This window comes from Arvicola amphibius, chromosome 5, assembly GCF_903992535.2.
Source record: "Arvicola amphibius chromosome 5, mArvAmp1.2, whole genome shotgun sequence".
Classification (NCBI taxonomy): Eukaryota; Metazoa; Chordata; class Mammalia; order Rodentia; family Cricetidae; genus Arvicola; species Arvicola amphibius.
Genome location: NC_052051.1, coordinates 85,612,310 through 85,845,196, shown reverse-complemented (window position 1 = coordinate 85,845,196; position 232,887 = coordinate 85,612,310). Strand labels below are relative to the sequence as shown.

The window sequence follows — 232,887 nt, the reverse complement described above, 5'->3', positions numbered from 1 at the left end:
CTGAGGACTGACCTGAAGCTTTCCTAGGGCAGTCTCTAAGAAAACTCTGCTCAGTTACTTGCTCCTTGAGACAACAGGGCTGACCCCAGTCTGGTCTGCAAGGCACGGGCACCTCTGCTCCAGTCAGCCCTGGATGTGGGGGCACAGATGAGAATCAAACCCTAAAGTGGTACCCATGAGAACTGGGTCAGTTCCCATGCCTCCCTGGACCTGTCCCGGAAGCCCCCGCCAGCCACTTCCCCTCTGCTGTATCAAATGCAAACAGAGTTTGTTTCCTCAGCCTTTTCTTTCTGGTCAGAAATTCCCCAGCCAGTTTGTCTATTATCATCAGCCAGCAGGCTCCACTTGGAGTGGTCACTTCACACAAATCACTCCTTGTCACATGTCCCATCTTAGTGACTAGGGAGCAGAACTGGACTGAGGTTCCTTCCCCTCCTTGTTACTCCTTCCTGTTCCCATCATCCCTGCAAAAGCAAATCAAACAGCTCCAATTCCTTATCTGTCGCTCTCTGACATTTCCTGTTCAGTGTTCAACTGCCAAGGCTTTTGCCCTCCAGACCTGGTGGCCTCCGGTAACTCAGGAGAAGCCAGGCTGCCTGCTGCCCCTTTGCAAGAATCAAACAGGAAGGGCCGGAGAGATGGCTTAGAGGTTAAGAGCATTGCCTGCTCTTCCAAAGGTCCTGAGTTCAATTCCCAGCAACCACATGGTGGCTCACAACCATCTGTAATGGGGTCTGGTGCCCTCTTCTGGCCTACAGGCATACACACAGAATATTGTATACATAATAAATAAATAATTTTTTTTTAAAAAAAAGAATCAAACAGGAAGAGAGGTGAGCTCAGGTGTTGTGCCCCTAGTGAAGAAAGAAGTCTTCTCAAGCAGGGGGCTTGCAGGGCACACCCATGGGCAGGGTAGCCGGCAGTCATTACCCTGGGACTGATAAAGACAATGCTACCAGGTGAGGGTTCCTGGGGACAGGAGGAGAAAGAAAACACCAGTTCAGATAAGGATTCTCATAATTCAGACAAACACTGGCTCGAACAAAAGGCGGCTTCCAGAAGTGCCGGCTTCTGAAGAAGTGCAGGTAATAGAAAGCAGAGCTGTTAAGAGCTGCAAAAGATGAACTGAGTTAAATGTTGCATGCGGTGGGTGGTTCAACAGAACACTGAGCCGTTACTGGTGATTAGAAGGTATGTCAGTAACACCGTGGACAGACAGACAGACAGACAGACAGGGGTATGGCTTGCCTGTTAGTGGCAGAGTCGCTCATGAGAATCAGAGCACCCTGTGGATGAGACTTCCTCCTTGGTGACAGACAAGGAAGCTGGTTATCCCCGGTCCTACCCAACTACCTGAACAGCTGTCCTCCAGAAGCCCTTTGGTGGCACCCACCAGCAGAGTTGCCTGTGGCTTCTCTTTCTCTGTTCCCATGCAGAGAGTTGAGAGCTGGCCTTTGGCTTACTAATGCCAAGACCCTCCACTTCCCCTTTGCCCAGCCAAGGAATCAGAGACAGCTTGAATCCATGAAACCTCTCCCTGTCTGACACCTGGAAGAAGAGGTTCCCCATTCTGCCCTTTGTTCCTGAACACTCATTAGAGCTGCCAGCAAGCTGTCTGTCTGTCTGTAAGTCTGTATGCCCATGGCATCAGCAACTCTTCTAAAAAATCTCTTACCCAAGAGGACAATCTGCCTCAGTGTTCCTCTTGAGTCCTAAACTGGAAACCTTTTATAGAGGTTTGCTAAAAGCCGGGTTTGAACCAGGGATCTTCACATCTCTTAACACCATGTACAAGACAGTCAGCCTGACACAGTCAGCCCTCATGGGATGTCTAAGTCAGAGCCAGGTGGAGAACGCTGCCAGTCTGCCCTTGCTTACCCTGGAGAGCCTGGGACGGACTGGGAAGAGGCGTGACCCAGTAAGACCTGACTCTGCCCACTAAGGAGAGATGGGGACCTGGCTGTTAGTTCAAGATTGATGGGGGCAACTTGGAAATAAAAGAAACAGCTTGACATCAGCAGAGACAGAATTGTCCCTTTATAGAACACCTGAAGGGCCACAGTCTTTCTGCCAGAGTAGAGACTCCGCCCACATGGTTTGTGTGGGGTAGGGGCTGGGGATTTTATAGGGTGGAAAGAGGACTTTGGGGATGGAAGATTCCACCTGCAGGCCAGTGGCCTTGCAGTCTCAAGGTAGAAGACATCACTCAAAGAAGTGTGAACTTACCACCAGGCACTGACAGCCACAGGTGCTGCCAGGGAAGCCGACTTTCCTGTCCAGAGCGTCTCTGGCTACCTGAGGCCTTTAGATCATTAACCCCTCAGGGGCCATCCCAGTCTTTCGCTCTGCTACCTAGTATATAGTGGTCTCAGGACACTAAGCTTCATCCCTATGTAAGCTATAGATAAACTTCAGACTGGGTATTATTACATACAACCGGGTCAAGGTACCTTTTAGGTTCAAGTTCAAATCCCAGTTAAGCTCTTCCAGATGGGCAATCTGTGCCCTAGCGACTCTCTCTAGGTCTGGGTCGCCTGGCAGTTCCACTTTACCCCAGAACTTTCCTGTCATACCCCAGGGCATGCTTCTGTCTACAGGACCAACATCACCCTCCCCACTGGCTTCTCTCCAGCTGCTTTGTCACTCGCTCCCCAGGCTGCTTGTCCCCTATGTTGGCAACCCACAGCCTGCTTCCCACCTAATCCCTCTTCCTCTCTACCCTACTCCATTTCATTTCTTTGCACCTGCTTTAAGCCTGGGATTTCTTGTCCCATCTCTTGTCCTTCCTCAGTCTCTTTCTGGTCCTTGGCTTCTACCAGACGTGGGAGTCCATTGAGAGTGGTGTGTTCCCCACTGTCATGTCCTCCGCTGTCCTGTGGATCCTCGCACACAGTCCCACACTCTGTCCTGTCCTTCCCTGTCCTGTGGATCCCGCACACAGTCCCACACTCTGTCATGTCCTCCCCTGTCCTGTGGATCCTCGCACACAGTCCCACATTCTGCTCTGTCATGTCCTCCCCTGTCCTGTGGATCCCACACACAGTCCCACACTCTGTCTTGTGGATCCCAAACACAGTCCCACACTCTGTCCTGTCCTTCCCTGTCCTGTGGATCCTGCACACAGTCCCACACTCTGCTCTGTTATGTCCTCCCCTGTCCTGTGGATCCCGCACACAGTCCCACACTCTGTCCTGTAGATCCCACACGCAGCCCCACATTCTGTCATGTCCTCCCCTGTCCTGTGGATCCCGCACATAGCCCCACACTCTGTCCTGTGGATCCTCACACACAGTCCCACACTCTGTCCTGTCCTTCCCTGTCCTGTGGATCCCACACACAGTCCCACACTCTGTCTTGTGGATCCCACACACAGTCCCACACTCTGTCATGTCCTTCCCTGTCCTGTGGATCCTGTACACAGTCCCACACTCTGTCATATCCTCCTCTGTCCTGTAGATCCATGTACACAGCCCCACATTATACTCATCGTACCTACTGAATGCAAACTGACAGGTTGGACACTCTGAGCACACAGACACCTGTGGTCTCAACTGCACAGAGAGTCCTTTGGCCACTCACTTGGGAAGTCCCTACAATGCCTTGCTGTCTTTGGTGGCTGGGTGATTTCCATAGCCCTCTAAACATGTAAACATTTGAGTTTTACACACTTTCTCTGAATGGTCCCTAGAGTTCTCATGCTGCCACAGTCTGACCTCAGTAAGACACTTGTGCAAACACAGCCTGGCCTCAATGAGACACCCAGAAAGGTGTGCAAACCCAGCCTGGCCTCAGTGAGACTCCTGGGAAGGTGTGCAAGCCCACCCTGGCCTCAGTGAGACACCTGTGTGAACCCAGCTGTTCCAGGATGCTTAGACTGTGCTCTCAGTTTTCCACAGAGACTGAATATGATTTTTCAGAAAGCCTTTAAAAAACAAACAAAAGACATGAAATCAAGACCTATGGGGGGAAGAATGAAGAGATGATTATTCATTCTCAATACTTTCCCTCATTGAAAAATTCCATCTCTGGATCCTATTGGCCTAAAATCTGGGCTAAGAGATATGGTTCTTACTGTAGCCAAAAGAAGCTTCCACAGGAGTCTGGGAAGCTGGCCCAACTGTTAAAAATGTTAGTTGTTCTTGCAGGGGACCCAGGTGCTGTTTCCAGTACCCACAAGGTGGCTCACAACCATCTATGACTCCAGTGCAGGAGGTCCAATGCCGCCTTCTGACTTCTAACCTGGCATACATATGGTATACATACATGTAGGCAAAACACTCATGCACTTAAAATAAATAAATCTAAAAACAAAGTTTCCTCTTCTAGGGCAGACCCTTTGCTGGGGGATAAGGAGGCATTTGATGAGCACTTGTCAGTGTGATCCTCAAAGTCACCCGGGACTTGTAGAAAGCAGACTCCTGTTACTCCAGCCTCTCTGGAGGTGCCATCTGGGAACTTGGCATCCCCAGGTGGCATTTTTCCCTTCCCAAGCTTGACAACCATAGCCATAAAGGTGTTAAGGTGTCCTAACAAAACTCACAGAAGGCAGTCAGAGACTCTGATGCCAGCAGGGCTTCTCATGTATGTCAGAAGTCAGAGAGCCCAAGTTGGGACTCAAGATTCCAAGGAGCCACGCTCCTAGCCCACAAGTCACAGTTCGTATTTTTAGAAGTAATGCAGGATGAGTTGCTTCTCTGACATTAATCTCTCTGTAGCAGGGCATATGGGGGAGGGGTAACAGATTCTATACCCTATAGCAGGAGGAGCAGGCTGCTTGTCGTCCCGGCCGCCCTGCTAGCTTACACCTGAAATAATCACACAGAAACCGTATTCATTTAAACACTGCCTGGCCCATTAGCTCTAACTTCTTATTAGCTAGTTCTTACATCTTAATTTAAACCATTTCTCTGTGTATTGCCACCTGACTGTGGCTTACCGCAAGATTCTAACCAGCATCTGCCTCAGGCAGGAGATCCATGGCATCTGACACTCTGCCCTTCTTCCCAGCATTCAGTTCTGTCTACTCTGCCTACCTAAATTATGTCCTATCAATAGGCCAAGGCAGTTTCTTTATTCATTATCCAATGAAAGCAACACATAAACAGAAGGAACTCCTATACCATTTCCCCTTTTCTGTTTAAACAAAAAGGAAGGCTTTAACTTTAATAAAATTACATATAACAAAACTGTTATTAAGCAGAGATTATAGTTACAATATTTATATCTTTTATCATAACAAAGGAAAACTATATCTATTCTTCAATTCTATCAAGGACTTCAGAAGGATATAATATTACCTATGTAAACTGGAAGTGCATTATAAACAACTTCCAAAACTCTATAATTTACAGAGACAACTTGCTGCCTGGACAGTCACCCAAATTCTTCTGGACTGTTGGGGAATCCATCTTTAGCCTACAGACCCATAGTATCCAGCAGACTTTTTCATGAAGCAGGAAATTTTAAAGAGAGTTCAGTCACTTTCTTCTGTGTCCTGCAGAGTATCTCGCAGATTTTTTATGAATCAGAAACCCTGAAGGATCATCTTACCTTTAGGCAAGTTCAGCAGTCCTCTCTCTGTGGGTTCTTCATGTCTAGTTTATGCATCAGTTCAGGCAAGAGAAGTTTCTTGCCCAAATGGCTAACCAACTCCATAAGGAGCCTCTTCTCAGGAGGAGAATGCTGGAGAGATGTGGCCAAGAGATGAGGGAGTCTCAACTTGAGTCAAAGCTGAGAACACTACTAAGGACTTTCATGAACACTACTCTAGAGGTGTGAACCCAAACCACAGTACGTGGGATGGAACGGGGGACAGAGGAGTGAGGTCAGCAAACAGAGCTACCACTCTTTGGGAAAGTTTTTTATGGACAGAAGAAAGCTGGAGAATGAGTTTGAAGCTGAGAACCAAGCTTCAGCCTTCACTATCAGTCTGAACACAGAGAAGGGAAACTTCCACCCTTACGAACCTGGCTTTGCTGTTCTGCAGTCTTAGCTCACATGACTTTACTGCTGTCTTAGCTCATATTGCTTTATAGTTTGGAACTGGTCTCATAAGTACATGGTGTACTTGTTTACTTCGGACACTCACCAAAGATCCATCAACTTGTCGATGAAACCAGCAGACAGTCTACACCCAAAGAAACTTTGAATCCATAAGTTACAGCCCCCAATCCTAAATTCCTGCTTTGAAAGATTTACCTAGAACCAGACCCAAATCTTACCTGTCTTTCCCACTCTGAACCATGCCCAAACTTTGCTGTTCTTTTCTACTCCTGAACAACTCAAACTTTGTCTTGTTGATGCATCTACTGGGGACTTGGAGGGCCACATACAACAGAGGTGAATGGAGAGAAACTTCTGTGTTTTCTAAACAGGGCAGATGGGAGGGTTTTAAAATCCAATGGAGAAGCAAGTTAAGTAACTTTAAAAAGACATCCCATCCCTGGAGTTCTGAGGAGATAGAAGACTTGGAATCGAGATGAACCAAATGTTAAAGAGGGAAGGTGGAACTCCTCAGCCATGAACAGGAGGGAGGGGTAGATGGGGGACTACAGAGGAAATGGAGTGGGAGCGCTCACCTGAAAGCTTCTGCTCTTCTTTCAGCAAAGTGTGAGGCCCCTCTGAGCAGAAGAAAGCCAAGGCTTGAGACATGGGGAACACCTGTCATAATTAGGGGGAAGGAGGCTGCGGGCTCCTGAGAAGTTCTGTATTCCTAGAGCTGGTGTGGGACAAGTCTGAATTCTGTCAATTATGTTTTAAATAAATGCTGATTGGCCAGTAGCCAGGCAGGAAGTATAGGTGGGACAACCATACAGGAAGTAGAGGCAGATCAAGGAGAACAGGAGAATTCTGGGAAGGAGGAAGCCCATTCCTCCACAGTCCTGTCCAGACACTGAAGAAGCAGGATGTGACCTGTTCCACTGAAAAAGGTACTGAGCCATGTGGCTAACATAGATAAGAATAATGGGTTAATATAAGCTACAAGAGCTAATAAGCCTAAGCTAATGGGCCAATCAGTTTATAATCTTATGGAGACCTCTGTGTGATTTTCTTTGGGACTTGCTGGCTATGGGAACAGGGCAGGACAGAAACCCCAACAAGCCTGGCCCTCATGTTACATAGAGCTGCTGGAGACAGCGTACTCTGTTCTATAACTTCTTGAGTTAACAGATAACGAGGACTTCTGGGTTAATACGTTTCCATCTTGCCTTGGACATAGCATTTCCAATAGATTTTAAAGACCTTAAATATATTAACTAATTATTAGTGTTGGAATGATCCAAGGCCTATGCTCAATAAGCAAGCATTCTGCTACCAATCTTTAGCCCCAGTCCTTGGTTTTCTGAGACACTTCCACACCTGTCTAAAGTCACCTTACACACAATTTACTGTCACCTAAAGCCATTCATGAGGAAGCCCTGCTGGATGAGGGTCACAGGGACAACAGTGACATTTGCTGTTTGGTTTCTGTAGTGGTTTGAATGGCAAATATCCCCTCAGGTATTTGAACACTGCCCTATAAGTTGGTAGCACTGTTTAGGGAGGTGGTACAGCCTTGCTGGAGGAAACCCATCAGTGGGGACAGTGAAATGATTAAAAAATGAGAGGCAAAGAGAGTACCTTTGCCAGCCTTCCAAGGTATGCCCCTAAGAGAACACACAACATAGTACATGAGGTTTACTGGGGAGGGGGAAGGGGAAAGGAGTGGGGACATGAGAGAGGCAGACAGACAGGGAAGAGGCAAGAAATAAGAAAGGCAAGAGAAGCAGGAGACTGATCTGTGCCTGGTGGACACTTTAAAGGGGTGTTCATGTCACGCAGCTGCTGGTGGAGGCAGAGTCAGGCTGGGAAACTCACATTCTTCCCCTTTAATTATTATAAAAAGATGAGGAGATAGGAAGGGGTGGTGGGTGGTGAGGCAGAAATGGGGGCACCATGTTCTTTAGACTGCTTCCAGTTGTCTGGGATTGTCAGCATCTTTGAAGGACCTGAGAAAGCTAGGATGCTGGCTGCTTCCCAGGATAGCTGGCTGTTCCAGTCACTGTCCAGGCTCAGTGAAACCACCTGGCACTAGCAAAGTGCAGGCCTGGTTGCAGCCCTCTATGAGGTTGGGCCACCTGGGGCAGCCTCTCTGAAGCTGTCCTGGATGCAGATCTTGAGGAGACACCTGGACTTGGTAGGATGCTGGTAGAACAGAAGATAAAGTTAAGTTTAGGAGGAATTTTTTTTCTTAGGTCCTAGTAATTGAGGCAGGAGACCAAGACCAAGGAAAGGTGGGGAGGCTTTGAACATTCATAGCCTCACCCACTTCCAGTTTGCTCTCTCTGTTTTCTGACCTGCTCTGCCGCCATTTCTCCCCACCACTATGGTTGTTGTGTTTATCACAGCAGAATAACTAATACAGTTACTATGTGCAAGTAAAAAGGCAGGGTGACACACACACACACACACATGCACACGCACGCGCGCACACACACACACACACACACACACACACACACACACTTTCTCCACTTAATTCTCTCAATAAAGCAAAGAGGGAACATTACCTTCCCCACTTTGACAGCGTAAACTCAGTGAGTTTAGACCCTGTGCCAGAGCAGATGCCCAGGAAGCTGCTCACCCCCAGAGGCAGCCCTAGCCTCACTTGATCAAGACAGCAGGCAAAGACCATGGAGGATGAGGAGACAGAAAATTCTTGAGGAGGAAATTCTGCTTTGCTACTGAGTAAAAATGAATTCTTTGCCTTAGGGACAAGGTAGAATTTACTCCCATAATGGGTTCCCCCCAGAAGGGTAGGGAGTTGGCTAACTATCACCCAAGCTTCCCCAGGCAGGTCTGAGCAGAGCCTGCCCTTCCCCAGGCTGTCATGCAGCTTTCTCCAGCTTACCACACTCTTCAGGTCCCAGTCTCTCAGGCTTCTTGAGGTGCTCTCTCCGGCTTTAACTGGCACTCAGTGGTCGCTTTAAACAATGTTGCCTCCATACTTGGCTCTACAAGGTAACTAAATACAGGATGGAAGCCTGGAATCTCTGCTTCTATTTGTCTCTACCTCCTGTACTCTGGTCCACCTGGTCCCTCTGAATGGAGGAACCTTATTCACTCAAGGTGTAGATACCTGTGCACTTGGGCAAGTCACTGTCCTAACCCTGCAGTCACCTTTATCCTAGAGATAGCAGGGTCTATAGGCAGGACAGCCTACACTCACAACAATTTACAGTGGAGAGGCTAGCCCTGCATAGATCGTCCTGTAAGACCCTAGGCTAGCCCTTGGAGAGATGGTCCTGTAAGACCCTCTGGTGCCCTCTGGGAAAGACAGGTTACCTGAAGGTCTGCAACACAGGATCAAAGCAGAGACGACAGGCAAGGCCACACCTTGGCCAGAGCAGAATTTAAACACACCATTTGGCCTGCCCCAATTCTTGTTAGAACACAAGTTTGCCCAAAAAGACAGTGGTCACTTTAAAAGGCCAAATCCCACAGTCTGAAGAGACCAGGCCACGCCTCCTGGCAGCTCTCCCTGGAACAGAGTCAGGAAGCTGTCAGTGCATGGCCTAACAGCAGCCCCTGATTTGTGGTCCTAACCTCTCCCTGGTTCCTCCATGTTCTTCTCTTCTTCACCTACCCTATGGTAAACTAAATCACATGGTGTGAAGATTCTGGTCACCCCAAAAAGGTCATGAAAGGCCAGACTTCTTTGTTTGGGAGCTTGATCTAGAGATCAGGGAGAATTTGGGAAGGAGGGTGTTCCTCCAAAGCTGCTCTCTGAAGAGTCTACTCTCCCATACCCATACTTACTCTTAATTAAGCTCTTTTTCAGCCTTTAATGTGAAAAGTCTCCTTCGCAGGATATAGTAGCTCGACGTCTCAAGTACTGAAAGCAAGTGATTGCTCTGTCTGTCCTCTGTGTCATATTACAGCAGCCTTTTGCTCTCTTCCCCCATTTTTGGATAGGGGTGTATAAGCATATGGAAAGCAAACGTAGGTGTTCTCAGTATTCAGTATTCACTGGGTAGCCCTCCCGGCTCTATCCTGTGTCTCTGTATTTCTATCTCCGTTCCTCCTTCCTAGTTTTTCTAATCCACATGCCCCACCCTGCCACGTGTGAACCCTGCTGAGGCTGGACCCCAACAGATGTCACCTCAATTCACACTACAACAGGGTAGTGTGAGTGTAGGTGTGATGTGTGTGCTGTATGTGGTGTGTGTATAGTGGGTGTGTGGCATGCATACATGTGTGTATGGGGTGTGAAGGGGCAGCAGAATGTGGAAACTTGGTGATATCTACAAGCACCCCATCTTCTCATGGCCCTCATGGACACACATGGGCAGCTACCTACGACCCTCAGACTCCTCCAGGGTTTTTCTGGTCCCCAGGGAATGACTGGATTCCAAGTTGCTCGCAACGCAGCTATTGAAACAGTGATTATATAAGGAGCTTTGGAAGACAGATTGGGTGGGACACTGTTTAAGGCTCCTCAAGGAAGAGGAAGAGTGTGTCTTGGGGCTGTTAAGACACACTTGAAGTAGCCACCTGACAGCCATGTTTAGTCAGGGGTGCCTGACTACAGGATAAAGTGCTTATTAAGAACAAGTCGAGTGAAAAGTCAGAAAAGGATGAAGGGGTTCTGGAAAACTCTCCTGGAGAGGGAGAGAGGAGTTAAGAAGAGTAAGTTGTTTCATCTTACTTGGGCATTTGATGGTAAGAAGGGATGTGTACATCCCAAGGTCAGGGTATGTGATCCAATTCCTGACATGTAACAAAGGAAACAGGTCGGATATTACTGTAACTGCAACTCCCCTGTCCTCTGTGGACTGTGTCTCTGCTGTCTGCAACTCCCCCGTCCTCCATGGACTGTGTTTCTGATGTCTGCAACTCCCCTGTCCTCTGTGGACAGCTTCTCTGATGTCTGCAACTCCCCTGTCCTCTACGGACTGTGTCTCTGATGTGGAAACACTTGGTAACAGTAAGGAAAAGGGCAGGCCTCCATCTCTGTGTGGTGTCTGGAGTTAACAGATCATAATGGAGTACTACTTAGTGGTAAAAAACAATGACACCTTGAAATTTGCAGGCAAATGGATGGAACTAGAAAAAGAAAACCACCCTGAATGAGGTAACACAGACACAGACAAAAACATGGTATGTACTCAATCATAAGTGGATATTAGACATAAAGCAAAGGGTAACCAGCCTATAGTTCACAACCTCAGAGAAGCCAGGAAACAAGGACACTAAGAGAGACATACATGGATACCCCTGGGTAGAGGAAGTAGACAGGATCTCCTGAGTAAATGAGCAGGAGTGTGGAAGGGGAGTGAGGACAGGAGAAGGGGTGGTGGGAGGAGAACATGAGGGACTGGGAAGGTCAAGTTGGGGGAAGGACAGAGAGGGAGAGCAGGGAAAAAGATATCTTGATAGAGGAAGCCATTATGGGGTTAGCAAGAAACCTGGCACTAGGGAAATTCCCAGATATACACAAGGAAGGCCCCCAGCTAAGAAGCTAAGCAATAGATTAAGCTGCGAGGGGGGCCTTAACTTCCCCTGTAGTCAGATTGATGACTACCTTAATTGTCATCATAGAATCTACACCCAGTAACTGATGGAGGCAGATGCAGAGCTCTACAGCTAAGCACTGGGCCAAGCTCCCAGAGTCCAGTTAAGGGAGGAGGAAGGAGCGATAATATGAGCAAAGGGGTCAAGACCATGATAGGGAAGAACACAGAAACAGCTGACCTGAGCTCACTGACTCGGGACTGACAGCTGGAGAACTTGCGTATGAACAAACTAGTCCCTCTGAATATCGGTGACAGTTGTGTGGCTTGGGCAGGGCAGCCTGAGGGATCAGAATTTATCCCTAGTGCATGAACTGTTTTTTGGAACCTTGGAGGGATACCTTGCTTAGCCTAGATTCAGGGGGAGGGCCTTGGTCCTGCCTCAAGTGGATGGGGGTGGCGGGAGGGAAAGGTGTGAGAAGGGGAGGGAGTGGGAACTGGGATTGGTATGAAAAATAAGAGTGTTTTAAAAATAAAAAAAGAACTCAGGGTCAATGAGATGGTGCAATGGATAAGAGCACCCACTGCCAAGTGTGATGTCATGAGTTCAGTCCCAGGAACCCATATAATAGGAGGAGAGAACCAACTCCCAAGAAGTTGTTCTCTGATCTCCACATGTGAGCATACACATAGACACAGGTTTGTGCACATGCACACATGCATGTACACACACATATACAGTAAATAAATAAATATAAAAACAGTTTTAAAGGGGCTAGAGAGATGGCTCAGTGGTTAAGTGCTTGCTGTTCTTCGAAAGAAACTGACTTCGTGTCCCAGCATTCACACTACCCAAAGTTTACACTACCCAATGCTCACACTACCCAGCACTCACACTACCCAAGTAGCTCATAGGTGTTGCCCGTGATTCCAGCTTCAGGATCTGACACCCTCTTCTGGCATCCATAGGCACCTACACACAGCACGTACACTTGCAAAAACATAAATACAAATAGAACAAACAGGAAAAAGATAATAAAAAGGCTGAGATAGATCTTAGTAGTAGAATGCTTTGCTTAGCATGTACAAGGCTCTGAATTCAATCTCTAACACTTCAAAACAAATAAAACATAAATGGCTGAGCTGCCAGAGAAGCTGCATGGGACAGCAATAAGTCCAGGAGCATCATGGGCTCCAGACCGAAGAGCATCGCAGGCTGGTGTTCCATGTCCCGTGTTGGGGTTCTGATGGATCAGACCGACAGTTGCAGCTCAGCCTCACATGTGGTCACTTTGCATAATTTGGAATGTAGGACTTAATTGTTGTCCAGTGTGAAATATCCCTTTACACTGTGTGAAAAAAATGTCGCTGTGATTGGTTTACTAAAGAAGTTGATTGGTCAATATCTCAAAGGATAAGGTTATGGGAAAAGCCAAACATAGAATGCTAGGAAGAAAAAGGTTGGAGTCTAGAGCCACCAGCAGATGCAGAGAGAAGCAGAAGGGGCATGCCATGCTGAGAAAGGGTACCATGCACACAGCAAAGCATAGATAAGAAATATGGGTTAATTTAAAATTTAAAAGCTAATAACAACCCTGAGCTATTGACTAAGCATTTGTAGTTAATAGTAAGTCTCCAGGTCAGTTATTATCTGGGAACTGGCAGGTGGGAAAGAAACGTCTGCCAACAGCCCAGCTGAAGCAAACTGCTAAGTCTTGGTTGCTGTCTGGTGGCTGAGGGGGTGACACGGACAGCTTGCAAATCTATGCCTCTCTTAACTGTTTTCAGGGCTGGCTGTGAAAGACAGATGCGAGGCGGTGAGGAAGTGTGTGTGAGGCCTTGGGTTTGACACCCCCCAACACTGCACAGTACACACATGCCTGAATGAGGTCTGGAAACCACACATGTGTGCTCTGTACTTAGCTCTGAGTATAGAAGCTTTTAACAGTCCTCTGCTGCCCTTAACTTTTATTCTTCCTATGTATTGCCAATCAGAATGCTACAATTCAAGCCATCTAAATCTTAGTTGCTTAAACTAAAAGTCATCTTATTTCCCATGAGTCTTGGCCAGGCCCAGTCACGGGTCTTTTGTCTGCTGAGGGTTGTCTGGGCTAGGTTAGCCTTGGCTTGGAGGCTGTTCTCCTTTCCACAGGGCCTCTCACCCTCCACCTAATGCAGGCAACAGGTTTTTCTTTCTGTTCAGAGAGAGTAGGAAGTCTCCTGGAAAGGCACATCTAGTTTCCCACCCTTCTCTCGTACTTCCACGGTTCCCGTGGTGGTTTCTTCACTCTGGGTGGATTAGCCTTGTCAGGTAATCTGGCCAATAACTGGGATGAAAGTCATACTGCCTACTTTGAATCTCGATGCTAAGTAACTTTGTATAATTCCATGTGCTCTTGTTGACCTAGCCAGCTGTAGCCTTAATGACCATGGTTGGGGATATCTCTGCTTCTAAGAGTACTAGAAGGGTGCCGGACACTCGAGAGTCACTTTCTTAGACCCAGGGAAAAGTTTACAATGACCAAAGGGGGAACTTACCTAACTGACACTGCTGGATGGAATGCTGAGTTGTCAGATAACTGGAAGATGAGTCTATTGCAGATGGACCAGAGATAAGGGATAGGGTCCTAGTGTGGCTCAGACCAGAAGGGAGGAGGACAGGCACCGAGGGAGTCTACCCCAGGTTTTTGCACCAAAATACAAGTCTCCCGTATCACCTGACTACCTGGTCATCATGGAAGCCTTCACTGCATGCTAGGGGATAGCCTGGAAGGAGCCATCACTGACATGGGTCTGATGAGGTTCTCAAAACCCAAAGAAGACGAAGAATATGAGATGGAGCACCAGAAACTAATACACACATCAAAGTCAAGACTCAGGAAAAAGCAGGAGACTGGGAATTTCTTAGAAAGGACAGGGGTAAGACCTTAAAATTCCTTTCCTGAGTCTAAATGCCCGAAGCAGTAGCCACCATCTCAGCCATCCACACTGCATCTGTGGACTGACTGCTTATGAGGCTCTACTGATGCAGATGCAGTGTGAAAAGACTGAGTTGTGTAGTGAGGAGCAGCGTGATGCATTCCCGCCGCCCAGCTCCCAGCCGCCTGGGCAGCTTATGCCCCAAAATAACAACACACAAACTGTATTCATTTAAACATTGCCTGGCCCATTAGTTCCAGCCTCTTATTGTCTAATTCTCACATCTTGACTAACCCATCTCTAATAGTCAGTGTAACACCACGAAGTGATGTCTTACCAGGAAGGATTCAGCATGTCTGACCTGGTGGCTGGCTTCATGGAGACTGTCCCAGAGAGGAGAGGCATGACAATTGCCTGAGGCGTCTACCTCACTTCCTTCTTTCTGTTCTGTCTACTCCACCCACCTAAGGGCTGGTCTATTAAATGGGCCAAGGCAATTTCTTTATTAACGAATGAAATCAACACAAACAGAAGACTCTCCCACATCAGAGGTGCATCTTTGTTGCAGGATATTTGATCACACTGTGAAACCTGAGACCGGATCAGGGGGCAGAGCCAGCAACCAGCAGACAGGAATTAGCCATAGAGAGTATGGAGGGGCCAGGAAGAAATATACTGGAAACGACTGAATCGTGTTCTTTAAGAAAGAACCTTTTAGGGCACAGGGATTAAGCCAGCCTGTGTCTTCTTGCAGACTCAGCCTCTCTGAGGAAAGGGAGCATAAGTTTGCCTGACATCTGCAGCCACACAGATCAGCAATCATACAGAAATCCACCAGAGCAGTGTAGGGCCCATGGGTCTACCCCTGCTCCTGGGGTTCATCTTGAGGACAATTTCTGCCAGCCAGCTAAAACATCCTGTTTGTTCCTGTGCTCCCTCTGCCCTCCTGATGGTTAGCTATAGGACCATTCTTTACTCCACCCTGGGCATGGTCATTTCCCACCTGCCTGGGGGGGTATTCCATTGTGCAGCAGCTAGGTATTTAAGGTCTTACCTAAGTTTGAATAAACAGCATTCGGCTGATCTTTCGAATGACCTGGGTCTCTGTGTGTTCTTTCAATCTCCAGGTCCTTGCCAGGTACAGTGGCTTGTGAACTATACCAAGAGTAACACAGGCGCAGGTGTTACAGAGCAGTGTCTGCCAGGAAAGGGAGATGCTGTCTTAAAGACACCTCTATGGTACAGAAGAGCCAGCCTCACTCAGAGCCAGGCTTCCTTGGGAGAGCAGGTTAACTCTGCTAGAAGACACATATTTATTACAAAAAAACAAAATCCAAAACCAGACAAACAAACAAACAAACAAAAACCTGTAGCAATGCATGTCTGCTGAATGAGAGACGGAGGCTCGAAACCCTGGCCTGGTGAGTGATGCTCAGAAAGAAGCCAGCTGCTAGCTCTCCACTTAGAGCCTTTTAATGACCCAGTGCTGATACTTAGCTTCTGTCCTGCAGATCAACCAGGTGAACAGTGCCTGGATTAAATCTCTGAAACCTTGTTTTCCCTGAGGCTGAGTCTCCAGTGTGAAGACAAATGGGCTCAGAAGCCTAGCCTTAGAAGCCAGCCCTCCACAGAAAGCAGGAAATAAATAACTCCAATGTTCCTTCTGGCTCAGGCAATTGTTCAAATGAGCTCTGCCCACAGCTGCCAAGGGAGGGAGAGGGGTGTCCCTCAGGCCTATCCTAGCTGAGGGGAGGGTATCCCTCAGGCCTGTCCTGGCTGAGGGGAGGGGTGTCCTTAAGGCCTGTCCTGGCTGAGGGGAGGGGTGTCCTTAAGGCCTGTCCTGGCTGAGGGGAGGGGTGTCCCTCAGGCCTGTCCTGGCTGAGGGGAGGGGTGTCCCTTAGGCCTGTCCTAGCTGAGGGGAGGGGTGTCCTTAAGGCCTGTCCTGGCTGAGGGGAGGGGTGTCCCTCAGGCCTGTCCTAGCTGAGGGGAGGGGTGTCCCTTAGGCCTGTCCTAGCTGAGGGGAGGGGTGTCCCTCAGGCCTGTCCTAGCTGAGGGGAGGGATGTCCCTCAGGCCTGTCCTAGCTGAGGGGAGGGGTGACCCTCAGGCCTGTCCTGGGGAGGGGTGTCCCTCAGGCCTGTCCTGGCTGAGGGGAGGGGTGTCCTTAAGGCCTGTCCTGGCTGACCACATAGTGAATAGAGGAAGAGGTGAGCCAATCTGCTTCATCCACAGTAGTCCACTGCTAGTCAGACTGACAGAAGAAAGAAGCCAACTCCTAGCAAGAGCACAGAAGCCCCAGCTCACTGGGGATGAGGGATGTCTCTATGAGGACCTGCCCCTCCCCACGGTATGCTATCCAGGTCAGAGGCCTGCAGATGCCCCACAGGTTGCTGGAATCTAGAGTCGACTGTGTTCTTCCCTGGTTTGTTCAGGATGCAGCAGTTCAGGGGCTCAGAAACAACCTGAAGCATGGGAAGTTCATTTGGCTGACTGCTTTCATGTGTGACTCTGTAATCTCAGCCTACTAGTATATAACATGAATTCCAATTGGTCTTAATAATAAAAGCTCAGAGTCAGCTATGGGGTGAAAGCTGAAGGATCAGAGAAGCAGAGCAGTCAGTCACTGGAGTTCTTCTCTGCTGTGGGATAATGCTCCTGTACACTATAAAGATTTGTCACTCATATTGGTTTAATAAAATGGTAATTGGCCAGTAGCCAAGCAGGAAGTATTGGTGGGGTAACCAGACTAAGAGAATTCTGGGAAGAGGAAAGGCAGAGATGCAGTCATCAGTTAGACACAGAGGAAACAAAATGAGAATGCCTTACTGAGAAAAGATACCAAGTCACGTGCCCAAACTTAGACAAGAATTATGGGTTAATTTAAGTTATAAGAACTAGTCAGTAATAAGTCTGAGCTAATAGGACAGTTTATAATTAATATAAGCCCCTGTGTGTTTCTTTGGGACTAAACAGCTGTGGGACCAAGCAGAACAGAGACTTTCATCTACACTTACGTCTACCAGTTTTTTCATCAAGATCACTAAATTTCTGGTCTAGAATGGATAAATCCAACCCCGAATTGCTCATGGATGCTTTATACTTTTGAACATTTGCTTGCAGGGAAGTTTTCAGTTCCTTCAATGATATCAGATAATTCGGCTCTTTTTCTTTTTCTTGCTCCAAGCTTGCAATCTGTTCATTTAATGCTTTGTTTTCTGGTGCTAATGACTCCAGTTTGGATGCATCTACCTTTTATAAATCTTTCAGTTTCTACTGCAGCTCTGCATTCATCTCTTCAAAGCTGTCAGCACTGGTCATGAAACTCTCATGGAATTTTATGGTGTAGTTCAAAAACTATGTTTAATTATGTATAATTCCATCTTTAGCTTCTTCTCTCCAAGGCTGCCCATCATCAAATAAAGGTGAGCTTCGCTTCCTGTCATGGCACAATAAATCTTGATACAGTCTACTAGCCACACCAAGGCTGCCACAATTTGAGGCCAGGTATGAGGGGCTCGCACTGTATACATGGAGCTCTTAGACAGTGCAAAGGAATGCCCAAGGTCTTTAAAAATTCTTGGAACCTCTTCTTCAAATTTTGTAATAGAAAACTAATAGGCACAGGAAGCCATAAAGAAAGGCAAAGATCTCCAGAAAATCTTTAGATGATGGGGCTTGTTGAGACTTCATGAATACACTACATACATTACCATTTTCTGTAAAAAACACAGCACCATCAAATACATTGTTGAATGAACACTTTATCATTAAGTAGTCTTGAATCCTTGATTTTTCTAGAACTGGAAAATATACCAAGTTGACTGAAGAAGGACACTAAAAAGAAATCCCACACTAGCTCAGAATTGAGTATAATAAAGGGTTATTTATTTAGGGGTAGACTCACAGATCACAGTTCTGTGCATGAACAGGGAACAGGAACTGAATCACACTGCCAAAGAGAGGGCAAACACATGCTTTACATCAGCATATATAGTATAAGAGGCCACGCCCAAGTGGGCAGATAACTTAAAGGAATTCCTACAGCAGTTGACTATTCCTGGATCCATGTCCACTAGTTCTTTTACTAAAGATAGAGACTTTTCTTTCAGATGTAGGTTTGTCTGTACTCAGCTTTCCAAAGGTTGTTCTCTCTTTGGTTTGAGGGGTATGAAGGTGTGTTTTATCAAGGTTCAGGGATCTTAACTCCTATATAGAGAGGCAGCCAGCACCACTGGTGAAAACTTCATGCCTATAAGGTTTCCCCTGGCTTCTTAATGAGACCTAGCACCCAACTTTCTGCAAACTACACAAATGAACACAAAAATGGTCACCAAAACAAGAGCTTCTGTGTCCACCAACCAAGGGCCATTTAAATTTTAAAATTTCCGCTAGCTTAACAAAACACGGAAACCTGGATATTCTTCCACTTCTCCTCTTTCTTCTTTAAAGAACTCAGATTGGATGAAATAATAGTCATGCCCAAACTTGCTGGCCTGGGGGTGACTCCAATTTGGGGGACTACCTGCCATTAAAAACATAAAAACACATATCAACAACAAAGGTTTAAATCGACTTTTTATCATGTGGCAACAAGCCAAGGAAATTATAAGGAAATGCCCTACTTGTTCTTTACACAACCAAGCTCCACTACCTGTAGGAAGTAATGCAAAGGGTACTCAAAGAAATGAAATATGGCAGATGGATGTGTTCCACTTTGTAGAATTTGATAAATTAAAATATGTACATTACACCATTGATACCTATTCAGTTTTTCAGTGGGCAACTGCTTTGAGTTTGGAAAAAGCTGATTTGGTAATCACACTTTTGCTAGAAGTTATAGACATATATACTTGTACAAATAAAGACAGACAGTGCTCCAGCATTTGTCACTAAGAAAATGAAACAGGTTTTTGCTTATTATAATATAAAGCATATTACAGGTATACCACACAATCCTACAGGGCCAGTAATTATAGAAAGATCTAATTGAACTCTATAGGATATGCTAAATAAACATAAAGGAGTAATAAAGATCCCCAGAAATATATTGTATAATGCTTTATTAACTTTGAATTTTCTAAATGCTAATGAGAAAGGAATAATAGTTGCCAAGAGACATTGGATAATAGGAAAAACTACAGAATTAAATCAGATATTCTTTAAAGATGTGTTGGACTCAGAATGAAAACCAGGACATGTGCTATGTTGAAGAAGGGGTTTTGCTATTGTTTTCACAGAAGAAGAAAAGATATGGCCACCATCAAAATTGATAAAGATTAGAAAGATTAGATTTGAACAAGAAGACTCTTATTAAGATTCTTAATTAGAAGAGATCATAGTTCATCAAACAGCATGACCATTCAATCTATACTAACCTATAAAACTAACAAATGCATTCCATTTGTTCAGATACAATTTGCCAAAAGGGAACCTCCTCCAAAAATTAGGGTTGAGGAAAGGCTTTGTTTTTTATTTTAGGAGAATAAAAGTATCAAGATAAGGAATCTGAAAACCAATGGACAAATGAAACATCTGAAGAAAAGGGACAAATCATCCAGAAAAAGTGTCCCAAGAAAGAGAGTAAAATATCCTATTGGTATATCACATTTTCAACAGGATATAACTACATAAATCTTCCCAGATGTTTGTGTCTGCTATTCTCTATAAACATATAAAGCAAATGATCTTTTTGTAGTCCTAGTTCAATTAAAGACTAAAGCTGGATTTGGAGTTGGAGTGTGGGCTCTCTCCTTCTCTAAACCCAAGTGTGCTTGTTAAAGTAAGATCCAAAATCTGTCTCATATCAGAACTACCTGATATGGAACAGAAGAAAAACTAAAATTAAGGGACTATTATTGCCACTAATCTCATAATCCTTTTGGTTTCATTTTGACTCTTTAACAGCTTTTCTTAAAGTATAATTATTATCTCAAAATTTATAACATTTATATGCATATATACTTTTAAACTTTTTGTCATGATATTAATAATCATATAGAGTACTAACTATTTCTATAAAAAGGCTTCATCTATCTTCCTGTACAGGATTTCAGGTTGAGTCTCTATCAGTTTTCTGCAGTGAACTATGACCATGCCTAACAGTGACCTTTGACATCTCCAAAAGGAAAAGGGAGCCCCACAACAATAATTCCTCCAAAACTATGATAAAACCACCAAGCTGAAAAACACCACCTAAAGAGCATCTTTGGACTATAAACTGTTCAGAACAATTTTGAGGTGGCTAGCTGAGATAATACAGCTTCACAAACTACTCTAGCCAGGACTTAAGACAAGCTCTGAATTTTCCCATTACTCAGAGACTGGACAACAAATGATACAGCTGCTTCTTCCAGAACTTGACAATTAACCCTAAATTTTCTTTTCAAGATTCCCTAAAGATGCCATCACCCCAGGACAGCAGGAAGTAAAATTAAGAATATGACACCCACATTCCCAAAGGGCAGGATGGATAGTTTTTGGTCTTTCATTGGGTTATGAATATGTACATCCATTTCTATTCTTATGCAAGGTATTGTACCTATACAGCTCAACTAACAATGTAATGCAAATTTCTAGTTCTTGAAAGTTATTATTACCAACTGTTTAGGATGATAAGGAAATGTAGGCTAGTAATTAGTCACCTATTATAATCAAACTTGTATTCACATTGGGTCTGCTTTCAAGGTCAAACAGAGATATATTTTAAATAGGTAGATCATCTTCAAACACTTCAGAGATATACAGAATATGGCATTTAAGGTGTTTTAATAACACAATTTTTTATGACAATGAGACATGTCTGCTCCTGATAGCACCAATCTACTACAGAGACAATGATGAGCACTGAAGAAATTCCACATAAATTTATTTTCTTTGTGGAAAAAGTAAGCCACTGGGCAAGAAAATGTCATTGCCTTGACATTATGCTGTTCTAATTGGATAAGGAGAGCACAAGCAGTGACTACCAAACCTTGCCAAGACAAGACAAGACAAGGACAGTCCTTCAGAAATCCTACTTCATAAAAAACTCTGTTGAATATTCTAGGCCTGTAGGCTGACGATGGATGCCCCAACATTACAGAGGAATGACTGTCCAGGCAGCCAGCTGTTTTAGTAATTTCTCACATTTTTTAGAAGTCACATGCTTATACTTCCTGCTTTTTCAGTTAATATTATTTCCTTCTCTCATGGATTTGAAGACTAGATAGTTATAGTTTTCCTTGTTTACCAGACTCAGAAAAGAAATTTACTAAAGAAATGTAAAGTATGTAAAGTTGAGAGACATAAAAAGTTAATTTTGAGGTGATAATGCATGTTAGAATAGAAAGTGAATTAGGTACAGACTTTGGACTCACCAATATAGGGTAGATATTAGAGTACTTTCTCTGAATTTGTCAAATGCAAATGAACTAGACATTGTTGATGTATTTATTGTATATAATTATTATATTTATTGTATATAGTTTTTATATACAATATAACCTTTTTATTTTAGACAAAAAAATGAAATGTGACATTTTGTGTTTTAACAAAACAAAGCTTGCCTGAAGATCAGAGTGCAGAGTTAAGCCACTAGAGGCCAGGGAGTGGTGGCACACACCTTTAATCCCACGACTCAGGAAACAGAGGCAGAGGGATCTCTGTTAGTTTTAGGCTAGCCTGGACTACACAAGATTGAATCTGTCGAAAAGAGAAACAGAGCTCACACAAAGGTGATCCCAGCACTTGGGATCCCACATCTTTAATCCCAGCACTAGGGAGAAGTGATATGGCTGTGGGAGGAGAGAGGAGCAGTGTGGTCTGAGGCAGCAGTCTGAGAACAGGATCGCCCCTTTGGTCTGTGCATTAGTAGAGAATTCGCACTACAGTAGCAGCTGACCTTGTGGAGATTTCCTGTTCAGGCTGGGACAAGGAGTCTTGTCACTGTTGAGAAGAGCAGACACATAACACATGTTTGCCCTGAAGCCTGATAGACAGACAGACAGACAGACAGACAGACAGACAGACACACACACGAATATCATTTCCCATCCCTATACTCAGATTACAGCAGCCAGCCCCTCCACCTTCCAGCCCCATTCCCATGCTCAACTTCCCTGTGTGGCCTCCTCTCATGGAGATGAGAGAATACCATGGGAATGAAGAGGTGGAAGCCTACCTCCAAGTCCTTACACCTATTCTAGCAAGCTGAACCCCAGTAAACTTACCTCTTCTGCATCTGTGTCCTCCAAAAAATTAGTCTATGGACTATTTGTTATGGATTTGCTGCAGATCCCCACAGCAAGCTGCCAGGGTCGAGACCATGTGGCAGGTCCACAAACCAAGGTGGCTGGTCCCCAGCCATGTGGTGGCTGTTCCCCAGTGAGTGGTGTGGACAGGCAGTGGGTAGGACTGCTGGGGACCCGAAAGCAGCCATTCCCAGAGACCATGCAGCAGGGAAGGTGGCTGGTCCCTGGCAACAAATGGATAGGGGGTAGGCGAGAGATGGATAGGCACATCATGTAGAGAAAAGTTGGACATTTATTAGGGGGGTTATGGAGGGGAAGGAAAAAGGGGAGAAAGAGAGAGAGAGAGAGAGAGAGAGAGAGAGAGAGAGAGAGAGAGAGAGAGAGGAGAGAGGAGAGAGACAGAGAAGGGGGAACGGAGAAGTGGGGAGAGAGGCAGAAGCTACCTAAGCTACCTCTTTGAGAGAGGGACGGGGAGAAAGCTGGGGTTGCAAGCAGGAAGGGAGTGGGTGTGGCTTGTCTCTCAAAGAGACAGAATTACACCATTCCCCCACCATAGGCCTCTTAAAAAGAGCAGGTGAGATGCAGTATGGGTAAGCTGTAGTGAGAGCTGGTTCCCTGGAGCAAAGGGATGTCACTCAGTCATTTCCTCAGATACCTATTCATTGTGACCCATGGGGCTCTCTTCCAGTCTGTTCAACTCTCTCCCACTAGAATGGAAACAACCCAAAGATAAGGTGCAAGTTCCATGCCAAGCCCCCTCCCCTGGGAGTTGCCTTATTCCAGACTCCACCCATGAGAAAGACTGCCAAACCCTGACCCCTCCACACAGATACTCAAGACCACTCCCACAAGGTATTTAAATAGAACTGCAGAGAACAAACACATGGTTTTCCAGTCTTCCTTTCCCGGCTCCTCTCTAGGGGGCTGGAAAGCCATCTGGGAGCATTGGTATCCATTAAACCTGGGATTTTTCTAATTTGGTTTGATTGGTCTGATTTGAATTATTGCATTGGTGGAGAGACTTCTGGGGTGCAGAAACTTTTCATTGGGTTCCTGCTATGGGTATACATCTGTCTGGAAGTCATGGGGACAGAGACTAATCCTCTGTGTGCTCAGAGCAGGGCTGACCAGGCTGGACCTCCTGAGGGAGGCAGAATTGAGGCTCTGCAAGAAACAGCCTATTTATCCCACATTTTCAGGCAAGGCTGGGGCCTCTGCTCTAGTTCTTAGTAGATTTTCTTTCCTGCTTTCCCTTTTTTTCTCTACTTATCTCGTCCTTTCCCCTTTCCTGCCTCTTCCTCCCCTGCCCCTCCTTTTTCTTTTCTTTTGTTTTAGATTAGACCCTGCTTTGTTGCCCAGGTAAGGCACAACCAGTCTTCCTGCTGAGCCTTTTGCCTAGCTGGGATTATAGGCTAAGGTGGCACCACCATACAGCTCTGCTTTCTATTGCTATGTGACAGACTGTCACAAAACTTAGTGGCCCAAGATCATGCTATCATATGTCACTGCTTGGATGGGTGATCCTTCTGCCCATGTGGCAGTGGCTGGGGGACACTTGATGGCACTCAGCCGGTCTGCCTGTGTGTTGGTCTGGAGCATGCGGGACAGATGGTGAGGTAGTTGGCACAGAGGTCAACCCACTGGCACATAGTGTTATGCCCAAATCCGCAAAGTCCCCCCAAAAGCCAACAAGGAGACCGAGTACCGAACATAAAAGCAAAGATCCTTTATTTTATACAAGTTTGCAAACTCAATCTCTCTGCATGTCCAGCATATTGGAATAAACAGAGAGCCCCAAGCTCAGTTAGAGTTGGGTTTTTATAGTAGTAAAAGTGGGGGTGAGGGTTTTCTGAGGTCCAGGATCACTGATTGGCTGACATTTTTCTAGGGGTGTCCTGGTGAGTGTGTGCTGGCAGGTGACCCTATTTACAGGGGTTGGAATGTTAGGCATTTCCTTTGGGTGGTTTGTTCTTGTGTGGTGCTCAGGTAATCTCAGTTTGTGGTTCTTCCTGAAACCAAGTATTGCTTCAGGGTAAACTACTGAGACTCAGGCCTCCATTACATTTATGGATGGCTGAGTCCTACACTGGCAGGTAACAATGGTTGGAAGTAAAGAACTTCCTTTGGGTGATCTGTTCATATTTAGCTTATTATGGCTGTCTTCTACAATAGGTGCTGGTCTCTTCAGCATGGTGGCTCCCATTCCCATAGACTAGCCCAGAAGACCAAGACAAACACTGCAAAGCTGGTTCTGACCCGGCTTTGAAAGTCACTTAACACCACTGCCACCACATCCTAGTGGCCATCCCAGAATCTAGAGAAGGAACAGAAATGATGCTGGGCATGGGTGGGGACTTCTTTGGCAATAAGATCCAACAGCCTCTCCAAGCTGAGCTCAGGGACAGACCCTGAAGTCTGGACACTGAATAGGAGGAGACCAAGAGCCCTCACACCTATGTCTGCTTCATTGAGAACAGGAACTAAAGGACCATAAGACCATTCTGGAGTCTCAGCCACTTGACCCTGTCTCCCACTGAGTGTTTTTCAGTACTTGTCTAAAGCAACTCAGTAGCGAAGACTCTTTCTAAGCATTAGGAGCCTTCCACCCAAGTGACCGTCTTTCATTCAGCAGATCTGCGACAGAACTCCCTTTCTCGGGCCCACAGGTCAAGAAAAGAGAGGAGTCCAGACTATCTCCCAGGCTCCTAAGGCCACTGCTCCTCCCCTCCCCAACCCCAGCCATTAACCACACTAATCCAAGAACTCAGCAAAAGGAGGCATATTGTTCTGGAAAAGGCTTGAGACCACCCACATCACCTTCTGGTGGCTTCTGGTGGCAAAAGCCTAGGAAGGTACTCAGAAGAACTAGAAAGAAACAGGGGATTTCTGTGACAGGTAGACAACTGGCCTATTCCAAGGTCCCAGAGTCTGAGTGAGGACCCCATTAGCTACTCCCTTTCTTTCATCTATGTATAGGTGAAAGGTTCTGGTGAGATCTGGCAATCCCAGTGTGGGCACCCAGAGGAGGGCCTTTTTTATTTTATTGAAGGCCTTGTCTTCAGCCTCAGCCCATTGAAAGGGCCAGCTCTCTTTTGTTTCCTCATACAGTGACATAGCCAGCTCAGCGAAGCTGGGAATCCAGAGACGACAGAAGCCAGCTGATGCAAGGAATTCTCTAACTTCCCTGCTGGAAGCTGAGGTAGGCATTTTAAGCACAGTCTCGTTACAGGCTTCAGAAAGCCAACACTGCCCTCCCTTGAGTATATACTCCAGGTAAGTCACTTTAGTTTGACAGATTTGGACCTTTTTAGCTGATGCCTGGTACCCCAGGGTTCCCAAAGCAGTAAGCAAATCACCAGTGCTTACCTTGCAGTCTTCTTCAGTGTCCGCTGCTGTCAGGAGGTCATCCACCTACTGCAGGAGAGTGACTGTGGGTGTGTCCTCCAGTATTCCCTGAGGTCCTCATGTAGGGAGCTTCATCAAAGATAGTTGGGGAGTTTTGAACCCTTGAGGGAGCCTGAACCAAGTCAATTGTCCATTGTATCCCTTTACAGGGTCATGCCATTCAAAGGTGTAAGGGCAGGCTGAAGAAAGCATCTTTGAGATCTGATACTGTGTACCAGACAGGGGTGGGAGGAAGTGAGTTCAAAAGAGTGTATGGATTTGGCACAGTGGGGCATTTGTCCATAACCCTGTGATTGACCTACCTAAGGTCCTGTACGGGCCATTAACCATTCGAGTTTGGATTTTTAACAGGGAGCAAGGCAGTATTCCAGGCTGACCAGCAAGGGACCAGGGTCTTACGTGTTGGCCTGCAGCTATGTAGACCAGGTTGGCCTTAAACTCACAGAGATCTACCTAAATGTTTGGATTAAACAGGTATGCAACCATGTCCAGACTTTTATACACTTTTATATTAAATCTTTTTTATATTAAATCTTTTTATGTGAAGTCATTTCCTGAAAGACTACATGAGTATGTCCCTATATGTAGAGCAAATATGAATCTGAGCATAGTGATTGACTCCTGCATTGCTATATGCAGCCAGCAGGATCAGAACAGCCCAGGTCTAGAAGAAACTATGGGCTTCACTGGAGTTAGCCACGAGGCCCTGAGAGTGGTGGAAGGTGGAGCTCAAGTTGTTTGCATCCAGCAGTCTGAGACAAGAAGACTGGCTTGACTTCAGGGCCTTTTAAAAATAAGGTGCAGCAGCAACAACCCTAAGAACTCAGCTCCCAGGGATGCCATCAATCATTTCTACAGTTCTCCCCTGTGGAGTTTTTTCTTTTTTTTAAAAAAAAGGAAAAATAGACAAATTATCAAGAAAATAAGTGAAGTGGTTTATTTTTCTTTATAGCCACAATAGTGCAGCTTAATACACAACCACACAGAACCTTGCCTTTCTCAAAAGAAAGCATATTCTTTATTGGTGCAATTCAAAAAAATCCACACTGGCTTTGCAATGGAGCTGGAGTCAGGAATGATAGTATGCACCTTTATTTCCAGTACTGGGGAGGCAGAAGCTTAGTTCAAGGCTAGCCTGGCCTATATCTCCAGCAGGACAACCAGGGCTGCCTCAAAAAACAAACAAATGGAGCTGGTAAGGATTAAGCACTAAATAGGCATGATGACACAAGGACTATGGATACCGTGGAGCCCTGGGCCAGAGAGCTGCAGTAGAGTTCTAGGGTGATGCAGTGTAGGGGAGCCCCACCTCATTCCTGGGTCACTGAGCATGAGAATGGGGGCTACACAGACGGAAGCTGGGGGTCGGTGTGCTGAAGGAGCAACTGGTCCTCTGTCTTGCTGTCATCACAGTACTAACATACTCAAGAAGAAACAATGGAACTCCGGAATGTGGTTTCAGTGAGGTTTTAATACACCCAACTAGAGATGGGGCTGAGGCTGAGTGCTTTATGGTTGGAGCTGAGGACTCTCCATCTGCTTAACTGACACTTAGAAGGACAGGCATAGGATGACGTTTGGACAGCCCCCTTTTGCAATTTGGGGGTAGAGGTGGCAGGCAGAGAATTTTAGGGGAATTAAAAAGAGGAAAATTCTAAGCCCAGATTCTCCATTTGATATACAGGATATTACTACATACTTAATAGTTGCTACATTAGATGAAGAGCAAAAATGAGTTCTAGACTGGAAACATGCTCAGCAGGGTAACACACATGCAGAGGGCAAAAGTTTGTTTCCCAACACCCACATCAAGCAGCTCACACCTTCCTGTAATTCCATCTCCTGGGGATCCAATATTCTCTTCTAGCCTCTTTGGGGCACCTGCACTCACTGTGTACACACTTATAAAAATACACATTGTAATGATCTGTCCTGTCCCTTTAAGAGACAAGCCATGCCCATTCCCTCCTCTGTCCACTGAGGCAGGCAGATCTTCCTTCTTGCTTGCAGCCTGAGTCTCTTCCTTTTCCATCTCCTTCTCAAAGAGGCAGCTTCTGTCTCTCCCCACTTCTCCCCTTCCCCCTGTTTCTCTCTCTCCCTCTCTGCTCTTCCCCTTCTCCCTTTCCCCTCCATAACCCACTAAATAAATATCCAACCTCACTCTGCATGGCATGCCTATCCATGTCGCTGTCTCTCGCCTGCCGCATGGCTTCCTGCCTGGGACCAGCCGCCTTCAGAGGCCTGCGGCGTGGTATCATGGTGTGCCCGTCTATCTGTCTCTCCTCATGGCCTGCTGCAGCCACTTGGGGAACTGCGCTGTCCCTGCCTGGGACTGGCTGCTCTCGGGACCTGCTGCCCATTGCAGTCACTCAAGAACCTGTAGCATTTTTACTTAATCCATTACACACATAATTTAAAATAAAATAGTATTTTAAAAGCAGGATGTAGGGCTTGAGTGTTGGCTCAGCAGTTAAGGGCACTTGTTGTGCTTGCACAGCACACGGCTCAATTCCCAGCACACACATGGCAGCTCACTACTGTGTGTGACACTACTTCAGGCATACACATGGTACACAGTACACATAAAACAACAGAATAAATAAATCTAAAAATACTCTAGGAAAGTGAATTGCAAACCACATAAGCATCAAGTCTTGGGACATTTTCACCTTAAGTGATAAGCTAAGACCAGAACAAGATGAGCTAAAGATCCTCACATCCTGAATACATAAATCCATCCTATTGTTTCATTTTGTTTTCCAACAAATTAGAAAAAAAATATTCAGCAATAATGGAGCTGGCTTCACTCTTCCTAGGACTGAGCCTGGGACAAGGAATAGTAGGTTTCCAGAGCCCCTCCCCCGGGGGGTGTCCAGCAATGGCACAGGTCTCCTACACTCTGGGGCTGGCAAAGTGACTTCAGTATGACCAAAACTCTCCGACACTTGCCAGAATCAAGTATCTGTAAAAATCATCTGATCTACATGGGAAGTAGAAAAAGACAAGATCTCCTGAGTAAACTGGAGATAAGGGAAGAGGGCAGAAGGGGATGGGGGCGAAGGGGAGTAGAAAAAAACGTATAGCTCAATAAAAACAATAAAATTTTTTTAAAAAAAGATAAGGATCAGAATGAGAAACCTGGTCTTGTTTCATTTTAAACAAGGTCTCATTTTATTGCCTTGGCTGGCCTGGAAATTTCTATATAGACAAGACTAACAGCAAATTCACAGAAATCCTCCTGCCTCTGCTTCTCAACAGCTGGTATTAAAGGTGTGTGTGCCACCATACTTGGTCAGAACCAAGAATTGGAATCAATGTCAGCAATGAGTTTTAATGAACCTTCTGGATGATTCTGTTGTACACTAAAGTTTGAGAACACTGTAATAAACTAATAAATTACCATTTTATTGATCCTTTAAAAAAGTATTTGTAAAATCAGTGAGAAGAAATACCCAGATTGGGACGGCAGGAATGGAGCAATGCCTAAATCAAAGGAACTTGTTTCTTCAAGCTCTTCAGGCAGTGATTCTGACAGCGAGGTTGAAAAAAAGTTAAAGAGGAAAAAGCAAGTGGTTCCAGAAAAGCCTGTGAAGAAACAAAAGCCTGGTGAGACTTCTAGAGCGTTGGCATCTTCCAAGCAGAGTAGCAGCAGCAGAGATGATAACATGTTTCAGATTGGGAAGATGAGCTACGTCAGTGTTCAGGATTTTAAAGGAAAAATTCTAATTGATATTAGAGAATATTGGGTGGACTCAGAAGGTGAAATGAAACCAGGGAGAAAAGGTATTTCTTTAAACATGGAGCAGTGGAGCCAGCTGAAGGAACAGATTTCTGACATAGACGAAGCAGTAAGAAAGCTGTAAAATCTGAACCATATCAAACTGTACTGTTGTAGCTGTTTTCATCTGTCTTTTTACATTGGCTTTTGCTTTCTAAATGTTGTTTTCCAAGCTGTTGTATATTTGGATTGCAGAACAATTTGTAAGGTGAATACTTTTTTTAAAATGTGCATTATTAAAATGTTCTGAGTAAAGCTAAATGTCAACTTTATTAAAGAGGATTACTTTGTGCCCTCCTACCTAGTGTAAAATAAAGCCAGATCATTACAATCTTAAAAAAAAAAAAGAAATATCCGGATTGAAGCATTTTTTCTTAAGCCTTAGTGGATTCAGAGTCAAGTGACTATTTTGTGTAAAGTAGCTTCTTCTCCACGGTAGGTGCTGGACTTTACTCAAATCAATCTGGTGTGAGAGATAAAACCCACTGGTCAATACCTTGAGATCTTGTCTAAGATATGAAGGAATTACATTTAAAAAAAACCTTAAGGAACAAAACGTAGGCACAGGAATGCATGCTTGCAGTCTCAGCCCTCAGAAGACAGAACAGGTAAGCACTGGAGACCCACCTCAGCTACACGAAGACAGAACAGGTAAGCACTGGAGACCCACCTCAGCTACATAGGACAGAACTCAACACATTCTGACAAATTCACAAGAACCAAGAGAAATTTAGAAGCTGGAAATAAATCTGCATCAACCACAAAAGCCCTCCACTCACAACACCGTCTAAAGATCTTTCTTGGTATCTCACTGCCATACATGACCCTCAGGAGCATTTATGCCTTGTTTTCTGTGGGCGGGCATGGGCTCCAGGTAAACCAGAAAAATCAAAGGGGGGGAAGAGACTCCAAAATGGAAAGACACAAAACACCACCAAAAAATAAATGCAATAAGACTCCAAGGGACTGTAACCTCAAACACAGGACAGTGTTTGGTGGAAGTCCTGGTTTCCAGAGGCTGTGGTCCACCCAGATGACACAGCCATCCCATTAAGATCCCCTGCCTCCTGATTCTGCCGAACTGGGTGCAGTGGAGTGGAGATGGTCCTGCATGAGAAGATGTAAGATGGGTCCTTTCTCTGCAGCGGTGCAGAGGCCCCTGTGAAATCCTCCGCTCAGTGATGAGAAAGTGGGATGTTTGAGTCATCAGCAAACACGGAGTTAAGCTTGGTTGCACTCTCTGAGCTCTTTCTATGTTCCTTAAGAGGGAGGCCCGAGCGCTGTGTTCTCCTGCAGCAGATGAGTGTTTCCTTTCCTTGAGCATTTCCATCAGGAACCTCTCCGCTCCGAGAAAACCAGCAGGGCCTCGCCAAGTCCACCAAGCAGGAAGCTGTAAACAGTAGCATATGGTCAGTTTTCCTCACCCTGTGGCCTACTAAAACTGCCTGGCACCCATAAACAGTAAGAAAGAGTGATGTGCCCCATGACTACCAGCCCAGGCAAGCCTGGCTCCAGGCACAGCCCAGAAACCATCATACCACATAAGGGAAAAACATCAGTTACATGGTGAGAGGTAAGAGGTCTGGGAGGCCTCCTCAGGGAAGGGAGGGTACCCACATATTCTGACCTGTCAACACTCTGAAGGAAAACCATTAGAAGGACTTCTCAGACTCCTTGGATGCTTCTGGCTAAAGAGGATGGGAGGGATATGAAATTATATAGACACAGCCTTACATTAGGAAGGGCGTGGCTTCTGAACTTAGGCTAACAACAGTTACAGGTGAGCACATACGTGGGAATCATGACCTTCCCACCAGCACAGAAAGAGATGTATGTAGTCAGCAATGAAAGCCGAGACATGCGAGCACTACAGCCTGGAGAAGAGCGAATATTTAACATGTCTAAAATTTAACACAGCCAAAGATCTCTCCATTTTCTATTTTAAACTTGTTGGTAGACTATCTGGTATCTGCTGCTCTTCTGGATACCGAGCTGGGGCACGGCCAAGGGATTATAATGGCGGGTCCTGTCAGAGAAAGGCTTTTCAGAGGTGCCTGCCAACTTTCAGTAACATCATTTTTTTTGTCCTTCCTTTCTATCTACTCAGCCAATATCCCAGCTATCTTAGGCAAATTCAGCACACATACACTCCTCATGGTACCTTTATATTTCTAAAGTGTCTGGGGTTCTGAGTACATGAAACACATTACCTTCAAGGTGAAAGCCTATATGGTGATGCTGACATACAGGGAATCTGTACCACTTTGCACTTTTAGAACAAGAATGAACTATGTATGACAATGTAGAAGTAATAAACTTATAATCACACAGACATGAGTTCAGATTTATTTAAGTCTTCATTTCCCTACCTGGTCTATGGGAGCGGACCACACCTAACAGTGTGTAAAGACTTGAAGATAATATCTGAAGCTATACACCCCTGTGCTTGGCCTATAATAGACTATCAGTAACACATGGCTACTGCTGGAGCAGCAATCCCTGCCTTGGTCGCAGTATGCTACCCAGTCTCTGCTGGCGATATCTAATGAGGGACATGCATGTTGCCCAAGTGAGTAGCCATGGATACATCACTGAACTCAATCTCTATGGCCCTCTTTCCTAGGGGAGACACTGGGTCAGCTCTAAGGACCAAGACATGGCCCCTTCTTACATTGTTGTACCTCACAATGAGTCTGCTCTGCAAGGCAAGAGAAAAAGGACAACTCTACTCTTTCACCACATTAGAGACTAGGAACATTCCTTTTGCTCTGGGTTAGCACACGGGAGTACTGGCCAAGGGGCCAGTCACGACCCTCTAAGAGACAAACGGTAGAGATGGAGTAGGAGAGGAAGATGTTCTAAGTGGGAATATTATGTTCCTCTTTCCTGCAGACACCATCATAAATAGTGAAAAAAAATCACTTTATTTACCTCACAGAAATAGAGCTAACCAAGTACACCTATGAAGACTTTCATAATCACCACTATAGGACTGCTTTAGTAACCGAGTAATGGTCTAACTTTCAAAAGACCATACGTAGAAATACCTAGGTGTGAACATGGGGAGCTTGCTTGGCTCTTATCTAGTTTGAGACCCTAGAAGCTAGAGGGATTCTGTAAAGTGATATTTTATTTGTGTTTTAACAAATAAAGCTTGCAGAGTTAAGCCACTAGAGGCCAGGGAGTGGTGGCACACACCTTTAATCCCAGGACTTGGGGAGACAGAGGCAGAGGGATCTCTGTTAGTTTTAGGCTAGCCTGGACCACACAAGATTGAATCTGTTGAAAAGAGAAACAGAGCTCACACAAGGGTGGTCCCAGCACTTGGGATCCCACGCCTATAATCCCAGCACTAGGGAGGTGGAAACAAACGTGATATGGCTGGGCAGAGAGAGGAATATAAGGCAGGAGGAGACAGGAGCTCAGTGCAGTGTGAGGTCTGGTGGAGACCGATGTGTGAGGTCTGGTGGAGACCGATGGAGTCTGGAGACGAAGTCTGAGGACAGGATCACCCCTTTGGTCTGAGAATTGGTAGAGGTAAAGAATTTTCTAGTGGCTGGCCGCTCTGCTTCTCTGATCTTCAGCACTGACCCCTATATGTGGCTCTGAGTTTTTATTATTAATACCAATTAGAATTCGGGCTACATCTGACATACAAACTTTTGGGGTATGAATTCATGGACAAAAAGCTATTTGCCTGTGGCCTTGCAGTCACCAGCACAGGCCAGAGGTCTACATGGCTAGAGTCACCACCCTGTTGCTTAGGTTTTCATTTCTTCTCTCCTGGTGGACTTTCCCAGGACCCTTTTCTTGGCTGCCAAACTACGTAGCTGCCGTGAAATCCAGTCAGGCTTCCACTGTTCTACGCAGCAGCATTCAATCTCACATGTCCATCAACATCACTGGAAGATTTGGAGAAAATTGAGAATTCTTAAAGGGAGGAATTAGTTAAAAGTTTTTCCCATATTCAAAAACAGAAAAGACAATTATGTTAGAGAAAGTTACGTCTCTGTATAATTATGCAATGCATGACTTAAAATTAGAAAAATTAAATGAAGGTATAATCAACTTAACTGGGATTGACATACTGTTAACTATCAGTTTGATAATCCTTGTTGTCGTTTTGATAATTCTTGGTTTATCTCTTATAACATTGTTTGGTATGAGTGCCAAGATAAGAGCCTTAGAAAAACTTAATAAAACAGATCATAAAGATATTCAAACAAAGACAGAAGAATTTAATAGAGAACCAATTTCAGCATTGCATTATAAGATTAGAGTAGACCAGCCTAAGGTTTTCAAACAACCAACCTCACTATATCCAGAACTTTATAGGAATTGCCAAATGATAGAGTCTCTATAAGAGCTGATTGGACTCCTGTAGCAATGTCAGATTTAAGGAGATTCAAGGACGTGATAATCTCATATAGCATGCATTTACCATTTGTGAAGAAGCAAATGTTAAACTCATGATCAACTTGTAACAGAATTATCCCTAAAGACTGGAGAGACTTGGCTATAGCAGTCTTGAAGCCTGGTCTATAATTACAATGGAGGACCTGGTTCAAAGAAGAGGCTAAGACCATTGAAGAACAAAGTAGAGCTAGAAGTATGGAAATCTCCCAAGAACAACTTCTTGGAAGAGATTATGCTAAAGAAAAGCAATCCCTATATGATGGTCACATCCTGGCTTTATGCTGTGCAGCAGCTTGGAATGCTGGGGACAGAACTGAAGAAGTAGGAAAGAAGACTGAGTCGATTACTAAGGTCATACAGGGCCAAAAGAAACGTTCACTGATTTCTTACAAAGACTGACATCAGCAGTATTAGAATAATAACAAATTCAGAAGCTAGACAAATAATAATTGAATCTCTGGCTTTTGAAAATGCTAATTCTCAATGCAAAAGGATAATTAGGTCTTTAAAGGCAAGATCAGTGCCCCTGGAGGAAATGAATCATTTGAATCTAATGACAATGATCATGCTTGGATAGGAGAGGTGATTTTCAGAAGTTTGAGGAAAAATGAAAATGTCAAGTGTTTCAATTGTGGCAAACAAGGTCACCTTAAAAGGGACTATAAACAGGACGTTCCTAGAAAAAAATGTTTTCATTAAGCATAATCCAAACCAAACACCCCTCCTTTCTGAATTATACAGAAGGTGTGGCAAAGGCAGATAGTGTATTAATGAATGTATATCAACAAAAGACATTCAAGGTAACCCATTGCTATTGGAAAACTCCTTAACGGGCCTCTTGCAGGCCCCTATGCTAGATCCGGTTCAGTTGCTTCCTGTCATCATGGAGAAAACTCCTTCCCAGAGCAATTAAAGAACCTAATGCCTATTGTAGGAAATCATACTGCTCTGGATGGTAGAGCAGCTATAGAAGAGAGAACAAAAACTTTAGGAAAAACCATAAAATGGGTATTTTGGCAAATTTCAATAAATGAACAAAGGCCAAAATTAAAAAAACCAAATAAATGGCATTGTCATTGAAGGTCTGATAGATACAGGTGCAGATGTAAGAATAAATGCACCATAATCTTGGCATTCAAATTGGCCTCTTCAGGAGGTAAATGTTTAACTTTTAGGGGTTAGAAGTTTATCTCAGGTAAAACAGCATGAGATGGGTTGACTGTAATGGACCAGAAGTACAGAGAGGAATATTAAAGACAATGTTACTAACAGCAATAAATTGTGAGGACATGATTTGTTACAGCAATAGAATATTAACATTCCCCCAATCTTAGAAACAAACCAAAAATGAATGTATGTTTCTGGGGAAAATATTTGTAGGTGTTATAAAGAATAGTCACCGACCATTCAGGGCACAACAGCTGCTAATCTTTCAAAGACATCAACAGCCCTATCTTTAAAATGGTTGACAGTTAAGCCTGTATAGGTTACACAATGGCTTTAACAACAGAGAAAATGCAGGCTTTAGAACAGCTGGTACAGGAGCAGTTAAATGCTCAGCATATTGAAGAATTAATCAGCCCTATAATTCTCCTGTATGTGTTTTTAAAAAAGAAATCTGGAAAATAGAGTGGTAACAGATCTAAGAGCTGTTAACAAGGTGATTCAGCCAATGGGCTCTCCACAGTCTGGCATTCCCTTGCCTTCTCTACTACCTAAAGGATGGCCTCTTATAGTTACTGACTTAAAAGATTGCTTCTTCACTAAACCTTTACAAAAAGAAGACAGAATACCTACTTATAATAATTCTCAGCCTGCTAAAAGATATCAATGGAAGTTTCTCACACAGGGAATGTTAAGTAGTACCACCCTGTGCCAATATTTGTAAGTTAGCCATTGAGAATGATAAATAAACAACTTTCTGAATCATTACATGAACAACATTTTATTATCTGATTCAAACATCCTTTAGAAAGAATGTTTCAAGAAGTAAAGAAAATTTTGTCTTCTTCAGGATTATAAATTGCTCCTAAAAAATTCTATTCATTATTTAGGCTATAAAATAGGTTTATAAAAAATTAGCTCCAGGGGGTGAGTGAGTACCTGAACCGTGGCAGCTGCCCGGAGAGGGACCACCGACATTCCCCAACCCCCACACACACTTCCTGCTCTTCCTGCAGGGGTTATTCTCCCCAATACTGCCTGTCTCTTCCTGTCCCTTCCCAGCTTGCACCCAGAACCACCCCCCCCTTCATCCTCCCGTCTTTGGGGCCACAAAATTCCACAGCTCAGCCTGTTTGGGCTCTGGGGACCTGGAATTGAGTGCACCCAGGCTGGTGGGAGGTCCCCTGTTTCAATAGTCTGCCTGCAGCAAGGTAGGCCCTTTGTCAGTGAGCCGCTTGGCCAGCAAGGAGACCTGACTGTCTACCAGAAGTTCCATCATTCATTAGGGTGAGTGAATTGAATTCATTGGGGTGAATTGAACTTCTAAAAGAAGACCCAAAGGAGGTTATTCAGAAGAAGAAATGGGCAGGCGCCAATGCAAGAATTCCTCCAACAATTTGAAAAACAACATGAAAGCACCAGAACCCAGCGAACTTATAACAGGAGGACTTGAACACACTAATCAAGAAGAAGTAGAAAAAAATGACTTTATGAAAGTAATAGAGTCCCTTAAACAGGAGGTGAAAAACTCCCTTAAGGAAATGGATGAGAAGAATAACAAAAAGTTTGAAGAATTCAGTAAATCCATAAATGATATCCTAGGAAACCAAGAAAAAACAATCAAACAGATAATGGAAACAGTGCAAGACTTGAAAACTGAAATGGAGGCAAGGAAGGAAACACAACCCGAGGGCCAACTGGATATGGAAAATCTATGTAAACGAACAGAGACTACAGAAACAAGCATAACCAACAGAATACAAGATAGAAGGAAAAATCTCAGATTCTGAAGATACCATAGAGAAAATAAACGCACTGATCAAAGAAAACAGCAAATCCAACAAATTCTCATCACAAAACATTCAGGAAATCTGGGACACAATAAAAAGACCAAACCTAAGAATAATAGGCATAGAAGAAGGAGAAGAATTACAGCTCAATGGTCCAGAAAATATATTTAATAAAATTATAGAAGAAAACTTCCCAAACCTAAAGAAAGATATTCCTATTAAGGTTCAAGAAGCTTACAGAACACCAAATAGACTGGATCAAAAAAAAATCATCCCCTTGCCGGGCGGTGGTGACGCACGTCTTTAATCCCAGCACTTGGGAGGCAGAGGCAGGCGGATCTCTGCGAGTTCGAGGCCAGCCTGGTCTACAAGAGCTAGTTCCAGGACAGGCTCTAAAACTACAGTGAAACCCTGTCTCGAAAAACCAAAAAAAAAAAAAAAATCATCCCCTCGCCATATTATAATCAAAACACAAAACATACAGAATAAAGAAAGAATATTAAGAGCTGCAAAGGAAAAAGGTCAAGTAACATATAAACGTAAACCTATCAGACTAACACCTGACTTCTCACTGGAAACCATGAAAGCCAGAAGGTCCTGGATAGATGTTTTGCAGAAACTAAGAGACCATGGATGCAAGCCAAGATTACTATACCCAGCCAAGCTTTCATTCACTATAAATGGAGAAAACAAAATATTCCAGGATAAAAACAAATTTAAACAATACGTAGCCACAAATCCAGCCTTACAGAAAGTAATAGAAGGAAATTCACAAACAAAGGAGTCCAGCATTGCCCAAAATAACTCAGACATCTAGCGACCCTTCACCAGCACATCTCAAAGAAAGGAAACACACAATCTCTACTACCAAATAAAAAATGACAACCAGAGTTAGCATCCACTGGTCATTAATATCACTTAATATCAATGGACTCAATTCACCTATAAAAAGGCACAGGCTAAGAGATTGGATACGAAAACAGGATCCAACATTCTGCTGTTTATAAGAAACACACCTCAACCACAAAGACAGACATCTACTGAGAGTAAAGGGTTGGGAAAAGGTTTATCAAGCAAATGGACCTAAGAAACAAGCGGGTGTGGCCATATTAATTTCTAACAAAGTTGACTTCAAACTAAAATCAATCAGAAGAGATGGAAAGGGACACTTTATACTCATTACAGGAAAAATCTATCAGAATGAAGTCTCAATCCTGAATATTTATGCCCCTAATACAAAAGCACCCACTTATGTAAAAACAAACATTACTAGAACTCAAGGCAGCAATCAAACCAAACACACTGATAGTGGGAGACTTCAACACTCCTCTCTCACCAATGGACAGGTCAATCTGACAGAAACCTAACAGAGAATTAAGAGACTTAATAGAGGTAATGAACCAAATAGACTTAACAGACATCTATAGAACATTCCACCCAAACAGGAAAGAATATACCTTCTTCTCTGCAGCTCATGGAACCTTTTCGAAAATTGACCACATACTCGGTAACAAAGCAAACTTCCACAGTTACAAAAACATATTAATAACCACCTGCATCTTATCGGATCACCATGAATTAAAATTAGAATTCAATAACAATGCTACTCCCAGAAAGCCTACAAACTCATGGAAACTGAACAGTCAACTACTGAACCACATCTGGGTCAAGGAAGAAATAAAGAAAGAAATTAAAGTCATCCTTGAATTTAATGAAAATAAAGACACAACATACTCAAACTTATGGGACACTATGAAAGCAGTGCTAAGAGGAAAATTCATAGCACTAAGTGCCCACTAAAAAAAAATGGAGAAAGCACACATTGGAGACTTAACAGCACACCTGAAAGCTCTAGAAAAGAAAGAAGCAGATTCACCTAGGAGGAGTAGAAGACTGGAAATTATCAAACTGAGGGCAGAAATCAACAAAATAGAAACACAGAAAACAATCCAAAGAATCACTGAAACAAAAAGCTGGTTATTGGAGAAAATCAACAAGATTGAGAAACCCCTATCCAAACTAATCAAACGGCAGAGAGAGAACACGTAAATTAATAAGATCAGAAATGAAAAAGGGGACATAACCACAGACACAAAGGAAATTCAGAGAATCATTAGATCTTACTACAAAAGCCTGTATGCCACAAAATTCGAAAATGTAAAATAAATGGACATTTTTTAGATAAGTACCATATACCAAAGTTAAACCAGGACCAGGTGAACAATCTAAATAGTCCTGTTAGTCGCGAAAAATTAGAAACTGTGATCAAAAACCTCCCTACCTAAAAGAGCCCAGGACCAGATGGTTTCAATGCGGAATTCTACCAGAACTTCCAAGAAGACCTAATACCTATACTCCTTAAGGTATTTCATAATATAGAAACAGAACAGTCATTGCCAAATTCCTTTTATGAAGCTACAGTTACCTTATACCTAAACCACACAAAGACTCAACCAAGAAAGAGAATTACAGGCCAATCTCACTCATGAACATCGATGCAAAAATTCTCAATAAAATACTGGCAAACAGAATCCAAGAACACATTAGAAAAATTATCCACTATGATCAAGTAGTCTTCATCCCAGCGATGCAGGGCTGGTTCAACATACGAAAATCTATCAATGTAATCCATCATATAAATAAACTGAAGGATAAAAACCATATGATTATCTCATTAGATGCAGAAAAAGCATTTGACAAAATTCAACACCCCTTTATGATAAAGGTCTTGGAGAGATTAGGGATACAGGGGTCATTCCTAAATATAATAAAGGCTATTTACAGCAAGCCAACAGCTAACATCAAATTAAACGGAGAGAAACTCAAGGCCATCCCACTAAATTCAGGAACACAACAAGGCTGTCCACTCTCTCCTTATCTCTTCAATATAGTGCTTGAAGTTCTAGTAATAGCAATAAGACAACACAAGGGGATCAAGGGGATTCGAATTGGAAAGGAAGAAGTTAAACTTTCGTTATTTGCAGATGATATGATAGTGTACATAAGCGACCCAAAAAACTCCACCAAGGAACTCCTACAGCTGATAAACTCCTTTAGTAATGTGGCCGGATACAAGATCAACTCCAAAAAATCAGTTGCCCTCCTATATACAAAGGATAAGGAAGCAGAGAAAGAAATCAGAGAAGCGTCACCTTTCACAATAGCCACAAATAGCTCTAACCAAGGAAGTGAAAGACCTATTTGACAAGAACTTTAAGTCTTTGAAGAAAGAAATTGAAGATGATACCAGAAAATGGAAGGATCTCCCTTGCTTGTGGATTGGGAGGATCAACCTAGTAAAAATGGCAATACTACCAAAGGCAAATTTTAGATTTAATGCAATCCCCTTAAAGATCCCATCAAAATTCTTTACAGATCTTGAGAGGACAATAATCAACTTTATATGGAAGAACAAGAAACCCAGCATAGCCAAAACAATCTTATACAATAAAGGAACTTCTGGAGGCATTACCATCCCTGACTTCAAACTCTATTACAGAGCTACAGTATTGAAAACAGCTTGGTATTGGCATAAAAATAGAGAAGTCGACCAATGGAATCGAATAGAAGACCCAGATCTTAACCCACAAACCTATGAACACCTGATTTTTGATAAAGGAGCCAAAAGCACACAATGGAAGAAAGAAAGCATCTTCAACAAATGGTGCTGGCATAACTGGATGTCAACCTGTAGAAGAATGAAAGTAGATCTGTGTCTATCACCATGCACAAAACTCAAGTCCAAATGGATTAAAGACCTCAATATCAATCTGAACACACTGAACCTGTTAGAGGAGAAAGTGGGAAGTACTCCACAACATTTGGGCACAGGAGACCGCTTCCTACGTATAGCCCCAGCAGCACAGACATTAAGGGCAACATTGAATAAATGGGACCTCCTGAAGCTGAGCAGCTTCTGTAAAGCAGAGGACACTGTCACTAAGACAAAAAAGGCAGCCTACTGACTGGGAAAGATCTTTACCAACCCCGCAACAGACAAAGGTCTGATCTCTAAAATATATAAGGAACTCAAGAGACTAGACTTTAAAATGCTAATGAACCCAATTAAAAAATGGGGCACTGAACTGAACAGAGAATTCTCAACAGAAGAAGTTCAAATGGCCAAAAGACACTTAAGGGCATGCTCAACCTCCTTAGCAATCAGGGAAATACAAATCAAAACAACATTGAGATACCATCTTACACCTGTCAGATTGGCTAAAATCAAAAACACCAATGATAGCCTTTGCTGGAGAGGATGTGGAGTAAGGGGTACACTCATCCATTGCTGGTGGGGTGCAACCGCTTTGGAATGCAGTGTGGAGGTTTCTTAGGAAATTTGGGATCAACCTACCCCAGGACCCAGCAATTCCACTGTTGGGAATTTACCCAAGAGTGCCCAATCATACTACAAAAGCATTTGTTCAACTATGTTTATAGCAGCATTATTTGTAATAGCCAGATCCTGGAAACAACCTAGATGCCCTTCAGTGGAAGAATGGATGAAGAAAGTGTGGAATATATACATATTAGAGTACTACTCGGCGGTAAAAAACAATGACATCTTGAATTTTGCATGCAAATGGATGGAACTAGAAAACACCATCCTGAGTGAGGTAACCCAGGCCCAAAAAGATGAACATGGGATGTACTCACTCATAATTGGTTTCTAGTCATAAATAAAGGACATCAAGCCTATAATTCGTAAAAAAAAATCCTAGAGAAGATATATAAGAAGGTGAATCCAAAGAAAAACATATAGTTATCCTCCTGGATATTGGAAGTAGACAAGATTGCTGGACAAAAATTGGGAACTTGGGGGTGGGGTGGGATGGGGGGTTGGGGGATGGGGAGAGAAAAGTGTGAAGTGGAGGATGGGAAGAGCTTGGGGGAATAGGATGGTTGGGATATAGGAAGGGTGGATATGGGAACAAGGAATTATATATCTTAATTAAGAGAGCCATTCTAGGGTTGGCAGAGACTTGACTCTAGAGGGGTTCCCAGGTGTCCAGGAAGATGCCCCCAGCTAGTTCCTTGGGCAGCTGAGGAGAGGGTGCCAGAAATGTCCAGATCCTATTGCCATACTCATGAATATCTTGCATATCACCATAGAACCTTCACCTGGCATTGAATGGAGAAAATGACAGAGCCCCACATAGGAGCACCGGACTGAGCTCCCAAGGTCCCGATGAGGAGCAAAAGGAGGGAGATCATGAGCAAGGAAGTCAGGACCGTGAGGAGTGTGTGTACCCATTGAGACGGTGGGACAGATCTAACGGGGACCACCAAGTCCAGGTGGAATGGGACTGATGGATCAGGGGACCAAACCAGACTCTCTGAATGTGGCTGACAGTGGAGGAGGACTGAGAAACCAAGGACAACGGCGATGAGCATGAAATCTACAGCATGGATGGGCTCACTGTGAGCCTTGTCAGTTTGGTTGCTCACCTTTCTGGACTTAGGGGGAGCTGGGAGGACCTTGGACTTAACATAGTGAAGGGAACCCTGATGGCTCTTTGGCTTGGAGAGGGGCGGAGTGGGGGTATGGGTGGAAGGGAGGGGAGGGAAAGGGGAGGAGGAGGGGAGGAGATGGAAATTTTTAATAAAAAAAATGAGAAAAAAAATTAGCTCCAAAAAGTGTAAATTAGAAGAGATCAATTGCAGACTCTTAATGACTTTCAAAGATTGCCAGGAAAAATTTTCTATCTACAGTCCACTTTTGGAATAGGTCCTAATGAACTGATGGGTACTTTGTTCAAAACCTTAGATGGTGACAAGGACTTAAATAGTCCTGGAAATTATCAGCAGAAGCTGACAGAGAATTGACTTTGGGGAAGAAAAATTACAGAATGCACATGTGGATCGTGTGGATCCAAAGCTTAACTGCATTCTGGTCATATTACCCTGTAAGCATTCCACTAAAGGAATTTTAATGCAGAGGGAAGATATTATCTTAGAGTGTATCTTTTTTACCACACAAGCCAAGTAAAGAATTAAAAACTTATGTGGAAAAAAGTCTCTGAGTTAATTCTGATAGAAAAACTGAGACTTCATCAATTAGCAGAAAATGTAATACCATATGGGCAGAAAGTGAACCCTGACAAAGAGCTTGCAGTCATCTTCAGGGAGAGATCAACAACAAATATTCCAAAAGCAAGAAAATACAACTTATAAAGAGATCCTTCCTCACATTGTACAAGAAACACCAATATCTGCAGCCCCTACAGTCTATACTGATGCAAATAAATCATGAAAGGCAGATTATAAATCAGAAAATTTAAAAGTGGATCTAAACCCTTATGATGGACTTTATGGAACCTCTCAACATAGTTACTGATTCACAATATGCAGAAAGATTTGTTTTGCATATTGAAACCACTGAAATTATGCCAGATGATATAGAATTGACTTTATTATTTTTTAGTTATAAGAAATAATCAAGAATATGAACCATGCCATATATATATATATATATATATATATATATATATATATATATATCTCATATATTCCATCCTAGAAGGATCTGCCAGGTCATCTAGTACAAGTAATGTAGAAATTGATCAATTATGGATTGCAATTATGCTGAAGGCCACAGAATTTCATTTAAAAATCATGTCAATAACAAAGGTTTTTTAAAAAAGACTTCCATCATGTGGCAACGAGCCAAGGAAATAATAAGGAAATGCCCTAATAGTTCTTCATACAACCAAACTTTACTACCTGCAGAAAGTAACCCAAAGAGTACTCAAAGGAATGATGTATGGCAGATGGATGTGTTCCATTTTATAGAATTTGGAAAACTAAAATATGTACACCACATCATTGATACCTATTCAGGTTTTCAATGGGCATCTGCTTTGAATTTGGAAAAGTCTGATTTGGTAATCACATATTTGCTAGAAGTTATGGTCATCATGACTATACCTGTACAAATAAAGACACACAATGCTCCAGCATATGTCACTAAGAAAATGAAACAGGTTTTTGCTTATTATAATATAAAGCACATAAAGATATATCACACAATCCTACAGGACAGGCAGTTATAGAAAGATCAAATCAAACTCTAAAAGATATGTTAAATAAACAGAAAGGGATGATAAAGACTCCAGAAATAGATTGCATAATGCAATTATAAATTACTAACTTTGAATTTTCTAATTGTTAATGAGTAAGGAACAACAGCTGCTGAGAGACATTGGATAATTTTTTAAAAAACTACAGAATTAAATCAGCCCATATACTTTAAAGATGTGTTGACCTCAGAATGGAAAACAGAACATGTATTATGTTGTGGAAGAGTTTAGCTTTTGTTTCCACAGGAAAAGAAAAGATACAGATACCATCAAAACTGATAAACGTTTAGATTGGAACAAGAGATACCTCTGAATTAGAAGAGATGATACTTCATCAAGCAACATGACTGTTAATTTAAACTAATCTATAAAACTAACAAATGCTTTTCATTTTTTGATCAGCTATAACTTGCCAAAAGAGAACTGCCCCAAAATTAGGGTTGGGGAAGAGTTTTGTTTCTGTCTTTTCAGGAGAATAAAGGTATCCAGCTAAGGAATCTGAAGACCACTGAACAAATGAGACATCTAAAGAAAAAGGACAAATCATTCAGAAAAACTAACCCAAGGAGTAAATTGGCCTATTGGTATATCACATCTCCAACAGGATAAAATTTCATAAATCTTTCCACATGTGTGTGTCTGATGTTCTCTACAGACATATAATGTAAATGCTGTTTTTGTAGTTCCAGTCAAATTAAAGATTAAAGCTGGCATTGGAGATGGAGTGTGGTTCTCTTCTCTAAACCCAAGCTTGCTTATTAGAATAAAATCCAAAATCTCTGTCTCATGTCAGAAGAGCCACCTAATATGGGACATAAGAAAAACAAAAATTTAAGGACTATTTTATTGCCACTAATCTTATAATCCTTTGGTTTTATTTTTGACTCTTTGACAGATTTTCTTAAGATATAAATATATCAAAATTTATAAGATTAATATATATAGGTTTTAAGGTTTTTGTGATGATATTAATGGTCATATAGAGAATTAACTATTTCTAGAAAAAGACTTCATCTACCTTCTTGTACATGATTTCAGGTTTGAGTCTTTGTTTTTTTTTTGCTTGTTTGTTTTTGTTTTGTTTTTTTTTTTAGTGAAACATGATTATACCTAATAGCAAACTTAGAAATCTCAAAAAGGAGGATAGGGCCCCACAACAACAATTCCACCAGGAATATGATAACACCAACAAGCTGAAAAATACCACCAAAAGATTGTCTTTGGACTACAAAACTGCTCAGAACAATTTCAAGGTGGCTAGCTGAGATGATACAGCCTCACAGATTACTCGAGCCAGGATTGGAGACAAGTCCTATTCTTTCCCATTATGAAGAGACTGAACAACAAATGGCAGAGCTACCTCTCCCAGAACTTCACAATTAACCCAAAATTTTTCTTTACAAGACCCCCTAAAAATGGTCATTGCCCCCAGACAGATGGAAGTAAATTTAAGAATATGATGTGCACATTCCCAAGTAGTGGGTTGGGTGGTTTTTTGTCATTCAATGGATTATGGATATTTGTCATTGTTTAAGGGGACTGGTTACATATTGCTATTGGTAATGGTCAGGAAAAGAGCTAAACAAAGGAGATTAGATTCAGGGTTCCTGTTGTGAAAATAAAAAAGGGAGCTACAGATATGATAGGATGAAAGAGTAAATTATTGAATCTACTTTTAAAAAGCAACTACTAGTTTTAAATATTTTACATTGCATTGGACTTTTGTATATTGTATGCAAATTTTGTATATTGATACAAATTAGAGATTAATTTTGTTAGAACATACTGTACCTACATTTCTATTCTTGTTCAAGGTATTTTACCTATACAGCTCAATTAACAATGAGATGCAAATTTCTACTTCTTGAAAGTTATTATTAACAACTATTTAGGATAATAAGGAAATACAGGTTAGTAATTAACCACCTATTATAATTGAACTTGTAGTCATATTAGGTATGTCCCCAAGGTCAAACAGAGATATATTTTAAATAGATAGGTTGTCAAACACTTCAGAGATCTACTGAATATGGCACTTAAGATGTTTTAATAATATAGGTTCTTTTTTTATATAATAATGAGACAGGTCTTCTACTGGCAGCACCAATCTACTTCAGAGAATATAATGGGCACTGAAGAAACTCCATATGGAGTTTACTTTCTTTGTGGCATACGTTAGCCACTGGGCAAGAAAATCCCTGCCTCGACTGCTGATGCTATGGCGTCCAAACTGGACAAGCAGGACACTAAAGAGAGCGACTACAAAACACTGTCAAGACAAAGCAGAACAGTCCTTCCAAAGTTCTACTTTATAGGAAAGTCTATAAATTATTCTAGGCATGTATGCTGGAGATGGATGCCCCAATGTTGCAGAGGAACCCTGGGTGACTGACCAGGCAGCCAGCTGTTTCTGTCATTATTCACAGTTTTTGGAAGTTGCTTGCTTGCACTTCCTGTTTACTCAGTTAATATTATTTCCTTCTCATGTCTCTAAAGGAGTTAAAGACTAAATAGTTATCATTATAGTTTTCCTTATTTACCAAACTCAGAAAAGAAACTCACTAAAGAGGTATAAAGTGTATAATATTGAGAGACATCAAAAGATAGTTTTGGATGGTAATGCAAGTTATCATAGAAAGTAAATTAGATACAAGACTTTGGACTCACTAAGATAGAATAGATAATGGAGTATTTTCTCTGAATTTGTCAAATGCAAATGGACTAGACATTGTTGATGTACTTATTGCCTATATATACTACATATAGTTATAGAATTTATTGTGTATAGTTTTTCTTTTATTAGTTATATTTTTTATTTTAGACAAAAAAAGGGGAAATGTAGTGATATTTTGTTTGTGTTTTAACAAACAAAGCTTGCCTGAAGATCAGAGTGCAGAGTTAAGCCACTAGAGGCCAGGGAGTGGTGGCACACACCTTTAGTTCCAGGACTCAGGAAACAGAGGCAGAGGGATCTCTGTTAGCTTTAGGCTAGCCTAGACCACATAAGATTGAATCTATCAAAAAGAGAAATACAAAGAGCTCACACAAAGGTGATCCCAGCACTGGGATCCCACACCTTTAATCCCAGCACTAGGGATGGAGACAGGCGTGATATGGCTTGGGCAGAGAGGAGGACGCTCAGGCAGAAGGAGACAGGAGCTCAGTGCAGTCTGAGGTTTGGTGGAGACTGATGGAGTCTGGAGATGCAGTCTTGTAGTGAAAGGAGTGGTGAGCCGCTTCCCGCCGCCCGGCTAGCTTTACCTGAAATAATTACATGGAAACTGTATTCATTTAAACACTGCCTGGCCCATTAGTTCCAGCCTATTATTGGCTAACTCTTTACATATTCTTTTAACCCATTTCTAACAATCTGTATCGCCACTTGACTGTGGCTACCGGCATGAATCTAACCACCGACCGTCTTTGGTAGGAGAAGCATGACATCTGACTGTCTCTGCTTTCTTCCTCCCACAATTCTGTTCTGTCTTCCCTGCCTACCTATGTTCTGACCTATCAGGCCAAGCAGTTTTCTTTATTAATTAACCAATGAAAGCAACAGATAGATAGAAGATCTTCCTACATCACAGTCTGAAAACAGGATCACCCCTTTGGTCTGCGCATTGGTAGAAGTAAAAGAATTCTCTAGTGGCTGGCTGCTCTGCTTCTCTGATATGTGACTCTGGGCTTTTATTATTAATACCAATTAGAATTCATACTACAATTCTGTCACTTGTTCACTTTGGTAAAGAATGAAGGGGGCAGGAAGCTCTTCTTTGCCCCGTGAGCTCTCCTCGAAAGCCTTTCTTCACCTGAAAGTAGTTCTGCTGTTCCTCCCATTCCCATACATATTACCTCCTGTCCCTGGACAAGCACAGAGACACAGCAGCCTGAGAGAAAGGCTGCACGGAGCTCTGCTGGGGGACAATTTCATTTTAAACACTCTCACTAATCCTCCTTAATCATCAGGAATGAACCAGGGCAGTGCTGGCCCTTGGCCAGCTGTTCCCCTGCAGCCCGGGAACAACGCCCGAGTCTAATAACCTCGCATTCATCCCTTTGGCAGACAGACTTTATGAAGCACCCAAGAAGCTTAGTGATTGGTAAAATGAAAACAAACCTTGTTTCATTTACTGTGCAGAGAGCAAAGAGGTGGACTTTGATGCTGTTTTCTAACCAGCAGGAGCAACTCACATGGGGTCCTGGAGTCTTCATGGCATTAGAACTATTTAAGTCAAAGCTTGAGGGAACTGTTTGCAAACCTTGTAATCCTCACCATTCCTGAAATAAACTCGCTTCACCGAGTGAAGGCATAACCTCAGGCTGGAGAGCACACACGGCCAGAAACACCCATTCCGAGTGTCTCTTCCAGAGTACTGTTTCAGAGCCTTTCCAGACTTTCTCCTGTGGGGATCAAAGGCCTTGTCTCATCTCACAACTATTATTGTGGCTGCCTGGCTAGTTCCTACTAAACCTCAAACAGACAGGAAATATTTTCAGGTACAAACCCAGCACAAAGATATATCTCCAATGAATGACCAAATTGTTAAACGTGTTCCCCATCTCATATCTATATTCCAACTACTTGGTTTTTCCTCCCTTCTACTCTACTAAAATGTATTTCCCCAGCATCTCATTCCCTTACAGGATAAATTCACAATCCAATAAGTATTATACATGTGAAAAATAATGGACTTTATTTTTTTTTTGACAGTGTCTTTTTTTTTTTTTTTTGGTTTTTTGAGACAGAGTTTCTCTGTAGCTTTTGGAGCCTGTCCTGGAACTAGCTCTTGTAGACCAGGCTGGTCTCAAACTCACAGAGATCCACCTGCCTCTGCCTCCCGAGTGCTGGGATTAAAGGCGTGCGCCACCGCCGCCTGGCTGACAGTGTCTTATGTAGCCCAAACTTCAACTCACGACATACGCAAGAATACAGAATACCTAGTTAAATGTGGCACTGGGGATGGAACCAGGGTTTTGCTTTAGTTTAGGCAGGCACACTACCGATGGAGATACATCCGTAGCCCTTAATTATACCGTTTTAAATGAAATGCCACATTTAATTCAAAAAGGAAACTGACATTTCATTCACTATAGTTTTAAAAGGATTTAGAAAATACTAGGACATTCTCTCCTGACTCCTAAATTCATTTTCTGCTTACCAAGGCTTGAGTAGTCTCCAGGAAAGGGATCTAAACTCAGAGGGGGAAGATGTCTTGATTCAAAGATAACTGAAAACCTTTTCTTTTTTTCTTTTTAGACAGGTTTTCTCTATGTAGCCCTAGCTGTCCTGGAACTCACTCTATAGACCAGGCTGGCCTTGAACTCAGAGATCTGCCTGTTTCTGGAGTGCTAGGATTAAAGGTGAACACCATCAATGCCTGGCTGAAAATCTTTTTCTGTGTTTTGGGTATGAGTAAGTATCCAAGGCTAGTCATCGATTTGTAATCTTCCTGTGGTCGGCCTCCCAAGTGTTGGGATTTTTGTGCATGTGCATAACGTCACACCCAGCTATTTCCAATCATTTTCTGAATATCCTTGATGTTCATGAGGTTTGTACTGAGATAAAGTCTGAGCAAGTGTCATGACTGGCAGCCTGGGAGAGATGGCAGCCCCAGGGGAATGACAGGCAGAAAGTGAAGAGCTGTCATGGAATTCTGGGAAGGAAGCAGGCCGACTGTGGTCATTCCACACAGTCTTACACTCAAATCATTCCAACAAGCACTACACACATCTGGGGGCAGGTGGGAGGGATAAGCTACATATCTGGCTGTCATACAAGCCACTTTCAAAGCCACACCCAGGGTGCTTGGGTGATGCTGTCAAGAACTTGGGCTGATTCAGACCCCTAATGCAGGAGGATGGCCAATTCTTTAGGATCTGTTTGAAAAGTCAGATAACATTCTCTCTGTTCATTTGCAGGAACCTTGAGACTGGTGATTCTGTCTCAGGGAACACTGCCCAATGCCCTAAAAAACATTTTCCATTATAAATGAGAGATGCTACTGATATCTAGTAGGGTAGAGGTCAGGCTTGCTTTATGACATCCAAACGAGGCACAGGATGGTACCTCACAACAAAGAATTATCTGGTCCCAAACACCAATAGTGCCAAGAGTGAAATTTTGATTTTTATTATTTATTTATTTATTTATTTAGGTTTCTTCAAGACAGGATTTCTCTGTGTAGCTTTAGAGCCTGTCCTGGAACTCGCCCTGTAGACCAGGCTGGCCTTGAATTCACAGAGAATCCGCCTGCCTCTGCCTCCCAAGTGCTAGGATTAAAGGCGTGCGCCACCACTACCTGGCCTGATCTTATTTTAGTTGTTTTACATTAATGTATCTATTTTGTGCGTGTGAGTATGAGTGGCATGGATGATATGCACACGTGTGAATGTCAAAGACAGCTGGATCGGCACCTTTATTCACCAAGCTGTCTTGCCAACCCAGAAACCCTACTTTAGATGGCCTAATTTGAGCAGCTAAGATGCTGCCCTCCCAGAAGACACTAGCCAGTCCAGGAATGGCTCAGCCCAGGCTCAACAGAGAGCACTTTCCAGGGAAGTTATCAGTCTACTGCAACACAAACTCACAGCGGGTTACCATTTCCAAAGGAGTATGGAAATCTGGATTTGCAGGAAGAAATCACCTAATTTCTAAAATTTGAAATTTTAAAAATTTAGAATTTGATAATCAAAACATAAGAAAAACAACTTACAGGAAAATACATAGATCTACAACATTTTTAAAAATCCAAGACCTGTAATCCCTGCCCTTTGTGACTTTGGATTAATTTAAATTTCCAGGGGACAAAGACTAGCCAGTCCCATCTGGAACCCGAGAGCTGGTCTAGCACTGGGCCATGCTTGAAGTCACACAATGTGGGACCAACCGCCTGGGTGAGAGGCAGAAGGCGGAATTACAGCTTGACACTCTCCTTCTGGACGTTCACTTTGTGGCTGAAAACTAACCCTAATCTCAAGAGTTATAACAACCCAGGGATTTTCAAAGCCAAGGTTCCTTTTGGAATAGATATACATGCTACTTCCTTGATTGGGTCCAAATGGTCTTTCTTCCCATTTTGCCCAGGGTATAACCTCAATTCCACAGACGGAAGCAGACTGGAGACAGAGCTCCTTCCAGCCAACCACCTTGCTGCTGCCCGGGAGCAACTGACTTCCCAGTGAACTCAGCCTCGCTCTGATTCCTCTCACTCAGTTCAACACCCGGGTTTCTTTGGTTCACTGAAATTCTATACAGAATATGAAGGTGTGCATGTAAGAAAAACATACTGTCAAGAATTTCAGCTAGCACCATGGAGACAGAAAGATAAACATTTACACCAGCTTTCCTGTGTCCCCTTTATGTTTAACCTTGCATACTGACTTGTACTGAGGACAAGGCTTTGCCGTGGCTGTTAGCTCCAGAGTTTGGGAGCTTTGGACACACTAAGGTATGGGTTTGAATTCCAGTATGATACTATCTTGTCTATAAAACTCTGAGGAAAGCCGGGCGGTGGTGGCGCACGCCTTTAATCCCAGCACTCGGGAGGCAGAGGCAGGCGGATCCCTGAGTTCGAGAACAGCCTGGTCTACAAAGCAAGTTCCAGGACAGGCTCTAGAAACTACAGGGAAACCCTGTCTCGAAAAACTAAACAAAACATAAAACAAAAAAAATAAAATAAAACTCTGAGGAAAATCGGTTAAATACCACGCTGCCTTATCCAGGAAACACTCTTCCATTGTCCAGCCATCGCCCATCACTGAAGAAACACCTACTACTTATGCCCAGCCACCACCGCGTTCGTTATGGTTGGTCATTACTATCACTGAATAAGTAGCCCCTATGTTTAAACACTGTCACTAGTCTGTGGCACTACTGGGAAGGGCAGGAACCTTTCAGAAGTAGGGTTTCCCAGCACTCGGGAGGCAGAGGCAGGTGGATCTCTGTGAGTTTGAGGCCAGTCTGGGCTACAAAGCAAGTACCAGGACAGGAGCCAAGGCTACACAGAGAAACCCTGTCTCAAAACAACAGTAACAATGTGTAAACAAATAAGAATAAAATAAAGAGGAAGAGAAGAAGGAAGGCAGAGGAGTGTTTCCTCGTTTTTACCCTTCTGCTATTGTCCAGACAGGAAATGTTGCTGAGAGAGGACAAGAATTCCTTCCTCTGTGTGCTCACTTTTGTCTGCCTAGGGTGACTTAGGCAGGGGTTTGCCATTGGACAGGGGAATGAGTGTCTGTGGACATCACAGAAGTAGCAAGTTGGCTGTCACTGAAGAACAGTTCCTAACGCATACACAAGGCAAAGCCAGCAAGGTGGCCAGGACAGACCAGTTTATCAGGGTTACTTTGGTACCAACAAGAAAAAACAATTCCCTCCCCCCACCCAGAATCAGACTGTGCTTAGGTAAGGCTAAGTAACTTAAAGATGATTTAAAACTACACAAGAGGATATGAATAGGTTAAATGGAAACACTGTACCACTTTATGTAAGAGACATGGACACCTGTGGGTTTGGGAGCTGTACCAGGCTTTTTCTTTTGGACCACTAGCCAGCTCCTAAATCATGATACGGAGACTTATTATTAGTTTTGAATGCTTTGGCTAGCTTGGGCTCATTTCTAGCTAGCTCTTTTAACTTAAATTAGCCCCTGTCAAAATCTCCTGAGTAAATTGGGAGCATGGGGACCATGGACAAGGGTAGAAGGGGAGGGGAGTAGAGAAAAATGTAGAGCTCAATTAAAAAAATACAATACAATACATACATACATACATACATTAGCCTGTCTCTCTTTATCTACCTTTTGCATTAAGGCTTTTACCTTTCTTCATTCTGTGTATCTTACTTTCATTGCTTTTCATGTCTGTCTGGCAACCGCTTTGCTTCTGGCCCCAGGCATGTTCCCCTCTTTCTCCTCATTCTCTTCTCTCTCTGTTTCTCGTTCTTCTTCTCTCAAGTCTAGATTTCTCCTATATATTCTTTCTGCTTACCAGCCCTGCCTATCCATTTCCTGCCTAGCTAATGGCCCCATTCAGTTCTTATTAGACCAATCAGATGCCTTAGGCAGGCAAGGTGAAACAATGCAATACATCTTTACATAATTAAACACACATCCTTACATTGTTAAACAAATGCAGTATAAACGAATGTAACACATCTTTACACAGTTAAATATTTCACAACAGGTATTTGTAAGGGTTTCTGGCACAGCCAATTATTCTCTCCTTAGACACCAAGGTATCAATGATGGCAACTCTGAGATAGATAAGTGGCTAAAAGGCATTCTGGTGATATGTTGAACTATTAGTGAAATACAGAATCTTCAGTTGAAAATGTTGATCTAGGGGCTGGAGAGATGGCTCAGTGGTTAAGAGCACTGACTGCTCTTCCAGAGGTCTTGAGTTCAATTCCTAGCAACCACATGGTAGCTCACAGTCATCTATAATGAGACCTGGCGCCCCCTTCTGGCATGCGGGCATACATGGAAGGAATGCTGTACACATAATAAATAAATAAATCTTTTTTTAAAAAAGGAAAATGTTGATCTATAAGAACATACTATATAAGTATACAATACTGTGTACAGTACTGTATATTGTGAGCTGTGTGAGGGTAAGAGTATGCTCTTCTGAATGTCAATTCACACACTGATAACAGTTGAAAGAGAAAGAATCAGGGCTTGCTTCCTCATATCTGCCACCTCAGCATCTGATAGACTGAGGCAGGAGGATTAATGCTAGTTCAAGGCCAACCTGGGCTACAGTGTGAGATGTAGGTTAGAGAAGAGTGCTTGCCTAGCGCATGAGGCATTGTGTTTAATCCCTAGTACTGCAATCAATCAATCAAACAATCAACCAACCAATAATTCTATGACTAAATAAAAGAGGGAAGGCTTCACTAACATGAAACTTTTCTCAGGATGGAGACATCTACCCAGCACACATTCCTGCTTCATTTGAGCAGAAATCAGTACCGGGATGAATGTGTGTCTTCTCTCTGCAGAGAACTTACCAGCCCACAGTTGCGCTGGTCAGGACCACATCAAACAGCAAGAGTGACAAGCCAGCTGTGATGACCTGCAATACAACAAATGCCATCAGATCAGCAGGAGTCTGGGGGGCTCCCATGTCATGTCTCCCATGTCCATAGGCCTCTGCAATTAGCACAGCCTCTAATCGAAAAGCATGATGTGGAAATGCTATGTCCTGTAATCTACTGGAATCCCCATGTTCTGTAGTCTCCTGGAATCCCCATGTCCTGTAGTCTCCTGGAATCCCCATGTCCTGTAGTCTCCTGGAATCCCCATGTCCTGTAATCTCCTGGAATCCCCATGTCCTGTAATCTACTGGAACCCCCATGTCCTGTAATCTACTGGAATCCCCAATGTCCTGTAGTCTACTGGAACCCTCATGTCCTGTAATCTACTGGAATCCCCATGTCCTGTAGTCTACTGGAATCCCCAAAGAAGCACTGAGTTTTAAACTACTCAGAAGAGAGGTGCAGTGCCAACGCCACAGAGAAGCTGCATCAACAGTATTTCCCTTGTCTCAACGCACAGCGCCCAGCTCCAGGGTCATGATGATCGCGGGCCTGTGCCCAGATCCTCAGGGAGACACTCATCTGTCCACACAGCTTCAGTTCTCTTACCCCTTCTAATACCCTGGTCTTTCTAGACTATGACACGCATTCTTAGAACCCAGTGCTTCATTGCAGAAGAGAGCAGTTGAATCCGTAATTATCTGGATCATAGAAGCCAAGATAGAAGGGAGAGGTTAGACCTATACCTTTTAGAGCAAGGAGACTCAGGAATGGTGGCCATGGGGTCCGGACTTCAGAGTGTGTCTCAGAACAGTTGTCATGGAATGAGTGTGAACCAATGACCCAACTCAGTCCATACTTAGAATATCTGTGGTAAGCCAATTCTGAATTCTGCAGGCCAGAGGAGCTACTTTGAGGAAGGTAACCCTAAGGACCTGCTTTCTTGCAGTGAGAGAGTGGGGTGCAGGCTGCTGCTGAGAGCCATGCAAGCTGTGAGTGCTCAGAAATCTCAGCTACACCCCCATCCCCACCAAGGGGATGCCCTGCACTGTCCCAGAGGCCTTTTTGGGTGTCACAGTTGAGAACAAGGCAGAAAGAAGATGGCCAGGGGTGGGTTTAATAAGCCCCTCCTCATGCACCATTTTACATTTGACATGGTTCTTCTCCATGTGTGGTCAAAATTCAAAACTGGGTTATCTTGCAGGTCAGATGTCTGATTTTGGAAATGAGGCATGCTACCTGTACAAATGTGTTTACCACCTCCTCACTTTCCAGTAGAGGACAAAGCTGAGGACGGTAAAGACTAGCCCTAACCTGGAACCCCTGGACCTAGAGCTTCTGAGGACCACTGTCCCATGATGCCCTCCATTTCTACCTACCAGAAGTGTTTCATTTGCACTTTCCCCAAATATATTTCATTGAGGTTTTCCCATTTATATGTTTGGAGAAATATAGTTTTATACTGTGTATGTCTGCTTTTTTATCCCTATTTCTTTTTATTCACACTTTTATTGCCATTTTCTCTCCATTTGTTTTCATTCCACTATCTTGAACAAAATTAACTATCCTGATAATCCCTCTTTTCTTTCAAAACATTTATTGTTTCCTGGAACAGTGCTAACAAGGACACATTTCCCGGCACTGACTGGAGGGGAAGCTGCAGTCTACAATGGCTATCAGCTACGCTGTCAGCTTGGTACACTGCAGTCTGTGATGGCTATCAGCTATGCTGCCAGCTTGGTACACTGCAGTCTGCAATGGCTATCAGCTACGCTGTCAGCTTGGTACACTGCAGTCTGCAATGGCTATCAGCTACGCTGTCAGCTTGGTACGCCGCAGTCTACAATGGCTATCAGCTACACTGTCAGCTTGGTACGCTGCAGCACTCCACTGTGACAGTAGGACCCAGATTACGTCTGTTTTCCCTATTTCTCCACCATTGCCTGCACCTCATTTTCCTCTCTTCAAAAAAATGTACATTTATTGAGTACAGTGTGTATGTATGTATGCACGTATGTATGTATGTATGTATGTATGTATGTATGTATGTATGTATGTGGGCATCACAGTGCATGTATAAAGTGGATGATTCTCTCCTTTCCCCATAAGTTTCTGGGGTCTGAACTTAGGTGACCAGACATGGCAGCAAGTGGTTCTGTCCTCTGAGCCATCTTGCTGGTCTTCAAGCCGTCTTTGTCACCTCCTGGAGGCTTCCTTTGTCCATCTTCTCTGCCTGTTCTCTGATCTACTCTTCATGTGACTTAGTCATGACTAAGAAAAGGGAGGCATCCCTTGTCAGGGAATATTTTCCACCAGGTCTGTGCCTTGGCACCTCCACACAGTTCTGGAGCTGAGCAGTCTTGTCTGCTGGGACTCGGGCAGCTGGCCTGACTGTGCCTGTGAACGGTGCCTTTTGCCAAGAAAAACATGGCTTAAAATTTTAAAACCAGTCCTGACTTGAAAATCAGTTTGCTCTAACAGCCATGCTGGTGCCCTTGCCTCTGCTCCTTCCTGGAAATATTTGTGTAACCTCCAGCTTCCTCTTAAGCCACATTTTCAAGCTCCTCCGAAGTTTTCTTTTTTAATAAGCAAGAGTGCTGATGGCTGTGACATGCGTTGACATGCTATAAATCAGTGTGGCTTGTTTCTGTCAAGATTGCAGTGGCAGGCTTGCCTGGCAGGCTACTGTGGAGCTGAGCAGGCTGCTCTTCCATCTACTCCATAAGAGCCATCAGGGCTTGGTTTTCACACCTTTTCCTTCCATCACTAATCCTAGCAGGGCAACCTCTCAGAAAGGTGGATGCTGGCAGCCAGGTAGTTCGGCCTGCATGACCAGTGAACAGCTCCCAAAGGCTGACCTCTCCATGTCTGAGGGTCAAAATATGTTTCTGTACACAAGAGCTACTCACTCCTAATCCTACCTATGAGGAAGTAAATGCCAGTAGCTGAATGCTCTAGGCCAGAATATAAAATGGCTCATGTGTAGTCACTAAGGGCAATACCTAAGCAACAGAAGGACCTCCCTTGACTGACGGCTAGAGGGCCTGTAACTTAGAGGTAGCATGTGACTTGCCCCAGGGACTTTGAGGCTTGTGGCAGTGAGAGTAAAACCAAAGCCTTGTCTCCTAGCTCAACCTGCTCTCATAGCCAGGGACTCAAGAAAGGCTCACACAAGACACATGTAGCTTTAAGAAACCACTGGAAGGTTGGGGAGACAGCTAAATTGATAAAATGCTTGCCCCACAAGCATGTGGATCTTAAGTCCACAGGATCCATGTAAAAAGCTGGCATGGTGGTAGATGCTTGTAAACCCAGCGGTCTCGAGAGAGGCAGACACAGGCAGATCCCTAGAGCTCACACACCAGCCTGCTTGGCCTACCTGGTGAGTTCCAGGTCAATAAGAGATTGTGTCTCAAACAAATAGTAGAAAAGCACTTGAAAAATGACACCTGAGGTTGTTCTCAGACCTACACACCCATAGCCACAAGCACACAATACGTGTGAGCATCACACAAGAGTGTATTGAAAGCAACTCTCTTATTTCCACAAATGACGTCTAGAGTGACATCATTCACAAAAAACAGAGTTAGGAGCAACCAAAATGTCCCTTAAGAGATGATGACCAGGTAAAGAAAGTAACTCACAACAGAGTATCACTCAGCTTTGAAAAAGAGAAAATGTGATACATATTTCAATGTGGATATTATGCTAAGTGAAATCAGGATACACTCAAAGTTATCTGTCATAAAACTCATGAAGGCAGAAAAAAGAATGATAGTTTCCATGGCCTATAGGAACCCAGAAGGGAGAGTTATTGTTGAATGGCTACAGAATTTTAGTTTGGAAAGAAAAATTATTGAGAAAGACAATAGTGATGGTCACACAATAGTATAAATCTATTTAATGCTAGTGGACTAGTCATTCATGGTGGTTTTAATAAGAATGGCTCCATAGGCTCATATATTTGAATACTTGATTACCAGAAGTAGCACTATTTGAAAGGATTAGAAGGATTAGGAGTTGTGATCTTGTTAAAGGAAGTGTGTCACTGGGGGTATGAGATTTCAAAAGTCCATGTCAAGTCCTGAGTCTCTTTCTTACCCTGCATACCAGGTTGTAGCTCTCAGCTACTGCTACCGTGCCATGGGTGTTGCCATGTTCCCCGCCATGATGATAATGGACTAACTTCCTGACACTGTAAGCAAGCCCCACTTATATGCTTTCTTTTATAAGAGCTGCCTTGACCCTAGAGTCTCTTCACAGCAACAACAGTAACTAAGACATCACTCGAGAATGGTTAAGTTACAGAAGGCATGGCTCAGCAGTCAAAGCGTTTATTGTACAAGTGTGAGGATGAGCTCAGATCCTTAGAACCCACGTAATTGCCAGGTGAGCGTATCATCCTGCCTGTACTTCCATACAAATGGTGACACAGGAGCCCCAGAACAAGCTGGCTGGCATGATCAGCCTCGAGGCTGACTGAGAGATCTTGCCTCTGTGAATGAGGGGAAAATGCAACAGAGGATGATTTCCCACGTTGCCCTTGGCCCTCTACATGTTCAGGCACACATATACATGAACAATGGAAAGAAAAAGAAAGGCTAAGACAGTAAATCTATGTTTATCAGAGAGACAACAGAGAATTGAGTTCCCAACTCCCCAGTGCCAACCAATCACAGAGCAATCATGCTAACAGAGACAGCAAGCACAAATTTTCTTGCCCCTTTCCTATTCTTTGCTAAGTACCAGTAGCAGGAAGGCATTGATTCTGATGCCTGCTTGTACCAGGGGCATCTTGAATGTCTTAATTTTTTCTGCTATAACAGAATGTGTAATTTACAAAGAACAAAAATTAAGATGGATATGGTGGCACATGCCTGCAATCTTAGCACATGGTAGGTGGAGGCAAACAAAACCCATGGTTTGATATTTATTTATTTATTTATTTATCTATCTATTTATTTATTTTCAGGGGGAACATGTGCCAAAGTTCATTTGTGGAAGTCAGAGGACAGTGGCAGGAGTTGACTCTCTTCTTCCACCACATAGGTTTTGGGAATTAATTCAAGTTATCAGCCTTTTCAGAAGCAAGCATTTTTTTTTTAAAGAAACGAGGTTTCTCTGTTTCCATGCCTGTACTGGAACTCACTCTATAGACCAGGCTGGCCTTGAACTCACAGAGATCCACCTGCCTCTGCCTCCTGAGTGCTGGGATTAAAGGTGTGCGCGAGGACACTGCAGAATCAAGTACCTTTACCAGTTACGACTGTTAGTTTTAACTATTACTTATGCAATGCCTAGGTTAGGTTAGCCTGTGGGCATGTCTGTGGGGTATTATGTTAACTAAGGTGGGAAAACCTGCTCACTGTTGGGGGCACCATTGTCTGGGCAGAAAGTGGAAAAGAACAGAAGTAGGCACACATTCATTCTTTTCTGTTCTTGAGTGGGGACGCAATGTGGCTGGCTATCTCAAGACACCCGTGTGGTCTCACAGGCAATAACCTGAAATTGTGGTTTATAAACCCTTTCCTCCAGTGGCCTTTGTCAGAGTATTCTATCACAGCAACACGAAATGAAACTAAGACACCCACTGAGCTCTCTCACTTGTTCCCCACAACCTGCCATAAAATCTAAAACTGAGGCCAGGGTTGGTGGGTAAAGCATTCGCTGTGCAAGACCGGAGTTCAGATTCCCATGACCCATGGAAAGCCAGGAAAGCATGATGACCACCTTAATCCTAGGATCTGGGGGTAAAGATGGCATCCTTGGAGCAGACTGGCTAGTCAACTAAGCAAGCCAGAATTGGTAACTCGCAGTTCAGCAAGAGACCATGACTAAACAAAAAGTATCAGCCTCTGACTACCACATGTACATATGTGCACATAAGTATGCATGTGCACCTCCCCCCCACAAACACACATTTGCAAAACGAACACAAGACCCAGAGCAGAGACCTGTTTGGTTCACAATGGGCCTGGAGATTAGGGGGTTCAAGAATGTGACAACAGCATCTAGAGTGTTCTCCATGCTATGCCATGATATGACATAAGGGCAATCGAGACAGGGCAAAGAAACTGAATCAAATTCAACCTTTTTCTCAAGAGCCCATGATAACCAACCCACTTCCAGAACAGCATCACCTATGAGGGAAAGCCTTGTTATCCCATTATAAACCTGTTATCTTTTATACTGCTGCAACGGCATTAAATTCATCATGCATTTGGAGGGGACAGTCAAACTACAGAGCTAGTGGCCTGGGGAGTTAGCACTGGGGCTGACAACATGGGGGTGTTCCTCATGCTCCATCTTACACTGTGCGCCCCCAGGCTACCTGGTCCATAGAATGGGATGCAGCCTTACAGTGACTCTAAAGCTGCCTCAGTTTCCCGCCTAGTACTCCACACTTTCTCTGTTCTCCAACCCAGAGGAGACGCTTTCTAGCCTGCTTGGCTCTGGCAAGTCCTTGGCCTCTGGACCACAACCATAAACCAGAGTCCTGGGACTGAACTCCTAGAAGGGCCTCAATCTGAGTTCTAATCATGACTACTGGACTACATCTGAAATGAGGGATTTTTTTTTCTTGCTTAACTTGAAGTAGGAAGATCCACTTCTAATCCTGATCTTGAGATGGGGGAAGACACGTGCCTTTAATCACAGCTTTCTTCTGGGCCACACCTTCAGCTCAAAGCCTATATAAGGACATGGAAGAAGGGAAGCTCTTGCTCTTTGTCTGCTGGCCCCAGCCTTGTTAGCACGTGCACTCCTTCACTGACATTAGAGCCTGCATCTTCAGGACTCAGCGTCTACTGAAGATCCCCTGAGACATCCTGCTTTGTGGACTGAGCAACTTCTGGATTCTTGGACTTTCTGTTCATAGGCAGTCATTGTTGGATTAGCTGGACCACAGCCTGTGAGTCATTCAAATAAATCCTCCTTCTATATACAGAGAGTCATTCTGTTTGTTCTGTTACTCTAGAGAACCCTGGATTTCTGACCCTATATCCTACCTGCTATTTTCAGAAATAATGAAACTCTTATCCCTCAGTAGATCTCCCAAATTTCACTGTCTCCGCTCTTTCCTTGCCCTGGACTTTAGGAAAGCACAGGTCTCATGTCCAGGGACTAGGTAAGTTGTCCATGTTCCTTATTGAACAGTTGGTTGGTCTCCAGCTACATCAGGCAAACCTTTCACCTGAGCAGCAGGCAGTTCCTGTGCCATTCACACACAGTCATGATTAGAACTGAGCTTCCGATATTCCTAAGCTGAGGGAGTCTAGAGGTTAAGGACCCTACTGAAGTAACTATCTTTCAACCTTTTCAACACCTCCAACCACCTTTCATGCAATAATATTGCCGAAGTTACAAGAAAGCACCTCAAATGAACTACGTTCTGCCCTTCAGAGGTGTCAGGAGAAGCATCTGCATTCCTCTAAGAGCTCTTGAAGTGGATAAAGCTGCCCTTTGCGGAAGGCTTCCAGCTGCTCTCAGAATGTGCCACTAGAAGATGTAAAATGGTCATTAATGCTAATTGCTGTTCCTGCTTTTAAAAAGCAGTTTTAGAGTCACAGGTTCTTCCCAAAGAAGAAAGGATCTTGTCAGCTGCACATGTCCCTGAAGCCCTGAATGATAAGCACCACATCCCAGCACAGGCGCAGTCCAAGCCAGCAGCAGCAGGACTCACTGCAACACACAGCATCAGGCTTTGATCTTCTTGGCTTTGTCGATGGGTATCATAACTTTATTGTTATTTAAACAAATTTTGCTATTTAAAGTGGATCAAGTTTGTTTTTCAAACATTCATTTCAAACCTAAGGTGGGGTGGGGTTAGGGAAAATCAGTGGGGAACTTGCCAGACAGTGAGATAATTGGGGGAAAAGTTGGAGATTTGGAGTCCCTGTCTGTTGTTACTTAGATATACATGACTACTTTGGCTGTTGGTTTTGAGACAAGATCTCACTATGAAGCAGGCTGTCCTGGGACTATGTAGATAAGGCTGGCTGTGAACTCCCAAAGGTCAGCTTGCCTCTGCCTCTCGAGTGCTGAGGTTAAAGGTGCCATGACTGTCACGACTCTGAAGAAGAAAAGTAATACACACCACTGCCTGCTTCTGCCCCAGACACCCCTCTTAGTTCCCCAGACAGTTTCTGAGCATCTGAGCATCACCTTTTCCTCAGTATGTTCCCCTGCTGGAGCCGTCTCAAAGCCCTCCCTACACAATTCCTACTCACCTCCCAAGAGTCCATTCCTAGAAAGCCTTTCCTGAACTTGACCCCATGCATGTATCGTTTCTTCTCTGGGTTTCCATGGTCCCTCGCCATACATGCCCACACTCTACTCCAACATGGTCTGGTCCCCCTAAGCAGTGTGTGTGCTAATCAGCTGTGTGTGCTCAGAGGCTAACAACAGAGATCTGCATGGGACGGACGCCTTGTGACTGCACTGGATCATCAGAGCCAGGAAAATAGTCTGTGACATCACAACACTGATCAGTTAAAATCCTTCATAGATGTGGGGCGACTGGAACCAAGGGCTTACTATGATACCCCCGGTCCCTCACTGCTGACTAATTATCTTCACAGAAAGGACTGAGATCACCCTAATGCCAAGTCAAACATGGCAGGAAAGGTTCTCACGGAGTCCTGGACTAACTGCGGCAGAGGGATGCAGGAATGCAGTCTCACTGTTGGATTTCATGGGTGCAAACTAGGAGGGAACATTTCTCAAAGGAAGGCATGGAAAATTCTAACAGATGGACAGACAGAACAAAAGGTATCCTTTTCTTCTTTCCATGTCTATTTTACATATGCATGTCCATGTGTGTGTCCGTGTTCGTGTGTGTGTGTAGGCCAGAGATTGATATCATGTATTTTCCTCTTTCACCTTATTCTTTGAGGCAGTGTCTCTTAACCAAACAGAGCTCACCAGTATAGCCAGTTGCTGGACAGTTTATTCTTGGGATCCCCTGCCTCTGCCTTCTTAGTTTAGAAATACAGGTGAGCTATCGTGATCACTTAGCATATATGGGAATCCAATGCTTGTCCTCATGCTGTGTGACAAGTGCTTTAACCCCTGAGACCTTTCCCCAGTTCCAAAGTGTAGTTCCAGACAAGCTGCACCAGTGTCACCAGAGAGGTTGCAGGAACTGCAGCAGTTCAGACCCCATCCCTACAGAACGTGCTCAGGGGACAGTACGCACACTCAGAATGGGAGTCTGTTCCAGCTGCCCTGCCACACCTCCAGGGATAAGATGAGCGTTCTGAAAGCACCTGTCCAGGGCTGCAGAGCCTTAGAGGTCTATGACAAACAGTCCTGGAGTCTGCCTGCTGACTCTCACAGGGATGCCCCAAATCGAGCTTATTGCTAAGTTCAAGTGGAAATCTAATGACATTAATTACTTGCTGGGCAGTAGTGGTACATGTCGTCAATCTCAGCACTTGGGAGACAGAGGCAGACAGATTTCTGAGTTCAAGGCCAGCCTGGTCTACAAAGCAAGTTCTAGGACAACCAAGGCTACACAGAGAAACCCTGTCTGAAAAAAAAACAACTTAATGTGCCAGAATTTGTTGACTCCCCATGAGAGCACTTACTCACTGGGAGGAGTGGATGGAGAGTGGGCTGGGGGAGAGGTGGTGGGTGGGGTGGGAGGAGGAGTAGGGGGAGAGCTGTGGTTGACATGTAAAATAAAATTTAAAAAATAAATTAATTAATTAAAAAAAGAAATTCAAACTATTCAGAATAACCAGAAAACTAATACTTTAAATTAAAATAATAGTAGTAAATTACAAAATAACTTAAAAGCAGGCTTTTTGTGCTCCCCCTCCACCCAAGGAATTCTTCTATGTTCTCCAGATGGAACCACAGCTAAGACTAGGAAATTATTTGACATCCATTAAATATCCAAATAATCCTTCCTCTTCACCTTGTGACTTATTACCATGACCAGTATAATTATTAACGAGCAACAACTCTCACTAACTTGCAGACCTGACTATTAATAGTACTTGATATTGCTCATTAAAATATATGGGCTGTTCACTTCACCAACCTTGTAAGCACAGTGGTGTTGAGAACAGAGATGAACAAAATGAGGTTGAGCCCACATGAAGGGAAGACAATTTTCCTGCAGAGAAACATTTTTCGAACACCTGTATTTTATGAGAGAAGAAATCAAAGAACAGAATTAGGGAAATGTGATATGGATTTCTAGGTTGAGGTGAGGAAGAAAGCAACCAATGTAAAAAGGAGTGGAATGCCCAGGAGAATCAGGGTCAGGACCCCTGCTCCAGTCCTATGGTGGAGGGAGGGGAGCCCACTGTACAGATGAACAAACTGGGGTCCACAGCAGACAACCACCGCTGATCACAGCACAGTTTCTTGAGTCCTGGGCCAAGCTCCTGCTGCTTGCAGCAGCAAGGTGACCTTCCACAGTAGCTTTGTTTAACCCTAATAATATCAACATGCCTGGGTGGTTCTCAATCTGCTATCTAAGCAAAATATTATGGAAAGTCAAAAAAAATGAAATCCCAGTGTACCCTGTCTTTTTCCATTGGAACTGTTGTTGCTTTTCAAGACAGTGTTCTCCCTATAGCCCTGGCTGTCCTGGAACTTGCTCTGTAGACCAGACTGGCCTCAAACTCACAGAGATCTGCCTGCCTCTGCCTCCTGAGTGCTGGGATTAAAGGTGTGCGCCACCACTGCCTGGCTTCATCAAAACTTTTTAGGGTCAGGTTTGACATTCTTAAGAAATTCTCCTATGAATCTTATAACGAGATACAGGTAGATCCCTGATTATTGATATATTACTAATTTAAGTGTTGCTATATTAGTAATTTGAGTAAAAGATCCACACAGTTGTCAACAGCACAGAACCACTTGATAACACGGATGTGTAAGGCAGACTTGGTAAGACAAGACATCATCAGTATTGTCCCTGTCAGTGCTGTGGGCTCACTTGCACACCCTTTTACTCTCTCCCCAGTGACGTATGAGGGCTCCAGTTTCTTCCAGCCTTGTTATGATCTGTCTTTTTAACAACTGCCACCTAACGGGTATGAAGTATCTTGGACTGTGCTTTTCTTTTGGCTGATAATGGTCAGCATTATCTCACTCATCCTACTTGGAAACCTGCCTATTTAGATTCTTGACCCATTTTAAAGATTTTATTTTTCGGGAGTTCCTTTATCTCACTCAACTTGCCGCTAGCAAGCTGGGCTTTTGTCTGAGATGCCTGCCCAGCAAGGAGCCATTAGCTTGAAACAGAAGACCCAGCGGAGGGTGAGTGTGTCTCTGCAGACATTCCTTGACCCCTGAATCTTTCTGGTCATTCTGCAGGGTTTCTCCCCGCGCCTTCTGCCCTTCTCTTCCTTTCCCATCCCAGCATCCCTAAAGCACCGCTCCACTCCTGAGGGGCCACAAAACCGCCCTGCTTGGCCCATATCTGGGCTGGGAGTCATTGGTGAGGGGGGAGTTCCTTTATCTCACTCAGCTTGCCACTGGCAAGCTGGGCCTTTGTCTGAGATACCTGCCCAGCAAGGAGCCATTAGCCTGAAACAGAAGACCCAGTGGAGGGAAAGGAGTGAGAGGCTGCCCTCCAGGCAGGTCTGAGGATTCTGGCAAGGGAGTTCTGCATCCTTCAGATTGTGCTGCAAGGTTCGCTGTGTGATACTCCACCCCACCCTGCCCCCACCTTTGCCCTTTTGTCCCTGCGGTGTCCCTTGGCTATCAGGAATCCCTGATTCAGTGCTGTGGAGTTCCATCTGGGTGGATGAGTGTGTGCTATCCTGGGGCGACCTGTCCTGGAAGAGAGCACATCCCCCTCCCCCAGCGCCTGATGCAGGGGTGTCTTTGGTACACACGTCCCTGCCTCTCCCAAGCCTACCCTAGTGTATTCAAGTGTCCTGCTCCTGTACCAAGGCCACCCACCCAGAGGTGAGATAGGCTGCCCTCCAGGCAGGTCTGAGGATTCCGGCAAGGGAGTGCTGGCTCCTTCAGATTGTGCTGCAAGGAATAGCTCCTGCTCTGGCACTGAGGAGAGCCACCCAGATTCAGTCACAGCAATGATTGGACCAAGACATCAAGTCTCTCCTAGCTCCATTTGAAGAAAGAGATGGGCAGGAGCCAATGCAAGAACTCCTCCAACAACTCAAAAGGCAACATGACATCACCAGAATCCAGGCATCCCAAAACAACAAGAATTGTACACCCTACTCTAGAGGAAATAGAAGAAATCGACCTTAAACAGTACTTTATGAAAATAATAGAGGACCTTAAACAGGAGGTAAAAAACTGCCATAAAGAAATGGAGATGACAAACAAAAAGATAGACGAAATAAATAAATATCTCAAAGATACCCAAGAAAAACAAGAAAAAGCAATCAAACAGGTAAGGGAAACAGTACAAGACCTGAAAAATGAAATGGATGTAATGAAGAAAACACAATCCGAGGGAAGACTGGAAATGGAAACTCTGAGTAAAGGAACAGAAACTACAGAGACAAATATTTCCAACAGAATACAAGAGATGGAAGAAAGAATCTCAGACTCTGAAGATACTATAGAGGAAATAAACTCACAGATTAAAGAACAAAACAAATCCAACAAATTCTTAACACAAAACATCCAGGAAATCTGGGACACCATGAAAAGACCAAACCTAAGAATAATTGGTGTAGAAGAAGGAGAAGAATTACAACTCAAAGGCCCAGAAAATATATTCAACAAAATTATAGAAGAAAATTTCCCCAACCTGAAGAAGGATATTCCTATGAAGGTACAAGAAGCCTACAGAATACCAAATAGACTGGTTCAAAAGAAAGCATCCCCGCACCATATAATAATCAAAACACAAAACATATAGAATAAAGAACAGATATTAAGAGCTGCAAAGGAAAAAGGTCAAGTAACATATAAAGGGAAACCTATCAGAATTACACCTGACTTCTCACTGGAAACCATGAAAGCCAGAAGGTCTTGGAGAGATGTGCTACAAACACTAAGGGAACATGGATGCATGCCCAGACTACTATACCCAGGAAAGCTAGCATTCACCATCAATGGAGAAAACAAGATATTCCAGGACAAAAACAGATTTAAACAATACGTAGCCACAAATCCAGCCTTACAGAAAGTAATAGAAGGAAAATCACAAACCAAGGAGTCCAAGAAGGCCCACAATAACTCAGATATCTAGCGACCCTTCACCAGCACAACTAGAAGAAGGGGAACACACAAACTCTACTACAAAAAAATGTCTTGAGTTAACAACCACTGGTCATTAATATCACTTAATATCAATGGACTCAATTCACCTATAAAAAGGCACAGGCTAAGAGATTGGATACGAAAACAGGATCCAACATTCTGCTGTTTACAAGAAACACACCTCAACCACAAAGACAGACACCTACTCAGAGTAAAGGGTTGGGAAAAGGTTTATCAAGCAAATGAACCTAAGAAACAAGCGGGTGTGGCCATATTAATTTCTAACAAAGTTGACTTCAAATTAAAATCAATCAGAAGAGATGGAAAGGGACACTTTATACTCATAACAGAAAAAAATCCTTCAGAATGTGCAGGAAGCCGGTTTGACAGCCGCCATTACAAGATGGCGCCGAGCTCCTGCGGTGTAGAGTAAATGACTCCATATTAGGCAAGGCTGCAGAGCAGTGCCTCCCGCATGCGCAGTAATGCATAGCAACCATGGCCGGGGGCATCGACAAGCGAGCAAGTAGCCAATCCAGGCGCGACCCGTATCTATTCTCCCTATATAAGCAGCTGTCCTTTAGTCCTTGGGGCCCCTCGCTTCCTGCTCTCCCTTCAACCAAGAGGCTCCAATAAAGCATGATTTGCAGAAGAATCCTCGACTGGTGGTTGTTCTTCCCTGCTGGTCAGGGAGTTCGATGCAAGAATGAAGTCTCAATCCTGAATATCTATGCCCCTAATATAAAAGCACCCACTTATGTAAAAGAAACATTACTAGAACTCAAGGCAGCCATCAAACCACACACATTAATAGTAGGAGACTTCAACACTCCTCTCTCACCAATGGACAGGTCAATCAGACAGAAACCTAACAAAGAAATAAGAGAATTATTGAAGGTAATGAACCAAATGGACTTAACAGACATCTATAGAACATTACACCCAAATAGGAAAGAATATACCTTCTTCTCTGCAGATCATAGAACCTTTCCGTAAATTGACCACATACTCGGTAACAAAGCAAACTTCCACAGTTACAAAAAAATACTAGTAACCACCTGTGTCCTGTCAGATCACCATGGATTAAAATTAGAATTTAACAACAACGCTACGCCCAGAAAGCATACAAACTCATGGAAACTGAACAGTCAACTACTGAACCACACCTGGGTCAAGGAAGAAATAAAGAGAGAAATTAAAGTCTTGAATTTAATGAAAACAAAGACACAACATACTCAAACCTATGGGACACTATGAAAGCAGTGCTAAGAGGAAAGTTCATAGCACTAAGTGCCCACTTAAAGAAAACAGAGAAAGCACTCATTGGAGACTTAACAGCACACCTGAAAGCTCTAGAAAAGAAAGAAGCAGATTCACCTAGGAGGAGTAGAAGACTGGAAATAATCAAACTGAGGGCAGAAATCAACAAAATAGAAACACAGAAAACAATCCAAAGGATCACTGAAACAAAAAGCTGGTTATTGGAGAAAATCAACAAGATTGACAAACCCCTATCCAAACCAATCAAATGGCAGAGAGAGAACAGGCAAATTAATAAGATCAGAAATGAAAAGGGGGACATAACCACAGACACAAAGGAAATTCAGAGAATCATTAGATCTTACTACAAAAGCCTGTATGCCACAAAATTCGAAAATGTAAAATAAATGGACATTTTTTAGATAAGTAGCATATACCAAAGTTAAACCAGGACCAGGTGAACAATCTAAATAGTCCTGTTAGTCGCGAAAAATTAGAAACTGTGATCAAAAACCTCCCTACCTAAAAGAGCCCAGGACCAGATGGTTTCAATGCGGAATTCTACCAGAACTTCCAAGAAGACCTAATACCTATACTCCTTAAGGTATTTCATAATATAGAAACAGAACAGTCATTGCCAAATTCCTTTTATGAAGCTACAGTTACCTTATACCTAAACCACACAAAGACTCAACCAAGAAAGAGAATTACAGGCCAATCTCACTCATGAACATCGATGCAAAAATTCTCAATAAAATACTGGCAAACCAAATCCAAGAACACATTAGAAAAATTATCCACTACGATCAAGTAGGCTTCATCCCAGAGATGCAGGGCTTGTTCAACATACGAAAATCTATTAATGTAATCCATCATATAAATAAACTGAAGGATAAAAACCATATGATTATCTCATTTGATGCTGAAAAAGCATTTGACAAAATTCAACACCCCTTTATGATAAAGGTCTTGGAGAGAATAGGGATACAAGGGTCATTCCTAAATATAATAAAGGCAATTTACAGCAAGCCAACAGCTAACATCAAACTAAACAGAGAGAAACTCAAGGCCATCCCACTAAATTCAGAAACATGACAAGGCTGTCCACTCTCTCCTTATCTCTTCAATATACTGCTTGAAGTTCTAGTAATAGCAATAAGACAACATAAGGGGATCAAAGGGATTCGAATTGGAAAGGAAGAAGTTAAACTTTCGTTTTTTGCAGATGATATGATAGTGTACATAAGCAACCCCAAAAACTCCACCAAAGAACTCTTACAGCTGATAAACGCCTTCAGTAACGTGGCAGGATACAAGATCAACTCCAAAAAATCAGTTGCCCTCCTATACACAAAGGCTAAGGAAGCAGAGAGGGAAATCAGAGAAGTATCACCTTTCACAATAGCCACAAATAGCATAAAATATCTTGGGGTAACTCTAACCAAGGAAGTGAAGGATTTATTTGACAAGAATTTTAAGTCTTTGAAGGAAGAAATTGAAGAAGATACCAGAAAATGGAAAGATCTCTCTTGCTCGTGGATTGGGAGAATCAACATAGTAAAAATGGCAATTCTACCAAAAGCAATCTATAGATTCAATGCAATCCCCATCAAGGTCCCAATAAAATTCTTCACAGATCTTGAGAGGATAATAATCAACTTTATATGGAAAAACAAGAAACCCAAGATAGCCAAAACAATCTTATACAATAAAGGAACTTCTGGAGGCATTACCATCCCTGACTTCAAACTCTATTACAGAGCTACAGTATTGAAAACAGCTTGGTATTGGCATAAAAACAGAGAAGTTGACCAATGAAATCGAATAGAAGACCCGGATCTTAACCCACAAATCTATGAACACCTGATTTTTGATAAAGGAGCCAAAAGTGCACAATGGAAGAAAGAGGGCATCTTCAACAAATGGTGCTGGCATAACTGGATGTCAACCTGTAGAAGAATGAAAGTAGATCCATATCTATCACCACGCACAAAACTCAAGTCCAAATGGATTAAAGACCTCAATATTAATCTGAACACACTGAGCCTGATAGCGGATAAAGTAGGAAGTACTCTACAACATATGGGTACAGGAGACCGTTTCCTATGTATAACCGCAGCAGCACAGACATTAAGGGCAACATTGAATAAATGGGACCTCCTGAAGCTGAGCAGCTTCTGTAAAGCAAAGGACACTGTCACTAAGACACAAAGGCAGCCTACTGACTGGGAAAAGATCTTCACCAACCCTGCAACTGACAAAGGTCTGATCTCTAAAATATATAAGGAACTCAAGACACTAGACTTTAAAATGCTAATTAACCCATTTAAAAAATGGGGCTCTGAACTGAACAGAGAATTCTCAACAGAAGAAGTTCAAATGGCCAAAAGACACTTAAGGGCATGCTCAACCTCCTTAGCTATCAGGGAAATGCAAATCAAAACAACTTTGAGATACCATCTTACACCTGTCAGATTGGCTAAAATCAAAAACACCAATGATAGCCTTTGCTGGAGAAGTTGTGGGGTAAGGAGTACACTCATACATTGCTGGTAGGAATGCACACTTGTGCAACCACTTTGGAAAGCAATGTGGCGGTTTCTCAGGAAATTCAGGATCAACCTACCCCAGGACCCAGCAATTCCACTCTTGGGAATTTACCCAAGAGATGCCCAATCATACTACAAAAGCATTTGCTCAACTATGTTCATAGCAGCATTATTTGTAATGGCCAGAACCTGGAAACAACCTAGATGCCCTTCAGTGGAAGAATGGATGAAGAAACTGTGGAATATATGCATATTAGAATACTACTCAGCGATAAAAAATAATGACATCTTGAATTTTGCAGGCAAATGGATGGAAATAGGAAACACTATTCTAAGTGAGGTAACCCAGACCCAAAAAGATGAACATGGGATGTACTCACTCATAATCGGTTTCTAGCCATAATTAAAGGACATCGAGTCTATAATTCGTGATCCTTGAGAAGACAATAAGAAGATGAACCCAAAGAAAAAAACATACAGTTATCCTCCTGGATACTGAAAGTAGATAAGATTGCCGGGCATAAATTGGGAACTTGGGGGTGGGGTGGGATGGGGGTAAGGGGAGATGGGGAGGGAAAAGCATGAACGGGAGGATGGGAAGAGCTTGGGGGAATGGGATGCTTGGGATATAGGAAGGGTGGATATGGGAGCAGGGAAGCATATATCTTAATTAAGGGAGCCATCTGAGGGTTGTCAAGAGACTTGACTCTAGAGGGGTTCCCAGGTATCCACGGAGATGCCCCCAGCTAGTTCCTTGGGCAGCTGAGGAGAGGGAGCCGGAAAAGGTCAGATCCTATAGCCATACTGATGAATATCTTGCATATCACCATAGAACCTTCACCTGGCAATGGATGGAGATAGAGACAGAGCCCCACATTGGAGTACCGGACTGAGCTCCCAAGGTCCTGATGAGGAGCAGAAGGAGAGAGAACATGAGAAAGAAAGTCAGAACCGTGAGGGATGCATTCACCCATGGAGACGGCGGGACAGAAGTAACGGGAGGTCACCAACTCCAGTTGGAATGGGACTGATGGAACATGCGACCAAACCGCACTCTCTGAAAGTGGCTGACAGTGGAGGCTGACTAAGAAGCCAAGGACAATGACGATGGGCTTGGTCTCTACGACATGGACGGGCTCTGTGTGAGCCTTGTCAGCTTGGTTGATCACCTTCCTGGACCTGGGGGGAGTTGGGAGGACCTTGGACTTAACATAGTGTAGGGAACCCTGATGGCTCTTTGGCCTGGAGAGGGAGGGAGTGGGGGTATGGGTGAAGGGGAGGGGAGGGAAGGGGGAAGAGGAGGGGAGGGAATGGAAATTTTTAATAAAAAAATGAAAAAAAAATTTATTTTTCACTATTGAGACATAAGAGTTACTTACACATTCCAGATTTTTAAATTTGAAAGTGTGTGTGTGTGTTGTGGGGGGTGTGCACACGAGTTCAGTGCTGCAGAGGCCAGAAGAGGTCCTCGGAGTGTTTGGAGCTGTGAGCCACCCTCTCTGGGCAATGGGAACTGGCCTTGAGTCCTGTGTAAGGGCAGGAGGCACCGTTAATGACTGAGCCATTTCTTCAGCCCACTTATTATTTAAGTGCGGGTCCCATGTCAGACATACAACTTTCCTGAGAGTGTCTTTTTCAGCTTAGAGTTTTTAATTTGGACAGACCCCACATGAGCTGCTTTTCTTCTTGCTTGTGCTTTTGGTCTCATAGCCATGTTTTAAGTAACAGGAATTCTAAATTACTGTTTCATCCAACATCTTAATTAACATGATCCACACATAGCAAAGCTATTATACATGATTTCCTTTTTATAGAGAAATTCTCCATATGTTCTTCGAATATTCAATATGTGCTTTCTAAATCATACACTAAGTCAGCTGATACTTAGGCCCAGTGTGATATTAGGGAATTGGCCAGTATGCTCTAGCACTTGAGTCCTTCCCTAACTTGGAAGAGATCTGATTAGGCTATCCAATGAGCATGAGAACATGGAACTCTAGGAAACCTCACACAGTGTGCAGTGATTTTGGAAAGGTTAGTAACCACGTCTCTGAAGCAGGAAGAGAGGGACGGAGGGGGAGCTGACCCACCCCACCCCTGTACTTTATTTATTTACTTCTTTGTCCATTGTGCCCACATGTGAGGTCAACCCTCTGCTCCACTGCTGTGCTACAACACTGCTAATGCCAGTACGGGAGCACTGTGGCTCTGTCCCTGCTGTCATTAGGCATACTTACCAATTCATCCCTCCTCTCTATCTTTTTGTTCTGGTTTTGATTTTTTTTTTGAGACAGGCTTTCTCTGTAGCTTTGGAGCCTGTCCTGGAACTCACTCTGTAGACCAGACTGGCCTTGAACTCATAGAGATCTGCCTGTCTCTGCCTCCTGAGTTCTGGAATTAAAGGTGTGTGCCACCACTGTCCAGCTGTTCTCCCTATTTTTGCATGTGAATGTTCTTTGTAAAATAACTACAGGGTCTCTAGGCAGCACCTTCTACCAGGAAGCATTTCCTCCTACAGGGCATGGGTTCAAGTCCATCTGGAATGGGAGATGGGGAGAAGGGGTACAGATAGACTCAGAGATGGGATGCAGCACTGGTAAGTTGGTCCCCTCTATTTTACCTAGTCCCTCAAAGCTGGATCTCCAGACTCGGGTTTAGGAGCTTGGTGAGTGTCTGTCTCCTCATTCATGAAAGGTCTGCCTTCTAGAGGTTCTGAACTTGGCTTTTTGAAGCTGCTCCATCCCATCCCATCCCATCCCATCCCACCCCATCCAAACTGACAACTATCTAAACTCATTAAACATTTACTGCAGGTACCTTCTAGAAGGATTCTGACCCACAAGACTGAGTTTCTCATTGCCTTTCTAGGCTAGGCTGCAGCCTCAAAGCTGCCTCAGAATCTCGCAAATATCTCATAGGGAAGCTGCACTTGCCATTATGGCTCCTCCAGTTTCCAACCCTTCAATAAATCCATTGCCTATCAAAAATTCTACTAGTTTCTCCTTCCCTGAGAATATATTCTCTTGAACCAAACAATATTTCTAGCTCACAGCCAGAAAGAGCACATACCTTCCCTCCTTGCTCACCGCTACCATAAAGATATGAGTCTGTGCTACTCCACATACCTAGGGATGGTTCTTCTCTCTCTGGAAATGTATTTCACAAATCCCCCATTGCTTTCATAGCTCTCCAAACTGCCTTTAAAAATGAGATATGTGCAACTTCTTTCTTCCTAGTTGTTTCTGTTAAAATGTTGGCCTGTTACAATGTGCAAAATTCTAGTCTGAAATGAAAGTTTCCCCGTTATTATATAGAAAGGGAAACACGGCCAGTGATATGTGATCTAAAAGCGACTGGCTTTCAACCCAGGCTTGGCCAACCACTATTCCCCTGCAGCCATTGCTGCAGGCATTGGATGCCATGCTGAGGCAAGGTGGAAGACCCTTGTAGGAACTCTTCCAAACATCTTTCTGCTCAAAAGCAACCTTACTAACTCACCATCACAGTGTTAATAACTTGACCTTTTTTCTAGTATTTTACGTATAATGGCCTGGAACCAAAGAACTGTCTCAAGGGCACAGTGTCTACTTGAGACACACAGTGGTGCTTCCTATGGAAGTTTGGAGAGGAGCAATGTTAGTCCCTTTCTACTTCAGCCTCTGCCTCTGCAGGGGGCACTTCTGCTTTCACATCTCTCCTGTCATCCACTTCCAAGTTTACTGCAGAGGGAAGAAGTCCTTTGATTGTGTGATATACAGATTAACAGAAATGGGTTAAATTAATATAAGAGTTAGCCAATAAGAAGCTAGAGCTAATGGACTAAGCAGTGTTTTAATGACTATGGTTTCTGTGTGATTCTTTCGGTTCTGGACAGCCAGGACAAACAAGCGGCCTTCCAGTTACACAAGTCCAAATGGATCAAAGATAAAGCCAGCTACACTGACCCTCATAGAAGAGAAAGTGCGAAGTACACTTCAATGCATTGGCACAGGAGACCACTTTCTAAATATATCCCCAGTAGCACAGACACTGAAAGAATCAATTAATAAATGGGACCTGCTGAAACTGAGAAGCTTCTGTAAAACAAAGGACACGGTCAACAAGACAAAACGGCAGCCTACTGAATGGGAAAAGATCTTGAGTAACCCCACATCAAAAGACAAATCTCTAAACTATACAAAGAACTCAAGAAATTGGTCATCAAAAGAACAAATAATCCAATTTAAATAATGGAGTACAGCTCTAAACAGAGAACTCTCAACAGAGGAATCTAAAATGGCTGAAAGACACTTAAGAAAATGCTCAACATCCTTAGCCATCAGAGAAATGCAAATCAAAACAACTCTGAGATTCCTCTTACACCCGTAAGAATGGCCAAGATCAAAAACACTGATGACAACTTATACTGGAGAGGATATGGGGTAAAGGGAACACTTCTGCATTGCTGGTGGGAGTGCAAGCTGGTACAGCCCCTTTGGATATCAGTGTGGTGATTTCTCAGAAAATTAGGAAACAACCTTCCTTAAGACCCAGTAATACCACTTTTGGGTATATATCCAAAGGATGCTCAATCATTCCACAGGGACATGTGCTCAACTATGTTCACAGCAACATTATTTGTCATAGCCAAAACCTGAAAACAACCTAAATGGTCCCTGGCCGAAGAATGGATAGGAATATGTGATACATTTACACAGTGGAATACTACACAGCAGAAAAAAATAATGACATCTTGAAAATTATGGGCAAATAAGTTAGAAAACATCATTTTGAATGAGGTAACCCAGACCCAGAAAGACAAATATCATATGTACTTACTTGTAAGTGGCTTTAAGACATAAAGCAAAGAAAAGTAGCCTATAATTCATAATCCCAGAGAACCTAGACAACAATGAGAACCCCAAGAAAGATATACATGGGAAGTAGAAAATGACAAGATCTCCTGAGTAAATTGGGAACATGGGGACCATGGGAGAGGGTAAAAGGGGAGGGGAGAGGAAGGGATGGGAGCAGAGAAAACGGCATAGCTCGATAAAATAAAAAATAAAAACACACAAAATTTTTTTTAAAAAAATGTGGAGTATAGATATCAATTTAAAAAATTAATAAGAAGTTGACATGGGATACCCCTCTATATGCTGTGAAAATGTTTTATTCTCATTGGTTAATAAAGAAGATCCTTTGGCCTATAGCAGGGTAGAATATAGGTAAGAAATTCAAGCAGAAAGACAGGGAGAAAGAAGGCAGAGTTGGAAAGACACTAGCAGCCACCAGAGGAGTAAAAGCCAGAGCATCACCAGTAAGCCACGAGCATGTGGTGGTGCAGATTGTTAGGCAGTAAGAGGCCTGAGCATTCAGCCAAACATTTATAAGTAATATTAAAGGTCTGAATGATTATTTCATAAGTGGCTATGGGGACTGCAGGCGGGAGAGAAACCAGTCCATTGGGCCCAAATGGGACAGAGAAAAGAGTTCCAGCTACAATAAATCTCTGTGTCATTATTTGAGAGCAGGAAGTCCCTAAAAGAAAGTCTGACAAGAAGGTCCTTAGTAGGACCCAGGCTAAAAAAAAAAAGTGGAATGTGATAGTTCACTTGTAATCTTATTGCTGGGGAGGCGGAAATAAGAGGGTTCTTGGGGCTCACTGGCCAACCAGATGAGCCAAACTAGAGAACTTCCGGTCATAGTAAGATAGTGGTTCAAGGCCTTCCTAACACTGCAACCCTTTAATTCAGTTCCTCATGTTGTGGTGACCCCAACCATAATTATTTGTTGCTACTTTACAAATGCAATTTTGCTACTGCTATGAATTATAATGTAAATATCTGATATTTGGGAAGGTCTTAAGCAACTCTTGTAAAAGGGTCATGACCCACAGGTTGAGATCTGCTGCAGTAAGAAATTTTGTAAAAAAAAAATAAAATAAAATCAGGAGAATAACTCCCAAGATGGACCCTTGGGCTCCACATGCATATTCACACTCACCCCATGCCGAGTCTCTGGCAGAAAGGATGGGAGCAGAGCCTCACACTGAGTCGGGAGTCTGTCGGAGCAGGATCTCGTTTTATTGCATCAGGCAGGACCTTATATAAGGCTGAGAGAGGGGGTGGGAATCTTGAAACGGGTTGAGGCGGAGTAAGGAATAAGGACCAATAATAATATCTGTCACGTTAGTGGTGGCTGGGCAGAGGCAGGTTTAGGTCCAGACAAAGGCACCCATTTTCTCAACACTTATGAGATATATTGACCCTGCACTCTACTTTTCCAATTGTATCTCAAGGCAGTAATAAGTCATGGTTTTGAACCAAACAAAAACTATAAAATACACACAGCATAGTGTCCCCCTCCCTGTCTGCCCAGTTCTCACTTCTTGCTACAGACAACCATGTTCATTACTTAAGGTTTCTTTCTGTGCATGTAATTCGATATAAATACAGATTATGTGTTTGCTTTTGTTTTTGTTTATACAAAGAAAACTGGCATGGTAACATATGGTTTGACTTGGTGTTTATACTTGAGGGTTTTTTCTTGGCAATTTGCTGAGAGTATCCATATGTTCTCTTTTTTCTTATTCATATAATTTATAAGTTTTAAAGGTAGACTTTTATGAGAAGCTTGATGAACTCGTGAGTTCTTCTGCCTGGGACACGAATCACTCCCCACCCCAGCATGTCTACACCACCTTCCCATCTACATGCCTGTTAGTAACTGTCTCAGTTAACAGATTCACGGTCATAGCACTTCCATCCTTACATTCAAGTTGCTATTATTTACAGAATAGTGGCTCCAAAGCAAAAGGATAGTAATGATAGCAATTTTATTGAGGTATATTTTTATAATTGTTCTGTATATTATTGTTGTTATTACTCCCTTCTGCTAAATAGTTTAATTTATTCAACTTTACATGAGGTATGTATGGATAGGAAATAATGTAGTATATGAGGTTTGGTACTGTCTGTGGTTTCAGGTTATACTCTGGGGGGGGTCTTAAGATGTATCCCCACAAATAAGGGGGAGGCTACTATATCAAGGCAAAGGGCATACACATTTGCAAGTATAAAATGTCACTTCAGTGGGCATTGGTGGCATATGCCTTTAATCCCAGCACTTGGGAGGCAGAGGTAGGTGGATCTCTGTAAGTTAGAGACCAGCCTGATCTACGCAGCAAGTTCCAGGACAGGCTCCAAAGCTACACAGAGAAACCCTGTCCCAAAAAACAAACAAAAAAATCACTTCAGAGTTTTGTGGAGATAAATCAATACCCCTAAAATACAATGGATCAACTCTTGGGTTTGCTTCCTATTAACCATGTATAAAACCATGGTATTCCCAACAGCTACCACCTCTATCTGTCTAGACTTTCTGGGACTTTGTGACATACTTAAGAAGTCCAAAAAGAGCACTGGCACTGGAATGGCTGGTGCAGGTCTAGTCTGTCTATAGCTGACGAGAAGACAACGTAACACTGGAGGCTCTCCAGTACGCATGTCAACTCGTGTCCTGCCCGCCATGAGGATTTGAGAGTACAGACCTGGTATGGAATGCAAGGCAGCTGTTAAGCATTAACTGCCGGCCAGAGACCTCCAAATAACACAGGGTATGGACATGCTCATAGTTACCCCCAGGACTAATGGCAAGACCCTACAGTTTGATTTCAGGGCATAGAGAAGTCAAATAAACTGGTATTGAAACTTTCCTTCCTGCTGACTGGCTTTCACAATGCTGGAAGGGATTATGGAGGCCACTAGGGAGAAAAGACACCAACAGTGTTACTCAGCAGTGCGGCCAGACAAGGTGTGCCTGCCAGTGTGACAGTGGCATGAAGTGATGGCTTATCCAACTGTTTTGTATTGAATCTGAGGCCTGTTACAAAGAAAGAAATCCAGGCTTCATACTATAAGCCTGGTCAAAAGCTTGTAGCTTACAAGGTCACAGGCCCTAGGGAGGAAGCTACTACAGTTGTTTTGCTAAGCCACATGTTGTCAAACTGTTTCCTAAATATGTGCTTATGCCCATAGGTCAGTGCTGCCTTCAGCCTTGGCCCGAGAAGCTTCTCTTGGCAATGACCGGAGTTAATGCAGAGACTCCTAGCTAGTCAAAGTGCTGAGAATTAAGTCTATTGAGTATCCAGCCCTAACTGGGTCATCTCTATCAACTCTCTACTCCTAAGGCTCAGGGGACACCACAGAAGAGGGGCCACAGGATGGGAAGCAGCACTGTGAAATGCTGTCTTTGGACTGCACCAATAGACACACTGTAGCTGTGATTTAACCAGAACAAGATAAGTCAACAGGACAGTCCACATTCCCACGGCAACATGGCTGGACTCAGTAGGTATTAGCTAAACAAAAACAGAGAAGACACAAAGAGGTCAGGAGGAAATGTAGGGGTACCTGGGGCATCAGGAGAGCATTACTACGTGTATAAAACTGTCAAAGAATTAAAAAAACATTTTAAAAGATATTCTTTAAAAAATAAAACAAACGAGCTAATAGAGCTGGATAGATGACTCAGAGGTTAGAAAGCACTGGCTGCTAGTCCCAGCATGTGGGAGGCAGGGGCAGGTGGATCTCTGTGAGTTGGCAGCCAGCCTGGACTACAAAGAGATCTCTAGGACAACCAGGGCTACACAGAGGAAACCCTGTCTTGGGTGGGGGGGCTAACTGTTGGACAGCTTGTCATGCAGACAAGGAAGGTGTGAAAGAGGTCTCAGGTGATACAGTCAGTTTCTTTCTTTCCTTCTGTTCTACCGAGGTGTGTATCCAGTGTCAGACATTGTGCCAAATACCCAGCGAAGCCTGGTGCATTGGACCTACTAGTCTCAAGCCATCATTTGCCTGGTCTGGCCTCTGATAAGCAAAGAACCCCTTGGGCTGGGTGAGTGTACAGCCTTTCCCATTTCAGGCCAGCCACTAAGTGCTGTGAACAAGTCATTCACTGAGCTGGGCTTCCATTTCTTCAACCACCCTAAGAAAGATGGAGAGTGCCCAAAGTCACATAAAAAACAGAAGGTAGATATGGGTATAACACAGTTGCAGAATGCTTCCCTGGCATGCATTTGATTACAAGTATTGCAAAAATAAAAGCAATCAAACAAATAAACAGAGTGGCAGAGAATAAACTCACTTTTGTAAAAATTAACAAAAGAAAGCTCAGTGTTTGGAACACTCTAATTACAGTTTTCAGAATGCTAAGACAGGAGAATCATGAGTTTGAGGCCAGTTTGGGCCAAACAGAAAGTCTCTGTATCTGAAAAATAAAACAACAAACAAAACTAGAGATATGGGGCTGGAGCCATGAGTGCACCCCTGGCAAGAGGACCCTGAGTTCAACTCCTGGCATCCATTTCACACTGGGTAGTGATGTGGCTACTGCATGCTTGTTTTTCACTGGTCTTGGATGTCTGAATTTGCATGTTCCACGTGTCTTGGTAATAGCTCAACTGTTATTACAACTAGCTACCTGGCTCAGAATGTGCCCCAGGACTTCCCTGAATCTAACTATGACCAAAAGTTATTTTATGCTGTTCTACCTTATTAAACAAAAACAGCTAAGGTATTTGGCATGGCTAGAATCTGTAACAAATGTTAACTTAGAACTAGTGACTCCAGATTGCTCTGAGAAACAACATGTGGGCAGAAGCCACTAAGTACAAACACAGCAGTCAACACTTTTACTAAGGACAAAGAAGAGGGAGGTCATATGACTTCACCGTCATGACGTAGCATCCTTCTGCATATGTGTTGATGAATAAAGATGTTTCGGCCACTAGCTTAGCTGAGTAAAGTTGGTGGGAAGTTCAAACAGAGATAGAGAGTGTAGGCAGAGTCAAGGAGATACCATGTAGCCACTAAAGGAGTAACATACAGCTCTGGTTAAAGCACAGCAATACACAGATACTAGAATGGTTAATTTAAAGATGTAAGAGATAGCTAGGAATATATTGAGTCATTGGCCAAAATAGTGTTGCAATTAATATGGTTTCTGTGTGATGATTCAGGTCTGGGAAGGCTGGGAAAAGAAAGCGCAGTCACCATTACATGATTGGCGCCCAAAATGGGGCTCAAACCCATGACCCTGAGATTAAGAGGTCTCATGCTGGAATTTTAGCATGTGTTCTGCTTTGGCATTGTTCATGTTGGCTGTAGATCTATTTTTGTGTGTTTTTTGCCTTTTCTTTTTCCTGGACAATACTTGATATTTGTTCTTATGGTATATAGTTCTATATTAGGTTTAGAACCCTCTTATTTAGACAAAAGAGAGGGATTGTGGGAATTAATTCAGACAACAGCCTTTGGGGTATCAGCCCATGAGGGTGTGGTCTGAGGTACCATAAGAGCATACAAGAAGAGTGCTCATGCTCTCTCTTTCTCGGTTGGTGGTCAGAGTTCAGTTCACAGCTTCCAGTGCCCACAGATGACCATGGCTCTCTACCCTTACTGTGAGTTTTTTCCCCAAACAAACAAATACTTGTTACTCTTTATTACAGGCTCTTGTGGATCTCCTTAATTCCACCTACACCACCATCATTAATGAAGGTGACCACATGGAGTGGCCCCACCAAGAAGACATTAGCTCTCTTATATATTTTAGATTAGGATATAATTCTGTATGATAGTTCCTATCCTGTCCTAAAATCAAGGTTTATGAAAGATAGGACTTAAAACAATGCTAGTTTACTGAGGCCAACTGTTTACAGTGTGAAACCTTGGCTTTGCCTTCCATGGATTACGATATTATGCTCTGTCTCAGGACCACAGCTGAACATTAGAGACTGAGATATCCCCATTTTATGATGCCTAAACAGTCTGACAAAGGGTCGCTCCTTATCTAAGGTCTATTCAGGCTAACAAAGACCAATTTAAAAATATATACCTTGGTATATATGCCTAACATTAGTAAGCTGTAGCTTATTTGACAAACTAAGTCATGCAAAAAACTGATATAGATTTACCAGTTAACAGCTCCCCACACACACCCCAATGTTATAACCACCTTGAGGCTGATTAGTTCATTAGTTAAGTTTTCTGTTAAAAATACAGGCAGGGGTTTGCCTCGTTCATAGACTTATAGTACAGAAATAAACAGGTTTCAGATGTAATTTAGGAGGTTCAGAGTTTAACACCAATAAATGCAGTTTTGATAAACTGATAGGAGTCCTGACTACAGTGTTCAGGAGTCCTTCAGTTTCTGTGTATTTTACTGGCCCAGCCTTTAGACTGCATACAGGCTTTTTTCAGCATGACTGTATTGTCTGCAGCCACGTATACCAGAACTCAGCTGAAATGCCAACTCCTCCCCTCTGAAACAAAGCTCGCATCTGAGAGGGCATGGAAGCCTGAAGGCGTTGCTTCACTCTGTTCCTTCTCCTCTGCGCCTCTAACATCCTCCTCCCCCACCTTGCTATGTTCTTCCTCTTTTGTTCAGTAAATTTCCTCCGGCTGTCTTCTAAGCATAGACTTAAAGGTGTTTTTCAACGGGCTAAAGCCAGGCCCTAGGAAAAAGGTTCATACCTTTTAACCCAAAGACATAGCCTTTTGCTATGACAACAAGATGCAAATCTGTTAGAGCTGTTTTGCAGGTACCTGCATGTTCCTGGGGAAAAAGATCTGCTACTATATCAAGAAATCTGGTCTATGTATCAGTCTCTAGACAGATCCGTTCTTCCTGCCAGAGAGTGCCAAGGCCAACCCACAGGGGTCCTCCAGACTACACCAACCCCTGTACCAGCTCTGAGGACACCAACCGTCAAGGATTGGCAGGCTGACTCACCCACACTACCCACTCATAAAAAAGCTTCATTATCTTTTACTCTTGCTGGATAGCTTTACAGGATGAATAGAGGCATTCCCCCACCTCCAGGGAAACAGCAGATGTGACATGCTGGAACACATCATCCCCTTTCGATTTGGCATGCCATCTTCCCCAAGCTTCTGGGACATCAGTGCTGGTACCACCTCTCCAGGCTCAAGCAGACACGTATCCAGCAACTGGGACCTGGTTTTCCAAGACGTTCCAGTAAAGGGCAAATCTGCTCCTATGTCTTGCTCATTCACCCTTGCCTCTTCCGTACAATTCTTTCTGGCAGTCTTCACTCTTCCCATGGCTAGCCCTGCTCATAGGGCCCGTGTTAATAATCTATTTTCTCTCCCAACAGCCTGCCTTCTCTGCTTCCTCAAGAAACAGATTCCTGGGGTCTCCAGGGTGATAGCTAAGTGAATGCTTCTTCACCCAAAACTCCTGCTAAGTAAGCAGGAGCTCCCCAACTTCCCATCCCCACGCTGTCCCATGCCTGCAGGAAGTAGCCAGACTTGAGCCCAAGGAGTCTGGGACATTACAGTGGAAGGTCCACCTCACCCCCTCCACCCTCTCTCCAAGCCCTGCCCCCTTTCAAAAAAGCCAACCAAGAGGTAGCTCCTCCCTCAAGCTGCTGAAGATCAATACCTACAGGGTATTTAAACTGCCTTCTAGGGAACAGCCATGTGGTTTTTTTAGTCTTTCTCTCCGGCTCCTTTCTGGGGGACCTAAAAATTACCCAGGAGCATATTACTCTTTAAACCTGGACTTTTAATTCTTAATTCCATTTGATTTGGATTACTATGTCAGCAGAGAGGCTTAATATTGGGGTACAGAAACCTTTTGGGTAGCTTAAAGTACCTGTAACTCTAGCTGCAGGAGGATTGGATGCCTCTGGGTCCATGCAGGCACTGCACTCAGGTGCACATGCCCACAAAGATAAACCAGAACTAAGAATAATAACTTAAACTGGGTGTGGAGGCACACACCTCTAATCCCGGCACTCGGGTGGAAGAGGCAAGTGGATCTCTGTAGCCTGGCCTACAGAGTGAGTTCCAGGACAGCCAAGCTACCATAGTGAGACCCTATCTCAAAACAAATAAAACAATAAAATAAGCCATTTAAAAAGTAGATAGGAAAGACAGATGACAGACAGGTAGATGACAGGTCAGTAGATTAGATAGGCCAATAAGTGTTCTCCAAAAATCTTATCGATTGTGTGGAATCAATAAGCTTTATTTATCATCTTGTTACTGGCTCTCTACATTTCTCATCAGTCTTTAGGGGTTCTTTTTTTTAAAATTGTACATTAGGTTCTGGCTTTGGTCTGGTTTTGTTTTCTGTTTAATTTTTATGTATATGGGTATTTTGCCTGCATGTGTGCACCACCATGTTTGTGCCTGGTGTTCAGGCACTCTTAAGAGGCCAAGAAGATGCATGAATCCCCCTTGAACTGGAGCTACAGATGGTTGTAAGCCCCCATGTGGGGTTAAGAATTGAACCCAGCTCCTCTGGAGGTGAAGCCAGGGCTCTTATTGCTGCTAGCTCCTTGTTTTCATTTCTGTGAGACAGAGTCTCACACATCCTGGGTTGGCCTAGAACTTGCTGTGTAGCAAGTTCTGAGAATGACCTTGAACTCCTGACCCTCCTTGTAACTTCCACCTTTGAAGTGCTGGGATCATTGTGTACAGCCATCTCTTCAGTGCAAGTTTCCCTTCAATAAAGGGAGTAATTCATTTCTAAAGCTTTTTCCACACATCATGGTTCAAAATTAAGTCATACGATAAAAGTTATCTGTTTCAGTAATGGATAGCATACCCTATGGCATACTATACTGATGGGAAAATCAAAGCCTAGGAAGGAACCATGTGATCTGCACTCCGATGCTTAACCCTGTTGGGGCAATATTGACACGATACTGAGTGAAGGATGGCGTGGGTACTGTAGCTGCATGGGTACCGGATGTGCTCCTGGATCCTGTGGCAGGCTCTTTCTTTCCACCAGCTTCCACCAGCTCTTTGCTTTCTAGAGTATTTTCTACATCATTAGTTATGTACAAGAAAATTTCAACAACCAGGTGCAGGCATCCATGACAAGTCGGTCCCCTCCCACCAGACCAGGCATGGCAATCTCACCAGACAGGAAGTAAGTAAGTAAAGGCAGGGTGATGAGAAGAGGAGAATTCTAGAAAGGAGGAGAAGCCCATTCCACCACTCCTGCCCAGATCACTGAAGAAGCAAGATGTGATGCCCTGCTGAGAAAGGTACTGAGCCATGTGGCTAACACTGACTAGATAACGGGCTAACATAAGTTATAAGAACTAATATGAAGCCTGAGCAAATGGGCCAATCAGTTTATAACCTAATGTAGACTCTCTGTGGGATTTTCTTTGGGACCTAACGACTGTGGGAACTGGGCAGGACAGAAACCCCAACAAGCAGGTCCTACATGTTACAGAATGGCGCCCAACGTCCGACCCGCATGTTACAACAGCTCACATGACAGAGCAGAACCAACACTGAGTACTTCAAGAAGGGTCACAGGATTTAAGTCCTGAGACCTGGTTTCAACTCTGAGCGCCTTCATCCAAATTCATACAAACTATGTGACATCTTCCTATCTCCATCCCCAAAGGGGGTACAAGGTTTGAACCACAAAACTATAATTAAAATCATTTAAGAAAAGTGTGCCAAAGCATCTGTCACACAGCCTAGCCAACAGTGAGCACACAGTGAGTGGCAGTTGTGACTGTTCCTTGTAACTTCATCTTATAGTCCACAAGTGGGAGGTAGACCTGAGGGAACATCTGCTTTGGGTTCAGGTAGTGGTTAGGTATTCCTATCTATGGAGCTAAAAAAATCCTCTTATGTTTCACCCATAGGCAGAAAGACCTAGGATGTCTGTTTATTAGGGAACACAAGAAAGATGTCATCATACTTCAATGGCAGGGAGATGTTAAAGAGCAACGCCCCCAGCCCCTTCCTATAACAGGAATCAATAACTTGTAGGGTGGATCCAAACTGTGGAGCAGAAGTCGGTCTTCAGGCTTGCCTTGATTGGTCATTGCCCATAACCTCAGGGGTTCTGGTCCCCTTCCCATTTCTCCTACAAAAGCTGGCAGGTCACCTCTCGTTGACATTGTTACCCACAACACATCATGATGTGTGCCGGCAGATTGGAGCCAGGAGAGTTGTCAACGTTAAAGCTTGCTTTACAAAGAATCTGATCCTAACTCCAAAGCACAGGGAGCCTGAAAGGCAGGAGAAGAGCACTCTGACAATACAGCAAGCCTGAGGCCACCCCAAGGAGGTGCACCAGGGAGAGGCACCACCAGGAACATGGTTGTTTGCTTTGTTAACCACTTAGCCTGAAGAATGGCAGGCAAGCAGCATTTCTTTAAGCAACCTCAGCCCCTGACAGAAGAGTGTGCCTGCCGTCCCAGCTCTGCACCTGTGGAGCTGAGCTAAACAACACAAACTTCTGCCATGCCATGGGAATTCTGAGCTCACCTCTTCACCTCAGACCTAAGCTATTTGTTAGAAACATTTTCCAGTCATGGCATTTGGAAGACATGGTGGTTAGTAGCCAGACTAGCAAGGCTCCAACCTAAAAAAATCTTCCTTTCCCCAACAGGAAACACCCAGACTGCCGTAGTAAAAAAGACAACGTCAAAACAAAAGGCAGGAGTGAGCTGTTAAGGAGCAGGGCTACAGAACAAATATGGTGGAGGCTTCAGGGTAGGAGAGCAGAAGGAGGGCGGAAGATGGGCATATGTGAAAATGTCAGAAGAAAACCTAATACTTTGCATGCTAGTTTAAATATATTTTCAGCTGGGCAGTGGTGGCACACACCTTTAATCCCAACACTCAGGAGGCAGAGACGGGGAGGATCTCTGTGAGTTCGAGGGCCAGCCTGGTCTACAAGTTCCAGGACAGGCTACAGGGAAACCCTGTCTTGAAAACAGCAACAACAACCAAAATTCAAAACAGCTTTTTTGAAATATAATGAACTGGTCATAAATTCCCCATTAAAGGGCGCATTTCAAGCATGTCCACTGTCCTGAGTTGTGCGGCCACCACGGTCTCACTGCACAGCACTGGACTTGTCTTCCCTTGCCTGTGTATGCACTTGGGGTGTGGCAGCTGGCTTACAATGGAAGCGCTGTTGGGTATTACCACATCCTGCCCAGCACGCTGGTCTTTCCCACTGCATCAGTGGCTGTGTCCCCTGTCTGGGCTCCCACTTTCTCAGCACCAGCTTAGCAGGAATAAAAGCTGATTCCCCCACCGGGGAATCCAAGTGTCTTTAGAGACAAGGAAGCACTTCTTAAACATTAGGTTAAAGAGATAAATTAGATTCCCGAGTTACTTGAAAATAATTAATGTATTTTAAAACTGTATGGTTCGGCTTGGAATTTCTTTGGTAATTTTTTGGTAGTTTTAAACTCTTCAGACCTTCACACTTCCGTCAACAAGGCCACACCTACTTCAGAAGACCACACCCACTCCAACAAGACCACACCTCCTAATCCCTGTCAAGTAGTACCACTCCCTAATAAACAAGTAAGTATTCAATGTATGAGTCTATGGGGGCCATTTCTATTCACATCACCAAAAGCCTGGCTCAACAAAACAAAACAAAACAAAACAAAGCACAAAGCAGAGGGGGCACTGAAAACCAGCTGGTGCGTTGTCTGAGGGGGAGAGAAGAGCCACTCAGGAAAGGAGTAAGGGAAATAGAAGCCGTGTGACCACAACCAACTTCATGGAAGTTTCAGACAGAATCACACAGGGCAGGGGTACTCCAGGAGAGAAAACATCTGCTATCACCAGCTCAAGACGGACTGGGCATCACAGGGATCCAAGATAGTGCTTCCTCGCTGCAGTGGGGCAAGCCCCTCTTCTGCCTGCTAGAGTGCACCAGCTTTCATAGAAAAATAAGACATAGAAAGGCAACATATGACACCTGTGAGGGATGAGACAAAAATCCTGCCAAGAGCTTTTCCCTCGAATCCTAACATTCTAGAGGTGCAAAGAAGAAAGGGGAGGCTCAAAGCGGCACACCAAATGGCAGCAAATGCCATGGCCATCTGAAGAGCAAGGCAGATACAGACGCAATAAGATTTCTAAGGAGGGCAAGCCTGTGTAAGATGTCTCAGAGTGCCTGAATTCAGTCCCTGGGACCAGTATGGGGGAAAGCAGAGTACTGACTTCCTATGGGCTGTCCCCTCACCTACATAGGAGAGCCACGACATGTACCTTCACACATACACAAATAAATAATTATAATATGTGATTCTATTTTTATAGGGAGGAGAACAAGGGCCTGGCATAAGAACCTCATTCAAAGATGACAAACCCTCCTGCTGGGGGCTAAGAGAGGAACAAAGTTCGATGACAGATGGGTGTGTCTCTAAGATGAAAGACTCCACATGCTGGGAAATAATCTACCACAGCGTGGCAGATGTACACCACGCTGAGAATAATCTAACACAGGGTGGGCAGATGTCCACACACTGAGAAATAATCTAACAACAGCGTGGCAGATGTCCACACGCTGAGAAATAATCTAACACAGCGTGGCAGATGTCCACACACTGAGAAATAATCTACCCACAGCGTGGCAGATGTCCACACACTGAGAAATAATCTAACACAGCGTGGCAGATGTCCACGCGCTGAGAAATAATCTAACACAGCGTGGCAGATGTCCACACGCTGAGAAATAATCTAACACAGTGTGGCAGATGTCCACACACTGAGAAATAATCTAACACAGCATGGCAGATGTCCAGATAGCCACGCACTGAGAAATAATCTAACACAGCATGGCAGATGTCCACACGCTGAGAAATAATCTAAACACAGCGTGGCAGAAGTCCACACGCTGAGAAATAATCTAACACAGCGTGGGCAGATGTCCAGATATCCACGCACTGAGAAATAATCTAACACAGCATGGTAGATGTCCACGCACTGAGAAATAATCTAACACAGCATGGCAGATGTCCAGATATCCACGCACTGAGAAATAATCTAACACAGGGTGGCAGATGTCACTATTTTGCTTCTTCTCAGAGAAAAGCGAGGAGATTGTGTAAGGACTGGCTTAAACCAATGGCTCTGACCCCATTTTCACCAGAGTAGTCCAAGAGTGCTTAATCGGCTTATTTCGACACCGCTCACCTGGAAGCTTGTTTGTTTGGTACTCTTTGATGATTAATCACAGCCCCCACCCCACCCCACGATGGGAAGTTTTACAAATGTATCAAAATAAAATACCACTGTTGTTATTTTAAGTTATCTAGGATATGAGGCCCGCCCAGAGAAAACCTCACAGTCAGGACATTGACAAAATTAAACTGTCTTCCTTAGTAAATAGAAGCAATTCCTTCAGGTCAAAAGTTGTGAAACCCAGAATTGCCTTCATACTTTTGCAACACAGAACCCTGAGAAGATGGATGGCCCTAAAAATAGCCCGAGGGGAGGGTGGTAAGCACAAAAGATAAACAGCCACCTTACCCAGAGCACCAAACATCCGAACGGCACCCACTTCTGCAGATTCATTTGACAATAGGAAACAGAACCTAGCCTTTTTTCTCGAATCCAGAACAGTATTTCCCTCCCAGGGATCCTCTTGGAAAAATCTTGCTCATAAACAGATGATTCCTAGGTAACTGGCCGCAGTGCAGAGTGTTTCCATGTGCTTCACCACAGAGTCCCTCCCTAACATGCCACTCCACGTTCCTGTTGCTTCCCTGGAGATGTCATGGAAAGGTATCGACAGGCTGCTAGTACTGCCGAGCTAGAGACTGTAAAGGAAATTATGCCGCTGCCTCTAGGCTTAAATTTTCCATGAAAAATTGTTCTCATTACCACAGAGGCTTAGCCAGTGAACAAGAGAGATGATTTAATTAAGAGACAGCCATAATCAGATTTTTTTCAGTATCCTCTTTCAACATAAAAGTTACATTACAGCGGAGCTTCATTTTACTGCACGGCTTATTTTCATCAGACCATTCCAGAACACACAGAGATGGTGAGTTAAACTCGAAGGAACAGAAGAAAAGAAATATTAGAGTAAGAACATCCATCAGCAAATAAGCTTTGAAATGTGGTGTGAAGCGGGGGAGGTGATATGCTTGAAAAAGTTGAGAAAGCAAGAAGAGCCATAAACACATGGGCACAGGAAGAATAAACCAAACCTGTGATGACACCAGAGGTGAGGAAAGACAGAGCTAGCCTGGTCAACTGACAGACAGCGGAAGACATAAGAGGATAACAAAAAAAGTAACAGTGGTAACTCACACAGGGGGTGGAAGAGAGTGCTTCAGACCTAAGAACCAACTTAGAACCTGAAGACATGGCTGCCTGTCATTTCCTCGGACATTCCAGGTAACAGCCAAGAATAAGCCTTGGGACCTTCCTATAAACACCTCAGATAGAAACTAAAAACCTCAGGGGCTGAGGAGACAGCTCAGTGGGTAACAGAACCTGAGTTCAGATCTCCAGTGCTCATGTAAAGCTGGCATACCTATAATGCCAGTACCTACGTATGTAGATACTGAGAGCTGCCAGCCAGCTGGACATCTGAGTGAGGGAGCGACCTGGGCCAGAGCAGGCCTGAGGCAGTGAACTCAACGGGGCAAGACTGAACCAGCAACCTAGACCAGAGCAGGTCTGAGGCAGCAATTTCCAAAAGAGCAGGACTGAGCCAGCGACCTGGGCCAGAGCAGACCTGAGACAGCGATGTCCACAGGATCAGGTAAGAAGAGAACCACTGAGTGAGCCAGAGCCAGAGACTGCTATGGGACCAGACCCCTGTGAGTCTGGGGTGTGAGTCTGAGACCTCTGAGGGAAGAGTTCTGAGCACAGACCTCTATGGGTCCAGGCATCAGTCTGGAACGTCAAAGGAATAGTCAGGAAGCAGAAACCTCTGTGGGTCCAAGCATGAGTCTGGAACCTCTGAGGGAGTATGCCTGAGCCAGGTCCTCTCTGGGTCTGGGCACACCCAAGTCTGGGACCTCCAAGGGAGTAAATCAAAACCAGAGACCTTTACAGGACCAATCCCAAGCCAGGTACCTCTGCAGGAATGGATCCAGACCAGGGACATTTACAGAAACAGGTCTGAGCCAAGAAGCTAGGCTAGAACAGGCCTGAGACAGCAAACTCCAAGGAAGTGGAGCAAAGTCCAGGAGCGTTGAGCAATCTCTAGGAACAAGAAGTGACCATCGGGGTAACTAGAACCATGGCAAAGACTGTACCCGAGGAACAACCATCTGAGCCTTGGATTCACTGGCACCTAGAAGATTAATCAACAGAATCATAGCCAGACCCAACCACACCTATTAGAGGAAAAGATGAGTAGAAAAGGTAAGAACACACACAACACTACAAAGAGCAACATGATACCAGTAAAACCTAAAGAACCTACAACAGCAAGAGTTTAACAACCAAATACAGATGAAGCAGAAGAAAATCACCTTAAAAAATAACTTCAGGAGAATGTTTGGAATTCTTAAAGAGAAAATGAGAAATTCTGGAGGGAAAGACAAACAAAAAATTGGAAGACATTGCAGGGAGCCGATTTGCCGGCCACCATCACAAGATGGCGCTGAGCCCCTGCAGGGCCGAGTAAACAACTCCATATTAGGCAAGGCTCTAGACAGAACCTCCCTCAGGCATGACCCGTGTCCACTCTCCCTATATAAGCAGCTGCCGTTTGGTGCTGGGGGCCCCTCGCTTCCAGCTCTCCCTTAACCAAGAGGCTCCAATAAAGCGTGATTTGAGAAGAATCCTCAACTCGGTGGTCGTTCTTCCCTGCTGGCCAGGGGTGTTCGCCGCAAGACATCAGCAAATCCTTAAAGAAAACCAAGAAAACTCAATCAAACATATGAAAGAAACTGCTCAAGACTTGAAAACTGAAATAGAGACAATAAAGAAAACACAAGCCAAGGGAATTATAGAAACAGAAATCATGAGAAAACAATCAGGAACCACAAACGCAAGAATGAACAGCAGAATACATGAGATGGAAGAGAGAATCTCAAGTGCTGAAGATACAATAGAGGAAATAGACTCATCAGTCAAAGAAAACATGAAATGTAGGAAAAGCTTAACCCAAAATATCCTAGAAATATGGGACACGATGAAAAGGTCAAACCTAAGAATAATAGATATTGAAGAAGGAGAAGTTCAACTCAAAAGCACATAAAATATATTTAACAAAATCATAGAAGAAAACTTTCCTAACCTAAAGAAAGATATGCCTATGAAGATACAAGAAACTAACAGAATATGAAACAGACTGGATAAAAAAAAGTCCCTTCACCACATAATAGTCAAAACACTAAACATACAGAAAAAAGAAAGAATATTAAGAGCTGCAAAGGAAAAAGGCCAAGTAAATAAAAGCAGACCTATCAGAATTACACCTGACTTTTATTAGAAACAATGAAAGCCAGAAGATCCTGGTCAAGAATTATGTAAACATTAAGAGACCACAGATGCCAGCCAAGACTACTATACCCAGCAAAACTTTCAATCATCATAGAAGGACAAAACAAGATATTCCATGACAGATCCAGATTTAACCAATACCTAGTCACAAACCCAGCCCTATGCAAAATACTAGAAGAAAAATTCCAACCCAAGGAAGTTGGCTAAATCAACAAAAACACAGACAATTGATGGTCTATAAAAGCAAATCCCAAAGAAGGGAAAAATGCACAAATTAACATCACCAACAATGAAAGCAAAATTAACAGGAGATAGCAATCACTGGTCATTAATATCCCTTGATATAAATGGACTCAACTTACCTATAAAAAAAGGCCAACAGATTGGATATGAAAACAGAATTCATCCTTCTTCTACATACAAGAAACACACCTCAACCTCAAAGACAGACATGGCCTCAGAATAAAGGGTTGGGAAAAAATATTCTAATCAAATGGTCCTAAGAAAAAAGCTGGTGTAGCTATCCTAATATTTAATAAAATAGACTTCAAACTAAAATCAATCAAAAGAGACAAAAAAGGATATTTCATATTAGTCACAGGAAAAATCCATCAAAAGGAAATCTCAATACTGAACACCAATGCCCCAAATACAAGGGCACTCTCATATGTAAAAGAAACACTTCTAAAGCTTAAATCACACATTAAACCACACACACTTATACTGGGAGACTTCAACACTCCACTCTCACCACTGGACAGGTAAGTAAGATAAAAATTAACAGAGAAATAAGGGAAATAACAGATGTTATGACCCAAATGGACTTAACAGACACCTATAAAATATTCCATCCAAACAAAAAAGAATACACCTTCTTCTGAGCACTTCATGGAACCGTCTCAAAAATTGACCACATACTCGGTAACAAAACTAACTCAACAAATACAAAAAAAAAATGGAATAACCCCATGTATCTTATCAGATCACCATGGCTTAAAATAAGAATTCAACAGCAATACTAATTCCATAAAGCCCACAAACACATGGAAATTAAACAGTGCTCACCTGAATCATCAATGGGTCAAGGAAGAAGTAAAGAGAGAAATTAAAGACTTCCTAAAATTCAATAAAAATGACCACTCAACATACCCAGATTTATGATGGGACACAATGAAAGCAGTGTTAAAAGGAAAGTTCACAGCACTAAATGCCTATATAAAGAAGCTGGAAAAATCCCACACTAGTGAATTAAGAGAACATTTGAAAACTTTAGAACAAAAAAAGCAAACTCACCTAAGAGAACTAGACAGCAGGAAATAATAAAATTGAGAGCTGAAATCAACAAAATAGAAACAAAGAAAACAATACAAAGAATCAATGAGACAAAGAGTTGGTTCTTTGAGAAAATCAACAAAATAGGCAAACCTTTATCCAAACTAACCAAAAGGCAGAGAAAGAATATCCAAATTAACAAAATTAGAAATGAAAAGGGGGACATAACAACAGACACGGAGGAAGTACAGAGAATCATCAGGTCATATTTTGAAAACCTGTACTCCACAAAATTGGAAAACTTAAAGGAAATGGACAACTTTCTGGATAAATATCACTTACCAAAATTAAATCAAGACCAGATAAGCAAATTAAACAGACCTATAACTGCTGAAGAAATAGAAACAGTCATCAAAAGTCTCTCAACCAATAAAAGCTCAGGACCAGATGGTTTCAGCTCAGAATTCTACAAGATTTTCAAAGAAGAACTAATACAAATACTCCTCAAATTATTCCACACAATAGAAACAGAAGGAACACTACAAAACTCTTTCTATGAGGCTACAATTACCCTAATACCCAAGCCACAAAAAGACATTACTAAGAAAGAGAATTACAGACCAATCTCACTCATGAACATTGAGGCAAAAATACTAAATAAAATACTGGTAAACTGAATCCAAGAACACATCAAAACCATCATTCAGCATGATCAAGTCGGCTTCATCTCAGAGATGCAGGAATGGTTCAACATACAAAAATCTGTCAACATAATCCACTATATAAAAAACTGAAAAATAAAAACCACATGATCATCTCATTAGATGCCAAAAAAGCTTTTGGCAAAATACAGCATCCCTTCATGATAAAGGTCTTAGAGAGAGCAAGGATACAAGGAACATACCTAAACATAATAAAGGCAATATACAATAAGCCAACAACCAACATCAAAATAAATGGTGAGAAATTCTCAGTGATCCCACTGAAATCAGGAACAAGACAAGGTTGTCCACTCTCTCCATATCTATTCAATATAGATCTTGAGGTCTTAGCTACATCAATAAGACACCAAAGGGAGATCAAGGGGATACAAATCAGAAAAGAAGAAGTCAAACTCTCACTGTTTGCTGCTGATATGATAGCTTACATAAGTGATCCCAAAAATTCTATCAGGGAACTTCTACAACTCATAAACACTTTCAGTAATGTAGCAAGATACAAGATTAATTTTAAAAAAATCATCCTGTACACAGATGATAAAATCACTGAGAAAGAAATAAGAAAAACATCACCCTTCACAAACAGACACAAATAGCATACAATATCTCAAAGTAACTCTAACCAAACAAGTTGAAGACTTGTATGACAAGAACTTTAAATCTTTAAAGAAAGAAATGGAAGAAGACACCAGAAATGTGAAAGCTCTCCCATGTTCTTTGGTAGGTAGAATTAACATAATTAAGATGGCAATCTTACAATCTACAGATTCAATGCAATGCCTATCAAAATCCCTGAAATTCTTCACAGACTTTGAAAGAACAGTACTCAACTTCATATGGAAAAGCAAAAAATCCAGGATAGCCAAAACAATATTGTACAATAAAAGAACTTCTGGAGACATCACAATCTCTGACTTCAAACTCTACTACACAGCTACAGTACTGAAAACAGCCTGGTATTGGCATAAAAACAGACAAGAGGACCAATGGAACCGAATAGAAGAACCACATATTAATCCACACACCTTCGAACACCTGATTTTTGACAAAGAAGCAAAAAATATCAAATGGAAAAAAAGAAAGCATATTTAACAAATGGTGCTGACATAACTGGATATCAGCATGTAGAAGAATGAAAATAGACCCATCTCTATCACCATGCACAAAACTCAGGTCCAAATGAATCAAAGACCTCAACATAAAGCCAGCCACACTGAACCTCATGGAAGAGAAAGTGGGAAGTACACTTGAAAGCATTGGCACAGGAGACCATTCCCTAAATAGAACGCTAGCAGCACAGACACTGAGAGAAACAATTAATATATGGGACCTTCTGAAAAGCTTCTATAAAGCGAAGGACATGGTCAACAAGATAAAACGGCAGCCTACTGAATGGGAAAAGCTCTTCACTAACCCCACATCAAACAGAGGTCAATCTCCAAAATATACAAAGAACTCAAGAAATTGGTCATCAAAAGAACAAATAATCCAATTTAAATAATGGAGTACAGCTCTAAACAGAGAACTCTCAACAGAGGAATCTAAAATGGCTGAAAGACACTTAAGAAAATGCTCAACATCCTTAGCCATCAGAGAAATGCAAATCAAAACAACTCTGAGATTCCTCTTACACCCGTAAGAATGGCCAAGATCAAAAACACTGATGACAACTTATACTGGAGAGGATATGGGGTAAAGGGAACACTTCTGCATTGCTGGTGGAAATGCAAGTCGGTATAACCCCTTTGGATGTCAGTGTGGCTATTTCTCAGAAAATTAGGAAATAACCTTCCTCAAGACCCAGTAATACCACTTTTGGGTATATATCCAAAGGATGCTCAATCGTGCCACAAGGACATGTGCTCAACTATGTTCATAGCAGCATTGTTTGTCATAGCCAGGACATGGAAACAACCTAAATGCCCTTCGACCAAAGAATGGATAAGGAAAATGTGGTACATTTACACAATGGAGTACCACACAACAGAAAAAGTAATGACATCTTGAATTTTGCAGGCAAATGGATGGAGCTAGAAAACATCATTTTGAATGAGGTAACCCAGACCCAGAAAGACAATTATCACATGTACTCACTCATAAGTGGTTTTTAAACACAAAGCAAAGAACACCAGCCCACAAATCACAATCCCAGAGAACCTAGACAACAGTGAGGACTCTAAGAGAGACAGACGTAGATCTAATCTACATGGGAAGCAGAAAAAAGACAAGATGTCCTGAGTAAATTGGGAGCATGGGGACCTTGGAAGAGGGTTGAAGGGGAGGGGAGAGGCAGAGAAAAATGTAGAACTCAATAAAAATCAATAAAAAAAGAAAAAAATAAATAATAAATAAAAAAAGAGCAGACACCTATCATCAACTCTGGGCTCCCTACTCATACACGGGTATGCACACACATCCATGTGCACATATAAATAAGTACATAAAATCAATAAAAAGTAAAAATTTATATTATTAAGATGTCAGAAATCTTGCATGATTCCCCTATTAAAACAACTCAGCCTTTTGTGTGTGATGCATGTGTCAGTCTGTTTCTGTGTGTATGCATATACATGTGCAGGTGTCCCGTGTCTACACGTGTATAGAATCTTAGCGGTCAATGTTGGATGTCTTGTCACAATTTTTTTTAGTTTAGGGGCTACTGAGCTAGATCAGCAGTTAAGAGCACTCACTCTTGCATAAGACCAAGTTCAATTCTTAGCACCCATATGAAGGCTCCCAACCATCTGTAATAACTCCCGTTGCAAGGAATCTTCCTCTGGCCTCTACAATACATACATACAGGCAAAATACTCATACACATAAAGAAATATAACCTTTTAAAAACTTAATTTTATCTAGCCTACTGACATATTGAAGTCTCCTGCTTAGTTCAGTATCTTGGCAACAGGTCACGAAGTATGTCAGCATGCCACCTCGAAAAAAGAGAAAGTAGCTGTGCTGTGGCCTTCGCCTGCAAGAAAGTCCGAGACAGAAAGTCGGAGCTCAGAAAACCTCCTGTGTACATCAAAATTTTTCATCACGATAAATCAGGATAAATTTACTAGCAGCATTTGTCCCCCCCTCCCCCCGTCTTACTAGAAACTCCTACATGGGAGTTTAGACCAGGGTGGCAGTCACGTTATCCACAAGGAGATGTTCTTAAGGACACAGCTTTGAAGGCTCCCAGGAGATGCCAGCATGTAATTAAGACTAGAGAGTAATCACAGAGCAGCCAGTTGGGGGTCTCCATGGAAACCAGCAAAAATACATTTTCAAATACACAGTGACTGTTTTGGATCAATGACTCTTTATATAAGTTTAAAATGCTGTGAATGGCACATCAATGGCTTCTTTTGCTGGGCAATCTCAGTTTAGGCTGTGAGAAGCCTTGTTCTTGTGGATGCTGCATTTAGAGCACCAGTGTAGCAGGCAGTAAATCCACACCACAAACCAGAGAACACAATGGTAAACTCACAGCCAGGAAACCACTGATCAGCTTTGTGAAAGGACTTGAGCCAGCGTTTCACAGAGCCAAGGAGCTGCCCAGGGCTGGCTCTCACCAGTCCAGAGCTGACCGGTGGCATTCCATGCCCTCAATAAGGTAGAAATTAGTGTTGTGCTTATTCACCGAAAAGGAAACAATTCTCACACCTGAGACTAGGTGAAAATTAAGTCTTTATTTAGGTCTCTATTGTCCTCCACAAGGTTTGCTATTCCCACAAGTATCAGTTTATTCAATGTGCTCGGAACCATCAAGAGCTCATATTGTAGTACCTTCCAGTTTTACAATGTTTCCTTTATATGAAGAGCATTCTATCCAAAGAGCAACGTGAGGGAACCACCTTCTAAGAGTGAATTCTGACTATCTGAGTTAAGGACAAAAGCCCCAATAAACTCCTGACACCAAACTCTTCCACAAGAGAAGGTTAGACCAAGTGACAGGGACAGAAGGAAGTCCCACTGTGGAGTGAAATATTCCAGTAAGTTCTTATAAATCTGGCAAATGTTTTACTGAGTAGATGTCACGATTCTTAACACTAGCAGTTCTTTGTACAGGGCTATTATCAGATGTAAAGGCTACAGCGAGGTGGTTACTGCGCTCGGTCCTGCCTGCTCTGAGTTGTCTTTAGATGCCTTGCAGACCAGACTCTGCTTTATGGAGGAAAGACCTGAGGGTTTCAGGGTGACACCACCATAGTAGGCTCCTGTATTTACAGGAGGAGGAGCATCAGTAGAGGAAATTGGCTACATGCGCAGGTTTTGAGGTTTAGAGCCTAGCCCCACTTTCTCTCCAATAACTGCTTCCTGTTCGATTGAGAAATGGAAATTTGCTGCCATGTCTTCCCCATTATGAAGGCCTGTGTCCTCCCAAACTGTCAGCCAAAATAAACCCTTCCTGCCTTACCATGTTCTGTTGAGTAATTGATCACAGCAATGAGCAAAGTAACCAATATTGGTATTTTGTCCATCATAGCTGCTATGACTAATGACCAGAGACTGGGTCGCTTCTAGATGACATAACTGTACTTCTTACTCTTCTGCAGACTGTCAAGTGTAGATCAGAATGCTGGTGAGTTCTGTGTCCCGGAAGAGCTGTTTCTCAGAGACAGCATCCTTCTTCTATGTTCTCACGGTGGATGGGCAAAGCAGATTTATACAACATTTCATTTTGAGACAGGATCCCACTCTGTAGCTCTGGATGGCCTGAAACTGGTCATATAGACCAGGCTGGCCTCAAACTTAGAGATCTGCCTGCCTCTGTCTCCTGGGTGAAAGGATTAAAGGTGTGAGTCACCATGACTGACTGGTGCCCCTTTTATAAGGCCACTGATGTCACTCAGAGGGACTCTGCCTTCATAATCTTACCATGTGCTAAGGCTATAACTATGAACATCACCTTAGAGATTAGGATTTCAAACTGAGTTTTAGGGGAGCACATGCATTTCATATCATAGAAGAGAAGTTCAGTAAATAGTGGGCAGAGTCAAGGAGTGAGCACTCTTCTCCCCCTTCCTCCCTCCCCAACCCCAGAATTCCAAACCCCTGTCCCATACACATCTCAAGATGGAGACTAAAGTTCTGTCTGCCTCCTTCCCATCTATTCCCATCTCTGCCAAGGCTCATGGGTAAAGGCTTTCTGATTTCTCCAGGACAGCTCCAGCCCCCAGGTTCTTCCACAAACTATTGACACCAGTCTTCCCCACTTCCCCTCATTCTCTGGCTTTCATCATTCTTACACCCAAGTCCTTTTTCTAGAAAATACGTCTCATCATGAGATTAGGCTATCATCCTCTTGACCACAGCTCACAGCCTTCTACTTCTTCAGGGAGTTAGGACCCATCTTCTTTCCTAATTTGCTCTTTACTGCTTCCTCAAAGGCTGCCAATGTCCTCGCTCTATTTTTCAACCTGTTCTAACAGCGCTTCTCACAGCCCTTCCTGGTCTTCCTTCCACCCTCTGCTGTCACTAGGGACCTGCTCATTATGGTCCCTAGCACCTGCACGTCTCCCAAGCTAAGTGTCTACCTGGGTTCTTCCATTCCTGTCTTTCCTCTCCCAGTGACCTCTTCCATGCCTGCATTGCTTTGATGCAGGATCTAAGTTCTCACCCACTTCTCCAGGTTTCCAACGCAAAGCAGCTCTAGTTAGATGCTTGGCTGCAATGTGCATCTGTGTAGAATAGAGTTCACCAGCTTTACTCCCTGCAGTCTCATTGTTGCCACTCCTGTCTGTCATGCCATGACTGTTACAAACCTTGGAGGCATCCAGGCTCCTCTGGATCCATCGTTACTGGTGTTTTACAACTATCATCACCCACGCCATCTGTTCTGACATGGTCTAGTCTTTATTTCATCGTGTCCCATAGCAATCACATGATAGATTGATTAAAATTTACTTTCCTTCAAATTTTCCGGCAGATCTGACTTCCAACTTTTTTACTCCTGCCACTGAAGCTTTGGTTTACCTCCGGTCTGAATGCTGGAAGCTCAGTTCTATCTAAGATCTGTTTCTATGTTAACATGCCCACCCAAGCATTGTTTACCATCCGGCAGCTCGTCCAGAGTCCACAATGGGCTCTACAGAGCAGCTTCTTTGTATTGCCATCTGATTTTCCCCAAGTTTCCTATGCCTCCACCGGTTCCTCCTCTAACCAAACTCAGTCACCCACCTGTTCATCCTGCCCTACTTACTGCACATCCTGCCCTACTGCTCCTGCTGCTCATCCTGCCCTACTGCTCATCCTGCCCTACTGCTCATCCTGCCTTACTGCTCCTGCTGCTCATCCTGCCTTACTGCTCCTGCTGCTCATCCTGCCCTACTGCTCATCCTGCCTTACTGCTCCTGCTGCTCATCCTACCTGGCTCCTGCTCCTTTCTTCAACCTTGCCTGAGCAACCATGACTCTCGGAGTCTTTCAGCCGCTCCTTTGCTACCCAGATTGGCATCATTGCCCAACTCACCCTTATCTATTCTGCGTTATAACAGACCTTGGACAGACACTGAACACAGCTAAGGCATTTCTCCTTCCTTGTGTCCATCACTCTCCAAAGACTTCCCTAAAGAAATGTTTGGTAATGGTAGAATCATGTCTGTTGAAAGAGAAGCTGTATGCCTTCATATCATATCATATCATATCATATCATATCATATCTTCATGTTACATCTAAAATCTTACAGGATTGCTATCTTCTTCAGGCTGGTAGTAAAACAGAATAAGAAAGAATTTCGGAGCCAAATGAGGTGCATGCACACCAAGGCTACAGCAAGCACTGCAGGGATGGTCTCTCCCGTACTGATGGCATCCCATGGCTCTGGGAAGCAGAGCATGAGAGCTGCATGGGGAACTAACTGACGCCCAAGCAGCTGGCCACAGACTGGATTGTTTGAGGCAGGAGCCCCACCCAAAGTCAGGGTCACTTGATGTCAGAAGATTCATAGGCCATGTCATGGTGCCAACCCATAGAGAAGGACGTGGAAAAAGGAAGGTTTTACTCTAATGTCTGCTTGCCCCCACTCTCACTAGTTTATATATCCTGACACATTGCCCTCACTGGTGTTAGAACGTAATTCTTTAGGATTCCAACGTGGACTGAAAACTGGCAGCTGTCAAGTCCTCCCTGGGACTCCATCACCTGACCGGAACTGACCGGAACATCTGATTGCAGACTGAACAGCTGCCAGATTCTTGGCCTTTCCTAAAGGAGACAGCTATGGTTGGATTACTCAGACCACATCCTATAAAACACTCTAATAAATCCCTTCCCTTACTGATACATAGGTAAATATTAGTTCATTCTACCAGTTCTGTTCCTTATAGAGCCCTGACTAATACAATCTGAGTCCCGCATATATGAAATGTAATTCCATCAAAAAACAAACCAACAGCAACCAGAAGGCCAGTGAAATATTCCATGGGTAAAGGCACTGCCATCAAACCTGATGACCGCAGTCAATCCCAAGACTCACATGGTGGAAGGGAAGAATCGACTCCCACATGTTGTCCTCTGGCCTCCACATGTGCATATGTGTGCTCATACACAAATAGATATAAGAATCACAGGTGTTAAAAATATCACCTATAATCCCAGCAATCAGAAGGCAGAGGCAGGCAGAGTTCTGTGACTTTGAGGCTAGCCACCTGGTCTACAGAGCTAATTCCAGGACAGCCAGGGCTACACAGAGAAACCCTGTTTCAAAACACAAACAAACAAAAACAAGACAAAGAAACAAAAAAAAATCTTGTCTGATATTGTAAGGTTGGTCAAAAGTCCATAGCTTAGGAGATCATAGGCCCTTGGTTTGAAATATGATGATGATGATGATGATGATGATGATGTGGTTTTTCAAACTCACTCTGTAGATAATTCTGCCTCTCAAAAGCTGGAATCTCTGTGAGTTCAAGGCCAGCTAGATTCTACAGGGTGAGTTCCAGGACAGCTAAGACTACACAAAGAAACTCTATCTTGAAAAACAACGTCAAAACAAAAGAGTTCAGTTCAACAGTAAAGCTCCTGCCTGTCTAAGACTCTGGGATCAATCCCTAGATAAAATAAAAGCAAGCCAAACAAGTAAATACCTTAAACTGAATCAGAAGATCTATCAGAAAAAGTATTTCCCAAGGGCCATTAAAAGGACAGACTTGGTTTTATGAGCCATAGCTGGCTGATGACAATGGCGTTAGCTCCTGAGGAGCCCAGCATTACACAAAGCTGGCTTTGAAAGGGCAGGGAGTGCTGCTGCCACTGGGGATGCACCGCCTTTCCCGGCTCGTCATCACTAAGAACTTGCTCCCACCTCGGCTGCTTCTTTCCAACTACTGAGAACCTAAGCAGTTTGAAATGAAAAGCATGAGAGAAGGCACTACCCAAACTGGGAAGAATTCTCACACAGGTTTAAATCTGCTGGAAAACCCCACTAAGAGTGGCAACTCAGGCTGTGCCCTCCTTACACACCCACATGTCTGATGGAGGACTTTCATTGGTTAATTAATAAAGAAACTGCTTGGCCCAATAGGTCAGAACATAGGTGGGTGGAGTAGACAGAATAGAATTCTGGGAGAGAAAAGGCAGACGCTTCAGGCAGTCACCATACGCAGTCGCCATACTTCTCCTCTCCAAGACAGATGCAGGTTAAGATCTCTCCTGGTAAGCGACCACCTCGTGGTGCTACACAGATTACTAAATATGGGTTAAAGCAAGATGTGAAAATTAACCAATAAGAGGCTGGAACTAATGGGCCAGGCAGTGTTTAAAAGAATACAGTTTCTGTGTAATTATTTCGGGTGTAAAACTAGCCGGGTGGCAGGACACAGCCCCACCATTCCAACTACACATGTCACTGTCACGCTGTTCTCTTGAATCCATTCACATTTTCTGGTTCAGTCCTTGGTACTCCCAGTGAGAAAAGAGCTCACGACTTTGCTCATGCGTTAGATTTCACATGCTCAAGTTTACTAAGAGAAGAGACTTTTCTTTTTCCAAAGGTTGCTAAGCACTATAATGCCTTCTGGATCTTAAAGTATTTCTCAGATTTCAAGAGAGAAAAATGATAATCATGATAGAAACATCACTGAAGCCAGGCATGGTGCTGATACCCTTAATCCTAACACTCAAACGCAGAGGCAGGCTGTTCTGTGAGTGTGAGGCTAGCCTGTTTACACAAGGAGTTCCAGACCAGTTAGGGATACACAAGGAGACCCTGGAGAGAGAGAGAGAGAGAGAGAGAGAGAGAGAGAGAGAGAGAGAGAGAGAGAGAGAGAGGGAGGGAGGGAGGGAGGGAGGGAGGGGAGGGAGGGAGGGAGGGAGGGAGGGAGGGAGGGAGGGAGGGAGGGGAAGGAAGCAAGCAAGCATGCAAATGATTGCTGCTATGACAACCCCTTGAACAATGGTTAAGAAAGAATACTATTTTGGAGCCAGGAACAAGGCATCTCAGCCTGGGTCTACAAGTTTTTTGAAGGATCCAAATTTTCCTCTAGCACCACAGGGCCATCTTTCTGGGTCACTTTCTGAAAACAGTGGTACGGCTGCGGTCATGATGACGTCACCAGGCAATGCTGTCTCACCAAGTACAGCTGTGGTATGTTACAAATGCCAGTGCATTTAGACATGCAGCTGGTCCAGGGGATGGGTATACTTGGCCGCTAAGAACACAGAACTCACATGTGATAGAAAGGTTGTGTGTTGGGGGTGGGTAACAGAAGTACTGAAGAGAGAAAGAGAGAGATTATCTGATTACTAAAGCTGCCAAGAACCTTGATGGTTCACCTAATCTAATCTTCTACACTTACGGATTAGCATCAAACCACAAGAATAAGTTAAAAATTGCCTTTCACCCAGAATTGGGGAAAAAGTTATAAACTTCCTTTCAAGTTGTGAAAAAAAAGCAAAGGAAATTCTCAGAGACAATTAGGTCAAATAGGCGAAACCATACACAGATAAACTCCATCACATCGTAAAAGCCAGATGAATGCCATGTTTTACAGCCCTTAAGGATGGTTTACAAGCCACAAAACCCAGCATCGAAATGAAAGGTGTGGCTTTTTTTAATGTAATGACTTTTAAAAAGTTTTTTAAAGATTTATTTTATGCACATCGATGTTTCGCCTGTACACATGTCTGTGTGAAAGTGTCACATTCCCTAGAATTGGAGTTACAGATGGTTGTGAGCTGCCATGTGGGTGCTGGGAATCGAACCCAGGTCCTCTGGAAGAGCAGCCAGTTCTCTTAACCACTGAGCCAGCTTCTCCAGTCCCAATGTGATGATTTTTAGTAAGCAAATTTAGTAAGCTATTATGTGATTATGCAATCATCACTACAATGTAGCTTTAGGTCATTTCCAGCCCACAAACCACAACTTCTTTAAACCTATATGCAATAAATTTCTGCTCCATGAAAAACCTCCATATATTCTGTCTGTATAAATTAGCGTTTTCTGACATCTTAAACAAAAGGAATAATATATGTATTACTTTGTGACTATGTTTTTCCACTTAGCAGAATGCTTCTAAGAGTCATCTGTATTATAACATATATTACTAGCCCATTTCTTGTTACTCTTTAATAGTATTCTGCTACATACATCTGATATCTTGTTTATCCATCCACTAAGAGACTCACATCTACCTTCTTTACATGTCTTGGATTTATTATTAATGCAACCATAAACACCAAAGTATAGGGTTTTTGGTGGGTGTGCATTTTCATTCCTCTTGAACATTTTTGGGGCATAGAGGTCCTGCATGGTTGTAAGTTTGCCCGATTGAAAGTACTGAGATGTTTTTCAAAGTGCCTGCATAGATGTCTGTGAGGATTCTGGCTCTGCCTCATTCTCAAAGTCAGCGTCCGTGTCTCTTCTGGAGACTATGTAGTTGGATCTTGCCTTTTAAAAATACAATCTGACAACCTCTGTCCTTTGAATGGAGTATTTTTTTTTAAAGATTCATTTATTTTTATTCTTTGTATTTGAGTGCCTTGCCTGCAAGTATGTTTAAGCACCACATTCATTCGTGGTGTCCACAGAGGCCAGAAGAGGGTGTCAGATCCCCTGGAACTGCACTTACAGGTGGTTGTGAGGCACCATGTGGATGCTGGGAACCAAACCTGTGTCCTTGCAAGAGTAGTCAGGGTTCCTAACCTCTGAGCCATCTTTCCATCCCTTTAAAAGGAATATTTAGTCTATTAGCATTTAATATAATTATTGATATTGCCACTAGCATCACATCTCTCAGTCTTTATTTATTTGGAAATGTCTTTATTTCTGTCAAATCTGATGGACAGTTTTGCTATGTATTAAGTCCCTGGTTACATATGTTGTCTTTTTTCCCTTTCACATGTTGAATGTGGCCTCCTCTTGCTGCCTCTGGCCTCCAGGTTTTTGTTTTGAGGCTTGTTTGCTATTTTTCATTAATTGCACTGATTTCTTCCATGTGTGCTGAATCCTTTATCCTCAATGTGTTTAACATATTCTCTTTGTCTTTTAACAGTCTGACTATAATTTGTTTAGGTAGCATTCTGTTTTTTGTTTGTTTTCAGGACTTACTGAATTTTTATGTCTTTCATAAGATCTGGAAGTTTCATCCATTATTCACCTAAATACTTTTCTCCCCTTGACTCTTCTCTCCCAAGACAGCTTTTATATATAAACTGATATGTGTGATGTCTCACAGGTCTCTGGAGTGCTGCTTACATTTTCCAATTAATTTTTTCTTTGTATTAAATGATGCCTTCTTCTCTCTTTCACAGTTCGCTTTTTCTATCATCCCAATCTGCTGAGTCCCTCTACAGAAATCTCATTTCAGCCGGGCGGTGGTGGCGCACGCCTTTAATCCCAGCACTTGGGAGGCAGAGGCAGAGGCAGGCGGATCTCTGTGAGTTTGAGGCCAGCCTGGTCTACAAGAGCTAGCTCCAGGACAGGCTCTAAAGCTGCAGAGAAACCCTGTCTCGAAAAACCAAAAAAAAAAAAAAAAAAAAAAAAAAAAAAAAAAAAAAAAAAGAAATCTCATTTCAGTATATGTTCAACTGGTTATTTCCTAATTCCCTGTGACTAACATTCTGAATTCATGGATCTTCCCTCTGATTTCACACGGCTGTAGTCCCACCCTGAGTGTCCTGAAGGAGCCACTTTGCAATGTTCTGAGCTAACTCTACATGTGCAGCCAGATAAACCAGTTCCCACTGACTTTTTCCATAGGTCATAATTTGCTTCTCTAAATGTCTTTAATTTTTGTTGAATACTGTGCTTTTTAGGTAATATGTGGTAGCAATTCTAAGCTCTGACTTTTCCCACATCTTATTACTGCAGTTGCTTGTTCAGTGATCTTCCTAAAACAAGTATGAAATCTGCCTCGTCCAAAAGGTGCAACGCTGATGTTCTCACTAATGTTCTTATTCTTCACGCTAGTGTAACTGGTGTCCTGGCAAGGACCAGCCAGACGCTTTTGTTCAAATACCATGAGCCAGAAGATCTTGTCTCTGCTTCTACGCAGCTGGAGAGGACGTTTGAACCTCAGGCACTTTTCCTGTCTGCCTTGGCTTGTACCTTCCTCTGACTCTTTTGGCTAGGGATGTGTGGGTATGTCTGAGTCTGCTCCACCTCTTGTGTGTTCCTAGACACAGAAGCATTCGGTGTGAGACGTATGGTGGGCTACAGAGCTCACAAGGCTCTTACAGCCAAAACTGCTTACGTCAGTCGGCAGCACTCATGTGAGGCCTATAAACTCTAGACAGTGGAACTACTAGCTTCTCCTGTTCACTTCTGGCCAAAACGGCCCCCTGCATGAACAGTGCCCCAAACAGAGGGTGTGACCTCTAGAAGGAGTGAAGTTAATTTTAATGGCTCCCTACAGCCTGCTCTGGCTTCCCCATCATGCTGGCTGAGTGGAACAGCAGCAGGCAAGGACACTGTGAATTCACTCGGTTCCTACCAAGAGCAAACACTTCTGGTTTCTTGTGTGCTTTTAGTCAGCTTTTGGAACATGAAAATGGAGACTTTGGACAATGTTATCCCAGCTTTCATCCTGTTTTCGAGACCCTGTCAACTTCCTCCCTCTCTCGTGCTTAAGATCTCAGGCAGCCTCCCCATTCTACCAAGAGCAATAAATGCTGTTAAAGGCAGGGCATGTGTGTAGGTGACATCTCCACTGTGCAATCACTTCCAGAGAAAACAAAAGCAATGGAAAAAATACAGATGGCTGAAGACAGGAGCTCCAATAACTAACTTGGTCAGATGGCGGTCCTAAGCCCCTAAGAACTGTCTGCGTTCTTCAGACAGGAGGGGAAGGAGAGCATTTCTGTTGCCATGGTGCTCCACACAGTTGCCTTCTTCTCTGAGCCTTCCCAGCCCACCCACCTCTCTCTCAGTCAGTCAGCCCTGCTCACTGTGATACACAAAAGCTCCTCTTGTAACAATCCTAGACTTGAAGGCTCCTGAAGTCTCTCCATTTGGACATCTATCAGCTTTCCTCTACCATCTTTTAGGAGTGTGGTGAGGTGAGAGGTCTCAGAAATTATCACCAGGTACAAGTCACTAAAAACGGTTTCCTAAAGGTCCCCCTTGACACAACCCACGCTGAGAAGGCTGGCCACACAGGCTTCTGAGGTAGACTTTCCCAGCCCCTCTCTCTTACCTTAGCAAAGAAAATCCAGGCTGCGCACTGCCCTGGGGCCAGAACGCTTTTCAGCTTTACTGTGCTGAGCATGAGAAAGAATCCTAAAACCCCGCTGAAAGGAGAAAACACCCCTGTTAGTGAGGCAACCTCCTGCTCATCTCCCTCCACCCTCCAGCCAGGCTCTCCGCCCCTCCCCTTCCTCCCCAGGGGCTGTGACTACAGCTCGCACCCTATCAATGTCTACTTTCTGAGCATCTCACAACCTCCATCACAGCTGTGTTTTCTAGTACCCCAGATAAACACACACACACACACACACACTCGCACGCACGCATGCACGCACGCATGCATGCACATGTGCGTCAGCTGCAGCTACTGCTCAAGGAATAGCCAGTCTCAAACAGGTTTTACTAACTTATATGCACTCCAGGCTTACACATTTTACATATGCTGTCTTCCTTAAATCTCTTGTAGGTCCCAGCCCTAGGTTATACTTTGAACAATTTAAACACACAGGAGACTGCAAGCCTGGCAAATGGGCAGATAGGACATTTACACAGCAAAGAAGGCCATAATTGTTAAGTACACCAGCTGTGTTTTTTTTTTTCCCCCGTGAGCAGTTGTTGTATGGGGTCATCTTGTCCACCTAGCAGAACCACACTGTTCCTGTCAGTAGGGCACAAGGACCTTACCGACAGACACGGGGACTTACCGGTAGCTGTAAGCCCCCTGCACTACCCTCTTGAGCTGCTGGTGGAGGCATGATGGCAGCCAGCTGTGACAAACCAACATTTCATCCTAGCATGAGGTCTGCTTACCTCTAACGGGCCTGGGGAGCTTCAGAGGCAGTATTCCCTTAGCTAAATTCTACATTGTATGATTTAATGTCTCTTAAGCAAATCTTTTAGAAAACCCTCTATTGTCAGTTCTGACTCCTACATCACCACCACAGCAGGGCATAACAGGATCGGTCTCCCTCAGGCTCAAAGTGAGGGATCCAGACAACCTGGGGTAGACATGTGAGCCAAGAGCCAAAAAACATATTTTGATATTTGAATATTTGTCTTGACACCTGTCACAGCACCAAGCCTAAAGCAGTCATCAAAGAGTTAGAGCGGGATGTTCTAGGTGTTCCTGAGAGAAGAGGAACACGGGATGTTCTAGGTGTCCCTGAGAGAAGAGGAACACGGGATGTTCTAGGTGTCCCTGAGAGAAGAACACAGAAAGACAGCCGGTGTTCTGAGTTATCCTCTTGGTAGCTTCCACCACAGCAGCCAGGAACCAAATCCCAGGTGTGTCCAATCTCCCAAACCTCCTCGTATGCTTGGGTTTTGCCCTCCCCCTCCAACTCCAGCCAAAGGGCTTGAGTATAGCCTTTTCCCTCCACACAGACTTGACTAGGATGAGCTTGTCTCTGCTGTGTAGAGAAATGTCCAGTGCTTCCCTCCCATTGCTTGGCTTGCTAGTTTGTAAACAATTTCTGAACTGTGGCTACTTTATCTCTATCCTCTGTTCAGCTCTTCTACCCCTTTGATACGGGGAATATCCCTCTGAAATACAGATAGGAGATCTCTAAAGTGAAAGACTCCAGGAGAGAGAAAGATCTGTTTCAGGGGTCTCTAGTCATGGCTATCTCCTTCCCCTGAGGTAAGCATGATCCCCCTCTGAGCTTTCCCAGGACTTCCTGAAGGTAACACTTTCCTACCCTGAGAAATAGCCATGGAGGAACTATTGAAATGATGTGGGGAAATAGCACACATTTTTAAAAAGGTCAGCCTTGCACTGAAGGCAGATGGGTAAAAAGATAGTTAAGACAATTCAAGCAAAGATCAACAGCTCTTAAAATAAAAGGACCTGATCTAACACATCTAGTTGGGGGAAGCTGTCGATGGTATAGGACCAGACACAGCCAGAGCGTGTCCCCACAGAGCCAGTGCCAGTGAGCTGTGAAAACGCTCTTCTGTGCCAGTAACTACACCAGTGTTGACCACGCCCCAGAGCCCACCTGCCCACACTACCAACAGTCACACTCAAGGACACCAATTCCAGGTGCCCGGGCAGCAAGAGCTCCATTGTGAACACTCTGTTCATGGGCAGGCAAACGGGCTAGTCAAGCTGACGAGAGCTGGGGAGCTGACAGGAGCACTGTGGACTTCCCTGAAGCTTTCCAGGGTGAGAGAAAATCTTTCCAAGGCTCAAATTCGGAGAGCCTATAATATTGCCTCAAAACACCTGAGGAACATGGCATACTCATTCCAGAAGCAATACTTAGCTACACCTCAACTTAAAAGAAAAATATATTTGTTTTATTATTTTGTGTGTATGGGTGTTTTGCCTCCATGTATTCATGTGCACCTTGGGACTAGAGTTACAGATGGTTGTAAGACACCATGTGGGCACTGGGAATTGAACCCTGGTCCTCTGCAACAAATGCTCCTAATCGCCGAGCCAGCTCTCCAGTCTCTACATCTCAGCTTCTTACCTATCTGCAAAGATTGCTCCATGGATTATCACTTTCTGTGTGGAGATGGATAGCATGTTTTTATTCATGGTTGAGAATTTTGTTTTGTTTGTTTTTTCCTGACTAATGACAGCACTAACTGAGCATGTACTATGCACAGGCACTGTCCAAAGCATACACCTCTATTGGTTAGTAAAAAAGCCTGTAAAAAAATCTTTCCCCCTGGATGAGTAAAGACAAGTTAAAATCCTGCATAAGATCCGCGGCAGGGCCAGGATTCAGCATCAACAGTTTTGAGATTTTTCTTACAGCTGACCTGAGCAGATATTGATAATGGCCCCCATCTTCTGGGCCAGGTATGATGCTTAGGAACTTATACATATTCGAGTCACACAATATTGATATTACTGTTCTTTGTCACAGATGAAAAAAACAAAAACTTGGGAGGATCAGATAATCTGCCCAGAGGCCACACAACTGTCAACCTGGCAACCACCAACCCTGGGGCTGGCCCAGGTCTCCTTTTTCCCTCATGGCAAAAACAAAGCTTGAGACTGTGCCTAGAGTCTCCCCGACCCTCACCACTCAAGACGTAGTCTAGAAATGGTGGGGCAGGATGACAATGAAGAACTTGGTCTCCATCCTTGAGTCCTTCCCAAAGCCAGCTTGGTGTCTAGACTCTACTAATTGCCGATTTCTACCACGTGCTTCTGAGTCTTAGAGTTCCACTGAGGGTTTCTGCAGGTTGGCTCTGGCAGCATGAAAAAAGCCAAGATCAAAATGGAGAGGACACAAACAACCCTTGAACTGAATCAATTTCGTTAGTTTTATGCCCTGAAGTTCTGTGTGGTAGTTGTGGAGAGGAAGGGTGGGAAGCCCAGCTCTTCGGCAAAGCTTGAAAACCACAGTCCTGGCTGAGGCACAGGCCAAGGTCTGCAGGACTCAGGCTGGCACTGAACACGTGTGAGTGCTCAGAACGCCTGCTGGAGACAGAGAGCTGCTTCCTTGAGTGCCTCCTTCCGCACCTCGGTTGGCTCACCGTATTATGCTGGCATGCACAGAGATAAAGACACAGCTAACAGCACAGAAAACACGTGATGTGGCTCAAGATTACCTGGCACAGCAGCTGCCGTGGAATCTGTAGAAAGACAGGAACGGAAAGTCCGCGGCACCGAAGAGGTCACCTAGGAGCACAGCAAGGGTGATGCAATGGTCCACACAGCTCCCCCAGGTCCCCACCCAGCTATTCTGGGAAACAAGATGATGTCTTCTGCACAATCCCTCCAACTCTCGCGTCCCTAAGAATCTTCTACTTCCTCCTGCTAAGAATAAAGTAATGACAGTGACCATTTAGCGAGAGCCTGCTTTGTGCAAAACCCTATGTGACATGTGGTGACTTATCTCTTATTCCTTGTCGTGACTCCGAGAGGTTCGGTTACCCCACTCTAGTTCAGAGAAGCGACGCAGCTTAAACTGTGTAACTGCTGAACTGTGGGGCCGAGTGCACACCCAGGCCAGCCCAGGCCTTAGATCTCTGGCGGCACACAAAAAAGATTCTTTTCTTTTTTTTTTTTTTTTTTTTTTGGCTTTATGTTAAAAAAAGATCATGAATGCATTTGCTGACATCTTTTTCATGTTAGTGTTTAATTACTGCACAAACAGCGACTGTGCACACTCATTTTAGCTTAAGCCCAAAGGGTACATTTATTTCTTGTGAAGTAAGTTCATTCTTTTAGTTCCAGTTTTAGTACAAGAGGAAATAATCAAACATATTGGCTGTTTCTCTCTGGAATTTGAACTTGGTCACAAACAAGAAGTCAGGAGATTAAAAAAGCAGAAAGCCTTCCAAAAATGTCTTGAGAAAAGGAATTAAGCATTTCCACAGTAGACAGATTAATCCTTTCAAATCTGGAGTTTCTGACACTGCAGGGCCTGGCTCTCTGGGGCCTGGGCTTTGGTGTGGGTCTGTCCTGGGCCGCTGAGGGACTGGGCTGACATTCCAACATCCGTTGCCACAGAGCTTTGTGGTGGAGCTGTGAACACTTCCTTCCTTTACCACTTACACCAATGAGTCGAGTATTTCACAGACAGCTCAGCAGTAGAGGGTTTGCCTAGCACACTCAGGACCCTGGGTGCCATCAGCAGGAACATGCACAAACATGCATGCACGCATGCTCAAACATATTTCTGAACAAGAGTCAGTGAGCTGCCACACTTAGAAAGCCCCCTAAGTGATCTCAAATGATTCAACTGAAAGCTCCAAATTCTGTATCTCTGAGAGCTTGGATGTTTTAAGATTAAGATCAACCTTCCCTTATGCACATGTGTGTCTCAATAAAAGAGTTCCCAGGACTTTGGTTTTCATGCAGTCCATCAAAGGTTCTCATTGTTTTTAGGTCACTATTGCACTGAATGTGTCTACCTTCCAACTGAAGCCCATGTTAGTAAAGTCTCAGCCCTCCAGCCGCCACATCTCTGAGATTCTGCTATTGCCTCCTGCTAAGAATAAAGTAATGACAGTGACCATTTAGCGAGAGCCTGCTTTGTGCAAAACCCTATGTGACATGTGGTGACTTATCTCTTACTCCTTGTCGTAACTCCGAGAGGTTGTTACCCCACTCTAGTTCAGAGAAGGGACGCAGTTAAAAGTGTGTGACTGTTGAACTGTGGGGGCCGAGTGCACACCCAGGCCAGCCCAGGCCTTAGATCTCTGGCAGCAGTGGCCCACACTACAGGAGTATAAGAGAAAAGGAACCTGCCTTTATCCACCAGTTTCAGAACTTTAGTGTATAATGCACATGGCGCATCCTGAGGTTTTTTTCTGCAGAGAACGACAACTAAGATAATCCTGGGACAGTGGACTATAAGAGTGGCTGTGGAGGGGACATCGCTGGAGAATTTGTTCTGTCTCTTCTGCAGCAGCTGGCCCTTGGCCTTTGCCCAATCTCCCAGTGTGAAAGAACTGCAGTGCAGCCAGGGAATAATGAGGGATGGCGGAGAGGGTGATCAATTAAATCTAGGACCTTGAGACTCCTCTGGATGAACCTCCCCTTGACATCCCATCTTTCATCATAAATGTTCCAGCCGGGTAAGCCATTGAGGGTACATGGGTAATATATATAGCCAAGACTAGGCTCTGGAAGGGAGTCTAAAGAACAAAAAGGATGATGGGGGGTAGATGAGGAGGGAGAAGAATAACAAGAGGGATGGATGGGGTAGAGAGGAGAGAGGGGAATAACAAGAGGGATGGTCAGGGTAGAGTGGAAGGAGGGGAATAAACAAATCTCAGTCTTAAGAGAAGACTCTTCTTAAGAAGAGTCCCAGCTAAGTCAGGGCAGTGGTGGCATGCCTTTAATCCCAACACTCAGCAGAGGCAGGAGGATCTCTGTGAGTTCAAGGCCAGCCTGGTCTATGAAGTGAGTTCCAGGACAGCCAGAGTTGTTACATAGAGAAACCCTGTCTCCCCCCCTCCCAAAAAAGAACCCTGTCAGCTAGATGATAATCACTACCCAGATGACAAAAGCCACTCTTGTAAGGGAGTAAGGAAGAGAAAGAAGCAAAAATGTCGGATGAAAAAACAGCCTGCCTTTATCCTTAGGTCATTTCTCACAGCATCGTATTTATACACAGCATCTACTTGTCTGCACACCTCGGCTGCCCCACCACCTAGAACTACCAATCCTTCGAGAGCAGGGACTCCATCTTGCACATCCCTGTCACCACCCTAAGTCGGCCTTACAAAGACACCTTGGCAAGCACCACTGAAAGAAGGGCACCTGAAGGACTGGGTGCTGCTGTAGGCCAGGGATGTTCTAGACTCGACTGTGTGGCCCGCAACTTCCAGCTGACTCTCAATGCTTCCCTTCTGGTGCCCTCAATCTTCCCCTTACTAAAGTAGGTTTTTTTTTTCATTTTTATTTTTCTATAAAATATATTCTGATCATGGTTTTCCCACCCTCATCTCCTCCCACATCATCCCCACTTCCTTACTCATCTAACTCTGGTGTAGGAGGTCCTTCTGTTTATGTGTTGCTTTCACTGGTTAATGAATAAAAAAACTGCTTTGGCCTGATAGGGCAGAATTTAGGTAGGCAGAGAAGACAAAACGGAATGCTGGGAAGAAGGGCAGGGTGAGAGCCGCCATGGATCTTCTGCCTGAGATGGATGCTGGTTAGAATCTTGCAGGTAAGCCACAGTCAAGTGGCAATACACAGATTAATAGAAATGGGTTAAATTAAGATGTAAGAATTAGCCAATAAGAAACTAGAGCTAATGGGCCAACCGCTGTTTTAATGACTACAGTTTATGTATGGTTATTTCGGGTGTAAGCTAGCAGGGCGGCCGGGACAAATAAGGGGCCCTGCTCCTTATGACATAACTCCACTTCTTTCTCTCTCTAGAAAACAAACAGGCAAATTAAATAAATAAACAAGAACTAAAAAAAGAAAAGAAAAATAAAAAACACAAGAAACACACACACACAGTGGGTTTCAGGACAGTTAGGACCATGTAGAGTAGGCTAGCCTCAAACTCACAGAGATCCACCTGCCTTCACTTCCCTGGTTTTATGATTAAAGGGTACACCACCACAACAGGCAAAAGGGAGGCTTTTAAACAGAGAGGGGAGTCTGCCTGTCTTTGAACCGCAAAGAGGTTACAGAGTGTAGCTTGCCCAAGCCCAGGAGTGCTCAATCTGGGAGCCTGTGAACATGTGAAGATGCTGGGGGCTAACGATGGATCAACTGTTAAGCACTTCCTGCTCTTACAGAGGACCCAGGTTTGATTCCCAACACTCACCTCAGAAGGCTCACAACCCCTGTAGCTCTATCTCAGGGACTCTCGTGCCCTCTTATAGCCTCTGTAGGTACATACACCCATGTGGTGCACACACATAAACTCGGGCACATGCCTGTAAAATACTAATAATCTTTAAATTAAAAAACACAAGTGAAGATGTTCACAAACCTTATGCTACTCTATCTGAGCTGCATGGCACAGGCACCAAGTAAGTGATTGGGGCTGACTCATGCCCGATGGCAGCTACATGAGGCCTCTGTAATCAAGGGTGAGTAGCCTGCATGGCTAGGTTCCAGCTGGCACTTTGCTAAGCAGAGGACAGGAACCCCACTTCTCTGAAGGTTACAGAGCACAAAATTGCAACATAAAGTAAGGCCTGAGGTAAACTCGCTGTCTCCCCATCTCAGCCCTGGAACTGGCCAGGAATGGGGTGGGGTCACCTCTAGAGAGTGGCCAGTGCGGCTGCTTTACCTCACCAGGGGCATCCCACGGACCAAGGTCATTGGTGGCTCGTATTCCTGGGCTCTCCCTGCTCGTCTGGGGGCTTTAAAGTCTCTCTTTTTAAACCCACAGCAGATGGCCCCATAAGAACACAAAGTGCAAACTTTTAAACATGGGGAAAATTCTCTGCTCCTGGTCAAAAAGCTTAAAGAGAAAGAAGTGGGGGTCTTCTCAATTATGGTTCTAAGATTCTTGAACCCTCTCGGTAAATTGTGAGGTCAAAGGCTAGAGGAACAGGCTCCATGTCCCCAAACCCAAAAGAAATGTACTACTCAGGGCATGCAAGCTACCTGCTTGCTCCCATGTACCTAGGGGGCAGTTACAGGAACACTCATCCTTCAGCCACTCAGAAACAAGGGAGAGCACAAGCAAGAACTCCACGAGAGCCTCCCCCACTAGACCAAGTCAGACTGAGCCCTCCCGCTGTGCTGGGTGAAGCAACAAATGGCATAACGCTGTGATAGTGACACTTTCTTAGTTAAATGCACAGCTACTCTAAGAGCCAACAAGTCCATTAGCTGTTTTATCTGCTCAACTTTATAATTAGCAGTAAACAACCCTTAGAAAATGTGGTTTAAATGAAAATGGCTCCTATAGGCTTATAGGAACCAGCATCATTGGGAGGTGTGGATTTGTTGGAGGAAGTGTGTCCCTGGGGTGGGCTCTGGTGTTTCAGAAATCCCAGCTGGGCCCAGGGTCACTCTCTCTTTCTGCTGCCTGAGGATCTGGATGGAGATCTCTCAGCTCCTTCTCCAGCACCATGTCTGCCTGCATGGCACCATGCTGCTTGCCATGATGATATTGGACTAAACCTCTGCAACTGTAAGCCAGCCTCAATTAAATATTTTCCTTTATAAGAGCTGCCATGGTTGGTCATAGTGTCTCTTCACAGTCATGGAAACCCTAAGACAGAAAACACCACCGGGATTGATTTAAAGTTAATGGAATCGACTCCCAAGGGGTAGTGCACATTCTGGATGTGATGTTAGTGTTAACTGTCAACTTGACAGAGCCTGGGATTATCTGGGAAATGGCTTCTGGCATGCTTATAGGAGATCCATTATGTGTACTGAGATGAGAAGACAGGCCCACTGTGGGTGGCACATTTCCTGGCTGGGATGCTGGACTGTACAGATGGAGAAAAAGACGACCTGAGCTGCACCAGGCATTCACAGCTCTTCCTTCTGACTGCAGATGGGATGTGTCCAGCCCCTTAACTGCCACACAGTGTTGGGCAACGTCCTCCAACAGGAGACAGAATAAATCCTTATTCCTTACGCTGATTTTGTCAGAGTGGTTTGTGACAAAACCAGGAGAAGAAACTAAGACACTGAACTATCGTTTTTCATACCAAAGTCCTATCTTGACGTCTCTGTCATCTGCTCTAAGAAACAAAAGTAAGCACTTGACTATTCCTGAGTGACTTTGCAGGGATGGCGACTGACCTGGTAAAGCCCTTACCTGCACTTCTTAATGAGCTTTACTATTCTAGCCAAGAGTTTCCCTACTCAGAGATCCTCAACTCAATAGGTAATCAAGGCAAACCATCATCGCTGCTAAGGTTTGAAGTCTATGGAACTCCCCAGATAGGAGAAAGAAGAAGCAAACACATCCATTCTTAAGGCACCTTGACAATTTGAAAAAGTTCCAAAAAAATAGCAAACATGATACTGATATTGATTAACACAGAGAGAGACACCCCCCCCCTTTTTTAAGGTTTTTGAGACAGGGTTTCTTTGTGTAACCCTGACTGTTCTGTAGACCAGCCTAGCCTGGAGCTCAGAGATCCTCCTGCCTCTGCCTCCTAAGCACTAGAATTAAAGGCGTGCACCACCACCACCCAGCCACTCAGAGCACTTTTATAGAAAGAATAAAGCTTGTAGCTAGGAAGATGGCTCAGTCAGTAAGATGTTTGCCACACAAGTACCCATCTTAAAAAAAAATAACAAAAACACAGGCATGGTGGCACATGTCTGTAGTCCTAGGAATGGAGAAGCCTGGTCAATCAGTGAGCCCCAGATAAAAGTGAGAGATCTTGTCTCAAAAGAACATGGATGATGTCCTGAGAAATGGCATCCAAAGTTGGCCTGTCAGTCATTCACATACTCACGCATGTGCACATACATGCATACATACATACAAAACAAAAAGAAGACACCTTTATATTACTCAATCAATCTGCGAGGAAGGCAGTGTGGTTTACAATGTCCCTGCTCAAGAATTAGATCGTGAACTTGCTTCTAGTACACACGGAAGGATCTAGCTTCTGAATGCTGCCGACATTTACTCACCATCCCGCATCTACCTTTGCCAGGGGGTTTGCAGGACCCTATTATGATACTAGACATCCAGGACTTTGGAAATTTGGGAGCATTCATTTCTTAGGAGTTTCAGGTATTTATAGCAAGGGAAGTCAAGGTTATCCTTGCTGTTGACATAAGAGGCACAGCCAATTTTAGCTCTGCAAAAATCCTTCTCATGATCTAAATTTCCTATACTCAGCCTCTTTAATGACACTACTTTGGTTAATATGAAGTCACACTGGTCTCTATAACTCAGTGATACTAATCTAGACCAACCCTCATTTACCATGCAATGGTTTAAAGTCTGAAGAGCAAATGGAAAACAAACCTTAGGGGCAGGAGTGGTGGTTCTCTCTCTCTCTCTCTCTCTCTCTCTCTCTCTCTCTCTCTCTCTCTCTCTCTCTCTCTCTGTCTCTCTCTCTCTTTCTAAGGATTGAACCCCAAAGTTCACACATGGTAAGCAAGTGTCTGCACCTCCAAGCCCTAACAAAGACAATTTGAAGGATAATTACTCCTCTTCCAGTGTGACCACACTTAAAATTAGTTCTCAAATTAGAGTTTTATTTTTGACATACCTTCTGATTGAGATAAAATTCAATAAATTCTATTGAAAAAATACCATATTAAAAAGTACCATAAAATTCACCCTTTGAAAATGTACACTTCTAGGGTTCAGTGTAGCCACAGCTCTGTAGCCATCACTACTGTGTAATGATGGAGCATTTGCATACCCTGATGATCATTGAAGATAATTCTCTGTGCAAACCACTCTATACTCTCAGGCTGCTGACCCAGACAGCGGCAGTCCATCCAAGGCATTTTTTTTTTCATCCAAGGCATTTTTATATTGACCTGAGAACTTAGCAGTAACTCAGGGTAAAAGGTTGGATCGGTGGCCAGGACAGATGAACTATCACCAGCATCTATGTTTGAAAACAAAAGCAGCTGCAGAAAGCAAGGCCCAAGTGTTCTAGAAATGCATTTGCTTGCTCATGACATTTCATAATAACATACAGGGGCCCCAGGAAAGCAGAAATTAAGAACAGGATCATGACGGCAGATGCCCTTAGCTCCAGGTCCCCTTGTACATACCTGCTTGGCCTCATATTGGTCACGACCACAAGGTCAGGTGCCCTCAGCTCCAGGTCCCCTCCTACACACCTGCTCAGCCTCATCTTGGTCACAGCACTCGACCTCTCTGAGCTTCAGCTCCCTTACTTGCAGATTTTGGTAGCACTAGGGATTATTGTTGAAATTCCTCCCAGCTCTGATGATTGTGTGATATATTTAAAAGCATGATCTCACCAGGTGGTAGTGTTGCATGCCTTTAATTCTAGCACTCTCGGAGGCAGAGGCAGGTGGATCTCTGAACTGGAGACCAGTCTAGTCTACAGAGTGAGTTCCAGGACAGCCAAGGCTGCAGAAAAATCTTGTCTCAAAAAAAAAATCAAAAGAAATGAAGAAAAAGAAAAAAAGCATAATCTCCTAATTGAAGGACAAACAGATCTCGATGGACTGTAAAAAAAATACACAGAAATCCACCGAGACTAACTCAGGGATAAATGAACAGGGAGGCTGGGAGATCCTGTGAGTGGAACTTTCCATTTGAAATGCAAGAGGCACCTTAAACATCTGTAAGGCCCAAAGCATGAAAAGAGGAGGTTGAGAAGACAGATGAACAAAAAGCACTTAGTACTGACAGTTCTGTGGGCTATGTGGCGTTTTCACTGCTTGACAAGGGTAAGGACATTCAGCAGTGTCCCAGGTAGCATTACCATTGCTGTGTAGAACACCATGACCAAAAGCAAGTCCCTCCAAAACTCATGCTCAAGAATAACCTACCTGTGAAGTAAAAGGAGGATTTTTTTACAAAGTGATGAGAAGTGGGGTCTCTGAGAGACGAGCTATGGTGAAATGGGGTAACGGGGTGAGGGCGCTGCCGACCCACAATATAACACTGCCTGACTTAGTTATTGTTTGTTTCCTTTCTTTCTTTAAAAGAAAATTTCGAGACAGGGTTTCTCTATATAACAGCTCTGCTGTCCTAAAACTCAATTTGTAGAGCAGGCTGGCCTCCAATTCATAGAGATCCACCTGCCTCTGTCCCTGGGTGCTGGGATTAAAGTGTGCACCCCCACCACTGGTTGAAATGAAAACATTCTCAAGTAACATCATTTTAATAGAATTATTATCATATGTGGGTGTGGAGGCTCTCTGAACCTGTTTACTTATTTCTCTTCCCAATCTGGCTGCACCAATTACATCCTCTTCCTCGGCCTGCACTCTTACGTATCTTCTTAGTCCATTGATTGTTGATCTGCTAGGGCCCCTGATCCTAGAAACCCCAGTGGCCCAACAGGAACAAGTGGCCCTGTGACCTGGACTAGAACTGGAACCAAAATAAACCTCTTTTTACAAGATAATTTACCCTTGGGGGTGGGAGAGATGGCTCAGAGGTTAAGAGCACTGACTATTCTTCCAGAGGTCCTGCGTTCAGTTCCCAGCATCCACATGATAACAACCATCTGTAATGAGATCTGGTGACTTCTTCTGGCCTGCAGGCATATATGCAGGCAAAACACTGTATACATAATAAATAAATAAATATTTTTTAAAAAAAGATAATTTACCCAGTCTGTGGGTTGTGTTACTAGAAAGCAGCTAATAGTACTTCAAAACCTTCCAAGGTAAAAAACAAACTGCGTGACAGAGCAGAGCATTTGGGAAATTCCTAAACCTGAAAAACAACCTCAGAGCAGCCGAGGCAGCAATGTAAAGATAATTTGAGAACCAACTCTTTACTCCAGCATTAAAAAGATCGGGTGGCAACTATGACAAGAAATTATATTAAAATGATGCTAGCTTGGAGAGCAGGCCGGACTCTACAGCTACACTGGCAACCAAGTCTGATTCGCTGAATCTGGTCCTCAGAAGCTACATGCTGAGAACCTCCTGTTGCTGAGCGTGCTCTCTGACTGCAACACACAGTGAAAAATACACAAATGCACACACACGCACACACATGCAGGTGCACACACATACATAAACACAAACACACACACACGCAGGTGCACACACATATACATAGACACAAACACACACATGCAGGTGCACACACATATACATAGACACAAACACACACACACGCAGGTGCACACACACATACACAAACACAAACACACACACGCAGGTGCACACACACATATACATAGACACAAACACAAACACACACGCAGGTGCATACACACATACACACACAAAAAAAGGTACATTTTAAATGATACTAACTAAAAATAGAATGAATTTGAACTGTTTTGCCAAATACTTTAAAACTAGCACAGAAGAACAGCTCTGGGTAGCCAGGGAAGAGATCTCAGAAGAGTGCAAACAAAACAAGTGACAGCTCCCTCTCTCCCCTCCCTCTCTTCTTCTCTCTCCTTCCCTCCCCCTCTCTCCCTCTCCATCTATCACTCCCTCTCCATTTCTCTCCCTGTCCCTCCCTTCCTCTTCCTCTCTCCCTTTCTTACTCTCCTTCCCTCCCTCTCTCTCCATCTCCCTCTCTTTCTCCATCTCCTCCCTCTCTCTCCCTCCCTCCCTCTCTCTCTTCTTCCCTCCCCCTCTCTCACACACACATTTTATTCAGCCATAAAGGAAAATATTTTGTAATGGACAGAACTAGAGATCATCACATTTTTTCTCGCATGCAGATTCCAGGCTTAAAGCATATAAACCCACACACATGACATGAAAGCATGAAGGAAGCAGACTATTTGGGGAAGAACAGACAGTGGAAGTGGCCCAGGGAGGACAAGGGACAGTAGCAGGGTGCGGTCATTAGTAAAGGACATATATATATATTAGTAAAGGACATATATCTTTGTATGTGTCATAACAGAACCTACCGTCTTGTAGGCTAATTAAAATCTTCAAAGTTCAAAATATAAGGTAAAACTTTTTTTAAAAAAATAGAGATAAGAATAAACTCATGGGCAATAAAGTACTTTTTCCTCTTCCTGTTTTGCAGTGATGGACCCAGGGCCCTATATGTGCTAGGGAAGTATTCCACCATTGAGTCACTCTGCTCCCACCTCATATTCTGTCACACAGTCTTCAGAGATAGCAGGCTCCGAGCCCCGAGTGAACAGGGATTGTAAGTGAGCAACAGAGTGCTTACCTGTGGGATGAGACGCCACTGCCAGGAGTGCCACACTGGAAAACAAAACATAAAGTTCAGCAAAGCAAGCAAGAACACTTTCTCGAGCACACACACTTCCTGTGGGCAAGAGGGCTCCTGCTTAGGACAAGAAGGGTCTCATGTCCTCCTTCACCTGTCACTTTCCCTGACCCTGGCTGGCCCATTATAATGCTCATTTAATTTACAATGATTATTTGAAAGCTAAACAAAGTAAGTTCCAAGCTACAAATAGGTTGCAATCTAAAAGCGAGCTGTTGAGTGTAAGCTAAGGATATTTTTGTCATAAGATGAGCTGTGGAGCCAAGCACTGGGCCGAGCTCTGGAAGTCCAATTGAAGAGAGGAAGGAGGAATTTTACAGTCAGGCGCTGGGGTCAAGATCATGACAGGAAACCCACAGAGACAGCTGACCTGAACTGGGAACACATGGACTCTGAACTGACAGCTAGGGAGTCGGCATGGGACTGACCTAGGCCCTCTGCATGAGGGTGACAGTTGTGTAGCTTGGGCTGTTTGTGGGGCCCCTAGCAATGGGATCAGGACCTGTCCCTGGTGCTTAAACTGGCTTTTGGGGACTTAGTCCTCATGCTGGATGCCTTGCCCAGCCTTGATGCGAGGGGGGGGGGTGCAGGGCAGAGGAGCTTGGTTCTTCCTCAACGTGATATGTCATGAGCTTTACATTTTTCTCTGCTCCCCTCCCTGCCTCTCCCCTCCCCTTCAACCCTCTCCCATGGTCCCCATGCTCCTAATTTACTCAGGAGATCTTGTCTCTTTCTACTTCCCATGTAGATTAGATCCATGCATGTCTCTCTTAGGGGCCATGCTTTCTTGACTACCATAGGAGGCCTGCCCCTTTCTGAACAGAGGAGGAGGGGGTGTGGGGGATAGACGGGAGGTAGGGGGAGGGGAAGAGAGGAGGGAGGGGAAACTGGTTGATATGTAAAATAAATGAAAAACTTTGATTAAAAAAAAGATGAGCTGTGTAAAAAGTAGTGACGTTTCCAGCTGATTCACAAATGTATCCATGCATCCACTGCACAGCGGAAAACTCCCTAAACAGATACTCAAAAAAGCCAAGTGCTGAGGGACAGGAAGGAAGGCTCCTCTGATGTGGGCCATGTTCAGTCAATAGAACCAAGTGCTGAGGACACGAAGGAGGGCTTCTCTGATGTGGGTCAAACTCGCATTACGTCATTTCTCTGGAAGCCTCTCCATCTGCCTGAACTCCGACTGTTCCCTGAAGCCCAACTGCAAAGGGCTGAATTCTCATCTTCTGCTGCTGCTGCGTTTAGCAAAATTCCCTGTCTTCTAGGCAACTGATCTAGTTACAGGATAGGAATAAAATTCACTGTCTAAGCCTGGCAGTGGTGGCACATGCCTTTAATCTTAGCACTTGGGAAGCAGAAGTAGACAGATCTTTATGAGTTCAAGATCAGGCTGGTCTACAGAGTGAGTTCTAGGACAGTCAAGGCTACAGAGAAACCCTGTCTCCCCCCCCCCCCAAAAAAAAACCTTGCTCCATAGGATTCAGGTTTCCATGACAGGAAGGCTGCTCAGGTCGACACCCTGGCTCTATCCATTCAGTTGAGTTGACTCTCTAAACCCTCTTTGCAATTCCACAAACCCAGCCTTGCCCCACACTTGTGCTGTGCCCTCCTGGGAGCAGGACACATTTTACTCCCCTTGGGATTACAAGCAACCAGGCATACAGCTGACTCTCAATATAGGTTCTGATGGACTCATATTGTATCTGTGGTAAGAATATGTCTGAAGGAAAATGTAACTTGAAATCCCTTAGAGTTCTAATATTATAAATTACATACGAAGGCTAAAGAGGAAAGTGTGCTAATATAAAAATTATGCTAGTATATAATACCTGATGAATAACAGATCTTTTTAAAACCTACTCCTTGATAAAATATTTACTGAATGCCAAATGTGTGTTCGTGTGTTTATAAATGTGTCTGTCTCTGTGTGTATGTGTGTGTATCTCTGTCTGTTGTGTGTGATGTCTGTGTGTGTACATGTTTGTCTGTGTCTATTGTGTGTGTGGTGTGTCTGTGTGTGTCTGTGTACATGTTTGTGTCTGTTGTGTGTGTGGTGTGTCTGTGTGTGTCTGTGTGCATATTTGTCTGTGTCTGTTGTGTGTGTGGTGTGTCTGTGTGTGTGTGTGTGTGTCTGGTGTGGGAAGTCCTTCGGTATATGTGTTGCTTTTATTGGTTAATGAATAAAGAAGCTGCCTTGGCCTGTTGATAGGGCAGAGCAGAACTAAGAGGGGTGTTGGGAGGAACTATACTGAATGCTGGGAGAAAGAAGGCGGAGTCAAGAGATGCCATGGAGCCACCAGAGGAGAAAGAAGTGAACTGCCAGCTGGAACACTGCTGCTAGGCCATGAGCCTTGAGGTAAAATATAAATTAATAGAAATGGGTTAAATTAAGATGTAAGAGATAGCCAATACGAAGCTAGAGCTAATAGGCCAAGCAGTGATTTAAAATAATATAGTTTCTGTGTGGTTATTTCAGGTCTAAGTGGCCTGGAACGAACAAGAGGACTCCCTCCAACATCTGTCTCTCTGTATGTGCCCTGTGTGTGTCTCTGAGAGTGTGTGTGTGTGTGTGTGTGTGTGTGTGCGCGTGCGCGCGTTACTGCTGATTGAACCTAATGTTTCATAGGCACACTAAGTAAGTACTCTACTGTTGAGCTATAACTTCATCCCTATTTTTACTGTTGAGTTTTAGAGATAAAGTTTCACTAAGTTGCCCAGGCTACCCCTGAACTCACTTTGCAATCCAGGACGGACACTAAACTTGGGATCACCCTGCCTCAGTGTCCTCAGTAGCTAAACATAGGCCTGCGCATTGGGCCTGGCCAGGAACTGTCCTAGTAATAGAACGAAACAGTAAGCCGTGCTTACAGGACATAGACTGGGACAACCTAGGGAAGCCGTGGTCTCCAAACACTAGCCTGCATGTTTTCTGTCTCATTGAGTCACTCCCCATTGACAGGCTTGTGTATAATCTTACCTGAAGAGCAAAGAAGTAGAAAATGTGTCAACAACATTATAGTAATAATTTTATATTTTATGCATTGGGGAACTCAAGATTATAAGGAATTTACAAGGACACTCTCATCTACTACCTAAATTCTCCAAAATGCAGATAGAAGACTAACCTGCATTTAGAAGCTTCAGTTATTTTCAGCTCTCTAGCCAATCTTTCCCTGTGCTATGGCCTTATTCATTCAACTGAACTGCAAAAAAAAAAAAAAAAAAAAAAAAAAAAAAGGCATTAGCCCTCTCCTTATTCCTACACTGTACCTTCTAGGGAAGAACAGTGTCTTATTTACCTCTGGGTCTTAAGCAGTATAAGGCATACAACAGATGCTCACAATGGGGTCGGATGCAGATAATCACCTCTAGGTGTGCCGATAGTGGCAGCACATGGTGGAAACATCAATGAGTCAGAGTCAAGAGCACATTCACTCAGTGGAGGAAGACTATCTGCCAGAGACTGAGAATCTTACACCTATTGCATCTCCCAAAATATTGAGAGACCAAAACAAGTCTCTCCCTTGGTGGGCAGTGCTCCACGCTTGCCTAGACAGGGACCACCCATAAATCTGAGTAGAGTGCAGATTTCTGGATGCTGATTTTCCAGCATCAAGCAGTAGTGGTCAATGGAACAGTGGTTCTTGCCAGGTGTGAGGGCCCACGCCTTTAATCCCGGCAATCAGGAGGCAGAGGCAGGCGGGTCTCTGTGAGTTCAAATCCAGCCTGGTCTACAGAGTGACTTTCAGGACAGCAGCAGCTGTTTCACAGAGAAACCCTATCTTGAAAAAAATGAGATGGTGAGGGAGGGAGGGAGGGAGGGAGGGAGGGAGGGAGGGGAGTGGTCCTCATTCTGATTCAAATATCTTTGCCACTTACTGAAGAAAAAAAAATCTGGACAGAGTTAGGGCTTTACTGGAGTGTGCCATAGCCTCAGCCTGGAAGACCCGGGTACCAGGGTTGTAGGCAATAAATATCCTCACTCCAAATAGAGGAAGAAAGGACAGAATAAAGAACTGAGGACCACAGGGGCTCATTTTTCTGTGTTCTAAACCTCTGTTGCACGGCATATATCTTCTGTAGAACTATTTCCGACAGCTCAACACCTGGGAAATACTTTTCTTTTCAGTGCTGGGGATTAAACCCAAAGCCTAGTGCATGCTGGGTACTTTGCCATTGAACTGTAGCCCTGGGAAACATATTGAAATACCAAGAACCACTGGCAATTTTTTGGAAAAGTATCTTAAAACCAGTAGCCGGAGGATAGAGACAGGCAGATCCCGGGGGCTTGCCAGCCAGCCAGCCTAGCTGAAATGAGAACTCCGGGTTAGGTGAGAGACCCTCTCTCAAAAAATAAGGTAAACAACAGAGGAAGAGCCCAGAAATTGACCTCGTACAAACACACACAGCACACACAGAGTGAATAACTGGAGGGTTCTTTTGTTTTGCTTTGTTTTGTTTTTCGGCTGAGTATGAAGGTAACAAACAACCATGCTTAGAGTAAGTTTTACATTCAAAACAGTACTGTAGGGGCTGGAGAGCTGGTTCAATGGTTAGTGCGTAATGCTCTTACAGAGGACCCATTAACATGAGGCTCACAAATACCTGCAACTAACTCCAGAAGATCTTCCAGCCTCTGCCAGTATTTGTTTTCATGTGCATGCACATATGAACAAACACAGACAACCTAACAAAAATCAAAACACTAAAGGGCGTTTTAATAACTGCTGGGTTGAGTTGTACACCAGGGGCTTTCTCTGAGATGGCGCTTCAGGGAATGCTGAAGGCCAAGGGACTCCATCAGAAATCACCACCACCAAGTGCTGAGGTAGACATCTAACATGGTCCTTCACTGCAAGTCTGGACGTCAGGCACTCTTGGATCCTCAGCAGCACATCTCACTTTCTAAGTCAAGTCTGCAGCAGGTAGCCTAAGGCTGCTAAAGCCCAAGAACCATCCTGACTATCCCATATAGCAGGATGACCTGTCCCCTGATTGGCACACACAGGAGTCTATATGCCATACTAAAAAGGTTACACATTAAGCTTCAGACCTGACTAACCACCTTAAGAAATACACCATGAAAACAGCCAAAAGTCTAAATTAAAATTAGAATTCTGAGAGTGTCTGAAGCTCACATCAGTGGGATCGGGCCTCTGGTGCTCTGCTCTGCACTCGTGTGTGTGTGTGTGTGTGTGTGTGTGTGTGTGTGTGTGAGCCAAGCTCAGAACTACTTGTACCAGGGATTCAGAATGCAGTCTGGAAGCAAAGGTGTGGGCACCAGAGTAAATATTTCTCACCCTCCAGGGGAAAATATGGAACCCTCTGAAGTTCAGGCCAAACAAGCTTTTCTTGTTTTGGCTAAGAACAACCATTTGAATTCTTCAGATTGTGATCAACTCACAACATTTTAAACTTGATTTCCTAGCATGCTAACTTGCTTAAAATTCACTAATCAAAATATTAGTGGAAAATTAAAAACTCATCTCTAAGCAGGATACACATTATTCTTGAAAAGACGTAAATTCTGTCTTACCTGAATATATAGTTCAAGTACTGCTGGTCAATGTCACTGAAAAATTAAAGAGAGAAAAAGAGAAGAGTCATATAATGAAAAGAATTTTTAAATCTATAAATGGTCATTTTACTGTATTAATAAATTCTACCTCTAAGTTACTAATTTTATAAATTATCAAAGAAGAAGGAGCATTTCATATTCGAGATCAATTCTTGTCTTTGACCTGAAGTTACTTTTTAAATTTAAGTTAATTTTTAAAGCTCATTGAACATGGAGAGCTGGTGCTGACATGGAGCCCTCAGCCCACGTTCTCATCTCTTTGGTGAGGGAAGGGACTCTGAAAACTATGGAAAGAGAAATGTGGACACCAACCCAGACACAAAACCTTTGACCTACAATCTGTCTGTCTGCACAATATGCTAGTGCAATCAATGGTGGCACAAACCGTGGGAACAGCCAACTAATTTCTGATTTGACTTCAGGCCCACTCCACAGAAGGAAGCCATACCCAACACTGCTTGGGTAACCAAGAACCAGAGACTAGATAGTCCTAAGGTAAATACCTAAGGTAAAACCTAAGGTAAAACCAAAGACAACTGGCAGATAGATAGATGGATGGATAGATGATAGAGACAGACAGATAGATGATAGAGATAGCTGACGGATAGACAGATAGATGATAGAGATAGATAGACAGATTGATAACAGAGATAAATAATAGATAGATAGATAGATAGATAGATAGATAGATAGATAGATAGATAGATAGATAGATAGATAGACAGATAAAACTGATTCTTGGTGATATTCTGCTATACTCATAAATCAGTGCCTTGTCCAGTCTTCATCAGAGAGGCTTCCTCCAGCAAGGGATGGGAACAGATCCAGAGAACCACAGCCAGACATTATGCAGAGTTTAAATTGGAGGTCTCTACATACAAATCCCTTCCCTCAGAGCTCGGGGAACTCCATGGAAGAGGTGACAGAACGACTGTAAGAGCTGGAGAGACAGCGACACCAGGAGAACAAGGGCTTCTGAATCAACTAAGCAAGGTGCACATGAGCTCACGGAGACTGAGGCAGCAAGCACAGGACCTACACAGGTCTGCACCAGGTCCTCTGTGTATATAATATATATTACATTAGTAGCTATTGGTGTTTTTATGGGACTTCTGAGAAAATGAATGAGTCTCTGACTCTTGCACCTGCTTTTGGGACTTTTTCCCTCCTGTTGGGTTGCTGTGTCCAACTTCAATATGAAAGTTTTTGATTCATCTTACTATATTTTATTTTGTCATGTTTGGTTATTATCTCTTAGAAGTCTGTTCTATTCTAATAAGAGAGAGAAAGGGAATGGATCCTCCTTTCTCACACAATATATACTAATTATAGTTTCTCCCAGTTTCTCCACACCTCCCCTCTATCTCATATCTCCTTCAATGAAAGAAAGAAGGAAGGAAGGAACAAAGGAAGGGAGGGTGAGAGGGAGAGAGGGAGGGAGGGAGGGAGCGGAGGAGAGAGAGGGAGGGAGGGAGGGAGGGAGGGAGGAGAATTAGAAGCTAAATTACTGACATGGTAAAACTCAGAAGAAAAAAAACAGACAAACTAACCAACTGTTGTGGGATAGTGTACACTATAAAGATTTGTCACTACCCAAGAGATGCCCAATCATACTACAAAAGCATTTGCTCAACTATGTTCATAGCAGCTTTATTTGTAATAGCCAGATCCTGGAAACAACCTAGATGCCCTCCAGTGGAAGAATGGATGAAGAAACTGTGGAATATATACATGTTAGAATACTACTCAGCGGTAAAAAACAATGACATCTTGAATTTTGCCTGCAAATGGATGGAAATAGAAAACACTATTCTAAGTGAGGTAACCTAGACCCAAAAAGATGAACATGGGATGTACTCACTCATAATCGGTTTCTAGCCATAATTAAAGGACATTGAGCCTATAATTCGGGATCCTTGAGAAGATAATAAGGTGAACCCAAAGAAAAACATAGTAATCCTCCTGGATATTGGAAGTAGACACGATCGCCGGGCAAAAATTGGGAACTTGAGGGTGGGGCGAGACGGGGCCAAGGGAAGATGGGGAGAGAAAAGCATGAAGGGGAGAATGGGGGGAGCTCAGAGGAATGGGATGCTTGGGATACAGGAAGGGTGGATATGGGAGCAGAAAAGCATATATCTTAATTAAGGGAGCCATCTGAGGGTTGTCAAGAGACTTGACTCTAGAGGGGATTCCCGGGCTTCCAGGGAGATGCCCCCAGCTAGTTCCTTGGGCAGCTGAGGAGAGGGAGCCGGAAAAGGCCAGATCCTATAGCCATACTGATGAATATCTTGCATATCACCATAGAACCTTCACCTGGCGATGGATGGAGCTAGAGACAGAGCCCCACATTGGAGCACTGGACTGAGCTCCCAAGGTCCTAATGAGGAGCAGAAGGAGAGAGAACATGAGAAAGAAAGTCAGGATCGTGAGGGGTGCGTTCACCCATGGAGACAATGGGACAGAACTAACAGGAGATCACCAACTCCAGTTGGAATGGGACTGATGGAACATGTGACCAAACCTGGGGGGAGTTGGGAGGACCTTGGTTTTAACATAGAGTAGGGAACACTGATGGCTCCTTGGCCTGGAGAGGGAAGGGGGGGTATGGGTGGAGGAGAGGGGAGGGAAGGGGGAGGAGGAGGGGAGGAGATGGAAATTTTTAAATATAAAAAAAAACCATGAAAAAAAAAGATTTGTCACTCATATTGGTTTAATAAAATGCTAATTGGCCAGTAGCCAAGCAGGAAGTATAGGTGGGACAACCAGACTAGAAGAATTCTAGTAAGAAGAAAGGCAAAGAGTCAGTTACCAGGCAGACGCAGAGGAAGCAAGATGAGAATGCCTCACTGAAAAAAAGGTACTAAGCCACATTAAACACAGACAAGAATTATGGGCTAATTTATGTTGTAAGACCTGGTTAATAATAATCCTGAGATAATTGGTCAAACAGTTTACAATTAATATAAGCCTCTATGTGTTTCTTTGGGACTGAACAGCTGCAGGACCAGGCAGGACAGAAACTTCTGCTTACACCCAACACATTTCAGGATCAAACAAAGTATATTCTTATTTCTAGTTAGTTATCCAGGTAAGTAAAGAATGAACCAGTTCCCTCAAACTAGGAGTAATAATAGAATGAAAAAGCCCACTATAGCATTGGACATGCAGGTGACTGTCAAGAAACAGGAATTACAAATTCTAAACCCCTTCCATAATGGGCCCATTCCTTTTGAACACAGTTGCCAGTTTAGTGCTAATGCATACCTCAGCTGGGTCTGTTGCTTCCCACTTATGTGTTAGCTACTTTCAAAGGAGAGTCAGCTATCAACTCTATCAACTGTCTTGAACCGCTGGATGCATTGGCTTTCAGGGCTGGTATCCTTAGCAGATAAAAATCTAGGGCCATGAGATGGCTCAGCTGGTATTGCTATTCTGAGGCCCTTGGTTTGCTCTCTAGGAACTGATGCGAGAAGGAGAAAACTGACTCCCAAAAGCTGTCTTCTCATTGGGTGGTGGTGGCCCACGCCATTAATCCCAGCACTCAGGGGGCAGAGGCAGGCGGATCTATCACTGTGAGTTCAAGGCTAGCCTGGGCTACAAATTAAGTTCCAGGACAGGTTCCAAAGCTACAGAAAAATCCTGTCTCAAAAAAAACCAAACAACAAAAAAACAAGCTGTCTTCTCGCCTACGTACAAACCATGGCATAAACACACCTCACATATGCATACTATACACACAACAGTATTTCTCTTTTAAAATCAAGAATATGTAAATAATTCAAAATTCAGCTAAAAACTTCTATCTCAGTGTATGTTCTAACACTACATGGTACTTAAAGAACCAAGTACTATTCATCCAACCTCAGATTTAAGGGGGCATCATGTACTTTGAGTGGCTTTATTTTTTCTGAGACATGGTTTCTCTATGGAGTCTAGTCAAGCCTTGAACTCTAGATCCTCCAGCTAAAGACAAATTTACAGGTATTCACAACCACACCTGGCTCTGCTGGCTTCCGACTGCAAAAATACTTCATTCATAGAACAGAAGGCAACCCAAGAAATTAAAGTCACAGGGGCAGGGCCTAGGGGCAGGATTCATCCCCTAAGCCTTCTTCTCCGGACCTCCAGGCATCCCCATACCCAGAGGCCAGCTGACCAGTCTCAGGCCCCAGCTCGGTAGAAACAATAATTCTTTCCTTTTACCTAAATTTTAATTTTTTTAAATTTTAAACTCACCAAGACTGTTTCATTGGCTACCTACAATGACTGGGAACTAGGGAGACTTCCAGATATAAAAACTGAGTCAAATTTTAGGGGCAGTGGAATCAATAACACAGAAGTTGTCCTTCTGAGCTAGGTGCAGTCAAGTGGCACCCTGAAAAACTAGAAGTACGGGCATTTCATTAAATTACCACCTAAATGGCTGTCCCTAAAGAGTAAAAGACTTCTTTGCCTCTGCACACATTGCTAAAGGCTGGTGACAATCGGCCCAAGAGGTAAGTGGCCCAATTAGCAACAAGAGATGACTTTGGGGTCATCTGCTCTCCTGCGCCTCTGACTTAGAGGGAAGACTGTATCACATGTGGGTCACATCTCTTTAGACAACCAACTCCCCAGATGTTAAGAGCTCACCTTAACACGCTGGGCTTCTGGGATTTCCGAAGTATTTTGTAGGCCCCTAGAAAACAAGGGATATGAGTCATTGGTGCTTTCTGTTAAAGGAGCTGCCTACACTTCCAGAAAAGCAGAAAATCCACAGGGAAAAGGCAGCTGGGCTCCCCAAAAGAGTGCTGGTCCCTTCTCCCTATGTTGTCAATCCCAAAGATGGGAGGATAAAGACCACTGACCCATGGTCAAATTAATTAAAGCAAGCAATTAACTAAACAAGTTTTTTTATTAGTATATACGGGCTGCCTCCTCCTAAGGAGGGGTTTGAGAGGTCAGCAGCAGACATGAAGAATATAAGGTTTTTATAGCTTAGAGGTAAGGGAGTTCCAATGGGGGATTTGGTGGGCAAATAGGTGGGATTACAGAAACAGAATATAAGTATAACAAGTTACTCATAACAACCTCCAGAAACAGAGACATGATTGCATGGTAGTCATAACAAAGTGGTCATAACAACCTCCAGAAAAAGAGACATGATTTATGGTGGTCATATCAAGGTAGTCATAAAAACCCTTTTGAAAGAAAGGTAGACTTGCTAGATGGTTATAGACAACTTTTTAAAACAAAGACATGATTGCCATTCATGGAACAGGTAGTATAGAACCATTTGTAGCTAAGGTTACAGGTGTGGCATAGTCCAATTCTGGAGAAACAGAGGTTTAATCATAAATAGGAATGAACCTACTTTGTTTTACTATAAATGGCTTTTAAGCCTAAAATGGAGACAGGCTGGTTCATCAATTTCACAGGGAAAGGCCCCAAAAGGGTGCTGGCCCCTTCTCCCTCTTCATACACTGACAGGAAGAAATGAACTGAAGGGTTGCAGGGATACAAATCCCGTGACAAGGTCAGGCACTGCAGTTGCTAGGGAAAGAGTGACCAGGTGGTCCAGGGGATACTGCTAACAGCAAGTTCCACTTCCTTCTCATGATGCCCGTAAAGAAGGAAATCCCTGAAATTTTTGATTGCAACAAAACTGTTGCAGGAGCTTCTTCTGCTCCTTCAGCCAATAGCCGCTGAGATACCAGCCCATTGGGGTGTGGTCTCTCTTTTAAAAAAATGCGGCCACTTCCCTCTGCTCGCTCTCTGGCTTCTGGCTCCGCTTCTGACGACTAGGCTCCCTTCCTGATTGCACAGAGGGCTGTTGTCTGGGAGGGTGATCTGTAAGTTTTTGCCCCTTTAAATAAATAGCCATTCTATTAATCATAGTTCCAAACTGGTGTGGGATTGTTTGTGATTTACGCCTTCACAAAACCAAACAAGATACACTGAACTCATGACTTGAAATAAAATCATATTGTCTTTTAATTTCATTTTTTGTTTGCTACTGGAAGAATTTTAGACATGACGTTATGATTGTCTCTCAGGATGCCTACATGTTCAGAAATGAGTTCCAGATGGGCTACATAGAAGGATTTCCAGTGGTTTAGGTAAAGCAAGCATTCCTTAGGAACTTGTGAAACAGGTTTTCCATCCCAAAAAGGAGTCCTTCCCAGCAGCTACTGAGCTTCCTTAAATCCACATTTGTCCACTCCTGTACTGTGGCACTTTCTCCCTGTCTCAGGCATTTCTCTCTCTCTCTCTCTGTCTCTGTCTCTCTCTCTCTCTCTCTCTCTCTCTCTCTCTCTCTCTCTCTCTCTCTCTCTCTCTCTTTCTTTCTCTCTCTCTCTCTCGGTTATGTTCTTTCTCTCCATAGCTCTACTCTTCTCTCTGCTCTCCAGATTTCCTAGTCCTGGCCATGTCCAACCTGCTGTTTTCCTTCTCTCTGCTGTGGCCCCTTCCAGATGCCTCTGAATAGTTTCTCTCTTACCCACAATAAAACTCTTGCCCCTAATAGAGCGGTTACATCAGTAGTTTCTTTACTGAGTCCCCTTGCATACACTGAGTCTGCCATTTTTACAGAAGAGCAACTAACATTACAAGTAAAACCCAAACCAAGGAGAGAAATTATGTTGGAAATAGAAAAACCTAAAGAGAGGTCCAAAGTAGAAAAAGAAAAATCTGGAAAATTTCCATTTAACTTTAACCTAATATCTTAATTTCCCTATTGTGTAGGGTCACAGCTGAGGATAGGGAACCTGAAATGGCCCTATCCTATAGCCATACTGATGAATATCTTGCATATCACCATAGAACTTTCATCTGGCAATGGATGGAGATAGAGACAGAGACCCACATTGGAGCACTGGACTGAGCTCCCAAGGTCCAAATGAGGTGCAGAAGGAGGTAGAACATGAGCAAGGAAGTCAGGACCACGAGGGGTGCACCCACCCACTGAGACGGTGGGGCTGATCTAATGGGATCTCACCAAGGCCAGCTGGACTGGGACTGAAAAAGCATGGGATAAAACCGGACTCCCTGAACTTGGCAGACAATGAGGGCTGCTGAGAAGCCAAGGGCAATGGCACTGGTTCTTGATCCTATTGCATGTACTGGCTTTGTGGGAGCCTAGCCTGTTTGGATGCTCACCTTCCTAGACCTGGACGGAGTGGGGAGGACCTTGGACTTCCCACAGGGCAGGGAACCCTGACTGCTCTTTGGACTGGAGAGGGAGGGGGAGGGAAATGGGAGGCGGGGAGGAGGTGGAAATTTTTTAATAAATAAATAAATAAAAGGAAAACATGTAGATGCATAGAAACACGATACTTTAAGGAAATAGAGCTAGTGGAAGAAGCCTAAGCTAAGGTTGAGCATTCATAATTGATAATAAGGCTCTGTGTCTTTATTTGAGAGCTGATTGACAGCCCCCCCCAAAAAAGGCCAACTGCAAATGGTGCCCAATGTGGAGCCTGAATTTCCACATAGGGCCTTAGAAAGCTGAAAAAAAGAAAAGGATACAGGAACAGCTCTGAGACTGGATAAGACATAATAAATCTGTTGGTTACAGAGGAAAAAAATGGCTACACAGTAAAGAGCTTAATAACAGTCCTCAACCATTTAAATAAACACTTTTAAAAACTTACCTACACAAAATAAGTGAACTACAGCCCAAGAATATCCATCTGCATCAAACTGTAACACAGAATTAAAAAAGAAAGGAAAAACTAAGTTATAGACGAACAGAAATTTGTACAGCAGGCAGGAGCCAAGTGAAGAGCAAGCCTAAGGCTCCGGAGCAACTTTTCCGGGCCTAGAATCAGCTCATCTCCCCAGACATCTTCCTGGGTTCTCCACTGTCCCCTCTGTCCCCCACCAATGTGTTCAAATGTAAATCTGTGACATCCAAACACCTGTATGGCTGTCATGGTAAAAAATGGAATCTTTCTAGATGGAGACAGGCCATTGTCTCTTCCCTTAAGAGGTAAACTGGTTTGGGTGGGTCCAAGACCTGGCAGGGAACTACCCACAGAAATGCAGGACCACTCTAGGAAAGCTGGCTCACCTTAAAACATGCTAAACAAACAAATGGAATAATTATTCTTTTAAAGACATACTATACTTTTACCTCCCAGCACAGTCCCTACTGGCTGCAATGAGGTTCAGCTGTCTTCCACCTTTCTATCTCAGAATGATGCTGTGCTAGTTTGAATGTAATTGGCCCCATAAGCTCACAGGGAGTGGCATTAATAGAAAGTGTGGCTTGGTTGGAGTTGTGTGGCCTTGTTGGAGGAAATGTGTCACTGTGAGGGTGGGCTTTGAGATCTCCCATGCTCAAACTACTCCCAAAGTCAGAGATCATTTCCTGTTGCCTGCACTCTGCCATGTCCCACCATGATTATAATGGACTGAACCTCTGAACTGTAAGCTGCCACCCCAATTAAATGTTTTCCTTTATAAGAGTTGCCGTGGTCATGGCTCTCTTTACTATGTTAGAAACCCTAACTAAGACAGATGTAATTTTGTTCTTTTTTCTATCTTTCACCAGATACTGGCCAGAACCTACATATGCTTTTTCTGACACTTGGGTTTTCTGATTCTTTCTTTAATGTTCCACTCCTCCTCAACCATGGTGGCTGCCTGCCACCCCCCCCCACCCCCACCCCATTTCTCTCCAGTGTTCTCTGCAGGTGCTGAGATTTAGAGCTTGCTCATCTTGGGGTGGTGCTGTTTTACACTCTGACAAAATTGTCCTCCGGTTTCTGTTTGAGTTCACTCTTCTGTTTTATTAGGAAGACTAAGAAGCTCAAAAGGAAACCCTTATTTCCCAAGTATCATCTGGAGACCATGAAGGAGCTCTCCAAAACTCCAGTGACATCGCAAAAACATCTTCAGTCACATCTACAGTCTCCCAACCCGAAGAACAAAGACATCCCGCATTTTCCCAAGCGTGACTGTTTCCCGTTCAACACAGCCAAGGGACTCCTTCCTTCCTCTGTATGAATTTACTTTGGCAATGCCGGGGAATAGAACCAGGACATTCCACATGGTAGGCGAGCAGTTTCTCACTGCCCTACTTCAACAATGACTTCTTCCTTTTCTGTTTTCTCTGTAAGACTTGACATCATTGAACAGTCCACAGTTTCCTTGTTCTGCTTCTATCTCCTGCTCTGTAGGAGGTAGGGATTAGAACAGGGTACACACACTAATAGTCTGACATAAAGTAAATCCCAGAATAGCCATGCCCCACTCCGAGTTGCCCTGCTTTCTCTCTGCTTATCACCCCTCATTCTTCCGTATTTAAACCTAGTCAGGAGAGGCCTGCTCCCGCATCACAAAGCTCTGGATAAAATTCTAAAATACACATTTACTAGCTTATTTGGAGCACACTCTTTGATCAGAAAATAGGGATTAGGGCTGGAGAGATGGCTCAGTGGTTAAGAGCACTGCTTGCTTTTCCAGAAGTCTTGAGTTCAATTCCCAGCAACCACATGGTGGCTCACAACCGTCTACAATGAAATCTGGTGCCTTCTTCTGGCCTGCAGGCATACATGTAGGCAGAACACTGTATACACAATAGTAAGTAAATAAATATTTATAAAAAAGAAAGAAAATAGTAATTTAAAAGTCCCTACCCTTTCAAAATTGTCGAGATTTTGTGTATGTGTGTACACATGTATATGTGTGCACATGTATACGTATGTAGATCTACAAGCCTATAGGTGCACAGGTGGAGGCCAGAGACAGACAGCAGGTACATTTCTTATTTTTGAAACAGGGTCTCGCTTTAAACCTGAAGCTCACTGACTGGCTAAAAGTCCCTGGGATTCTCCCTGCACTGGGCTTGTGCCCCCACACCCAGCTTCATTTTTCGTTTTTAACTTGGGCACTGGAAATCCAAACTCTGGCCCTCAAGTATTTACCCAAACCCTTGTTGTAAACTCCAAAATAAGACAAAGTATATAAATCATTGTCACAGAGCCCACCATAAGGCAAGTCCCCATAAATGTTAGTTACTGTTAGGGCCCCTGAGCCTCTAAGGTGCTTCCCAGCCTTAATGTCTCCCCATGTCATGATGATCTGCTGCCATGGCCTGTTTCCCTCTCCTTTGCTCTAAACAGCCTCCAGTGTCTGCTGAAACACACTAATGTACATATCCTTTGAGCCAAGCTCAGTGCCTGGCCATTGGTAGAGTCTTGATAACGCCAGGGAAGAAAGGGGGAAAAGATAAGAAAGGAAAACCTAGCAATGAGATGATCACTAGGGCGTCTCTAAGGCCTCCTAAGACAAACAGCCTGGGCCCAGGATGCCAGTGAAAACCACTCTGCAGAGGAAGAAGGAAAATCAACTTTGATTGATTGCCCAAAGCTGGGGTGACTCAGGTGAGGGATCACAGGTTCCCAAGGCTGGTCAGACGGCATGCTGCCTACAGCCGCTGTGTAAGGCCTGGAGAAGGTGGCCATCCTGGTAGCTTCTGACCAGGCTATTGTGGTTCTGAAAGAAAGGCAGAGAACACTGCACGTCCGATGTGAGCTATGAAAGGCTTTGACGGTGCCGTGAGTTCACTCAACTTACCTGGGCGTCCTGGAAGGGAAGGCACCCTGCAGCAGCCACGAGGAAGAGGGCACTGTGAACAAGCAGATAAAACAGGCAATGTCAGCTTTCAACATCAAAGCATGTCTCAGAGAGTGTAGGGTGGGGAGGGGAGACACATGCACCCACTGGAATCTCTGAGACCACCCAGGTGCTCTGACCACCTGAGAGTCCCACTACCTGTACCTCACAGTCACATGCTCTGCTGACAGTCGGGCACTTCCTCCTCTGTGACTCAACTGGCTTGTCCCTAAAGCTCAGTATTCACAGAGTACCTGAAAACTAGAGTTGTCTTACCCCCAAAGTGTTCCTGTTCATCACAGGTCCCCCCAGATACGAAAGAGGCAAACTGGGAATCAGATCACAACCACATCAATTACTAAATGAACGCAGTATGGAAAGTACATTATGTGTTATTCACCACTACTAATAATTGATCTCAAGATCTCTAATAATAGGGCATATCCATCATGTGTGTCTTGACAAGGTGCCCTCAGGACACAGTGTCAAGTCTGTGGTCTTTGAATTGAGCCATGAGGAAATGACACAAAAAACCCAAACTTAGGCCCAGACTGTCACAAATGTGGAGACCAGGCTGGCTGAGAAGGCAGAAGCACTTGTCACCAGACCTGATGAGCCACTCATGGTGGAAGAAAAGAACTAACCCCAGTAAGTTGTCCTTTGACCTTCACACATCACACACGCTTCGGTACAGTCACATGTGTGCACAACACACACACATACACATCACAATCAATAATTGTAGTTTTAAAAACTTAATGGGAAGGCAAGTAAAAAAAGTACAGAAAACGATTGAAGAACTGACCAAGATTAAAAGGATATGCAAGACACATGCCACTCTGGAGCGTAAACTGTTACAAAACACAAACGGGCAAATAAAAGCATCAAAAGGATGCCAGTCTTCTAATGTCACTGGTTATGTCGGGGTGGCTGACATTAGGAGACATACAAAGTATTTAAGAACAGGGTTATGGCTCTACAACTTATTCTCAAGTAGATCAGAAAAATATGAGTAATGAAATACATATTCTTACATACATTAAGTTATATTGTACATATGGGTTCATGTATATATGAGATATATGTGTGTATATGAGATATATATGCATAGTAGTTTAATAAAAATTTATCAATAAAAAATTAAAACTTTAATCTTTATTTCCCAGATAAAAAGTTTTTTAAGAAAAACCTTTTATAATCCTGAAATACAGGTGAGGAGCTACAGAGATGGGATTGGCTTCAAAGTCATCTGGGGGTAAAGCAGTGGGTGGATCTGTAAACTATAGCCACTGAACTGGGAAACATAGAGGCTTGATTATACTATTCTGTCTAATTTCTACTAACTATTGTTTTAAAACATTCTCTTACAAAACCCCAACTCAGCTGAGCAGTGGTGACACATGTCCTTAATCCTAGCACTCCGTGGGCACAGGCAGGCGGATCTCCCAAATCCCAGACCAGCCTGGTCTACAGAGTGAGTTCCAAGACAGCCAGGCTACACAGAGAAACCCTGTGTAGAAAAACAAATAAACAGCAAGGACAAAACCCATAGCCAATCAGAGGTATTTTCAGAACTCTCCTGGCTGCAGGCTTTGTCTAACAATTCTCTCCCCAAAGCACAAGCCAGCTTAGTCTCTGCTCTGGTCATTTTATACAGACAACAACACAGCCCTGGGCACCTTCGCTGCTGACCATTTGTTACATCGGATGACAAGTAAAAGAGGTCAAAGGCATTTTGTACAACGGTGGCATTCAGTACAGATGCTGTCATCTTCACCTGAAAAAATTTTTATTTTATTTTTTGTTTCAGTAATGGGGCCTGACCCCATGGTCTCACACGTGCTAAGCAAGGGCTCCACCCCTGAGCTATACCAGCCCTGCTTTTACTTTTACCATGAGACAGGATCTCACAGCCTTGACAAGCTGACTTTGAACCTGCAATTCTTATGCCTCAGCCTTCTGACAAGTTGGTATTACAGGGTTTCCTATGCCACCATACATGACTTTCAGAAGATTTTTACATATGGCATTATCAAGCATTTTATGCCAATATGTTTTCTATGTACAAAATTCTACATTTTTATAGATCACACATATATACATGTACAAACACACACACCCATGTAACATACAACAACCTGAACAAGTCACAACTCAGTACATGATGCTGACCCACCCCAGTGGTCCTCCTACTGTAACATGTGGCTGTGTACTGTACCCAGACTTGCTGTTAGGGCACTAGGCAGAAGGAGGCCCTGGAGATCCCTCATAGCTAGACCCTACCTTTGGGAAGGTCAGAACAACATAGGCCAGCCTGTGGCCCAGAAGCCTCTGCACTCAGCCTACCCTCCTGACAACCATGGTGAATTTTCAGTGTCCTAGAGGACAATGATGGCAAACAGGAGCGGGGACTGTCAGCAGCTTTCTTGGTCAGCACCGAACAGAACAGGCTGGTTTTAGTGGGAAGGGCTTGAGGGCTCACTCAAGGAGTGGAAGGCCACACAGGGGAGGAGCAGGACGGGGAGTGCACATGCATGCGCAGGCTAGAGGTCATGCCTCAGGAATAATCCACATCACTGGGTTTTTCTTAGATTTATTTTATTCACTTGAGAGCTTTACTTACATATATGTCTGTGCACCAGATGCATGCCTGGCACCTGAGGAAGTGGTGAGCCTCCATGTGGGTGCTGGGAATCAAACCAGGTCCTTTACAAGAACAAGTGCTCTTAACCACTGAGCAAACTCTCAAGCCCAGATCCACTTTGTTTTTTGAAACAGGGTCTCAAAACCATGCCTTTCCCATTGTATCCCACACTGGAATTACAAGGCTTTTAAAATGCAAGCTGGGGATTGATCATGGGCATCGTGCTTGTGTGGTAAGCACTGAGGACTGAGCTAGCCCACCACAACTCCAGTTTTGTTTATTTTTAGATTTTAAGTCATTTCCATATTTTTTATTTGGTTCATCACTACTACTGAGCAATTAGTGAAGTTTTGTGTACTCAGCGTAGAAATAATATGGGTTGGTTTATCCCCTTGGAAGAAAATATTGCATCCTTTTGATCCCAGCACTCGGGAGGTAGAGGCAGGTGGATCTCTGTGAGTTCAAGGCCAGCCTGATCTACATAGTGAGTTGCAAGACAGCCAGACACTACCCAGAGACACCCTATCTCCAAAAAAGAAAATATTGCAAAAAGGAAAAAATAATTTGAAAAATAGGAAACAAAGTACAAATATATGACTGCTGATAAGAAATTCCTCCTTCAACTGTTTCCCAATGAGTTTACATCAGGTTGACTCTTGACATCCTCAGGGGTGTTTCCTTTTAACTTACCTACAGATCTTTGTGGGCGATGTTTTCTGTATGAAAGAGAAAAGACATAAAAGATTAGTCTTTCCGAACTCTTTCACTTCCTTCAACAAAAAAAAATTAGATTAAAAAGCAAATAAATTATTAAACCAATTTTTAGGGGGCTTAAGAGCTCACTGCCAGGGGCTGGAAAGAAGGCTTAGCAGTTAAGAGCTCTGGTGGCTCTTCCAAAGGTCCTGAGTTCGATTCCCAGCATCCACACGGTGACGTATAACTCTCTATAACTGCAGTCCTGTGGGATCCGATGCCTTTTTCTGGGGTGCATACATGCAGACAAAATTTCCATATACATAAAATACATAAGTAAATAAATCTTTTCTCTTTTAAAGAGAGCTTGCTGTCCTAGTGTTTCCTGCTGCTTCCTTTTGCTTGGACAAAGAATGACAGGTGGCTGCAGAGTCCTCTGCCAAAGCAATCTGACCATGGATGCAGTGTTTGCTTATGACCTAGACGATGCCGGTGTCAATTTTCAAATCTTACATACAAATCCAAGGACATGGAGAGAAATCAATGTGAGCTATACCAGAAAAGAAACTAATCTCTAGTTCAACTTCTAGTCTCTGTGTATGTATTCATTTATTTACTGATTTCTAAATATTATTTAAGTGTGTGTGTGAGTGTGTGACTTTACATGCACCACATACACACAGATGCCCACAGAAGCCAGAATTGGAGTTACAAGGTGACTGATTATAAGACACTCAGAGTGGGTGCTGGGAACCAAACGCAGGTCTTCTGCGAAGGCAGAAAGGAGTCAAAACCTCTAAGCCATATCTCCTGTCAGAGCTAATGGTTTTGGGAAGAGGACTAGTCTTGTTATATCTCCCAGACTGTCCTTGAACTCCTAAACTCAGCCGATCCTGCCTCAGCCTCCTGTGTAGCAGAAACTCCACGCAAGCATCATTGTGCACAGCTACTCCTGTGTCTCCCTAAAGATCTGACTCACCCGGCTCTGACTGAGCAATGTTAGACATTCGCTGGTCCAACAGAAATTCTGGAAACAGAAATGGGGATAAGGAGCATTTATCTCACTCTCAGAGAGAAGGAAGAAACAGCAGATTGGGAGAATATAAACCTGGCACTTAAAGTGCCTTGAAATGAGGAACTTCTAACCTGGAATCTCTCCACCTTTTTAATCAGGTCAAGTAAAATTAACCCGTGGCACAGAAGTTTCAGCAGAGTCCCACAGATTTTTCTGCTTTATGATGAAATAGGAGGAAGAATGACAGCTTAAATCTTCAGGATCATTTTAGTATCTGGGACAAGCTACAACTTCTGATGCCTGTTCAGATCGTGTGTTGCTTGGAACAGTGCTGCAGAGAGGCACGGAGACACACCCCTGTCATCCCAGCTCGAGAGAGGGAGAGAGAGAGCACACACTGACAAAAGAAAAATGTGTCTGCTCTTCAGGATACATTAAGTTTTCACGTGCTGGTAAGTGATCACAGTTTTGTTCTTTTAATAAGCAGCTTCTTTCTATTCGAGAACAAAGCTATGACTTGTATCTTTGGGGTCTTTTGAACAAGCATGGCGAGCATGGGCAAGCATGGCTGTGCTGCCCCCTAGTGGGTAGAGTGCCTGGGCTTATAAGACCTGCATCTTGGATCTTGTTATTGTAAAATGTGATATCTTTCAAGCTATATTAGAAGCTAAAGATAGTGGAGCCCTCACAAGTCTGGCTAAAAGCAAGCACGGAGGGTACGGGTTTTGGGGCCAGTCTACCTTTGCTAAGAATAACTTGTCTTCCCAGCAACCACTGCAGGGTTTACGACACAGAGCAATCCAGTTCCTAACAGGTCAGCCTCTTAGGTTTTTTTTTTTTTATTATTATTAAATTAACTCCCCTCACCCCATTTTACCTAGTCTGGGCTTTGTTTCTTTCAGTACAGGGTATCATGTATCCCAGGTTGGCTTTGAACTCACTCACCTTCCAGTGCTGGGATTCAGGAGTATACCACCACACTCAATTATTTTGTTTTCATGAGACACATTCTGTATCTCAGACTGGCCTGGAACTCATTATGTAGCTCAGGCTGATCTTGAACTCAAAGTAACCTTCCTGCCTCAGCCTCCTGAGAACTGGGGTTACAGGTATAAGCTACCATGCCCAGATCTTTTTTAAATCTCACCCCTTTCAGACAGATTGAAGAGGCTGGGAAACACAGTGATAACACAATAGAAGCTCATTACATGGCTCCATTCCCCCAGGGCTCTGAGAACAACTTGGTCATTAATGTAAGGCATTCTCATTTTCAGGGCCTTGCTCCAGAAATAAGTGCTCCCAGTATCTCAGGGTTTGGGGTTACAAAATGCACTCCTCGGAAGTCCTATCTCAGATGAGTATGGTAGCACAGGCGTATAGCTTCAGATCCTGGGAGACTGAGACAGGAGAGCTGTAAGGTCAAGGCCAGCCAGAACTACACAGTGAGAAAGACCCCAGTTCCGAAGAGAAATGGTCACATGACAACAATTACAATAAAATATAATCCAGATATCACTGTGGATAGTCTAATTTCCTGCAAGCACTGACCCGAGTGTGCCGGGCTTTACCTGTATTGTCTAGTGTATTTATGGGTCGACAGACAAGGCGTGAAGGAAATTAGGGAAGAGGTTGTCCAAGGTCTTGGGGTTTGGGCTCCACATTCTGGTTCTGTACCCAACCCTTTAATGGCACAGCCTGCCTGCCAGTTCTTCAGTGATAACATCCCTGACCTTTAGCCACCAGCCTTCAATGGCTTCCTCTGCCTACCTGAAGTGTAGAAAACCCCTGCCATCCCATGTAGCTCACTGGAAAGGCTTCCCTGTGGTCCACACACGGCTGCAGCCCACATATGATCCTCGGGGCATCGGAGCCCATGTGTTAACGTCAGCTCTTCCCGACTCAACTCCAAGCTTCACAACAGTCGTGAATGCACTTTCCTCTCTCAACTTTAGGCCTGGCAGAACGTTTGTTTAGTACAAACATCACACAATGAAAAGCAAGCCAACAGAGGCAGTATTCTAACACACCGGGCCATGAGGCTAATCCCACAAGCCACCATCCCCTTCCAGCCAGATCCTGCAGTGGGAGGGGCGGCACGACAGAGAGAGAACACACAGAATGAGCTGTGGGTGGTGGGAAACGAACTGCAGGCTCTACACCAAGTGAACTCTCACAATCTGGGACTGATACCAGGAGGAGTCAGTTTACTCTCTAGAGTTTATATATAACGGTAAAGCCAACTCTCCTCATAATTTCTGACATTTATTATTAGTGGGGCACATCAGCAGGTCTGGGGACAGCTTATGGCAGTCAGTTCTCTTACACTGTGTGGGTTCCAAGACTCAGACTTGGTTATACAGCTTGGAGGCAGCCCTTACCCAAAGGGACACCTCAGTGGCCCTGACTGTAACATCTGACAGTGCGTGAGGGAGAGAGCGCTGTGTCCATCACAGAAAGATACCCTTCCAGGTTCTCAGCTGTAATGACGTAAGAGCATATCACACAAGGAGGTGTCACAGGCGGCATTTCAGGTCCTGGGCTACAGAGTGAGACCTTGTCTCCAGGATACCAGATCTGTTGGTACAGACCTGGAGTCCCAGAACTGTGGAGGCAGACACACAAGGATCAAGAGTTCAAGGCCAAGTGCTGAGGAGGCAGAGGCAGGGAGAGCTCTGTGGTCCAAGCCCAGCATCAGTCTACATGGTGAGCTCCAGACTAGGTAGAGCTACAAAATAAGGCTCTGACTCAAAAAAAATCAAAACAAACAAACGGAAATCCAGAAATCTTCATCTCAAAGAAGATTTTAATGACAAAGTGCTAAGAAACCACCTACATGTGAGCAAACAGGGACTGGCTCACACATACTCATCCAACATGGGGCGGCAACAGCAGGAGGGTGTCTGAGACTTGATAGATGAAAAAGCCATTGTGTCAGTACATCTATATATGTGCAAGGAAAATGTCTGTAAAAATACAGGCTTTTCTGGCGTTTGTCCTTTGCATTTCCTAGAGCTGCTTATATCTTATTACCTTTACTATGGAAAGAGGTTGTGGGTTTTCTGAGAGACAGGGTCTCGCACATCCTGCATAGCGAGGTATGACCTTGACCTTCTGATCCACTTAACAAATGCCAGGACCACAGACACATGCCACCACACCCAGGGCTTCACACAGCTAGGTGAGGACACTGCCAGCTGAGTTATGTCCCCAGCCAAAGGTTTGTGACTAAAATTCTCACCCACTTGCTTGCTTAGCCATCTGATCAGAACTGGTGCTAGCCAAGTGTGTTGTACACACCTCAGGGTTAGAGTTTCAAGGTCATCCTCAGCTACATGGTGAGTTAAAGGTTTGAAATAGCCTGGGCTAAATGATACCCTGTCTCAAAGAAAGAAATGGCTTGTTAGTTTGTGTGACTAATGAAATAGTTAAAGACTCTAAATATTCGGTGATTCCTAGTCACTGTCACTAAACCTTTCAGCCAGAAGCTTGATGCTAATTTGTAAGTAAAGAAGGGTCTCCCTGAGGTCAAAAAAATCCTGGGCTTACTCTCTCACTTGACTTGATTTCTACCCCTCATCTGTAGAATCTTCTGTAGAAGTAGAACTCTGTCGGGGTACAGGCCTTCATTTCTAAACTCATGGCTTAAAAACCTGAGTGATGTGATTCAGCCCGCACCCCAAAAAAAGCTGAACTTAAACCGCAGAAACCCTGGGGCTTGCTCCTGGGGTATAAAGAGGTTTATCATAGGGCTCAGCTCTGAGGGAGATGAGTCAAAGGAAGTCAATTAGGGATGCAGAGAAAATAATGCCCTGTAACCAAACAAAACACACACACACACACACACACACACACACACACACAAGAAGGGACTGGCAATTCCATTTTACAGTTCTATAATCCAGAGCCTGAGGCGAGAGTTTTTGCAGCCAGTCATTGCTATATAGTGGAACTCTATCTCAGCAACAACAAAAGGATGCCACATAAAATTTCACCTTATTCTATGTATTCGAAGAAAGTCATAGCCTCTAATTCTAAATTTAAAATGGGGTGTTGTGGGGAGAGCATGTGTGAGAACTGAGGAGATATGGAAATCACAGTGATGTGTGCGGTAAAATGTCAGAGAGGTGTCCCCCAGGTCCAAGGAGGAAAGCTGGAAATGCTAAGAGGTAGTCACTCCCTCACTCTGCTCTAGGACAGCCTCAGAAGAACGGATGCAGGCCCTGCCTGGCTGTCCTGGGAACTTGCACACCGAGTTCCCACTCATTAGTCCTCAGCCAGCTACCCTGAGACACAGACAAAGACCTAGGAGTGACCATAGCACGGGAGTGTGGAGGGAGCAGATGTGGGTAGTAGAAGGGTCTCCGAGATTCGGACTCGGGTGATGATCCCCAAGTGAGAGTCAGGTCAGGCCTGGAGAAGTAGCTGACAGCTTTGCACTTCAGGTCTTGGGTCCACGAGAGGACAGCAGGTCAGCTCTGCTGGGGCTCTGAGCTCATGGACAGAAGGTGGCTGGGGCAGAGGTATGGGCATGAGGACAGAAGGCCCTGAGACACTGCCCTAGAAAACCATAAAAAAGCATATGAAGGATGAGGAAGAGGCAAGGTCATGAGGGAAAGCCCAAGGCTCAAAAGAGAACCAGGACGGAAGGGTCATTAAGGCCAAGGAGGCCAGAGAGTCCAGAAAAGCAAACAGGTTGACAAACAGCACATACCCCCAGTGAAGAGTCAGCTGGCCAGTGGCCCCTGACCTCAGTAGCCAGAGCGATGGATGCCTGGGTAGAGCGGAGTGAAGCAGGAACAGCTGAAGGTGAGGGAAACAAGAAATCCTAGAAAATGCTGGGTCTCACTACTACTAAGGCCCGTGGCCAAGAAGAGATGGGTAAGGTGGGCAGAGCTGGAGGGGACAAAGGGGCTTGTCAGGCTTCCTGATTGGCTGGTCCAGGGCTGGGTTAAAGTAAGTCAGTCTCCCTGGGCTGACTCCACCTCGTGGGTATGAGACTATACCTCATCATGAGTAAATACCGAGTGTGTGCACAGGTGGGAAGAAACAAGGTGCCAAAGTGACACTAGGGAGAGGAGGGGAACTGACAGCACCTCCTCCAGTGAGTAGGTGGGATGGCAGGGAGACTGGGTGTGGCAAGGACACTTCTCTCTTTCATGCACATGTCTCAAGTAGCCAGCTAGCTTCTCTAAAGTTCAGAAGTTCAAAACATGATAGCAAACCAAATGAGCAGATGTCAGAAAAAAGAAACTCCTGAGAGAGGGACCAGATTAAAGTCATTGCTGTTGCTACAAACAATCACAGGGACCTATTATGTGCCAACAAGGTCAGGAAACACTCAATCCTATTAATGCTATTGTGTTCTCTCTATGATCCCAAAGTTGAGTGTCATTGGTGTGGCCTTTCACAGAGTCCCCAAAATGAAGGACCTATTTCAGGGGACACTGTTATAGCAGGCAAAAATCTAGGGAGCTGAGGGAAGTAGATCCTCAAGAAGAAGCTTAAAACGTTCAAAGTTAATATTCTAGCAAATGATCCTCGAACTGCCATTGTCTAGTCAAAGGCACTTACCATGCAGGTCTAACAAGCTGTGTTCAAGGCCCAGGACCACAGAATGTGAAAGCACAGAACCAAGTCCACAAAACTGTCCTCTGATCTTCATGTGTGCCCCCACCACACACACGCACACACGCACCAGAAAAGGTTGGGGGACTGTAGCTCAAAGGTAGGGTGCTTGGAGAGCGTGCATGAAGCCCTGGGTTCCATCCTCCAGCACCACAGACACAGATATGGTGGAACAGATGCACAGCCCTTAGCTACAGAGCAAGTTACAGGCTAGCCTGAGGTACATGAGAAGGGCATCCTGGGCACCAAACTAACCACAGAGTCAACGCATAAAGTGATGACAGATATTCCTAGCTGTGTCTCTATGACCCAAAGCTAACAAAGCCAAACTCACAGTAACAAACACAGTTAGCCATCTCCTATCCTGAGTTTGGGACTGCATGGGGCAACCTTCAGACTGCATAGTTAAAACCAACAGTAATGGTTTGTATAGTCATTTTTTAACGTCATTGGCCTGAGGAGGTAAAATGTGATTTCTGTGCCCAAGGCTCATGTCACGGGGCAGAAGGAAACGTCCCTTCGCTTGTCAACAGAAGCCCCGATGGGCAAAGGCTCAGTGGGACTGACCGCTCCTTCACTCACCTCCCTGGTCCTCCTGCATTGCCTTGCCCTTCGTGGTTCTGGCTTCTCCTAACTGTTCCTCTTTTTATTACTGCTTGCTTATCTTTCTTCTGGTCCCTTAGTCTTTTTGTCTGGGAAGATGCTCCAACACAGGCATCCCTGACTGTAGCTGTATTCATTCAAAGACTCGGGTGATCTTCTAGTTCCTTACAGTGTCAGATAAGGTTAGGCCTTGAAAGAAGAGTCAGTCTCCGCGAGTGGGCAAAGGCCAGCACCTTGTACGACACTCAGTTGTGGGCTTCCTTGTGCTGTTGTGACCAGCTACAAGTGAGTGATTACCCTCACTAAATTCTGTGTCCTGAAGGTTTGGTTCTTCCCTGGCCTGGAGTCCAGTTGTACTGCCCATCATCAAGCCAGCTGGGTCCCCTGAATCAGTGACCACTGCCAAGCAGTCTTCACTGGAACTGGTGGGAAAAAAGGGCATACATTTGGGCCATGTGCTAGCTGGTTTTAATGTCAATTTAACCCAAGCTAAGGGAACCTCCATTGAGAAGAAGCCTCCACAAGATTGGGCTTCAGGCAAGCCTATAGGGCATTTTCATAATTAGTGATTGATGGGAGAGGGCCCAGCCCACTGTGGGTGGAGCTACCCCTGGGCTGGTGGTCCTGAGTTCTCTAAGAAAGCATGCAGAGTAAGCCAGGGAGGCAAGCCAGTGAGCAGCACCCCTCCACGGCCTCTGCATCAGCTCTGCCTCCAGGTTCCTGCCCTCGCTACTGCCCTCACTTCCAGTTGCTTTTGGTGTTTCATCAGAGCAACAGTAACCCTAACTAGGACAGGCTACTGAGTGAAAAGCGGGTCTCCGACGTTTAAAGTAAGGGCTGTGAAATATTTTTTAAGGCAGTTTGCTTATTTACCTCTTTCCAGACACACTTCTGGTACCCGCAGATGAGAACTTCAGCTACATTATGCAAAATGAAAAACACAGGAACAGCCTGAAAGCAAACAGAATAGCAAGCATCAAAATATATTCTCCCATCTTTCAGTTACTTGACTTTTGTTTAAAAATAAGATGTGTGGGAACATGCAGCATTCAGTCTCTCCAGCAAAGAATCTTCTAGGCTAGCACTTTGCTGAAGTATTCTTCATTTTTCCAAGATTTATTTATTCTATGAGTAGGTTTTCTGCATGCATCTTTGTGTACCATGTGTAGGCATGGCTAGTGGGAGCCAGAAGGTACCAGATTCACTGAAACTGGAGTTACAGAAGTGGGGGCCACTATACTGGTGCTAACAACCGTGCCTGGGTTCTCTTCAAGAGCAGTAAGTGCTCTTAACCACTGTGTTGTCTCTCTAGCCCTTGAAGTAATTTTGGTGGGATGTCAAGGTTCCTCTTCTATGGGATTTTCATCCTCAGTCTTAAGTACCTCCTCTGTATCGTGCACCATGCCAGGTGCAGGGCACAAATCCCAGAAGCATGGTGGACACACTGTCCCCAGCATGCAGGAGCTCAGGTGGCATATCCTGCAAGACACAGCTAGCCCAGCGAGGGAAGATTAAGCCTTCATGGTGGAAACAAGGTCTTAAAACACAGAAGTGGGCAACTTTATCATGTGATAGAGTGACCTGGAGCTGATCAAGCTAGGAATTTTTAAATAAGTCTTTTTGATTAGCTGATGACAAAGAAGTGACCATGGCTTTTGGTTTCTTGACTATGAATCCAGAAATGAGATTAAGTTTGGGGTTGAGAATTTGGAACTTAGGAGTTGAACTAAGGACCCAGAGCTGCAACAGGACCTGTCTGTAGGCATAAAACTGATTCCAAGCACACAGATAACTAGCACATGATTAACAGCTCCAAGTTGCCCCAGGATTGTTTATTTTGGAGGCAGGATCTTGCTATACAGCCCAGGCTGGCCTCCTAGTGCTGAGATTACAAGCACGCAGCTCAACACCCAGTGCGCCAACAGTCAGCAATTGTGGACTTTGCATTTTCCTTAACCCTCTTCCAAAGCAAATGACACTGTAGCTATGAGCCTCACAGACAAGGCGGACAAAGTCTCTGAGACTTCCAGGCAAGCTGCTCTGCTGTGACATTTAAATCCCAACAGGGATGTAAATCCCAGTGAGCCTGCCGCTGTCCAAGTTCAACAGGACTAGCATGAACCAGATCCTGGCAGCTAGTTAGAGGTGTGCCTTATCCTTGTGGTTCTAGCACTCAGGAGGCTAAGGCAGGAGGATCACTGCTGGTTCAAGACCAGCCTGGGATACAGAGTGAGATGCTGTGACAAAAATAAATAAATAAAGCAAATCCTGGCAGCAATAAAACTGCTAAGCTCTAAAACGGGTGAGCTCTAACCAAAGCTATGCTATTTTAAAGGGGGTATCACTGATTCTTCTTTAAGTTTTAAATCTAAGTTTCTCAAACCATTTTTCCTACTGAAAAGCTAACAAAGACAGCCCACAGAAGACCAGCTAAACTGTATCTCCAGGGCAGATATCAACCAAAAGCAATATCAAGACATCGTGCTGATTGGCTCTGCTGCCCTTCCTTGGCCTCACTCGAAACCCTGCTGCTGCCCAATGCCTTGGGAACACTAAAGCATTTTCCCCCGTTGCTGGGTCCAAGTATCTGACAAAGAGAAACTTAAGAGAGTACGGTTAATTTGTGATTATTCTCAAGCTTCCTGGGATACAATTTTGAAGTCTCAGAAAAATTTCCCATAGAAAACCCTGGTCCTGACCACAGGCATGGCCTTTGGTCAGTCTACAGAGGTATAGATGACCCTAAGTCAAGCACACTCCTGGGTTAGCTTCTCCTTATTAGTATTATTACATATTAGTTATTTCTGTGCATGGGGGGAGTGGGTGAGTGTATAACCTCACGAAGAGATCAAAGGACAGCCTACAGGAGATAATTCTCTCTCCACCAAGCAGGACCCATGGATTGAACTCTGATCCTTAGCCTGTAAGAGTTAATTCTCTCTCCACCAAGCAGGTCCCAGGGATTAAATTCGGATACTTAGCCTACAGGAGTTAATTCTAACCCCACCAAGTGGGTCCCAGGGATTGAACTCAGTTCTTTAGCCTACAGGAGTTAATTCTCTCCCCACCAAGCAAGTCCCAAGGATTGAACTCAGATTCTCAGCCTACAGCAGCTAATTCTCTCTCCACCAAGCGGGTCCCAGGGATTGAACTCTGGTCCTCAGGAGGTAATTTTCTTTCTCCACCAACTAGGGTCCTCAGGTTTATTGGCAGGCACATCTACCTGCTGAGGCATCTCACTGGCTCCCTACGTTAGCTTCTTAATTTCTGTAAAAGAGTGGTAGTCCTATTTCTTCTCTTTAGATGATTTTTAAGTATGCAGATATGTCCTTAATGTGTTATATAAAACAATTGCATGCAGGCAGGCCCTCTCCATAGAAAGCAACCTTGAAGATACTTGTTTTTTAAGAGTGCATCTTAACTGTGGCCCAGGTCATCTTGTAATTCACTATATATCCCAGAATGGCTTTAAATCTTGGCAATCCTGCCTTGACCTCTTACACGTTAGAACTGCAGGTATGTGCAGCTACACCTGGTAATTTTTAGTTTTTTTTCATGGACCACCACACTGTTCTGCACAGCAGCCACACTGTTCTGCACAGCAGCCGCACTGTTCTGCACAGCAGCCGCACTGTTCTGCACAGCAGCCGCACTGTTCTGCACAGCAGCCGCACTGTTCTGCACAGCAGCCGCACTGTTCTGCACAGCAGCCGCACTGTTCTGCACAGCAGCCGCACTGTTCTGCACAGCAGCCGCACTGTTCCCAGTTTCTGACAGCAATGCCCGAGCATCCAGATTTCACCACATCCTTACCAGCACTTGTGGTTGGCAACAGTCACCCTGGTGGCAATGAAGCAGGGTCACCAAGAGTTAGTATCTGCACTGTCCTTTTTCTTCACACAAACTATACTGAACATCTGTGGGTGTTTTCCCTGCATATATGTCTGTGGACAAGTGCATGTCTGGTGCCTACAGAGAACAAGTGTCTACGGGGCGCTCGGCCACACACGGCACAGAACTTGGGGCCATCACTGAAGGAGCCCGAGGCCAGTGAAGACTGAATGGAAAGAGTGTCCACGGGAGCTGCCACTGATGCATACGTCGGACATGTCCGTGCACCTCTGTCATCCCAGCACTCAGGAGGGGTTGGCAGGAGAATGAGAAGTTCAAGGTCATCCTCAGCTACCCAGAGTTTGAGCCTGGGGCAGATGAAATAAAAAGATAACAATGACAACAAACAACTCTGGGATGCTCTCTTCTCTTCTAAGCTCTACAGAATCAGTCAACTGTAGTGTGGTGTGGGGAACCCACAAAGAACTCTCCCACGGGGCCCTGCAAAGCTGACTCAGCTCCCGGATGCCATACATCAGACAGCTTCAAGGCTTTGTCAGATCTACTCAAAAGTGTTTCATATAACAATACACCCACGAATTTTAACTGCACACATCCCCAATTCTTCATGGATTCATTAACTGGCAGGTTGGCAGCAGAATTGTGAGGGCTGTTCTCCATTCAACACAAACTGTCTGAGTGCCCGGTGTTTATCCACCCGAGGAATGTCTATGCAGCAACGGAAAAGCAAAGAACTGAAAAGATGCTGGGCTGAATTCTCTCACTGAACAACAGGTATCTCTTCCTCACTGTCCTCCCACTTCCAGTGGGTACACGGAGTGGGAGTTCTTTCTCTAACAGATCTGAATCGAGCAGCTTATCTTTGCCTGTTAGACAAGGCCACATATGCTCTAGGTTAGTCCACTCAACTGTTAGGCTCAGGAACTCACATGAAAACGGAAGTCAATTGGTTAAATTAGACTGTAAATCAACTTCTTCAAAAAGTTCTGTTGTAAACCACAAGACAGCTCAAATGAATGGTGTATTTTAGGGCTGAAGCTGATGTAAACCCTGTAACCAAGATCAAGCTAAAGACAGGCTTGCCCAAAATTATCTTCCTGAAGCACCGTTCTAAAGTGCAGAGCCCTAACTGCTGAGAACAGACTGAATGAGCATTTAAGGTAGGTTTTCTGAGGGATTTTAGCTATGTTATATGAGTCCCTTGTTAAGTAAGGTGCCTGAACCTGAGAGCAGCCGCACCCTCTTCTTAGTCTGGCCACCTCACTGCAGACTGCGCCCTGAGCCTCTGTCTCCTCCCGTCAGTGCTCCATGCTTCTTCGGATGCAGTGGGAGATGGCAAAGCTAAGGTCCGTGGCAGACTAGGAAACACGGCCACACTCTCCCAGCAAGTCTGCAGAACAGCCATGGGCAGTGACCACAAGCATCCAATCTAAGTGAAGTCTGGGACTCAGATAAGAGCCATGAGGAAGACAGTCTCCTTATGAACTGAGAGGAGGTGAGGCTGAGGTGATTGGCACTGACACTGGACAGATACCCTGTAGAAGTGTAAGACAGACAAACTGGATTTTCTGGGTATGTCACTCCCTCTGGATCTAGCCAGGCCTGAAGTGAGTCTCCATCCTAAAACTTACTTACATGAACCAGTACCCTTCCTTACTGCCTAGACTAGAATGGGCTTTCGAACAAAGTAAGAAGACTCTACATAATCAGACTCCATGGCACACACTTGTACTCACACAGATTCTAAGTGGCCAGGCTCCGTGGCACACTCTTGTACTCACATAGATTCTAAGTGGCCAGGTTCCGTGGCACACACGTGTACTCACACAGATTCTAAGTGGCCAGGTTCCGTGGCACACATTTGTCATCCCATCCACTGCTCAACTGACTAAAGACAGAGGTTTGTAAGTTTAAGGCCACAATGAGCTACATAGAAAGACAGTCTTTTCTTTTGGGTTTTTTTTTTTTTTTGGTTTTTCGAGACAGGGTTTCCCTGTAGTTTCTAGAGCCTGTCCTGGAACTAGCTCTTGTAGACCAGGCTGGCCTCGAACTCAGAGATCTGCCTGCCTCTGCCTCCCGAGTGCTGGGATTAAAGGCGTGCGCCACCACCGCCCAGCACTTCTATTTCTTTTCTTTAAAAATAGAAAAAGTCCAGGCTGGAGAGAGGGCTCAGCAGTTAAGAGACCTGATTCTTCCAGAGGACATAGGTTCAATTCTCAGAACCAACATGGCAGCTCACAATAACTGCAACTTCAGTTCTAGAGAATCTGACACCCTCACACAGACACACATGCATGTAAAACACCAACACACATTTAAAAAAATAAATTATTTCAAAAATTTAAAAACTTTTTAAAAAAAAGTCCATATGCTCACATGCATTAGTTCTTAAGGAGAACAATCTAAAAAGGACAACATACAACACATTAGAGGAGCTGCCACTTTGTAGGGACTGGAGGCAGGACTCTACACCTACGCCTCTTCCTCCATTAGATCGCTGGTCTTTGCCTCGTCCATCATTTGCACAGTGACTATGATTCACATAAAGGAGAGCTGGAGGGATGGCGCAGTGGACAAAGCGCTCAATACATAAGCATGAAGACTTGAGTTCAGATTTCCAGAAACTACCTAAAAGCCAGGTGTAAAGGGGCACATCTGTAACCTAAAAGTCAGGTGTAAAGGGGCACATCTGTAACCTAAAAGCCAGATGTGAAGGGGCACATCTGTGACCAAAAAGTCAGGTGTGAAGGGGCACATCTGTAACCTAAAAGCCAGGTGTGAAGGGGCACATCTGTAACCTAAAAGCCAGGTGTGAAGGGGCACATCTGTAACCTAAAAGCCAGGTATGCGGGTGCACATCTGTAATTGCAGTGGTAGAAAGGGTGGAGGTAGGCAGATCCCAGGGTCTCACTACCCAGCTAGTGTAGCTGAAAGTGTAAGATACCATGTCTCAAATGGGGTGTGTGTGTGTGTGTGTGTGTGTGTGTGTGTGTGTGTGAATGTGCATGTGTATCATGGGCATGATAGAAGACTGTTGACCTCTAAAATCCACATATGCACACACATATAGTGACATTTTGTTTTAATAAATAAAGGTTTCCTGAAGATCAGAAAAGCAAACAGCCAAGCCACTAAAGAAATCTCACCTCTACCAAGGCTGGGCAACTGCAGACTGAGCCCTGAGCCTCTGTCTCCTCCTGTTTTATATTCCCTTCTAGTGCTGGGATTAAAAGCATGTGACTCTCTAGTACTGGGATTAAAGGTGTAAATCTAGATATGTTTCTGCATTGATCTTGTGTAGCCCAGGGTGGCCTTGAACGCACAGAGACCCATCTGCCTCTGTCTCCCAAATCCTGAGATTAAAGGTGTGTGGCACCACTGCCTGGCCTCTAATGGCTTAGTTTTACTTTCTGGTCTTCAGGTTATAGCCTAATATCTATTTCTAGGTTTTTTATTATTTGTGCTACAATTGACATGCAATGTTTGGGGTACAGATTCACCAAAAAGCCACTGGCCCCAGCCGGAGCTGCACATGGGGCTCCCACTGGTGGGTTTCTTTTCTTTTTTCCATGAGCCTCTGAATGAGTTTGGGGTTTTTCTGTTGTAGCCTTCAGGTAGCCCCCCAGCACATGTGCTTTTTCTAAACAATCCCTTGTGCGTTTTTCAGACAACCCCCCCCACACACACACACCCTGGGTTGTGGGCTCTCCCTGAACCCCCTTCTTAGGCTGCTGCCAATCTAGGTGGCTTCCTTGAAGTCCAGCCAGGCTCTTATTGTTCCACACAGCAGCAATCAGCCTCACATCTTCATCAACATCGTTGGTAGATTTGGTAGACAACTGGGAATTCTTAAGAGGAGGAATCAGTTAAAAGAGAGAGTTTTTTTCCGACATTAAAAAAATGGGAAACCCTACTATAACAGAGGAATTTGGGTCTCTCTGTGATAATATGCCAGGCAGTGTGAAAGCAGATGATTAAAGGAGAGGTGAGAGCAGTGGCTGCTTTGCTTTTCTGATCTTCAGGTTGAACCTCAGTATCTGTCTCTTGGTTTTTATTATTCATGCTACACACACAGTAGGTACACCTCATACATATGTGCACACACACAAGTGAGTACACCTCACACATATATGCACACACACAAGTGGGTACACCTCACACATATGTGCACACACATGAAGTAAAAGATAAGTAATAAAAGATAGAAACCTATGAAAAATCATTGCACAAAAAAGCATTATTTTTATAAGCCCAATACCTGACTTCTTCAACCTTTAAGCTTCTGGCACCCTTAAATATCCAGTACATGGAGGCGAAAATCAAAGCTAATGGAACCAATAAGGAGGAGTAGAGAGGATGGGAAGTACCTGAATACTCCAAGATGGGCACCAAGGTGCCCTGTGGGTCAGCTCCGAGACCGCCCCAAAGTTCCCAACCTTCTGAACATGTCATTCCATCTCCTCGACAGTATAAATCATGAGAGAAATGATTTAACTTCTAAATTACTTTCTCAACTGCTATTTTATAACTCTGAAGCTGTCCGAACAGTATTGTTACCCAGCTAGACAGAGTTTGTTGGTTTTATATCTGAAGTCTCAAGAACTAACATAACATCAAACGCTACAAAAAAGACTAAATTATTTTGTAAATTCTGTACTTTCCCAAAAGGCAGATACAGTATATTTTCTGATAAATAAAAATAGAAGTTAAGATAAGGTGAGAAGAGGCTTGATTTCTGAGTCCATGTGGTTTTAACGGACTAACGGTGTAGAGTTCCGGGTAATGCATTTGGAAACATCTCTGTTCCTCAGAAACCACACAGTTAAGGAGCTCAGTCCTGAAGCAGGAGGGATGAGGAACGGGAAGACAGAATGGACAACTCATGTTACTAGTTCCCCCAGTACTGCTTCACTCTATCCCACACTTGTGTTCACAGCTGCACCCAGCATCCCCTGGACTGTTGTACCAAAGCAACCAGTGCTGTTGGACTTTCTCTGAGTCACCAGCTCCCAAACCATGACCCAGGGACTTATTATCAGTTATGAGAGTTTGTCCTTGCCTTAGTCCTGTCCCATCTAGCTCTTAAAACTCAAATTAACCCGTTTATATTAATCTATGTTCTGCCACGTGGCTCATTGCCTCCCTTCCATATTGTACATCCCATTTCTTCTGGGTCTGGCTCATGGATTCCACCTCTCTTCTTCCCAGAGTTCCTATCTCTACCCAGAGGTCCCGTTTATCCTTTCCGGCCTAGTTATTGGTCATTCAGCTCTTTATTAAATCAATCAGAAAGTGCCTTGGCAGAGACACATCTGCACAGTATACAAAAAGGCTATCCTATAGCAATCCAGTTCCGACTCCTCAGCAGCAGGCAAAGGGTTATTAGCCTGGACTCTCTGCTTCCAAGGATAATTGCATGCAGGCTGAGTGAAGAGGCTGGTCTTCATGTCAGAGCTGCTCAAGTAAGGCCAGACTGCGGCAGACTTCACAGCTGTTGCTACTGTGTCTCTCTTTGCCCACCTCCACCTGTGAGAAAGCTGGCCCTGTCATATTCTCTAATTATCGTCAGTTCAACAAAAGTTGAAAAAGATGCTTCATGTTATCTCAGGCCCAGGTTTCTCTGTCAGAGTTTGGATATCAAGGGTCCCCTCAGAAGGGCTCACACATTGCAGGCTTGGTCCCCAGGTAGTGGTACTTGTTTGGGAAGTCTGGAAACTGTGGGCAGCAAGACCTCCAGTAAGTTACTGGGGACAGACCGTTGAAACTTACTCCTGGCTCTCCATCTTCTATCTCGCTGTCCCCATCTGTCATGGGGTGAACAGCTCAGCCACATCCTCCATTGCTCTGATGCTCAGCCTCACCATAGGCCCAACACATAAGAGGCAAGGACTCAGTCTGGGACCCTCTGAAACAATGAGCCAAAATATATTTCCTTAAGTTGTCCCCTTGGGTGTTCTGATTACGCTACAGTAAGCTAACCAACAGCTCTGTTCTCTGATCTAATTTTACATTCAAGCTGATGTTGGCCCCCAGTGATGCCAGGTGCAATAAATTAAAACACAAAAAAGGCAACAAGGAAAGAGGGGTTGTGTACCCCCCCACACACATACACACATTCTCATACTTACCAGTCTGGACAAAGCTCTGGACCCTGCATAGATTATACCCACTGACAGCACTGAAGCAGGAAGCCATGCCAAAACATTAGATCTGAAAAGGGGGAGAAATTATAATGTTTTTACTACTTCATGTTTGAAAAGACCTAGCTGGAAGGGTTGACCCTCAGAGGCACCAATGCCTTCCAACAACATTGTCTAAATATCCTTGGGGGACCTGATAAGTGAGATGTGTTCTTTATTCTCTGAGAGAGCGCACACACACACACACACACACGAAGGCATCTAATATATAATTGTCATGTAACATCTACTTAACTGAGCATGACAGGCCATGCTGCAGGCTCAGGAGAGGACTTTCTCCAACGGTGAAAATTTTCAAGCACACCAGTAATTTTTTTTTTAATGTGTGAGTGTTCTGCATGTACACCTGCAGGCCAGAAGAGGGCACCAGATCCTATTACAGATGGCTGTGAGCCACCATGCAGGTGCTGGGAATTGAACTTAGGACCTCTAGAAGAGCTCTTAACCCCTGAGCCATCTCTTCAGCCCCACAATAAAACTTTTTTAAAAGACTGTTTACCTAAGATGTTTCAAACAGCTCCATAGAATCAACTTTAAACCAAAAACTTAGAAAAAAATGGTTTTTAAATAATAAACCTCGGGAGTTCAGGTGGTCATATTCTGGCAAGGTACATGGTATGCAAACATGAGGATCTGTGTAAGATCCCCAGGACTCATGTAAATCTGGGTGTGCTGGTGCACCCTATAATCCAGTGCTGTATGACAAGAGGACCTTTGGAGCTTGCTAGTCAGAATGCTGAATCTGAGGGTTCCACGTTAATGAGAGACCTGTCTCAAATAAATAAATAAATAAAAGGTGGTCTTTAATTCCAGCACTTGGGAAGCAGAGGCAGGTAGCTCTCTGTGAGTTCCAGGACAGCCAGGGCTACACAGAGAAACCCTGTCTCGAAAAACCAAAAAGATAAGATAAAAGGTAGACAGTGATTGGCGAAGACACCCAAAGTCAACCTCTGGCCTGTGTGCACATGTGTATACATGTGTACAGTTAAGACTATTAGCCAAACACTTTTAACTTCTTACAGAGGGAAAGTATCCCCATATGTCCATTCTGCTCAGGACTTTGAGTCCATCAACCACATGCTGTATCCATAAGGAAGCCCTACCCGCTCACAGAAAGGTGTAGGAAGTGTGGCTTAGAACAGGCATTGGATAAACCAGGACTGGCAATACGTGGACCTTCAATGGAAGGATGCCTGGTCACCTGGAACGCCAGAGGGAAAAGTGGTCAATCAACCTGGTGATTTTCCTGTTATTCTATGAGCTGGCCTTCCTGAATCCCCCCCAAATCCTGAGCATTGTTCAGGCCCTAATCCTAGCTTAGTTTCTCAGTGAGTAGAGCGCATCCCTATGAAAGAGGCACCAGGTTCTTTGCATTCTCCACCAACAGAATCTACCTTTACACTTACCACAGATCCTTCCTCTGGCCCTAGCCCTGATCTTGTTTATAAGCCAATAGAATTCATTCTTATTGCCAAGGCATCAGTCACAACTCCCACTATGTTTATAAGCCAATAGAATTCATTCTTATTGCCAAGGCCATCAGTTACAACTTCCACTATGTTTATAAGCCAATAGAATTCATTCTTATTGCCAAGGCCATAAGTCACAACTCTCACTATGTTTACCTATGTAAGGAAAACAGACAACAGGCTCAGTCCCCAGAGTGTAGTTGGTTGTTTTACTTTGTACTCCTGCTCTTTAGTTCCCAATAAACACACAGGAAGGCTTTTCTTTCTTATAAATGCCCAACCTTAGCTTGGCTTGTTTCTAGCCAGCTTTTCCTAAATTATCCCATGTACCTTTTGTCTCTGGTCTTTTACCTTTCTCTGTTTCTGTATACCTTTTCTTTACTTCTGTACTCCACGTCTTCTTACTTCTTACTATGTGGTGGGTGACTGCCCTTTCTTTTCTTGCTCCTTGATCCCTCCTCCTTGTTCTCTTGCTCCTTCTTCTCTCTTTCTCCTTCTATTTATTCTCTCTGCCTTCCAGCCTCACCTATCCTTTCTCCTGCCTTGCTATTGGCCTTTCAGCTCTTTGTTATACCAATCAGGTGCTTCAGACAGGCCAAGTAACACAGCTTCACAGAATTAAACAAATGCAACATAAAAGAATGCAACACATCTTTGCATCATTAAACAAATGTTTCACAGCATAAACAAATGTAACACATCTTAATATTCTACAAGAACTGGAGGCCTTGACTCAGTACTGGCAATGAAGGCACTGTCAGCAAGGCAGTGGTGGTGCACACCTTTAATCCCAGCACTTGGGAGGAAGAGGTTGGTAGATCCCTGTGAGTCTGAGGCCAGCCTGGTCTACAGAGCTGATTTCAGGACAACGAGGGCTACACAAAGAAACCCTAACTTGAAAAAACAAAATAGATAGCGGGGGGGGGGGGCATGGATAGATGAAAATGGAGCTGCCCCGAGTTTTCATTCTTATCTTTTCCCAGTCCACTTCCTGACAGTGGAAATACCTGCAGGAACTCCCAACAGAAAGGCATCGTGCTGGGAAGTGAGCTGACATCAATAGCACTGATGTGGTGCTGACAGCACGCCCGCTGCTCCACCTTCTTCTCTGCCTCCAGCCCGAGACCAGGCAGCCTAGCTACTGACTCTCACTACCAAACTTCCCTTCATCCTCTAAGGTCTAAGGGCTCCTTCCTCTGGCCAGATCACGGGTAGGAGCTTACGGAGCTGAGGAGAAGAGGGAGAGGGTGAGAGAGTGCCTCCTGTAACAGGAGGGCTCCTTTCAAAGCTGCTAGTCAGGGGTGGGGGCTTTTAAAAGAACTTATGGCAGAAAACTAGAGTGGGTGTGGGAGGAGGGTGAGCTGTTAGTCCAGGGCCCAATGAGGTGGGTCCCCAGGAGCCTTCTCTCACTTCCAGTCACACATCACCAAGGCCACAAGCAGACGTGCTTATTTAGGAGTGCACAGGCTCATTTTATGTCATCCTGACACAGGTCAGAGTCAGCTGAGAGGAGGGAACCCCAGTTGAGAAAATGCTTCTATAAGATCCAGCTGGAGGGAAGCCTGCAGGACATTTTCTCAATTAGTGATTGATGGGGAGGGCCCAGCCCATTGTGGGTGGTGCCTGGCCTGGTGGTCCTGGGTTCTATAAGACAGCGGACTGAGTAAGCCATGAGGAGAGGAGCAAGCTAGTAAGCAGCTCCCCTCCATGGCCTCAGCATCAGCCTCTGCCTCCAGGATCCTGCCCTGCTTGAGTTCCTGTCCTGCCTTCCTACATTGATGGGCTATGATATAGAAGCATAAGCCAAACAAACCCTTTCCTTCCCCAAGTTGCTGTTGGTCATGGTGTTTCAATGAAGCAAATAGTAGTCTCAACTAAGACCAGGAGATAGCAAAGAAACAGGAAGCAGAACCCTCTCTTGATGTTCTCAGAACTGCTGATTTGGGATCCCTGCCCACTTGACCAGTTCCTATCTCCTGTTCTCACCAAAAGCTTGTCCACTCACACAGATGCACACTAAACCCTAACAAACATGTTCCTACTGAACAGTCAGCAAATACAAGGCGAGAATCTCAAGTCAAGCCTTACCCAGTGTAGGCTTTCAATCGTGTCTTTGCACTATGCCCACCACACCATTGTCCACTAATGGGAGACAAGGCTATCGACAGGTAAGCTGCAAGTAAAAAAGCTAACAAAACCATGTTCTCCATTATCACAGTCTGCCTGCAAAAATAGATGTCTACATCCCCAACAAAAAGATGAACAGAGAAAGAAGCCATCCCCACCCTCAGGGGCCAAGAGATACTGCAGATGGTGGCCATTCCTAGGAAAAGGCTTTCCCATTCTCACTTGTCACACTAGGCTTACAAGGATCAGAAGCAACAATACAAACCCACAGCAGGCCATGCGCCAGAAGTGCAGGACTGAACCCGCAAGCAGACGCGCTGATGAGAAAGACGCGGGTGTTTAAGTTGTGCGGGCTGCAAGCAGCCCAGGGCTTTGGAATGTAAGGTCAGTAAAGTCCCAGACCTCCTGTACTCAAGTCCCTCTTAACATAAACAAAGGAAACTCCTGCTGAGTTACAGACTCCAGAAATGAATCTGCACTGCTCACTGTGAATGTGAGGGAAAGAAAACAACCCTAACAAATGTCTTATGTGCCAATCCCTACTCTGAAATACAAAGACACAGCTTCAACCGGATATACAGAAGAGACTCCTGGGAGATGAGCAGGGAGGCTCAGTGAGCACTTTGCTCCAAACATCCAGCACAAGCGCAGGACATTGTGGCTTATACTGACCAGCCATCTCCACTTGGGGCTAACAGGATAAGAGCAGGTTGTGCTCATGAGACTTGGCTGCCCCCCTCAGCCAAAAGGGGTGCCGGCATTTCCTGAGAACTCCAGACACCTTCAGAGGTTGTGTAACTGGCCTGGCAGGATGAAGACATTCAAGGGACACCTGTGTCCCTGACTTTATCAGACTGTCCAAACGACAAATTCCTTCAGGAAACTGGAATTAGCTAGAAGTCTCAAGCTGGAAAAACAGAGTGCCTAGGCCAGCCAGAGGAGAAACTTTTTCTACCAGAGAGAAACGTACAACCTGCCAGATGACCTACAGAAGATAGAACAACTGGTCAAAGAAATGTACAACCTGCCAGACGACCTGCAGAAGATAGACAGGTTCAAAGAAATGTACAACCTGCCAGACGACCTGCCAGAAGATAGAACGAGAAGTCAAAAGTGGGCAGGGCCACCCTTTGCCAGGACTGCTATCTTAACTATTTTAATTGGTTTACTGAGGACAGATGCTGAACATGTGTTACTGGAGCACAGGCTGTGGCTCTAATCCGTACCGCTGGCTCTGGGGATTCTTGGCTGCTCTGAGCAGTGAGAAAATGCCATTCTCCACCACATTCTAACATTAAGGAAAACACTGTAGGCTCCTAGTGTGGTGGTACCACACCTATTGTTGGTAAACCAGACCCAACCGCATTCCAGAAGCAGATGCTCCCGAGCCTGCAGCAGCTCAGCACCAGAAGCCATGGCGTCACCATCCACCCAATGTGACCACACTCCACTGTTACAGAGTCCGGTATCCTTTATAAAGCCTGCACCTGCAGGGCTTCTCTTCCTTTCCACCCTCTCAAGCGGCCTTTCATGTTTCCCCACACACCCTGCACCAAGTAAATCTCTTTTATGGGGTCTATTATGTGGTGTGATCTTTGCAACATTCCTTGGCCCTCCAATCACCCAGAAGGCAGAGGCAGTGGATCCCTGTGAGTTCAAAGCCAGCCTGGTCTACACAGCAAATTCCAAGCTACCCAGGGCTACACAGCGTGTTCCACGCCGGCCAGGGCTACACAATGAGACCCTGTCTCAAAACCAAAAAGAAAAAAGAAAAACACTGCAATTATAATCCACGCCATGCCCCCAAAGGGAAGACCTGGGAAGTACACTCCCCACGTCCAAGTATCACATTACTAACATTTTTGACAATAATGAATCCTGTTTGCACATACCGTCTCATAATCTACTTAATTTCACAATTTCCCATGGCAAAAAGCCACACCCAATTACTGATAATTGAATTAATGACCATTAACTTGCATTAATAACTGAACAATACCAATGGATGTGAGTGGCACATGCCTTTAATCCCAGCACTGAAGAGGCAGAGGCAGGAGGATCTCTGTGAGTGTGAGGTCACCCGGGTCCTATGGAGGGCCTATGGTTAGATAATTAAGGATTTTTTACTATCCCAATGCTGTGGTGAGTATTCTTGAATATATTATTTCCTCATGTGTGTGATGTTTTTATCGTACTCAGGATAAAACTCCCGAAGCGCTATTGAAAGATGCAGGCCCTGAAGTTGACTTGTAGAGGGCTACTCGAACATCAGGGAACATGAGGCACCGACCGCCCCCCCCCCCCCCCTTTAATCCATCATCTGGAGGCTTTGGACCTGTATGTCCATTAATTCTTTCATTACCTTACTCACCCCACAAAGGAAACAAAGCAGAATTAAAGTCTGTGGTGATCCACGGCAGGGTCTCAGGTCCCTTTGGCATCTAGGCCTCTCGGGAATTGCTGAGCAGTGAGGTATGTCCATGCGCACATTTGCAACCGTATGTATGTGTGTGCATGAGGGTAGGGGAAGCAACGCCTGGCTCTGCCCAGCCCCATCACTGACATGTGAAACCTAGGTGTTTTCCATCTGCATGCCACCTGCCACCACCAAGAAACTGTGTGAAGTTATGGAATGTGTTGGCATACATCATAAACTGTTGTCACTGAAGATGAAGCTAATTAAATTAAATCACTGTTTTTCAAATAGAGCAATGCCTTATTGAGAGAACATCTGCTCCTGCAAACACTGCAATGTTTTGTTATGGGTGCCTGGAGGGCTCCTCAATGGAATTCTCAAAAATTCTGTATTCTGCTGACATCTAGTGGACCTAAAAATAGCCCCAGGCATGAAATAAGAAGGTTCATAGGCAGACCACTGGCATTGCCTAGAGATAGTAACTGCCTACCACTGTAAAGTCAATACTTGTCTTACAAGCAAAAGGATCTCACATATTTTTTTCTATTCTGTGTGTATATGTGTGTACATGTTTGCGTTGTGTTGCACAATGTGTGCATGTGCATGTGAAAGCCAACAAGGTCAACTCTGACGTCTTCCTCAGCCGTCTGCACCTCTTTCTGTCTCCTGAGGCAGGGCCATCTCACTGAAGCTGGATATCACGGACTCTGCAAGGCTGGCTGACCATGAGTTCCACCCTGCCCATGCCAGTGTGGGGTTAAAGCATGCACTTCATTATTTTTTAGTTCACTACTTAGGGCCAAAAGTAGATTTAATAAGCCACTCTTCTAGACTAGATCAGTATCTTATGCACAACACGAATTGTAAATAATAAAGTGAAGGATAATGGATAAAAAGAGGGCAAGGCGTTTATTTAAGATGGCAAAGAGAGGTGCATGGGAGAGTTTTGGAGGGAGGAAAGCAAAGAGGGAAATGATGTAATTAAATTATCATCTCATTTTAAAGTCATCTAGTCTCTTGAGTCCTTATATATTTTGGAGATCAGACCTTTGTCTGTTGCGGGGGTTGGTGAAGATCTTTTCCCAGACTTTAAAATGCTAATTAACCCAATTAAAAATGGGGCACTGAACTGAACAGATGAATCTCAACAGCAAGAAGTTCGAATGGCCAAAAGACACCTTAAGGGCATGCTCAACCTCCTTAGCAATCAGGGGAACTGCATATCAAAACAAACATTGAGATACCATCTTACACCTGTCAGATTGGCTAAAATCAAAAAAAACCAATGATAGCCTTTGCTGGACCGAGGTTGTGGGGGTAAGGAGTACACTCATCCATTGCCGGTGTGAATGCACACTTGTGCAACCACTTTGGAAAGCAATGTGGCGGTTTCTCAGGAAATTCAGGATCAACCTACCCCAGGACCCAGCAATTCCACTCTTGGGAATTTACCCAATAGATGCCCAATCATACTACAAAAGCATTTGTTCAACTATGTTTATAGCAGCATTATTTGTAATAGCCAGATCCTGGAAACAACCTAGATGCCCTTCAGTGGAAGAATGGATGAAGAAACTGTGGAATATATACATATTAGAGTACTACTCGGAGGTAAAAAACAATGACATCTTGAATTTTGCATGCAAATGGATGGAACTAGAAAACACCATCCTGAGTGAGGTAACCCAGGCCCAAAAAGATGAACATGGGATGTACTCACTCATAATTGGTTTCTAGCCATAAAATAAAGGACATCGAGCCCATAATTCGTAAAAAATCCTAGAGAAGCTATATAAGAAGGTGAATCTAAAGAAAAAACATTAGTTATCGCTTCCTGGATATTGGAAGTAGACAAGATTGCCAGACAAACAAAATGGGAACTTGGGGGTGGGGTGGGATGGGGGGTTGTGGGAGATGGGGAGAGAAAAGTGTGAAGTGGAGGATGGGAATAGGATGGTTGGGATATAGGAAGGGTGGATATGGGAAACAGGAATTATATATCTTACTTAGGGAGCCATTCTAGGGTTGGGCAGAGGCTTGACCCTAGAGGGGTTCCCAGGTGTCCAGGAAGACACCCCAGCTAGTTCCTTGGGGGCAGCTGAGGAGAGGGTGCCAGAAGGTCAGATCCTATTGCCAAACTTCATGAATATCTTGCATATCACCATAGAGCCTTCACCTGAGCATTGGATTGGAGAAAAGGACATAGCCCCACATAGGAGCACCGGACTGAGCTCCCAAGGTCCTGATGAGGAGCAAAAGGAGGGAGATCATGAGCAAGGAAGTCAGTACCGTGAGGAGTGCGTTTACCCATTGAGACGGTGGGACAGATCTAACGGGAGACCACCAAGTCCAGTTGGAATGGGACTGATGGAACAGGGGACCAAACTGGACTCTCTGAATGTGGCTGACGGTGGAGGAGGACTGAGAAACCAAGGGCAACGACGATGAGCATGAACTCTACAGCATGGACGGGCTCACTGTGAGCCTTGTCAGTTTGGTTGCTCACCTTCCTGGACTTAGGGGTAGCTGGGAGGACCTTGGACTTAACATAGTGAAGGGAACCCTGATGGCTCTTTGGCTTGGAGAGGGGAGGAGTGGGGGTATGGGTGGAAGGGAGGGGAAGGAAGGGGAAGGAGGAGGGGAGGAGATGGAAATTTTTAATAAAAAAATGAGAAAAAAATAAAAAAATAAATTATAATCTCAAAAAAATTAAAAATGTTTTAAATAAAAATAATTTAAAAAAATCGAAAGGCAATGAGTTGTTTTCCATGCATTCTGCTTCCTGATTGTAGACCAAGATGTGAGCTCTAAGCTCTTCCTCCACCAAGCCTCTGCACAGACATCATGGATTCTAACCTTCCAGAATGGTAAACCCCAAATAAACCCTTCCTACTGTAGCTGCTTTCGTCCTGGTGTTTACCACAGCAACAGAAAGTGACGAGCACATTGGTATTGTTCTTAACTGCTCTGTAAGTAGAAAATAATAATAAAAACTCCCACTGGGCAGTGGGTGGCACAAGCCTTTAATCCCAGCACTCAGGAGGCAGAAACAGGTGGATCTCAGTGAGTTCAAGGCCAGCCTGGTCTACAGGGTGAGTTCCAGGACAGGCTCCAAAGCTACAGAGAAACCTTGCCTCAAAAAACCAAACAAACAAACAAACAAAAAATTTCCCAAAAGATATTTAAAGCTCTTCAGTAAGCTCTCTGTAGTGATCTTTAGCCCTAAGACAAAGGCGAATTAATATGGTATTGTGGCTGTGTCTGATAATTTAATCTCATATTACTGACACTGTTCAAGATTTATCTTACTATAAAATCACTGAATCTCAAGTTTGGAAAAGAACTAAGAGACCAAAAACAACTCAAGCACGCATTCAAGTTTCCTGGTGTAGTATAATACATATGTAAAAGCAAGTGTACGTGAGTCATGAGCCAGTTACAAAGAGGCTATGATACCTTAAAACTGCTGTTGATCTTCCACACAACCCAGTGTTCCATGACATATGAAGCAAAAGTCCACCGATGAGTGTCTGCCACCTGAAACAGATGAATGTCCAGATGAGTTACTCCAGGCCTACAGAGCCTAGTGCCATCCGGTCAGGACAGACCTGCTGACAGCTGCTAATACAATCTCCAACCCTTCTACACCTGGCTTTCCCCATTTTCCAGCTCTTCTCTAATTCTGTAGACATTTCCCATCTCTACTCCTTTGAATCCGGCTCTCCAATATGTGCTGAGTATTCTTATTTGCTTTCTTCTCCTTATAGACATTTCCTGAACCTCATTCATAGCCATAGATATGGATGACTTCCAGATCCCTGTTCTCATCTAGATACTTGTACCCTGAAATTCCATAGCCTCACAATCATGTCACATCAAAATGCTGCCTTAGACACTCCCTGAGCCTGGTCATCATCCTACTGCCCTCAGTCAGCCAGCTGAGGTAGCACCTCAACCTTCTCCCTAGCCCTTCCTCTGGCTTCACTGCCTCATCTACTAGTCAAAATCATCATGACTGTATTTTTCCCCATAACAGTGTTCACATCCTAAGCCACCTCCCTAGTTTTTGTTATAATTTAGTCTTCCCTATCGTGCCGTTAGTGGTGTGGGACAATTCTGTACTCTGTCAATTACATTTTAAATAAACGCTGATTGGTCAGCAGCCAGGCAGGAAGTATAGGTGGGACAACCAGACAGGAAGAAGAGGAGGGACAAGGAGAACAGGAGTATTCTGGGAAGAAGGAAGCTCTTTCTGCAGTCCTGCCCAGACCACAGAAGAAGCAGGATGTGACTTTCCCTGCTGAAAAAGGTACTAAGCCATGTGGCTAATATAGATAAGAATAATGAGTTGACTATACATTACCAAGAGTTAATATGAAGCATGAGCTAATGGGCCAATCAGTTTTTAATTAATATAACCCTCGTGTAATTTTCTTTGGGAGTTACCCGGCTGTGGGAAACTGGGCAAGACATAAACCCCAACAAGCCGGCCCTCATGGTGACACCTTAGTGTCCTATAAAGACCCCAAAGGGTGTCCCCACCCATCTATTCTCTAGAACCCTACTTGTAGCAGCTTTTTCTAAGGAGATAATTAAACCATGTCACTTACTTGTTTTAAAAAATGATTGACCTAGCCCCTTCACCAGCCACATACCCCTGGGGTTATGACGTTCACTAAAGGTACAGTGCTCTTAGCAATATAGTCCAGGGACAGCAGGTGTGTTACAACATGTGCCCTCTCCCCACTAGGCAAAGTACATCAAAATGCCAATGAGCAGGGCATGGTGGAACATAAACTGTAAACCCCAGGCACTTGGGAGGCTGTGAGGCAGAGATGGCTCGGTATTCCCTTCTCTCCCAGAGGACCCACTTCAGATCCCAGCACCAAGGCTGGGGGCTTCAAAGCTGCCAGTTCCAGGAGACCCAATGGCCTCCTCAGTCACTACACATACACAACATACACGCATACACAAACACACACACACAACACACACACACGGGCACACACACTTATAAAAATAAACCTTTAAAAAAAGGAGGGGGATTGTGAGTTCACCGGCATCTCCTGGAGATGATAGGCAATAATTACAAGTATTCTCTTCAGTGATGTTTCTTATCATTATTCTGGGGCTCTAAGTAGTATTCAACTTCTAGAGCTACCCAAATGCAGGAAGTCCCCATGTCCCCTTTAAATATTGCACCATAAAGGAGCCCCTGTTTGCCGAAGCCACCCATGCATCTTGAAGATTCATGGTGGGGGTCCAGGGCTCCCTCAGCCCTCGTGCAGCTAACGTCTTCCTGACAGGTTTCAAGTACTGCCCTTCTACTTTCCACTGACTGTAATCTGGACGTTCTAATTTACCATGATCACGGCCATGTCACATCCATGTCCAGGGGTCATATATGACGGCAATCTGACCTCTTGGGACACTCTCAGTGTTCAGCTTAGTCACCTCTACATTCTAGATGACTCATACATTTTTTATGACTGTATTTTAGTCCCAAATGACCTGAGACACCCTCACCTCAGAAATGACTCTATCATACCTATGTGTTATGATACTAACTGAGATCCCTTGGTCTCCAGGACAAAGTCTCTTATACGTGACTCCCAACCCTCATGACTTGGGCCAGTCGCCCCCCACCCCCAGATGCTCTCACTCTGCCTTGGGGATTTCCCAAGGCACACAGCCTGCAACCCTTGAAATACGTCAGGGCTATTTCCTTCTTTATAGAATTTGTGGGTACCACTCCATTACCCATAGTAACCCCCTTTTCCTCATGCGTTAGGAGGCAATTGGTCAGTAGTAAGAACTATTGCTTCGCTGCCAGCCAAGAATGGAGCAACTAGTCATGCCATGAACCAGCCTGCTCTAGAGCAGAGGTCTGAACCTGGTCGATTCGCCCAGAGACATGTAGTAGTGCTTGGAGACTTTTTTTTTTTAAAGACAAGGTTTCTCTGTGTAGCCCCGGTTGTTTTTGATCTCACTCTGTAGACCCAGCTGGCCTCGAGCTCACAGAGCTCTGCCTGCTGAGTTCTGGGCGCTCACTCATCACCACCCCTCAGCTTATATTTATATTTATGTTTATATTTTATATATATATATATATATAAATATAATTTTATGTGTCTGTGTAGTATGTCTGTAGTCCCTTTGGAGGTAAGGCATGGATGTAGGATCCTCTGGAACTGGAGTTACAGATAGTTATGAGCTTCCATGTAGGTGCCAGGAACTGAACCCTGGTTTTTCACAAGAGCAATGAGTGCAGCTGTGCAGTGGTGGCGCACGCCTTTAATCCAACATTCAGAAGGCAGAGGCAGGAGGGATGTCTGAGTTTGAGGTCTGCCGGTCTATAGTGAGTTCTAGGTCAGGGCTACACAGATAAATCCTGTCTCGAAAAACAACCACAAAAACCAAAAACAATGTGGGTAAGATGGCTGAGCAGGTGAAAGTACTTCCCACCAAACGTGAGGGCCAGAGTTTGATTCCTAAGCCCCAACATGGTGGAAGGAGAGAGCCATGCCTGGAAGTTGTCCTCTGACTTCCACCCCTTAACTCTGGCACATGTACACAACAAAAATAAATAGGTACAATAAAAGTAAAATTTAAAAAGAGGCAATGAGCAAGCACTCTTAACCACAAAGTCATTTCTCCATCTCCAACATATTTTTTAAAAGAAGCATAAAGGATAAGGCCTATGCATATTTAAATGGTATAATGCTTTAAAAAATTCAGCCCTAGATCTTTTCCCTAAAACGAATTAACAAAGGCTACCCAAAAAGGGACCATAGAAGATGAACTATATATTGTTTTAAGGATCCAAAGGCAAAAGGGAGAATTAAGCAATAAATGGGCATATTAAAAGTTGGTTAACTATTGAGGGAAGTACAATTTTTCTCTGGGTGACCATATGCTTAAGTAAACTGACAAGAGCTAGAAGCTTTATCAAAATCTAGAAATAGCTAGCTACATGGTATCTTCATGGGGTAACATAATCATAAATGGAAATGTGATATAAGTGATCACAAAAGAAACATGTTTATCAGTAAAATAAAGCATTTAAGTAGTAAAATTTATAAATAAAGGTAAAAAACAATTGCCAAAAAAATTTTCAAGGAATATCATGATCAAGAGGTAATACACTTTAATTTAATTTTTTTATTTTATTGTGTGTGTTGTGTGTGTGTGTGTGTGTGTGTGCGTGCGCGCGCGCATACCAAGGGGACCAGAAGAGGACATTAGGATTCCCTGGACCTGAAGTTACAAGTAGTCTCAGTTGGCCTGATATGGATGCTGGGAGGCTGAATTCTGGGTCCTTGCAAGCACTATTGACCACTAAGTCAGTGTCTCCAAGCCCTTGTGGTTTATACCCTAAAATGTAAAAAACAAACAAAAAAGTACTAAAATCAGGCCTGGTGGCTCAGGCTGAGGCAAGATCACCAGTTCAAAGCTTGCCTGGGCTACAGAATGAGTTTAAAGCCAGCCTGAGTAAGTAAGCAAAGCTTTAAGGGCTGGTGGTATGGATAGGTAGTAAAGAGCATCTCCTAGGCCCAATCACCTGTACCAAACACAAAATGCACCAAATTAATAAGAAAAATGCTACAACCTCAGTGAAACTAAGTGGGCAAAAGACACAATATAATTCACTGAAAACAAATAATAAGCACAAGAAAACTATCTGACTTGGAGAAAGGAAAAAATAAGAGTCATACCAGTTTGGATATGGTATTACAGAAATGTACATGCGCAAGCAAGGTTAGAAGGTAAACTGGGGCTGGAGAGACGACTCAGTGGTTAGCAACACTGGCTATTTTCCTAGAGCTCCGTCCCAGAACCCACAACAGGCTATAATTCCAGCTCCAGGAGATCTGATGCCCTCTTCTGAACTCGGGGTGTGGGGGCAGCAAGTACACGGTATACATACATACATACATACATACATACATAATACATACAGGCAAAACATCATGCACATGAAACAACAAATAAATCTTTAAAAAAAAGAATTGATAAAATATTTTTAAAAACAATTTGTTATCAGGCATTGTGGCCCATGCCTTTAATTCCAGCACTTGAGACGGTAGTGGCCAGACGGCAAACTCAGTAAGTTTGAGGCTAAGAGTTCTACATAGCGAGTTCCAGGCAGACAGCCAGACTATGCATGAGAGACCACTGCCTAAAAAAATAAATAAAAGAGCGGGAGAGGGAGGGAGGGAGGGAGGGAGGGACGAAGACGTAAGAAGAAAGCTAAAGAAGTTGTAGGACCCAGGCATGAGAAGCTTAACACGGAAGCAGACAGAGCACCCAGAGGAAGCTCTTAACTTCCAGCCATCATCACTGGCCAGTGGAGGACCTAGCCATGATGAGGTTAAAGGAGGCCTGGATCTCAGTAGTTTGCCACTGAGGCAATACCTGGTCACAGGAAGGACCACGAACTGAGATTACCCAGACAACAGGCCATCCAAAGGAAATTCCTAACGTTCCATACCATTGTAGATAAGAATCACCCTGCCAGCACACATCCCCTCAGGACCACCCCTAGACAATCCAGGGGTCCTGAACCTTATAAATCCCTCACCCCCCACCTTTACTACTATAAAAACCCAACTCTAACTGAGCTCAGGGCTCTCCGATGATTTATTCCAATACGTTGGACACAAGGATAGCCCGAGTTTGCAAACTTTTTGGAGCACTGGACTGAGCTCCCAAGGTCCCCGATGAGGAGCAGAAGGAGCGAGAACATGAGGGAGAAAGTCAGGAACGAGAGGGGTGCGTTCACTCATGGAGACGGTGGGACAGAACTAATGGGAGATCACCAACTCCAGTTGGAATGGGACTGATGGATCATGCGACCAAACCCGTTTCTCTGAGTGTGGCCAACAGCGGGGGCTGACTGAGAAGCAAAGGACAATGGCTCTGGGCTCTGATTGTTCTTCATGGACGGGCTCTGTGGGAGCCTTCTCAGCTTGGTCGATCACCTTCCTGGACCTGGGGAGTTGGGAGGACCTTGGTCTTAGCATAGAGTGGGGAACCCTGATGGCTCCTTGGCCTTGAGAGGGAGGGAGGGGAGGTATGGGTGGAGGGGAGGGGAGGGAAGGGGGAGAAGGAGGGAGAGAAAGGGGAGAAGGAGGGGAGGGAGGGGGGAGTGATGAGAGTGAAGGAGATGGAACATTTTTAATAATCTAAAAAAAAATAAACCATGAGGAAAAAAAAAAAAAAAAAAAAGACTAAAAGGCTGTTTGCTTTTACATAAGGGACTCAGTCTCCTTGTTGGTTTTTAGGGGAACTTTGCAAATCTGGCATGACAGTTCTTTTACAAATTTCTTAAGTGGGAATATCCAGAAAGTCTATTCCAAGTTTTTACAGGTTCACATACAAAAATGTCTGAAGCTTTCAGGCTTCCTGGGGAGGGGAAATGAGTCAGTGTCTGCTGAAGAGAGAAAATCCAACAGGTCCAATCTATATGGGTGTGATTCCTGGGGAAGGAAATGAGTCAGTGTCTGCTGAAGAGAGAAAATCCAACAGGTCCAGTCTATATGGTGTGATTCCTGGCCTAAAGGCACCGAGGCTTCGCATGTGAAACTGGGGGACTGCTATCTGAGTTGCTCTTCTGAAGGACTGGAGCCTTTGTACCTGGCAAACCAGTAAGGTCCCAAGATGGCTAAGAACTGTGCTAGGTAATGGTTCCTTCAAACATCTCTAGATAAGAGATTTTGGTAGGCAGAACCTGGCTTGCTAAATTAGAGTGTCTCTTGTGTAACATAAAGAGGCTTTTACAAAGCCACAAGGCAGTCAGTCATCAGAGGCTATTTCCCTGTTGCTGCTGCTGCTGCTGCTGCATCATTAAGCAAGCTAGGGTGACCTGAGTAACACAGAACACCAAAAGCCTGCTAACAAATGGGTAACTATAGTGTCTCTAGCTGCTGCTAAACCTCCAGGCTGTCCCTGTAAGTTCAGGAAAGCCCTGATCCTCCTGCTCAGAGAGTTCCACATTTGCACTAGCCGCTCACGTTTTTATTTTACCATACGTGGGCAACGACCCAGCTTGTGGAGAAACATCAACACCCCTCACCTACAATCTATAAAAAACTTTGCTGCCATGCTTCTGGGGATGCAAACCTTCCCTGGCCTGATTCTCTGAGGTCACTGAACCTGCCCTGGAGTTGCTTTGCTCGTTCCAGCTGCTGTTATCCTTTTTCAGTTTGGCTTGATCTGGCCTGGGGAGTGAGGGAGGTAGAAAACCCAGTGTAGTTCTCTAAAAATTTTGGGATTTTTTGTTTTTTTGTTTTTTTTTTGTTGTTGTTTTGTTTGTTGTTGTTTTTGGTTTGGTTTTTCGAGAAATGGTTTCTTCTGATGGCTTTGGAGCCTGTCCTGGAACTAGCTCTTGTAGACCAGGCTGGCCTCAAACCTTCACATAGATATCTGCCTTGCCTCTATCCTCCCGAGTGCTGGGATATAAAGGCGTGCGCCACCACTGCCCCGGCCCTAAAACTGTTTAAAAGAACACTCTAAGACATTGTTGGACATTTCCTACAAATGCTTATGCAGGTAGTTGAAGATATTTGCCCTGGTAGCTGGAGAGATGAGTGGTTAAGAGCACTTGCTGCTCTTGCAGAGATCTAGAATTCGATTCCCAACACCCATGTCAGATGGCTCACAACTTCCTGGAACTCCAGCTACAATGCCTTCTTCTACCCTCCACAGGTACTTTCATGCATGTGTCATATACACACATACACACAAACATACAGTACTTCATTCTGTGTCATATACACACATACAGCACAAACATACGATTTTAAACAAATCGGGGGGGGGAGATACTCACCCTTGGAAACCATGTAGGATAGGTGAATTTCAGGACCGACAGGACATACTGAAACAAAACACACGACTGATGAACATTTTGAATGACAGAGAATTAATAGAGCATATAATAATATTCCTATTGAAGAAATCTGAGTGTTCTATATAAAGGCCTTCATTCCCCCAATTCATGAATGGGCAAAAGAATGGCCCTCCAAGTTATACTGAAGGGAACAGCTGGGGTAAGATTATATTTTTGTTTTGTTATTGCTTGCTTGTTTGTTCTTAAAACAGGATCTTATCTGTAACCCACCCTGACCCAGAACTTACCATGTAACCCACCCTGACCTAGAACTTGCCATGTTGCCAACCCTGACCTAGAACTTGCCATGTAGCCAACCCTGACCTAGAACTTGCCATGCAACCCACCCTAACCTAGAACTTGCCATGTAACCCAGGATCCAGGTAATCCTTTGGCCCTGGCTTGCTAAGTACTGGAATTACAGGTATACCCTAATTCAATTCATATTTATATTAATAGTTTCTGTTTTAATTCTTTGTTGTGTATAATTTATTGATATAATATATATATGTGTACATGTTCATATGTTGTGATTGTGGCTTAGCACATGTGTGGAGGTCAGAGGACAACCTCAGATGTTATTCTGCCTTCCACCTTGCTTTGAGATAGGTCTTTTGCCATTCAACATTGGAATGCCGGGCTAACTGACCCATGAGCTGCTTCCTATCTTGCTACAGGAGTGTAGACACACTGTCACATCAGGCTTCCCTTGTGTCTGCCTCCTATCTTGCTTTAGGGATGTAAGACACACGCTATTACATCCGGCTTCCCTTGTGTCTGCCTCCTATCTTGCTTTAGGGGTGTAGACACATGTTATACATCAGGCTTCTAGTGGGCTCTAGGGATCTGAACTCAGGTCCTCACACTAGCGAGGCAAGCACTTTTATCTGAGCATCTCTCCAGGCTTTCTATAAGTCTTTTAATCAGATTTATAGAACCTTTATAAGGAGGATTGTATTTTGTCTTTGGCGATATCTTTTTCTACTATAAAACTACTTTATTTATTTATGGTCTAAAGCCATTAAATACTTTAGGAAAGGACTCTGGTTAATTCTCCACACTATCTTAAAAAAAAAAGATGCAGCCAAGCCAGGTGTAGTGGCACCACCTTCAAGCCCAGTGCTCAGGAGGCAGATGCAGGAGAAACTCTGTGAAATCAAGGCCAGCCTGATCTACAAAGCTAGTCCAGGGCCAGCTGAAGATACCGTGAGACCCTGTCTCAAAGAAAGGAGAAGGAGGAAGGAAAGTAGGAAAAGGAGCAGGGCAGGGAAAAAGAGGGAGGGATTAAATCAGTAAGAATCAATGGTATTGAGGAAGTCACAGAAGTATCTTCCCTGACCTACCCCAAAAACTCTCCCTGAACTAAGTTCCTACGTGTTCCGATTACAGATCACTTCCTGCGCTGCATTCACTTGCATCATTCAGTGTGCCCCATCTACCTTTCCCTGATGCTTCTATTCTGAACTACAGAAAGCATGAAGTGAGGCCTGGGCATGGCCCGAACACCCACAACAACCTTAATTACGATACCAGTATTTACTCAATGTGTGTGTGCTTAGCTTTAGTTCACAAACTGAGGGAGATGTAAGATGCTGACGCTCCGGTGGGCTGTAGGTCAGTGGCTGAGCATATATCTAACATGTGAAGCCCCGGGTTTTGTCCCTAGTATTACAAAATAAAACAAGGTACTGAAGCTCTCATCTCTTTTTTTTTTTTAAAGAGGCAAAAGCAGTGGATCTCTGAGTTTGAGGCCAGCCTGGTCTACATAATGAAGTCCAGGACAGCCAAGGCTACACAGACAAACCTTCTCTCGAAAAACAAGAAAGGAAAGAAGGAGGGAGGGAGGGAGGAAGGGAGAGAGGGAGGGAGGGAGGGAGGGAGGGAGGGAGGGAGGAAGGAAGGAAGGAAGGAAGGAAGGAGGGAGGGAGGGAGGGAGGGAGGGAGAGAGAAAGAAAGAAAGAAAGAAAAAAAGAGGAAAGAAAGAAGTCTATTGGTTGGTAAATGGCTCAGAGGTTAATAATGTTTACAGATCTTGAAAAACTACCTTTAACTCCATCTCTAAGAGCGCCAATGCCTCTGACCTCCTCGGGCATCTATCCTCACACACACACACACACACACACACACACCAGAGAGAGGAGAGAGAGAGAGAGAGAGAGACATGCAATTAAAAATTAAATATTTTTAAAAAGAAGTCTCTAACAAATTGAACGTTAGCTCTAAAATGTCTCTGAGCTAGGTAATCCCCGCACTCAGGAGGCAGAAGGAATATTCCAACCCAGCCTTGATTACACAGCAAGGCCCTGTCTTAGGGGGGAAGGGGGTAGGGCTGGTGAGATGGCACTAACCACCAAATCTAATGACCTGAGTACACTCTAAACTGACTTCTGCAAGATGCCCTCTGACCTCTACCGGTGTCCCATGGTAGGTACACCCTAACACATACAAACATTAAATAAACAGACAAAGGCTGGAGAGATGGCTTGGCAGTTAAGAACACTGGCTATTCTTCCAGAGGATATAAACACGTGACAGCTCTCACAACCATCTGTAACTCCAGTTCCAGAGAACCGTATGCAGTCTAGGCTCTGCACACTGCAACACACGCTGCACAGACATACATGCAAGCAAGACAGCCATATGCATAAAATAAAAATAAATCTTTTTAAAAATTAAAATAATAATAAATAATAATGATAGCTGGGCGTGGCGGTCCCACTACAAATCCCACAGAACTTGGGAGATGGAGGCAGGAGCATCCACTAAACTCAAGGCAACTTCCAACTCTTATCAAAATAGGAGTTTCTGCCTCTCAAAGATTTTAAACCCCTGGATATAGCGGAAATACTTGAAAAGGAGATAAAGACTAATGAGTCAATCAGTGAGGTAGAGGGCTGATAAATTAATCTTTTACACTGCTTCTGGAACTTTGGGTCCTGTGGCAGAAGGCTCTTGTGGGCGGGGCAGAATGTTTCTGACGCCTTCAATTCTTCTTTCCCTGAGGAAAGGGTAGCAACTGTTTGCTTTCTGTTTGTTTGCGTATATATGTATTTATTAACTTGAGACAGGGGTTCAAATAACCCAAGCTGGCCTCAAACTCGCAAGGTAGCTGAGGATGACCTTGAAGCCCGCATCCTCCTGCCTCCGCCTTCCAAGAGCTGAGAGTGTAGGTGCGTGTTGGGGATGGAGCCCGAGGCTTTGCGCGCGCACGGCCACATCCTCCTCTTGAAGACAACCCTCCAAGTCGGAAACGAAGTTCCGGGGAAGTGGACTCAGAGTCGGTTTCCTCGCGGTCCCCATCCGGACCAGACAACCCGGGGCAGCTTCTGTGACGTGGACCGCACGGCTCGCAGCCCACGCGCAGTCGCGGCCGCCCGCACGCTCACCTTGTTCGTGAGGTGAGAAGCCAGGTAGCAGGTGCAAAAGGTGAGGCCGACCAGGGAGCGCCTCCCGTTCATCTGTCAACTCGCTCGGCTCCCCGGGAGAGGCTGCGCCCACCGGCCAGACCCCACCCAGCCGCCTCGGTCTCCGCCGCCCTGCCACGAGGCTCCGCTCCGCCAATCAGCGAGCAGCTCGCCCGGGCGCCGCCTCCTTAAAGGGGCCGCTCCTGCTCGGACGCCTCAGTCTCGCCTCCTGCCCGAGGTCCTCCAGAAGGCGAGACCTCTCTGGCTGCCGGTGGTAGAAAATGGTGGAAAAGAAAGTAAACACGTTACCGAAGACGTCACAGCATTCCTTATGGTTTGAAGAAAAAATAGCCATAGCTATTACTGAATGACTGGATGAAAATGCTCTAGGCTTTACCGAATTTTTCCGATTTTCTACGTTGCTTCCGTTTAATTTTGGCAAAAACACAAACAAATTAGCCACGGTTGAAGTTAATTTTAAAGGAACTAGAGAGATGGTTCAATGGTTAGAAGTGGATATTGCTCTTGAAGAGGACTGCAGTTCGGTTTCCCAGCATCCACCTCAGAGGATCCTGCTGGACTCAACAAGTGCACAAGAGCAAAGTACATTCTGAAGTACAATATGCACATAATCAAAAATAAAGTAAATCCAAAAATACTCTTAAAAGAAGGTTGAAAACGGAATTTATCTGTAGGTAGTGCCAGAGACCTGTAATCCCAGCAGGTGGGGTAAGGACGCAAGTAAATTCAAAGGTCATCTGGACTGCAAAGGGATCCAAAGCCAATTGGAGCTACGTGGCTTTGAGCCACAGACAGGAAGGGAGATCGTCTTTTTCAAAGCAGAATTTTAAACTCAGCCGGGGTCGCCAGGGCAGGAAATTAACGCCCGTGCTGGCGAACAGTAGGAAATGAACAGGGAAGACGTTGGTGATTTGCGTGGTTAATAAGAGGCGCAGGTGGGCCAGAGAGATGGTTCAGCAGGTGAAGGTGCCTGCTGCCAATACAGACTACTTCAATTCCAGAAAAAAGCAGAAGAAAAGAACGGATATGAAAGTGTGAAGGGGCATCACCGGTGTCCAGGGGAGTGTGAAAATAGGGGTGGATATCATTAAAATGCATTGCATGCACATGAAAATTTCAAAAAAGTAAATTAAAATAGACTTTAAGCTTTGGGGTTTTTTATTTTCGAGACAGGGTTTCTCTGTGTTTTTGTTGATATTGTGTTAGGTTCAATCTATGTGACGGCTAGTGTTAACTTGACAGTAACTGAAGTAGGGAGAGCCACCTCAAGTGGAGGCACCACTTTCTCACTGGGTGGTGGAGAAAGGGAGCTGAGGGGGAGTGTCCATTCATTGCTCTCTGTTTCTGCCCCTCCTGTGATTGACAGTTGCTCACTCTCCTGTTGCCTTGCCTTCTCCACCAGGGCTATACCCCTGACCATGAGCCAGAATGAAACTTCCTCAGGTCAGTTGCTTCTGTCATGGAGTCTTTTTATGCTCACAGGAAAGAAGAGACTCAGACATTAGTTTGGCAATTTCCCTAAAGATACAAGAGAGTTCAAATATGTGATTATTGATATTTTGTTACTTGATTTTACTTTAAAGTTCATACTTTTTCAATACCAGAATGTGGACCTGGCTTGTGACCAAACGCAAAACTGCTGGGTAAATATTTATCAACAAATGTTGTGAAAGATTATTGTTGGGTTGAAGAGATGGCTCAGCGGTTAAGAGCACTGGCTGCTCTTTCAGAGGTCCTGAGTTCAACTCCCAGTAACCACATGGTGGTTCACAGCCATCTATAGTGGGAGTGGGATCTGATGCCCTTTTCCTGCAATAAAGTTGTATATGAATATAGAGCACTCATACATAAAATAAATAAATCTGTTTGCGGGTTTTTTGTTGTTGTTTTTGTTTTTTTTAGTTTTTTGAGACAGGCTTTCTCTGTGGAACAGTCCTGGATGTTCCAAAATTCACTTTATAGACAACGCCGGCCTCGAACTCACATAGGTCTGCCTGCCTCTACCTCCCAAGTACTGAAATTAAAGGCGTGTGCCACCATCACCTGGCAAATAAATAAATCTCAAAAATATTATTGTTGTTCCTAAACACATCCAGAAATTCCAATCAAGTGAAAACAGAAGAAACCCAGAGTGTATGACAGTTAAAAAAGTTTCTACCACAGGACTTGGTGGCAAACGCCTTTAATCCCAGCACTTAGGAAGCAAAGGAAAGCAGGATCTCTGAGTTCAAGGCCAGCCTGGTCTACAGAACAAGTTTCAGGACAGCCAGAGGTACACAGAGAAACCGTGTCTTGAAAAACCAAGAAGAAAAAGAAATGAATGTTTCTATCCTAAGTCACAGAACATGTAACTCATATTAGCTTAAATGACAGCAATATGTTGGTTCATTTAGAGAGTACAAAGTCCTTGTGCTCACAGATAAGCACCAGGGATGTTAAACATGCAGAGCTGTCTCTAAAAAGGAAGAGATGTATAAACTGTTTCCTGCCCAGAAGGCTGGTGTCTTACTTAGGGTTTCTATTGCTGTAAAGAGACACCATGACCCCGGCAACTCTTATATAGAAAACGTTTAATTGGGAGGCTGGCTTACAGTTCAGAGGTCCAGTCAGTTATCATCATGGCAGGGAGCATGGCGGCGAGAAGGCAGAGGTGGTGCTGGAGTAGTAGCTCAGGGTCCTACATCTTGCAAGCAATCAGAAGTTGACTGGGGCAGTAGGCAGTATCCTGAGCACAGGAAACCTCAAAGCCCTCCCAACAATGACACACCTCCTCTAGCAAGGCCATACTCACTTCAACAAAGCCCCTAATAGTGCCACTCCCTATGAGATTACAGGGTCAATTATATTCAAACTAGCTCAGTTCGGAAGATGTGGTTAATAGCCTGGTGACCTCTTCATTATGTCTGGCCAGGCTACACCTGACTCCCCACAGACTTTTACAAACAGGACCAGAAGTAGTTAATAGCCTAGTGACCTTTGTGCTATCTGTGTGTTGGAAACCACACCAGGTTCTCTCCCAGACCCTCAAGATGACACATGTAGTCTATAGAGCCTGATATATGGAAGAGGTGACATGTACTTTGAAATGAGCTTCAATGTAATTATGCCTTAAGCTTTATTGTGCATGCAGGATTGTGTTATACCAGGAAACTTTTTTCCAAACTGTACTGTACTTAAATATGTCTAAAATAAAGTGTCCAGTGTAAGACTCTAGAAGTTTGAGCCAGCACAAGCTATTGAGTTGAGTTGAACCCGAGTTCCTTCTGGCCTTACATGAATCATTGCTCTGCGGCCCTGGTGTTTGCAGAGACCCAGAGGTTCAATGTGTGAACAACTGAAAAATCCACTAGTAAAGAAAGAAAGAAAGAATGAAAGAAAGAAAGAAAGAAAGAAAGAAAGGAGGGAAGGAGGGAGGGAGGGAGGAAGGGAGGGAGGGAGGGAGGGAGGGAGGGAGGGAGGGAGGGAGGGAGGGAGGGAGAAGGAAAGCCTAGAGTCACACAAGCTTAAAGTACAGTCTGCTCCAGATATTCAACAATGATGCCACCGGGGACTAGAATAATCACAGACACATGCTTCATTTAAATACTTAGATGTTTGGGATAATGTTTTAGTACCCTGTGTGAAGATGTGTCTGCTCTTCCTCACCTGCCTAAGGCATTTTCTGATTGGTTTAATAAAGAGCTGAATAGCCAATAGCTAGGTAGAAGAGAAGAGGCAGGGCTTCCAGGGAGAGATAGACAGCCTGGGAAAGAATCTGGGGCTCAGGAGATTCGCCAGCCAGACACAGAGGAAGTAGGACATGTGGTACTGAGGAGAGCTAACAAATCACATGGCAAAATGTAGTTCAATATAAATAGGTTATGTTTTAAGAGCTAGTTGGGAACAAGCCTAAGCTAAGGCCAAGCTTTTATAATTAATAAAAGTCTCCACATCATTAATCAGGAGCTGGGGTCCAAAGAAACACCTGCAGTGCTTTGGATTTGGTTTTGCACCATCATTATCAAGAGTGACCATTCGTCCTCCTGCAGGCTTACTAGTGCCGGTGATAAGCTCTGCAGTAGCCAACTATGTTAGTTAGTTTTTCCAAATCGGCAACAAACCTCTGGAAGGATTGATTTGGGCGCAGTTTCTCCTCACTGAGAGTATGACTGCAGAGCAGGTCTGGGAAACAGTGCCCATGCCCGGGAACCTCCCCTTCTTCCTTCCTTTTTTCCAGCTCTAACCCTGTGAGTAAGGCTGCCTGCTAGATCTCCTCTAGGCTGATCGTTCCTAGAAATACCTCACAGAATATCTGGAGCGTGCTTTGCTCATCCTGTTGACAGTCAGGGTTACCCATCACATTGACCAGCAAAGGTGGCTCAGCAGCTGTTTGTAAAGACATTTCTTCAAAAACCTGGCAACTTAAGTCCAATCCCTGAAACTCATGTAAAGGTGGAAGGAGAGAACCAACTCCCACAAGTTTGACACTTTTAATTTTTATTGAGCTCTGCATTTTTCTCTGCTCCCCTCCCCTTCAACCCTCTCCCAAGGTCCCCATGCTCCCAATTTACCCAGGAGATCTTGTCTTTTTCCTTCTTTCTTTTTTCTTTTTTTGTTTTGTTTGGTTTTGTGGGGTTTTTTTTGGTTTTTTGGTTTTTGGATTTGTTGTTGTTGTTGTTTTTTCAAGAAAAGGTTTCTCTGTGTCTTTGTTGCCTGTCCTGGAACTAGCTCTTGTAGACCGGGCTGGCCTGGAACTCACAAAGATCCACCTGCCTCTGCCTCCCAAGTGCTGGGATTAAAGGCGTGCGCCACCACCACCCAGCTAGATCTTGTCTTTTTCTACTTCCCATTTAGATTAGATCTATGTATGTGTCTCTTAGGGTTCTCACTGTTGTCTAGGTTCTCTGGGATTGTGATTTCCGGGCTGCTTTTCTTTGCTTTATGTTTAAAAACCACTTATCAGTGAGTACGTGTGATAATTGTCTTTCTGTATCTGGGTTATTTCACTCAAAATGATGTTTTCTAGCTCTATCCATTTGCCTGCAAAATTCAAGATGTCATTTTTTTTTTTTATGTGTAGTACTCCTTTGTGTAAATGTACCACATTTTCCTTATCCATTCTTTGGTCGAAGGGCATTTAGGTGGTTTCTAGGTTCTGGCTATGACAAACAAAGCTGCTATGAACATAGTTGAGCACATGTCCTCGTGGCACGATTGAGCATCCTTTGGATATATACCCAAAAGTGGTATTACTGGGTCTTGAGGAAGGTTGTTTCCTAATTTTCTGAGAAATTGCTATACTGACATCCAAAGGGGCTGTACCAGCTTGCGTTCCCACCAGCAATGCAGAAGTGTTCCCTTTATCCCACAACCTCTCCAGCATAAGTTGTCATCAGTGTTTTTGATCTTGGCCATTCTTACAGGTGTAAGATGGAATCTCAAAGTTGTTTTGATTTGCATTTCTCTGATTATAGTGGGGAGCTGTGGAGCCTGCCGCCAGGCTCCCGGCCACCGGCTAGCTTTACCCGAAATAATTACGCGGAAACTGTATTTTTTAAAATACTGCCTGGCCCATTAGTTTCAGCTTCTTACTCACATCTTGATTAACCCATATCTAATAATCTGTGTAGCACCACGAAGTGGTGCCTTACCGGGAAGTTTCTAGTGTACGTCCATCTTGGGCTGGAGCTTCATCGCGTCTGTCTCCCTGAGGAGAGGCACGGTGGTCTGACTAACTTAGGAGAGGCGTGGCATCTGACTGAGCCATCTACCTCACTTCCTTCTTCCTGTTCTGTCTACTCCACCCACCTAAGGGCGGGCACATTAAATGGGCCAAGGCAGTTTCTTTATTAACCAATGAGAGTCCTCCATCATCTGATGACTAAAGATGTTGAACATTTCCTTAAGTGTCTTTCAGCCATTTTAGATTCTTCTGTTGAAAGTTCTCTATTTAGGTCTGTACTCCATTTTTTATTGGATTATGTGTTCTTTTGATGACCAATTTCTTGAGTTCTTTGTATATTTTGGAGATCAGACCTCTGTCTGATGTGGGGTTAGTGAAAATTTTCTCCCATTCTGTAGGCCGTCATTTTGTCTTGTTGACCATGTCCTTTGCTTTACAGAAGCTTTTCAGTTTTAGGAGGTCCCATTTATTAATTGTTTCTCTCAGTGTCTGTGCTGCGGGGGTTATATTTAGGAAGTGGTCTCCTGTACAAATGTGTTCAAGTGTACTTTCCACTTTCTCCTCTATAAGGTTCACTGTGGCTGGCTTTATGTTGAGGTCTTCGATCCATGTGGGTTTGAGTTTTGTGCGTGGTGATAGAGATGGGTCTATTTTCATTTTTCTACATGTTGATATCCAGTGATGCCAGCACCACTTGTTAAATATGCTTTCTTTTTCCATTTGATATTTTTTTGCTTCTTTATCAAAGATCAGGTGTTCAAAGATGTGTGGATTGATATCCCAGTCTTCTATTCGGTTCCACTGGTCCTCCTGTTTGTTTTTATGCCAGCCTGTTTTCAGTACTGTAGCTCTGTAGTAGAGTTTGTAGTCAGGGTTTGTGATGCTTCCAGACCTCCTCTCTATCTTAAGCTGAAATAAAATGGCAGCGGTTGCCCCTAACAAAGATGATGCCAAGGTCACGAGATGCAAAGCACAGAGGAACCAGGGTAATTTTCAACAGATAGAAATAACGAGAGACATAAAGGATGCATAGAACACACATTTAAACAGAATCATATCTGTGTGGCCACACCATTCACACATTATTTTAAACAGGAAATATACAGGAAAATTCCTCCATGGTGGGTGCAGGCAGTGAGGGCTGAGACTGAAATAGTTGCCTTGTGGAATCCAACAGTTTTGCCAGCTTCTGTGGGACCCGCAGCAGTAGTGGTGGCAGAGACAGGGCTCTGTGACCAGATAGGATAGGTAGACAGGCCTGGTCATTGTGGAAGGCAGCCCAGAGAAGGGAAAAGAAGACAGGTATGAGTTGGCATGGCTGGATAGAAACTTTTCCATCTGCCTGTTTGCTATCAGAAATTAGAAATCTCCGTGTTGGGGTCTACCATTGGACAGCCATTGTAGGTTGTTATTTAAGGGGTACATAGGCCATTTTCCATAGCTGAGAAAGGGACGAGAGACAAGATCCAACAGCAAATTTATTTTAGGCATCCCTAAAATAATGTGAGGATCAAGCAGATTGGTTCGAACCAGGCTGAGCCCCGTCGGCACAGGGATTGGGGTCCAGGATCACTCTGAGTGGCCCAAAGGATAATAGTCCAAGACTAAGAACAACAGTCTGAGACAAGAAACTAGATCCCAGTCCTCGGCTGTGGGGAATTGCCAGAGATGAACTTCAGTAAAAGCTGACTTGGAGGAGGGGACAGAGATGGAGTGGACAGGAAGTTGGAAAGTGGTCTGGGTCCAGGATCCCCATGGGCAGGAGGGAACATGGAGAGAGCCTGGTCAAATAACACACCAATGTTATAATTTATGGTGCAGTCCAGGTGACCCTGGAAGGTCTCACTGAGGGTAGGAGAGGCTGCAATTGGGAAACCAACAGATATGCCATGCAGAGAGAGCTTGGGTATAAAGTTAGTGGGGATTGGGAGGATATAAGGGTAAGGGAGTTATGGAGGGGAGAGAGAGAGCAAGTAAGAGAGAGACAGAGAGAGACACAGAGAGAAAGAGGAAAGAAGAGGGGGAAGGTAGAGGCAGAAGCTGCCTCTTCAGAAGAAGAAAGGACAGAAAGAGAGATAGAAGAGAGGAGGCAGGAGATCAGCTTGCCTTGGCGGGAAGGGGGAGACTGGGAGTGGGCAGAGCTTGTTTCTTAAAGGGACAGGGTGCCCAGGTAACAGGACAGGCCAGCATAATTATAACAGTAGTTATGTGGCCCAGGGAAGCTTAGCCACACATATGGGGCCCAGGCCACACAGTTGCACGACAGGCTTCATTAAAAATCAGCCAAGAAGTAGACTTGAGTTTTCATTCACTGGCAGGCAGCACATGGTTCCAGAAAAAGCCACAAGCTGACACTACCCTGGGTCAGGCCAGCATCTAAGGGCAAACACCTGACATTCCAAACACCCAACTGTTAGATAAGATTAGATAAGAACACTAGATGTCCTTGAGCCCAGCACATGCCCATCTTCCTTTTGCCAAGACACCCCTAGACAAATGCTAGTCAATCAGGGTTCTGAACCCTAAAAATTCCCTCACCCCCAACCTCTACTGTGATAAAAAAAAAACCCTACCCTTCCTGTCTGCACATTTGTACAGTTGGACACAGGGGGTCAAAGCGTGAGCTTGAAAAAGAGGGTTTGCTTTTGCATAAGAAGGGCCCAGACCCTCCCCAAGCTTTGGCAGCCATGGCAGGCCTCAGGAAAGACTCAGCAAGATATAGGTGTAATGGTCTCTCCTGTCCCTTTAGAAGACAAGCCATGTCTACTCCCTCCCCCATCCACTGCCGAGGCGGGCAGATCTTCATTCTGCTTCCAGCCTGCGAGTCCCTTCTTTTACCATCTCCCAAAGAGGTAGCTTCTGCAGTGGCTCCTCTCCCCTAGTCTCCCCCCACTTTCTCTCTCTCTCTCTCTCTCTCTCTCTCTCTCTCTTTCTCTCTCTCTCTCTCTCTCTCCCCCCCCTTCCTTCTCTCCCTCCCCCCTCCCTTTCCCCTCCATAACCCACTAAATAAATACTTTCTCTGCATGGCGTGCCTATCCATCTTGCTCTCTCACCCACCATGCAACTCGCTGCCTGGGACCCGGCTGCCTTCATGGCCCTCCTTGGTCTCAAGATCTGTTGCCCAGTGCTGCCACTTGGGGACCTGCAGCATTTAATTAAACTCAGAAGGCTCTCCTGCCCCTTCTCCTGGGGTCAGATTCCAGAACCGGGTATTTTTTCCACAACAACCATGTGTCCCATCTGCTTGAATGCCGTCCTCTACAAACACCAGCAGCTTCAGTGTTGAGTTTTCCCCTTTCAGCCCCCAACCACAGCCTTCATGACTACAGTTGTGCCCTTTGTTGCTTTCCATAGCTAAAAAACGTGACCAGACAACCCGGGGTCAATCCTCCTGCACTAGCACTGCACAAGCTGTGCGGTGCATTCAACTGGGGACCCAGTGTCACTCGGATTTTTCTTTCTCCTTTTTCTTTTCTTTTGGACTCCTCATAAGTGGTCCCCGCCATGAAAGCCCTCTAGGAGCGGCCTCTAAGCCTCTCTGGCTTCCGAGTCGCCCGGATGGAGCCAGTCAGGCTTTAACACCCTGCCTTTTACAGGCCCTGCGGTGTTCGCTGCCACTTCACACCTCGCCTGTAAAGAGAGGATGCTCTTCTATAGGCCCTGTGGTTTTTTTTTTTTTTTTTTTTTTTTTGCGGGTTTTCATGTCTTCAGCTATGGTATAAACCCTCAAACTACACTCTGCCAGTGTTCCACCGGCTCTGCTTTTCCCTGCCATAGCTGCCGACAAGATTGGTCGAATCCACGAGGCAGCTGTTTTCAATTCCAGCCTTTGCTCCCCACCATGGCTTGTGGTGTGGCAACTCAGCGACAGGACGGATCACACCTCTAGGTCTCTCGTTATTTTGTTTAAAACCCCCACAGCTCAAAAATTGTGGCTTTTCTATACATGAGATCACTGCCATTTTGACTGAGGTCAGGTGACTTCACCACCATCTTTACTGAGAGCCAAGTCAGGTGACCAAGTTCTACCATCTTTACTGAGGTATTTCCTGCCTGGTTCCCTGGTGTTAACTCTGTTACATGGATGACCTTACTGCCATCTTAACTAAAATCAGGTGACTTCACCACCATCTTAACTGAAAGCCAGCCAGGTCAGGTGACCAAGTCCCACCATCTTTACAGAGGTATTCCCTGCCTGGTTCCCCCATGTTGAGTCTGTTACCTGTATGTTTTATGTAGTGGCATGCCTCTGGTAGCGCCCACCAATAGCATCCACTTCGCCCAATTCCTGTTCACTCTGTGTGTGTGCGCACACTTGTAACTTAAATGCACCTATGTTTACTGTTAAATGTTATAATTGTCTGTTCATTGCATCTCATTTCAGACTACAAAAACAATAAGTCTCATGTTTAAAATTGGTATGTACTTTTAAGTTTCTTACAAAAAATACTATATATGTAATCCAATCCTTATTTAAAATATATTAAGCTATTCTCTACTATTGTTAGCTCTGCCATTAACCTTCTCTTGCAAGCAGTTTTTTCTTGTCTTTTACAAGTATGAATCTTACCTGTTAAGTTGAAAGCCGATACAGTCAAGCTCGGACCCAGCTCTCCAGGCAGATTCTACAGTGTAGTTATAACTCATCTATACCTGGTAAACAGCCCTCAACTGCTCAGAGATCTGGGAAATATGATATTTAAATATTTACTTATTAAAAAAATTCATAGCAAAAAGAGACAGGTTGGCTCCTAGCAGCAGCACTCTATTTCCTCCAAAAAAGAAAAAGACAAATGGGTACAAAACAACGTCCATCCCCAATTTGCTTCTACTGCCAAGTGCTGACCACTGGGAAAAACTGCCTTTCATCTAAACTGAAGATCTCCAGATATGGACAGAATCACTGGTATCGACAGCCTAGCTGCTCAGGTCAAGGTAGGCTTGTATTCCTACAGATTTTTTAGCCCACAGGATCTTCTGGAACCTGGCAGGCCTTGCTCTAAACAGTAAAAAGCAGTAAGACCCTCAGTGGCCAAGGAGGACCCTGAGGAGTAGCTCTAGGTGCCAACCAAGTAAGTTCTGTCATTTTTTAAACAATAACTCAAGTAAAATTTTATCCTTCTTAAAGATCTCTGATACAGTTTGACAGCTGAGAGGTTTTGTCAGTTTAAAAGGACAACCTCACCAAACAAATTTCAGCAAAATACAAGGTATTAAGGTATGTCCCTGCAAGTTATAAAGGTGTGAGGACAAATATAAGTTATCAAAATTCTCTCTCACACTTTCAGTCTTAAAGATACTTTTTATTATGCAAAAATATCTGTCACAGTCATTCTGATATAAATATGCTGCTGTTTAAAACTTATGTTTTCACAAACCCAAAAAAGTTCTTATGAGTTCCAGGAAGCCAAATTTAAGGATTCACCTTAAACAGGTCAGATACACCCCTCTCAATTCCCTGGTCCTAAAATTTTTTTTTTCCTAAACTTAACTTTGTCCTTTGTTCTGCCAATACCTTAAACAGGTGTAAGAGACACCAGACAGTCCCATATCACAAACACTGGACAGGAGCAAAGAGACCAGCTATGCCAGTATGTGGCCAGCACCCAGTTTTCTCAGGTTCCCCCCCTCAAGATGATGCCCACAAATAAGCAGGAAGCAGTCTTGGGAATCCACCACCCCAATTCCTTTAACCTGTTGTGCCTAACCTCCCACCTTTTTATTACAAAAAAGAGATGGGAATATAATGGTCTGTCCTGTCCCTTTAAGAGACAAGCCATGCCCACTCCCTCCCTGTCCACCTCCGAGGCAGGCAGATCTTGCTCCACTTCCAGCCTGCGAGTCTCTTTCCATCTCTCTCCCAAAGAGGTAGCTCCTGCAGTGGCTCCTCTCCCCTACCCCCCCCCCCTTTGTTTCTCTTTTTCTGCCTGTCTCTCTCTGATCTTCTTCCTTCTCCCCCTCCCCCCTTCCATAACCTGCTAAATAAATATCCACATCCTCTGCATGGTGTGCCTATCCATCTCGGTCTCTCATCTGCCATGCGGCTCCCTGCCTGGGATCTGGCTGCCTTCATGGCCTGCTGTGGTCTCAGGACCAGCCACCCAGTGCTGCCACTCAGGGACCTGCAGCATTTTACTTAAACCATTACAGTAGGCCCCTCACTCAGCAAAATGTGCTGAGCCCCCAATCTTGTCCTAATTACTGGGAAGAAACTGCCAGGCATCCTCCGCCTAGTAAAGAAGCAATCAGAAGTTAGCTGGGGGGCTCTAGATGTGTGTTACTAATAATGGTGGAATGCAGTAACTTCCTTGTTACTGCCCCCCTTCCCATGGCCTCCAGGTATAGCTCCAGCTGACCAATCAGCTCTGGACAGGTTTCTCCAGCCTGGAGGTGCGCCAATCCTGAGGCTGTTACTGTGCAGCTAGCAGACCCCCAGATGCCTCCTTTGCTCTACCCCCAATATATGACCTGCCCCAGTGCAACTTGGGGTCCCTCCTACTCCACCTGGATGGACAGTGGAGGACCCAAGTTTGTTGTAGCCTGCTCCAACAGAAAACCAGCAGGGAATGCCTGGAAGGGGCCCTAAAGCTAAAAAAACGTTAGACTGAGAGAAACTGAGGCAGAAAACACAGGATAGATTTGGGGGGCTGCCAGCTTACCCTGGCCAGGCTTGAGTTTATTTCAGAGTTTGCTTATATACAAAAGCAGAACAAAGCACAGCATAGTCAGTGTCTGACCACAGGACCATTCCTGTCCCTGAGTGAGCAGCCTCCTATCTAACAAGTGCTTGCTGCTCAGAAGCAGCCCCACGTTCTCTCTCGATGTTCCTGAGGTCTGGCGTCAGCAGTGTTTTTTCTACTAGACAGAGTGTTCTTTTCTCATGGGCAAAATTCTCTTTCCCATGGGGTAATCAGAACTTTCTCACAGCCTCAAGGACTCAGGCAGAGCAGGCAAGCTTGAACTCAGATGACATTTTGAAGTCATAATTGACTGCACATGGAAACAGAGTGGCTTGTGGGCCACCACATGAGTTAACTCGTAATTAAAAATGACTCTGATTTTGCATCAGATTGGTCTCTTGGTGGTTTGAGGGGATCCAGACTCTGGGCACAACACATACAGATTTGGACTCCTTGGTGGTCTTTGGGAGACTCTGAGATCTAGGCATAACAGTAGTGTTCTTTACTATAGCTCGAGCTATCCTTACTGCTGGTCCTCGGCCATCCACTCACTGAGATCGCTAAGCTCCCTGACCACACCCCCTACTAGCCTCAGGGGTACAACCTGAACATTTTCTGAAGACTGTAGCTACTGAACATGCTTCCACGCCACTCCAAGAACTGTCATCCTGCTGAGTCATTTCAAGATCCACCTGGATCCATTACTCAATATCCTGACTCTGTATCCTGGTCTTGTAAGCATCCCAACTCAACCCTACTTCCACTTCTCCATGGTTTCCTTTCAGTTGAGAACATACTGCATTTGCTTCTCTCTAAAAGTTTCAGCGGCCTACTACCAACATCAGCACCCAACCCAAAACCCAAGTCTTGGAAATAAGAGGACTATCTGGGGTGGAATATGCAAAGAAATGTGCTCACGCTCCTGAGACTTGAAATTACACAGATGGCTTAACACACTGAGAAAATATGTCAAGGCAAGTCTAGGCAGCCCTCGCTAACCCACTGAAAGGCTAGCCTTACCCACTGCCATCTACCCACCACACAGTTGTCAGAAATACTTGGTAACCAAGCAGCAAGCAGTACACTTGCTTTTAATGTCATTTTACTGCTTGCTATATATTTTGTTATAGTTAGTTTTGTGCTCTATTTTATCTTGGCACCTGTGATTTGAACTTGAACAACACCCCAAAGCTCATGAGTTGAAAGTCTAGGTGACCAGCTGGAGGGGCCATATAATCTCCAAACTGAGTTACTCTATTTCTATGTGTTTGTTTCATTTTCAGTAAAATTGAGGGCAGGATAGACTCTTTTCCTCAGGGTCATGTTGGGATTAAAACACTGCCCAGTGCTTGGACGTAGTGCCAAATAACGCTTATGCTCACCCAGCCATTTTACGAATTTCTCGACAAAACTGAGAATCACAAATTTTATTATGCCGTCTTATTTTTTGCTCTGTGTTATTCCACATATTTAGCAGTTTTTCTCACTCCACACCGGCCCCTAAATGACTACTGCAACATCCGCAATCCCTAAGAATTCCTTTTCCCTCTTTAAACCTGCTAGTTCCAACCCCCGAATCCGTACCAGGTTCGAATTATCCCGGGAAATAAAGGATGAGCAGAGACAGCCTGGCCTGAGCGTTGGGAGGCCACGCTCTGGATTACGTAGATTAGTGATTGGGAGGAGGAAAGGACGGGCAGGCGGTGCCCGCACCCGGAGTACCAGCTCAGAGGCAGCCACACCTAGCGCCGCGGGGCCAGGACCGAGTCAACAGGAACCCTCGCCAGCCGACCTTTGAACCCCGACGAGCCCGAGGTGCAGAGACCGGAAGTAATGCCTCCCTGGGCGAGCGACCAATAAAAAGTGAGAGCCCCAGCGAGGAGGGCGGAAGAGGAGCGGTCCAGTTCCGGAGGCGGCCACCGCCGCCGCCATCTGTCACCTCACCTCCGGCACCGGCAGCGGGTTGCTAGTGCCTCGCCCGTCTCCTCGGCCGAGCCTGCTCCTCGTCTTGTCACCTCTCGGCTCCGTTCTCGTCCCCGCCTTCTTCCCGGAATGGATCTGGTCGAAGTGTCTTCACCTGAGCCCGGGCCCGCGGCAGCCTGGGGACCCAGTAAGGTGAGCGGTGGTCGCGGCACCCGCGGGATGCTGGTCTCCAAAGCTCCTCGGCAAGCCGTGGGGACCGCCCCGGGTGGTCGGGACTCTGGCTGGGTCTGTGCTTGCCGTCTCCGTTTGTCGCCTGCCGTGAGCAGACCGTCCCGCACCTAGTGCGTCAGCCCTACCCCGAGAAAGCTTTCAGAAAATTGCTTTAGGAAGGTGTTGCCTTCAGACGGCTACGCTTATCCCAGTTAGGTAATTTCTTGTTTCTAAAATGGTAAAGATAAAAACGTAGTCGCGCCTTCCCGTTCCAGCTACAGAAGGCAGTAATGCTGTAAAATGATTATGAATTTCCATTATGAATTACCGCTCGAATGGCAAACTTAGACTCCTTTCTGTTCACGTCTGATTTTGATCATCGGTTGGGATGATCCTGAATGTGTCATTGCTAAGAATGGAAAGACCGCAGTCAATCGCTGAAAACAGTAGGCTTCATTTCAGGTTTGTATGCCTCGGCTGTAAGATCCTGAAGGGGGTCCAGCGTTTTAAACCCCGGGAGAGTAAGTAATTCACATAGTAATCTTATTGGAGCATACTTTTTACAGAAAAGGAATAATTAGTTATTAAGAGGTTTTTTTAATTTGTTTTTGCTTTGTGTGTATGTGTGTGTGTGTGTGACAGGGTTTCTCTGTGTTGCCCTGACTGTCCTGGAACTTGCTCTGTAGATCAGGCTGGCCTTGAACTCACAGAGATCTGCCTGAGTGCTGGGATTGAAGGCAGGCACGCGTCACCACTGCCGGGCTCAACTGTTAAGTTTTTAAAAAGTTGATTTTATAAGTTGATAAACCTGTAGGAAGAGTCAAATATTCTATTGGTGAATATGCTTACATCTTGATGCCATTTTTTTCCCATTTGTGTGTGACACTCTGATCTTGTTGATGAGGTCAAGATTAACAGACATAAAAAGACAAAATTAGACAGACCATAAAAATACAGACCAGATTCTTTCAATTTCTCCAGTTAAACATCCACAGAGGTTGTAGAAAAAGTTCAATGAAAACATTGTACCCTGAGAAATGTTTTCACTTCCTAAATAAATAATACCGGATAAATGATGCCCATCACCTTCTTATCTAAGTGTATATCATCAGAACTATAAAATCCCATTTTCATCATTTCTCAAAAATTATGTTCCTGGAATTTATTGGTAGTTTGTTGGGTAGACCGACTACCAAAACCGGGCCTATCTCATCACTTAACCATTTCCTTTTCTAATCAGTGGAGAACCGAGTGAGGGGTGAGTGCCTAAGGAGGAAGAGACTTGAGAATATTATTGTTTTACCTGTTTGCCTGTTTGGCTGTTCTGGAACTTGCACTGTAGACCAGGTTGGGCTTGAACGCTGCCTACCTGTCCCTCCCAAATTCTGAAATTAAAGGCATAGACCACAGCCACCCAGCTTTGTTTTACATTTTTAAAAAATCACTACTGTTCGGTACTTTTTTGTTTTTGTTTTTTTGAGACAGATTTTCTCTGTAGCTTTGGAGCCTCTCCTGGAACTCACTTTATAGATCAGGCTGGTCTCAAACTCACAGAGATCCTATCTTCCTCTGCCTCCCAAGTACTGGCATTAAAGGCGTGTGCCACCACTACCTGGCGGTAACTCATTCTTATGTTTATTTGTCATATATTTTTGACAAATATGGGGATAATTCATCCCACAGATACATAGTTATAGCAAATATAATTGAAGATGGGCAGTAGAACACAGTAGAGAGAAATAAAATGGAGTTAGCCTTTAAATTTAATAATGATGCACATTTATATCCTAAATTTGCTACCTTAGAAAATTTTGAAAGGCTTGAATGTGCAAGCACACATTCAATCAACCCACAGGATGATGTCATCAGTTCTGATGTAGACCCTAGAAAACTATATTATAGTTGAAAGAATGAGATTTTAAAAAAGCAAAGCCTATCTTAGTAATGTTGAGAAAGTTTTGACTTCATAGTTCTTCTGATGGGGTCCCGGTGACCTGCTCTCCTAGGTACCAGTAACAGAATACCACACTGCTATTACAGGCAAAATGTTGTAGGCCTAGCCCAAGAGGGGGTAGTGTGTCAAATGAGAGGCAGAAGTTAGTCTGTGGAACTTCCATGACCACCAGAGAGTCAAAACCAAGAGGAGCATAGGAGACATGACAAATCTAATGTGGTATTCTGGCTGTTAGTCTGTGGTAGGAAAAACACTCTGGGGTACTAAGGAGTAGTAATAATAAGTTTAGGCTTTAGTTGTCAGTGACATATTGCTAGGCATTGTACTGTGTGCCTGCACTGCCAAGGCTGAGAGCAAGAAATCAGGAGTTCAAAGACAGCCCAGGGTACCTAAAAACACATCAAATGTCAATATTGGTTCACTAGCTGTAATCTCAGCACTGGGGAAACTGAGGCAGGAGGACTAAGGGCAGGTGAGACATCAAGTTTCAAGACAGTCATTGGCTGTATACTCTGCCTTCAAAAAAACTTATATTAATTGTGATGAATATGACCCAGATCACTTTTCCCAGACATTTGACTCAAACGTGTGTCCTGGATTATGTGGTTAGAAAGAAAGGGTCTTCCTGTGGGTTATGATTTTCTTGAAGTTAAGGGCTGAATTCTATAAAGTGGGCTGAGCAGCTCAGGGAAGTCACATCATTGGAGCTTGTCCCCTCGGGCGCAGCTAGCCAGAGACTGGAGCTGTTGCTATGGTCGAGAACCTTGAAGAGCACACTTCAGTGGTGGATCTTGACCAGATTTGAGGATGGGTAAAGTCTCAGCGGGAAGGGGCTGTCAGATACATTGTTAATTAGTTTTATGTAGTTGGAGCCAAAATACCCAAGAGAACTAACTAACTGTCCATCTATCTACCTATTTATGGATTTGGATTTTTGAGGCAGGGTTTCTCTGTAAAGCTTTAGAGCCTGTCCTGAAATTTACTCTGTAGCCCAGATTGGCCTCAAACTCACATAGACCCACTCACTGCCTCTGCCTCCCGAGCGCTGGCATTAAAGGTGTGTGCCACCACCGCCCTACTCAAGAGAACAATTTAAAAGGTGAAAGACTTTGATTCAGGGTTTCAGAGCATTGAGACTGTGGTTGCGTGGCTGTGCCATGACTTGGCATGCCATGGAACTCAGTGCTGTTGTTCCTGTGGTGGCCAAGTGACCCAGAAAGAGAACAGAAAGAACCCTTATGGTCTAATTGTCTCTGAAAGAATCCTCACAGACACCCAAAGGAGAGAAATCTAGGCATTTCTTAATCTGATTATATTGACAGTCACAATTGACCTCAGATGCACCCAGAAATGAAAAGGGCAGGAGGTGGCTACTACTTACTGTTAGTCATTGTCCCGTTGTGATGAGAATCACGACTGGGAGAGTAAAGTCATCTGCTTTTGGAGCCTGGACTTGGGAACTGTCAGACTAAGAATTTCACATGCATTGGTGTTTTGCCTGCATGTATGTCTGTACGAAGGTGTTGAATTCACTGGGACTAGAGTTACAGACAGTTAAGAATTTGCCAGAATGTGAGTGATAGGATTTGAACCTGGGTCCTGTGGAAGAGTAGTTAGTGCTCTTAACCCCTGAGCCATCTCTCCTGACGCCAGACAAAGCATTTCTAGGTTAAAGAGCAGAGGGCCAACGGAAGCCACGTTCTGCACATTACAGAGAGCTTCAGTCAACCTTCAGGAAGTCTCTGTTCTTTCCTGGTGGTCCTTCCGTAAGGAGGGACCAGCTAGCTCTACAGTGGCTGGGTGTCAGTACGTGCAAGGGACCATGTGCACCTCTCTGTCTCAGGCCGAGTGCAGACCAAACTTGCTCTGGTTCCCTCGGGCATGAAATAGTTGTCATTTGGGCTGGAGAGATGGCTCAGAGGTTAAAAACACTGACTACTCTTCCTGAGATCCTGAGTTCAATTCCCAGCAACCACATAGTGGCTCACAACCATCTGTAAGAGATCTGGTTCCCTGTTCTGGCATGCAGGCATACATGGAGACAGAATGATATATATATATATATATATATATTATATATATATTATATATATATATATATATATATATATATATATAAAATCTCTTTTTAAAAAAATCTAAAGCAAAAGGAGGAGGAGGAAAAAAATAATTGCCATTGTTGATCATCCCCAGCCTCTACCCGGACAGCCTACCCAAGTCAGTTCTGACCTGAACGGGGTGGTTCTTGCTCAGTTGTCTCAGAGATGGCAGGCAGGATATTTGCCACCTCACCATGGTTAGATAGTTCTGTGGCTGATAATCCTGACGTCGACATTTAAGGGATGAATTCACTTTCTTTATACCGAGAAAGAAAGTGAAAGCAACAAAAAGTTTAACTAAGGAAATATAACTAGTAAAATCTATAGTTTTGTAAAGACATGGTATTGTAGAAAATGGAATCGAGACAGGAGTAGATGATGAATAAGATGTTTTAGGAAAATATGAAATAAATCTAGAATCTGTGTTTTAAGAAAGCAGTAAAAGTGGTGTCTTTGAGGGAGAATCCCAAGGAATATTACTCTTTTGTGATCATACTTTGACAAGCCTGAATCTCAGACCCTGAAGTTTAGAAATATAGGTTTTGTGGCATGCTCTTGGTTTGTTTTAGCGTACTCAGACATCTTAAGGAGGATTGACACTTTTTAAAATGAGGCATGTCTTCATCTTAAATTGGAATTAGGCATAACTTCTGAGTGGGATTTGAATTGTATTAGTTGGTAAGATTAATTATTTTTTCTTTCTGAGATAGCCTTGCTTTGTAGCTCCAACCCCACAGCAGTCCCTTTCCATCTGCTCCTCAGCACTGGGTTACAGGAGTGCGCCATGTGGCTGGGGATGTGGTCTCTCCCCGTACGAAAATCATAAGCAGAAAGGTGTTTGAGAAGTGCCTGAGCTAAGAACTCCTTGCTTGGTGGGCAATGCAGTGTAATAGCCTGGTACTTTCTAACCTTAGAGTATGCCTGCCAAACAGGCTGAGTGCATCTGCTTAAGTTTACCGCTACCCTCCATAGGATTTGCATTGGGGACTGACCATATGGCTCAGTGAGTAAAGGCACCTGCTGCCACCCTGACAGTCTGATTTCAGTCCAGTTCCTGGGACTCACATGGTAGAAGGAGAGAATCAACTCCACAAGTTGTCCTTTGACCTCACTTGCATTGTGGTGCTTAGATATGTAAGAGTAAATAAGTGAAAAGGTAACTTAAAAAAAATAGATTTGTGCTGAGAGATGCTTTCTTTTAAGGTGATTTTTGTAAATAATTACTTGTTTTGGTCATTTTAATTAGTTTAATTCTCAAAAGATAACCTCATTTTTGAGTTCTGAAATCATTATCATAAAGTTTTGTCTCTTTTGTTAAATAGTGCCCATGGGCTACCCCTCAAAACACAGCATCCTGTCCGCTGACCGAGGTGATGAGTGAAGAGCTGGCCAAAGAGCTGCAGCTGGAAGAGGAAGCGGCTGCCTTCCCCGAAGTTGTGTACGTGACGCTCAGCGCTTGCTTTAACAAAGCTTTAGCCCTTAGCTTCTGACTGGGCACTGCCCTTACAGATGATAAGAATGCACCCAGAAAGCAGTGCAGAGAGACTCTACTGAATTTCATTCCCGATCCTCAGTTCGAATTGAATAGCCCCTAAAACTTTGGACACTCAAAAAGTACTCAGAAAATGTCAGGTCTTAGAGCATTTCAGATCAGGAATACTTAACTGAATCTAGCATTCCAAAATCTGAAAAATTCAAAATCATAAGTACTTTTTATCCCAAGCAATTTAGATGAAGAGATTCTGAGTCTGCATTATCTTAGACAAACCACTCTTTCTTTAGGTTTTGTTCCTATTACTACTGTAACAGTTGAGCTACTGAGGTATAGTTTTCTAGTGTTGTTTATCTCTTCATTAGTTTTTTTCTCTACTTTGATAGACCACAGATGAAAAGCATTCTGGGTCTCAGTATAAATTTCCCACAGACCCTTAGTTTCTTTCCCGTCTTTCTCACCTAGCTGGGGCTTCCTCAGAGTTGCCATGGGTCTGAAGCTAGCCAAGTGAACAGGAGCTGGGAAATGGGCTGGTAGATTCTCACCCTTCTTCAGTGCGATGTTAGCATTGCAAAGATGCTTTCTACTCTCATAGTCAGTAGCTGTTTGCACAGCATGCCGGGTCAGCTTATATCAACTTACTTTCAGTAGTGTTGCCGAAGGACCATTCATTTCTGGAGAAAACGTTGACACTTCCAGCGACCTAATGCTGGCTCAGATGCTACAGATGGAATTTGACAGAGAATATGATGCACAGCTTAGGCGTGAAGAAAAAAAGTTCAATGGTGACAGCAAAGGTACCTTATTGTGACATTTCCATTGGGTGGTAGGAGATGCTCATACACACTCCCAAATAAACAGTCAACTATTTTTACCTTTTAAGTTTCCATTTCATTTGAAAACTATCGAAAAGTGCATCCTTTTGAAGAGAGTGACAGCTCTGAAGACGAGGTTGACTGGCAGGACACTCGTGATGATCCCTACAGACCAGGTGCTTTTTGTTTCTGGGGTACAGTTGGGAAGGGTAGAGAAAGATTAAATGTCCCAATGAACTTGTTTAGATATATGTTTAGATTTGAATCTCACTTGATAATTCACTTATTATATTCAAGTGTCTCTCCAGTGCTGAATGTAAGACTTTATTTACTCTTTTCTGTTTTTATATTTTTGGCTTTTCTTTTTTTTATATTTCTGCCTTTAGCAAAGCCAATTCCTACTCCAAAAAAGGGCTTTATTGGAAAAGGAAAAGACATCACCACTAAGCATGATGAAGTAGTATGTGGGAGAAAGAACACAGCAAGAATGGAAAATGTAAGTTATAGAAAGTATTATCTCTCAATCAAAGGTTTAACTATATTTTTAAAACTGCATTCTAGTCCAGGTCTGGTGGAGCACACCTTTAATCCCAGCACTTGGGAGGTAGAGATGGTGGTCTACATAGTGAGTTGCAGGCCAGCCAGAGATAATTTGTGAGACCCTGTCTTAAAACACAAAAGCAAACAAACCAACAGTATTCTGCATGGAGTACAGTAAATTTCTAAGTTTATTTTATTTATTTCATATGGGACTCACGCCATAGTCAGGCTGGCCTCAAACTCATGATCCCCTTGCCACCACCCTGTGCTGGTCATCACATCAGCTTACAGAGATGCTTTAGAAGATTGCATAACTCTGAAAAACTCCGTCACTAGAAGTATAGAGACTATGAGGATAGTTTCAAAACCTAATTGATTTAGAAGTAAAGCTGAGCACAGTGGCGTATGCTGTAATCTAGTAAAGCTGAGCACAGGGGCTTACGCTGTAATCTAGCCTCGGGAGGGAGAGAAGGGAGGATAAGGGACTCTAGGTTATCCTTGGCTACGTAGTGATGACAAGGCTAGCCTGGGCTACATGAGTCCCTGTCTTTAAAAAGAGAATGAATGAATGAATTCTTAGTCCTTAGTACATTATTTTTTACAAAATCGTATTTTGTAAATGCTTCTCATCTGTGGTCTAATCAGAGTAGAGTAAAAACTAATGAAGAGACAAACAACACTAGAATACCAAACACAGCAGTGGTGAGAACAGAAGGAAGACATGTGTATACTTTGTAGACTTTTTGACTTTGGTGCTGGTGCTTGGCTGCAGTGCCTTGTGACTGCTGAGCAAGCCACTGAACTCCACTTCCACCCAGCACCATGCTTTTGGAACTACCTTTCTAAAGTTAAAAATAATATTTTTTTATTTAAAAAAAATGTGTTTCTCAGGGGCTGGGGAGATGGCACAGTGGTTAAGAGCACTTGTTCTTCCAGAGAACCCAAGTTTGATTCCTAGCGCCCACATCAGGTGGCTCACAACCACCTATAAACTCCAGCTCCAGGAGAGCTGATGCCTCTGGCCTCTGTGGACATTCATATGTGCATACGTACCTACTCATAATTAAGAATAAATCTTAAAACTAAAAATCTTGGGGGATGGAGAGAGAGAGCTCAGCAGTTAAGAGTACTCCTGCAAAGGACTGGATTTACGTCCCAGGGCCCACTGGTGGCTCACAACCATCCTTAACTCTAGTTCTAGATGATCTGATGTTCTTTTTTGGCTTCCATGGGCCCCAGACATGCACGTAGTGCACATATAAATATACAGACAAAACAAGCATCCACATAGAGTTTTTCAGGTTGTGTTTCTGTTTATTTGTGTCTGTAGTGTGGTACGTGTATATGAGGGAGGGAGAGGGAGAGAGGTTCAGGTGCCGTGGAAGCCAGGAGAGGGTGCTGGATCTGGAGCTGGAGTTACAGATTGTTTTGAACCTGTTGACATGGGTGCTGGCAACTGACGCAGGTCCTCTGGAAGAACAACAAGGGTTCTTAACTGGGGAGCCACTTCTCCAGTCCCAAATAAGTAAATAAATCTTTTTAAAAAGCATTCTCTTAAAAAAAAATTCTCTTTCATAAATGCTGTGGTCAGTAAGAAATACGCAGACCTTAGTGTACACGTTTATTAAGGAAATACCTTATTCAGTATGGTTGTGTTGTATCTTGTCTGGAATGTTCTGTGGCCCTGGAACACTGTTCTGTTCAGCAGGACTTTGTGATGACAGAAGGTTGCCTGTCTCTGTCTTTGCTACTAAACACTTGGTGCAACTAAGGAACTGAATTTTAATTAACTCAAATTTAAATATCCATAGGTTGGCTAGAGGCTACCTAAGTGTATTGTGCAGCTCTATAATTATCATTGAAGTGATTGGTATAATTTACTATAGCAACTTAGTCTTCAAAAATAATTATGGAATTATATTTCTCTGGTAAGGTCAGTGTAGGCTTTATATATAACATTGTTCTTTGGCATAAAAACAAGGTACAAAGCAAATGCTGAGAGTCGTTCACTTTCACTGTGTAAGGTGTTTTCTCTGCATAGAGTGTGCCTGCCTTTGGTGTTGCTCCTCTATGTGTCAGGGAGCTATGTCCCCTGTGGTGCCTGTGGCTCCTGTTTCCTCATGCAGTCACGTGCTGGGTGGGAAATCCACAGGACTGACTTCACACTGCTGTTTCAGCACCTTTCCTGTATACAAATATTGAATTGCTAATTTTCTGTCTTTGTCAGTTTGCACCTGGCTTTCAGGTAGGGGATGGAATTGGAATGGATTTAAAACTATCCAATCACGTTTTCAATGCTTTGAAACAACATGCCTACTCGGAAGAGCGTCGGAGTGCCCGTGTCCATGAGAAGAAGGAACATTCTACCGCTGTAAGCATTCTTAGCGCTCCATCACTTTGGGGAAACTCATGTTAGAAACTACTGTTTGTGGGGGGGGGGGGCAAAACAAAACTTCATGATCCACCCTCCCCCCTGCCCTCCCCTACTCTCCTGAAATTGGCTTTTCAAATCAATCCTACTCTAGTGACTTTTCTTTTGGGCATTTTTTTTTACTTAACATAATAGTTAATAAGTTATTCCAAACCCACATGATGTTTCCAGTTTCTAGAAGTTCTGCTGCCAGGCATGTAGGATTTGGCATAGGAGGTGAAGTCACTCTTCCTGTATGACCCTCACTTGAAAGCAGTGCCCAGAACAGCACCAGAGCTCAGCCTCCAGGAGTGATGCCATTTGTAGTTGGCTCACCTTCTAGTGCACCCCAGGAGCCAGGTGTGTGGTTTCGGGTAACTGTTAGACACACTCTGGGCCGTGCTGTTACCAGAGGCTTCAGTGGAAGTAGTAATATTAAGCTTCAAGCTCTGACATCACTTACCACGTCCCTTGAGGAACCTATGCAGCTTAGCAGAGGCAGTTGGTGGCCCTTGATTTCCTACACTTCCACAAGTTTTAGAGTGTGTCCAGGACCTGTATGAGGTTAATCTGCTAGTGTTTAGTAAAATGGGGAAACAGCTCTGATTTCCATCCTAGACTAGTGAGACGTTGTCTGAGAGGAGAGAGAGAGAGAGAGAGAGAGAGAGAGAGAGAGAGAGAGAGAGAGAGAGAGAGAGAGAGAGATTACATTAGTTGGCTTGAAAATCAGTTACAAAAGTATAATGTGTAAACTGAGTTAAACCATAATAATAGGTTTTAGTAATACTTTTTTTCCCCCTGAGACAGGGTTTTTCTGTGTAACCCTAGCTGTCCTGGAATTCACTCTGTAGACCAGGCTGGCCTTGAACTCACAGAGATCTGCCTGTCTCTGCCTCCTGAGTGCTGGGATTAAAGGCATGTGGTGCTATTATTTTTTTAAGTAATAATCATATTGCTTCAGAATGCCATGTCTATATAGAAGTTCATGGAGATGATAGGGAATTTGCAGTTGAGCACATGGTTATATGGCTTCCTTAAGTCATCTGAGTGATAGCATTCGTGAATTAATTGGAATAAAGTTTTTTTCCCCTAAAAGATTATGTTATTTACAGTATATACTGTGTATTTAGTTGAATGCTCTGGATATTTAAAGATCTGTTTTATTTTATGTGTATTGGTGTTTTGTCTGCATGTGTGTCTTTGTACTATGTGGGTGCCTGGTGCCATTGGCTCCCCTGGGACTGCAGTTACAGATAGTTGTGAATTTACATGTAGTTGCTGGGAATTGAACTGAGATCCTCTCAGATATGAGTTCGGATGCTGAGGCATCCAGCCCAAACGTTTCAGAATTGTTTTTTCCCTTTGTTTTTTTTTTTTGTTTTGTTTTGTTTTGTTTTGTTTTTTTGTTTTTTCTAGACAAGGTTTCTCTGTGTAACAGCCCTGGCTGTCTTAGAACTCACTTTGTAGACCAGGTTGGCCTTGAACTCACATAGATCCACCTGCCTCTGCCTCATGAGTGCTGGGGTTAAAGGTGTGCATCTCCACCACCCAGCATGTTCCAGATTTTTAAAAAAATTTCTGCCAGGACTGATGAGATGGCTCAGCAGTTAAGAGCACTGGCTGCTCCTCCAGAGGTCCTAGGTTCAGTTCCCAGCAATTACATGGTGGGATAGAACTATCTATAATAGGATCTGATGTCTTCTTCTGACTTGCAGGTATATATGCAGAGTACTCATCTATAAAATATAAATAAATAATTAAAAGTTAGCAAAAATAATAATGATTAAAAAAAAACAGGCAGTGGTGGCACATGCCTTTAATTCCAGCACTCAGGAGGCAAAGGTAGGTGCATCTCTGTGAGTTCAAGGCCAGCCTGGTCTACAGAGCAAGTTTCAGGACAGCCAGGGCTACACAGAGAAATCCGGGCTCAAAACAAAAAAAAAAGTTTTGCCTATTACATGGATACTTGTAACTACTTGGACTTAATAGTCTCTAATGTTTTACATTAATGAAGATAATCATATCTTGGAAATAACAAAATTACTCAACTCTTTAAAACACTAATCTTTTGTATTAATGAAGATAATGTATACTCTTTTAAAAGTGAATTTACTAAACCCTTTAAAAAGCCGTGCAAGGGCTGGAGATGGCTCAGCGGACGCAAGGACACATTGTTCTCGCAGAGGCTGGGGTTTGACTCCCAGCGCCCACATTGGGCAGCTCACAACTGCTTGCTTGTAGCTCTAGCTCCAAAGGATGGCTATAATTATTATTATTATTAATAATAATGATAACAAAACAAAAATTTTAATATAATTAAAAATAATACTACTGAGAGAACTACTTAAACTTAGTTGGTAAAATAAAATTTTAATTAAACCAGTGTTTGGGTTTGATGTGTTTTAATTTCCAGTTTATTTTTTTAAGGACAGAATGTGAAAGTAATAGAGTAAAAAAAAAATAATAGTAAAGAGCCCTTCTTCAAGGCTCAGGAGGTAGGGGACTACATAGGGTATACAGGGCAGGATGTCACAAGTTTGATACTGGATCAGGACTGGAAGGGAGTAGCTGTTGTCTCACAGCCTCAAATACTCCAGAGGTGTTTTATGAGTTCTACCTTTATAAAAGCTAGAAAAGGGACCTGGATGGGGTGGAGGCTGGGGAGGAGCGCACTGATGCAGTAAGAAGAAGACAGCAGGTAAATTGACCCCCTCGCTCCTCTAGCCCCTTCTCATGCTCTGTTTCTGAAGGGGAGCTGTGGGGATGGCCTCCCATTCTGTTTTCTCCTCTGGGGCTAATTGTTTATCTCGGGACAAAATTAGAGGTTACCAGAGCTCAGGGGGAACATTCTAATGGCAGGTGTGTGTCTTGTGGCTTCTGAGTTTGATATTAAACACTCCTGGAGCCACAGTGCCACCCAGGACCCATCGCTGCTTCTGTACTTGTCTATGTCAGCATCCTTCTGGGACGAGGGAGAACGATGAGTACAAACGCACGGTGCAGGACTCCAGGGTGGTTTTTCTCGAAGAGACTCCTTTCCCGCAGTGGGGAGACAGCTAAGAAGCCAGGAGCACTGTCTATGAGAAGGAGGTAAAGCCACTCTGCAGGAGGCTCGTCCTGCATCAGAGCACCTCCTGCTCTGCGCACTGAGCTTACGGTGAACTGGAGGAGGACAGTGAGGAGGCACAACAGATGCGTATTCATCTCTAGATTCTCTCAGAGCAGGCAGGGTGGGCCCGGCCAGGGAGTCACACACAGTCTTTGCCTTATGTCCACATTCAAACACTCCATTTCATGAGCACCATGCTCTGCCATCCTGGGTTTTGTCCTTCGTTGGCTCCTGACCTTTGAAAATGGGTTCCTATGGCACTGCTGTCAGCACATAACATCCCTTTGGAGCTATTCCTCAAGAATCTCTGACCCTGCACACTTGCTACCTCGCGATACTTCGCGGGTTCCTCTCTCTTTCCTTTCTGCCACCGCCATGCCATCCAGACTGAGGAAGACCCGGAAACTCCGGGGCCACGTGAGCCACGGCCATGGCCGCATTGGTAAACACCGCAAGCATCCAGGAGGACGTGGGAACGCTGGAGGCATGCATCATCACAGGATCAACTTCGACAAATATCATCCAGGTTACTTCGGGAAAGTTGGTATGAGGCATTACCACTTAAAGAGGAACCAGAGCTTCTGCCCGACTGTCAACCTGGATAAACTGTGGACACTGGTCAGTGAGCAGACCCGGGTCAACGCTGCCAAGAACAAGACTGGAGTTGCTCCCATCATTGACGTCGTGTGATCGGGCTACTACAAAGTTGTGGGGAAGGGAAAGCTTCCTAAGCAGCCTGTCATCGTGAAAGCCAAATTTTTCAGCAGAAGAGCTGAAGAGAAGATAAAGGGTGTTGGAGGTGCCTGTGTTCTGGTGGCTTGAAGCCATTCAGGGAGGCCAATTAAATGCTAACATTTTCAAAAAAAAAAAAAAAAAAAGAAATCTCTGACCCTGAAATACACAAAGGAGGGAGAGTGAGAAGTCTCTAGAAAAAGAAGAAGACTGTCACTCTCCAACCTCTGAACCTCCTAAACCTGATCAGCTGATCAGCCTCTAAAGGTGATGTCAGCCCCTCCACCAAAGGAGAATGCATGGGAGAAGCGAAGCTCCAACCCTCCTGCTCTATCTCAGCTCAGACACAGAGCAGCCATCCCTACAAGTGGTGGAGGAAAGTAGCTCCAGCTCAGCCCTCTGTGGACGGACCATTGAGGGAAGATGGGAATAAAGTAGATGGGGTGAGTGTCCTAAGAGGCCAAACTGGGAGCTGCAGTCGCGGTCCTGGAATGGAGGGAACAGAGTGATGGAGGATTCCCATTGGCTAATAAAGAGACTGCCTGGCTCATTAGTTCCAGCCTCTTACTCACATCTTGATTAACCCATATCTAATAATCTGTGTAGCACCACGAATTGGTGCCTTACCATTTAGTTTCTAGCATATGTCCATCTTGGGCTGGAGCTTCATCGCATCTCTCTCTGAGGAGAGGCACGGCAGTCTGACTAACTTAGGAGAGGCGTAGCATCTGACTGAGCCATCTACCTCACTTCCTTCTTCCTGTTCTGTCTACTCCACCCACCTAAGGGCTGGCCAATCAAATGGGCCAGGCAGTTTCTTTATTAGCCAATGGGAATCCTCCATCAACAGAGATGACTGGAAGGCGTTGAACCAGAAAGAAGGCAACAAAGATCAAGGCTCGAGATCTGCACCTGAGCCGGAGAGACCTGAGGGGAGCCCAGCCTCTAAGTTCAGCTCTGCAAGCAAGTATGCTGCTCTCTGTGCATGGTGACGATGAGACTGAGGGAGACAACCACACTGAGTAGACCTCCACACGCTGTGCTTTCCTCTAGTCTCCATCCCGGAACATTCAAGGGCAAATCAAACCTCTATCCAGACGAGAAAAAAACCTCACCATCTCCTGGAGACCTTTCTTAACTTTTTTTAATGAAATGAAATTGTTTCACATGCTGCTGCAGCCTTTTAAAGTACTGAAGTAACTGGAGAATCGCCATCGTAGCTCAAGAAATATGGCTACTGCTTTTGAATGGGGAAGTTGTAATGTGTTCTGAAGATACCAAGCAGCTACCTGTGTGGCCAGTGCCTGGGGCTCCATTCAGCAGAAATGTAGTGACAGACACAGTGGCATCAGTTAGGCAGTAGAGAAAGGCACAAGGAAGAGTGAGATTTCTACCTTTTAATTCATACCCTGTGATGGCACCTATGAATTCCCATCATCTGAATAAATTTCCCATCCTTGGAAAGGTATAAAAAAAAAGAAGAAAGAAGAATCTCTGACCCCTAAGGTCTGACACAGAAACAGTGACTCTATGGTCCAGACTTGGGACTGTCACCAAACCCAACTCTTTAGCCTCAATGGCGCTGGAGCTGAAATCCAGGAGCCCCTGAGGAAAGAACTGTATTGTGATTATGCTTTTTTAAGAACCTGATTTCATGTGCCCTTTAAAAGGGGAATCTTTTATGATGATCATTTTCATTTACTTTACTTTATCTCTTACAGGAAAAAGCAGTTGATCCTAAGACACGCTTACTGATGTATAAAATGGTCAACTCTGGATTGCTGGAGACAATCACTGGCTGTATTAGTACTGGAAAAGAATCTGTTGTCTTTCATGCATATGGAGGGAGGTAAATGAACAAACACCGTTCTCCTCAGGACTGACGGATTATATGTAATCAAATTTATGCTGAATAGCAAGTAGATTTATTTTTTTAGAAAGTTTAGACATTACTTTTTGTTTTGTATTTAAAACAACTCAAGTGCTTACTGATTAAGTCTTTGCCTTTCATTTTCTTTTTTTCTTTTTAAGTTTTTGAGATAACGGTAGAGCTCATGTTTAGCATACATAAGGCCCTGGGTTTAATCCCCAGCATCATAAAAAGAAAGGTGGTATGGGAAGGATTTGCACTTTTATACTTCTGATCCAGAACCTCACTTGGAGACTGACCCTCATTTCATGGGATCTTTGTGGGGTTCAATGAGATCTTATTTCATAATTCCTAGTATTAATCTTAGGAAGCATTTATTTCTTCCTTTATAATTTTGAGTGCAATCTTTCAGAAGTTTGTATGCATTTGTTTACTTAGCTTATGCAGTAATCTTTTCCCAAGTTAACATACCTTTGACTTTTAGGTATTAGTAGACTGTGTATTTCTAGACTGCATTATACCTTTAAAGTTTTATTTTTATTTATGTGTATGTGTATACATACCACTGACTGTAATAGGCCAGGAGGCATGGATTCCCTGGAGCTGGTGTTGAAGGTAGTTGTGAGCTGCTTCTTCTGGAATTGGAAGCACAGCAAATGCTCTTGACCTCTGAGCCATTTCTCCATCCCCACACCATGTTATTTTAAGTAACATTATGGGAATATATAGGAAAATCCTTGAACTTAAGTGTATTTTACAGCTATACCCTTAAGCTAAATTCCTAATGAAATTGTTGTGGAAACGCTGTATGCCGTTTTTCCCTTTTTTTTGTTAAATGGTTAGTAGAAGACTTTACTGAATGGAGAGCTGGATTTGTTCCATTTTAAATCCTGAGCCGGCTAGTGTATCAAGTGATGTTGTTGAATTTCATGTTTTTTCCTTGGATTTTTTTTATATATGAAAATTTTGATTAAAAGTTAAACAGTATATTTTCTTGTGTCTGAAGAGTTGGCTCAGAATAAAGTGCTTGCTGTGCAGGTGTGCAGACTGGAGTCTGGAGTCTCCTGTGCTCCTGTGGTGGGATGGGGTGGAAACAGTAGGACCCGGGAGCTCGCCTGTGCCCCTGTGGTAGGATGGGGTGGAAACAGTAGGACCCGGGAGCTCGCCTGTGCCCCTGTGGTAGGATGGGGTGGAGACAGGAGAACCCTGGAAAAAGCTAGTTGAAGTACATAGCACACTATCTCCAGCTGCTTCTCTATAGAGATTTCTGTATGTGCATTAATCAGGCTTCTTTAAAGAAGCAGAAATGATAGAATTATACACATACACATATGTATATATTTTAAAGAGGGATGATTTGTTAGAGTTCCTCAAGCTCTGGTCTGTTAGTGCAACAATGGCTGTTTCCCGATGGAAAGGCCAAGGACCCGATAGTTGTTTGGTCCAGGAGACTGATGTCTCTGCTGTCTCGATCTGGCGCTGGAGTCCCTGGGAATCCTAGAGAGCAGCTGCTCTTCAGTCTGCCTTGGCATCATGAAGAAGTGGGTTCTAACACCAGGGAAGGGATGCCTCAGCAGCAGGTGGGTGATCTTGCCAGGGTGAGGGCAAGCAGGCCTTCCTTGTCCTTTCTGTGGGCTGCCACCAGGAGTGTAATCTAGATTTGGGGTGGGTCTTTCTCTTTAAATGATCACATCAAGAAAATCCCTCACAGGTGCTCCCAGCTGCTTGGGTTTCAGTTGATGACAAATATAGTGAAGTTGAGAACCAAGATTGGCCACCACTGTGTGTGTCCTCAGCTCGAGAAAGACAGCAATTGTCCTGGGACAGGTGGGGAGGGAGGGAGTCAGCCACAGGCTTGGAGTAAAGGCTTCAGCTCCGTCTATAGTTGTATTACATAATGTCCGTTTTGTGCTAATCAACAGCTGTATACTTCTACCTGACAGTAAACATTAGAAGTACAGGAATAGCATGCTCTAAACACAGTAGATGTGGTTAAGAAGGGTCTTAAGCTGGGCAGATGAAGCCGGATAGGATACACATAGGTAGTCCCAGCTTCTTAGGAATTTAGAATGCACTTGAGCAACAGCAAGACCTTATTCTAGAGAGAGAAGGAGCTGGGCATGATGGTACATACCCTAATCACAGACAGGATTTCAAGGACCAGGTAGAGAAAAGTGAATGTCCTCCATAGAGGACATGGCCATGGAGGCACAGGAGGAGGAGAGCTTGCTAAAGGACTCTGGCGTTTTGAGACTGAATGGAGAAGTAACTGTTAGAGTGTAGTACAGAAAGAGGTTGCTGGTTAATTTGGTTCCAGTCTCTGGCGGCATTTCTTTTCTTTTCCAGCTTAGCATACCTGCAGGCATTTAGAAGTAAATGATGCTATAATTCCATCCATCTCCTTCCTTTCTAATTAGCACAGGGGAGTCAAACATCTTGAGTCAGCCCCAGCCTCTGCCTCTCTTGCTCCTCCTGAACTCTGGTCACTTGATCTTCATGAAGTGTGTTATTGAGAGTACCAGTATTCAGAAGCCTTCATGATTCCTGTTGACTTTGGAGAAATGTCCAAGCTCTTTGCAACTTGCCTTCCTCTTGCCTGTCATCTGCACCTTCATTTCCTCTCTCTAGCCAAGATTTAACTGCAGTGTTTGATGTTCCTCAGGCAGCTCCCGAGTCTCTGTCAACACTGTTTACATGACCGGGAACAGCCATGTTTGCTCTTCCAGAGCCATTCGTACTGCTTCTCTGTTCTCCGCCCTCAGATACTCACAGGGCAGGGCCCTTTACTCTACCCATCTGCCAAGAAAGAAGGAATTATTTGTAAAAGACTGCTCTAAGTGTTAATTTTGCTGAGTTTTGCTCCCAAAGCATCCAAGGTCATAAGAGTTTGTTTTAGGAAGAATATTTCCTCATTATTTGTCAAGCTTGATTCTATAGTGATGAAATACAGAACATTATATTGTAGATTGATGAAAAATATCTGGCAGTTCATTTGAAAGTTTGTTTTATTAAAAGAAACAAAATTAGCTAAGAGCAACAGTGTCTGTCTGAAGTTCCAGATCCTGGAAAAGCTTAGGCAAGAAGATCATTTAGATCTAGGAATTCCAGCTATCCAAGGAAACATAGCAAGACCCCCTAAAATCAAATGTTTTATTAAGATAAAACTTGAAGGCTTTTTTTAAAAAAAAGAAAAAAAGACAAACTAGGATGACAGTTTGAAACAAAGTAGGCATACTTGAGTGGAATGGAGTCTGAGACCGGCTTACTGTGCACCCGCCGGTAACTTGTTGGCTTTGTTCTTCTTCCTTTCAGCCTGGAGGATGACAAGGAAGATGGTACAGCTATACCAACCGAATGTGCCATCAAGGTATTTAAAACAACCCTTAATGAGTTTAAGAACCGTGACAAATACATTAAAGATGATTTCAGGTTTAAAGATCGCTTCAGTAAACTAAATCCACGTAAGATCATCCGCATGTGGGCAGAGAAAGAAATGCACAATCTTACCAGGTAAAGAAAGCAGCGGTGCTGCAGGGGCCTTGGGAATCCCTTTGTGTCAGGGCTGCTAGCCAGGCCAAGACCCACGCTGTCTTTTGAGCTGATTTACAGAAATAACAAAGGCTGTGGCTTCCTAGTGCTTTCCAGGGCTTTTGTCAGAAAGCATCTCCATACTTTGAACCAGAATTCATACTTTGTAATGCAAAGCCATTTTTCTTCTTAATTGACACTCAAGGCAAACTAAGGTGTCATCTACCCAGATATCCTGTCATTTGTATGAAAGTTCTCTGTTGAACAGTCTTTCTGGAGACTCCCAGCACAGGCAGGGCACCTGCCACACTTGTGCCAACCTTTACACCATGCCGTGACACCTGTCAGCTTTCCTATCAGTGGTTTTGTGTTCCCATATCTCCTGTGTACAGTGTAGCACCAGCTCAACACAGGCCCTAGCTAGGTGTTTGTTGAATTAATGGCATGCTTTCTCCTTCTGATCTTTTTATTCTTAATCATTTCTTTCTGTACAGAATGCAGAAGGCTGGAATTCCTTGTCCAACAGTTGTACAGCTTAAGAAGCATATTTTAGTTATGTCTTTCATTGGCCATGATCAAGTTCCAGCCCCTAAATTAAAAGAAGTGAAGCTTAGTAGTGAAGAAATGAAGGACGCCTACTATCAGACTCTCCATGTAAGTTGTGCCTTTATAGCTCCTATGCACTGACTTGTAAGTACATTTTTTCCACCCAGGTTAGAGTGTACCTGTAGTCCCAGCTATTTGGGAGGCTGAGGGACTTGAACCCAGCTGTTCAAAGCCGACCTGCGGAGCATAGCACAAGAACCTATCTTAGTAATGGTAATAATTTTTAAAAATTATGGAATCATATTTTTTAAGCATAAGAAGGATGGGGTTGGAGAGATGGCTCAGAGGGTAAGAGCATTGCCTGTTCTTCCAAAGGTCCTGAGTTCAATTCCCAGCAACCACATGGTGGCTCACAACCATCTGTAATGGGGTCTGGTGCCCTCTTCTGGCCTGCAGGCATACACACAGACAGAATATTGTATACATAATAAATAAATAAATAAATAAATAAAATAAGGATAAACAACTTTATGAAGGATTGTTGACACTAAAGTTGTCTTTTAGACAAGCATGGTGGTGCACACCTGTGCACTTGAGAAGACAGAGACAGGAGGATGGTCACAAGTTCGAGGCCAGCCTTGTCTACATATTAAGCTTCAGTCAAATAGACTATATATGAAGACACTGTCTAAGGGGGTGGCACTAGAGAGATGATCAAGAGCACATGCCCCTCTTGTAGAAGACAAGGTTCGTTTCCCTGCACCAAAGTCAGGTAACTCACAACCACCTGTAGTTTTAGTTCCGGAGGATCTGATGCATATACAGTGCATTTAGGAACTCACAAATACACACAAAGTAAACAGAAATAATCTTTTTAAAAAACTAGAGCTGCCTGTAATCCTACAACTTGGGCAGGTACAGCTAGAGGGTTGCAAGTTGAAGGCCATTGTTGAATAGTTTAAGAAAACTTTAAGATATTCATGGAGCCAAAGCAAGCTTCAGTCGTAGAATATGAAACCGTTTTTCACACAACTTCTTCAGTCAAGTCTGACTCCCTATGACTTACGGTTCTTTAGCCGTAATGAAAGGGCCTACATGGTGTTGAGTACCTTTAATCGCAGCACTTACTTGAGAGGTGGAGGCAAGTAGATCTCTGAATTTGAGGCCAGCCTGATCTAGAATTTCAGGACAGCCAGGGTTATGCAGAGAAACCTCATCTTGAAAAACCAAAAACAGAAAAAGAAAAGAAAGGGCCTTCAGCTGCTGTTGAGAAGTCAGGAAAGCAGATGACATCATGATGGCGACGTGATGGTGAAAACTGAAGATGATAGGCAGTGGCGGTAGCAGGGTGCAGGGACTGCAGTCTGAGGCGATAGGCAGTGGCGGTAGCAGGGTGCAGGGACTGCAGTCTGAGAGCCCGTGTCGGGAGTCTTGAGTCCCTTGTGTTTAGGAACAGCTGGATTAAATTTGAAGCCTGCAGCTTAAGAAAACGTCCTCAGTGCTTTCATACCTCCTCTGCTGTGTTTGTGAGTCACACAGTGTCTACACGGAGCAGCTAATGTGAATATAAAATACTATCCAATAATCTATTAAGATGTGGTACAGAGATCCTCAGCATTGGTTCCATCACAGCACTTCTGGTCGCCAATGCAAACAGGGAACTTTGGGGCAGGGAGTGGATTTGAAACCAGTATACTTCTGTGTGAGCCCAAGCCTGAATTTGCACCCCTAGTATCCCTGTAAAAAGCCAGTATTATGGTGTGTGCCTTAACCCAGCCCTGAGGAGAAAGCAGGAGGATCCCAGGGGCTTGCTGGCCAGCTAGTCTACTGAATCTGTGAGCTCCAGGTCTCAAGACCTTGTCTCAAGAACGGAGGTGGACAGTAGTAGGAGGAGACACCTGGCATGGACCTCTGGATCCACATTCATGCACATTTCCACCTCACATGAATACATTTATGAACACAAGAGATACAATTAAAGAGGTTAAACCACCTTCCACTGCCAAGAGAACAGTGAAAGAAAAGAAACCCTTTTCTGGATATTTTGGGCAGTGGGGGGCTGGGAAAGAGATGACATGATGAACTTTTGTGTGTAGTTCTCTTGGAGGTAGCAAACCAACCTTGGCAAATGGAGAGGTAGGGGTCATCATTAACCATGAGTATATGATGCTGCTTAATTTAAAAGGCTGGAACCCACATGTGCTACACACTGGGGATCCCAGCACTTGGGAATCTAAGGTAGAAAGTTCATGATTTTACGACCATCCTAGGCTACACACCAATACACTGGCTCACAGAGAAGAACATCTCTTCCACCATCACTAGCAGGAAATAATACATTTTCACTTGAAATTGTGTATGCTCCATGGATACTTGTCCTTTTATAGAAGGAAGCGGCTTGCCTTGGTACCATGGTTATGTAACGGTGCCATTGGAATCTGAGCCAGATTCAGCTGTCACAGCAAGGAAGTAAAATGGCACACATACATCCTGACAGTGTCCTGCTATCTGTCATTCTAAACACTGCTAATACAGCAACAGAACGGCAGCAGCACTGGATTTTAGGAGAAAGAGGAGGCAAGTAAGGGTTTGGGTTGCGGCTATGACTCAGCTGTAGAATGTGTGTGTGCATCTTCGGGTTCAGAGTAGTGTGACCAAAACAAAAATAAATACAAAAGGAAGAGTTTTAATTAGTAATTTAATTGATTTAATAGAGGAATATTAGAACTGTGCCTTCATTTCCCTTCTCACAGTTGATGCAGCAATTATATAGCGAATGTACCCTTGTGCATGCTGACCTCAGCGAGTACAACATGCTGTGGCATGCTGGAAAGGTAAGGGGCACATTTCAGTTCATATGCAGGGACATTTTCTGGTGTAAACTAGTGAGTGTAATCCATTAGCCTGTGCTTTGTGTTAACTAGGTCTGGTTAATTGACGTCAGCCAGTCTGTAGAACCAACCCATCCTCATGGCCTGGAGTTCTTACTCCGGGACTGTAGGAATGTTTCACAGGTAAGCGCAAAGCATTGTCTTCTAAAGGATGTAACAAGTTCAGATATTTTCTCCTAAGAAAACTATATTTGTAGAAATTGAAGGAATACCAGCTGCCTTCAGGATAAGGAGATAAAGAAGAATTTTTCAGAATTGATTTATTCATATACTCTTGAGTCCATGACTCACGTGACCTCCATTTCTAACAGATTAAGTTTTTGGTTTGTCTGCTGCTGTTTAAGGAGTGAGTAGACTTAATGTATGCGTAATGCATAAACCAAAGCTGGAAGCCTACATACTTCCTCCTGTTCCTGTTCTTAGGAGGAGGACGGTCTCCTCAGTGGGACAGTGTCCCCTGTCTGCTCACTGTCGCTTCAAGGTAGAGTGAAAACACTTTGAAATTCACTTTCTAAACACAGAGTTAGGTGCCATCTTGTTCCCATTTCTAAAGAAAAGGACTTGCTAGCATCAGATCTAGTGAGAGACTAACTTTGGACTGTAGCTGACCAGTGCACCTGCTTAAAAATTGTAAGTCATGGCATTTGGTGACTACATGGCATCTGTCCGCAGTCATTGTACATAGGGCACCATGTGTATAACTGAAGAAGAGGTACCAGGAAGTGGAAGAGTTACTGCAGACAGACAATGTTGTGTAGAGCCTGGGCTAGCTAACCTTGAGAGGGAAACCTCAGTGGCTGCAAATAGTGAAGGAGTATAGTGCAGCTCGTGCATGCTAGCTGTGAGAGCCTTGCCACTGTTCTGACCGTTTGCGTGTCATTGCTAGTTCTTCCAGAAAGGAGGAGTAAAGGAAGCCCTCAATGAGTGGGAGCTCTTTAATGCTGTCTCCGGCTTGAACATCCTAGCCGACAATGAAGCTGACTTCTTAGCTGAGGTGAGTGGCTGGTGCACAATTCTCTGCTTGTTGTTGTTGCTGCTGCTGTTATTGCGGCTGCTGCTAGAGAGCTGCCCAGAGGAGCTCAGGGCTTGCCTGACGCTCTTCCCCCAAACTTTGGATCTTCCTTCTCTCTACATGGTTCTTTTCAGACATGAAATTTACCCCCTCCCCTGACACACACACACCCTAAACGCGTCTTCATAGAGTTCATCAGAGTTTGGCTAAAATGGGTGCCAGCAGGCTGGGTGTGGCGCACATCTTTAATCCCAACATTCAGGAGGCAAAGGCAGAAAGATCTCTGAGTTCCAGGGCAGCATGGCCTAATAGTACATAGTGTGTTCCATGCCAGGGGTCTAAAGAGAAAAGATGGGCAACAGCACATTCCCAGCTACTCTTACTTCTCCTGTTAGAAGAGTGAGGAAGGTTGTACTGATGGGCCAGCAGGCCTGCTTTTTGTCCCGCCCAGCTCCTGCACGGCTAGCTTAGCCCCGGAAATAACAACATAGAAACTGTATTCATTTAAACACTGCCTGACCCATTAGTTCTAGCCTCTTACTGGCTAACTCTCATATCTTGCTTTAACCCATATCTAATAATCTGTGTATTACCACATGACTGTGGCTTACCGGGAGAGATTCAGCATGTCTGACCTAGCTGGCTCCATGGTGGCTCTCTGTCTCTGCCTTCTTACCAGCATTCAGTTCTGTCTACTCCGCCCACCTAATTTTCTGCCCTATCAAAAAGGCATAGGCAGTTTCTTTATTTGACCAATGAAAGCAACACATAGAAAGAAGACCCTCCTACATCAGAAAGTGACTGGGGATTATAAAAATTATAAATTATATTATAATTAATGTAATTTATTATATTAATATAATAATATATGTGTATTATAAAAAGAGTAATTCAAGGACTACCTTCCCTTAGCAGAACATATTAAGCTAGAAGTAGTCACATGTAGGTATATGCCTTCATTGTAGTGCCAGAGCCACAGAAACAAAGAGGCAGAAAGCCTGGTCTATATAGAGGGCTAGGCCAGTCAGGGATACATAGTGAGATGCTGTGTTTAAATATATATATCCACATAACATTGTGTGTGTGTGTTTAACATATCTCATTATTCCCAGCATTTTACCCACAAAGCAGAGAGTAGTTAGAGTCTGTTCTGTTCTGGAATTCCCGTGTGTGACTTGAGTTTGGTCAAGCTCTGGAGGAGCCTAAGGCCAGGCAGGAAGTAGCAGAAAGCTGGTAGCTCAGTCCGCTGGTGTAGGCACTGCTGAATAGAAGCTTTACAGAGTGCCTAGCAAGACTGACTGGAGTTTAGTTCCTGGCTTCATGAATATACTCAGCACTAACCCTGGTAAACAGGTATATTTGCACACATCACACACAGGCACAGACAGGGTGGGGAGAGGAAGAAGGGAGGTAATAGAGAGAAATTCTAATTCAAGACCAGCATCATTAGGAATGGCCGAGTGTTAGAGAGGAAAAACGCCACTGGTTGTTTTGGTTAGGTACATACATATAAAGCCAGAACTTGATGGCTGGATTCAATATATTGGTTCTATAGATAGAAGCTTTGGAGAAAATGAATGAAGATCATGTTCAGAAGAACGGAAGGAAAGCAGCCTCGTTCCTGAAAGATGACGGAGGTCCACCTGTGCTGTCTGCAGAATAGCACAGTACCCTGCTCTCCACCAACAGCAGTGATCGCCAGCTGCCGAGCCAGCGAGTGTGGGTGACTTGAATACCAAAGCAGGAGTGGACAGTGCTGCTCCTGCGCTTACCACTGTAACCCAGGTGCCAGATCTGTGGAATTTTTAACTCGGCATTGAAAGAATAAAATGTCACTACCTCTCATCTCACAGAAAGGATAGTATTCTTTAACAAGTATAGATGTCTAGTTGAAGGAGTTTGGATTTTACACGACTCATGATATGATATATCTTGATGAGAAATTTTCAGTGTAGGGAGTATTTCCAAGCGTGGGGGAGCTGAGGCACTGATGGGGAGGTTTGCTGGCTGCACCGTGCTCCTCTCACCTCCGGCTTTCTGTGCGTCTTTCCATAAATGCTATCATTCTAGTTCTCAACTTCTCTTCTAGGCTGTGACTGTGATTTTTAAGACCCCTAGTGGGTGGTAGAAATGGGGATTTGGCTTCAGAATGGATGGTGGAAATAGATATAAGCAATGTACCTTTTATTGGTATGTCATGAAAATGTATGGAATTCTACATTTCCATCTCATATCCAGGAAAATGACAGGTTTCTGAAACATAAGTATAGAAGGATTTTTTAACTAACGAAAATTTAACTTTTGGATTTTCTTCATTTAGGTTAAGTGTTTGGGATGTAACTCATCTACATTTTAATGAAAATGCAAAATATCTGGAAGGGCAGAATATAAGAATCATATTTGATATATTTTAAGAGGGCAATGAAACAAATTTCAGTTTACAGTTTCCTAAAATTGTTCACATATTGATTGCTAGTTGTTTGCAGAGAAATAGAGCAAAGTAATGGGAGGTGTTCAATAAGTGCAAAACAAAGCTTGTGTGCAGAACAACTCAAGTGACGAGTTCCTCAACTCGCCAAGCCGTCTGGCCTGATGTCCTTACACTGGCTGGCCTCTGCTCTGAAAAAGCAGAGTGTTTTGGAAGACATGGGTTGCTCGCTCTTACTTTATTAGCCTCTTTATTACCCCAGTTTCAGGAGTCAGGTTGGATCCACTACACAGCCTAACTCTGTCTGGTTATAAAGAGTAAAAATATAAATGTAATTTATGTTTGAAAGATTTTAACATTATTTTAAAATGCCAGATATGTTTTTTTTTCTAGGACTATTTTGTTTCTGTTATGCTGCTTTCAGTTGCATTTCAGTGGAGTGGGACTTAGGTGACTCATCCCACTCTGAGATGTTTGCTACTTTGCAACAAAGATTTAAATGATGATTAATTATTTATTGGCTGTACAGAAATTCCAGAGAATTCACTTGAAACAATCATTTAAAACTTTGTTTTCATTCTTGACATACTCATTTTCAAACCATTGCTTGTAGTGTGCTGTGAACTTGCCTTTCAAGAAATTAAAAATGAAGAGATCATTTTAGAATTGGCTCATTGTGTGGTTTATTTCTATTCCTTATTTTAATGTCCTGGCACCAAGACAACCTTTCTGTAGCAAAGTAAGCAGTGCTATTTTAAATACACACACATGTTGATAGAGGTTTCTGTCCTGCCTGGTCCTGCAGCCGTTCAGTCCCAAAGAAGTACACAGAGGTCTGTCTACATTAATTATAATCTGGGGATACTTTTTTTCCCTCTTGTGAGGCCAGAATATTTTTTACATAGCAGGAAAATGATATAGAAGATACTGGTTTGATAAATAATCCAGTAGGGTATGTATATATAAACAGGGATGCTTTGCCTCACTTTATTGATATTGGATATAAATAACTATAAAAAAAATAAGTTTCCAGCATAAGGATTATTGGAGAGAATTTTTATTTCAGTAAAAAAAAAAAAAAAAAAAAACCTCATTACTAGTTTCCTTGACATATATAAATAGTAAGATCATATAACTTTAAAGGTAGAGACAGACAGATCTCTGTGCATTTGAAGCCAACCTAGTTAACATAATGAGTTCCAGGCTAGTCTAGGATACATAGTTAGACCTGTCTCACAAACAAAAACAAACTAAAATATCCTAGCACTGTGGAGATGAGGCAGGAGGACTGCTACAAGTTTGAGATCAGCCAGCCTTAGACTCTGCCTAAGAAAACAAAATGGATGAACAGGTAGAATGAAGTCAGGCAGCTGATGGGAAGATGCTACACAGGCTGACTCCCATAGAAAGATGGAGACTTTGAATCAAAACACCCCATAGGCTTATATATGTGGATCCTTGGTACCCAGTTGGTGGATCTGTTTGGGAAGGATTAGGAGGTGTGGCCTTGTTGGAGAAGGTGTGTCACTAGGGATGGGCTCTCCAAACTGGCCATCAGAAGAGATGGCTGTCTGCACATTGAAGATCTAGGCATTTCTAACACTTAGAAATACGGAGATGACACTCATCAGATTACATTTATGGTTTATGGCGGCCTATATTTTTCTATTGGATTTTGTAGGACCTGCATTAAATTTTAGTAAGATTTGGGGCTAATGACATGGCCCAGTAGGTAAAGGCACTTTTTACCAAGCCCGATAAACCTGAGTTTGATCTCTGGAATTCACCTGGTAGAATGAGAAACACATGAGAAACAAACTGACCGCGAGTCATCCAAAGGGCTGGCAGGGATTGAACAATCTACTTCCAAAGTGGCCTCACTCATGTATGGGAGGGAAAATTGCACCTATACTGTCCAGTGCTAGAGGTTTTGGTAGGGGGGTGTGCTGACATACAACTGGGCCACGTTAACAGGAGAAACCACACCTACTTATTGACTGTACACTTTGCATGGCATAGAGTGCTCACCAAAAAACAAAGGCAAGCAGGTAAGAGTTAAATTAAGGTGCACCTTATATACACCTTTAATCCTGGCAGAGGCAGGCAGGTTTGTCTTAAAAGAGAAAAAAAAAAGCTATTCTAAGTCATTGAACAAACATCAAAGATACTCTTGAGCTGTTGAACAAATGCCAGTGTGTTTGAGTGAATGAGAACAAGCTCATATTTGAATGTTTGGTCCCCAGTCTGGGGACCTGTTTGGGAAGAGTTGGGAAGTGTGGCCTTGGAGGAGCTGTGTCACTGGCTTTGAAGTCTCAAAAGCCCACACCAGGTCCCAAGCTGTGTCTGCTGCCCTTGGGTCAGGATGTAAAACTCTCAGCTGCTGCTCCAACACCATGCCTCTCTGCAATGATGATCACGGACTGACCCTCTAAAACCGAGCAAGCTCCCAATTAAATTCTTCCTGTCCTGTGTTGCCTTGGTCAAGCTGTCTTCGTAGTAATAGACTAGGAACCAGTAAGACAACCAATAAGTGCGTGAGGAAAAGGAGACAAAGCAAGGGTGTCTGTAACATGAGGGGCCTGCTTGTTGGGGTTTCTGTCCTGCCCGATACCCCACAGCTTACAAGCCCCAAAGAAAATCACACGGAGTCTACATTAGGTTATAAACTGACTGGCCCATTAGCTCCGGCTACTTATTAGCTCTTATAGCTTATATTAACCCATTATTCTGATCTATGTTAGCCATGTGACTCAGTACCTTTCACAGCGGGGGGTATATTACATGTTTCTTCTTCAAAGTCTAGGCAGGAGTGTGGGGAATGGGCTTCCTCCTTCCTAGCATTCTCCTGTTCTCATCGCCCTACCTCTACTTCCTGTCTGGTTGACCCACCTATACTTCCTGCCTGGCCAATCAGCGTTTTATTAAAATACATGATTGACAGAATACAGACAGTTCTCCCACACCAGGTGTTGTTGCAGTTTGATTCCAGTGACACTCCAAGACTTGAATAAAGCTTACCTTGAATCAGGGCAGAGCTAGTGACTGGAATTGGCTATAGAGAAGCCAGCAATTTGAATAGAGAAGACACACAGAAAGGAAAGGGCAGGGACTGGAATTTAGTGCAGAGACCTGTCTCTTGCTGAATCTCCAGCCAAAAAGCAAGGTCAGTTGGTTGCTTCTTGGCTCCTCTGATGTAGCAGGTTTTCACTCCATCTGACTTCTGACTTCTTGATGGCTCACAGAACAACAGAGATCTAGTTTAAACCTGCAGTCTTGGCAGAGTCTGGCACAAGACTGGAAGGTCCTCCAGACCTCGGCCTAAGTGGCCTGGCCAGCTGGGTGTTGACTGTGGGGCTGTGGGGGTTACAGATGATAATTAAAACATCAGTAGATTCATGTGCATCTGCTAAGCCAACAGAAAAAAAAATTACAAGAGGCAAAATGACTAGGAAGAGAAAGGTTAGTTAACAAGGCTGTGTGTACAGCTTTCTTCCAGCTTGACTTCCCGCTCTCGTCCTAAGAACCCTGCCCCATGCTGGGGTTCATCTCCCTGTAGCACCATTAATAAAAACCCTGAGACAGATATTGGGGTTCAACCAGAAAAGCAAAACAGCCACTGGCTCTTACCTCTACCTCTGTCCAAAATGGTGATCCTGCCTCCAGGAATCTCAGAATGAGACTTACTGAAAGCTGTCTTCTCTCATTTTATTTTCCTCTTTAGGGCTGGGATTAAAGGCCTGAGCCACTATTGCTCGGTTTCTATGAAAAACTAGCGTGGTTGCTGGGATTAAAGGTGTGTTTACCACTGTCTGGTCTCTGATCTCCAGGCAAGCTTTATTAAAACACAAATGAAATATCACTACATTTTCCTCTTTTAGGAGGGTTATAAGTGTTTCTTGCAGCTGTTGCTGAATCAGCTTCTCAGAACAGCTGGCTGAGAGGGCCAGTGAGCCAGACCAGAGCCATGACAGGTTTCTAATGGCCCGTTAGGGACCAGGTCTTAGTTTCTGAAACGTTTCTGGACCCCAGTAAGCCTCTCTGCCGAAGCAACAGTCCAAATCAAACCAAATTAGAAAATGTCCAGGTTTCATGGATATAATGCTCCCCAATGGCTTTCCAGACCCCACCAGAAAACCAGATGTCTGTTTTCTGGGATGCAGTTTATATACCTTATGGGAGTGGTCTTGAGCATATCTGGGGAAGGGGTCATCATTTGGTGGGCTTTCTGAGATGCTGCAGGGTTTGGAGAGAGATGGGGGAGGAGACCTGGGTGTAGAGCTTTCGCCCGAAAATTCCATACTCTGGATATTTGGATGTCGGGCTGGGAGAAGCTTCCACCCGAACAGTTTCAGTTTACTGGAACCAGCGGGAGCTGAGCATGTAATTCTTGGGAAAGTCACAACCCAGGGCAACCAATCAGAGAGCACCCCAAAGTCTTGTTCAAGCTTAAGAGAAGTAAAGTTAGCTTCTTGGGCCCTGCAGCTGACAAGCACCTAGTCACTGAGCTGCCAGCCAATCATATAACAACCCATAAACTTTTTGTTTAAGCCCACTAATCAGCCCCCAGACTAACCTCCCCTCCCTGGCATTCCCCTTCAGGCTTCTCTTGCTGTTCCCCTGTGCCACCCCATGTAGAATGGAGCGGCGGGCTGTGTCCCACCACCCAGCTAGCTTTACCCAAAATAATTACATGGAAACTGTATTTATTTAAATACTGCCTGGCCCCTGGCCCGTTATCTGTAGCTTTTTATTGGTTGATTTTCATATCTTGCTTTAACCCATATTTAGTAATTTATATAGCACCACAAGTAGCTTACCAGGAGAGATCTTAATCTGCCTCCATCTCGGAGAGGAGAAGCATGGCGACTGCATATGGCTACTGCCTGAAGCGTCTCCCCAACTCTGCTTCCTTTTTCCCACAATTCTGTTCTGTCTACTCCGCCTACCTAATTTTCTGTCTCTTAAAGGGCCAAGGCAGCTTTTTTATTAATAAAAGTAACACATAGACACTCCTCCATCAACCCCAAATTGATGGAATTATAATAAAGCAGTCTTGCTTATTGCATATGTGACTGGTGGTCTTTTATGGGACTTCTTGCTGACCATGACACAGGCCAGATTGGCATGTTTGGAAGTGACCTGCTTCACACCCTTTTGACTCTGGGACCGACTGAGCTACATGTGGCTACTGGCAGGAGGCTCAGTCTTGCGAAGGCAGCAAGTGTGTCCAGGGCCCTGCATAAGCGTCCTTGTGATGTGGCAGCTGGTTCTCCCTATAGCGGTGGACACAGGATAGTAAGGGAGGAGTCACAAAGGCTTTAAAAGGAATTGTTTTTGAGATCATAACTATATCATTTCCCATTCCTTTTCCTCTCTCCAAAGTTCTCATATACTCCTTCTCACTCTTTCAAATTTATGGCCTCTTTCTCATTACTGTTGTGTCTCCTAGGGAAGCTGCACCCATAGTCTCATGAACATGACTTTCCAAACATGAGCTTGAACAAAGACACCAATAGATGTGCTAACATGGACAAGAAAAAGGCTTTTATCAGTGTGAACAAAAGTTCCCAGGGGAGGCCGTACCTCCCACTGAACCTGATTCTGTTACTCACAGAGTTGATCAACTGAACGGAACTTCTCTGATTATGCAGAGGTTGGAATCCTGCAGGCCCAGAACTATTCAGTTTCCCTTGCTACAGTCTGCCTCCTCCACAGCTAGTCCTTACCACTTCTGTATCTGACCTAACATCCTTTGAAATGTATTGACCTGATGAAACCTAAGGATGTCCTCAGATAGCATCTGGGCCATAGCATGTGTTTCCTCTCTCTTGCTTCAATCCACCTACCTAATGTTTCCACCAGTGCTTTTGTTTTTGTTTGTTTGTTTCTAGACAGGGTTTCCCTCTGGAGCTCTACTGTCCCGGGATTCACTCTGTAGACCAGGCTGGCCTTGGAAGGGTTTCCCTCTGGAGCTCTACTATCCCGGGACTCGCTCTGTAGACCAGGCTGGCCTTGGAAGGGTTTCCCTCTGGAGCTCTACTGTCCCGGGACTCCCTCTGTAGACCAGGCTGGCCTTGGAAGGATTTCCCTCTGGAGCTCTACTGTCCCGGGACTCGCTCTGTAGACCAGGCTGGCCTTGGAAGGGTTTCCCTCTGGAGCTCTACTGTCCCGGGACTCCCTCTGTAGACCAGGCTGGCCTTGAACTCAGAGATGCACCTCTGCCTCACCAGTCGTGCACCACCACCACCTGGCTCCACCAGTGTATTTTTAAAAAGGGTCTTAATTCATGATTTTCTTTATTTTTTTTACTACATAAATGACACTGCTTCCACATTGGAACATGGAATTTGAGGGAAGCTACAATTGTGTTCCTGAGCCATTATCATATTTGGTTTCAGAATAAGCTATCTCATCTCCATTGACATTAGAGCTATGTTTTTTTTTGTTTTGTTTTTCTTGCACAAATGTCAGCTATACTCTGAAATTGCATTGAATCATGTACTGTCCTGTTGGTTCATGGGGCAACCTTGTACTACTTGGTGAGTCCCTGGTTCCCAAGACTAGAAGGCTCTAAGTCCTGGGAAGCAGGAAGCATTGAAGGTGGTGTTGGATGCTGGCTACCATGGTAACTGTGATAGTGTAGCAACCACTCCCTCACTCCTTTTGGCATTGATCTGTCTTTCCAGAGAACTTGTTCCTTTCAAACCCACTGTCCTCATCTGTTTATGTGACTACACAGTAACTATGAGACAGCTGTAAACCCACTGTCCTCATCTGTTTATGTGACTACACAGTAGTTATGAGACTGTTTTTACTCGATTCACTGTTGCTTCAAGTATCCTGATAGTGCCTGGCAATGTGAGCAGATGCTCACCTCTACTTTAAATGTATGAAACTTGATTGTAATTGTGTGGCTCTGTCTTAGTTAGGGTTTCTATTGCTGTGAAGAGATACCATGACCACACAAGTCTTATAAAGGATAATATTTAATTGGAGTGGAGGTCTCCAGTTTCAGAGGTTCAGTCCATGCTCATCATGGCAGGAAGCATGGCATATGTAGGCAGGCATGATACTGACTACATCTTGGCTTACAGGCAACAGGAAGTCAACTAAGAAATTGGGTGGTATCCTGAGCACAGAAACCTCAAAGCCCACCCCCATGGTGACACACTTCGTCCAACAAGGTCATATGTACTCCCACAAAACCACACCTACTAATAGTGCCCCTCCCTATGAGATTAGGGGAGCCAATAACATTCTAACCACCACATTCTACTCCCTGGTACCCATAGTCTTGTAACAATATTATAATGTAAAATGCATTTAGCCCAACTTTGAAAGTTTCCATATAACTTCAAAAGTCCCCAACTTCAAAGGTCTGTAACAGCTTTACAATGTTTTAAAGTCTTTTCTGAGATTCATGCAATTTCTTTACTGTACTTTTCTGTAAAAATAAAAGAGCAGACCAGGTGGTGGTGGTGTACGTGCCTTTAATCCCAGCACTCAGGAGACAGAGGCAGGTGGACCTCTGTAAGTTCAAGGTCAGCCTGGTCTACAGAGCGAGTTCCAGGACAGCTAGGGCTGTTACACAGAAAAATTCTGCTGTCTCAAAAGCACACACACACAAAAATATTCCAAAATACAAGAAGGGAATATTGAAGGGCAGAGTCAGAGGAGTCACCAGCAAGACATGGAGAGGAAACAGGAAGTACAGATGAAAGAGAGGTAGGCCACATAACAGAATGTAGAGCATAAATGGGTTAATTTAAGTTGCAAGGGCTAGTTAGTAATAAGCCTGAGCTAAAGCCGAGCATTTCTAATATTAATATTGAATCTCTGAGTTGGTTATTTGGGACTGGTAGATGGGAAAGAAAAGTCTCCCTACAAATGATATCTAAAATGGGGCAGGAATTTCCACATAAGAATTCTAAACACACAAAAGCTCAGTCAAGTGTGGCTCTTTGGTAACCGCCTATTCTTGGATAGGCTCTTTTTGTTAGCTGCAAGCAGAGGCACAGCTCCTTTAAGGGACAGATTCCTGGCCTCAGTGCTAGCATCAAAAATAGGCTTGGCTCTTTTAAAAGGCTTTTTAAAATAGGGTTTATGAGCAGCAGGTGCTGCAGTGTTTGGTGGCAGCGTGGACCCAAAAACTCCCCATAATTGGGGCAGAGAACATGGCTTACACTGGTACCTCTGCCATAAAACTAGGTGATGGAGGAGTGTCTATGTGTTACTTTCATTACTAATAAAGAAAACTGCTTTGGCCCTTTAAGAGACAGAAAATTAGGTAGGCGGAGTAGACAGAACAGAATTGTGGGAAAAAGGAAGCAGAGTTGGGAGACGCTTCAGGCAGTTGCCATAGTGAGTCTCCATGCTTCTCCTCTCCGAGATGGACGCAGGTTAAGATCTCTCCTGGTAAGCCACACCTCGTGGTGCTACACAGACTAAATATGGGTTAAGGAAGATGTGAGAATTAGCCAATAAGAGGCTGAAACTATGGGCCAGGCAGTGTTTAAAAGAATACAGTTTCCATGTAATTATTTCGGGTGTAAAGCTAGCCGGCTGCCGGGTGGCGGGTGGCGGGACGCAGCCTGCCGTTCCTTCTACAACTAGGTTCTCAAGGAGCCAGGTGAGGTGGAGCCAGCTGCCAAAACAATGGCAGAAGTCCTAGCCATGAGGCTTAACAGTTTAAAGGCTCATGAGATCAAAAAACAATTACAGAAATGCTGTAAAGACAGATTCAGATTAAAAAAAAAACTCTAAATGGGTTACAGTGTCTTAAAAAATGTACAAAGGCTTGGGAGATAAAAGAAAAAAGGTATAGACAATCATGAAAAAGAAATAATAAAGTCAAGTCTTTAAAACAGGAGTAAAGTAATATTAAAAAGCCACATAAAGATGGGAAATACACAGAGAGTCTGGATCCTGTATGCTATTGTGTTGTCTTTGAATTTTTTGGCTGCTAAGAGATACTGGATTATAAGAGCAGCTAGATTAAACCAACCTATATATTTTAAAAATATCTTGATTTCAAAATTTAAGTCAAAATGTGTGTTCCTTTGGGGGAGAGGTTATGCTTTTATTTCTACAGGAAATAAGAAGCTGTGAACTCGTTCCAAGTTAACAAAAATCAGGTTTGATCTGGGAATATCCCCTGAAATCCTGGCTACAGACATTAAAAAAAATAAACCTAGAAGAGGTAAAAGACATGTAATGTATATTTTACTTACGCAAACATAAAACAAAAAATTACCTTTAACTAACTTGTGCAACCACATATTCCATACTTTGTAATGTATATTACCTTTAAAAGTTTATGTGTTTTCAGAACAAGGGGACAAAACACCAAGGAAAATTAATGACGCAGGTGATCTGGCATCTTAAAATACCTCTGTTACAGTCTCCTCAAAATTCTGCCTCTAAAACAGCTTCAAGGCTGCTGGTTGAGATGGTTCAACCTCACAGACTACTCCAGTTGGGGCTTCATTTTTATCTCAGTTTTCTCAAGGTTCTGTCAAAGATACCAGTGCCCCAAGATGACAGGAAATAGTCTAAAAAATGGCACCCACATTCCCAAAACACTGTTACAGATGTTTGTTATCATTAAAGGGGCATTGATTACAAGTTGTTATTGGTAATGGACAGGGAAAAAAAGGCTGAACAAAGGAGATTAGACTCAGGGATCTTATTCTGAAAAGAAAAAGGGGGGTTGTAGAAATGATAGGATAGAAAGATAGTTTAATTAAAAAACAACTATTAATCTCAAAATATTTTTACATTGGTATGGATTGTGGTTTATTGATACAAATTTAAAGTTATTTTTACTATACAATATGTATGTTTGCACTCTTGCTTGGGGTATTGTGCTTATGCAACTTATTTAAAATATAACATATAAGGTATAATTAAGAAATACAGATTAATAGTCATCTATAAACCCAAATTTATAGTTATGTTAGGTATGTCTTCATTGTCATACACAGATATATTTAGATAGATAGATCTATAGATCTCCAAACACTTCAAAGACCTACACAATGTGGCATTTAATATGTTTAATAACCTGAGGCTTTTCATGACAGTGAGACACAGCCAGGGGTGTCTGATCCTCTAGAGCTGGATTTACAGGCAGCTGTTAGCCCCCCGCAATGCGTTCTGGAAACTGAACTTGTGTCTTCTGGAAGAGCAACAAGTCCTCTTAACTTCTAGCTACTGCTCTGACACATATAAATTAATTTACCATACAGTAGATGAATAAGAAGAAAGCATACATGTAGTGATATATATATATATCACTTCAGGGCAGGCCTCATATTCAGGAAGAGTTGACCAACAAATAATGAAATTTGTAGGGTTTTGTTTGTTTTTTGTTCATGTGTGTGTATGTGTGTGTGTGTGTGTGTGTGTATACTTTCATTGGTTATATTTTAGTGTTTTTGTTTTAATCTTGGGTGTTGTATTTTGTTTTCTATCTTTGGGTTGTTTCTTATTTTATTTGGCTTTTGGTTTGTTTTTTGCATAAGAATTTAAAATGGGGGTAGTTGGGGAGAAAGAGTGGATCTTGATCGACTTGGGAAAGGGGAAGGATATGAACAAAAATATTTAAAATTTAAAGTTATCTTAATACAATAATATTTTATATTAATAATATATTAATAAAAGAAAAACTGATTTGACAATTTCAGACAAAAATATGTCTTTATACATACGTATATATTTATAAGCATAAATATGCTTCCCTGTATTTGTAGTAAAATACTCATTTCTAAAATATTGCTAACAAAAGGAATTTTATTAAATGAATACTCATTTATCATACTATTGTGTGCTGCTGCTGCTGTTGTTGCTATGGTGTGATGCTTGTTATATTGTTGTTGGTGGTGGTAGTGTTGTTGATGATGTTGTTGATCACAATATTGTTGGTATAGTTGGTGTTGGAATTGGGGAGGGAATGACAATCTTGATAATTGGAGTAGTCTTGGTTCTGGCAGTGTTTATGGTAGCACCATGGCTGGGATTTGTTGTAGTTGTACTGGCAGTAGCAGTAGTTTATGTATTTCTACACACCTTCAGAATAAGTACACTCTAAACTCGATGTGTACTTTAATGTTTACTTTATCTGTACATTATAGAAAGTAAAAGAATTGTAAGGATATAAAATGAATTATAGACTATAATAATGAATATGATAATAGATATTATGATATTGTGTTGTCAGAGGCTGTTTGTTTGTTTTCCCAGCCACTCAAACATGAAATAACCACACAGAAACTATATTATTTGTAATACTGTTTGACCAATAGCTTAAGCTATTGCTAGCTAGCTCTTATATCTTAAATTAACGCAGTTCTATTAAACTATGTATTGTCACGTAGTTGTGGCCTACCAGTAAGGTTCTATTTGGCGTCTGTCTCTTGCCTTGGTCTTCTGCAGCAGCTCCATGGCTTCTCCTCATTTCTGCCTACTCTCTTCTCCTCTATCTGTTTGGAATGCCCACCTTGCCCTATTCTGCTAAGCCACTGATTGAAACAACTTTATCCATTAACCAATAAAGGCAACACATAGACAGAAGGTCCTCCCACACCAGTATTCTACTGTATGATTACACAGAATTTAGAATGAATAAATTAGAACTTATGATCATTGGGAGTGAAAACCTCTTATCACATCACTTCAGATGCTGACACAGGAGACTTAGAAGTTCTAGAACCATCTGGAATACATATTAAGTTCCAGTCTCAAAACAATGGCAACAATAAAATGTTATGAATCATATCATTCAATTTGTTGATTATTTGTAATTAAATATAATAACAAATGTTTGCATATACTAGGTCTGTGGACAAGACCTATAATTCTGATTTACTATAAATGCATTTAATGAAGAAATAAAATGTGCTTTAAAATGTATTAATGAAAAAAATGTATTAAAACAAGGTATAGTTTCAGATATTAATTTCTTTAACAAATTAACTTTTTCCAATTAAAAACAAAAATCTACTTTTCAAAAAGATCAATAAAAACCCATTTGCCTTTATATACAGTTAACATGTATTTTATTGTAATAAATTCCTTGTATTTGTAAATTAAAATAGATGTGAGCTTAAGAATTGATAATATTTCTACTGTTTTAAAATAGTTGACTATCACTGGCAAAATAAAGTCAGTCATTATTAATGGGTCAGTATTTATTTGCCATTGAAAATAATATGTTCTGCTTTAACTTTTTCCAGAACCTTCTATGGCCAAGCCTGTCACTATTCCCACTTACTAGATGAGATCTTTGAGATATTTAATAGCTTTCCCAAGGTTATATATTACTGGAAGTGAATATCCCACATGTGTGACCAATTATCCATGAGTATGTGAACTAAAGTGTCTCAGGATGAAGTATAAAGTGACTACACAAGTAAAACCTTTTCACACCTTCATCCAATGATCCTCCTGAGTTTAAATTCTGAGAATATGGTTCTCAGAAGACAAATTATTTCTCACAGGTAGAATACACCTTAGGGAATAAGACACAGTCTTCAAAATCAATACCTCTAATAGACTATTTATTCAGTGGCATTAAGGCTGTTCCCTCAGTCTTCTTTTCTAAAGTGAACAGAAGTACAGTCACATATGCAGAACTATTTAGACTCTGTTTATCTGTGTATGTGCTGAAACATATTCTCTGTTCTTCTACAGTCAAAAAACACTGTCTCTGGTAGATATTGTGGTCATGAGGTTGAAGAGGATTTTTGTCCTCATAAAAAGAAACCTCATCAAAATCTCTCACACTCTCTTTCATGTGAACATGGTACAAAAAGATTAACAGCTATAAACCAGAAAGTGACCAAATGTCTTCATCTTGGACTTACCAGACCTCCAAATTATGAGAAATATGTATTAATTATATGAGTAAATCATTATGCTGTTTTTATCAGAATATTTTATTATCAAAACTGGAAAAGAAGCTAAGACAGAAATCTACCCATCCGAGGCTGCTGAGAATAGTGTTATTATAAACTTCTAAGAAGTTCTTACTGTTGTTTCACACTTCTCAAGCATGTTTTATCAAAGGCTCATATATGTTTGTACATGTATGAGAGAACAAATTTGAAACATGAGATTCCAAGCATATTTATAAAGGGAAAAACTCAAAATCAATCCTGTAACTCATTTGTACAGTGCTTGACTATAATACACAAGGCTCTGTATTCAATATACACAATATAACAAATAAAAAGTAAATTATTGTTATGATCCCTATGATATGACAGAACTTCCAAAAATGGGGTGGATAAAAAAAAAGAAATGGTAATGAAACAGAGTATAGACCTACTACTACCTTTCATATGACACGTGATACATAAGATACCCAGTGTTAGCTGAAAAT

General features: G+C 43.8%; 3 protein-coding genes and 2 pseudogenes across 4 annotated transcripts; 3 read left to right on the top strand and 2 right to left on the bottom strand.

The window, feature by feature from the left end:
• Nucleotides 1-9,457: 9,457 nt before the first annotated feature.
• On the bottom strand, nucleotides 9,458-22,361 carry LOC119815281 (annotated as a pseudogene).
• Nucleotides 22,362-29,189: 6,828 nt separating this feature from the next.
• Tmem241 (transmembrane protein 241) lies at nucleotides 29,190-171,053 on the bottom strand. The gene is made up of 17 exons (XM_042055151.1): nucleotides 170,907-171,053; nucleotides 168,746-168,826; nucleotides 165,437-165,488; nucleotides 164,210-164,420; nucleotides 162,835-162,969; nucleotides 159,206-159,287; nucleotides 150,099-150,176; nucleotides 141,980-142,005; nucleotides 138,607-138,658; nucleotides 135,678-135,726; nucleotides 132,679-132,724; nucleotides 128,002-128,037; nucleotides 122,400-122,434; nucleotides 111,739-111,808; nucleotides 108,182-108,275; nucleotides 54,279-54,343; nucleotides 29,190-31,210 (listed from the first exon to the last, which is right to left on the bottom strand). The coding sequence occupies exons 1-17, from the start codon at nucleotides 171,051-171,053 to the stop codon at nucleotides 31,150-31,152; spliced, it is 1,320 nt and encodes a 439-aa protein (XP_041911085.1). The 3' UTR covers nucleotides 29,190-31,149.
• LOC119815703 (activated RNA polymerase II transcriptional coactivator p15-like) lies at nucleotides 29,522-29,905 on the top strand. The gene has a single exon (XM_038331981.1). The coding sequence runs from the start codon at nucleotides 29,522-29,524 to the stop codon at nucleotides 29,903-29,905; it is 384 nt and encodes a 127-aa protein (XP_038187909.1).
• A 22,784-nt stretch (nucleotides 171,054-193,837) lies between the features above and the next one.
• Nucleotides 193,838-220,169, top strand: Riok3 (RIO kinase 3). Of its 2 annotated transcripts, none has more exons than XM_038330153.1 (13): nucleotides 193,838-194,062; nucleotides 199,456-199,571; nucleotides 200,277-200,422; nucleotides 200,509-200,616; nucleotides 200,827-200,936; nucleotides 203,208-203,351; nucleotides 208,953-209,080; nucleotides 212,414-212,611; nucleotides 213,124-213,283; nucleotides 215,929-216,009; nucleotides 216,100-216,189; nucleotides 216,953-217,060; nucleotides 218,634-220,169. In XM_038330153.1, the coding sequence occupies exons 1-13, from the start codon at nucleotides 194,000-194,002 to the stop codon at nucleotides 218,739-218,741; spliced, it is 1,560 nt and encodes a 519-aa protein (XP_038186081.1). In that variant the 5' UTR covers nucleotides 193,838-193,999; the 3' UTR covers nucleotides 218,742-220,169. The 2 variants fall into 2 exon arrangements, with proteins under 2 accessions (XP_038186081.1, XP_038186080.1); XM_038330152.1 differs by having other exon boundaries at nucleotides 200,274-200,422.
• LOC119814431 lies at nucleotides 206,566-207,364 on the top strand (annotated as a pseudogene).
• Nucleotides 220,170-232,887: the final 12,718 nt, after the last annotated feature.

What these genes read in the sequence shown, in the direction of transcription:
- LOC119815703 (XM_038331981.1), top strand. Translation starts at nt 29,522, where the DNA reads ATGCCTAAATCAAAGGAACTTGTTTCTTCAAGCTCTTCAGGCAGTGAT.
- Tmem241 (XM_042055151.1), bottom strand. Translation starts at nt 171,053, where the DNA reads ATGGGTAATGGAGTGGTACCCACAAATTCTATAAAGAAGGAAATAGCC. An exon ending in GACTGGCCCAAGTCATGAGG is followed by an intron (nt 168,827 to 170,906) that starts GTTGGGAGTCAC and finishes CATCTGTTTCAG; the next exon opens with GTGGCAGACACTCATCGGTG. An exon ending in TACTTGAACTATATATTCAG is followed by an intron (nt 122,435 to 128,001) that starts GTAAGACAGAAT and finishes TTTGTTTTCCAG; the next exon opens with TGTGGCACTCCTGGCAGTGG.
- Riok3 (XM_038330152.1), top strand. Translation starts at nt 194,000, where the DNA reads ATGGATCTGGTCGAAGTGTCTTCACCTGAGCCCGGGCCCGCGGCAGCC. An exon ending in TGATGATCCCTACAGACCAG is followed by an intron (nt 200,617 to 200,826) that starts GTGCTTTTTGTT and finishes TTCTGCCTTTAG; the next exon opens with CAAAGCCAATTCCTACTCCA. An exon ending in AGAAGGAACATTCTACCGCT is followed by an intron (nt 203,352 to 208,952) that starts GTAAGCATTCTT and finishes TATCTCTTACAG; the next exon opens with GAAAAAGCAGTTGATCCTAA.